Source organism: Camelina sativa, chromosome 19 (assembly GCF_030686135.1).
Source record: "Camelina sativa cultivar CO46 ecotype springtype chromosome 19, ASM3068613v1".
Taxonomy (NCBI): Eukaryota; Viridiplantae; Streptophyta; class Magnoliopsida; order Brassicales; family Brassicaceae; genus Camelina; species Camelina sativa.
In genome coordinates, this window is record NC_141898.1 from 23,831,049 (window position 1) to 24,074,740 (window position 243,692).

The window sequence follows — 243,692 nt, forward strand, 5'->3', positions numbered from 1 at the left end:
GGTACATGGAAGAGATTGTCCGGCTTCACGGGGTACCGGTGAGCATTGTCTCAGACCGTGATACACGGTTTACCTCGTTATTCTGGAAAGCTTTTCAAAAGGCCCTGGGAACAAGGGTGAACTTGAGTACAGCGTACCACCCACAGACGGACGGACAGTCCGAAAGAACAATTCAGACGCTCGAGGATATGTTGCGAGCATGCGTACTGGATTGGGGTGGAGGCTGGGAAAGTTACTTGAACTTGGTGGAATTCGCATACAACAATAGCTACCAAGCTAGTATCGGAATGTCGCCTTATGAAGCGCTATATGGCCGAGCATGTCGAACGCCTTTGTGCTGGACGCCGGTTGGGGAACGGACGTTATTCGGACCCGGGATTGTGGACAAAACGGCCGACAAGCTAAGGTTCTTAAAAATCAAGTTGAAAGAAGCCCAAAACCGACAGAAAAGTTATGGGGACAAGCGTCGGAAACAGTTGGAGTTTGAAGTGGGTGACTTGGTGTACCTTAAGGCCATGACCTATAAGGGAAAAGGGCATTTCACTAAGAGGAAAAAGTTGAGCCCAAGGTACGTTAGTCCGTACAAGGTACTTGAACGGGTAGGTGCGGTGGCGTACAAGCTGGAGTTACCACCAAAGTTAGACGCTTTCCACAAGGTGTTCCATGTATCTCAACTTCGGAAATGCCTAAGAGAAGAGGATGAAGTGGTCGAAGATGTTCCGGCCGAGTTGCAAGAGAACTTGACCGTGGAAGCAACACCTATTCGGATCATTGATCGAATGGTAAAGGAAATGCGCAGGAAGAAGATGAACATGGTAAAAATCTTGTGGAACTGCGGCGAACGGGAAGAAGCTACTTGGGAAACTGAAAACAAGATGAAGGCCGATTTTCCTAAGTGGTTCAAGGAGATGGGTGAAGATCAACTTGATCCGGATTCGGGGACGAATCCCCTTCAAGGGGGGGAGACTTGTAACGCCCGCGATCCTGAATAGGATCGTAGGCCATGGCTTGGTCCGGGATGGAAGGGTGATCTCGGACAAGTCGGGGAAGAGCTACTCGTTAGCTCGGTCAAGGGGAGAAAACGAACCAAGTATGGGACAAGTATTGGTCAGCTCCGGACAGCTTCGGGCCACCTCCGGACAGCTCCGGGCCAGCTCCGGACAGCTCTCGGCCAGCTCTGGATAGCTTGAGGCCAGCTGCGGTCAGCTCGGTCAGCTAGTGTCAGCTCGACCAGCTGCCCAGCTCGACCAGCTGGACGACAGTGGACAGTTCACTGACCAGCTGGGAGCTCGGGACCGAAAGGGCACGGCCTAATGGCCATGGCCGAACGGGTACAGCGAGCGTACATGAGCGAACGGGAGTGAATGAACGGATTCGTCCGAAGGGTGCCTTTTGGGGCCAAAACCGCGGCCCAGGACCCTATATAAAGGGGGCGATCCTCTCATTCTGAAGACACGTTCGGATACAGAAAAATACACCAAAAACTCGAGAGTACGAGTAAAGATCAGGAAGAAGGATCCGAGTGATAAAGAGTTCGGCGAGAAGGGTAATAAGGGTCGGAGGTACGGTACAGTACCGTCCATATAGACTCTGGGAATTGGGGTAGTGCATCAATCATAAGCATAAGTAATGCTTCAGATGGTCCGGTTGGTCGGAGGAAAGGGGGTGCGGCTCGGAAGTGGATCGGGAACCGCCAGGTTCGCCGTGAACCAACCGAACTGATGCGCATGCTACCTCCCTACCGATCAGCGTACCATCCGGGGTGTCCGAGTACGGACAATTCGGGCGGAGAAAAGTAAACGCGGCTCGGCGGTTGGACAGGGATCGGTACAGACCCCCAGTACACCGTCCGAACTAATGCGCGGGATAACTCTCTACCGGCCGATCTCTGTACTGGACGGTTAATAGTACCTAGCGTGCATTGCATGACATGTACAGCGGAAAAAGGGAATGTTATTGATGCCTACTTGGTTTCAGGAAAGGAGGGTGATCGCGGGAAAGGAAGTGCTTAGGCGCGGGACTCATGGCCGGGAAGATGAGTGGTGGTGTGAAGGGTAGATAGGATCGATTATACAGCTTGTTCTAGCTTATTATGCAAACTCATAAGTTGTATCGAATCCTTTGATTACTTAATGAATATCGAATATTTATTACTCTAAGTATTATATCATAAGGATTATGTATGAATCACAGAATGTGCAAACGAACATTGTTTAAAGGAATGGGCCCTAAAATATGACTAAGTAGTGTAAAGGGACGGGAGAACCTCTCCGGCCATAGATGGCCGGGGATGGGGTCTTTTAAAGAATACCTGAGTGGGGGAAGCAAAGCTCGAGAAGATGAAATAAGAAGGGTGGAGAAGCGGTATTTATAGGAAAGGAAGGAAGATTCTAGAGACGCAATCATTGCAGTACGCGTTCGGCGACGGTACAGTTTTCGGATCTCACGCGCGTCAAGAACCGCATACGATGATTCGACCCCAAAACATCAAAAACCGCGTAATCAAACGCGCGACCTTTCGCTTCCTCGAACCTTGTGTAAAGATCATCATCCCAACGACCAAGAGTGAAGGCCCACGTCCGTTCAGGCAAGTTGGGTTTCCGCGACGGACTCCAACGGAAAAGAAAGGTCGTAGGTTCGACCCCCGATATAGTTCTTCGCTTAAAAACTACGAACTAGGGGTGAGGGAGGCTACTGTTAGGGGTAGGCCCGTAACCTAACAAAAGGCCCAACCCATAAGAAGGCCCAAATAAACCTTTAGAAAGGGAATGGGTATTTTGGTCTTTGTAATGGACGAACCGACACAGTTCCCTATAAAAGCGGGCGCACAACGTTCGATCAAGGGGAGAGAACAAAGGAGAGACAAGGCTTTTTACCCGTTAAAGGTTAAAAACGAAGGATTCGAAAACTTGTCCGTCTAACTCGTCCATTCTAAACAAGTTCATTACTTGCTAACTCGTCTAAGTTGTATTGTAACCCGTCTTTTGTGTTTTGACATCGATTAATAGAAGAAAACTTCGACTATCTTTTTACCGAACTTAAACATTCTAATTATGACCGATTTGGACATCAACAAATGGGAAGCTTCATTGCAAGCTTAGCCAGAGAAGAAGAAGAATATATGATATCGAAAGCTTCACAGATTATCCAAGTGATAAATCATGAGTATCTCGATCATCTCACCGTCGGAGAAATAGTTCTTAACGAACTTCATCTTTATCAAACGATCCTTAATCGGTAGCTTCTGTCTCAAACCCCTAATGAATCTCATCATTGCATCATCAACAAAATCATCCTTATATTACTACTACTCTCTTCGCCGGTTTGACAAACAAAAAAAACTCTCTTCGCCGAACCCATACGTCACCGGCGACGGCAAATCACTGCAACACTACTCCATCAAAAATTCCTTGATTCCTGGATCAAGGAATTCAACACCGTTATTCATCTGACATGTTTCTCGTTGAAGAAGATCTGAGAAATCTAAGACTTCTATGTTCTCTCGACCAACTCTTTTTCTCTCTCTGTATACACATCGATATTAATCTCGAAAATTATGATTAATTTGAAGGTAAAATAAAAATAATTTCAGAAATAATAGATTAAAAATATTTGAGCGTGTGCTATATTTGGAACAAAAACTTAATTAATATAATGCTATTAGCTATATCATAGGGTATTTCTCAATTAAAAATCACTGTAAACATACACTACTATATTTATGCATAGCTAGTAGCTATATGTGGAAGAAGACTGAAATAGAAACGACCAAACTAATAGCTTCAGGGGAAAATCTATGTCTACGAAACCTAAACTCACAATTATTTATTAATAATAAAAATGCAATATACAAATGTACCTATATAAAGAAACCAAAATAGTAAGCTACCCTAATATGATTCTAATCAATTGGAGTAGAAATTTGCAACTTGTAAAGTACAGAAGACACCTTCTCCAATCTCCATTCAAAATACAGAAGACACACCTTCCAAGTTGAAATATAGTATAATTGTTACCACTACTCATGTTGCCGTCGTACGATCTAGAGAGACAACCTATTACTGATAGATGTGAATGTGATAGATGTGCTGATGTGCATATCCAAGTGAAAGCATCAGACGGTCAAAGAAACTCATGGGGTATTTTTATTGTCCATCGGTTCATGTTAATAAGATAAAAAGATAAAGCAACATAAAAAACTTTAGTCATTTTGTGTATAATGACTAATGACTGAGATTGATGGTCAATTTCTATAACAATATAGGGCTATGTTGTTTTTTCGCCTTTCCGTATACTAAATGTATATAAAGCATTTGGATATTAATCTTCTCAAATATATCATTCTAACACCTTAATATGGTAAACCGTCTTTGGAAATCAATGTGTTGTGAATGCAAAAAAAAAAAAAAAAGAGGATCCTAAAAATGGTTATTAGATAAAATTAACATTTTACATTTAAAGTTAATCTTAGGTCTAATCTCCTATATAATAAAACGGAAGTACACGACATTTTTTTGTAGACTATATAATAGATATATTTATGATTTTTTGGTTATAAACTTGTGACATATGTGTATCATAATATACGGGTTAGTCTGATTTTTGGTAAGTAAGGATAGTATTGATTTAGTTAATTATAGTAACATATAAACCAATTATATGTAACATTTAAAAGATAAGGAAATCTCTCAACCTAATTAAAACAAAAATATGTGATTCTTCTTTCACATTTATTTTATTTTATATTTAAATTATTTTTATTTTTTATTTAATATATTTAGTTAATAAAATTTATTATTTCTTCTGCATATGATGTAATTTAAATTTTTTTAAACAAACATATATTGCTCAACTAATGAATAAAAAAAAAAAATGTCCTACATCACCTAAGAAAACTAGGCAAAGATTCAAAGTCATATTAATAAAAAAGAGACCAAAATGATTCTGAATACGAATGAGCAGAAACCTTGATTTATCATGCATTGAAATTAAAAAATTTATATATTTTATTATGGTTCTTTATTTTAAAGAATTTCAACTTTTAATAACTTTAAAAATTCAAATGTAAAACTTTTTATTTATAACACTTTTAATAACTTTTTATTATGGTTTTGTATTTGATTTGATTTTCTTTTACCGACTCAGTGAGATCTTATTTTGCTACAATGAGAAATCCCCTATATATTAAAAGAGAAGCATTCTGGAGAAAAAGCTGACGTGTCGTCGCCAGATAACTTCGTACCCAATTTATTGTTCACCATTAGTATTCCATAAAATTACTTAAACTGCCACTGCTATATATATATATATATATATATATATATATATATATACTTTTCAACTGCCACTGTTATTCAATTTATTTATATACACAATATTTTTGCTCCTATAAATTCTAAAATTGGTAAATATATTCAAAAATTGATAAGTATTATCCCCTACATATTTTCAAAATTAAATTAATTTCACCATGTATTGTAATATAATAATATAACTATATTATGAGATGTAAATATATATATATATATATATATATTTAAAGTTATATCTTCAGAAATATAAATAATGTTAAATTTCTAATGATTTTATAAAGCTCTAATGGTGAAAAAATCGAAGATCATTTGAAACTGGCTCAATCTCTATTCTTTTGCTAAAAACAATAATTATATTTGCCCAAAAAACATATGATCACCAATTAAAATGACATGAATATATACTTTAATTTGGATAACTATGTTCTAAAACATTATATATAAATATGTAGATATACTGTTTTTACAGAAATCTTAAAATTTAGAAAATCCAATCCAATAAAAATGAAAACAAGTAATAATATTATACCAATAGCTAAGATATATAGGGATCTAATGACGAATTAAAATTTATAAAATCCAGTGATATAATACCATAACTAAGACCAATTATATAAGTGATCTAATGACCAATTATAGTCTTCTCCCTCACAAAAAAATTTTGTAATTTTATTTTTCCATCAATTACGGACACATATATTACTTAAAAAAACTAATAATATCCAAATTAATAAAATTCTCCTTAATAAAATACATTATGGTATCTCCTATATAAAATACTCACGCTTTATATCGCATTTTATTATTTTCCCTTCTTTTACTATATTATTTACATTGAATTGTCATTAGTATAACTAAGGAATATTTCATTCAATAATTGAAGGAAATCTATACTATTAATTGGCGAGTACAATTAAGGGTTAAAAAAAATCATATCAAATATCCATGTTGCCAAACTGACCCAATTTACATATTAAGAAGAAAAAAAGATTAAACAACAGATTTATTGTATTATAGGAAATCGTTCAAATTAGTTCCATAGTAATCAGGTTATGAGAATTTTGTGTGGATATATTCATGTATGACAAAATACGGGACGAGAATTTTGGGAACAAGAATTCAAGCAGAATTTATGCGGAGATACTGTTTACTCATATGAATTACGAGGAATGGAGTTTTTCGGGTCAAAAATTTTTAAACATAGCAATCAGACATATTATACGGGTTTGATCGCTTGACAATTATTTTATTTTTTTAAAATTATGCAAAAATAACTTTGCACGTACGTGTGGGTCTGAACCTAGTACAATAATTGTTTAGATATAAACACCAAATGATAAAATGAGGAACAGATAAGAAAATATATCTTTTAGTCACAAGTGAATAGTTTTCTCAATAATCCTAAACACTCAAAAAAAAAATTGATAAGATGATGAGAAAATGTATTATTTGTATAAAAAAAAAAATCAAGACCCTGTTTTATTTAAATTTTCAGTTTCTCTTTCGCATTATAAAGCCTCTGGATACTGTGAACTGAAAAATCAAATCACATCAGGCTCAGTTATCTTTTACTCAACCAATAAGCGTCTAAAAACAAAAACAGAGTTGGTTTCCATTATCACTACCAACTTAAATACACACACACCTTATAATTTTTAATTACATGTTGTGGTATTGAGATGACGAATACATTGTTCTTTTTTTTACTTGTTTAACTAGACCATACTTGAGGTCACACTCAAGTTCTGATAGCGTGCGCAGTGACTGATCTAATTCTTTTTAGTCTGTTTAGATACGCAAGTGGTTGTAGTGGCCTTAATCTATTTTATCGGATTTGATGATCGATTCTTTTATATATATGGGGAACTTGTTTAAACGATTGGGGTTGAAGACATTTCGAACTAAAATCATCAATCATCAGTCTTTTGTTTTTGTTGGCCGAAGAATTAGCACTCTCTAAAGGTGTTCTCGTTTATCTTTTTTGAATGTAGCCTTTTATCCTCTAATTTGTTTGTTTCAAGGTCGAACAGTTTGGCAATGAATACCTAGTTTCTTCTTGGTGTAACCGTGTTTCAAGATTAATATAATTGTGCGAAAAAAAAGATCGATTCCACTCTTTAGAGATGTATTATGTAAGCAAAAACTATCGTAAAGGTTGAAAAATATAGGGGGTAATTACAAAAAGGTAAAAACAAACAGAAAAAGTTGGTAAAAATCAAAGCACAAAGGTCACAAACGTGAAAGCGAATTAAAAGGGTATTGAATTGTGATATTAAAGTGAGACCAAAGCCATAGCTTATTGGTTACACCTTTTTGAAAAACAAAGAATCTCTTTACCCACCAACTCCAGATTTAAGGATCATGCATTCATGCTAATTGGTAGTATATAATTCCTTCTCTAACTTTAAAATGATTATCTTAGGAGAAAAAGTTTGACGTCACATAACTATGGATTTATCATTATCACAAATTGGATTAAGTGACAAAAAGGTCATTACATTAACATATTTTGATTTTTTTTTTTTCTAGAACAATTTATATGTTTGTCTCTTCTACTGGAACCAACCATCCATCATGATACTAGTAGAAATGACCATTGAGAGACAAGAAGCTCACAGTCTTTCTCTACTCTCTCTCAAAGCTATAAGACATTTGACACCCCAAAAAAACAAAAGACAAAGCTTTCTATGCTGTTCTGTTCTGATGTCCAATGTTGTCGTCAGCAAAGCATAATAAGATCAACCATAGTGCTTTTTCAATTTCCTCATCGTCATCATCATCATCAACAACATTAGCATCAGCATCATCAACATCATCCTCCCTAGGGCAGAACAAGTCTCAAGTCACCATGGAAGAAGTATGGAAAGAATTCAACCTTGGTTCGCTTCACTACCATCGCCAAGTAAACATTGGTCATGAGCCAATGTTAAAGAACGAAAACCCTAATAACTCTATCTTTCAAGATTTCCTCAACATGCCTCTGAATCAACAACCACCACCACAACCACCTTCTTCTTCCTCAATTGTCACAGCTCTCTACGGCTCTCCTCTGCCTCTTCCTCCTCCTGCCACTGTTCTCAGCTTAAACTCGGGCGTTGGCTTTAAGTTTCTTGACAACACAGATTCTCTTGTTGCTTCTAACCCTAACTCCTTTGAGGAATCTGCAAGTTTTGGTTTTTTTGCTAAGAAAAGAGGCCAAGTTTCTGATGAGAGTAGAGGAGACAGAAGGCATAAGCGTATGATCAAGAACAGAGAATCTGCTGCTCGTTCAAGGGCTAGGAAACAGGAACGTATCTCTCTTTACTCTTCTACTTTCTTGTAAATCAATACGAAAAGAAAAAACATAATCTAATGTTAAATTTACAGTTCCTCTGTATTAAAAGGTATCTCTCTCTTTTTTTCAGGCATATACAAACGAGCTGGAGCTTGAAATTGCTCACCTACAGACAGAGAATGCAAGACTTGAGAGACAATATGAGCAGGTCAAAACTAGCACTGATCAGTTCTTGCTATAATGGTCGCCTTAGTTAAGAACTCATTCTATCTTGCATTCTTTGTTTCTGTCTAAGGACATTGTGAGTGTAAGATTTGTTCCGTTTCTGTTTATGGTTAATGCAGTTGAAAATGGCGGAAGCAACTCAACACCAGGTGAAGAAAACACTTCAACGGTCTTCGACAGCTCCATTTTGAGAAACATCTACAAGTCCTTTCTTTCTCCTTGTGGGGAAGTGTGTTCTCATGGAAGAAGTGAATAAAAATCAGGAAACGTTTGTACATTTTTAGCTAAGTTAATTTTGTGGTAAATTAATGTAAGGAGTGTGTGTAGAAAAGTGTCTAGAAAAAAGAAAAAAAAAAAAAAAAAAAAAAAAAGAGAAAGCTACGAACTTTCTTCTTTCTTATCAACTCTTCTGAATTTTGTACTATTTTTATCTACTTAGCCCTCTATTATTGTAATGTGAAGTCTCTATCTAAGTAGTACATGAGTTTCTGTTATCACTGTTGAACCCATTTATTGCACTGTTTGTAGTGTTTTTGCTATTACTGGTCATCACCAAACCTTTGTTGGTGTTTTTATTCCTCTTTTGGTCCACTATTAATGACCCTGATGGAGATAAGTCGTCTTTCATGATAATGTCCAAGATGGATTCTTCTGGATCTACTTGTCTTGGTCGACTTTTTTCTTGTGTATATATGCTTTTATTAGCAACCAGAAACAGAGACAATATAAACACCTAAAGAGGCAAACTTGGTGGCATCTTATCTTTTTCTAAATGTGTAAAACACCGTAACCAAATTTTTTTTGCTAATCCTATTTAATATAGTTCAACTACATTATCTTTATAATACCTCAACAAATGTGTTTTGTGGATCAAAGACAACTTTAAAGACTCTGAAAAGAGCAAGTCAATCCAGTACGCAAAGTGGAATAATTTATGGATACATCTTCTGAAAAGCTGAACTGTTCTAAGTGTGGAACAGCTTGCTTACTTCATTGTGATCCAATAATATTTTGTTCTTCTCATGCATCACCTTCCTCCTCGTGCATTTGGAACCAATCTTTAAGGAATAACAACGAGTTGATAAAGATATGTAGCTAGACATCCGCATGATTATTCGAGATCAACACTTCAGAATCAATTCCTTTAACTTTATTTAGTAGGAAGCACATGCTATCTTTGATCCTCAATCTGAAAAACTAAAATCTTCAAAACACCAAAAGTTATGATCAAAACATTCTATTCACCGATAACAATGATATTCGTGTTGTCTCATATGTCTCTATGTAGTAATCGATAGAAAAGTATAAGGAACGTTCTGAAATCTCCATATTGTTCCCAATATAATTTACATTAAATCATGATGTCAACATTAAAATTAGAAGATATTCATTTAATGAAGAAACACCAATTATGTTCCGTGTTGGACAAGTCTTCATTCTTCCATGAACTGAGGTGTTGGTGGACTCATTTCCTTATCCTTCTCTGTACCTGCTTCATATATTAGATTCAAGAATATTAAATGATATAAATAAATGTTAATTTTTTCTTAAAATGTATATATTTACCGTGCGAAGAAGCTCCACGGATCTCGACTTCTCTCAGTTCTTGGACAAGAGCACAACAACAACACATTAGATGTGACAAGAAGTCGTCAATGGACCCTCCCTGCCATATCAAGACATCCATATTTTTTTGGATGGGAAACGTTGGCATCATGACCGTATAAGCCTTTATACGTTGGCATCATGACCGTACATCAAAAGGTTTAATCGATGTACCTTTATGTTGAGTGTCTTTCGAAGCTTCTTCCTTATGCAGCAAGTGTAGCAGCAACATGAGAGTATCAAAGAATACACCATTAGCTCATTACAAGCTGTAGCTGAAGCTGAAAAAACCATAAAATCGAAACTCTTGTATCAGATTCTTGGAAAGCTTATGTATTAAAAGATCACAAATTAAACTACATTGATATAAGATTTCTTACAGATTTGTCTGTTAGTTGCGACGGTGGAAATCTTCGCCAATGTACAACACGGGAAAAAGAATGTTTTCAAGCCTTATTTTACAGAATCAAAAGTAGACAAGAGTATGAAACTTGAATTGTTACACATTCAAAGGTAATCACATTTAGAAAAACAGAAGGAGATCGAGGGCTTACATAGAACAGGTGCTGAACAACAATCCAACAGGTCAGTGTGCCAATCTTCACGGTGTCGCGATGATTTTCCAGAAACTAGTTCATGTTCGGATGAAAATGAAACATAAGACGTGGAGCTGCATTCAACACCAAACATTAGCCTTCAATCATCAAACGTGAACAACACATCATGTAAATAAAACTTTTCCTCGATATAGGAGTAAGTGGGGATTATTAACCTTGAAGTTGTTCGAATACCACTATCCGTTTCATACGAATCATCTTTCTTCTTGCTAGAGGTGGTAAGCTCTTCTTTACTAGACTTTTTCTTAGTCAACACCTTTTCAGAATCAAGATCAGCAGAAGCAACAGTTTGTGTAACATCAATCAAATGCTGTATGACTTCACATTGATCAGTATCATAACGCGCCCGCGAACGTTGCAACTCGTGTTTTAATTTCTCCTCCTCTGTTTTGAGTGCTTGGCAGAAACCTATGTTCGGGTAAGAACGAGAGAGCGTCTTCTTTAAAACCGACGTAGCAGCTTCTCTAGTGGATTCTTGTTTCAAAATAACATCTTGCACTTTCCTATCCTCTTCATCAAGAGTGTACTCACGCTGATCACTGTCAATAGCTTCCAACCTCTCCTACATATACAATCATACTCCAATATCAAACAATGGCATAAACAACAACAACAACAACAAATGGTGAACAATGCGAGCCAAGTTACCCGAATCCGAATATTGTCCACCAAAGTGATGAGTGGAATGATCTTGAGATACCGATCGATCTCGTCCTGAGCTCGACGAAACTGGTAAACAATGTTCCACCCCATAGCCAACAAGTAAATAAAACTCCTTTCTTGACAACTATTAACTAGAATGTAAGATCTTCTAAGAGCATCTTCAAGCCCTTCAAGCGGCTCAAGAATCTCTGAATACTGCTTCATCTCAGAGATTCTTAGCTGCTCGAGCAAATTACCAATAAGCTTAAGATGCTGAGCGAACTGACGACAATTCTTCTTGTGCGTTCGAGCCGTGTTCGCGGCGCTCACTATCATTCCAATCAGTTTCACAGCGTCTACGCCTGTAAGCTGCGCCACTGACGCAATTTCTCCTAATTGATCCCATGACATTTCTTCTCTTCCTACAACTCGGACGACCGAAACAGCTCAGAAAACTATAACAAAAATGTTGTGACCTAAACGATGCATAAGTCAAGAAAGTTTAAGACTTTAGAGCAGATTATGATTACGAAGCACAATCAGATTTGAAGTTTCCAAGGAATCACACTATGGTTCGACTGTGACAACAAAACCAACATAGTAAATTCTCCACGTCCTCAAGCTTTCTCTAGGTTAAAGATCTTCAAAAACAGAGAACATTTTCAAGAATCTAAAACAATTAAAAAAAAAAAGAAGTGAAAATTTCTCTGTTGAACTGTAAAATCAAACAGAGCAAACATGGAAAATCATAGAATTACAAAAAAAAAAAAAAAAAAAAAAAAAAAATTGAAGAGAGGAAACAGTTCTTGAAATGCTCACCTTAAACGTTAAGGAAGTCAAGATTTACAGAGATGGAGAATTACTTTTGTATTCGACAAAGAAGAAGAAGTAGAAGAAGGTAGTGGACCACCCAGCTAGTGCTCCTCATGTGTGAGTGCAAGCAAGCAAAAGAAAGACTCACGAGAGTTTTCGGTAATGTTTTGGTTGTATTATCTAAGGGTCTATTATTCTTTTTTCACTGCTTTATCTAACCACAATTGACTGCCACGTCCGAAAAATTAAGTAGCTGCACGAGTTGCGAATTACCAGTTGGTCATGTGTCACTCTCCATAATTACACACATCTACCACGTATCGACGTATCGTTAAGCTCCCCCAGGGACCATGAATCTCGAAGCGGTGCTGTAAGAAAAAAGAAAACGCAATTATAACATGTCGGAGAAAGGCCTTATGGGCCTAATTTGGGCCTTAACGACACCGGTTAGTACCTATTCGTGTTGCCAAACACAACTCTAGCTCGTTAAAGATCCTCTTCATATCTATACATAACGAAATCAACGAGAAAAATTCTGGATCGGAGAGCTGCGAAGCCTGGGAATTTTCTTTGTACCCTCCCTTCGTTCTTCTCTGATCTCGAATTCCACATACCAAATCTCGCTTCTCCCGATTTTGATTTCTTTCTTATTATCACTATGTTCGGATAACAAAATCCCCCACCTTCCCTCCAAAACGTTGTCTTCTCTGTAAAAAACCCACTTTGTCGTAACCAAATCTAGGGTTTTCTCGAGTTCGCTTTCTCTTGTGATCGTGAGATGTCTCGGTGTTATCCGTTTCCACCACCTGGTTATGTACTGAAAGAAATCAACAAGGATAAGTATCTGATCGAATCGATCAAGGTTGGTTTTGTTGAGCTATTCAAAGTCCCATGGCTTTTTGGTCTTTTTTTAAAATGCTCTTGGGTTCATGTGATTTTTGAATGCTCAGCTTCCTTATCTGTGGTTGTGATAATCTTATGTCAATTCAAGAATTTGATCGCCATGAAACAAAAGTAAAAAGTGTCATTTGCAATGTAGATGGAAATAATTAAAATCTTAGTTAAAAAGAAAAACCCAACTAATGTATGTCAAAAGCATTGAATTGAATTATTAAAGACTTTGTAAGCAACTATGTAGCCAATGTCAGAATGAGTACTTTTTGGATTTGGGATTCTTGCCCATATATCCAATGTAGAGGGTGTTTTTGGCACTATGTTGTACTAATTGAATATATGGCATTATAGACTGTTGCAATTAGCATCCTTATTTGTCCCTTTCCCAATGATTTGGAGTTTTACTTTTTACTGGAAAAGCAAAATTATGGACATTTAATGTTGTTGTTCCACTGGGTTGTGTAAATCCAGGGGGCAAAGGAGGAGGTTAAGAAAGATAGAAAACACAAGAGGAAGGATAAAAAGAGAAAGGAGAGGGAAACTGAGGCGGGTCGAAGCAGAAACCACAGGCATAAGAGACGGCGCAAAGATGAAGGCAAAAAATTAACTAACAGTGAGGTCGAGTTCTTAGAGAAGAGCTGCCAGACAGTGGAACTTGAGGTTCAGTCATCGTCTCAGAATTCTTGTGATAGCACTCTTCATAGCAATGAGAGACCAAAACAAATTCAGAGTCAGCCCCTTGATGGTAGGCATAACGACTCTGGTGAGTTTGTTTGTGTTTACTTGTTGTTGGGTCTGTTTGCTTATGGTGTCATTCTTTCTTGGTTTGAAGAAACCGCCTTACGGACCCGGTTACCTGACAAGGATCCTGAGGCTAGGGTGATGATGTCCAACAAGGATCAAAAACAGCGGGTTTCCCGGGAAATGTTAGATGCTTCTCAGGCTGCTGCTCCAGAGGAGTCTGTTGGTCATCCTTATTCCACCACACAAGATGCTTTTAGGGTCTGTCAAGAGAATAGAAGAGATCCGTCGAGAGACATCACTACAGAGCCATCATCATCTTTACGGACTCATCCAGAACAAGAGAAACCGTCCTCTAGTCATCAGGAAACCATTGGACCTTCGAAGCTATCATGCAGGAAATGCCCTCCTTCTATGGCCGGGCAGTTCTTGAATCTCATCGAGAACTGGACTCCTGATCGTGTTGAGAGCAAGCTCACTGACTCTGAAGATCAAGAATGGTGGTTGTTGATCAAGTTTGGAGCCAAAAGGCAACAAGTTAACAACCAGAAATCCAACCAGGGAAGTAGTTCGATGGTGTGGCCAACTGCTCGATTTCTTCCGGAAGCCGAACTACACGCATTGCCATTCACTGTCCCGTTCTGATTTCAGCAAAGCTGGTCGAGAGAGTGGTTAACATGACCAACAAATAGTTTTATTCCTATGTATGATTAGATTAGCCTTAAGACTGAAAACTCAGAATTATATATGTGATTCTTTGTAGATATACTGGTAATATAGTAAATCATTATTATGTGAATAATATATATCTGCCGGTAGACTATATCATAGTAAATTGTCTCAAAACTGGGGTAATGTGCAACCGTGTAGTCTATGCGGCGCTGGTAGAGACTAGCTCGTAACCATTTATTTTTTTGTTTGCCTATCCTCCTATACGGTGTGGAACTATTCATGTGCCAAGCTAATCAGGCACTCCAAGCTAATTCGAACAGGTTCCCAAGGTTTCTTGAACTCATATCAATGGTATGTGTTAAGAAAAAAAAAAAAAAAAATCAGTCATGATTAGAAACTACACTCTCCAAGCAAGATTCTCTCGTCATCCGCCTTGCTATGAGTTCACTTACTAAACTTAGTTTGCCTAATACACAGTTTGGATTTCAGTTTAGATTTGGTTCGAATCGAAGCAACTCAAAAATGTAATAATATTAAATGGTATGCTTATTTAATACTCTCTATGGTGACATATCAAGTGCCTAATTCTAAGTGTGGTTTTTAAAAAACTGAATTTTACACCATTCACAAAATAACAACATAATTTGCGTTTTTTAAGAAAGAGAAAAAAAATTTGTTTTTCAAGTAAGCAATTTAACTATAATGGACCGCACTTGTGTTATGACTTACCAATTAGGTAGCGGTTTTGTTTCCAGTTACTGCTTACTGGATAAAATTATTTTTTTTTGTTTATTTTTTTTAATATTGAGTTAGTAATCAACATATTTTTTTTATTGAATTGTTAATACTTCTCATAGATATTTTAATTTTTAAATATGTTTTAAAGATAATAATTACTTCATTAATTTTTCATAAGTTATAAAATAATGAGTTTTTATGAAAAAACAGATTTAAAGAAAAGAAAAAAAGTTAGTCAATTGAAATTTTCATTTTATTTTTTTAATTCACTAATATTTGCTATATATATTATACTTATCTTTCAAAAAATCACATATACAATGAAATCATAAAAAAATTCTTCTACCATTTTCTTATGTACTAATAGTTTAATTAATCTATATTTTCTTAATTCAAAATTTGATCACAATAATAGGGTATATATTTTATTTGTAAATCGATAAATATACTTAGTATATAACTATATATAGTTATTTTACTATAATAAAAATTAAAAGATAATTTTATATAAACATATAATATGTAGAGAAATACCCTAAAATAGCACTAAAACAAGTTTTATGGACAATTATAGCACACATTCCATAAATTTCCAAAATAGCATTATTTAACAAATTAAAATATTTAAAATTAATTTTCAGAATTTTATTTTTTAGGTTTGGGTTCTCAATTTCACATTTAGGGTATAGTTTTGAGAGGTAGGGTTTAGTATTTTGAATTTAGGATTTAATTTTATAAGATTAATTGGTGCTATTTTTGGAATTTTAGAAATGTTGTGCTAAGTTTGGAAAAAAACTTATTTTGGTGCTATTTTTGAGAATCTCCCTAATATGTAATATACCACCATTTCTACAAACAATGGGTTTTACCATGTACTTTGATAAATTTATCTATAATTTGTAATTTGTATAGATTTTTGCATTTTTACCATTTAAACATTCTATTGTAAACCGCAAATAGTATTTTTCACCAATCAAATTTTATTATGTACCGCTTATTTTGTATAAACCGCATTTGTCCCGCAAACTGCATGTATCGTGGTTGATCTGTACTGCACTCTAAAACCGTTTTCCTTGCACAACCAAATATGTGGTCACCATTCAGACCTTTAGGCCATGAATGGCGACACAACAAAGGCGTATTTCTAAGAGTGGTTTTCAAAAAACTGATTTTTTCACCAATCACAAAAAAATAACTTAATTTGCGTTTTTGAGGAGAGAGAAAAAATAACTGTTTTCGTTTTTCAAGGATTACATTTAACTCATGGATCGCAGTTGTCTTCTAATTCACCAATTCCCTAGCGGTTTTGCTTCCAGTTTACCTGCTGGATAAAAACAATTTTTTTTGTTTAATTTTTTCTAGATAAAAACATGATTAAATTTTATTGAACAAAATCCACTTAATTACTTCAAAACAAATTTTGATTTTAGAAAATCAAAAATAATAGATGAAAATATTATTTCATTAAAAAAAATATACAATTTAAACTTATAACTATATGATATATTTGTTTCTTATTTATAATATTATAATATATCTTATGCATTGCTTATCGTATAAAAAATTTATTTATTAATAGAAAAAAATTAAAATATATAATTATATTAATTATTAATAATATAATATGAAATCCGCATCGCAAATAGTTTTCACCAATCAAACATTATTTTGTACCGCTTATTTTGCATTAACCGCACTTGTCGTGCAAATATATTTATCCCCCACATACCGTAGTTGAACTGTACCGCACTGTAATACTGCTTTTCCCGCACAACTAAAACCGCGGTTACCATTCGGATCCTTAAACTTTTTTATTTGTTCTATTTTTATAAGTTTTTTTCAACTTTCTATGTATATTTTATAACAATTTAATAATTTATTTAAATTCTATAGTATTCTTTTATATTAGTTGAATTTAGTTAATGATATAATATTTTATTGTTTTTAATCTTGCTTTTAGCCCAAAAAAAATCTTTTACTTTGGAACAGTAACTTTAGTTTATCCGGTTCGAATTAGTTCCATTACACTAGAATTGGATTCGGTTTGGAGTCAATTATAGTTATTGGTTTCCAGAAAATCAAAACCGACTTGGGTTTGGTGAAAGAGACTATGGGCCGTTGGATCTAAAGTTAAGTGGAAACATCGAAACGTGGATAGCGATAAAAGCGTACACGTGTGAAGCATGACATAATTTATTTTCCCATCCAAAGACTTTTTTCTCAGAAGGTAGTTTTTTTTTTTTTTTTTTTTTGTCAAACGAAAGAAACCTGAAAACCCAGAGAGATCGAGATTGAGATTTAGAGAAAGACGAAGAAGATGATCGCAGACGGAGCAGAAGATGAAGAGAAGTGGCTCGCCGCCGGTGCTGCTGCTTTCAAGCAAAACGCATTCTACATGCAACGCGCTATTGTAATTCTGCTCTCTCTCTCTCTATCATCACTTCATTCGTTTGTCCGTGAAATTGAGATTGAGAAATTTTTTAAATTCGTTTGGTACTTTTTGTATCATGAATCTGATGTTTGAAATTGTGAGGAGAAGCCTAATTTTGTTGTTTTTTGGTTGATTAGGACTCGAATAATCTGAAAGATGCTCTCAAGTATTCGGCTCAGATGCTCAGCGAGTTACGGACTTCGAAGCTATCACCTCACAAGTACTATGATCTCTGTGAGTTGTTTCCTTCTTCTGATGTGCCATGATAATGTGTTTTGCTAAATCGGTTTTCTTTGTGTGTGATCTGATTTGATTGTTTTTAGATATGCGAGCTTTTGATGAGTTGAGGAAACTTGAAATTTTCTTCATGGAAGAAACTCGGCGTGGCTGCTCGGTCATTGAACTCTATGAGCTGGTTCAGCATGCTGGTAACATATTACCACGCCTGTAAGTGACTGATACAATCCCTCTCTCGTCTGTTCTTTTGATTTGGCAAGCTTTTCTAAATTGTTCTGGACTTCGTAAAATGGATAATGCCGAATTCAAGTGATATCAAAGCTAGTTTATCTTATCACTTCTTAATATTGCTGGCACTTCTTTGTTTATTTAGTTTGTTCCCTTTTTTATCTAAACCACTATCTATTAAAAAATTTCCACCCTTCCTAGGTATCTCCTGTGTACAGCAGGATCCGTTTATATCAAAACCAAGGAAGCTCCTGCCAAAGAAATTCTTAAGGATCTTGTTGAGATGTGTCGTGGGATTCAGCATCCTCTACGTGGTCTCTTCTTGAGAAGTTACCTTGCGCAAATTAGTCGAGATAAATTACCCGACATTGGTTCTGAGTATGAAGGGTAAGCATGTAGACTCTATTGATAGGTTTGTATTTTCATAGCAGGCGGACCTGCATCTGTGCTTATTTTATCTTCTTAGACCATGACCCCTAATTTCTTTTGATGTCATTTAAGATATTAGGATGTTGACTGTCTGCTGGGTCAATTAGCCATGTCTATATTTGTATCAGTATCCATCTCTATTTGGTCAAGAAACTTTTGCTACTGATATACTGAAATCTAGATTCATCTAGTTAATGACTTGTTTGCTTCCCTCTACAGAGATGCTGATACAGTCACAGATGCAGTGGAGTTTGTACTACTGAACTTTACTGAGATGAATAAACTCTGGGTCAGAATGCAACATCAGGTGAGTCATGATTCAAAATTGGTATACACCCTTCTACCCATTTAAAAACGAGCTTGCCAGAATGTTTGCACGTCATGGAGATATAATTGGACTATGAGAGCATGATTCTGATCACGCAGGTGTTGTATTGCTTGTGAATCATTACCCTTTGATGATCCTGAGTTGAGCCTTGCTATCGGACTTTCTGGTCTGCAGGGACCTGCTCGAGACAAGGAGAGACGGGAGAAAGAGAGGGGCGAGCTTCGTGACCTTGTAATATGACTTTTTTATGGCTGGTAGCAGTGTACTGAAGTGCCTACCATTGGTTTTGTACTGACGGAAGCGTACGTTTTTCCTCACGTATCAGGTTGGAAAGAACCTTCACGTGCTGAGTCAGTTAGAAGGTGTGGACCTTGATATGTACAGAGATACAGTTCTTCCTAGAGTCTTAGAGCAGGTAAAAGACTATATCCTATGAACACACATACACATGCAAACTTAATTTATTTCCTAACCAAAAACTGATGTTTGTCTGATGATTTCTCAGATAGTGAACTGCAGAGATGAGATTGCCCAATATTACCTAATAGACTGTATCATTCAAGTTTTTCCTGACGAGTATCACTTACAGACTCTTGATGTACTTCTTGGGGCTTGTCCACAACTGCAGGTAGTCTGAGAAGCTCTCTCATATTTAGCATTATGCTCTACTCCCATTCATCTAATTGGTTGTATTAGACAAGACGCTCCGTCACTACGTATTAGTATCAACTGCACTTTCGGGTTTTTTAGGTGTCAGTTGTTCACTAATCTCCTGTTTTTCACACTTCCTCTCTTGTTTTCTTCTCAGCCATCAGTTGACATCATGACAGTGCTTTCACGTTTAATGGAGAGGTTGTCAAATTATGCTGCTTTAAATGCTGAAGTATTACCTTACTTCCTGCAAGTTGAAGCTTTCTCAAAGTTGAATAATGCAATTGGAAAGGTAACATTCACGTGTAGCCTATGATAAACTTGCTGGATATATGCAGTTGCATTGTTGTTTCTGTAATAAAGTATGAAAGTAATGGCAGCTTAGAAATCCTGTTAACCGGACTTGTTAGCATCACAAAAAACATGAAGAAGGCACAACTATTATGTTGTCTGACATTTCTATTTTTAAGTGAAACTCTTCACTTTAGACGATTCCGTTAACATGTAGAAAGATGCAGTGTTCTTTATGTGTTGGATGTATTCGCTGCAAAACGTGACCCTTCTTTACCCAGTTCTGCATATTTGCTGACTACTTAACTTCTGTGGTTTTGACACCTTTTTTCTTCAATGAAAAAGTTTCTTAGTTGATATGCTATGATGTTGTAGGTGATAGAATCACAAGAAGACATGCCTATTTTGAGTGCAGTAACCCTATATTCCTCCCTTCTCAAGTTTACTCTTCATGTTCACCCTGATCGGCTTGATTATGCGGACCAAGTGTTGGTCAGTATTTTACCTATTATTCTCTTCTTAATTCAACTTTAAATACTTTGTGCTCTGTCAATGGTGCTTAATAGCTTTATGGATCTCATTATTTAGATAATTTGTCATTCTATTCACATTGCTGAGACATTGCTAAATACGTGATACTTGTGTCAGAATATGCCAATCTTTTTTTATGAAGAAAAAAAATTGGATTCGGGTTCATTTTTGTTTATTTATTCTGGTAGCGGATGTTGGTTTAGCAATTTATATATTATTCGGTTATATGTATGTGTTTCTGGTACAATATGGTACATTACATTTGTAGAAAATTTCATACTATGTATCTTATACAATAAAAGAGTTTGAATCTAATGTTCTTCACTCTCTTCCCAGGGTTCATGTGTTAAGCAACTGTCCGGAAAAGGAAAGATTAACGACACTCGTGCAACAAAGGAGATTGTCTCGCTTTTAAGTGCTCCCCTAGAGAAGTATAATGATGTTGTCACCGCCCTTAAATTAACAAACTATCCCCTTGTAGTGGAGTACCTTGATAACGAAACAAAGAGAATAATGGCTACTGTTATAATTCGAAGCATTATGAAAAACAATACTCTTATTACTACAGCAGAGAAGGTATGGTACTTTTATACCCTTACCCTTTGGGTTGAACTATTTTTGTGGTAAAATTGAATTTGTCTTGTTTTAACTTGTAGGTTGAAGCACTGCTTGAACTAATTAAAGGTCTTATCAACGATTTGGATGAGCCGCAAGGTCTTGAGGTTTGTAAAAACATTTTTGTGATACTTTCTATCTTGTGCTGTGAGACATATTCTATCAATTACTTGTGGATACACATATATGAGCCAGAACTCCAAAAGAATGTTGAGTTTTGACTTCTGTGCATATCTTTCTACGCTCTTAGGTTGATGAAAATGATTTTGAGGAAGAGCAGAATTCTGTCGCACGTCTCGTTCACATGTTATATAATGATGACACGGAAGAGATGTTTAAGGTGCATGGAGCTCTTGCTTATTCAGATTCGTTCATGTGTGTCATAACTTTATGTTGACATTAGGCTTTCTAATTATTGGCTTGCATTCATAATGTTTTAGGGCATTAGTTCTATTGCATTTACTCACAGTTGCCTTTATTCTTCGTTTGTAATTTTCCAACTCAGTCATAAATTGTACTTTATCACCAGGAGTCATCGTATCCTTCAACATTCTATAAAGGTTTTGGCTTTCAGTGTTTGAAGTTGTTTCATTGAATTTCAGATAATCAGTATCCTGAAGAAGCATTTCCTAACAGGAGGGCCAAAGCGCTTAAAGTTCACCATTCCTCCCCTTGTTGTTTCTACTCTAAAGGTTTGACTTCTTAAGCAAAGTTATTCAAAGTACATAGATTTAAGTGTTTTGATGCCAATTTTAAAGCGTCTCACAGTTTATGTCGAGTTTGATTTGCGATGACATGGGTTTGTTGTTTCTTTTATCTGTCATACTGCATTGAAGTCTATCAGATATAGTTTGTTAAACTTTTCTTCTTAAAATTTTTGTTATATTTTGTTTGAATTGTAGCTAATCAGGCGATTGCCAGTGGAAGGAGACAATCCTTTTGGAAAAGAGGCTTCGGTTACTGCTACTAAAATATTCCAATTTCTAAATCAGGTAAGTTTTCCTAACTTTTCACTGCCTATAGTGTTCAGATCTGTCTTTTTATTTTATTTTTTTGTAGATCAATGTGTGTCAGAGCTACATTATTTGAAGTAAACTTGGCCAAAGTTAGAACATACAACTGATCCGCTACAGTCTTCAGTTCTTGTCCTTATCTGACGGAATTTTTGCTTGTTTCAGATTATTGAAGCGCTACCTAATGTTCCATCACCTGACTTGGCATTCCGGTTGTACTTGCAATGTGCTGAGGTAGAAAAATTACCTGTTATTAAGTATGCACTGACATCTTTAAAATGCTCACAGATTTTTCCTCTATCATCAGGCCGCGAATAAGTGTGATGAAGAACCTATTGCATACGAATTTTTCACCCAGGCATACATCTTATACGAAGAAGAAATTTCAGTAAGTTATATCTTGGACTTTCATATGTCTGGTGTCTAAACCAAAGTAAGTGAGTGAGATTAGCAAAATCTAATGCTTCAATAACTTGCCTTTTGAACAGGACTCAAAGGCCCAGGTGACTGCGTTACAACTTATTATTGGAACTCTGCAAAGGATGCACGTATTTGGTGTTGAGAATAGAGATACTTTGACACACAAGGCTACGGGGGTATATCCTCATGAATCATATGTTAATTAGTCTCTTGCCATATTCAATTGTGTCTGCTTAAAGTTTGATAAGGGAAAAACTGATTCTCTTGCAGTATTCAGCGAAACTTCTAAAGAAACCTGACCAATGTCGAGCTGTTTATGCATGTTCTCATCTATTCTGGCTTGAAGATCATGAAACCATACAAGATGGAGACAGGTATATTTCCGTGTGTGCAATACAACACAATGCGTGTTATAACTCACCACCTGATGGTATTGATGCTTTTGAAATCAGGGTTCTGCTTTGTCTCAAACGAGCGCTTAAAATTGCAAATTCGGCTCAACAAATTGCTAGTAGTGGTCAGGGTAGTGCAGGATCTGTTACCCTCTTCATCGAGATACTAAACAAGTAAATGGCTATTTTTGTTTTATATCTCATTTTTCTCATCCCTTGTGAGAAGCAAACAGCATCATGTAATAATGTGAATTTTTGGCAGGTATCTTTATTTCTATGAGAAAGGGATTCCACAGATAACAGTTGAATCAGTGGAGAGCCTTATCCAACTGATCAAGAACGAAGAATCAATGCCGTCAGATCCATATGCTGAATCGTTGTTTGCAAGTACGCTTCAGTTCATGGAGTTTCAAAAGCAGAAAGGCGGTGCCATTGGTGACAGATACGAGGAGATCAAAGTATAAAATCTGATTTGGTAAAAAATGAAGTCACATTTTGTTAAAAAAAGAAAAAGAAAAGAAGCTTTGGGTCGTTTGGGAATTAAGAAGGGACTTGTGTTGTGTTGGTTGCTGCTCGAAATGTAAACCTGGTTCGTCGGATTTTAAAAGGTGGTTAGTGGATTGTAACTTGCGGGTTTTTGCTGTGTCTATACGAATTCTTTTTTATTGGTCACACTTGTTACTTGTTAGTACTCTGAGATTAACATTGGATCTTAGGTGAGTGAGGTATTTGTATTCTATTGACGCACAAAAAACATTTTCTTGAATCATGTTTTACCAAATAAGTTGTCAGTCTTACGCAGGCATAATTAACAAACTTTAACGACCTATATGAGGTTTCATTTCGATAACTCTACGCTTAGTTAGTAGTATCGTACTAAACAAATAAAAAGAAGAATTTTCAAAGTTGGAATGGAATTTTATGCAGTACACTTTAGTCTTTTTACACATGACACTAGTCATTTTTGCTGAAAAAATTAGACAGTGAAAAAAACAGAAGCTCAATTCATAGAAAAACTTAGTGACAATAAATTAATTAATTAGTAAGAAATTTTTTAAAAAATGTTAAAAAGGAAAAACAAATAAAACAGAAAAAAAAGAAACGAGAAAAAAGTAAAAAAGAAAAAAAGAAGAGAGAGCAAAAGAATAGGGGAAGTTGATGGAGGAGATTGTTCCTTTTGTGAACGCTTCAATGGCATAAATTTCCGGCCATCACATCTCTTCTTGCTTCCTCTCTCTCCCTAGTTCTCGATTCGATTCATCATTGTTGTTCACCGTCCTTCCTTCCTTTTCTTCTTCTTCTTATTTGATTCATCCCCTCTACATTTAGGGTTTCCGGTTTTGACATTTCTAGGGTTTTTCTTGTTTGTTCTGTACCGTATAGACGGCGAATTAAAAAGGGGGAAAACACCGCTATCGAGGCCTTTTGTTTTAATTTCCCTGTGTTGTGGTTTCCCCTCAGGTTTTGTTAGATCTGAGGTTGCTATTTTTGAATATCATCACCATCTAGAGTTCTTTTGGTCGTGTGTGATAAAAAAAACGGTAGCTCCATTTCTGGTGGAGAAGGAGAAGAAGACAAAAAGCGTAAGGCAAGGCAATGAGCGCTTCGAGGTTCATAAAGTGTGTCACCGTTGGCGACGGAGCTGTTGGCAAAACCTGTTTGCTGATTTCTTACACCAGCAACACTTTTCCTACGGTATAAATTCCGATTCTCCAACCTTCGATTCAATCATATACAAAGCTGCGCTTTCATTTGTTTTTGTTATTGACTTGTTATGTTGGAGCTTTTGTATCTCGTTTAAATCTTGTGGCTCTCTCTGAAATAGGATTACGTACCGACTGTTTTCGATAACTTTAGTGCTAATGTGGTTGTTAACGGGAGCACTGTCAACCTAGGACTATGGGATACCGCAGGTACTGACATAATTGGGATCTTGTTTATACTAGCAGCAGCAGCTTTGGATATTTTTATTTTGTGTGGGTCTGAACTTTTTTTTGGTTTGTTGTAAAACAGGGCAGGAAGATTATAACAGATTAAGACCTTTGAGTTACCGCGGTGCTGACGTTTTCATCTTAGCATTCTCTCTTATCAGTAAGGCTAGTTATGAGAATGTCTCCAAGAAGGTGCGTTTTGAATTGAAAAGTTTGCTACAAGTTTTTGTTATTGACAACTAGAAAAAGGTTTCCTGGTTTGTGATTTTTGCTGCTTTACTTCCTGTTTGTAGTGGATCCCAGAGCTGAAGCACTATGCCCCTGGTGTTCCAATAGTTCTTGTTGGAACCAAACTAGGTAACTTCTTCTTTTGGCATATATAGTCTGACAAAACGCAATCCTGCTTTGTGGTTTTCCTCATTGTGTCAGCTTCTCGGGATAGTTGTCAAACTATTTCACACTACCTTATGATACATTTGCTGCTCTTGTTTTATTTTTTTCACGTCCAAGATATGTTTAAGCTTTGCTTCGCCAGATTTTTGTTTACAGTACAATACATTCATTGGTTCTGCTTTGATTTGATTACGTTCAAGATATGTCCATGTAGTACCTTTTAGCTATTTTCATCTTAAAGGAAATTAGGGCTGGTTTCTGGAGTATCACAAATCCTGCAATAATCTAGGTTTACAAGCTTCTGTGATGTTTCTTTATGTTCTATCAAATATTGGGATATGTGTGGATCAAATGGTTTATCTTATCTTACACTTTCTAGTGATAGTTAAATTGTAAGACACAACCTAACCTCATGCATTAAGCAGCTTGTCTGTGATGTAGCAATTAGGGATGGTTTTCTGAGTATAACAAATGTGCAATAACCTAGTTTTACAAGCTTGTCTGTGATGATTCGTCTTTGGTTTTAATGAACTTTGCGATACGTTAAAGGTCATATCTCACATTTTCTCGTGATATATAACCTGTCACCTCCATTGTAAGAGACAACTACATGCATGTAAGCAGTTGTTGGATGTCTAGCAATTATAGACCTAATAGAAAAGGCTTATACAAGATGTTCTGTCAAAATTTGGTGTAGCGGATTCTGTTTCTTACTTCTAGTAACAATGCTTCACTTTTGGCTTGCTACCTGATCCATCTAGACGTAATTTTTATTTTTGTGGCTTTCGTCTCCTGCTTATGCTTTGTGCATCATATATGTCAGATCTTCGGGATGACAAACAATTCTTCATTGACCACCCTGGCGCTGTACCTATTACCACTGCTCAGGTAAACAGAATTTTCTTTGAAAATAGGTCAGTTTAGTCAGCTTGGTACTAAAACGAAACCCTCTTAACCATTCCTCACTTTGGGCATCAAAGGGAGAGGAACTGAAGAAGCTAATTGGAGCTCCTGCATACATCGAGTGCAGTTCAAAAACACAGGAGGCAAGAAACAAAAACATCCCCTTTTGTTTTAGAGTATTATTACACATCTTGCTTCTTTTACTTGAGCTTTTTTCTCAAAGCTTCTGTGTTTTTCTTATAATGAAAGTGCAGAACGTGAAAGGTGTATTTGATGCAGCGATCCGAGTGGTTCTTCAACCTCCAAAGCAGAAGAAAAAGAAAAGCAAAGCACAAAAAGCCTGCTCCATTTTGTAATTTCTCTACGTTTTCGTATGTTTCTCTATCTCTCTCTGTCTCTTCCACTCGTCTATTGAAGGCTTAAGAAGAAAACACATTGGGCTTAAAAGTTGTTCCAGGGTTCGAAGAAGTAAGCTCTCTTAATCCTTAAAAAAAACGATTACTTCTGTTTTACTGATAAATAGATTCCAACTTTGGCTGAGACCTAATATTGCACTACTACTCTACTTCTCTATTATTCCTTCCATTTCAATGACTAGTTGAAGAATGCAGAGATGCTTGATTTTCCACTTCAACTTTACATAAGTCTACTAGTTTCTAAATTAATAACAAGTTACACAACCAAAAGTCTCGCTCTAGTATGGGATTTATATAAATTTCTCTGTGGTATATTCAGATGGTGATTTTGGTATATTGTCATGTCTTGAGTACTTCATCCAAAAATTGTGACGCATAAGTCTTTTAAAACTTTGAACATGGGATTTCGTTCAGTATGCTTTGAGGTAGTAGTGGTATCATACAAAAATCAGAATTTTGTGTCAAAATAAAATATGCCAATCGTCTACCTTCTGTAATATATTTCCATATGAATTAAACCTCTCAACCTCCACTTCCCACCCATCAAGTTAACCCAAAGAACAGAGCAATCTCAAAAATCTCACTAATGGGTTCAACAGCGGAGACAGAAATAAGTGCAAGTCACCGATTCGGTGAAGCTGCCCTTTTCGACATGCAGCTAGCCAGTGCCTCTGTACACAAATAAGTTACTCTACCCATCAGAAGTATTTTCTTACCTCATATAGAACAACGTATAAGTTCCTTCTGACATATTTTGAGTCAATGGTACTTGATGAGTCTACAGAGTTTATAAAGAAATTTACACAAGTTGATAAACCGTTTGGCTTGCTTCATTAAGGAAGAGGACACCATAAGCTGTATCATACTCTCTTGACTCTCTCACTCTTAATCCTTTAAAAACGATTACTTCTATCTTACAGACCTAATATTACAGCTACTACTTCTCTACTCTTTAGTCTTTTCAAAACAAAAATTACCACGCTTCACATACTTAGCTGCGCTAGCTCCGCCATAAGATTGATTAGAGGCGTTACTTGCCACCGTTGTAGTATCCTCAATTCCATCATCAACGTTTGAGGGAGAGATCTTTATTAGGTAATACGGATTCTGATGTACTCATATCCCCATGAACACTTTCTTTTGTCTTCAAATCTGGCAAGATATTGCCTAGATCTTGAAAAGGGGTTCCTTCCGGAGCATCTGCAAAGCGAGCCTGTAGGTCTGTCTCGAAAAACCCTTCTTCAAACCATCTAATAATTTTTGAAACAGGGAACGGTCCCCAAATCTTTCCTTCAGGATATATATACAGTATTTTACGTTCAGCATTTTGTATCACACAACTCTGGCAGATCTCAGACGTGTCTGCATATGGTCTCAAGACTCCACATTTACAATATGTAAAACGAGGAGCAGTACTGTTTGCCTTCTTTTTTCTTTTTTTGTTGAAGACACTATTTGCCTTCTTCAATGCTCCATCGTACACTAACCGTTGTTCCTTGTCAGTGAGCAATGTGTTAGCTTCCAGAATCAACCTGAAGGCAGCCTCTGCACCGGGGAAGTGGTTTTTGTCAGGATGGAGAAGTAAAGCGAGCTTCTTGTACTGTTTCCTGATTGTATCATCGTCAGAAGAAGGTCCAACTTGAAGAATACTGTACCAGTCCTTAAGACCGTTGATCTTCTTGGCGTCAGAAGTGTGGACATCACATACGGCTAACATCTGTGGTAAGCTGTGAAGACCTGAGAAAAGTCTCTGACTCTGAGCCCCCATTAAAAGACGCTTGGCACCAACAAAATCACCATCTCGCATCAACTTATCTACCGATGTCTTTGTCCTAGTGGCCTCTTCCTCGTTACCTACCATTTCTTCAAGAAAAATAAAAACAATAATGAGAAAACGAACTATTATTACTCGCAAGATTGGGGTTTTAACATGCATACAGAGATGCTTGACCGAACTACACAAATCGACCTTCAAGAGAGTTCAATACATGCACTTGGTCAAATATTAGTGTTCAGATTATATAATGGATAAATTTTCTAACATGAGAGGGCTCAAGGCTCAAGCTCATGGTATTCATGTTATAGCAAGAAGCATCAAATAATTTTTTTGTTCACACCAAAATCAAAACTTATTTTGTAACTCCATAACCAGTTTCAAGCTATACTACACAATCGTTTAAGTTGCTAATTTTTGTTAAAAAAAAAAAAAAAACTTGATGTAAGAAGCTTACTTGGGGGATAAAAGCAGAGAGATCTCCAAAGCCACACACAACTGTTGAAAAATGTTTATGACCTTTGAAGAGATTTATAGGAAAAAGGAAGTAAATGTTAGGTTTTTTTTTTTTTTTGGCAATTGTAGCACTAATAATTTTGGCTAGTTCCAAAGCTTGATTTTTTTACTACGTATTTTCTAGTGTTGTCAAGTCCTCAGATTATGAAAGATGATCTTCTCTGTAACGAAGGAGATATGTTTCTGTACTCGTCGGCGTGACAACGATAGATGTGACTAACATCATTAACTGCAAAGATTCTTTTCTTTTTCTTTGGAAGATCATAAAATTTATGTTAATCATCCAAAAACACTACTACTATTACTTAAATAATAGTAAAGTTAGAGTTTTTTCACTAAATTTTATTAGAGAATTCCTCATGGCAAGACACTTTCAACATAAACCCTAAATCCTTATCAGGATGAAGAATATGATTCATTCTTTAAAACCAAACACAATTGCTGTGTTTTGAGGAAGACCATATTTGGAATAGATAACCGACATGTTATAGCTGCCAAAGATACAGAGCACAAATTAGTCTTGTTGCTAAACGATGCCATTTCAAACATACACACTTGGTCGATACTATATAGTTCAGATTATATAATGGCATAATGCTTGCTAATGAGAAAGAGGGTTCAAGAAATATACATTTTGTTTTTTAGCATGCTTATTATAATTACATTATATCATTTTGTTAAGAGGAGATTTTCAATACAAAGAGTTTGGTAGGAATATATTTGATACAGAGATTTTGTCCTCGTCATACTATACTAATCTTTTAAATTGTGACAACATGCTACTGTATGTCAGGTGTATCCCTCGGAACAAATCATCATCTCCACCATGTCATTAAGTTATAATAAATTTCGTAGAAAGCTGAACAAATGGCCCATTAGCTCAGTTGGTTAGAGCGTCGTGCTAATAACGCGAAGGTCGCAGGTTCGAAACCTGCATGGGCCATTGTGTTAACCAATTTTTGTTTTTTTTTGTGTTTGACCGGTATACAACACATTGTCTTTCTTACCCTTAAAACGACATCAACAGCAGTGAAACTTTGTCGTTTAACTTCACATTTTCTAAACAAGTATATATGGCATGTATTCATATTTGAGTACAAAAATGACCCAAAAAAAAACATTCTTCGTAAACAAAAATAACCAAAAAAGCTGGATTCTTTCGTCCCCCACCAAAACCTCTTTGTCAACTACGAATTCACACACATATATATATATACAAAATGCAAGATCTCGAACGTACTAAAAAAAATTCTCCTGTTAGATTTGTAGCCTTCAAGAGGAAGATGAAGTTTGGGATAGTGATGGTTTAGTGAGTGACAAAATGGTGGAGACCATAAGCTTTCGGTCAATAGGCTTTGTGAGATAAGCATCCATTCCAACCTCCAAGCATTTAGCTTCGTCAGAAGACATTGCATGCGCTGTCAATGCCACGATTGGAATGTGCAGCTCAGTGCCAATCTCTGCTTTCCTTATCGCCTTTGTTGCCTCGTATCCATCCATTTTTGGCATCTGCCATGAGACAAATGTTGAATAAACATCATTTTCATTACATTATTTTACAAATTGAATTGAATACAGAAAAGTGAAAAGTAATCGTACCTGGCAATCCATAAGGATCAAGTCATAAGGTGAGGAATTCCGTAAACTACTCCACGGTTTTATAAAGTTGTTGGTAGTTTCTTCTTCTGAAGATTTGTGTTCTTCAGTTGGAGCTTGAGCATTGATAGACCTGTAGTTGAGGGAATCAACTGCTTGTTGTCCATCCCCTACTGCAGTTACAGTTGCTCCCATTTTCTCAAGCATTATAGTGGCTACTCGTTGAAGAACGGGCGTATCTTCTGCCAGCAAGATCCTTATACCTTCAAGAGATTTCAGATTCTTTCCATCCAAGGCAATTCCTGAATACAGCCGATCTTTCCAATCTTCTTCTTCTGGGTTCTTTCGAGTCATACTTGGAGATGTTGAATCACCATTGCTGTTAGTGGCGTCAATGAGATAATTCTTAAGCACTGGAGATTGCAAAGTGCTTGGTTTCACAGATTTATCTACTTGTTTCTCGCCAGATGTCTCAGAGGAATCATCGGAACTGCAAGTGTCGAACTGTGTTGGATCGATTTCTAAGCAATCGTGGGATTCATCACTTCCGTTTCCTCTGTTTCTTAAGCCACTACACAAGCTTCTCTTCCGGTTTTTTATTACAGCCTCCAGAATCTGGATCATCTTGGCCTTGTACAACGGTTTGTTAACCATCATTACATGCCCTTTTCGTCTAAGTTCTGTTTTAACAGTATTGGAGGTGTCATGCATCAGCAGCCAAGCAAACTTAGCTTTGCTGGAGAATCTGTCGAGGTAGTTAAGCTGTTCCTTCCATATATCTGTAGTGAGATCAAGTACTCCTATATCCACCACTATGACAAACACAGGGTTCTCGATTTCTTTTATATTTGAAAGCTCAGCTCTCAGTGGATCAGCAATATTGTGCTGTGAATCAAAGCTCTTGTCACCGCTTCCGGTCTCAAACAGGTCTCTAATGATGTGAGTCAGCTCGTTCCAGTCTGATGCTTCCACAGTTGCAATGCCGTGTTTACGCAACCATTTTGATGTGATCATTCTTGCTGTACTTCCATACATGGAAAGCAAAACCTGTCGCATTCAAAACCAATAAAACTTTTACAAACACACAAGCTTTAATCCATGATGCATTCGTCACAATCTCTTTCTCAGATTTACATACCACGAGACCGTATTTGGAAAAATCTGGCTGGATGTTTTGATCTGCAGTGTCAGGAATACTCAAAATCAAGTATAGTCTCATTAGCGTCCCTAAGCCATTCTTCTGTACTACTTTGATTTCTCCACCCATCTTGTTAACCTATAAAATTACAAAGAAGGTTTCAGATAATTTGATTGCTTTGTGACTCATCCGATTCTAAAATACAGTGACTTAACGCACCAAGTTCCGCACGATACACAGTCCAAGACCAGTTCCTCCGTGCCTGAAGAAATATATGACAAGTGAGCTATAAGATTTAACTAGTAGCATAGTTTTTCTTAAACAGATACTGCATGCACTTAATCATGATCACTTACGTCCGAGTGGTAGAAGGATCAGCTTGCTCAAAGCTCTCAAACACAGAGTCCCATTTGGTTGGATCTATTCCTGCATATTAATAATTATATAATAAAGAAATTTCAGAATCTGGAAGATCGTGAAGTGGATAGCGAAAAGGACATATAATTAAGGAACTCAAGTGTCATACCACATCCAGTGTCATCAATCTCAAACCAAAGAACCATTTTGTTAGCGTTCTTAAAAGACTTCTGGAAATGAGTTCTGTGTTGCACCATTTTTGTCTTCATTGGAGCCCATGGTTTCTTTCTGTCAACAGTTAAGCTCATCTCATCATGTAGAGAATTCATGTTGTCGCACCATCCACGAAGAATAATGTGACCAGCTGCAAAGCAACCATCCTTGTAAGACTAGCAATGCATCACTGTCATTGAAAAAGAAGTGACGATAGATGGTAACAGAACTTACTAGTTGTAAACTTAATGGAATTGCTTATAAGATTTGCAAAGATTTGAACAAGTCTTGCTGAGTCCCCTCTGACTAATGCTGGCATATCATCTGCAAAAAGACCAATGAGAGTTCATAAACCAAAAATTCCTCACTGGCCGTCTAAAATATAATACCAAGTCATACCAGAGAGGTCTAGAACTGTCTCTACATTGTGGTTAATACACTGCACTGAAAACATGTCAACAAGTCCTTCGAGCTCTCGTCCCAAATCGAACTCAGCTTCTTCCAGAACAAGCTTTCCTGACTCGACCTATGAGGTAGAAAAGGAAGAAATTAGCTTGTAGCTGCAAATTACATGCTAGTTTTAGGAATAGCAGAGCTGAAAGAGCTAAAATGTTTACTCACTACCTAACTTATGGACAGCAGATGTAATACTAAAGCTTGAAGATTTTCTTCATATATATGAAAACTAGAACAAAATAAAAGATTCTTATAATTTCTCACCTTGCTCAAGTCCAGTATGTTATTGAGAAGACGGAGGAGAGCAGTGGAGCACTTTCTGATCTGAGTGACTGTTGCATATTGCTCATTTGAAAGACAATCATCTGATATAAGAATATCTAGTAATCCAATCACAGCAGCCATAGGTGTCCTCAACTCATGGCTAGAATGCAGAAAATTCCAGAAAGCTCATTTCAGTATTTAGCGTTAATAATGTTTAAGAATCGCAAAAACTTGTTTCTTGCAGATACAGTGATGACCAACCTCATATTTGCCAAAAACTGGCTTTTGTAGTTGCTTGAAGCTTCAGCTCTTCTTCTTGCATCCAGTTGCCTTATCAGTTCTGCTCTTAGTTTCATCTCCTTTGAAACTCCATTTGTGAGAATTAAGATGCAGACGCACCCAATAATGAAGATGCAGACAGAAGCAGAAATCAGTATGACCAAAGTCTTGAAGGCCCTTTCATCCACTTTTCCCATAATGAACTTCCTGGGAATAATGACAACACCTACCTGCAAAATACATGAACAGAAAACTAAACAACGTGACCCTGGGCATCTAAATCTAGCTTAGACTCTTGATAGAGAAAAACTTACAATTGGAAGCCTCTTGAGATTAAGATAGAATGAATCAATGTAATATTGTTGGTCACCAAGCTTTACATTCTCAGCATGAACAACGTGTGGGCGGTTACTTCCATAAGTTTTCTCTAACCACTGAGCTCCTGCCTTGATAGCCCACTCCTCTGAATCAGTGGCTTTCATTAGCTTAGGCCCGTTTGATGTATTTGTTAAAAGAGGACCATTTGTGGAAGTAGCAAGCAAGTATCCTTCTTGAGATGTCAAATAAATATGTCCACCATGGACTTCTACAAGATCTCTCATCAACTGCCCTACACTGTAAAGTGCAGTTGTCACCCCCACAACAGCCACAATACTCTTGTTTGATGCATCAAAGACCGGCAAAGCCGCTGAGAGAAGCGGAGAGTCCATGTATTTGCTCACTGTCACATGCCAAGAAGCTTCACCATCAGGCACTTGTGAGATTCCCGCGATGTTGATCAGATCATCCGGTGGGATTTTAAGAGGCTTTCCCAATTTTTCCCCTGTTATTGGATCAAGCTGCTGTTGGTACCAAATGGCAGACATGTTCCCGTGTATTGACTGGTTGTTCCACCCGCTTACATCTCCAGGCCCCGTTCCACTGATGGAGTAGTTTTTAAGATCAGAGAAGATGTAGAATGTGCTGCTACTTGCTGGATCTCTGTGAAAAGCTTGGACAAATCCATTTCTGTAGTTAATGGTTATAGCATTTAGAGCTTTGGCACTAGCAAACAGAGCCCATGTCACATCCTTCATTGCTTGATACATCTGGTAAAGTTAACAAAAAATAATAAATAAAGGATCTCAAATCAAACATAGGACCACAGAGAAGAAACAGAAAACAAAACCTCGACGAGTTCTTCTTGAGTAGTTGGCTTGTCATATTTTTTGATAACATATTCAGATAGCTTGACTTGAGCTGTTGTTAGCTCGGATGTGGTGTTCAAAACGCTCCACATCCGTAAGACTGGACGCTGAAGAAGCTCGTACCGAAGGCCATATGCTAAAGTTTGAAGCGACTGTTTCGTGTAAACCCTTGTGAAATGCCATGTCAGAACGGTTAAAAGCCCTATCAGAATCGCTAGCATCACCTGCACACACACACACACACACCTCAACTTACAAAGCTTTCACCTTTCTTCTCATCCAAAATTGTTTGGTTTTCAAGTTTGATCATAAAAACTAAACATGCCAAATCAAACAAAATCAAAATCGAGGGAGAAGAAAAAGCAGAACAAATCTAACCATTATAGCGAGGCGAGCAACAAAGACACTGTAGTAGGAAGACAAACAGTGACTACTCGCGTACTGAAACTCATCTTGCTCAACATCACCACGCAGAATCATCCTCTCTCTTGGACTCTCAAAATTACTTCTCCAAGGGGTAACCCATTCAGTCATTTTATCAAACACCTTCCTGATCTTTATCTTCTTCTTCCTAGAACCCATTGGAGAATCAGGAAGATTCTCAATACTCACCGAGAAGCTATCTCCTCTCATATTGTCTCAGATGATCCCAAAATCACAAACAAAGACACATATTATTAGGTCGTTGTTGTTGTTGGTGAAGTCTCGGTGCTTTGCTTAGTGGGAAACTAATGACTATACTGCTTCTTGTGTCACTCCCCACTTTTTTTTACTAATACCCAAATTAAAAAAATCATTACTTTAGTATTATAAATCAGAAACCCATGAAGGAAAACTTCGAAAGCTTCAAACTTTTTGATTGAAAAGAAAAAAAGAAACTCTTAGTCCACAGAGAAGAGAAGAGAAGAGTGGCCAAATAAGATAAGTCTGAAGAAGGAGAATGAAGAAGCAAAATAGGTTCCAATTTATATATACAGAGAATAAACAGAAAGATGAAATCTTTTTGCTTTTGTTTTAACCAAAAAGAAATCAAATAAGGGGAAAAAGCAAAGATTTTGGGCAATTGAAGTCGATCTTTTTTAGAATTTGGCCAGTGGGAATGTGTAGAAGGTAATATGGCCAATGAGAGGATATTTTCGGTTTTCAGGTCCACAGAAATATAGGAATAGACTGTTGTACGCTGTTCTGATTTTGTAGAATTTTCCCAAGTTTTTTTTTTTCAATAATTTTAAAGAAGAATTTAATTGAAATTTAAAGGACCCAACTTTGGTCTAGTCTCTCTCTCTCAGAAGGTTTCAAAGATTTATGCCGGGTGGATTGGTGTTTCTTTTTTTTTTTTTTTTTTTTTTTTTCTTCAACATCAACTTTTCATTATCCAAAATGATACAACAAAATCAAAGCCACATTACAAAGGCAACTCCTCTCCAAAGAGAGAAAAGAAGTGATGATCAAGTCGGTAGCTACAGCGGTTCTAACTTTTGTAATGTCGTGCTTCCGGTTACCGAAAACAATAACGTCAAAACTCACGAGTGCAATGGCGAATTTTTGGTGGAGTACTACAGGACAGACTAGAGGGATGCACTGGTTAGCTTGGGATAAGCTCTGTTGTAGTAAGCAGTTGGGAGGTTTGGGTTTTAGGCATGTTGATGATTTTAATTCAGCATTGCTGGCAAAGCAACTGTGGCGGCTGATTGAGGCTCCGAACACACTGTTTGCTCGGGTTTTCAAGGGCAGGTACTATCGGAATTCTAATCCTATGGAACCGATACGGTCTTATTCTCCATCTTATGGGTGGAGGAGCATTATTTCTGCTAGATATTTGGTTAATAAAGGGCTTATTATACGGGTTGGTTCGGGAGAGTCCATTTCAATATGGACGGATCCATGGGTACCAGCTCAATCTCCAAGACCAGCGTTTAGTAAGGGTCCTCTTAAGAATTCTTCTCTTCAAATTTCTCATTTAATTGATTGTCACACGAATACTTGGCGTATGGATATGCTCAAGGAGCATTTTGCCCCGGAAGATGTTGATCTGATAGGGGCTATACCTTTGGGAAGTTGTCGGCCACAAGATTCCCTGGGTTGGTATTTTACAAAATCTGGAAAGTATACAGTTAAATTTGGGTATGACACAGAGCGTTTTGCTGCATCACGGCGTAGTACGGTATCTTGGTCGGGTCCAGAGATTACTCCTTTCTTGGCTGGTGTCTGGGGTGCTCATTGTCCACCGAAAATTAAACATTTTATGTGGCAGGTCTTAACAGGGTGTATTTCGGTTTCGACAAATCTGCGGCGACGCGAAATTGCGTGTGATTCAGGGTGTGTACGGTGTGGGGCAGAGGAGGAAACAATAAATCATGTTATTTTCTGCTGTCCACCGGCCCGACAGGTTTGGGCTTTAGCTCAGGTTCCCGTAGGTCCTGACTCTTTCCCGACGGAGTCTGTGTATGCTAATGTGGATCATTTCTTAGGCTCTACTAATCCGGGTTCTCAGATAACAGTTTTCCCGTGGCTCATGTGGTATATTTGAAAAGCGCAAAATGCTCGCGTTTTTGAGGATGTAATGGATAATCCCCTGGACGTAGTCCGGTTGGCGGAGGGAGAGGCGAATGCCTGGCTGCAGGCCCAGGTGGAGGTTGAGGACGAGGATAGTCCCAATCTTTCCCTTGTCCCTAATTCTAGACAAAGGGGGTCCACAAGCTCCCTCCCCAACCTTTTTACGGGTTATCGGTGTTTCGTTGATGGCTCTTGGAAAGCGACTGACGCTCTTGCAGGTGCAGGTTGGGTTTGTTCTTCCTCTCAAGATTCGAGGTCAAACATGGGAGCAACCAATTTCCGACGAAGTTTGTCTCCTCTACATGCTGAAGTAGAAGCTTTCATTTGGGCTATGCGGTGCATGATCGAACATGACTACCGGACGTGGCTTTCTACACGGACTGTTCTGACTTGGTGAAGATGGTGTCTTCTCCTCACGACTGGCCGACTTTCACCCCCTACCTCGACGACATCAAGATAGATCAAGCGGAGTTTTCTTCCTTTTCCCTATCTCTCGTTCCCCGTAATGCGAATGTAAGTGCGGATTCTTTGGCACGCCAAGCGCGTCTGTCTCCGCAGCATGTTTTGTTTGTAAACAGTTTACCCCCTAATTGCCACTTTTGAGCTGATTCTTTTGTTGTCAAAAAAAAAAAAAAAACAAAAAGGCACATTACATTCACCTCTATAGACTTGGACCAAAAGCAAATGCAATGGTTGATCAAGTACAACCCTGGAACACTAGGCGGATCCAACACTACCTAATCGAAAACCATTGCATTTTTTAACCACAACGAGATAGATAACACACCACGACTCAGAGTGAAATCATCTCTTAAACCACCTAAATTGACCCTATGACACGAAAACAACTACTAACACAGAGAAGACCAAATCCTATACTGAAGAAACAAAGCAAATCCAAACTATTAGAGCCTCCTGATCGGCGTGTAGAACTTGTCCCAATAGCATCAACACCCAGAGGCGCATCATCAGAAAAGCTTGGTTTCTCCGGCGTTCATTGTCCCGGTCCTAAGCCTAAAACGGACAATACATCCGACTGATCCGACCAAGAGACGCGACCAGCATGAATAAAGGCTTATCCGAACTAACCACATATTAACCAGAATGCTAATCGCCTAAAGATAAGAGAATAGAACACAGATTAGCATATCTTCACCTCATGGTGCATTGCCGGATTGGCCACATCACTCCTGCCATGATGTCCTGCTTCTTAGCCGGAAGCAACCAGATCTGAACCCAAGACCATCGGAATCGAATCGCCGCAGCTTCCAAAACCCAAAAGGAAGACCCTTCGACTCCCCTTCGGTCTCAACAAAGCCAAACCCAACCGGTATCAAGACGTCACATCCAGAGTAATCGCCACTCCAACACCAACGAACACCTCCGACGAAGATTCCAGCGATGGAAAACAAAGTCAGAGCAACCCCACCACAAGTCGAGGTTGTCCTTGCCACAACGCGATCTTGAACCTTCATCCAGCCACCAACCAGAGACCCAAAAGAAGAGGAGATCTCATATCCGACCTTAACTCAACAAAAAGAAAGGAAAAACGAAAAGCAATAAAAGAAGGCTCTCCCCGACAGCCAAAGAGGCTCACCGGAGAGGCGGCGGCGGCTTTGGTTCTAGGGTTTTTTCTCTCGTTACTAGTGGTGGATTGATGTTTGAGGGTGTATCTTTTACTAATAGGACGACAAACAACAAATGTATTTGGTAATTTCTGTTAGGTAATTTGTACTGGTTTATATTTTATATATTATATTTAATATATTACTTTACTTATAAAATGTACATAAAGCTGATTTAAATGTTTATTATCACTGTAATTTATAGAGTTATCACGTAATTTACCAACCAAAGAAAATTTGAAGTACTAAAAGCTAAAAGAGATATGGATTGTAGCAAAACGGTAATGTTAAGTGAATTTCCACCAAAACATTTTGGTGGTAATTTTGACCCAAAAAAAAAAACATTTTGGTAGTAAAGCTTGGATCACCCCATAATTATCAAAAATAATAGTCTTTCCATTTTTATTATTTTTATTTTTAATACTTGTCATTTTAGAGTTTTTCACACAAATTAAAAAAATAGATAAATATTTTATTATAGTCTTTTAAGATAAATAAATAAATACACATTTAAAATAGATAATGTTATATATTTATTTATCACACATGTATATATGATACAAACAAATGTTATAACTGTAAATAATATAAAATAACATTAAAATAAAATATTAAGTTAGCATGGGACTCCATTACGTCCATTAATTGTTTGAATTGTAGACCTGACCTCTCAGTTATATTAAAGGTTTCGATGTTCGTCAGCTTTTATTGTTACGGTGCAACTTTTTTTTAATTAGTATTTTGTTTGCCAAGTCAATTTTACCGGTATTCGAAGAACATTTTAGTCAATCACATTTATTTTGTTTCTCTTACCTTGATTATGTATTTCTCTAGTTTAGTAAATATATTTTTTTTCTCAAAGAAAATATATTGATAAAACTTAGTCATTACAGAGAGAGTTAATTAGTTAAGGAGGCTTTAATACAGAGTTGGAATAGTATGAAAAACTAACACAACCAAACTTTACTAAAGAATGAGCCACACTATTACATTCCCTCTTCGTGAAAATAAAGGAGCAGTCTAATCTAGAAGCCCAAGTTTTAATATTTTGGAGTAGGTTCGTTAAAGAGGCATCAAATTGTTGACCATTTACTAATTTGATTAAAGTGTCACAGTCTCCTTCAAAAACTATTGAACGATATCCTCTTATCCAAGCTTGTTGAATGCTAGCGAGTAATCCTTTTGTTTCCGCCTCTAATGGAGATCTTGTATTAGCTAATCTAGTCGCTCCCCAAAACAGAGTTTTGCCCTGAAAATCTCTGAAGATCCATCCACTTGTTGAATGATCATAACTTGCATCAAAATTGCATTTTAGAAACGGATAAGTCGGTGGTAACCAGGTGATAGTCGATGTCCTTATAACTGACATTGGCGATGGAATGTGGTTTAAGTTGTTGATCCATTCTTTTGTGTCTGATTTTGCCTGAAGAACCGTCTTAGATACACTCTCACGATAATTATTGAAAACCTGGTTATTTCGTGCCTTCCAAATACGCCATAGCAAAACAAATGGTAGTAGTGAATCACAAATGTTGGGTGTTTGCGAATGATAAGAGAACAACTGAGCAATGTTCGCCTCCACATCCGATTGAATTTGAGTTATAGGAAGTGATGATGAACCAGAAATACGCCATGTCATAAGAGCAAAAGGGCATGTAAATAATAGATGGTTTATTGTTTCTTCAGATTGTTGACATCTCGGACAGATAGTGTCTATGTTCATTCCACGGCTACGCAATCTTGTCCTGGTTGGTATAGCTTTTGATAAAATACGCCAGATAAAGTGTTTTACCTTTGGTATGAGTCGTAGCTTCCAAATCTTGTTTTTGAGTTCAATTGAGCCATGTGATATATTCAAATCCTCCGCCGGGTCAAAAGGGTAGTGAGTAGCAAACCAATTACCTGATTTAACAGAATAGGTACCTGATCGGGTATAGTTCCATATAAATTTGTCCGAGAATTCCTCATGAGAAAGATGAATTCTTTGAATGAGCTCTTGCTCGGGTTGTGGGACAATGTTGGAGAGTTTATAAACATCCCATTGTTGAGTGTCACCCACCTTAGATATTACTTGTTCTAGAAGTGTAGAACATAGTTGTGGCATAGTTTGAACTAGTCTTGGTGGATGCTCCTCTATAAAATTATCCAAACCTATGCGTATTGTTTTACCATCCCCCACTATAAATCGACTTCCTTTCTTAAGCAGGTCTAATCCTAATAGGATAGATGACCAACCATAGGATTGATTTTTCCTTTGTTTGGCATCTAGGATCGAGTCATCTTTATAATATCTGTTTTTCATAACTCGGGCAAAGAGAGACTCAGGATGTTGTATAAGTCGCCATGACTGCTTGGCTAAGAGGGCATCATTAAACTTAGCTAAGTATCTAAAACCCAATCCCCCTTCCTTTTTTGGTTTTTGTAATTTTTCCAAGCAATCCATGGAATACCTCGTTGATTTGAGCTTCTTTCCCACCAATACTGCATTAAAAGTGACTCGATTTCGCTTGTGATTCCCAATGGCAATTTGAAACAGGACATGGCATAAACAGGCATAGATAGAGCTACAGAATTAAGCATTATTGCTTTCCCTGCAGGAGATAACTTTTTTGCAGTCCATCCATTTGTTCGTTTTTTGACTCTGTCAACAATGTACTCAAACATTTCTTTTTTTTTTACTTCCAAACTGTTCAGGAAGGCCAAGATACTTACCACCTCCTCCATGGTTAGGAATATTTAAAATGTTTTTCAAAGATGTCTGCATACGCCCATGGACTCTACTTCCAAAAGTAATCATAGATTTTGAAGTATTTATTTTTTGGCCTGAATAGTATTCATAGATGTCAAAAATATCTTAGAGTTTGGCAGTGCTTTCTATTAGCCTTACAAAAGAACAAACAGTCATCGGCAAACTGTAGATGAGTAATACTTGGAGCCCCAATACCAATCTGAATCCCACTGAGATCGCTGTCTCTTACACTCGATGAAATTAAGTGGCTAAGAATATCAGAGCATAGAATAAAAAGATAGGGTGATAATGGATCACCCTGTCTAATGCCTCTTGTTGGTTTGATGTGGCCATATGGAGCTCCATTTATTAATACAGAATAGTTGACTGTAGACACCACCGCTATAATCCAGTTTATCCATTTGTCACAAAAACTAAATAATCTCAGAGTTGTTTCTCAGAATTTCCACTCCACACGGTCATAAGCTTTAGAGACATCCATTTTAACAGCCATATAATTTTGAGACACACGTTTCCTGACTTTTAATGAATGCATAACTTCGTGTGTGATCATCACATTGTCTTGAATTAACCGACCAGGAATAAAGGCTGCTTGCGAGTCCGAGACGATGTCATTCAGATGAGGTTTTAGGCGTTGGACCAGACATTTAGAAACAATCTTATATAAGACGTTACATAAAGCTATTGGCCGGTAATCAGAGAGAGTTTGGGGATTTTCGATCTTTGGTATCATACAAATATTTCTTATGATTGATGCTTGGCTTCATTAATGCTGTCTCAAAGAAAGAATGCACTTCTTGTATAACTTGTGGACCAACTGTATCCCAACAGGTTTTATAGAACCTGGATGTTAAACCATCTGGCCCTGGAGCACGATCATCCCCTATTGAACATACAACATCTTAAATTTCCTCACTAGTGAACACTTTTGTTAGCTGCTCATTTGCTTCATCTAACACCTTTGTGTTAAAGTCAGGAAAGGTCGATGTGGAAACATGATGATTCGTAGAAGAGAATATATTTGTAAAGAAGTTTTGAGCATGGTCGCCAATAGCCCTATCTCCCTGGTATACATTGCCTTGATCATCTGATATTGAGGTAATCCAATTTTTTGCAAACCTTGATTTAGCACAGGCATGAAAAAAGCTAGTATTTTGATCTCCATTAGTCATCCACAAGTTTCGACTCTTTTGTTGCCAGTGTTTTTCTTCATCATTATAAGCTTTTGTCAATTCATCTTGTAGAGTAGGGATAGTTCTCCGCAAGTTTGAATCCAGACTCTCCATTGCATAATTTAAACGTGATTGAATTGTGACTATGCGTTTTTCAGAATTTAGGTGATTTTCTCTCTTTAAATTTGCCAAGCATCGTCTACAGTTTTTGATCCTTTCATTGATTGGTATATCCAGACCATCGTTGTTTGTTAACCAGCCATCATGAACAGCATCATGGAAATTAGGAACATCCAACAATCTTTTGTCAAACTGGAAAATGCGTCGATTGTGTCTGATATTATCATTTAAATCGAGAAGAATAGGTCGATGGTCTGAACCTGCAAAGTCTAAAAACAGAGTCTCTGCATTCGGAAATGTTGCAGCTCCAGAAGAATTAAACATAGCTCTAACAAGGCAGCACTGGATCGACTGAGAATGGCATTCTCCAACCCATGAAAAAGGATTGCCTCTTGAACGAATATCTTGTAGATCACACATTGAGATCATATGTCAAAAATATCGGAAGGTCCAATCCTCACGTATTGGTCCGCCAATCTTTTCGCGGTTATTAGTTATCTCGTTAAAGTCTCTGATTAATAGCTAAGGTAAATCACGAGTTTGTGCTAGATGTTCGAATCGGTCCCATAGTTCTTTTCTCTCATTTGGAATCGGGTGTCCATAGACACAAGACAAATAGAACAAAATATTATTATAGTTTACAGTTACATCAATGAGTCTCTCATCCTGTGAAAATAAGGATAAGAGCACATTGTCGTTCCAAAACACACATAAACCTCCACTCCTTCCTTGAGAGGGTTGAATAAAAGCATTAGAAAATCCTAGATCACACTTTAAGTTAGTTATTACATCATCCTGGTTTAGAGTTTCAGAGAGGAAGAAAATGTCACACTTAGTAGTAAAACAGAGTTTTTTCAAACGAGAATAAGTTAAAGAAGGACCTACACCCTGACAATTCCATGAGAGGATCTTCATATTGGAAAGTCTGGGGGTACCGGACCCCCCCCCCCTCCCCCCGCGCCTCCGTCAAAGCCTTTGTTGACAGAACATGAGTCCACCGAGAGTGTACGCTGATGCTTATTGCGAAATTGGTTCAGGACCACCAACTCTTCAGCAGCCTCAGCTTTGTTGAAAGAAGATTCAAACTGCACCTGTTTTTGTTTCATGAAAACAAATTCTGGACTTGCATTGTCCGAACTATCATCAAGTAAGTTCCTTTGCTCATACTGGTCAACAAATTGCCCTACATACTTTGCATTTAAGTAGCGAATGCATTCAGCAGTGAGGTCTTTGTCTATGAAAACACTTGGAAGGGACCTCATGTTCACCGATTGTGGAACATAACCATGAGTAGGACCAGATGTTGGTGGCATTTGCAGACCAGGTATGAGACTCGCAGGATCGATGGACGGTAAGGTATTGGCCTCAGACATGTCCTTGTCATCCTTATCACCAGCATCAGAGTTGTCCCCATCATTATCATTGTCCGAGTCTTCTGGTTCAGGATCGTCAAAAGCGAGAGTACACTCTTTCAAATCGTGTTTGAGTGATCCACATTTTGTGCAAAAATTCCTCAAACGCTCATAACGAAACTTAACCACAGTATTCTCATCTGCAATGAACTGAATGTTTTTTTGGAATCGCAAAGGATCATCTATGTTTCAGTCAATTCTAACACGCACCACACCCACTTGAATTTCGTTCTCGTCATAGTCTACATCAGAGACATATCCTATTTTGTTCCCTACCCACTTAGCCATATCATTCGTTAAGCATAGAGTAGGAGTACTTTGGATTTGTACCCAAAAGGGTATGATCTTCATGTTTGTCTCACTTATGTTTGGATACTAACGATGGGTTGTAACCATCCAATCATTAAATGACCAAGGCCCCCTTCGCAGCACCATATTCAGAGAATCCTACGACTGAAATCGGAATTGTGCTCTTCCGCCGTCAAGGATACGACCAACGCACTCGTTCGCAAATCCCCAATCTCGTGGCATTTGACGGATGAGGGCTCGAAGGTTCTGCTTTCGGGGATTGACAGGAGTAACAACCAGGGTGTGGCGGTTGACGGATATGGCACGAGTAAAGAACTCCGGTGGAAGAGAAATTGGGGCATCATCGATACCCAAATCCAGATCTTGGACTGATTTCCGGATGTTATCACTCATGATTGCCAGTGTGTGAGAAGAATTGGTGGGAAAGATAGAGAGAAAGCGTTGGAAAATCAGGAATTTATAAAGAGGCCAGGACAGTTTTTTATGGCGGTTATCTCCCGAGATTGGGGGTTACTCAGTAAAAAAAATTATTTAGCAAAGTAGGCTTCTATCTATATGACTCGGTTTAGTTTAGAATTGCTTATTTTTGGATTTTTTTTTGTTTAAAAGCAAATAACTCGTAATTATATTAAATGATAAAAACTACAGAAAATGGATTTTGTAATATATATTTTGTTTTGGTAGTTTATAGAAAATAATATCAAAAACTAAATAAAAAGACACATAATTTTAAACTACGTAATAATTCATAGTGAGAACATGAACTTATAGATCAGTAGTCCTTGAACTATTAACGAAGCTATCAATTGTAGTACTGCACTGTACAATCTATACAAGACTATTAACAAAATCCTTGTCCCAGGTATTTAGTAACACCTTGTCCCATTGTAGCTGTAAACAAAACCCATATTTAGAAGTCTAAAAACAAACCCAACGCTACAACCAAATATACTAAATCTGCAAAATTTTCATCAAGCAAACATAATGAATAATAACTTCAACGTCATTACTCCGCTACCAATCTTCTCGTTGGTTTGTTGTGTTCGATACTCGGTCGTGAGAATGAATCCAGCAATTGAATTTTTATATCAATAGAGTACCGACTAATATATGAACTACTAAACCGTCCCTTAAACAGACTATAAACATGACTATGAGAGAGAGAGTGAGACTATGTCATTGAATTCACATTTGATACTGTAATAGTATAAGTATTAATAATAATTATAAAAATTTATCAACCAAAAAAATTTAGTTAGAAGACCATTTCTTGATTGGTGACTCAATCTCAAGAAGAAAAATTTACATACATAAAATATTCATAAAGTTATAATAGATGAATAACTGCACTTATGTGCGGGTTTTATTTATATTCTGTATCATATTCCATATATTAATATGGATAACTAATAGCTAGGTAACTTTGTATGTAAATGAATATAAAAATTTGTTTGTTATTTTCTTTAGTAACCATCTCCTAATATATTGGTATTGTGTGAAATAAATTCTAGACGAAGCTTCATATTAACTATCAGAATCCGTCTTCTTGTCTTTCTTCGTGTTAATTTTTTATTTATTTTAAAATTAATCCAAAAAAACATTATTTAAAAGGTTATAATGTTCCGACCACCACTTTTTAATGGATTCTGTCCACTTCATGTTCATGGAACCATTTCTTTTAGTGGATTCTATGTCTATTCTCGGTTCGTGGATCCACCTACTTTTGACGGCCAGTTTAATACATCCGGGAGACTTTAAAGACTTGTTTACTAACCCTAAAAATCACTACATGATATTTTCCTGTGTTTAGCTTCACTCGCATAGTTCCGACAATTACTTCCCGGAAGTTCACCCATTCTAAAACTACTTCAGCATAAGATAAGTGCAGTTCTCTCGAGATATTTCCGAAAATATAAGTTCATTTTAATGACATAGATGGTCAAATCAATTCTTTTAAACTTCTCCGCAACTTGAAGTATCACATTACCATAGTTAGAGAAAGATTATGTTTAAAAATATATATAATAAATATTTTCACACAAGAAAGCGGAGACCGCCATTTTAACTTTTCTTTAATTATTATAATTCTAAATTTTTAAAACGTAATTTTAGAAAAATTTGATACTATTACACAATCAGCACATGTAATTGATCAACTAACATTTAGATTTGTTTTTGAGTTTTTATACTTAATATGATCATATATGAAAACAACTTACGTTAATAACTTAATATATGAAAACAAATCTATTTCTTTTAAAATAAATATTTGTTGTGTTTGTTTTAAAGTTGATTTTTTGAATATATTCGATAAAAGTAGTCAAATAAATAATAATAACAATATATACTAGATTAACCATTTATAGAGTTAAAAGTGCATTTTCATTCTATGTTTTCATTAAGATAGCAACTTACCATTTTAATAGTAAAAATTAAATTAATTAATTAAGAGATACAAGAGAGATCATCTTCATACTTTTATATAGAGGATTATAATCTGAAAATATAATTTGAAAAAAGTTGACACTATTACAGATTCACCATATGTTATTGAATAAATTGCTTTAAGATTTATCTTAATTTTTCTACTCAATATCGAAATTTATAATAGTTATATTTAAAAGAGAAAAATCACTTAATATAAAAAGAAATCAAATTCTTTTAAAATTTTATTTTTTTGAGTAAGTACTAGACAATTTATTTTTATTTTAAAGTAAAATTATAATACATTAAATGAATAAAAATTAAGAGATGATAGATAATTGTATTACATAATGTATTACTATCTTATTCAAGTTAAAATTAATAGTAAAATTGTATTTTCCATAGCATTTTGTATTACATAATTGTTGAATATTAATATCAAAACACTAAGATATAGTTATATTTAAAATACTAGAAAGTATAATATTCATTCAAAAAAATGTATTTTTTGTATTTTAAAGAATTTATTTTTGGTATTTGAATGTAAAGATATGAGTATATTTTTTACTAATTATATTAGATATTAGATTTTATATGTTAATTTTGAAATATTTATAAAAATATGGTAGGAAAAGAGCTTTAATTTAGGAAATGACTTATTTTTTTAATTTATTTTTTTGTTAACTATCAGATAGCATGAATTGTAAATAATATTAATTAATGAGAGCAAATTGCAAAATATGTCTGAACTATCTCACAACGGCATCTCTTTCACAAAATGATTTTCAATTAATATATAAGGGATTATAAACAAATATAGCTAGAAAATTAGTTTTAAAATTAAAATGCCAGAAATGCCGTTGAAAATATTCCAAAACAATGTAAATTGCATCAATTTGATTAACTTGGCGCAGTTGATACTCATTATTCCAATTCTGAATGAAAGGGAGCCAGGAGACAATCTCCTCATCTGACAATTTACTCCTAGATAAAACTCTATTTTGGTATTATGTGACACTATATAAACCCAATTTCGTGATTGAATCATATTCTTTTTCTAGATCCATCCACCTAACGTTTGGAATATATACTGCATGCTAAAGGTTGAAATGTATCCTTGCGACTAAAAGACACTGTCAGTTCAGCCTTCTCCAATCCCCCTGAGATCTTGATATGATCTCATTTCTCTTACTTCCACTTTAATCATTAAATCCATGGATATATCTCTTAATCCATTTTCAAATCCCTAAAGTATAAATATGTTTCCTCCAAAATAAGTAATCCTCATTTTTGAATAATTGATTTTACCATGAATACTTAGGAGCCGACAGAATTGACAATATCATGTTTGTAGTGGTGGACGACATTCAAATAATACATATGTATATGGTTGATTGTTTTTATATATATATGGTTAATTGTTTCCTCATATACTCCACTCTTTGGATAGATTGTACACCACGAATAACATGACCTATAACAATTATTGCCCAAAACTCAAGAACAATCCGATTAGATAGTCGATTACTACTACCATGCATCGATAGTTTCCGATCCGATAAGATATCTTTTCCATCCAAAAACGGGAAGTATAGTTTCTTAACCCATACGATCGAGAGATGCATATATATCCCAATACTTTTTCTTTGAGTACTCTAGCTATTAACGAGTCCATATATAAATTGAAATAACCTTCAGACCGCAAATGCGATTACATCATGTTAACCAAATATTTTTGAATATTGTTTGTTCATGAATATTTAAAAAAAGCTTTGTATGTTTTTAACTTTTTGGTTATATATAAAACTTAAATTGTCATTGGTTAAACGAAAGAAACGGTTAAACTGTCGCTGAAAGGCAATACTAATAAACTTTCATCATATCACGGTAATAATTAATTTTGACCAAACTTTAGTAAAAATCTTTTGGAGCTTCAAGATCAAGTAACAAATCTATAAAGTATAGTCGGTGATAGTAACGACCCGTGAATTTGGTAAAATAAAGTAACACAATTCTTCATATCTCACTTTAACAATATATAAAAATATATTTAAGGTTGATTACCTTAACATTTAGGTTTAACTTTTAAGGTAATTTCGAGTACTATATCTATATATGTGCTTTTCTTTATGTGTTGTATACTTGTATGAATATTAATCGGTTGAATAATTGGCTAACTCAACTGAGTCAGTTACCACTCCTCTCGATAGCTTAAATTCGATTCTGCAAGGTATTGAAAAGGATCGATTGCTCTTCAATCTAGTGGAATACATATTCGTTATATATCTATATATTTTATATATATATATAGAAATGATTGACAAGATTGTAGGTGTTGGATTTTAACCCGCACTATGGAAATCTAAATTTAAACAGCTAATATCATCTTATACCAAAAAATCGTAATTCCATTTATTTGTTGTATTTGAAGAAATTAAAGATATATCATTTGAGTAATATATTTCGAAATTTAACTCATTCAGATATAACAATATATATACAACTCTTCTAGATGAAAAAATATGTATGGTTTCTTAGATAATCTTATACTAGAATTTCGTCTTGTTTGTGTTTAAAGCAAGATTCAAATCTAGCTTTAGCATCAAATCAAATAACAAATGAGATCACGATCCAAATACAAAAGATCTGAAAATCTAGACAAAATCCCAAAAGGGTCTATGTAGAAGACTTAAGGAGAATATGGTAATGATGTTTGCTTAAAAAAGAAATGTGCATGTATGGTTACTGGTTAGTGAAACTAGTAAGCCTTTTGAATGTTCAAAGTCTCACAAGCATTCCACTTAGCATACGGATATGTATAGACATATATATTTTTTTTATTCTTTTTAGTTAACATTGTGTGCTATTAATTTGGTGGTGACTCGTTTTGGTTGTTGAGACAAAAGCCAAGTTGATAATAATAACTAACCCGTATGGGATATACAGCTTTCAAATACTAATGCGCATATAAATATAGGTATTATAATGCATGGTTGATGTGCTAAACCATCAAGTAGGAGTAAATTACGAATGCTAAAGTTATTTTCCACATAAGATTTATCAGCCATAAACAGTGAATGGAAATACGATTTAGTATGATATAGTTGATAACTGATTTTCCATATACTATATATATGTTTTAATTAAGTAGTACACTAGTACGTAGAAACACTTGAGCTGAACACACACATGTTTAATAAGTAACCACAAGACAAGGAAAAGCTAATGTCTTGTAAATCAGTGATGGTTTAGCTCCTTTGCCTTTAGTTATATTTTTTACACGTAATATGGTACATCATGGACAGCTTATATATTCTAAAACGTAAAATTTTGATGAATATTATCACGTTTTCATAACAAGACATATAAGTGATACATTTACAACTAGATCCCACTGTAAGACACAAAGGTGATTTGGTCTTGGACTCAAACAAAAAAACAGGCCCAACACTAAAGCCCAATGAACAGAAGAAGACAAACCACACACCATCGTCGAAACAGAGTATTAATGGCACCAACGTTCGTGAACCTTCACCAAAAGATGACTCATCCAAGACAACTGGAAGATAAGATATTTTCTCATCATTCTAGACTGTTCCAAAAGTGTAGTCTATAAAAGACAATTGTACATGACCGTTTGTAATTATCCAAAGTAAGAGTTTTTTACCAAATTAGTCCAAAGTTCTCTTCTTCCTTTCATGGTATCAGAGCATTGCAAACCTTAACAGGTGAAACAATGGCTGCCGTATTTCCATTCCCAGACAATGTTCATGTCACCAGCTCTGTCACTTTGAAGCTGACTGACTCAAACTACCTCTTGTGGAAGACACAATTTGAGTCTTTGTTGTCAAGTCAAAAACTCATCGGTTTTGTCAATGGTGTTGTCAATGCACCTGTTCAGACTCGCCTCGTCGTCAATGGTGAAGTCTCCAGTGAAGTCCCGAACCCTCAGTACGAGTTGTGGTTCTGTACCGATCAGCTTGTTCGTTCTTGGCTGTTCGGTACTCTGTCTGAAGAAGTCCTTGGTCATGTTCACAATCTCCAAACTTCGCGTGAGATCTGATTGTCTCTCGCAGAGAACTTCAACAAGAGCAGTGTTGCCAGAGAGTTCTCTCTTCGTCGAAGTCTGCAGCTCCTGTCCAAGAGAGACAAGACGTTATCAACCTATTGCCGTGAGTTTAAGGCGATTTGTGATTCCTTGAGCTCCATTGGGAAACCTGTTGATGAATCCATGAAAATCTTTGGTTTTCTCAATGGACTGGGCAGAGATTACGATCCCATCACGACAGTTATCCAAAGCTCCTTGAGCAAGCTTCCAGCTCCAACATTCAACGATGTGATTGCAGAGGTTCAAGGCTTTGATAGCAAGTTGCATTCGTATGAGGAAACTCCCTCATCAACTCCACATCTCGCCTTCAACACTGAGAAAACAAATCCGTGTGCTCCGCAGTACCAACCTAACAATCGCGGGAGAGGTCGTTCTGGTCAGAACATAGGCAGAGGTGGTTATTCATCGAGAGGTCGAGGTTTTCCACAGCATCAGTCTTCCTTTTCATCTCAGGGAGAGAGACCAGTTTGTCAGATCTGTGGACGTATTGGTCACACAGCTATCAAGTGCTACAACCGGTTCGACAATAACTACCGGAGTGAAGTTACAGCTCAAGCTTTCTCCTCTCTGCGTGTTTCTGATGACAGTGGAAGAGAATGGCACCCTGACTCTGGAGCTACCGCACATGTCACTTCCTCCACCAGTGGTCTTCAAGAGACTACGACCTATGAAGGTAATGATGCTGTGATGGTAGGTGATGGAGCTTATCTCCCTATCACACATGTTGGTTCCACCACCATCTCTTCTGCTAAAGGTATCATTCCTCTTCCTGAAGTGTTAGTATGTCCTGATATGAAAAAATCTCTCCTGTCTGTGTCCAAGTTGTGTGATGATTACCCTTGTGGTGTGTTCTTTGATGCTAAATATGTCTATGTCATTGACTTAACTACTCAGAGAGTGGTGTCCAAGGGTCCTCGTAGAGCAGGGCTCTATGTGCTGGAGAATCAAGAGATTGTGGCTCTTTACTCAAATCGTCAGTGTGTAACAACATCAGATGTTTGGCACCACAGACTTGGTCACGCAAGCTCGAAGATTCTACAGCAACTTCAAAGCAGCAAGGCAATACAAGTGAATAAGAGCAGCACTTCCCCAGTTTGTGAGGCTTGCCAGATGGGGAAAAGTTCTAGATTACCTTTCTTAGATTCTGATTCTCGTATGTTACACCCTTTAGATCGAATTCACTGTGATCTCTGGGGTCCCTCACCAGTTGTATCGAACCAAGGATTCAAATATTATGCAATTTTTATTGATGATTTCTCAAGATATTCGTGGTTCTATCCTCTGCATCACAAATCAGTTTTTGCTTCAGTTTTCATAGCTTTTCAAACAATGGTGGAAAAACAACTTAACAGTAAGATCAAGGTCTTTCAAAGTGATGGAGGTGGTGAGTTTACAAGTCACAGACTGAAAAACCATCTTGCTAACCACGGTATTCATCACAGGATCTCTTGTCCTTACACTCCGCAGCAGAACGGCTTGGCAGAGCGTAAGCACCGTCACCTGGTTGAACTTGGATTGTCGATGTTGTTTCAGTGTCATGCTCCACTAAAGTACTGGGTTGAGTCTCTCTCCACTGCAAACTACATCAGCAACATGTTACCATCGTCTGTTCTTAATGGAGTAAGCCCCATTGAAACTCTTTTTGGAGCAAAGCCGGATTACTCCTCTCTTCGTGTTTTTGGCTCAGCGTGCTATCCTTGTCTCAGGCCACAAACAACACACAAATTTGATCCTCGTTCGTTGCAGTGTATATTTCTTGGATTCAATAGCAACTACAAAGGATACCGATGCTTGTTTCCTCCTACTGGTAAGGTGTATATATCAAGGCATGTTATCTTTGATGAGAAGGTTTTTCCGTTTAAAGAGAAATACCAACACTTGGTTCCGGATTATACAACACCTCTTCTCAAAGCGTGGCAACATAAAGCAAATAATGTTCCCTTGGCTGAAAGTTTGAGTCAGGCTCAGATACTACCAAAACCAGTAGTCACACCTGAAGCAGAAGCACCTCAGGCTACTGAACCAGTCTTGAATAATGAACCAGAAACAGAGGAAAGTGAAGATGACACTGAGCAAGAGGATGAACAACTTGTTGAAGATATAGCTCCTGCAATGAACACTCACACAATGACGACTCGACTTAAAGCTGGGATACAAAAGCCAAATCCAAGGTATATTCTGCTCGCCTCTCTTCTCACTGGTGAAGAACCAAAGTCTATAGTCTCTGCAATGAATCATCCTGGTTGGAATGATGCGGTTATGGAAGAGGTACGACGGATATATCTCCTCAGAACATGGCACTTGGTTAAACCCACTGTTGACATGAACATTCTCAGCTCAAAATGGGTCTTTAAGACCAAGTTCAATCCAGATGGAACCATTGATAAGCTTAAAGCTCGCTTAGTTGCCAAAGGTTTTGATCAAGAGGAAGGAGTCGACTATTTTGAAACATTTAGTCCTGTAGTCCTCACAGCTACAATCAGGCTTGTCCTTGATGTTGCAACTGCTAAAAGGTGGCCCCTCAAGCAGCTGGACGTATCTAATGCCTTCCTCTATGGTGAACTTCAAGAACCGGTATACATGTACCAACCTGCAGGGTTCGAAGATCCAGAAAAACCAGACTATGTTTGCTGCCTCACTAAAGCTCTTTACGGTCTGAAACAGGCTCCTCGAGCATGGTTTGATACTTTCACCAATTTTATTATTGATTTTGGCTTCGTTTGCAGCACCGCAGATCCATCCTTGTTTGTGTGTCATCACGGAGGAAGAACTCTAGTCTTGTTACTTTATGTTGATGACATCCTCTTAACTGGAAGTGATCAAGACCTTCTAGATGAACTGCTTACAGCACTCAACAACCGTTTTGCAATGAAGGATCTTGGTCAACCTCGTTACTTCTTGGGAATAGAGATCGAGACAAACAACAATGGACTATTTCTTCATCAAACTGCTTATGCTAGAGACATCCTCCATCAAGCTGGAATGAGTGAGTGTAACCCTATGCCCACTCCACTACCAGAACAGTTGGACCAGCTGAGCTCCGAGCCATTTCCAGAGCCAACATATTTCCGAAGCCTTGCCGGGAAGTTGCAATACCTGACTATCACACGACCAGATATCCAGTTCGCTGTCAACTTTATTTGTCAACGAATGCACGCTCCAACAACTTCAGACTTTGGATTACTGAAACGAATACTTCGTTATGTTAAAGGGACAATGGAAATGGGGATGCCAATCAAAAGAAACACTGATCTCTCAATCTCTGCATTCTGCGACAGTGATCACAGTGGTTGCAAGATGACAAGACGCTCCACAACAGGGTTCTGTATCTTACTCGGTTCAAATTTGATATCTTGGTCTGCAAAGCGACAGCCAACAATCTCCCATTCCTCAACCGAAGCAGAGTACAGAGCTCTCACCTACACAACACGAGAGATAACTTGGATATCGTTTCTTCTGCGTGACATCGGTATCTCACAATATCAACCTACTCAAGTCTACTGTGACAATCTCTCAGCTGTTTATCTCTCCACAAATCCAGCTCTGCATAATCGTACGAAACACTTCGATAGAGATTATCACTACATCAAGGAGCAAGTTGCGTTGGGACTCATCGAGACACACCACATCACTGCAGAAGAACAGTTAGCCGATATATTCACAAAGTCCTTGCCTCGGAAGCCATTTTTTGAGTTACTTTTCAATCTTGGTGTGTCTGTCTCACCCACTCCAAGATTGCGGGAGAGTGTAAGACACAAAGGTGATTTGGTCTTGGACTCAAACAAAGAAACAGGCCCAACACTGAAGCCCAATGAACAGAAGAAGACAAACAACACACCATCGTCGAAACAGAGTATCAATGGCACCAACGTTCGTGAACCTTCACCAAAAGATGATTCATCCAAGACAGCTGGAAAATAAGATATTTTCTCATCATTCTAGACTATTCCAAAAATGTAGTGTATAAAAGATAATTGTACATGACCGTTTGTAATTATCCAAAGTAAGAGTTTTTTATCAAATTAGTCCAAAGTTCTCTTCTTCCTTTCACCCACAACCTTACCACTTGTTTTATTGTTGTTCAAACTTCAAAGTGGTTTGAAACCAAAGTGTATACCGCTTTTTAATTATACAGACGAGGAGAGAAACGCAACAATAGAATTAAAGAAACCGTTAGTGTTAAATGGTATTCGCCTCAAAATATCTGTTTTTCCACTTGGATACGCTTTCGAGATTCATCCAAAATTTTATTTTTCTCTAATTTACTTTTAATCAGTTAATATTCATATAAATTAATATTTCTATGCAAACTATTATACAGGTTAGATGTTATTACTTATAGGAATACTACGAAGCTTATCCTAATTAATGGTTTTCTTATATTGCTTCCTCCTAGTTTTTTTTTTGTCAAAATTCTGAACAAACTCTTCCTCCTAGCTAGTCTACCGAATCATTTTCTTAAATAAATTATTTTGTACTTAATTGCTTGCGTCACTACATTATATATATCTATAGTACGAACCAAACAATTGGTTGTCAAAAAAAAAAAAAAAGAACCAAACAATTATTTTTATAATCCTGATAACCTAAGGTCGATGTGCTGATATATTTTATATATCTGCATGCACACACGCATGCATGACAATTGACACATGTATGTACAATCAGTATTTGTCTTGAAAAATTAGTAACTGAATTTTTATATATAAACCTAAATTCAGATTGGTCGTAAAATTGTATTATAGCCGCTGCATTATACAATATTGGACAAATGAATTCTTTATTGATAATTAAAAAAAAATCTTTATTCAAATCTCGGCTTGCAAACTATTAAATCGTAGAATTGATTTAGTACAAATGTAAAATAAGTTAGTTAGAAAACATGTTTGAAGAACATTAAACATAATCGTAAATGAATCATTATAAGTAATTTCACAATTTGAACAAAAAAAGGAGAAGTAATTTCATTAAAAAATGATATTTAGATAGACGTTACATTAAAAATGAAAAAAAGAGGATATGATATTTTTGTTAAATAAAGTGTAGAGGCAGGGTCAGTTTCTTTCTAATTGTATAACTAGTAAGATAATCCAACATAATCAGTGTGAACGAGACAGTTTTTGGAAATATAAAAAGAAAAGTTAAGAATTGAAAGACATCACTTAAAGCAGTATAAGCTCGATTACGACCTGTTAAAAAATTCCCACGAGAGAGAATCGGACAAGAAAATAAAGTGAAGATGCTGTGTAAATATATATATATATATATATAAATGGTTTTTAAGATATAATTTTGATAACATATAAAAAAAATAATAAGAGGATAAGATTAAGTGGTACAAAGCACTTAAGTAACCATTGCTGGTTTTGACACTTATAGGGCATTTGATTCGATCTTCTTCTATCAGTCCTTCTATTACCTTTTTGGGTTCTATAGATCTATTTCGAGTATTTATTTAGGTGGACCTATCTCTATCTATATATGCGTTTGTATGTATGAGTAAAATATAATCATTATACATATTTCCTTAGGGCATCTGTACTCGAGTAATGGTGACTACTTCTCAAAAAATTAAATAAAAATTATTTTTTTTTACAATTTTTTTTAATATTTATACCACAGAATAAATAATATCGGTCTCATTTTTTCTGCGAGAACCATTTCTCAAGTTTTTCCAAATATCGATTCTCTTTCTTTTCTCTTCTCGCTCTTCTTTTTATTACTTTTTTAATAAGAGTATTTGGAAGAGAATCTCCCAGTAAAGATGGTCATAAGTTTCTAACAAATTCTAGGAATAGAGATCTTGAATCAGATACCAGATACGAATCATAGATATATTGAAGATTTCTGAAATATTTTTCAATACATATATTCGAAGTTTTCGATTTTGTTATTTCCATTTTTGGTTAGGTGTATATCAAAAAATCTAACAGCGTCTACCCGATGTCACTAGTTAGTTATAGACTTATAGTCAGTATAATAACTAAATAAAATTTGACTATAATATATCTATCAAAATTGAAAAATTCAGAAGAAATATGCTTTAAACTACAAAAATCTTAAATTAATATCATAAAGAAAATAAGCCATCAATAAATTTTTTTTTTTTTAAAACACTAGTAACTAGCTGAATAAAACATTCAAATGTAATTATTTTATTCCAGTAAAATAAAATGCAAATGTACTCGTTTCTTGATAAAAATACCATTATATTCTTGTGTATTAAAAGCCCACTATTGGCCCAGTGGATATCTATATGCTTAGAAAGCACATCTTCTTTTGTCTGTATTCAGTATTCACAATCGTAGACGGAGAAATTGGGAGAAAAGGGTTGAAGAGACTTAAAGGGCTTGATTGGAACAACCTATACTAGAGCATTAGCATTATGCAGCATAAGCATTGAGGTGCATAAACTGTATACTCTGATTAATATAACACATTTAGTTGATTGGTATAGCAGTGGAGTATTAGATTTTATATTTATATTTAACATACGTTATTAATTAAAAAATATAATTTAAATGTGTTTCATTAAAAAAAATAATTATCACTCATTTCTATATAATTTTTAAAAATATATATTTTACATTTCATAAATTTTATAAAATTTCATATATATAAATGTGTAATTTAATAATTTTTAATTATATATATTTATAATGTACACATTAACTACAAATAATTAATATATATTATAATTTTTTTTTATATAAGTTTATATCTATATTTCCATTTTTAATTTCAATAACTTTTTAAAATATATATAATATAACACATTAAACTAAAATAAAACAATAATATATATTATAAACGTTATATCCACATTAATATTTTAATGTATTAAATAAACTATTATACTATTTTAAATAATAACATTAAGTAGTTTCTCATATATATTATCTTATAACAAATAATTTTATCTTTTATAAAATCATAATTTTCTATTTTTATAAAATAAATTAGTTATTTAAAATTATTTTAATATATATTAATATTTTAGAGTTAAATGCTTGGGAAATGTTTCAAATGAGAGCATATAGGAACAGAGGTGAGAGCATCTACAACTTCTAAATGCTCCCTTATATGCTCTCCTAATTAATGTTGATTGGATGATAAAATTAAAAAAGATTCAACAATGGCGATAATGATGTCAGAACTTTCACGGGATTTAGTAGAGGAAGTGCTCATTAGGGTTCCATTGACATCTCTAAGAGCAGTGCGATTGACTTGCAAAAAATTGAACGATGTATCGAAAGATGCGAGCTTTCTTTTTATTTGTTTTTTTTTTTGGACAGCCAGAAAATTGTATTAGACTTTCGACGTTTCACATACAAGGTAGAGACATAGAAAGAACTCTCTTTGCTAGTTCATCTGCGATCTGGTTCTGGGTTCTAGGAATAAAACGAAAATTACAACTAGAGAAACGATTGGATAGATCTAGGATATCATGGAGAATCTCGTGAAGGTCCTTCGAGTGGAGCTTCAAATTCAAAGCCTTGACTAACGTCTGAGAGTCTGAGGCGATCGAGAGGTGAGTGAAACCCGAAGCAATTGCAACTTCAACCGCAGTTAGAGTTGCTAACGCTTCGGCCATCAAAGGGGAGGAGACGTGTGTCGCCAGATCTGAGCCTTGTTGTAAGATCTGTTCGTGTTGATCCGTGAAGACCCATCCGAGTCCCGCTTTCGGTTCAGAGATCCACGATGCGTCTACAAAACAGGTAATCAAGTTCTCATTTTGTTGTACCTGATTTACTGGGGATGGAGTTGGGAGCACAGTTGATTTTAGTTTCTCCAATTGCGCTGATTGCCATTCTTTTGCCCTGATTATAGCAATTACAGTCGCTTCCTCCGCCCTTATGCGTTCCTTGTTGAAAATCAGTTTGTTTCGAGCCATCCATATCATCCAGAGGATCCAAGGGGCTAGAGGACCTCCTCCAATTCTAGAGGGTGGTAGGCATATAAGTCGGTTTACGGAGGAGATTCCTTCAGTGATGGATGTAAAGGATTGGGAGGGGAAGTTGCTATTGAAAGGGGCTAGGGCCCAAACCCTAGTCGCAAACGGGCAATGGAAGAATAAATGTAGTTCAGACTCGGTCTCACTGCAGTGTGGGCACTTTGCATCTCCCGAGATAAGGCGGCAGTTGAGGTTGCTCCCACCGGAATGACTTGTTGGACAATCTTCCAAATAAGTAGCTTTGTTTTTGGGGACGTCTTAACATTTCAGATGTTAGCTGTCCAACTGAATGACGATGACGCCTGGGAGGTTTGAGGAGCTATTGAGTTAGAGTCTTCCGAGTGAGCGGTATAGTAGCCTGATTTTGTGTTATAAGTTCCATCTTGTGTCGGAAGCCATGCCCATCGGTCCAAGGCTCCTTGCTTACTCGGTTTTAACTGTAAAATTTCTTTTTCATGCACAGGTAGGGTTCGTTTGATGAGATCTATATTCCACTTTGAAGTGCATGGTTCAAGGAGGTCAGAAACTGTCCATCCTTGTGATTCTGCTGGTGGTGGTCCCATTGGGGAGATGGGGGTGTCTAGAGATAGCCAAGGGCTATTCCACAATGGAGTAGTGGTACCTAATCCAATGATGCGTCCCACGTGAGGTTTCAAAAGATCTCTTCCAATGCAGATACTCCACCATCCGTGGGATGCAGAGTTTGGCACTGCGCAGTCCAGTAGAGATGAGTTCGGGCAGTACTTCCCTAGAAGGACTCTAGCCATCAGGCAATGAGGAGATGTGAGAAGTCGCCAGCTGATTTTTGCCAGGAGGGCATTGTTGAATGATTGTATATCTTTGAAGCCTAAACCACCCAATTTGAAAGGTTTGGTCATCCTTTTCCATGAAATCCATGACATCTTTTTCTTTTTAGTATTTTGATCCCACCAGAACCTAGTCATAGCTGACTGAATTCTCTTACACAGGTTATTAGGGAGTTTGAAGCATGACATGGTGTAAGTGGGCATGGCTGCTAAGACAGATTTCAGCATAGTAAGCTTCCCAGCCGAAGAGAGGAATCTGGAGGACCAGTTTTGTGCTCTCTGTTTTATCTTGTCCACGATGTTGTTGAACAGGTCCTTCTTCTTGCGGCCAAAGAGTGACGGTAATCCTAAATACTTACCTTGCCCTCCTTCTCTTTGTATACCTAGAATTCTCTTTGCTTCCTCCTTTGTTGAGGACAGGGTTTTGTTTGCGAAGGTGATTGAGGATTTACTTAGGTTTATTTTCTGACCTGATGCTTGTTCGTATACCCGCAGGATACTTTTCAGGTTGAAACAGTTTTTTGCGTCTGAGCGACAGAAAAACATTGTGTCGTCAGCAAATAAGAGGTGGTTAACTCGAGGGCTACCTACTGCGACTCGCAAGCCAAGCAGATTTCCTTGTATTTGAGCTTTCGAACAGAGGCCAGACAACACTTCACTGCACATGATGAAGATATACGGTGACAAAGGGTCTCCTTGTCTGATGCCTCATTCAGGAATAACTGCACCGCAAGCTCTACCATTCAGGAGATAGGCGTATTCCACTGTGTTGAGGCATTGCATGATCCACTGAATCCAAGTTCAATGAAAACCCATCCGTTCCATTAGTGCTTTTATAAAATCCCATTCAAGTCGATCATATGCCTTACTCATGTCAGTTTTTACAGCCATATAACATCTTTTCTTTGCTTTCGAGGTTTTCAGGTAGTGTAATGCCTCGTGGGTGATCAGTACATTATCTGAAATGGCACGTTGAGGTACAAAAGCTGACTGGTTTTCAGATATGCACAAATGAAGAATTGGTTGAAGTCTTTTGGATAGGATCTTCGATATGATTTTGTAGTACACAGAACAGAGTGCGATAGGTCTGTAGTCTGAGACTTTTTGAGGATTGATCAGTTTAGGGATGAGTCTCACATGTGTAAGGTTTATGTGCAGGGGCAAGTTTCCTGACGTGAAGAAAGGTTGGATCTCAGAGGTGATCGTGGGTCCCATAGTGGTCCAGTTTGCTTGAAAAAAGCTAGCTGAGAACCCATCGGGACCCGGGGCTTTGTCTGCGTGTATGGAGAAGCATGCGTTTTTCACTTCAATAGTGAACGGTAGGAGGAGGAGTTTATCATTCATGTCTTGCGTGACACAAGTGGACAGGCCTGCTTCAACAACAGTTCTGCAGTCTCCAGGTTCAGCTTTAAACAAATCACGAAAATAGTTGGATATCGTATTAGCAATATCCTTTTCTTCATAAACTGGTACACCATTGGGGTTTTCTATAACCGAGATATTGTTTATAGCATTGCGAAACTTTGTTGTTGCATAAAAAAACCCGTATTTTTGTCTCCTAGAGCCAACCATAGGTTTCTGCTTCTCTGTTTCCAGAAAGCTTCTTCTTTTTGGTACGCAAGTATGAGTGCTTTGTTGATAGAGTCAATGTTTTCCTAAGGGGCAGTGTCATCATTCATAGCTTCCTCTAGTTGATCACTAAGATCCAATATTTTCGTTTGGCTATTTCAGATGTTGGTTCTTACTCCATCTTGTGATTTGGTCTCTGCAGGATCTAAGTCGAAGATCAACACTAGAGTTGGGGTCAGAATTCCAGGCTTCAAAAACCAGTTTCTTTAACTCAGGGTTTTCCTTTAGTCTCCTATCGAAACGGAAGAGGCCATGGGATCTTTTCTTTTTTGGATCAAAGGATGTGACTAGTGGGCGGTGGTCAGATCCTTTGAAGCATAAGTATTCACTTATTCCTGAGGGATAAGTGAGAATCCACTCACTGTTTGCCATTACTCGGTCAAGACGACATCTAACTAGGTGAGAATGTCTTTTACCTCTCCATGAAAGGCAGTTACCCGTGTGCTTGAGGTCATAGAGGTCTGCGCAGGACATGAAGGATCGGAGATCCGAGAAAGAGCTTTCAGGTCGCGGGGGGACTCCGACTTTTTATGATGGATGGATTATATCATTGAAATCACCTGTGATAATCCAGGGAGAAGATCTATCAGAAGTAAGGTCTTGGAAATTCTTCCAGGCATCAAGTCTTTTTGGTCTATCCGGTTCCCCATATAAGAAGGTAGCAAAGAAATATTTTCCTTTTGTTTTTATTCTTGTGTCAATAAAGTGTGAACTTGACTGCAGGATCTCAACATCAATGCTTTGATTCCAAAACAGAGCCAAACCTCCAGCTCCAAGGGAGATTGGTGGTACCAAGTGGTTAGAGGGTTGTTCGTCTTCCTGTGAATATCCAAGTTTGACCTCTGGGGTTTTGGGGGTTGATTCTTGCTTTTAGGCGCGGGTTTTGATGTTTTCTTTTGAGTTGGCTTCGAAGGGCCAGACTTCTCCATATCTCGACTAGTAAGTGTCTTCTTCGGGGAACCTTGAGCAAAGTTTCGTTTCTGTGATTTTGCTCCTAATAGCTTTTGAGATGGCCTTGAGCCTTGTTTGTGTGTAGGGGGACGACCTCTATCACGTTTACTTGGACCTCCCACATCTTTCTCTAGTATTGGTGCATCGGTGTTTGTAGGATCCAATGAAAGGTGACTCTCATTCACAGGTAAAGGTCCCAGAGAAAAGTCAGTTCCCTCGATGCTCTGGTAAGCAAGGATAGAGTCAGCAGTTTTCTCCATAAGGTTGTCTGTTTCACTTTGTAGGACCCTCATACGTCTAGCTGCACTCTCTGAAGGATCCGGACAGGAGATATATTGTACTGTGACTTCCCGGAGATCCTCCAGAATTTGGAGATGGTGTGTTAGGTTCTGGGCTCGTAATATCGCGTTACAAAGGGGGTCTTCTAGCTCTAGAGGAAACAGAGGGATCACCCTGCTCGTCCACAGAAGTAATTGGTTTTGCTTTCCATTGGAGGGTCCGAGCCGTATGACCATGGGAACGATGAGGTAAGGAGACTTTGATGCCATGTGATGAGTTTGTCAGATGTCGTGATGGAGATCTGTGGTAGCGAGAGTTATGTCTTGCATCACCGGAGTCTCTGCAACTAGGTTGGTAATGTCTTGAGCCGGAGTGCGATCTCTCAGAGTGCTCAAGGTTGTCAAAGTGGTGATTTCTAGGATTCGGGTTTGTTCTAGGTAACATACTTCTCTCTGAACCTTGTGCTGGGTTTGTGGGGGGCAAGAAATTATCCTATGGGGTGTAATAATTTCTTGATATTGGTCTTTGAGCTGACAACTCTCGAACAGGATTTCTCGGAGCTGAGGGGATCTCTTCTTGAGTTTGCAAGCCGGGGCACTTATTCTTTTCATGCGATAGGCGTAAGCAGTAGGTAAAATGGTTTTTCAGGTTTTTATAATCCAGATGCACAATGACCTCGTTGCCGTCCTCAAATTCAACAATTGTCTCCTTTGTGATAGGTTCAAGCCCGTTGATGAGGATTTTTAGTTGGATAGCAGAGCTAGTGATTTCCCAATCCAGAAGTTCGCCTACTACTTCGCTAATGCTTTGAAGCATCTCTATCTTCCAATAGTGTTTTGGGAGACCTTGCACCTCTATCCAGAAAGGGATCAGAGCTGGAAATGAAGAAGAGATTATAGGTTTCCATTTTTGGAGGATTACCATCCATTGGTCAAAATGGTATGGTCTGTTTGCCAAGACTTGCTGTAAGTCTTCCTCTTTTTCAAACTTGAACTGGAAACGACCCTGACCAAGATCTGAACCTGTGACTTTCCCTCATTGGTTCCATCTGTTGGTGAGGAAAGGAAACAATCTCCACATGCGTTGAAGGGTGGGGTTGGTTAAGCGTCCGATGAGTGTCAAGGCATTTTCTTGGATGAGATCTGAGGTATCGATTCATGGGGCTCAGATGCGTTTGCGTGGTGGAGGGGAGAAACCTCGTTCAATCCCTTTGCCTTTTTGATTGTATGGTATGCGATTCGACATATTCACAGGATCAACTAGTAGCCTGGCTTTGTGATGGAACCCGGGACGATGACCAGCATACGGACACGGACGAAGACCGGAGCGCGCAAGGAACCAAGGACGCGACTGCGTCCGGAAGTAGACGGCCCTCAGCCCAAGCACCGAACCTGATGCCCGGAGCTACAACAAGGAGCCGGACCGCAGCTAGGACCGCAAGGAAGAAGTGCCTCATCTTTGTCCAAGCTTTTGTCCAGGAACAAGCAGAACTCGACCGCGGCCCCAACCGACCCGACGAGCAGCCAACCGAGGCTCTTCTAACGGTCTTCACCATCTCACAAGGGTGAAGACCTCCAAGTCATTAGGGAAAGTAGTACTCTTTTTCCCACCTTGGGTTTGTCCCTACGTGGTTTACCAAGGGGGTTTTAACGAGGCTATGGACCCTAGTGCATGGCCATGGACCACTTCGGCCGCGTGGCCATTCTATCCTTAGTTTTATTTCTCTTTTAAATACTATGTCTTGAACGCTGCGTTTTATCTCCACCCACGTGTTTAGGGTTTTGAGAGTTCCTCTATGTAAGCGGCCCTATATAAAGGGCCTAGACCCTATCATGTAAGGCAGACTATTAAGAATTAAGAACCAGAAGTTATCCTTCTCTCTCGTTTTCAGTGATTGAAACGAAACCCTAGAAGCTGCACGAACCGGGTTCGTTAGCTACTAGTTTGGCCGTATCGCAAGGAGATCCATCCCTTGTGTGTTGCTACCTCATTCCACGTCTATCTCCATCTATCCGAGAGACCAACGAGTCGAGCATCTCCTCGCGCGTCTCTCTCCGTCCGTTCTTGTCGTTCCTTTGTGCCGTTCCCTTCCGTACATCGCTCCGACCGCCGATTCCATCCGCTCACGGCCCAACCGAGTCGTACTTTTCGAATCATTCCGCTGGGTTTGCTCCGTCCGTACGTCTGTGGTTCACGTCCGTAGTCCGGGGTCACATCAGTTGGTATCAGAGCCGAAAGTTCCTCACAAGGTCGTATTTTTACTTCCCTTACGTCCTTGTACGGTCAAGTTTGAGTCTTGTTTAGGAACTAGTCCGTTTGTATAAGGTTTTGTTCTTGCTAGGTCTTTAGTGTTCTTGAGGTGTTCTTCGCTAGGGTAGTTTAGATCCATAAAGTTGTGTTCTTTTGCTTGGTCGTTGTTAGTGGTGGCCTAAAGGCCACGTGTAGCGAGTGGAGTCCCAGCGCGTGAGGTCCATTTTTGTTTTAGTCTTAGGTTGTCTTGTAGTGCTTTTACTTTTGCTTTTTACTTTACCTTTTTCCAATCATTAGCTGTCCAAGGTTTGTCCGATTTGTTGAACCTATCAAACAGAGAACCCACGCGTTCATTCTTTGTGTAGGATCTTTTCTGAACAGACACGCGTCACGGATCGACCGACGGAACCGATTGCTACCGTCCGATACGACCGTATGCCGGAGGACTTATCAACCGCCGCAGTACCCACTACTGACCGCCGGTGGTATCACTTCTCCAACCAGCCACTGCCTAGACCACCATCCAAACAGTACCTGGCCGCCGTCCGTACCGCGGCCACCGTCCGTACAATCACCGCCGTCCGTACAGCTGATATGGCCGCACAACCTGGAGAGCCGCTTCCACCCCCGGAAATCAGGGCAGTCTTAGCCGAGATCCGGACTCAACTAGCCCAGCTAGGGAACCGGCTACAACGGATCGAGGATGGGCAACGGCAACCCGCAGCTCGTGGACCACCTGTCCAAGATCGCCAACGACGCTATGAACCGGATCCAGGAGGGACGTCCGAAGAAGACGATGGCCCACCCTACCAAGGTAGGCGCCCTCGACGTAGGGACGAGCATGAGGACGATCAACCCTACCGTCCGGTCGAACCGGGTCACAGACTCACGCCCCTACGTTTGCCGGAAAAGTTGATCCGGAGGCATATCTCGACTGGGAGGGACGGATGGATCATATATTCGCCTGTTACAACTACCCCGAACCCAAGAAGATCGCCTATGCAGCCGCCCAGTTCACGGACCATGCCCTTACGTGGTGGGATCGTTCCGAAGCTGACCGTAGGAGGAACGGGGAACGCGCCTTACCGCATTGGGAGGCCATGAAGAACGAGATGAGACGCCGGTACGTGCCACCGCTGTACCACCGCGAGCTCCAGCGAAGGTTCCGCAAGCTGTCCCAAGGAGCCAAGAGCGTTGAGGACTACTATGAAGAGTTCGAGCATCTTCGCAACCGGCTGGAGGTCGAAGATAGTGAAGAAGGATTGATGGCCCAGTTCTTGGACGGACTACAAGACCGCATTGCGCGGAAGGTAGAACGTTTATCGTACAACTCGTTCGATGAACTCTTGCACCTAGCAATGCAAGTCGAACAGCAGATCAAGAGAAAGGCCAACACCGTCCACCGCTCTCGCGCTCAAGGAACGCCTAGTTGGTCGCCAAACTCGTCCCCTGGACCGGGAGGGCACCGCGGACAAGAGAAGTCCAAGGCCGTCACCATTGACTCACGGTTCAAACCAAGGGACCAGAACAAGGACTCTCGTACCGACCCCAGGCCGCAACCGACCGAAGGACGTAGCCGAGACATAATATGCTTCAAGTGCCAAGGTCGAGGCCACTACGCCCGAGATTGTCCCAATCCGCGTACCATGACCATTACCGCGTCGGGGGAGCTTGAATCCGAGGACGACAACGACCCTGACGAGCCGAACGATGCTAAGGAGGTCGAGGAAGCCGTCGCCGAGCCTGACGAGGGAGAGCTGCTTATGATCCGACGGGTCCTTAATACTAGCCAGTGTCCGGACGATACGCACCAGCGGGACAACATATTCCACATGCGATGCACTGTAAGTGGGAAGGTTTGTGGCTTGATCATTGATGGTGGATCTTGCACCAATGTGGCAAGTTCCTACATGGTCAAGAAACTTTCTCTTGGTACCACAAACCATCCTAAACCCTACAAACTCAAATGGTTGAATGACAAGGCCGTGGTCCCAGTCACCGAACAGGTCACGGTCCCGTTTAGTGTAGGCCCCTATAAAGACCAAGTCTTGTGTGACGTGGTTCCGATGCAAGCTAGCCACCTCCTTTTGGGGCGTCCTTGGCAGTTTGATAAGCGGACCTCTCACTGTGGCCACACCAACCTATACTCCTTTGTGCATGATAATAAGCGTATTTGCCTAAAACCATTGAGTCCCACACAAGTTTGTGAGCTGCAATCGAAAATGTCTAAGGAACCGAACACTAAAATGAACTTCTTGATTAATGCTAGCACGGTTAGGAGATCACTTAGTGACTCCACTTGTCAAGTCTTATTGATGGTCTTTAAGGATGTTGTGAGTATAGGTACGGAGCAGGACGCCGTCCCGGCCATGATCAGACCGCTCCTACGACGGTACCAGGATGTGTTTCCGGATGAATTACCGCACGGTCTACCACCACTTCGCGGCATTGAGCATCAGATCGACCTTGTACCCGGAGCCCAGCTCCCGAACCGTCCTGCCTACCGCGTGAATCCCGAAGAGGCCAAGGAGCTTGAACGCCAAGTATCCGAACTCATGGAGCAAGGATACGTCCGAGAGAGCCTTAGTCCGTGCGCGGTGCCAGTCTTGCTGGTACCTAAGAAGGACGGGACATGGCGTATGTGCGTGGATTGCCGGGCAGTAAACAACATCACCATCAAGTACCGCCATCGCATTCCGCGCCTAGAAGACATGCTTGATGAACTTAGCGGTTCCACCATCTTCTCCAAGATAGACCTTAAAAGTGGCTATCATCAAGTGAGGATGAAAGAAGGAGATGAGTGGAAAACCGCGTTCAAAACCAAGCAAGGTTTGTACGAATGGTTGGTAATGCCATTCAGTCTATCTAATGCTCCCTCCACCTTTATGAGACTGATGAACCATGTCCTTAGGGTCTATATCAACAAATTTGTGGTTGTTTACTTTGATGACATCCTTGTTTATAGTAAATGCCTTGAGGAACATTTAGAACATCTGTCCTTGGTCTTGGACACTCTTAGGGAGAACAAACTGTACGCTAACTTTAAGAAATGCGTGTTTGGAGCTAACGAGCTAGTTTTCCTAGGCTTTGTTGTAAGTGCGCAGGGGCTTAAGGTGGACAATGACAAGATCAAGGCCATGGAGGAGTGGCCGACCCCGACCAATATCAGTCAAGTCCGGAGCTTTCACGACCTGGCCAGTTTCTATAGGCGGTTCGTGCGGGATTTCAGTTCGGTAGCTGCACCACTTACCGCCACCATAAAGAAGAGCGTCGAGTTCAAGTGGGGACCGGCCCAAGAAGCAGCCTTCCGCGAGCTCAAGCACCGGCTAACACACGCGCCTCTATTGGCCTTACCGGATTTCAGCAAAACCTTTGAAGTGGAGTGCGACGCGTCCGGAGTGGACATTGGAGCCGTATTGACGCAAGGAGGCAAGCCTATTGCCTACTTCAGTGAGAAGCTCAGCGGACCGACGCTCAATTACCCAACCTACGACAAGGAGCTGTACGCCTTAGTCTGCGCGATGGAGACTTGGCAACATTATCTATTGGCCAAGGAGTGCGTCATTCATACCGACCATGAGACGTTGAAGCACATGCGCGGCCAGACCAACCTGAAGAGGAGGCACGCCAAGTGGCTGGAGTTTATCGAAACCTTTCCTTACGTCATCAAGTACAAGAAGGGCAAGGAGAATGTTGTGGCCGACGCACTTTCACGGCGCCATACGCTGATCACCACCATGGACGCACGGATCCTCGGGTTTGAGCACATCAAGGACGCGTATGGTTTGGACCCGGACTTTGTTGAGTGCTACCAGGAACATGGTAAAGGAAGCTATACCAAGTTCTTCGTACATGACGGGTTCCTATTCAAGGAGAGGCGCCTGTGCGTCCCGGCCGGATCGATGCGGGAGTTATTAATGAGGGAAGCACATGGAGGAGGGCTCACGGGACACTATGGCGTAGCCAAAACAATGGCCATCCTGAAGGAGCACTTCTATTGGCCTAAGATGAAGCGCATGGTGGAGAAATTCTGCGGTAGTTGCATTATGTGCCGGACGGCCAAGTCCACTACGCGTCCCTATGGCCTGTACACGCCCCTTCCGATCGCATCAAGTCCATGGGTTGACCTATCTATGGATTTTGTCCTTGGTCTACCACCGTGCGACAAGAAGGACGCTATTTTCGTGGTCGTGGACCGTTTCTCCAAAATGGCCCATTTTATACCGTGCAACAAGACCAACGATGCCATGCACATCGCCAACCTGTTCTTCCGAGAAGTAGTGCGGCTACACGGCCTCCCCCGTACCATTGTGTCCGATCGCGAGCCCAAGTTCCTTGGCCATTTCTGGAGGACCATATGGAGAAAACTCGGAACGCGGCTGTTGTACTCGACCGCGTGCCATCCGCAGACGGACGGCCAAACAGAGGTGGTTAACCGCACACTCGGAGCACTACTGCGGACCACCATCGGCAGTAACAGGAAGACTTGGGTCGAATGCCTTCCATTTGTGGAGTTCGCCTACAACCTTGCCACGCACTCGGCCACCCAGAAATCACCGTTCGAGATCGCTTATGGGTTTAAACCGTTGACTCCTATGGACGTGTTACCCTTGCCGCCCGGAGAAGTAGTGAACCAAGATGGCGCGAGCAAGGCCGAGCTTATCAAACAGTTACATGCGGAAGTGAAGGCCAACATAGAGCCGCGTACCGAACACTATGCGCGGACAGCCAACAAGGGCCGGAAGACCATGGTTTTCAAGGAAGGCGACTGGGTTTGGTTGCACCTACGGCCAGAACGGTTTCCGCAGAAGAGGAAGGACAAGCTGAGCCCCCGCGGAGATGGACCGTTCCGAGTCGTCGAGAGGATCAACGACAATTCCTACCGCCTTGAACTGCTCGGTGAGTATTTGACTTCGACCTCATTCAATGTTTCTGACTTGGCCCTGTTTGATGTAGGTACCGAGGAAGATGTTTTGAGGGCAAAACCTTTCCAAGGGGGAGGGAATGATGGAACCCGGGACGATGACCAGCATACGGACACGGACGAGGACCGGAGCGCGCAAGGAACCAAGGACGCGACTGCGTCCGGAAGTAGACGGCCCTCAGCCCAAGCACCGAACCTGATGCCCGGAGCTACAACAAGGAGCCGGACCGCAGCTAGGACCGCAAGGAAGAAGTGCCTCATCTTTGTCCAAGCTTTTGTCCAGGAACAAGCAGAACTCGACCGCGGCCCCAACCGACCCGACGAGCAGCCAACCGAGGCTCTTCTAACGGTCTTCACCATCTCACAAGGGTGAAGACCTCCAAGTCATTAGGGAAAGTAGTACTCTTTTTCCCACCTTGGGTTTGTCCCTACGTGGTTTACCAAGGGGGTTTTAACGAGGCTATGGACCCTAGTGCATGGCCATGGACCACTTCGGCCGCGTGGCCATTCTATCCTTAGTTTTATTTCTCTTTTAAAAACTATGTCTTGAACGCTGCGTTTTATCTCCACCCACGTGTTTAGGGTTTTGAGAGTTCCTCTATGTAAGCGGCCCTATATAAAGGGCCTAGACCCTATCATGTAAGGCAGACTATTAAGAATTAAGAACCAGAAGTTATCCTTCTCTCTCGTTTTCAGTGATTGAAACGAAACCCTAGAAGCTGCACGAACCGGGTTCGTTAGCTACTAGTTTGGCCATATAGCAAGGAGATCCATCCCTTGTGTGTTGCTACCTCATTCCACGTCTATCTCCATCTATCCGAGAGACCAACGAGTCGAGCATCTCCTCGCGCGTCTCTCTCCGTCCGTTCTTGTCGTTCCTTTGTGCCGTTCCCTTCCGTACATCGCTCCAACCGCCGATTCCATCCGCTCACGGCCCAACCGAGTCGTACTTTTCGAATCATTCCGCTGGGTTTGCTCCGTCCGTACGTCCGTGGTTCACGTCCGTAGTCCGGGGTCTCATCACTTTGTGTTAAGGAGATGTAGAAATAAGAGCAGGGTATGAAAAACTCAACCAGAGCTTAAAGGTTGGGGGATCTCGTTTAAAAAGGTTATGGGTAGTAAATGCAGAGAAACAAGATCAGAGAGGTAGATTATCGTTTGATACCAGAGTAACTGCTCTTTGGATTGGATCTTGGGGGCGCATGAACGAGTTCATCTTGAATTGTATCCGCAGGACAAGGATGGGTGGCGGGAGTTATCTAGTGGATATAACGGTTGGGCTAATCTTATTGGGTGGGAGCAGTAGGTGAGATCCGGATAAAAGCCATCCTCAACCTTCTCGGGAAAGTCGCCTGGGAGCGTTACTCTTTTCCTAGGCTCCTCCTTTTCCTCTTCGTCCAGATGGGAGCTTTATAAAGAAGCATATCGTCGAAGCAAAGAAGAAGCAAGTGATGAATGAGTTTGAGATGATCATGGTGATGGATTATAAGGTTTATCTGATGAACGTCGATCTCCATAGCAATGTCGATCCATATATTACGCTTAAAGGCACGCTTTTTAGCCTGAAGGATGATGCAAATCATCATCATCATCATCAGGTCGATGATATAGTTGGATTCTTTCACTGCAATGGTTTACTCTTATGCATCATCAGAAACCTCAACTCTAGGCTTGTGGTTTGGAATCCTTACTTTGGGGAAACAAGGTGGATCCAACCCAGAAGTAGGTACGACATGCTTGACAGTTACGCTCTTGGTTATGACGAGAAGAAGAAGTACAAAATCTTGAGGTTTGTGGATGATTCTTACGTCTTTAGGGAAGAGGAACGAATATGTGAGTTTGAACTCTATAGTTTTGAGTCTGATTCATGGAAGGTTGTTTTTGATGTCCCTCCTGAGTGGAAAATAGAGTTTAATCACCGTGGCTTGTCTGTTAAGGGTAATACTTACTGGTATGCTACTGACAGAAGAGGACAAGATGTTGCTTTCTTGATCTGTTTTGATTTCACTACAGAGAAATTTGGACCGTGTTTGCCTCTGCCTTTTAATGCTTCTCCTTCTTGCGAAGATATTGTTACCCTCTCTAGTGTTGGGGAAGAGCAGTTTGCGGTCTTGTTTCAGGACGATGATACATTGAGGATGGAGATTTGGGTTACGAGTAAGGTTCAGCCTACAGAGGTCTCGTGGAACAAGTTGTTCTTAGTGGTTGATATGGGACCACTCACTGGTTTCGCATTTCTGTTAGGGACTTTCTTCATTGACCAGAAGAAGAATGTTGCAATGGTTTTTGATAAAGATTATGCGTCTTACTCTCGCGGCAGTGCTTACATCATCGGGAACAATGGATACTTGGAAAAAGTGGATTTTGGCAAAGCAGCAGACCGGAGTTGTTACCCATTTGTCTCTTCTTATGTTCTAAGCACAGTGCAAATTAGGCAGCTAACCTGATTATTATCAACTGACTCTGATGCTCGCGGCATTGCTTACATCATTGGGAAGAAAGAATACTTCAAAAAAGTGGTTCTTGGTGTAGGTGCAGACCCGAGTTGTTACCCCCTTGTGTGTTCTTATGTTCCAAGCTCAGTGCAATTCAAGTAGCTAACCTAATTAGTATTGTTAACTACTGTATTATTCCTGTCATCTTCGATTGTATAAATCTGACCATTGTTATATCTGTAATCTGGAATCTCAACATGACCTCTAGTTTCTTTCTTCTTGAATTGGGTTTCATCGTTATATTTCGAACTGAGAGCAAGTCAAAAATACTATATGTGAACTCTCTTTGCCTCTTGCAGACTATTCTTTGAAACAGTCAAATGCATCTTGAACATATTATCCTCGGGAGCTTTCTTTAGCATTGCTACTTTGCTAGTTAGCTGGAAAGAGAGAGTGCTAATGCATGACGCAATAACTCTGTTTGCACGTTGAAAAAAACAAGTTAACTAATTTAAAGTAATCTTGATTTGGATACAACAAAAAAACTCAAGGCCACTTACACATATTCCCTATCCAATTGAGACATTACATGATTGAATGATTCTCATAGAAACACAAAACTCTTCACAACAACTACTAATCGATCCACACCTCGTTTCAGTTTTACTTTTGCATCAAAAGACCAATGGCGGTTTTTGCAAGCTTCCAGGGCTTGATAACACTCTTAGGGTTATTAATCTTTCTGATTTTGAAAGCAGCCGAGGTTGTGCCAAAGGCATATCCTGCTGCATCGAGCCCTTATTTGTTGCCTCGGCCGCTTTTCCACACCATACCTACATTCATGAAACCAAAATTGTACATCTCCTTTTAAACACTTCCATATCCAAAAAAACAAAAAGTTCCAACCCGAATACTGGATTTACTTAGGTGTGGTCTATATATGGTTCATGTTTTCTATTTATAAGAAACTGATATAGATTTATGGTTTATCATGGATATCTTTTAAATGTATGTCATTTTATTCATCCTTTAAATCTAAGCAAAAACATTACGAGACAGATCACACCAATACACATAACTGTGAGTCGAAATAATTGACATTTAATAGTCGAAATAATTCTAAATATTTTTCTGAATATAATATTTAATATTTGAATGTTTAGATTTAATTATTTGGGTCATGATATTTCGTCTCTAGATAGCATATGATGCTCGAAAGATATTTATGTTTAACTCCTTAAGCATCGAACTGTTTATGATAACAATTTTATATTAACTTCTTTTTTTTTTTTTGTCATCTGTTGATATATATATATTATCAGGTCAAAAGACCAACATTACATTACAATGTCATGAGAATCCCTTTCTCTTTAGCCATATACGGGATTTTAAAACTCCTCCTACCAGCAGTCCCTATATGAGATCAGGCCTATACCAAAAAACTCTCTACAATTAGCTTCACAAAAGATCAGAGGATTTTAAATCTATTCCTACCCTTAGAGCACACACATTAGTCATACTGTGAAAATAGGTTCTCCAAAAATATTTTAGATATCATAATACTATTTAATTTAAATTTTGTTTGTTTTTCAAAAATTAACCAATCAACTTATGACAAATAGTGAGAGAGAGATTTTAGAGGATCTGTAGAAGTGTAGGCAGAGACACAATGTCTCTCTCTTTCCTCATCTTTCTATTATTTTTATTTTTTAATTCTTTTGACACTCACCAAAAATGTCCATTGTGTATGCTCTTAGCGCCTACATGTAATCAGGCCTATACCAAAAAAAAAACTCTCTACAAAGAGCTTCACAAAAGCAAAATCGAGGACTAACTTATGAATGTTTAAATTTGTTAGGTAAATAATCGGTTGTACTCCAACAAAAAAATGATATTCTATAAAATTGGCCAAAAAAAAAAAAAAATTATAACCAAAACAGATTTAGAGTTAGGAAAGGAAAAAGAAAAGAAAGCTTAGTAATTTTTTTTTTGACTTTTTGAATAAAGTGTTGCCAAAGAAAACCTCCAAATTCAGTTTGTTTACTATTAAGCAAATCTATTACAAATATTTATATATATATATATATATATATTTATAGCAATATTTTCCATTATAAATATATACTTTGGTATGTATCAACATGCATTATATAACAACCATGGTCTTAAGCTTGAAGTAAGTTTGAGATATGGACTCTCTGATTGTGAGAGACTTTAAAGACTTTAAAAGCCAAAATTTTACCAATCATGATTTCATTGCTTTATTATTTTTAAAAGTCTTAAAAGTCTAACTGCCCATTTTTTTAGTTTGTACGTACAAATTTTTAAAGCTACAAATGTGAGACTTTTTTGGCGGTTAAAAAATAAATAAATAAAACTGTAGTTATTTTTTCTCTTTCTTATTTTCCATAATGATTGAAATAATAATAAAGCTCTCCACAAGTTTATATATATATTTTACATATTTTCATTTTTATAAAATAATGATTCCTATTTTTTTCTCTTTCTTTTAAAATTCATTTCAATAATAATTATTTTTATTTTTATTATCATCATTAATGTCATCATTTCAATATTTTTAATAATAAAAGTAACAGTTACAGTTTTAAAAATGTTTGTTACTAATCAAAATTTAACAGTTAAAATTTGTACAGTCAAAGCATCTACAACCAAAATTCTCTACGGCTAAAATTTTAAAATTAAAGTTTTTACAGCCATAAATAACAGCCGTTACCGATCGGAACCATGGTTTAAATGAACTAGGATTAGAGATTTTATATTTTTATAATAAAAATAGAAGTTATCTAAATATAATAAAAATATGAAATTGAGAGAACAAGAAATTGTCCTAGAGAGAAAAGGACAAAAGTGCATAACGTATGAGTTTTGTGAGAGATTGAGAGCTTCAGTTTTTGGTGAGTTTTCTAAAAAGAGTTATTCTTTGTTAATCTTATAATATTTTCAGATTCTATATTATATTCCTTTGTTTCAAAAGCCCGCCAAAGCACCTCTTGATATAATTCAGATATATCAGTCCGACGAAATCAGTGGGGCTAAAAGGGTTTAAGAGATTTCGAAGCCTTGACCCCTAAGATTTAGCAATGGCGATGATAATGTCAGATCTTTTACTGGATTTGGTAGAGGAAGTGCTCATTAGGGTTCCGTTGACATCTCTGGGAGCAGTGCGGTTGACTTGCAAAAAATGGAACCATGCAAAGATGGGAGCTTAAATGGAACCATGTATGCAAAGATGGGAGCTTTATAAAGAAGCATATCGGTGAAAAAAAATTTAGGTCTAGGACTTTACTGCTCTGATACCATGTAAGGAAATGCTTGATTGTATTGATATGAGGTATTACAATATATATAGGCTTGTACACTAGGGTTTTGTTCATATTAATTACACATGTTTCCTTCGTTATATTAGTACTCTCTATAGAAAGTCTCTGCCAGAACCTCGATACCAATGAGTTGTCTAATATCAACCGCTAAGAACTTGTTCCACGAGACCTCTCTAGGCTCAATCTTACTCGTAACCCAAATCTCCATCCTCAATGTATTATCATCCTGAAACAAGATCGCTAACTGCTCTTCCCCAACATTCGATCATTGACCAGAAGAAGAATGTTGCAGTGGTTTTGGATATAGATGCGTCTTGCACTCGCTGCGTTGCTTACATCATTGGGAACAAAGGATACTTCAAAAAAGTGGATCTCGGCGAATCTGGAGACCCGAATTGTTGCACACTCGTCTGTTCTTATGTTCCAAGCACAGTGCAAATCAGGCAGCTCTAACCTGCTAATTATTATTAACTACTGTTTTCTTTCCTTACCATTGTTATCAGTTATCTGGAATCTCAACTCTCGTGTGGCTTTTCCAGTCAAATGCATCTTTGGGAGATTTCTCTAGCATTTACTAGATAGATAGCTCAAAAGATAGAGAGAGAGAGAGGGAAATAACTCTGTTTGACGTTGAAAACATGAAAACTATTTTCAATGAAACTTGATTTGGATTCAGCAAAGAAACCCCAAGGATAATTACACATACAGTACATATTCCGATCCAACTCGAGACATTACATGATTCTCATAGAAACCACAAACACTTCACAACAACTCCACTAATCCACACCTCTTTTCAGTTTTTACTTCTCCATCAAAAAGACCAGAAGTTGATACAAACAAACATGACCAATGGGCCAGTAGCAGTTTCGCTACATCAGGAAGGCTTACTAAGCTTTCTTCTGTGAAGCTGCAGATCTAATGGCGGTTTTTGCAAGCGTTGAAGGCTTGAGAACACTCTTAGGGTTAATAGCCTTTCTGATTTTGAAAGCAGCCCAAGCTGTGCCAAACGCATATCCTGCTGCATCAAGCCCTTCGTTTGTCGCCTCAGCCGCTTTACCTCCATACCTACAATATTCATCAAACCAAAATTTTACAATTCTTCTCTTAAAACACTTCCATATCCAAATAATCAAGAGTTCCAAATCTCGAATACTCAGATATTACTTACTTGTGATCAACGAGTTCGGTTGTGACAGTGGAAGAGGTTGACATTACATTCCTCCCAGCTACTTCAACAGCATCACATACCTTATCTATCAAAACATAACCAACAGTCTTAAATAATCATGAATATGGCCACATAAAAGTCGGGTTAAGTACATTATATAATATAAAGATTAGTGGACTTACTGAATCCGTCAAGAGATGCGAGGATGACTTCTCCAGGAAGAAGGCTAAAGAATTTCTTTCCTACTTTAGTGTTGGCCACTGAACTTGTAAAGAATCCAGAAACTTTAAGAACTCCAGAGAGAACGCTGTTTGCCACATTCTCTGTCATTTTGGTCATCTGCTTCACTCTGCATTGGTGATTACATAATGAGACACCAATACACAAGCAGCAATAATGACATTTAACAAGACTATATATATGTCATGTTTGGAACACAGATCGTCTCAGCTTTCCCAATTATACTCATCCAGGACACACAAGAACAAATCAAGACATACTATTTAAAGACAGTTTACACAAATTTCTATCTATCTAAACTGAATCAAAAATCACAAAAATTTAACAGAAAGCATTTAAAAAACACATACCTCCTGATTCTTTTCAAAGTGTCAGGATGAACTTCACTCTCTTTCTCAGCCTTCGACAACCTCCGTTTCATGAAACCATTACCCCAAATAAGCCTATCCATAGTCACATCACCACACCAAAGAATCCCTTTAATCAAATGACCAGAGCCAGTCGCAATCAGCTTCGCCGCCTTCCCACTATAATCCTCAACATTGGGAGCTAACGTCGTCCAATACGCCGAACATTGCCTCTCCACAATCTCTTTCCTCTCTCCAGTAAGCTCAACCGGAGACGTCTCTCTCGCCACCGTCACATCCAAAACCTTCTCCCCTGCTTCTTTCGCTTCCTCTGAGACTTGCTGAACCGTGAAACAGCTGTAATCCTCCAAGATCTTCTCAAGATCAACCAGCAAATGCTCTTGACCTTTCGAAGCAATGGTGAGTCCGTAGTTCAACATTTCGTCAGAGTTCTTCTTACCTCCAGCACCTCCGTCTTCTTCATCGCTTGTAGGTCGGAGCGTGAAGAAGTAATGAGACTCATCGACCTTGACCGAGTTCTCATCTTTAGTCAACGGCCATTGGATCTCATCGGCGACACTAGCGAGCACAGCGACAACGTTCTCTCCTTGCACAATACGGATGATCGAGAGATCGCCGCACGCAAGCTCGACGCTGTAAGATTTGTCGATCAGGTGAAGAATCGCGCCGGAGATTTTCAAAATTACTTCCTCCGTCGCAGCGGGAGGAGCGGATACGGAGGAGGGGTTAGTCTCCGGTTGCTCAGGGAAGAGGTTACGAGCGAGATCGTTCATATCGAGAGAAGGATAGAGATTATTAGTGGAAGAGGATGAGGAGCTAGGGTTATGAGGAGGAGGAGCTTCGGGGTTCGATGTGTCAACTGTTGGGTAGAGAGATGAAGCTTGCTTGTCGCCGGAGGAAGCCATTGTCGTCGGATGATTAAGGAATGAATGAAGAAGAGAAGACTTTGGTATGGTTAAGATATTTATTTGAAGAAGGAAGGAAGGAAGGAAGGAAAGGGACAGAGTATTTGTGTCTCTGTCAATGATGGTGCCATGGTGAAGACGTGGAGGTTGCGCGTAAGTAACGCGTGTACCCGGTCTAAACCGGTTCGGTTTATAACTTAACCTTGTCGACATCTTTTTCCCGCGCTGTTACACGGTTTAGTTTTCTGATGTCGGTCGAGTCCATTTGTCTCGGAAATTGCATTTTAGTCATAAAAAGAGTGTACTGTTAGTAATTTTATATTTAGAATTATTTTTAAGTAATTCTAAATGAAATGACATAATCTTTTTTTATTTGAAAAGTTAAAAATAATTTATAATAAAAAATTTAACGCCTCTTTTGTAAATGAAATGCTCAATTGGTTGGAGAAGGTGTTGGAATGAATGGTTAGAATTAGTGGAAAGAATAGGCGGCTAGAGCTAATTTTGAGCAGTTGAAAATGTGGAAATCAACAATAAAAAAATATGGGCGTTTGGCAATTTACTTTTTTTTGCAACTTCAATTGCAAACAAAGTGATTGAATATATTTTTTTCTTGTATTAAAAATTTGTTCAAAATGACAGGTTTACAAAATATATATATATATATATATATATAGGAAGATGATAATGTGTTTGTAATAATGCACATTGATAAATTATATCTCAATGGATTTTCAAATTGACCCAATAATCTTTATGTTTTATTAATAGTTTGGTTTTAACAATTTTAATTTTTTTTGCAAAAAAGAAAAAAAAAACACAATTTCTTTATTGAGAGATTTACTTGAAAGAAGTTATAATTAGCCCAATTGTGAGACTAATTACATTTATTTGTTGGAATCATCACAACCACTAAAAAATATGATTTCTAATTTATTGATTTATTAATTTTTCATGTTATAAAATATAATGTCTTCTTCCATATTTTTACTATTTAATCAAATTAGTTTTTAAGAATTATAATTTAATATCATTTTACTAATCAACCGCTATAATGTTATCAATCAAGGTAAATATTCAACCGTTTTCTTTTACTATATCATTTTTAGATCTGCTATTTTTAACCGTTATCTTTATAACCGCTCGTAATTTTCTAACCATTTCATTTAAACATGGTCACCAATCAAATCCATTGTTATTACAACTTATTAAATAGAACGCCAAGATGATCGGTTTGGCTAGAGACAGATGCCATGTTTCTAGAATTTAGGTTGTTTTCTATACCTCGTGGAGTATATAACCCAATAAGGAACATTTCAAGTTTTCTCTCTCGATCAATATGTCCTTTTGTCGAATTCTTCAACACTTCTGTTCCAAACAGCTAATCATTTCATAAGTCACAATAAACGAACAAACAATAAAGACGTAACTGAATCTGAAAGGTTCTAAAGTTTGGTGGGTACACAATATTCAGAGTCGGCGCTCAACTTTTTAGGGCTACAAGCAAAAAAAAAAAAAAAAAACTAATTGCAGCTCATGGGGGTCAAACCTGAGAGGTAGTGCTAATATTAATACAACTTAACCACTGGTCTAAGAAAAACTTTTATTGAAAACGGCCGAAAGTTTCTATTTATATGCACGGCCGCAAGCCAATGCTTGGCTTGCTTGGCCTCTTGGCCGGCTCTGACAATATTAGTTACTGAATCTGAAAGGTTAGTCTCCAAATACGTATGCATGTTAATGCGCGACGCTAAACATGGTGGTTCGGTGATAAGCATCTCATCAATCTCTGGACTCCACGGCCGTATTGTGCCTGGCGGAGTGGCGTATGCTTGTTCTAAAGGTGGTGTTGACACCATGACAAGGATGATGGCTCTTGAGTTAGGTGTTTACAACTTACAAGATCAGAGTGAACTCGATTGCACCGGGGCTTTTCAAGTCAGAGATCACACAACACAAGGTCTTATGGAGAAAGAATGGCTCAAGACTGTGATCGAGCGGACTGTCCCGCTAAAGGTGCAACAAACCGTGGATCCGGGGATTAATCTCGTTCGCTATCTCATTCATGACTCTTCTCAATATATATCAGGGAATACATACATTGTTGATTCTGGGGTTCATTGCTTGGTCCGCCAATTTTTTCATCTCTCTAAAAGTCTGAACCCCAAATATTATGTGTTTTATTTAATGTAATGTAATAATAAGTGATACATACATATTCACATCTACTTTAAAAAAAAAAAAACAATATACTACTAACTTTTAACATGGTTAGATTTGGATAATCTGAATCAGAGCTCATCGTATTTGAGTTGCTTGTGTTCCACTTTAACTGGAAATCTCTTATTGACCCAAGCAATGTAACCACCGTCCATGTTTTTTACAGTCTTGAAGCCCTGTTACATGATCAAACAATCCCATATGAACTATCATCAATAAACTCAGATAGATACAAAGAAACAACGTTTATAGAGAGACTTAGATCCTCTGTTTTTATTCACGTCACAAGTAAAAAAAAGGCCAAGAAGGTTCATTAAGATCTTGAATATTTTGGTACTTACGGAAGAAACAAGAACTTTGGTAGCATACAATGATCTAACTCCCGATTTACAACCCTGTAAATAGAAGATTAAAACAACAGATTCAACTATCAGAACCAGTGAACTGAGTAAAAAATTATGCTTCCATATGATAAGGACAAGACTCATCAGTTTATCACCAGGACGAGATGATCGGTTTGGTTGCAGAAAGATGAAACATGTTCCAAGAAATTAGGGTTAATCTCTTGACCCAGTGGACTATATAACCAGAAAGGAACATTGAAGACTTTCTCTGAATCAACATGGCCTTTTTCGAATTCTTCAACAGTTCTGTTTTAAACAGCTCTCACACTTCAGAAAATATCGAGCAAACAATAGAGACGTGATTGAATCTGAACGGAGTAATTTTTTTTTACCGACATCAAGAAAAGTGTAGCCAGAATGAACAAGTTTATAGGCTTGGCTCACATCGATAGTAATATTAGCTTCTGGTTCTGAGCTTGATGAAGTCGTGCGACAAAGATGAATAGAAACAATGAAAAGAAGAAGAAATGATCTTATAACGTATAAAGAAACCATTTTAATTGCTGATTTATTGTTTCGGAAAGATGGAACAAGAATCAGTTAAATTTGTACAAGAATCGTGTTTAAATCAAGGTGCAATTAAAGCCGCCGTTGGATTCGAGTACTCTGTTTTCTTTTTGGCGGCAGAGGTGTATACCGCTACCGCCGTTGGATTCATTACCTGTTGTATTACATTTTGTTTTGTTTAAACCTTAAATGGGGATTATTTGACTCGGATCACTTTTGTGAATTTTTTTATAAACAATGTTCTTTAGGATTGGTTGACCAAACCACTCGTATATATTGAATCTCATTGACAAAGAAAGGGAAAATAATTTTTTTCTAGAAATATATATGCACATATGCAAAAAATCATATTTAGTAATTACTTGTTTATTTGCAAAAAGATATAGAAAAATGATATTTTTGCAAATGCCTCTTAAATTTCTATGTAAACCATAAATATTTTTATAATTAATAACTCAATAATGTAGATTTTTCTGCTGTAAATATATAACTAATATTCCAAAATAATGATGCAAAGAAATTGTATATTTGGTGAAAGAAAAAATATTAAAAAACTCTTTTAACGTTTTAACATCGTAGAAAGAAAACACTAGCTAATTTTCGCCTCAAAAAAATGTGGATTCAAGAACATTGTTTTAGTATGAGATAATCTTATAGATATTTTGGACACAAATAAAAAAAAGATCTTGCAGAAAATTCTTGATTAGTGGACATTAGTTTCAGTTCACCTCTGAAGTTTTTATTAAGTCTTGATTAGTGGACATTAGTCTTGTCTCCTAAAAAATACGATCATCGACACTTCCCACGTTCGAAGATCGACTGGTTGTCATATAGATTAACTAATACCATTTTGACAATTGAGAGTGCCGAGCTATTGAAAAGAGATATCCGTCGTATATCTGAGTTTTATTTGTAAGTCTCTCTACCTACATCATACATATGACCATTAAACTAACTACTGAGCCACCCTTCCTAGGATTCGGAGTTCTAATTAATGGTCATATGATATGTATAAACATGTTCTTTGACCCTTTTTTATGGTTTTGGCTAAAGAAACCCTCATTTGTATGTGCCTCGCTCTCTCTCTTATTAAACTTACATTTATCTTTTTGGACATGAATACAATTTTTTTACCAACATTACTTTATATATAAAAAAAAAAAAGGTCGGTGCCGTATTGATATCACCAAAGTGCACTCCCCACCCAAGAAACCGCAACAGCCAAAACGCGCAATGATAACGTAACTGATGCTATACCGGACGCGTCGGAAACGCTAACTGCCGTCGGTTGCATACTCGGTGATGCACGCTTCTTCACTCTAAAAACATACGTCGCATGATTTGCAATTTACTAATCATGAATTAAATATTTTTAAGTTAAATTTTGAGTTACAATATATTATGGTTGGTTGATTTATAGTTCTAATTTTGAGTTTTATATTCTTTTGTAAAATTGCTAACTTAAAAAGATAACGGAAAATCTCATGTGTTAATTAAAGTCTTTTTGTTAATTGATTATTAAAAAAACAAACCCGTTGTATTATGTCAACAAAAAGACTTACAAGTTACATCTGTTCTTGCAAACTTAACATAAAGAAAAAGACAAAGAAGGCGACGGCGGATCTAGGTCTTTGAATGTTTTCGATTGGCTCTTGCTCGGAGTTTACTGGGTTTTTCGCTACGGCTTGACTTTGGAACCTTTCCCTGGATTCCGGGTTGTATTGGTCCATCAGAACGAGGTTCGATGCTCTTTCTAAAGAAGATTCATTATCGATATCTTAGATATGGTTTATTTTTGGGATATTGGGTTTGTCTCGAAACGTGGAATCTGGAATGTGAGATTCGATCAGTGGGGATGGGGATTACGATTGCGGTATCTCGGATCTCTCCCTTTTTGAGATTCGATTGTCTTGTACGACCTCACACTTCCGGTGATTACGGCTTTGGGATTCGATATGGAGTCTTGGTCTTTGTTCATATCAGATCAGGTTTGATTGGCTTTTCATGGTGAATAATTGTGATTCGACTTCCTGTTTTGGAGGATTTGGTATTGCCTTCGGATACTATGTTGGTGGTTGCGTATCAAGGGAATATCAATTATCATTACTTCATGAATTTGTTGGGATCTCTTGCTCGCGGTTTTTGGAAAATTTGGGTGTATAAAGAGGAATGCATAGCAGTATTCAGTCCTCATCACATCAACTTTGCTTTCGAGTTCTCAGTATTTGGCTATATCTTTTGCTTATTTCTTTGGTGCAGGTGGTTTTCTTTGGTTTTTTCGATCATGTCTCAGAGTGGTCTATTGGGAAAGAGTGTGAAGGGTAAGAGTGAAGAGGGGATGGCCCCGAAGCGGAGAATCAAAATCCCATATTTTGATAACTCGGCTTTGATTGCAGGTTACTCGAAGACGGTCGTGGGGCGTTGTATGAATCCTTGGATGCAGGACATGAAATCCCTCTTGTTCATGCTTCCCAGGATCTGGCATTTAGAAGGGAAGGTTGTGGGAGCTGACTTAGTCCTTGGAAAGTTCCCGTTTGATTTCGACAATGAGGATGACATCACGGAAGTTCTCCAGATGACTCCATTCCATTTCGATCGCTGGAGGGTGTCAATGGTTCGCTGGAGTCCAACGGTGGATCCGGCATATCCTTAGGATCTAACATTTTGGATCAAGGTTTGTGATGTTCCCTTTCAATTTTGGGCCGAACCAACCTTCCGTAGTATCGGATCAGAGCTTGGTCGAGTGGAAGCGATCGATATTGATGGTAGAAGGGTGAGAGTTACAGTAAATGGTTTCAAACCTTTGTGCTTTGAAACGGTGATCGAGTTTTATAATGGCGAAGAGACCATTGTCACTCTCCTATATGAGAGACTTCATGGCTTCTGCAAGAAGTGTTTCAGCCTCTACCACAGTGTGGATCACTGTCCTTTGTGGGTTACTTCTAAGATCACTCCTGGTTTACATATCCCCATGGAGGACGATACGGTGCGTTCTCTACAGAGCTATAAAGGAGCGGTCACAAATGATAGGAACAAAGGTAAAGGAAAAGTAAAGGAGGTGGAGGGTAAAGGGAAGGCACATACCAATGTCAAGCACCAGCCGCTCAAAGGGAAACAGGAATCAAGGATAAAGATTCGGTCAGAGGGAGAGGCGGGTGACCCCTCAAAATCTCGTTGGTTCACCAATTACGCAAAGTTCAATGACCACCGCCATTTGACTCGGGTTGCTGCGACTGCTTCATCTTCTTCTGGAGCAGGTCTGGTTGACGAACTAAACTAGGACAAATCCTGATTGCTGAGGAACAAGGGGCTTTGCAGTCTGTGGTAATTGGCGTTCCACCATTGAAGCGGGTTCGGAGACCTCTCTTTCAGGATGTCACTAATACTGATCAAGGAGAGGGGGTAGCTTCCGGTACGGCTGTGACCCTACCAGGTACTGGTTCCACTGATCATGTTGACGATTTGTTAGGTACATGGTCACTTGATTCAGATGCTATGCAGACTGATTTGGCGGACGAAAACCTTGGTAATGCCCCTGTGGTTACTCTTTTGTCAAGTGCAGAACTGGTTCGTGAGGAGACAGGGGAAGACCCGGAGGTTCCTGCTGAGCAGCTGGTGACTCAGGTTGGGATCGCAGATCCAGGTTCAGAGGTTTTTGATGCTGATTAGAAGGGTGATGAAGAAGTGGAGGCTCCTTTGGAGGAGCCAACTGTGGATCTCTCGGTTTCGGCTGCTGCTGAAGGTGATGACGCTTCTGCAGAAGAGTAGTCCACCGATATGAATGTTGATGCCAACGTTGAGTCCGCTCCACCGGTGGATAAGGTCCGTAAGCCCAAGCCTCCTTTGGCGCTTAAAGGAATTGCTTCTAAGAAACTGAATGTTTATTTGCGTACAACACCAAGGAAACGTCCTGCTCCAAAAGCTAATGATTTGGCGGGGGAAGGACTAAACCCGAGGAACTAGGATCAGGAGAAAGGGATAAATGGTGGGTCAAAGCCACCTAAACCAATGCAGAATAAATGAAGATTTTGAATTGGAATTCCCAAGGGCTTGGAAACAAAGCAACTATTGGGTATCTTAGGGATTTATGGGGGAAGCATAGGCCTGATTTTTTATTTTTATCTGAAACTAGACAGCCTTTATCTTGTTTGGAATCTTTTGTTGGTCATTTTTGTTATTCAACCTTAAAAACGGGGTATCCTATCGGTTGTAGTGGCAGTTTAGCCTTATTTTATAATAATGATTATGATATTTCAGCTTTATTTGAATCTAATAGATTGATTGATGTGGAACTTACTTATAAAGGACAAATAATCTTTTTTACTTTTGTTTATGGTGATCCGGTTCCAGCAAACCTTGGCCAAGTATGGGAAAGTTTAACGCGAATTGGTTTATCTAGAGATTCTCCTTGGTTCCTTATTGGAGATTTCAATGAATTGAAAGGCAATCATAAAAAGTGTGGAGGGAAACTCTGTCACGCATCCTCCTTTGTTGGTTTTAACACAATGATTCGACATTGTGGTTTATTAGAGTTTCCTGCGGTTGGGGACAGTCTATCTTGGCGTGGTTGGCGAGACAAGAAACTAATCCGTTGTCGCCTTGATCGAGCCTTGGCCAATGAGAAGTTATATGATATCTTTAGTAATGCTTTCACGGAATATTTACCTATGGTAGCCTCAGACCATAAACCGGTTTTAGCACTTCTTGAGGATAAAATCCAGAAAGGGAGAAGCTGCTTTCGGTTTGACCGACGGTGGCTTGATAAAGAGGGTTTATTTGGTGCCATTTCAGAAGGCTGGGATTCTGGGGTAGCAATTCCAACGGGCAATTTTATGGACAAGATCATTAAATGCCGTCAAACAATCTCCTAGTGGCGGAAAGCGCAAGCCCCTTATGGTCGGGAAACTGTTGAGGATCTAAAGAACCAATTGGCAACTGCCCAGGCAGATGATTCTGTCTCTGTTGAGACCATTTCGGAACTAACTTGGAAACTTCGTGAGGCTTATCGTAACAAAGAAATTTATTGGTATCAGAAGAGTAGGAGTCAATGGATGCGTTTTGGGGATCAAAATACTAGTTATTTTCATGCGCAGACAAAAAAAAGAAGAGCTAAGAACCGCATTGTGGGTCTTTATGATGAGACTGGAAATTGGGTTACGGAAGAGACGAAGGTTCAGGGCATAGCTGCCTCTTATTTCCAGGACCTTTTCACATCCTCTGACCCTTCGGATTTCGAGGAAACACTGGGTGAAGTGTGTTCGTCTATCACGGGTGAAATTAATGAGTTCTTGACACGATTAATCACTGAACAGGAAATCAAAGAGGTTTTGTTTATGATGCATCCTGATAAAGCTCCAGGACCGGATGGTATGACAGCCCTTTTTTATCAGCGTGCATGGGATACAGTTAGATCTGATCTAACGCTCTTGGTAAATTCTTTCTTTCAGGATGGTATTTTTGACAAAAGACTAAATATGACAAGTATTTGTCTTATTCCAAAAGTGGATAAACCAACTCGGTTGACTGAATGGAGGCCCATCAGTCTTTGTAATGTTGGCTATAAGATTATCTCAAAGATAATACGTCAACGTCTGCGTTCTTTTTTGCCGGCATTGATCTCTGAGACATAGTCGGCCTTTGTGGAGGGGCGTTTGATTACGGATAATATTTTGATTGCTCAAGAGATGTTTCATGGTCTCTGTACTAACCCTTCTTGCAAGGGTAAGTTTATGGCCATTAAAACAAATATGCGTAAGGCCTACGATCAAGTAGAATGGTCTTTTATTGAACATTTGTTGCGGAAATTTGGTTTTTGCGAAAAATGGATATCTCGGATTATGTGGTGTGTTACATCAGTTCAATATAAAGTTCTAATAAATGGTCAACCACATGGGTCCATACTCCCTTCTAGAGGGCTTAGACAGGGAGATCCTTTGTCACCATACCTCTTTATTCTTTGCACTGAGGTTCTCATTGCCAATCTCCGCAAGGCAGAGCGGTTCAAGCTTATCATGGGTATTAAGGTGTCGTCTGCTTGTCCTGCGGTCTCTCACTTGTTATTTGTAGACGATATTCTTTTTTTCTGTCGCGCTACGAAAGAGCAGTGTGAGACTGTCCTTGGGATCCTTCGACAGTATGAACGGGTTTCTGGACAGCAAATAAACTTTCAGAAATCTTCGGTTCAATTTGGGCATACAGTTGATGCGGTCTTACAAGAGGAACTAAAAGGAATACTGGGGATCACCAATTTGGGTGCTATGAGCTCTTATTTGGGCATCCCTAAGAGCCTAGGAGGCTCAAAAACAAAGGTTTTTTCATTTGTCCAGGATCGATTGCAAATACGGACAGGTGGATGGCCTGCCCAGTTGCTGTCTAGGGGGGGAAAGAGGTAATGATCAAATCAGTAGCGACTATCGTCCCTACCTTTGTCATGTCATGCTTCCGCCTCCCGAAAACGGTCACACGGAAACTCACTAGCTCGGTTTCCAATTTTTGGTGGAGTGCTTCCGGAGACACACGAGGGCTACACTGGTTAGTGTTGGATAAGTTATGTGTTGATAAGCTTGATGGAGGTTTGGGTTTCCGGTGTTTGGATGATTTTACCACCACTTTGTTAGCTAAACAACTTTGGCGGTTGATCACAGCTCCAGATTCATTATTTGCTAAGGTTTTTAAAGGTCGATACTATAGGCATTCTAACCCGTTGGATCCAATAAAATCTTATTCGCCATCTTATCGATGGCGAAGTATGGTGTCTGCTCGCTCTCTGGTAAACAAAGGACTCATTAAACGAGTAGGATCCGGTGACTCCATTTTATTCAGATCCTTGGATCCCTGCTCAATCCCCGAGACCAGCATTGTGTTTGGGATCGCCTATTGATCCCACACTTAGAGTTGAAACCTTTCTTGACAGGAGTTCACATTCCTGGAATCTGGCTTTACTTTCGGCCTCTTTCGAGCCGGAGGATGTTGCCATTATTTATGCTTTACCTATTGGTAAACCAGATTCACCGGATAGGTTGGGTTGGCATTTGACAAAGACTGGTCTATACACAGTTAAATCTGGGTATAATGCTTTACGTCAGAACCAGGAGGTCTCTGCATTTGCTTCTGGCCCTAACATTATTCCTTTATAGGCGTTTGTCTGGCAGATTTGGTGCCCACCAAAAATTAGACATTTTTTATGGCAAGCAATTACAGGTTGTATGGCGACCACAACTAATCTGCGGCGACGCGGCATGACCTGTGATCTTGAATGTGGCCGTTGTGGTGGATCTGAGGAAACAATCAATCATGCTCTATTTTTATGCCCTCCGGTTTGGCAGGTCTGGGCTCTGTCCTCCTTCCCGACATCCCCGGACTGTTTTCCTTCAGAATCTGTCTATGCAAACATGGACTATTTATTTTGGAGATCCCAGCAGAATCCTTCAGCAAATATCTTCCCATGGATTCTATGGTATATTTGGAAGGCCAGGAATGATAAATTTTTTAGCAATTTGGACCCCAACCCGCTAGCAATTTTACAGCTAGCGGAGGAGGAAGCAAAACTTTGGTTCTCGGCACAAGCGGACACAGTAGAAATCTCTCATCAGAATGGGTCTCATCCCACTACTGGTCCTATGCTTACGGAAATGGCTCCAGCCAACAGATACACGAACAGTTCTCGATGCTATGTGGGCGGATCTTGGAAGGTGACTGACCAGTATACAGGCCGAGGATGGTATTGCATTTCCCCTGAGGGGTAATCTCCCACTATGGGTGCATCTAACCTTCGTCGTAGCTTGTCACCCTTCCATGCAGAAGTGGAGCTCTAATATGGGCAATGCGCTGTATGATTGGGGCGGATATTGAAAATGTTGTTTTTCTCACAGGCTGTTCTGATTTGGTGAAGATGGTGTCTTCGCCATCCGAGTGGCCTGCCTTCAAGACATATTTGGATGAGATTGAGGTGGACAAGGAGGAGTTCCTATCCTTTACACTAGCCCAAGTCCCCCGAACACAAAATGGTAATGCAGACAAGCTAGCACGACGTGCTAGAACCTAGCCACATCAAATTACCTTTGTAAACGTTTTTCCTACCAATTGGCTCATTTGAGCTGATCTTATACTTTGCTGTCAAAAAAAAAAACCGTTGTATTATATTCGTAAATTATTCAGAACAACCAAAAGAAATAATATCAACTTCGAGACATTATAAAACAAATACCAATTTCCCTAAGATCTATATATACATTTTTGGAGACATTATAAAACAAATCCTCAAATTGGCATTTATTTACAGGCATGTCATTGACAGTAAATAATTAATTTAATAAACAAATTAATTCTACTTATATTTGATTTTTTATAGAAACTAATTATTTTAAAAGGTAACAAACATAATTTTAAATGTATAGAGATTTTATTTTCTTATTTTATAAGGAGGTGAGTGAAGATGTATTGTTCTTTAAAAATTTGAAAAACTGATTTGAGAAAAAGTGACTTTTAGCCTCACATACTATATTTTACTTTCACGGATTTCGTATGATGAGTTTTTGCAGATTAAAAATCTTTGAACATATTGCGTGATCCGCCTAGCATGGCATGTTTGGACTATAGAACCAACACTAAAACTATTAGTTTATTTCATATACTATAGATTTGTAGCCATAGTTTGGAAAATTAACTTATAAATTATTTAGTATATGAACTACAAAATATTACACATACTACAACACATTCTTAATATTCCAAAAAAAAGTAATTGTATACACATAAAAATATACATTAACATACCATAGAGACAAAACTAACATATACATATACTTCTGTTTAATTATAGAAAACAAAACTAAGTGTTTTAAAATTTTATATTATATCTAATAACAAATTTAATGTAATTAGGTTATATAAACTGTATAAAACGTAAAAAGAAAAAAAAATATTATAAACAAAATTATAAATCAATTAGATAAAATTTAATTAATTGGAAATTTGAAAATTAAATAAATTAAAAATATTATTTAAAATACATTAATTTATAATTTAGTTATGCGGTGTAGTGCGTTAACATATTAAAAAAATTCACTTCCTTATTTGAAAATTCAAAAAGTTATGACGTAAATTCAAAAAAATTCACTTCCGATTTAATTTCCTTATTCCGTAAATTTAATACAAATATATTAAATTGAAGAAACTGAAGGACAAAAAGTGATGACGTAATCAGCACCGGAGCAAGTAAAGGTGCTTGTACCGTCGTCGTAAGCGTAACTGTAAGCCGTCGGACAAGCATTCTTAAAAAAAACAGCGTACTCGCTAGGCTTACACGTGTCCGGCGTTCCAAACGCGCCGCTACAGCAAAACTCCGGCGTTCCAAACGCCTCACAAGCGCTCTTGCACGCCACACCTGTCGTTCCAGCTGCTTCAACCGTTACTTTAAGCTGCTCCGGACACACACCGTTGAGATCCGCCGCGCAGCCTGCGGTGTTGCACTTACCGACTCCGTTGGCTCCGCCGTTAGGGACGATTGTCATTGGTAAGTTGTAACCGTCCACGAGGCTGACGTCGTAGAAATCGAGATTTTCGGCGCCGTTGAGTGTGAATTCGGCTAACGTAGCTGGAGGGATTGCTCCGGCACCAGAACACTCGATTTGGGACGAGGCGCAGTCGCCGGTGACGCAAGTGAATCTCCCGGTGGTTTCGTTTTGGTTGCAGAGTGTGCGTCCCCATATGCGGCCGGACCAAGCGGCGGGTATGGAGATGAGTCGTGACTCGGAGGAGCTGAGTTGGAAACCGGTGGTAGGTAATGGAGCGGTGCCGGCGCCAGAGAGAAGTCCCGGCCAGACGGTGTAGTTGCACTGGTTAACGATGGTGAAAGTGGTGGAGGAACCACCATTGATGAGAAACAGAATCACAAGGAGAAAGGACGAGACTTTAGCCAAACCCATTGTTCCGATGAGATGTTTTGTATTGTAAGATCTAAAGTAGAAGTTGGAGATTATATTTATAAGAGAATTTGGGGATTTGTGTAATGGAAAGTTCCATAAAAATAAATTTGTACTACTATATGATGAGTCGGCACACTGCAGATTCATTGATTATTTCCTTTATTTCAGTATTAAAACTTGAATAATGGAAACTGCGAATTAAGTTTTTTATTTATTTACTTAATTCCCCCTTTTTACAATTTTACATTTTCGTTTTTATGCTATTTGTTGATCATCTTGCTAAATTAAAAACTAGAAATTTAGATTTAAGGTTTAAAGGAAGAAAAAGGTCTCTTTTGTTTGTTAGGGAAAAAGTTATGTTTCACTTTTTGCTTATTGTGTAGGTTAATTGTGTGGGTCTATGGGATGTGTTGGGGTTGGGTCAACGAGAATTGAAGCTTGTCTTTGGGTATGTTATGACACACATGTTTATTTATTGCTATATATCAATCTAAATTCATACTTTAGTTATAGGTTCTTTCAATCTAGGTAGGACGATCAATTTGTTATAACAGTAGACGTGAGATTTCCAATGCTAAATCGGGAAGAATCATCACAAATGCAATAAGCACTACAAGAGTTTCCTAAAACAAGATCTAAGGAGACTGAATATAAAATTTGCCCACAATAGTACAAAGAGATCAGTCAAGTTTTAGCAATCTTGGTATACACAGAAGTGAGCATAACAGATTACAGACTAGATTGGATCTTTTATGTCATCACATCACACACATTGTAAAGAAAAGACACGAAACTGCAACTAATGGAATCACACACATATCATCCAAGTCTCAAACTTGTAGGATCAACAAAAGCAGTGAATAGGTTTGCAAATACCAGTCATAAGAAAAAAAACGCCAAAAGAAACCATCCTAAACGACTCTAGCAATCACACTATAGTCATTACACCAAAAAGGAGCCTTAGGTAGAAAGATTAATAGAAAACAAAGAGGTATATGAACATTACTCTCTTCTTTGCTTTAAGCAACCAAAGAACATTCCCTTGCAAAGTGACCTTCCTTGCCACAGTTGAAGCACTTGCCACTGCCACCGCCACCTCCACCACCGCTGCTTGCGCTTCCTCTCCGATCACAGTCACGAGCCATATGGCCAGATTCTGCACATTCGTAACAACCACCAGCACCACCAGAAGGTCTCTTGCTGGTGCAAACTCTGGCAATATGGCCAACTCCGCCACAGGTATAGCAAGTGTTCCCACCACCGCCGCCACCTCCAACGTTTTGCCTACAGTCTCTAGCGAAATGTCCAACACCACCACACAAGTAGCATTCATCACTGCCAGATCCACGACCACCACCTCCATACCTATTTCCACCACGACAATCCTTCGCCAAATGACCAACCTCTCCGCAAGTATAACACGGACCGCCACCGCCACCTCCGCCTCCAAAGTTCCCACCACCGCTCTGCCTAGTACAATCCCTAGCAAAGTGTCCTACATCACCACATTTGTAACATTCACCTTCGCCGCCGCCAGATCTACGAACACCGCCACCTCCAAAGGTTTTCCCACCACTACCACCGCTACAATCCTTAGCCATATGACCAATCTCACCGCAATTAAAACAACTACCGCCGCCACCACGGGAACTATTCTCTTTCTTGTTAAGAGAACCGCCGCCTGGAGCAGTAACATCAATGGCCTTAGTCTTCCTGTCGCTTCCAAGCGTGATCGCGTACTCAACCGATTCACCAACAGTCAAGCTACGGAAACCATCGGAGACGATTGAAGATTGGTGAACAAAAAGCTCTTCGCCGCCAACATCGGGAGTGATGAAACCGTAGCCCTTACCATCGCTGAACCAATTAACTTTTCCGGTAAATCTCGCCGCCGATTGATCTTCCATGGCCATTAGATCAGAGAAAAAAGGTAATTAAAGAAAAAAGAAACTCGAAGCCGTTTTGATCATCAAAAAGGGTAAGACTGAAAACCCTAAATTGCGAGATCTAATTAACTCCTAATTTCTGATTATGACATTTAATTCGCCACGTCAGCTCCCTTATCTATCGGCCGGTTGTTACACGTGCGTGCGCATTTTGGATCGGATCAGCCCCATGTTTTATAGCTTATGAAATGGGCCTGTTTATTTAAGGATTTATAAAGTACTCAGCATACTACACTAAAACCTTTATAAATTAATAAGGTCGGGACCATGAAATTTTATTAATTTATAGAGATTTTAATTTATCGATAATTATTAATTTATATAGATATTTTCTCACTTTCATATTGAAAATTTTTCTATTACAAAATAAGATACTTTTGTTATCATTCACATTTTTAAAAAATTTTCTTAATTTATAATCTTGGTTATCGTAATAGGATGAATGTCAATTTTTTAATAGATTATCTAGGTAAAAATGAGAAATGTTAGAATTTTAGAGTTTAGAAAAAGTTGTTACTACTATCCTTCATGGTAATGATGAAGTCGCAGAAGATATTGCGGTACCTTTAAAACCAATTACTAAAGAAGCAATTATTGCATCTATGACTCTTCACAATTTATGGATGCGATTTGAAAATACAACAACAAACAAAAATTAGAGATGAGCTCCAACAAGAATGCAAATTTAAGAATAGACAAACAATAATATAATCATATTTCACTAGATTTTCTTATATATATATATATATATATATATATATTAGTTTATATGATTATTAATTTATGATATTGATGGGACCATATTTTTACATGAGATTTCCAAAAAAATTATTATCTTATTATTTTATCGAAATGTGTCATTTTTTATATCGACCCAAGTCGGGACCGGAAGAATTTATTAATTTATAGCGAGTATTAATTTAAAGAGTGTTAATTTACAGAGGTTCTACTGTATATGGTAGGTTTTCACACCGTTTAAAAAGGTAGAAACCTAAAACATCTCTAAAACTTTTTTTTTTTTTTTTGCATTTGTCTAACTTGCTGTACTAGAAAACCTACAAATAGTGGCGAGAACAAAATTTTAAAAACAGCTTTTTACATTAACTCTAAAAAAATATGTAAATTTTACTTGTACTAAATGCTAATTTGCAATTGCAGTTTACTCGCGAAAACACTGTTGATAGAATGCGTGTCGGTTTTAGTTAATTTTCTTTGTATTTGTATTGTATTGGCTTTGGAGTAGAGTTAAGGTTGGTAGCAGCTTGTTTGGTTCTCAATTCTGTTTCCTTTACCAAACCTGGACACTCTTTCTCTTCGTGTGTTAGTCAAAGACAGTAGGTGCAATACTTCTTGACCCCTTTGTAGTCCAGGGAAACAAACACTTTTCCTCCACTTGGGAATTCTACACTGTTTCTTTTGTTAGGGGTGGAAGTCCATTGATTAACACCTTGATTTTTGCAGACGAGGCATTAATCTCAAGATCCTAGAATTCACCAAGTTCCTTAACGATTATTTGGAGCATTTCGGATTACTAGTAGTGCTTGGGGAATCATTGGAGTTCTATCCAGAAAGGAATTGGTGACAGCTTGTCCTATGGGAAGGTTGTTAAAGGGTGGGGACCAGGATTCGAGGAACGCCTGGCGCACCAATAACCTACTGGTGGATTGGGATATCCACAGTGATGGGTTATGATCGATGCCCTGCAGGGCCAGCTTGGGGTCCGTTGGGACGGTAGCGGGGGGCTAGTAGGGTCCACGGACTGTTTGTTGGGATAGCTAGAGGGGGATAGTGGGGTCCGCGGGACGGGTTGTCACACCTTTCTAGTGGTAAGACAATCTCTTTTCCATGACTCGTTCTTTATCAGGGGTTAAAGCAGGGTGAAGGTTTCCGAAGTTGTTAATAAGCGAATACGTTTTTCAGAAAGGTTTTCGCATTGGTGAGATAGGTTTCACAGAAGGTTTGCAAGGGTTAAACAGGAATACAAGGTTTAAAAGCACGCTAGTGGGGATGAATTACAGTGAAAAGGCAGTTTGGGAGGTGAGGAGGAGCATTTGCAAGAAGGATACGTCATTGAAAAACACACTTAGATCGTTAGAGCTTGCCATGGTTGGGGAAGGACCGATGAACAATACTTATTTTAGAAGGAAGAGTTAGATGAGATCTGATTAGAAGACTCTATCATTCTTCTTTTGTCTTTTTTGGGGAATGTGCCTGGGAGAGTTTTTAAACTCAAAATCAAAGGAGTTCACCCTTTTAGCTTGGCACAACTAAAATGAGCTTTTTACATCACACACAATTCATACCAAAACTACTTGATAAACCAAAAATCTAAAATAGATGAAACCAAACTGAACTCAAACTCGACCTAACTTGTCGGTTAAGCTATTATCTTTCATTCTTCGGAATATAAATAGCAATCGTCGACCACCTAAAAATACAAATCATCAGTTAAAAAGATCTTGAAATAAGAAAGTGAGGCGTGTTATGAATATATCTACTATTGTATGGATGCCCATTATCGGCTCATTAGTAGACTTGTAAACCCTAATATGTATCCCTATATATATGTTATGTCATATGGTACTGATAAATAATACAAGAGAACAATTCCCTAAACCTCTTGTTCTAATACGTTATCAGCACGAGTCTCTAACCCCTAGCCTAGCCGTTTTGTAAAAAAAAAACCTAGCCGTCAACGTTGTGTTTTCCCACCGGAAAATACTACCGAAAACTCCTATGTTCCCCGTGGATGGTGTCTCCGATCTGAACGTCTTCGGTTTGATCGAGATAAGTATTCATAATTTTGTACTCATCGTATGCTTTGTCATAACGTGGAATGAATAATTATGTACTTAATCATGATCACCCTTTACCTTCCACTGGTTTAATTTGTAAATGTTTAATTATGTACAGATCCATTAATTACGACATTATAAGCTCTATTTAATTTGTATTATTAGTAAGATCTGTTTGCGTTAATATTCAATCTGTGGATTAAATTATGGCATGACAAGTAGATCCATTTGTTATCCACTTACAATGGTTCGGTTTGATATTATTTAGAATTGTTTATTGTGTACTCTTCTGTTATGGATCATTCACGTTGTTTGGTTTTTTCTTATTGATTGCTCAATACGTGAAGTACTCATGTTTTATATTATTTAATTGCGGTGCATATCAATAAACCTGTATATTAGTTGAAGAAATATATATCTTGTAGTCGATCGACTCATGTTTATTACTATGTATGGTTTGGTTCATATTCTCACGAACTGAAAACATTATTATTTTATTGTATGGTCAATTTAATCGTGTGTTCTGAATATGAGTAATGATTTGATCCATATGTTGATTGCATCCTGTTTTGAAGTAAAGGAGGATTATTAAGCAAAGAATCGTTAGAGGAAAACGGCTCTACTGATCGACTGATCGAGTATATGATCGATAAACTTCCGCTAAAATCTATAGCCAAGGTGTCTCCGAATTCCAATCATTTTTCCTATTGAGATAAGTATTTTTCATGTTTAAAATATCTCTCACGCTTATAGTTATAGTTAGCACCTGCTTAGAGGGGTTGGGCAAAGTTGCTTGGCCCTAAGACCCAAAATTTTATTTTACTGATTTTAAGAAGAAAAAAAAAACCCTTTTTATGAAAATTATATTAAAAAAATATATAAAAGTGATATATATATATATTTATATATATACATATTTTTAAATACATTTAATAAAAGATCTCTAATATATATATATATATATATATATATATATATATATAAAGATATGATGCTTAATACTTATTTAACATTCATTTATATGATTGTTATAATGTTTGTGAATTACTTTATTTGTTTAATTACAAATTTAAATCTGATTAGATTAGATATAATATCATGATGAAATATCATAATGAATATTTTAAATCATATCTCCAACCTTCTTTGGTAAATAAATTGGAAATCTAGTAACAAATTACTAAATAATGCTGATTGATTATATTTTGGCATCAATTCTATGAGAAGGTTTAAGTCCAAGTATATGACCATAAAAATTCACTTATTCTTTAGAATAATCTAAAAAAAAGTAAATGACTAAAACTCTATAAAAGAATATATACAAACATCTTAATTCTGATTATAACCAAGATTATAATAGAAGATAGTATTATTTTTGAAAATATAGAAGAGAAAATATATTCTACTTGTCATAAAATATTGTTGTCATATAGACACAATATAGTGGAAAATATTTTTTTAACAAAATTAAAATTTTTGTTTTTTGTGACTAAGTAAAATTGATGCTGATGAATAATCACATCCGATTGATTTGGTCTATTCTCTGAAATGAATATGACTTTATCTTATAAAAGAGAAAAAAAAGGTCACTGCAAAAGTTGCTATAATACTGGCCATGAATGTAGATAAGATATATAAAGTCACAATCAATGTTGACTAGTTTCTCCACTAAAAGTGAATAATAAGTACATGAGTTACTTATCTCATCTATATATGATGATGATGAAAGAAGTTAGTGTGATACAATTTCCACTATTCTACTACAATAATAAGAAGTAGTAGAAAAAGTATTGAAAACTCTTGAAGAGTATATATACTATTGCCTATGGGAACATAATTTGATAATTATGTGTTATAATCTCCCAATTAGTCTCAAAGTTGAAAAGGTCTAAGATATAATATATTACCAATTTGAGAATGTTATTGATTACAAAGTGGAATTCAAAACGAGATTGATAGACATGAAGTGTCATCATCTCGAGGGAGAGAATTCATGAATCCCACATACAGAGGTGATGGAACAAATATAAGATTATGTTCACACCCAAAATGAGTTTAATCACTCATATGAAAAAGCAAATCTTGAGGATTTGAAAAGTAATCATGTTGAGACAATATGCGAAAAAATACTTTGAAATCATAAGTATTACCCAAGGCAATAAAAGTATTTTAGAGATTACATGCATTATCTAGAAGATAAAATGCTTTGTGAAAATCTCACTGTTTGGCATGACCGGTTAAGCCATTCCGATTCAGCAGTGATGTGAAAGAATAATCAAAAATTTCTGAAAAGATTCATTGGAGAACCTAAAGAGTTTTCCTAGTGTTATGTGTGCTGCTTTACAAAGCAAGCCGAGATTATATGGCTTTCACCAACCCCATGAATTTGGATAATGTCAATTTTCAGGTACGTATACAAAGCGATATTGTGGACTGATCATCCACTATATATGTTTGTTATTAACTTGCAACATGGAGTTTGCGAGAGTATTTGGTTAATTGATAATGGTGGTGAAACCAGGCTATGTGATTGACAAAAATGACTCTAGATGTCAATAAATTCGCATCAGGCCAACGAATTATTATGAATACTCCCCACTATAACTGGTTTGGGTCAGAAACCAGATATATTCCATCTAAATGTGTTATACATGTTGGTTGCTCCACCACAGCGATATAAGATGGGATTTGAAAGAATGTTGGAAATATGTTGGATATAAATCTCTCTTGATGATTGAATATCTCGAGATGCAAAGACTGTTGGTTCAGTGAGTCAGTCTTTCCAACATGAGGGGGAGAAAATAAACAGCTGGAAAATATATATATTGGGAGAAATTATCTGGATCCTCGTACTTTGAAATGTGCGCTAGAAATTGAAAAAGATAATTTATTTGCAAAGTTTAGCAAATATGTTAGAAGGCATTTTCTGACCATGAGTGACAAAGTCACATATACCAGCTGTGCTCCAATTGAAATTAATATCCTAGAAGGATAAGATCAACTGCTATTAAGTCTAAAGATCGCATGAAGAGTGATAGACTTATGGTTCCAAATATAAGTATCCTCGGAAAAGAAAAGGACTATAAATTAATATGGCACCGAGGAAGCAGAGAGTTATAAACAAAACTCTCTCTAGAAGAGATCTAGAGACTTAGACATGAGTAAGAAAGAGATTCAGGTACCTGAGAATCATAATGAAAGGAAATCTCAACAAGTTAAGTCATGTCTAGAATGAAAAGGAACCAAAAAGGCAAATCGACGTCGTAAATATGTTTACATGCAGTGTTGCAGTTGATGATGTTATGGATAAAAATCGAGGATCATAAACCGCGGTTAATAGAAAAGTTTTATTGAAAAGTGTACACAAGGAATTATTGGTTAATCATTGAAAGAAGTAACTATGAAATAGTTTCAGTCTCTTAAAGAGATAATATTTGGAGTTGTAGTCCTTACACTTGAAAGTGTAAAATGAGTGGGACAAAAAAGGATCTTTATGAGAAATAAAGTACATGTAGTAGTACAATGATTCTCATAAATACTTGATATATATTATGAGGAATGCACTCTCATATGGTGGAAGCAACTATGTCAATCCCTTATGAGTTTGAAATAAGAGCAAGACTTGATTCAGTCTATCCAGAAAGTTTTCAAACATTCAAAAGTAGCCCTTACAGTGATTATATTGCTAGAAGCAATACTTTATAGTTCTCGAGAATATTGTAAAAGCAAGAAAAAGTCTTAATGCCTTTTGACACCTTTGGAGAGAAAAGGGTGAGAGTTTATCTCTATAAGAGAATCATGTGTGTTGATCTTAAAGATCTTATAGTGGGTTGAAAATAGATCGGGAACAATCTAAGAGAAGATCTTAGAGTTGTGTAAATCCGAGATTGAACACTAATTGTAATTGTGTTCAAGAAGTTTTTTTGGCAAACATGAGAATTTTCATTCAAATGAGACCTCAACAAACAAGAGGAGGGTTCTTACAACATAATTCAAGATAAACATAGAAAGCATGGGGGGACGCTTGTGGGGGTTTGTGCCAGCATGAGACGGTTCAAAAGCATGGGAACAAAACCCTTTAAGCTTTTAGGAACATACCTCATGATTCTAGATGAAGCTATAGCCTGGGAACGCCGGGAATGGGAAACCAGCCGTAACAAAGCAGGTGGGTCATCCCTCACATGGCAATGGAGGTAAATGAATTCCACACAAAACTTGTAATCGGTTTGGTCCTCGAGAAAGTCAACAAACACAAGCTTTCGATCTAATGGTAGTGGGTAATACAGGGGATCAAAGGATTTAAGACAAGGGTTCACACAAGTTGTCGGATCAGGTTCATGGTTATGTTTCCACGAGGTAAGCATCCGGACAAAGTTAGAGAACCGACCCCGACGAACAAAATTAACAAGCAACTCTAAAGCCACCAATGTTCTGCTACCGAGGAGACCTCGACTTGACCAAGCAGAGAAAATCGGTACTAAAGGAATTGAACTTGACTTAAACTTTTTAAGAACAGGACTAGGTAGGGAAGTTCTAACACTAGTCATATATTGTCGAGGGTGGGTCAGCGAAATCACATATTTAAAGGGCAATGGCCAAGCAAACATCGGCAGCAGGTGTTCAAGATAATGAAACGGATGCAACCCGAAGGATAACATTCGCAAGTAAGTTAAGGATACCGACCTGGGCCTTAAAGGATGAGAGCGTGGAGCAGTGTTTTTGGTACTGGGCCCAAAGGTGATAACTGGGCCTAAACATGGATGTAGGTCCATTATCGGAAACCCTAGAATCGCATCCAAGCCGGAGGTGGCAATGGAGTGGCGGCGAACTGGCGAGTAGTCATTCCGATTGGAGCCTCTGGGCACCGGTGGGAATAGGCTCGGCGAGAGACTGGAGTACCAGGTCTTCGCGGCGGCAAAAGGTTTGGAGAGGGGCAGGAGTAGCCTCATCTTTCCGGTTTCTCGCGGACATGACCTTCTGATCCAGGGAACAACAATACCGGAGGTGTTCAAGAAGTATGTTCAAGAAAGTTTGAGGACGTAGGCCTTTGCTGAACCTCGTTAAAAGAAAAAATTATATGTGTCTCTTATCACTTTACCACTTACAAGTGGTTCTTGTTATCTGATTTCCGGTATATTTACATACCAAGGAATATATGGAGAAATAATAAGTGATGAAATATTACTCCTGAAAGATGGAGAAATCAGATTGTATAAGATCAGATATTTCATGAAATTTCTTGAGGTTACAGATTTGGCATCTGATGAAAGAGATGTTATCTCAAGATGCTTACATCATCTTACATAGAAAAATGGTCTTGTAGTACCATAATAAGAAGAAGAGTTGAAAGAGAAAGTTTTACAAGGAGAGTATGAATAACTCCTATGTATAAGATGATTGTTTGGAAGATTGTATGTAAAAAAATATTTGGGCTTAAAGTTCAAATATATATTCTATATGAAAGGGGTTCAAATGACTTGAACTCCAATGACCCGAGAGAATATATAATGATCATATGTGTTTTATACACTAAAGCTCTGTTTATAACAGTTAGAAAAGATGATATATATGATCATAATGCATAACCTGAAGATGATGCTTTCAAGGGGAGAAATATGATCATAATTGTGGTTGTACTCTTTTTCCCTTATTATGGTTTTTATCCCAATGGGTTTTTCCTTCAAAGGTTTTTAACGAGACAACAAAGAACACGCGAAAGATAAACACCTCAAAAGGAATATTATGATTCCAATGGTGAAAGACTATCATCTTCAAAGTCTTTGAAATACATTGATGAGATTGTGAGAAACAAAGATAATGATAAAGATGAGTCACTTGCGAGACCCATTACCAATAGAAGAATGGCGATACACGTTTACTACAGATTCGTTCAAGTGAAAATTTGGCAAACCATTTACCAAGGCGTTTCCAACCACTACTTTTAAGAAGCTATTTCATCATATTGGATCGGTCATCTCGAAGATTTCAAGTGATGTACTCATGAGAGGGAGTAAAAGTGCGCTGCACTCTTTTTCTCTTAACCATGGTTTTTCCCACTAGGTTTTCCTGGTAAGGTTTTTAACGAGGCAGCATCTCATATGCGCATTTGGGACTACATTTTTATAATGGTCATCCAAGGGAGAGTGTTATGAATATATCTAGTATTGTATGGATGTCCATTAGTGGACTTGTAAACCCTAATATGTATCCATATATATATGTTATGTCATATCATACATATAAATAATACAAGAGAACAATTCCCTAAACCTCTTGTTCTAACAAGGCGAAATTACTTATTTGAGTAAATCTACAATATACCAATTTCTAGTGGCAAAACTAAACAATCAAAAGCTTAAATTAGTTTTACCTATTGTCCCACTTAGCATGTAACTTATGGATGATGGTCTCTTCATGAGGAGTGATTTGTCTTCTTAAGGTCTGGTCTAAGGTAATTAACCCATCTTAACCTGCAGTTTTGCCATTTCTCTTCAACCCGGTGAGCCTAGCCAGTAGTTCTATCAACCTTCATCGTGAAGACGCACATAATCGATAAAGATGAAACATAGTCTGTACAACACAACACATTAGTTAAAACTTTTTGGCAATAGTAGAGAGTCTTTTTTATAAAAAAGACCATAATGATTCCAGATCGGATTGAGCATGAAGCTAAACTTATTACGTATCTAAATTTAAAATTTTTTAAAGTTTAATATATTTTTTTATTAAATATAATAAATATTTCACTTTTTAAATATTTATTATTTTACAAAGCTATTCTCAAAAATAATAACAATTTAATTTTTTATTCAAAACTTACCACAACATTTATTATTTAAATGACATTGATTTAAAGAATATTTTTCTATAGAAATATCATGCTTTTTTTACTTGATGACACGTTAAACACCAATTTTTTCGGCATGTAAAAAGTTGACATGATTTATGTTATAAATTAAGTATTTCAGTTTTTTTTTTTGGTAGGATTTTAATTAACGCATCCAAATGACCAGATTACATTCGAAGTATCTATTTTCTCATGCAACTTATCTTTCATCCAATTTTTATACCTCAGCTCCTTTGTTTTACTAAAATCCAAAATATATATGGATGATATTATCCCAATGATGTACCTGGATGAGAAAATGAAGTGTCCTTAATCCCTATATCTTGTCGAATATGTAGGAAGACAGGGCAAACTAGTTGACCCACCACCCTGGTACATTATCCATTTATTTACTACAATTATATATTCTTGTACTCATATAATGTTTGCACACACACAATTATATATTTTTATTTATACTCATATAGTCGTATAATGATTCGATCGAATTTTCTTCTAGAAGCAGGGAAAAAAGGCATCCCAATTACTTAAATTAAGAAAATATTGGGTGTCAAATGGCAACAATGTTCTCTCCTTCCAATTGTTTATGGAGGGTATAGCTTTTATTGTCAATTGTGCATTTTTACACTAATAATAATAATAGAGAAAGCTATGCTTTAAACATTTTTAAGTGAATTGAAAACATAAAAAGTTTGATTTTGTCAAATACGAAAAAAATTCGTGGGATGCAAGCAGATGTACCAGAACATGTTGAAACAAGAGTGATGGTACATGTCAAGAAGAAAAGGAATCTTGTCTGTCTGTCTGTCGTATACTCGTATTTGCTTTAGCAATTTTAATGATCAAATACCACCACAACGTCATTCTTATAGTTTATCAAAAATCCTTAACCCATAGTTTTAGATTTTCAATTATTTCAACCATAAATATAAAATAATTAAATTTTGGGATTATGTGATTGCTGTTTTCTTTTCCTTAACAATTTTCAAATATTTAAACCATATAGACTTACAACTAGAGAATCAAAATGTTCTGTGATATTGTCCATCCAGCCTGGAAAATAATCTCATAAAGTATATTTTTTTTTTTTGCCTTCAAGTTTTCTTAACAATGCTCTAATGTGAGTAATGTCTTTCAATCAAGGCTACAAATTTTCGAATAGCTAGTTTTAGTCCTGTGCACATGAATAATAATATTGTGTTTTACATAATACCATCAAATTTTATATTAATTACGGAGTTGGCTTATGTAATACATAAAAATAGCATTTAAAAAAAAAAAAAAAAACCACAGACGCGTTGATCCTACGTGGCACGGTAAAACGGTGCTGACCGGCGAATATTTTTATTGGCTTATTGGCCATTGCTAAGCAAATTGTAACGTTAAACTAATCACCCAGATTTAGCCATTAAATAATATCTTTGGGTTTGTAATAATTACAATAAAACCTTTTTAAACAACTGAACTGGTGGGTTCATCAACCACCGAGTCAGCCAACTCGCTACCAGCACTGATCGGTTTCCCAATTCCGTCCGCCGTAACTTCCGAATCCAGAAACACCGACAGTTAACGGCCGTATCCGACTAAGAAGCATCCTCCGACGATCATAGACGGCGCGTTTCTCGGGATCAGAAAGCGTGCAGTACGCCGCGCGGATCTTCATGAAATCGTCGGCCGCCGAAGAGTTACTCCGACTGTTTCCCGCCACGTCGGGATGATAGATCCTGGCTAGTCCTCGGTAAGCCGATTTGATCTCTTGAATCGTCGAGCCGGCGGGGATTTCGAGGATCTCGTAGAGAGACGCTGTCGGTTGAAACCGCTGCTGGATTTGGCGTAAATCTTCGGCGGTGCAGGTGTAGGATGCGGTGGTGGTTGCAGAAAGAGACGGCGAGATCCGGGAAACGCGTGACGGTGGTGGGAAAGGAGAGAGCGGCGGTGAAGAAGAAGAAGAGAGGAATGGAGGAGTGAAGAAAGTTGAAGAGGAAGAAGAGAGCATTTTAAAACGACGGCGTTTTGGGTTTCTCTTTGTTTTTCAGTTTCCGATTTGAGTTTGTATGATGCAATGTGTGTGATTTGAGGGAAGGGATGAAGTGATTAGAGAGGTGTATTTATAGGTCTAAGAGGTGTGGTTAATTTAATTAATGTTTGGTTAAGTTTTAAATAATTGCATCTGTGAGTGCAATTTAAATATTCTGTCGGGTTTAGCAAAAACCGAACCGGGTTGAGTTTGGTTTTGGGATAATTGGGGAAAGCTGAGTCAGACGAAAAGGCTTATCCAGTTGGAAATGTTTATTGTAGAAGCGATAAGATTCAACGAACTAAATGTTTGAGCACAGTGGCACTCATCTCATGTAATAATTTGTCTTCTAACCAAAAAAAAAAAATCAATATTTTTTTATGTCATCTATCAAAACTTTAAAACTAACTTTTTCACTTTTTTTTTTTGTTTTTCTTCTTGTTTTTGGTAAATCATGAAATTTAAAATCTCCAATCTATGTCTTCCCTGAGTTAAGTAAAAATGACGTTTCATATTTGAAGAAAATAAAGCCTCTTTCCAAAATACATATTTGAAGAAAATAATAGAAGCCAGATATTTTCTTTCAAACTTTATTTTTATATGTTTTTTATATTTATATTTCAATTGTATATACTTTTACTATGAATATTTTAAAAAAATTTCCATGTATTTTAATGATATACATGTACTATATCTAAACTATATAGAATTGTAGGTAGAGATTAAAAGACATTATATATTTTATGAAATGATGTGTATGTGTAAAATATATAACATATTAACATATATATACTTTTATTTTTGTCAACCATATTTGTGTATTTCTTCCTAAAATTAGTATTTGTTATATATAAAAAACCACATTTCATATTAAAAAAACCCGGATAATATAGTTATTTCCCAAAAAAATAAAAAGAGACATCCAAAATAGTTAACTATTGGCTTTTTTTCTCTTTTTTCATTATAGACATCCAAAATTTTAAGAACGATTCGAAACTAATACCAAATGGAAGTAGCTCTAAGAAATCTTTTTGATCAGTTATAACTTATACGATGCATGAACTAGTTTTTTCTTTTCTTTTTTGAATGAGACGTTCTCTCCACTTTTGATAGTCCACTTCACCACTTTCAACATTTCTAAGTTCTCTAACTTCTACCTAAATTGATCATTCAAAGTTCCAAACACCAAAAATATGCATTCAAAACATGGTTTGGCCTTTACTTGTGCCATCTGTCTCACACCCTAATTAATTAATACCCTTTGTTTTTTTGGAAAAAGCCCATATGCAATGCACTTTTCTATTGATGATTATAATTTAGTTTCTTTTTCTTTGTTAATGTATAATTATAAATGCACTTTTTCAAATTGATAATTATAATTTATTAATTTGTAAACACCAAAAAAAGTTTATAAACGTGGGTTATATGGCCTTTGCGTGTTCCATCTCTCTCGTCCGAACTTCCTAATACATAGAACGCGCTAATCTTATCACAATTATGATAACAACAAGCCAATATAACGAATTTATTGATGTCGCTTCTGAACTAATTTTCATTATTATGGTCATAATAATCAGAGTTTTTAGGTTTTCAGTATTTGTCTACAAGATTACATTTTTTTTCACTGAAACATTTTCATTATATAATACAAAGTTGGAATGGGTGCAATACATTTTTAAATTCAAAAGGTGGCGGAAAACAAGATATCCAATTTCCATAAACTTAAATTCAATACACGGGAACACAAGATAAAACACTAAAGCCAAAAAATTAAAGAAGCTCTCAAAATCATCGGGAATGTCGAAAAAGAACATTAGTAGCATAGCTAAATGCTCAAAAGAGACGATGTCATAGGATATACAAATGTAAATAGCACTATAAGAAATATGGGTATTAATAGCAGAAAAGCATAGCCCAGTGCTATATCTAATAAAATTTTTAAAACAAGTCTTTACAATAGCATTTTTAAAACGCTAAACCTATAAATATGTAAGCCGGAACCAAAATAACCCTTTCCGCCAAAACACTTCGTCAAAATTAAGTGAAACTCACTCTTTTCCTTTGTCCAAACCAAACAAAAAACTCACTTTTTTCTCTTATGCACTTAGAAACTTTAGACTCTTTTACCAAAAAAAACTTTAGACTCTGAAAAAAAAACCTTTAACCCTAATCGATTTGTCCAAGCTGATTTTCCTCAAGCTTTTGTTCTGATTTCTAACGCTTCATGACCATGAAACTCTGCAAAACCAAATCGTGACCTTTACTCCTGAAAACCCTAGATCTACATATCTCTGTTTATCTTGTTTCTTATTTAGTCCTCTTTGAAAATCCCTAAATAAATCTCTCTCTCTCTCTCTCTCTCTTTTCATATCAATGGCGGATTTGGATAAACTAGAGAATGGAGGAGGAGGAGGCGGAGGAGCCGTATCGCCGAAATTAGAGACGACAGCGGTGGCGGCGGAGGAGAGGTTGAAGAGGCTAACGGAACTTGAAGGAATCTCTGTGTTGGATTTCGATCTGCTTTGCTCGACGGAGGATAACGATGCGACGAAGGATGTTTACGGCGGCGGCGTTTTGCGGCTTTGCGACGGAGGTACAAAATTTTATGATGAAAAATCTGTTTTGTTGAAGATTTGGCTTAGTGGGATCACTAGACGGCCTTAGGAACAGAATCAGAGATATTGTAGTACAAATAGAGAGAGAGAGAGAGAGAGAGAGAGAGAGAGAGAGAGAGAGAGAGAGATGTCTCTGCCACAACCATGATTTCTACAGGTACATCCGTACATACATACAATAAACCCTCTTATTGTATACTTGTGTTGTTGTCTTGAGTTAGAGCTGATCCCTTTTGTTTTTTTTTTGTTTCTCAGGAAAATCCCAAGAGATTTGACAGTTGGATTTCTTGTTGTGTTTAGGTCTAACTGTATCTGAGAACATGTAGATTTGTCTTAGTCTCTACAAATGGTGAGCTAATAGCTTAATTGATTCTTTCGAAATAGATGAAAGAAGCTGAGAAAGACATCAGATTTTGGACTGAGTTCTGATGTACGTTTGTCTAAGGTGGGAAGGAGCTCCAAGGATGCTAAAATCTGTTTGTAACTGATTAGATCGGGAATACAAAGGTGGTCATTGAACATGGTCCTGTTCCCATTTTTGTCAAACTATTGGCTTCTCAAAGTGATGATGTCAGATGAGCAGGTAAGATATGTGTCAATGGTTTTTGTTCTTGACAGAGTATCTGGTAAACTTGTGTTTGTTTTCAGGAGCAACATGTACTAAAGTTTATTTTCTTGATCTGTTCATGTGTAAGGCTGTTTAGGCATTAGGGAATGTTGCTGGTGATTCTCCGCGGTGCAGAGATCTTGTCCTTGGTCAGGGAGCTTTGATACAAGTGTTGTTCCTTGACTCGTCGAGCTTCTCCAATGAGTTTCAAGTCCCAAGAGTTCATTGTTTTTTGTATAATGAATGTTATCTGTTAGCTGTTAATGAATATTATCAAATTTTATTTTGTTGTAGGCACCCATCAGCATCTGTGTTTATTCATGCGCTTCATAGTATTGGTAACATTCTCACGGGAGATGATCTGCAAACACAGGTATGTTTGTTATTTTACAGTTCTTTTAGAAGTGTGTGACTGTTTGGAGTTTAGACCTTTTGTATAATTTTGCAGAAACTACTACAACTTCAAATGCTAATGGTTAAAGGTAAGATTTTGATTGTTGCTTAGAATCTGTTTAAACTTTGATTTCGTTGTTGTGCTTCTGTTGGATCACAATTCGTACTTATTTGGTGTTTCCGTTGCAGCAAGCAGACCATGGAGATGAACAATCAACAATGGAGGTTGTTGGCATGAAGAGAGAGACGGACACACGTTCTCTGCTTGTGTGGTTAGTGTTTCGATACATGAATCTATTTTTGTTTTCTTTATGTAGGTTATAACTTACAAAGGTTTTGGTGCGGCTACTCAATATTGTTATAATAGACCAACAAGAGCAGAGATTGTGAGGGGATAAGTGGTGGAGCACATTGAGAGATACGTCAGCGTAGATTTAGTAACTTGGCTAAGGCATTTGAAGACAACAAGAAGAGTCTTTAGGTTCATGTTTTTTTTTATTGTGGCACTTGTAATGTTAGGTTAAGACTTGATTTGAGACTTGTAATGTTAGTGTATTGTAGTTGGAAATGCTCAAGATGATATGTATTGTATTTTGAGGTTTCTATAAAGTTTGATTTATATATTAATTTTTTTTGCAAAAGCTGTATATATATATATATATATTATGGATATTGAGCATTATCAGGGTGGCTTGAAAATATATAATAACAACTGACAAAATCATAGTACAAATATTTCGCTACTATTAATTATAATATGGTAAATAAAAAACACTACTAATAAATTTAATATAGCAACAAGATAGCGCTATTATAGGGAGACAATTAATAGCATAGAGAAAAAACGTTATTGTATGTGTCTTATCTAAGATAGCATCGGCAAAGACATCATTTACGAAATCGTTATCAAAACGATATAATAGCGTTTTTCGTGTGCTAAGAATATGCATATTTCTTGTAGTGTGGAGGAGAGCTAAGGATAGATGTCACCACGAAAACTTAACCCAACTGAAAACGAATACCTCAAACAAAGACTTAACCCAGCTGAAAATGAATACCTCAACAACTACATCGAGCTGTTGTATCTTTTCCTAAAACACAATGAGGGTTCTTACTATCACTGGCGGAGGGAGAGAAGGATCATGTGTGTCATATGACACCCATGAATTTTTTTTCTTTTTCATATTAGCTTTTGTTAAAATAAGTAATTTATCCTTGTTGAAGAAACATATTGTTTTATTGACACCCCTCTTAAATTTTATTGACACCCATTACTCAGTTTTCTGGCTCCACCACTGCTTACTATGCACAACTTAACATAGAAATGACTTATATGGAGCATTCATATATTATTTCATAACACATCCAAATCAACGGTTTATGAAGTCATCATTCATCAAGACCCTAATGATTTATTTATGAAGTCAACATTTTTTTTGATTTAATCGAGTTGGGGATTAAAACGGTACAAAGTTCATGAACTTTTTAACATTTTTTGATTAATTATCAAACAATGTCGTTTACTATGGGCCTGACTGGTTCTCTCGCTACCACTCGCAAACGCTGCGTTTGTGGGTGGTAGCGGTTGCTAGTGGTACCAATTATACAAACCGCTCCCAATCGCTCCAAATCGCTCCCAATCGCTCCAAACCATTGAATTCCAAAAGCTGCTTCTCGCAAGCGTTTGCGGTTGCAGACGATTGCGGTTGGAATTTTTTTTTAACTTGAAACAAATCAATGATAATGAAATATTTTTTTTTATATATCTTTTATCTAACTATTTTATTCATTAAAGATTGGAGAAAATGAAGTACGAATACGATTGAGAATATTAAAAAATACACAATTTGAAGAAAATAAGATTTCAATTAACAATAACCCAGAACACTTGATGTAAATTTAATGGCACCTCGCACATATGTTCAAAAAAATCTAAATAAATATAACATTTCATCAGAAATTTTTAAAAAATATAAAAACAAATCACGAGTCTTCTCAACTCTCGTTTGATCATTACTACCGATGCAACTACTGCCCCACGGAACTTATTTAAAAGGAAGATCTACGATCTAAAACATATGTTTTGTCATTTATCAAATTACTTGATTAAAGTTTTGGTAAAAAGCCAAATGTATAAAGTAATAAGTATTTCAATATGAAATTTATTTGTTTTTTCAATAATTATTTTTGTATTTTCTTAATGAATTTTAATTATAAATCAAGTTTAAATTTTTTTTGGTATTTTTAAACATTTATATAATTATATATTACATTTATTATGTTTTAACCGTTATTGCACCCGCTGGTCAACCAGTCGTAAACTCCCGCAAACGCACCCATTTTAAAACGCTAAACCAGTCATTCAAAAATGCTTAATAACGCTTGAAACCGCAACCACCCGCTTTCACAATCTCTCGCAAACGCTGCGGTTGAACCAGTCGGGCCCTATAACGGACATTTAACACTGTAAACGGTTTTGTATGTCTACTACTTAACGACATGGTTTAGAAGGCCTAGTCAACAAAACTTTAACATTTATGTATAATTTGATCAACATTTCCAAAGTAGAAGATTTAAACGTCCTAGAGTTGAAATTTTATGATATTTTTTTTCTCTATAATATTTCATACCACATGCATCATAATTCACAAACCCATGTTTCACACTCTGATTAATCATCAGGTATACACAATACAAAAACTCATATCACTAAATTGTGGCTAATTGACTATATGTATATCACTTTCTTTGACACTGTTTATAAGAAAAAATATGTTACAACAACACATGAAAACAATGCAGTTCCAGTTACTTTTTTTTTTCTACGTAAGGGATCCAAAAAAAGGGATCCAAAAAAATTCCGACTAATTTTCAGATTTGATTCTTTTGTTCCAAGATATCGCAGATTTGCTTAGACCTTGCGAGTAATAAGGTAACCAGGAGGGCTTCTAACATTTCTTGATTTGATACTTGCAGTTCTCAAGAGTCTACGAAACTCATGGAGACTGATTTTACCATCATTGTCTATGTCTGCTTCTTCAAGTAGTGGCTCAATGGACCCTTTCAAGCCAGTGTGCTGCAAAAACAAATATCCATTTTAATAATGTAAGAAGCCTAGTTGATGTAATAATGAAACTATGAGGCCTTAAGAATTGAAAGTTCTTGTTTGCACAATAAAAAAAGAAGCCTAGTTGATGTAATAATGTGACATTAGTGGATTAGGAAGCATGTAATAGGGGGTGTATATATACCATTCGAAGCTCCTCTGCTGTTATATATCCATCTCCATCTATGTCGAATTTTTCAAATGCTGCTCTTGATCTCTGTTGCCACTTTTCAGAATCATGTTCCTCTAATTGATTTACGTGTAGCGCAGCGGCAACAAACTCAGAGAAATCAACAAATCCATCTGTGTTGCTATCAATCTGTAGACAGTAAAAACACAATTAAGAGAATTTAGATTAAAGAGTCTCATCATCATTCATAATAACTTTAATTTATATATATATATATATATACCGCTTGAAGAATCTCGGCGACTCGTGCATCCTTAAGCTTCCAAGGATGATCTTTCGCAAGAGCCTATGGAAACAAGAATGAGTTGGTGTCAAGTATAGCATTTCGCTGGTTCATTTTTTCTAGTGATTGAGTTTTTTTTGTACTTTACCTGCCTCATCTCTTCAAGGCTAATGGCGCCATTCTTGTCAACGTCAATCGCATCAAACTGGTCTCTAAGATCAGCCAACTCTTCTTCATCAAGCGTAGTTGCTAGAGCCTAGACTCAAAAAACACAACTCAGGTTAACAACACATCAAAACCACAAACGAAACACAAATCTTTTCTTTTATTAGTGTTACCCTTAGAGCGAATTGCTTGAGGCGGCTAAATTTCACAAACTGTCGCATGTTATTGAGAACAGATATGTCTATAGGAATCTCAGATGCATCTCCTCCTTCTCTAACCCATGGATGTGCTGCAACCAAAACACACGTATATATAATAAGAACAAATAAAATTAATCAAAAATGGCGTTACACTGGTTACAAAGTTCTTACATAGCGCCTGTGCAGCTGTTAACCGCGCTCTCGGGTCTTTTACTAACAACTTCTTGACAAAATCTTTGGCGCTGTTGCTAATCATTGGCCACGGTTTTCTTCTAAAATCAGGTTTGTTCTTCAAGACCTATGTATATAATTTACAAATTAACATATCTTCATGATTAGAGATTTTTATGATGTCTAATGAATATTTTTCCTTAGGGAAACTACACAAACCTCCTTGAAGATACCATCTTCAGTCTTATCCCAGAATGGTCGTCTCCCGCAGAGAAGAATGTAACTGATTACACCAATACTCCACACATCTGATTCGGGTCCTGACCTGCGTTTCAACACTTCAGGTGCTACGTAGTACGCGCTCCCAACGATATCATGAAACTTTTTGCCTACATTGTATCAAAATTATTATGTGTTTAGCTAGATGAAAGAATTGGTATGTGAAGACTCACTTTGCATAATTTTGCAACTAACCTGGTTTTATGAAGTCTGATAAACCGAAATCTGTAGCCTTTAAAGCCGAATCTTCATCAGTCGATTTGAACAGAAAATTCTGTTTAAAGAAGATGATTAGTAAGACAAAAATGAACTACACGTAACACATTCAGAACATAATGATGATATGAATTTGTAATTAACTACCTCTGGTTTCATATCTCGGTGAACCAAACCGCGCAAATGACACTCAGCCGCAACTTTGAGCATCTGTCTCACTACCACGGCCGCATCTTTCTCGCTATAACGGCTATCTTTCCTGAAAACAAGCAACAAACAATAGCTTAAGACTCAACGTAATAAGACTCCGCAACACATATAAACATATCACTATGGTGATTACCTGGCTAATATCCGATCAAGTAATTCACCTCCCTCGCATAGCCTGAAGAACAAATATATCATCAACGGAACAAACTAATCAGCAACATAGGAGACAACAATGTTTGCCCTTTTCTTTTTCTTGTATCACAAGAAAGAAGATGATCCTGAAATAGAATTAAACATAGTCTAAAGGAAGGGCTTTACACTTACTCCATGACTATATAAACAGAGTTCTTGTCTTCAAAGGCATTATAAAACCGAACCACATTTTCATGACCAGTTAAAGCTTGTAGTATCTTCACCTCTCTCTTTACATCTTCCACAGCTATCGGAATTTGCATCTGCCCCAACCCAAAATTCAAGAAATGCAAGAATCCAATACTTTAATAAGGATAACAATAAAAAAATATTTCTAAAATCTAAAATAATATTTAAAATAAAATATAGTTCTATGATTAGAAAAGAGAGAATCTTCAAGAATGATTGAATCATGATGATAATAACCTTGGCCTTATCGATCTTCTTGACGGCGACACGATCACCGGTCTTTTTATCGGTGGCGACATATGTATAACCAAATTGGCCATGTCCAAGCAATTTCCCAATGGTGTAACGATGATCAAAATCTTTAGCGTAACCAAAGTCAATACGTTTACCGTAAGGGATCGCTTCTCCATGTCTCTTGTTATTATTGCTAATAACTTTATCTCTCCCTCTCCCGTGCGGTGGCGTTTGCCGCGTCGGCGTTTTCTTAGCCGTTGCATTGCGTCGCGGCTGCGTCCTATGATCCTTCTGGATCGTAACGGCCATGAAAGAACATGGTGTTTGAGGCGGTCTGTGTTTGACCACCGTGAGAGGAGGATGATGTGGGACGGGGTTCCGACCGCTGCGGTTGTGGCCGGAGCCTTTAGCGGCGGAGGAGAAACAGAGACCCATATAGTTTATTTATAGGATTTTACGGTTTCTTTGACCCTACGCAATGAGGATGTTTTCTTAGGGGGAGGTTTTGTTGGCATTAATGAATGGGAAAATGAGGTTGCCATCGAAACAGCATTGCCAGAGAGAAATGTAGAGAGAGAGAGACATGGGAGACATTAGACATAGAAGCTTCGATATGCGTTGGTCAAGAAATTAGACTTTTCTTTGGACATCAAATATATTAAATTTTTCAACATGTAATTTTGTTTTTTGGAAAAACTAAGAAATTTCAGGTTATAAAATGAGAATTTAAGGTCTATAAATTTTAGGTTGCAAATGTCAAAAATTGAGAATTTTAGGTTAAAGTATTTTGAAACTATACTAGTTTAGTTTTGATATTTTAATCAATTGATAACTAGGCAAATAATCGAAACTATATCAATAGATTAAGTACCCAACAAAAAGAAAAATAAAATCGTGGTACTTTGATGCTTGAGCAGCTCGTGATACTCGGTGACTCCACTTGTTGTTTAATATGGAGTAACGAATTTGAGTTCTGTTTCTAAATTTGCAAAAAGTTTAAATTGAAGAGATTAGTTTATTTGATATGTTTCTAATGGCAATTTAATGAGTATGTTTGGTTCGGTTCCTTAGAATAATCTCGTTTATGTGTAAGCTTTTTTACTTTGGTTTTCTTTTCTTTTTTTGGTCTTTTGACCAAATATATTATATGAGACAAAATTAAAAGTAGCATTTTTTCAGCTCTAGAATTTCTAAAGACAATTTAAAATTTCAAGATTTGCAGAGTAAAATAAAGTGATACATGAGGAGAAGAGTAAAATCAAACTTGCTAGTTGTCATCATTATAAGTCTGTCTATCAATATAAGAAGCTTCTGCACGAGCCTCCTCCAACTTTGCTGAGAGCTCTTTCATGAAAGGTGTGCTTGTTCCGTGGCTGATCCGCAGAACGTCAAATGCCTTAGTCAGTGAACTCACCGCCTCTTTGGTTTCCCCCAGCAACCTGAAACATAACAATTATTATGCTTTTTATCCGCAGAATATGATAGAAACAAAACACCAAGTTATTGCACTCAGACTCAGATTAACATAGAGAGTTAATATGGACAATAATTTCCTACAGGCACACTATAAAACAGTAGTGTTTGTATCCACACTTACGCAGGGATTCAAACTTAGGGATATCCAATTTCGTACCACCAAGCCAACCTCTTTTGGTAAATACGGAATGTTGCATCTAGGTCTACCCATATACATATTACTCTGAGGTCCTAATCGGAAGTCACAGTAGAGTAAAAGTCTCAAGCCACTATGGTAATGTAAAAGTAACTGGGAACATGTAATGGAATGCTTGCTTCAATAGTTTAGGAACAACACTTATTTGGCCCTATCGATATTACAGGAGAATTAAATCGACGTGATATAGATCACAATTGTGTCTTCCAATTCAATTTCAGTCTCTGCAGCTCAAAATCTAATCCAGGTAATACAGTAAACTACAGAAAGGATAAAAGACGTTTTTATATACCATTCGAGTTTTCCCTGGGTATAGAACTGCAGTCCAATCAAAGGATGGGTTGCTGGATATACTCCTGCAAATTTATAAACAAAGTAAGCACAAGTAATATAACCACCAAAAGAATTTGAATGATTCTACGATTACTGTTAGCTGTTTTTGTTAAAGGAATAATTAGCAGCCATTAGTACTAGTACAGTTGGTTTCTGATACTGTAGGCAATTAAGTTCGTACAGTAATTATAAGAAAACTCTTGAGAGCTTCGAAGGTACGTTCAAAATATAATTCCCACACCAAGATCTATATACTAGAAGTCCAAAAGAAAAAGAAAAATATTGATAAAACTTTCTGTGTCAAGAAGATTAAGTAGACATACTTTGGTAAACAGGGACTATTAGCCTGCAGTAATTCAAAGCTTCTCTCCAGCTTTCTACATCCATTAGCATCTGCAAAAGAATGCGTAACAGCAAGCTTTGAGACACCACATTTGTATCTTCTTTCCAGAACTCTGTATAACTTCCAAAAATCCAAAACCTTCTTTCTAAAACAAACGTACCTTGAGAAGTTTTTCACGGGTTCTCATTAAAGTAATGGAGAAAGAATTGTAAAGCGTCACTTGTAGTTTCTCAATTGTCTTATATAGTTCAATAGCGCCTTGTTTATCTGCAAATGGTCAAAGATTCTCTCAGACAACTTGCAACACAGCTCAATGTAACCAAGATCAGTTAATCTTGTTCAGGCATATAAATGCAGATATTGGAGGAAGCAAAACAGGCAAAAGATTACTTTCTGCAGAAGGAGATGCAGGAGCATTCTCTGAAACTCTTTTGACCTCACTTGCTAACTTTTTAACCTCTTCCTTGCTCCTAAGAAGCAAGCATTTCTGGCAAACAAAGCCTTTTTCTTCTGCAAAAGTAAACAAATGAGGATTAGAAAGGGATCAAGAATGTTCTCAGACACACAAACTACGTAGTTAATTTTTAACATACCAGGATCACGGAGTAAGAAACCAGTGCATTTCTCATCGGCACACCGATAACCTTCCAATATTGCACTTTCTTCAATATCATGAGGTTTTCCCTTAGATACGAAAAATTAGGGTACATGTTGTAAGAAATCTATATTGAGTGGTCAAGTGCAAACTCCATTTGTAAATAAGTGGGAGGATTAATGACTACTTACAAAGTTATTGCAACGAGCACACTGACAGTGGAAGAGGTATTGTTCTTTTAAAGACTTCTGCCGAGTCAGAGTGCTTCCAGCGGTTTCAATATAGCTGATAGTTATCTGACCAAAGGCAAAGGATCTAACAGCTATATGTCAGTGTTCTACTAGCATATACGAAAGACTCAAGATGAAACAAAGCAGAAACTACCTCTGAATCCTTTGGTATCTTATCTATCGCCCGGACAACAGCCATCTGCTCCTCAAACACTAAAATCGCATTGGGAGAGCAGCTACAGAGCAAAAGATTTAGGCAGGAAACAAAGTGATTAAAGAACACAAAGAAAACAGACTAGTGAAGCATTTACCTGTGATTTATGATGGAGACAAAGGGAAACAATCCTATCCCTTGAGGTCTCAATTCGCTATCACAAATGGTATGAGCATTGCATGAAAACTGTGTTCAGTAGAAATGAAAGTGGCTTAAGTATATCCCTGAACAACATTCAGGTAAAGACTCATACAAAAAGTTATCCCAGTTGTCCCACCGGATACTTGATACTCCTCAAATAAAACGAGGCCAATCTCTAGTTCTCAACTAAAACACTTTGACCAATCTCTTTTGATTCGTAATAGTATTTTCATGAGTATTTGGATGCAAAGTCATATCATCATCAACCTATCTGTATAATACGAAAAGGATAACTACCAACTGCAGCTTGCAGGAAGCCAGCTCAGTCTTTTTCAAGCAAAAACTTGAAGAATAGAAAGAAAGAAAAAGTGCTGGTGTAGAACCTTTGAAAAGTTCTCGGCGATCTCTCTTAGGTCAACACTAGGTAATTGAAGAATCAAGTTCACAAGATTAGCCATCTGTGCATACAACAACATCTGCTTTTCATCAATCTCAGACATGTCTACCAAATGCAAGGTTAAAGACTACAAATTTCCAGGGGTAAAGAGATTATCATTCATCAATATCACAAAACTATAAAACCCAAAATAGAGAGGATACGGGACACCAAAGCCTCCACCAAACTATAATTGTCAGTTGTTGTAACTGGCAGGACCTGGACAAGATAAATACGTAAAGAAATTAGGATACATAGACTGCTATCAAACATGTATACAAATGAATGAGCTATCAAAGGTGAATGCAAGTAACAGAAAAGAGTCATAGCTGATGATAATAATAACCTTTTCATTTTGCAAATTCCTCTTGATGTAAAGTTTGACCATCAGACGTATCGTAGGAGTAACAAACTTCCGTTTCTCTTTGTCAAGCGTAGAGAGAGCTTTGCATTCATGGCGATGCAACTTCCACTCTGACTTCTGAAAAAAATCAAAACAACCTAAAACGAATCAATCATCAACTGAATAGAGGACTTAAAACAAATATCAAAACAAAACATCAACTAAAATAAAACCTGGCAAGAGCTCCCACAGTACCAAACAACTTGACAACCAGAACATCTCTTAAGGTTATTATCATTGGTCTTGAAACATCCATCACATCTTGATTCCGAGGAGGACGATGTATTATTATTATTATTATTCGGAACACAAATATATGGCTTTTGGCTTAGAATCACTTCGCCTTTTAAGAAAACACACACAAAAATTAGTAAAAAAAGCGGTTGGTCGATTGAAACCCTAAATAATAAACCCTAGGGACTGGGAGAGAGAGATAGAGATGAACCTGGACGAAAACCTCTGGTAGCGAAAAGAGAGCGGCCTTTCTGTGGAAGATTCAAAACGCTTAAGCAGCGATCTTCCAGAAACCTCTCCAAATCCGCCATTAGTGAAGCTTCCTCCATTGGAACACTTTAACGAGAGGTTTCGAGAGAGATCAACGGTAACTTTGAACCAATCAATTCTGAAATTTAGGGGTCAATTTTTGTTTCAGCCTCACCCCCGGACCGCCAGATTCTTTGTTCTTCCGGGTTTTGGCGGAGATTTTATTAGATTGCATTTACATCCCTTTTCGAATTTATACAATTTTCCACAATTTGACAGAGATTTTAATAGTTGCATTTACATCCCTTTTTCGAATTTATACAATTTTCACAATTTGACGGAGATTTTATTATTTACATTTAGACCCATTTTTCTTTTGTTTTAGAGATTTGGAAAAATCTGGTAAGAAGTTATTTGTGATTATATTGGAGAAATTACAGAGACTTTGGTACATATAGCTGCATATGTAATATTGAGTTTTAATAATTTTGTGTAATGTCTTTTTTTTTTTTTTTTTTTTTTTTTTTTTTTTTTTCATTTTTTTTTCAACAAAGAACAAGGTTGGCTCAAAAGAGACACTCCGCAGGGACATTGTTTACATAGGTAACTAAATGCGGAACCGTGCGGACTCTCCGCGCTAGATTATCCGCTTTACCATTATGAGCTCGTGGGACGTAGACTAACGAGAAAGAAGCAAACTCCTCCTTGTCTGCATGTATGTCCTCCAAATAAGGCATAAAAGCTGGCCACTCTGCAGGCGAAGACACCATCTTCACTAAGTCGGAGCAGTCGGTGAGAAAGATTACAGATTGATTATCCGCCCCAATCATACATCGCATAGCCCAGACAAGGGCTTCGATCTCGGCATGAAGAGGGGAAAGGCTACGATGAAGGTTGGCTGCTCCCATAGTGGGGGCGTCACCCTAGGGCGACGTACAAAACCATCCTCTACCTGCATAACAATACGTTTCTTTCCAAGAACCATCAACAAAACAAATATAACTCGAAAGAGACCTAGGAACCCCTACTCCTCGGCTTCCGCCGGGAACACCTGTGCCAGGATTTTCTGGGACTAAAACCATGTCCTCTGACTGAGCCAGAGCCCATGTTTTTGCCTCATCCTCTGCTATCCGTAGGATCGCAAGAGGATTCGAATCCAGATTACTGAAAAGTTTATCACTGGGGGCTTTCCAAATAAACCATAGGATCTAGGGAAAAACCGCATGTGTTGGAACAGCTGTAAACCTCCAAAAAAGGAAATCCATATTCGTGTAAACTGACTCCGAAGGAAAATAACCCAGGCCCGTCGGAAACTGCGACAAAGCCCAAACCTGTTTGGCCGGTGGGCATTTGAAGAGGGTGTGATTTATCGTCTCCTCCTGAAGTCCACAAAGCCAACACATAGCATCACCACATATTCCCCGTTTCCGCAGATTAGCTGTAACTGCCACACAACCCGAAAGGACTTGCCACAAAAAATGACGAAGCTTTGGTGGACACCTAATTTTCCACACAAACGCCCGTAGAGGTGCGATGTCCGGACCAAATACTGTCGGTTCAGTGGAAGCCGACATATTTGAACGGAGAACGTGATAACCTGATTTCACCGAATATTTACCAGATGTAGTAAAATGTCATCCCAGCAAGTCCGGTTTATCCGGTGGGCGTAGAGGAATGGCAGAAATTATAGCAACATCTTCCGGTACAAACGTAGCCGTAAGCTGAGCCATATCACAGGTGTTAGAACTCCTGGTAATAAGATTTGAAACTCGAAGTAGAGGATCATAAGACAACCCTGCACTTAGTGCTGGTCTCGGGGATTGAGCAGGGATCCTAGGATCAGTCCATACAGAGATGGAAGCCCCTGATCCTACTCGTTTAATTAGTCTTTTGTTTACCAGAGAGCAAGCAGAAACTATACTCCGCCACCCATAAGACGGCGAGTAAGATTTAATTGGATCCAACGGATCGGAATGCCGATAGTAGCGACCTTTAAAAACCCGTGCAAAAAGAGAATCTGGAACCGTAATCAGTCGCCAAAGCTGTTTGGCAAGCAGAGCCGTGTTATAGTCATCTAAACACCTGAAACCGAGTCCCCCCTCATTTTTGCTGCAACACAGTTTATCCCAGGCAATCCAGTGCAGACCCCTCGATTGCCCAGACGAACTCCACCAAAAGTTCGAGATAGCGCCTAGTTAATTTCCTCGTAACTGTTTTTGGCAGCCTAAAATATGTCATCACAAAGGTTGGGACTGCCGTAGCTACGAATTTAATCATTACCTCCTTGCCCCCTTTAGATAACAACCGAGCGGGCCAACCGCTAGCCCGTGCCTGCAGCTTATCCTGAACAAACGATAAAATCTTCGTCTTAGATCCACCTAAACTCTCCGGGATGCCTAAATACGAACTCATCCCACCCAGATTTGTTATGCCCAAAACTCTCTTTAATTCCTCCCTAAGTCCGCCTTCCACTGTATGTCCAAATTGGACAGAGGATTTCTGGAAATTGTTTTGCTGACCAGAAACCCTTTCATACTGCTTAAGAATCCGCAACACCACCTCACATTGCTCCCTTGTAGCCCGACAGAAGAACAAACTATCATCCGCAAATAACAAATGAGAAATAGCAGGACATGCAGTGGAGACCCTTATACCAGTGATAAGCTTCGCCTCTTCTGCTCGCTGAAAGTGAGCAATAAGCACCTCCGTACACAGAATAAAAAGATAGGGCAAAAGGGGATCCCTTGTCGCAACCCCCGTTGAGGAATAATGGACCCGTGTGGATGGCCATTAATCAAGACCCTGTACTGCACCGATGTCACACACCATATGATCCACCATATCCATTTCTAACAAAAACCAAACTTCCTGAGCAGATGTTCGACAAAATGTCATTCACACCCGATCATAACCCTTACTCATATCCGTCTTGATAGCCATAAATTTTGTGTAGTGTATTTGTGATAAAACTATTTGAAGTTAATGAAGCCTGATTTTTGCCGGACCCCTTTTCTTATTTTATTTACTCTTTTCAACTTCGTTTGTCACTGAAAACAACTGATTGCATTTGGAGTCATCAATTCCGAATTATGCAGAAGCTTACGGTTACGATTGAAGGGTTATTTGATGCATGATATGATATTAAAGATTTAGAGGGTTCAAAAATATAATTTATAGTACAGGAAAATGTTGCACAAAGGCGAGCGACCAAAAGGAGTGATAAAATTACATAAAGGTTACATATTTACAACCCTAATGAATAATGTTAGCTTCCATTAAATTAAAAAAGCCACTGAAAACTTAATTGTAAAGTATTTTGAAGTTAGAACCAAGGGTGCCATGTTGGATCCATCATACATAAGTTGCGAGGCGACAAGGCTGCCTCCACCAACTCGTTCACACCTCTTTGCACTGACTGCGGCGGCTCAACCGTGTTCTCATCCTATACAAAACAAAACCTATCAATATGTTTGATCTTACGATGATGATGATAAACATGATTAGTATGATGATGATGCTGTATGTACCTCTTCTGAAAAGTACTGTGGGGCTATTCCTCTGATCCGGCCAATGACATCTTCCACATTGGCGTTAACTTTGTGCTTCAGCTCCGCTGAGTTCAGTGTAGCAATTCCTCCAACAGGAGGAATCGGCACACCAAGAGGTCTTCTTCCAAACCAGGACAGCAATTCATCACGGAAGAACATAGCAAGCTGATACCGTAGATGTTCGTTTTGCTGAAAATTTGCAAGACAATAGAGAAACAGAGATCAATCAATGGGCTTGTTGCATCCTTAAGTTTTTGTATATATATATATTTTGAATTATCCCTTTACCTTGGAGGAGATTACTGCTTGAGCTGCTGAACACATGGATGACATGAGGAGACCTTCGACCCCAAACTGAGAGAAGAATGCTTGCATGTTCCTTGTGAGGCGGAAAGGCACGGGTTCGTTAAATTCTATCATCCCGTTGGCGTCATAAGCAGGGTGAAAATCTGTCTGGAACATTTTCCCAGTGTTTTTTGCAAACAAGACCTTGTTCGGGGACCTCCCACCGATTTGTAGCATGAAGGACATGAAACTGGAGACAGCTAGCTGGACTGCAAATTGTTTCTTGAAAGCCCACATATGGCTTCCGCTCATCAACGTCTTGTTCATGTACTGAGAGAAGATACTGTCATTGACCAAAGTTTTTGTGATGTCTATATAAGCCTGCAGACGAAGATCTCCTATTGCCTCTGCTGAAATTTGCCCTGATATAGCTTGATTAAGTTGCTCCTTAAAGTGGGTAATTGGAAGATCTGCCTCCCGGTCATTTCGTGCACAGTGATTCTCATAGACCTCAAGGAAAGTGTTGTACATGAGATCATCCTCAACCATCCGGACCTGAAACCAAATATTTTTGTTAAAACCAATACTCGTCCAATGGAACATCAAATCTGAATTCAAGGTATAAAAATCACCTGAGACCAGACAGGAATGATGATTGGAGTGTGAATTCCAATGTGTCGCCGTCTTGATTCTTTATGCTTATCAAACATTTGATTCATTACACGGAAAAGCTGCAAGATGCGTTCATCACTTCTAGCATTAGGCGTCAATGATGTCTGGACTATAAAGTGCTTTTGCGAGCCATCAGAGCCAATCAGAGTCAACCGCCTGAAGCTGCTTCCATGCCTTCGAACGATAGGAACGTCTGCTCCAACCCTATCCAACTTTACTGTATGATCAGGTGCGACTTCCTGTTTAATTGCACATAGTTATTTTAACAATCAGATAGGGAAAAATGTTCCAATTGAAGTCTAAATTAAAAGCAAGGGAATTCTACCTGGTCAGCAAAGTACTGCCCTGGTATCTCCACATCAACAACACTGAAGTCACGCAAAACCCTGCTCTCATCTTCCAATCTTAACACAGCCGGAAACCTATCTTCAACATTGCTCTGAAGAATATTTTTCCACTTTTTCAGTCGCGCCGTCAGCTCAGCGAGTGTGTCTGGAAATGTAGATGTACTTTCCGGATCAAGGTGACGCTCAAAATCCTGTTTGTACTCTTTCACAAATTCGACATGCTTGGTTACAGCATCTGCTGAGAAACAAGCTCTGCAGACACCCGACAGCTCTTTTTTGAGTGGTTGGGGAACCTCGGCAGTGGTAGCAGTTGGATACTTGTAACAACGATGCAACAGAGCATTCACAACCGCCAGCAGTCTTTCTTCCGGTAATGTAACAAATCTTGAACCTATTTCTGTGAGAAGAACCTGAAAAAGAAGATTACTTGCTTAGATCATCCAACCAAAACACTGCTTGGTTGAGTAAGAATCAAAACCGAAGCTAAATCCTTCTTCTCAATAGTGTGTTGCATATTCCTCTGACTTATCCTTACTATGAAAATTTGCATGTGTTTAGAGCAATTTTAATGAATATGGTAGATATATAGGAAAAAAGTATCACCTCGAGTTCACTGGCTAAATTGTTATGTTTACCCCTAAGAGCTTCCATGATATCTTTAGCAGCGTCAAAAGCTCCCGCTGCAGAGATTGCTAGGGATGCAACATTCCGCCTCGCTGTGTTTTCATTGTTATCATTGATACCGGAGCTGCTTTGGTGCATCGGTTGATCACTCCCGGTATGGACATTATTTTCCGCAGTGGAGCGGTCACTATCTTGCCCATGTGCATTACCACTGTCATGTGTTCCACTGGGCCCGCTAATTTGACTGCCTTGATGGATTTGAGTTTCCGATGGTATATTGCTTCCACCGTGACCTGCACTTGCACCAGAGGCATTTTGCTGCATTCTTTGAGCCAAAACCAATCTGCCAAGTTCGGATTTATTTACTGCATCACGTCGTTCCAGCAAGTATGTGCGCAACCAGTAATAGAGGGCCTGAAACAGAAAATCGCCACATACTCAGATAAAATGATGATAATGCACGAATTAGTCATAAACGCTAAAGGTAAATTACCTGTGGGAAAACTGCAGCAATTTTCAATAAAACCAATTTGCAATGGGGTGCTTCTGTTCTTTGTAGGGAAAGTAACAGCTGTGGGATCCAAGAAAGCCATACCCAGTGAGGAACTTGCTCTAAGTGTTTATCAAACACTCTGCCAACAGGCTCATTCACTGTATCAAAGCTAAGAAGATAAAGAACACGAGCTATATGACTTCTGGAATTGGAAACTCCAAATCTTATACCCTGAAGAAAGCAACTGACAGCATATTCAAGCCATATTTCTTCTTGTGTTTCTTGGTATGCCTACAAAAGTGAGTAAAATATAAGTACAAGTAATAGAAAATTTAGGGGAATGTTAACAGCCATATAAGAAACAGAACATAGTCACAAGACATACCATATCACAATAGCTTCCCCAGCTTATCCATCCTTTGGGTAAATTCTTGAACAGGGTGATAGCATTGGAATATGCAATATTAGCACTTTCGGTGTCATTTAATTTCAAATGAAAATCCCCCTTCAGACGAAATATCTCTGCTTTGATTTTATCTGGAAAATACTCCAAATTTGTGCTATTGATCAGATTAAGACCACTAGCACGCTCTCCCTTCATTTCCAGATATGCTTTTGCTTGCTCTCTAATTTTTACAAAAGCTTCCTGCACTCACACATCCAAAAACAAAAGATTAAGAAGATACCTTCATAAAACTAACACTATTTCAAGCTAATCAAACAAAAAGAGAGAAAAGAAAACAATGAAAAAAAACACTTTGAGACAACGAAAAAAAAGCCCTAGTTTAGAGAGTATTGCACTTGACGATTTTCGAGAAATGTACCTGTACTTCCATAGTTGAGTGTCCATACATTTTTTCAAGAATCTGAACACAAACATCATAAAGCCCTTGTTTCCGAGCTATCCTGGCAAGCTTATTGACATTCCATGCTTTGTCACGAAAACCAAGGTGATGAAGTGGAGAATTTGAGGTAGCAAAGTCCTTAAATGCATCAATAACAACATTATACATTTCATTCCTCCACTGTAGCATATCGTACCAGACTGTCATATTATCCCATTCATTTGGAGTCCTCAGCCTCCAAGTCTCAAGAATATCCTTCAGATCTGCATAACGATTTCCAAGCCCACCAACTGCAACATTTCCTGTGCCTTTACTCCCATTTGCGATGTCAACATGAATTCTAGCAGACTCCTGAACCTCAACTAGTTGTTGGAATTGCTGCAATAGAGGCACTCTAGCATGAACAGACATTTCAGGCAACTGCCACCACTGTTCCAAGGCAAGATCAACGCCTTTCCCCACTGTGTTTTCGGCATCTCCAACACCATTTGAATTTCTGTCATGAAGGGCAAAATAAGATTGAACCAAACGAAGCTTTGGAGTCTCTTCCACTTGTGCCTTTGGTATAACGTGATCCTTCAAATATGCCCAATCGGGTAATTTCCAAAGACTATCAAGCAGTATTTCATAATTCTCAATGCTTTTTCCAAAATCTACCAGGGCATCCCATTGACTAAGCTGACTGGCGCAGTGGAGCCACTGCTCCTCCCACAGACACATTTCTGCTTTAGGGACTGTGTTGTTATACGTGCCTTGGCTTGCCTTAACCATTGCCTGGTAAAAGAGGCTCTGGGCACGCTGCCAAAAACCATGCTGAACTAATGAAAGTCCAGCTCTCGTTTCAGCAGTGATGGATCTCTTCTTCCACAACCCAAATCTCATATCTTCTTCATTTAACAAACGATAAAGCTCAGCAAGAGACTCAGCATATTTTGTGTCATTCATGAACAACATTACATGGCTCTCTAGCAACGCCAATGCGAGATGCCACGCATTGTACGTTTTTCCAATATATTTGATAAGCTCACTAGGCATCCTAGGTTGAGGGTGGCTCAACTGAAGCCCTTCCAGAAGTGCTTGAACAACATTTGGCCGGTGTCCTTGCTGCTTCTTATGGTAGTCCTTCGATAGTAGAGAAATCATAGGTTTAACCAATGCTACCTGTTCTTCCTTGAGCAGGGTTACCCATACAATTGGAAATACCAAGACCCACAAATGATATGCAACATTGGCATCCGTGTGAGCCAGCTCCCTTAAAGGGATGACAACATCAGCCACCTATAATAGAAATTTAAAATAGTTATAAGCCAATATATGAATAACGTGACACCAAATCAATCAGGTGGATAAATACGCCTAGGGACTTATGATAATTTAGTCAACATTTTTGATTAGGTATTATAACAAAGAGAAAGCACCATGATAACACAAAAGAAAGTTTTAAATGACTCGTAAACACCTGAAGTTTGCTGGTCGCGCTCAGAAATTGTGCATGCTTCATAACTATAATGTCAAACATTGCAGTAACTTCTTCGGGACCCTCTAAGTTAGCAGGAGCTTGATGCTGTATTCCAGGACTATCTGAAGGTAAAAGTGGTAGTACCCTCGCGGAATTTGGGGCCAGGCTAATTGGCTTGTCCTCAACTAAGATAGCTAAAAGGAGATCAAGACCTTGTTTGAGCCAAAATACATCACTTAAAGCTTCCCAATCCTGAATTTGAATAATGTACTGCAACCGCGCGAACAAATTTTTTCCAAGTGACTCGTGATATAACAAGAAGAACTTCCTTCTCATCTCAGGATCACTTGCCCTTAAACCAAGCATAAAATGTCTTTCAACTTTCAGAGAGACCTCTTGTCGTAGGCCCAGAGGATACCTATTCATGAAATAGATGAAGATATATTATTATATCCATCTCCTAAAAGCAACAATGTGACACATGGGGAAGAAAAAAAGGAAGCATAAAACATACTTTGTTGAATCGGCACAAAGTCCATATAACAGCTGAAGATACTTCTGATCCCACTCTTCCAAAGCATCAGATGAGAAGTGTTGCTTATCAATATAAGAAAGCTTATTGAGAAAAGTAACTACATCCTTTTGGGTAAGGAAAGAACCAGACAAACCAGATGTGCCTGTTTTGCTGAAATCATCCTCAACCCACCTTTTTATCATGTCTAGTATGCAGAGAAGCACACTAGCATCTGTACCCTTTTCGGAAAGCAATGTGTTCAAAATTTGAGTAACAGATCTTTTGCAATCTGCTATAAGCATGACCGTTTCATCAATAAGTTCCAAGACCGACTTTATATTACATATGACTGCTCCAACATCAGCAGTTTGACGAGAAGAAGTTACTGCAGAATCCGAGTCTGGTCGCTGGCCCTGGAAATGGAAAGAAAAAGGTCTAGGGTAAGCCATGATTGAGGAATGACTAGGTTATCTAGTCACCATCCATTAGTCACATGGAAAAAAAAAGGGTTAAATTACAGGAAAAAGGGATAGAAATGATATCTTGAAGTTGATAATAACATAAACCAATGAGTCTGAGTAGCTAGGTGAAGTAAGAGAGGAACCAGTATAAATCCTGACATTAATAAAAGTCATTGGTGCAAAGCTGAAAAGATGCATAGGAGATTCCAAAACTCACTAACGTGGCAAATACCAAGTAAATTTAAATTTTATTTCAAGTTCCCATACAAAGGAAAGCAAACAGTACTAAACTCTTAGCAGAAAAACAAGTTATTTAGTAAGAATGACGTACTTGTCTAGGATGAGAACCCACTGCTGATCCCAGGTCCCGTGCAAGGCGCTGAAGGATACGCACCAACACATATGAATCAACAAAGTTTTTATGCACCTTGGCCAAGGTTTTGATGACAAGAAGTACAAAGCTTATTGAACCAAAAGAGTTATCATCTCCTGAAGCTTGTGGAGCAGTAACAGTATTCACATGTTTGTTTATTAGCTCATTGACTTTCTGGTACAATAGCTTTATGTCAGGAGGTGTATTGACGGCATCCAGGGGGAATGCAGTGAAGACCATCTTCAGCAAGGAGCACAATGATTTACCAGCATCGAGCATCTTGTGTTTGAAACACGGTTCAAGAATCTAGTGAAGAAACAAACAGTTAATCTAGTGAGCAGTAAACAAACAGCAGTATTGTGTTTCAAATGTTAGAATAAAAGCTTACTGCAGCAAGTATACCTGCGAAATCTGGCTGATGTTGTTCCTAATGAAAAGATGAGGCTGCTTCTCCAGAACTTTGTTCATGACATCCAATCCCTGAGCAAGTGCTGTTGACGGATCTGACTGTGATGGTGGCATGCTGCTCAGCAGTTTTTCTAAATAGTTGAACTTGACATTGGCATTTGGCCAAACCTCCAAAGCTTGTGAAAGCAAATCTAACGCTTGTTTGTACATGGTGTTGGTTTCTCTGTCCTTAGGTTCAATTACCAATGCTACCTGTTCAAGAAAGTGAAATATATTTAAATTAGAAAAAAGAAACTAGAAATGAGGTCATTTCTGCTAAATACAACTCGACTTGACTGATCGATGAATTGGAATAGCTGGAGCAATGGCATGCACATACGCTCTTAGACATGAGGTGACATGGTTACGAGAATTGGAAAGCTAACCAAAGTAAAATATATGCTCAACAGTTGACGGTACAAGAATAAAGCCTTACTCTTATGAGAAAATTAATGATCATTTCTTCCATGGCAGCATTTGGCTTAAATTCCTCGTCAGGCTGGGTAGCAGATCCAGGAGTTTCCACATTGGGGATTGATGATGCACCGCCAGGTGACATAACACAGATTGATTGGAGACCAGGTTCAATTTTGACTCGTTTACTTGGATCTTCTGATGTGGCAGATCCATCTGTTGAACGCTTAGGATCAGCACTAGATGAAGTATGCAACTCATCATTAATCTGACTGGTTCCATCAGTATCAGTCACCATTTTCATTTCATTCTGTCTTTGCCTTTCCCAGCTGACAACCAGTCCAGCAAGTTCAATTGCGAGCCTCCTATTCTCTGCAGTAGTATTATATGGCAAACCTAGACGACTTAACGAATTCACCATTTGAGGAACAAATTGTGCTCTGCAGCTGTAAAAGAGATCAGAATGCCGAACAACAAGTAGGAAGATGTGGATCAAATTTGGGATTGAATGACCTTCCTCCACCAAAATTTTTTTAGTGTATCTTATCCAGATTGGCATGCGTGAATCTCCAAGAGGTAGCCTTTTAGGCAAAGCTGGCATTAAAATATCCAGGGCTTGCTTAACTAGCATCTTATTCTCCGGCTGGCATGTCCTAAGAAGTGCGACAAAAACCTACATCCCATTGGCAAACATTTGTGTCACTTAAAAAATTAGACGAAGTTGTTTTGTATGCATATGCTTCACTTCAACTAATTCAAATTGAAGGAGAAGTAACGTCATAGACAAAACTAATCAAGTGTATGTCATAGTACCATGAATTCTAGCAAACATGCATTATTTAGGCAAAATATGCATTCAGATCTAGCTTCATGTAGTTTGACTATCAACAATCGCACTGTAAATGATTTTCACTTAAGTTAATAATAACTGACCGTCTCAGTCATATACAAAAGTTATGAAATACACTGATATCAGAAGTTTAAGGAAAATCTTTGTTCTCACTCTTCAAGAAAATCAATAAACATCACTGACATACGAATTTTAACGGTACCTGAAGAATGATCTTCTCAGGAGCCTGGTAAGCATCCAAGAAGTGGCAAACATTAACAAATGCCCACTGTTTACTGGCACTATCTTCCCGTTTGAGATGATTCCATCCAAACTTAATGAGCTCTTTCCTATGACTAACCAAGTCACTCTGAAGATACTTCAGAAGCAAGGTTGCTAATTGCAAAAGTTCAATCCTCAAAGGTTCATCATATTCAGCCGAAACCTACAACAATCAAGAGGAGATTTAACAATAAAATCTTAATAATTCTGAACAAGTGGATAAAAAATAAATGAAAAACTATTGTAAACAGGGTTACTACCAAAAACCAGTACGAATCTTCCCCACAATATTCTTGATATTTTTGCTTAGGAAAGAAAAGAAACCTACCTCTTCGGGTGGATCAAGAAGCCTCTCAACAATGGTTTTGACTATATCAGGGTCAATGACCTCCCAAGTTTGACCGTTTTGGAAAGCATGGGCAAGCATTGGAAGAATAAGCATTTGCATTGCTTGAACTAGATGATCATGGCCGAGTTGTCTGGAATGGAAAAGGTTAAGAAAATGCAGGAGAAGTGCTCTTTTCATGTTGGGCGGGTATCCTTCTGCAACCTGATCAATATATCTCATTTGTTATACTACTCCTGAAAAGTGCGAAAACTAATGGGATGAGAAAGAAACTGTAACTAAAATTTAAAATCTCAGATACCTCAATAATGTAGAATTCCTTCAAAAAGGTGTAGTCAATGCGGCTATGGAACAAGAAAATGGAGAGAATATCGAAGAGAACATTCACTTCAGATTTTTCATGTCGTAGGTAATTTAAGAAGCACTTGACAAGCCACTTGCTCTCTTTCACCTTAGTTAGGGAACACAAAAGAGGTCAGTAAACAACTTTCATATATCTTACCTAACTCAAAAGGAAGACTATAAATCATCAAGCATCACAGCTCTATTCACCACAACCTCGTAATTAATAAGTAATCATAATTTCTACATCAATTTACGTTGGCAGCTCAATAAATTATACGAGATGGAATTGAAACAATGTCAGGAGGGTTCCAACAAGAAATCCAAGAAAAAATGTGCATACAATCTAAACACAGGCAATTCAAAAATTCAATGGAAAGAATTTGAACACATCACAGTGAAGCCAAATCTCTAGCACCAGCATATAGCTACAAATCAGCAATCATTAATTCATCACCTGTAATGGTTTCTAAACTCAGACATCAGTTTCAACTTTTCATACCAGGCTATTTCCAGGAACCCCATTAAACTACGCAGCTTTAGCGTGAAACACAACGCAAAGCCAAAAATCATACGTGGTCGAGATAGAAGAAACTACCTGAACTAAATTTAGCTCTTGCTCATTTTGCAAACGAGATATCCTTGCAGGTGATTTCCAAATGAGAACCAAGGTATCGAAAACACTGCGGTTACTCTGCAACCAGCTGGGTATCAGTTTCACCATTGTTTTGATGAGATAGAGCCCCTGAAAATACGCATCCGATGCTATATAAGCCTTTGTTGATGCCACATTAGAACTCTCTAATTTAACAGAGATGTGATTTTCATCTCCAGATGATGTAGCTGAAGGAGTTGAAGCTGCTGTGCCCAATGTAGGATCAGGTTTTGGCAAAATTTCAGGAAAGGCACATGACAGTATCTTCTGTGGAGACTTTGCAAGTTCTTCTCTTAACGGCTGGCCAGCATCTGATCGAATTATATACATAAACCTGCGTTTTGTTTTTAAGGGAGAAAGCAAGTAGTGTTAGCATATTACAAAATCTACTCCAAGCTTACACTAAACTTATAACAAGATGAGGTGAACGAAAGCTTATCATAAGAAAGTATCCTCACCTCCGAAAATATTTTGGTTCACTTAATCTAGAAAGAAAATAATCAACAGCTAGGGCCGCATATCGATTCAAAAATTTGGTAAGCGGTAGACGGTATGGGCTATTAATCTCACTGTACACTTGCCCAGGAGGAAGAGCTGCTTCTAAGTCAATGGTTAAGGTTACAAGTTCATCTAGAAATTTTGATGCAGCATGTGGGAGTAAGTGGAAGAGCTCGATAATAGCTGCCATGGAAACAAAAGATGATTTGTGTTCAAGTGAATAACCATATGACCAGGCATCAATTAGTGATTTAAATAATAATAAAAAAAATTACCAGCTGCTATTTTTGGCTCTTCTCCAGCTTTCCATGATTTCTGGGACTGGGCAAGTTTCTCCGGCTCCAACCATTTTTTAAGGTGCTCCAGCAACTTGCCTCCTAATGTCACATTAAACCAATTTGACAGAAGTTCAAGAAGGCGTGCCAGACCTTGCAGTAAAGGCATACTGAGATTCTTTGTGTGTGCGAGATTAACAAGTATCGGCCTGAGGCTACTCTGAAGAAGTTCCTTGGGCATCCGTTGTTGATTGATAACCTAAATCAGAAAATAGACTTTCAAAAAAGGAAATAAATCTATATAAATAGAAAGTTAAGAATATGATATCAAGAAATAGATTCCTATGATAACTCCATTTCCCAAGTTCCCCATATTCAACAAGGCAAGTATTGCATATAGCAAGCTTAAACCATGGTTGCACACCCAGGCTATTACGAATAGGAATATCCCAAAAAACTTCAAACTATATGTGCATGAAAGAATCCTGGCTAAGATAAAAGACAACTACAAACCTGTCTTAAACCTTCCTTGGCAACCGCCACGATTTCAGGTGCTCTACATGTGAGAGACTTGAAAAACATGGAAATTATTTTGGCACGTAGTTCATTGTGAGTTTGCGTTCGGAAATCAGTCCACGCCATAGTTGTGCACAGAAGCTCAATACAAGCTGTTCGAAGTCTGTTCAATGATGTAAGCACTTTAGGATTCATCAACTTCACAGCCCAGACAGTTTCATCAGCCTCAGCAATTTGTAATGCTTCTTGCAGAAAATTCACCAACTCTGGAGTCACTTTTAAAAGGGGGGGCCTCAGAGCCAAGCAAAAATTCAGAGCTGCAACTGTTCCAACCTGTAGGTAAATATAATAACGTAAAAATTAAAGACAGGGGAAGACAAGAGAAAGAGATACACAAAAAATAAATAGCACTGTGAGGCACCTGTTGATCAACTGTCTTTGATCGGAGTGGACGCATTATAAGTGGCTGCAGTAATACTTGGTACAAAGGCTCCAACAACTCAGTTACCTCACTTCCAGTTCGGCTAGCTAAAAGTGCAAGGCAGTTCTGTACATTTTTCCTCACGGGGATAGATGCGTTGGGATTGAATAACTCTGTGGCAAGATATTCTACAACATCTTGAAAGCTTTTTCTACGCGCTTCACTGTTTGCTTCATCAACATTATTAACCACACGTAGAATCTGCATAAGAACCTGACTTGTCTCTTCTTGCTCTTTGCTAGCATAAACAGGAAGCCTCTTTAGAACATACACCAGACCACGGACAATCTTTACTTGGAAATGACATAATGTTTCAACATTCACTTTCCCAACCAATGCACCTAGCCCCATAACTCCTCCCATCTGCGCTTGCCATGTGCTCCCATAACAGCCATGCAAAAGCCGAGGCAAAAGTTGTTCAAAGACTGGTATTCGCACACTAGGATGAGGTGAATATACTGGATTTGTAGAAGGGCTCGAGACAATCATTGAGGCATTGTGACCACCCCTAGCCATCAACACATCAGCATGTTTGACACGAGCGAGGAACAAAAGTGTTTCAGCAAACACATTTAACGCATTCAGAGCAGCTTTGGCGTGGAGCCTGTTTTCATCTGCAAGCACATCGACCAGTGCATCTAAAAATATCAAAGGATCTAACTGCTTTAAATTAGTTGATTGATTAGTCTTGGATCTGGAACTTGTCGAAATCACAGAACCACCGAGTGGATTAGTACTGCTTGATGCATTTGAGGAGGTATAGTCAACATGCAAAATAATTGCAAAATGCCGACAGATGTTCTCAACAAAGTCATCATCTGTGTCACTGAGATCTGGATCAGAACTGGCAGCAAGTATAGTGATCAACAGTGTCTTGAAGATTGACTTCTCAGCCATTAACTGAGTCTTTGTTTTCACTCCTAAGTCAGCCTATGACAGTAAAAAACAGCCCACTTATTAAAATTGAATCTTTCTTCAGCCTATTAAGCAAAGCGAAACAAGTATTATAAGGAAAAAAGAGTTCATCTAGAGGAGACGACATATATACAAGATCAGTTTTCTATCAAGAAAATGATTGACAACAAAACGAGTACTACAGAATTATAATTATGCCCCAGGTCAATGTTGGTCAATCAAGATGTCTTTCTCTAATACCAACTGTCTCCAACATCAAGTAATGTCATTATCCTAGTCGATATGCATTATAATAAATGTTATTGATACACTTAAGAATGTGCCAAAATTAAAGAAGTGGACAAATAAGTAAGCCTGTCACTGAGATAACCTCTGCCATGTGGAAAAAAACTTGATATTTGACCAGTAAAATACAGAGTCCAACTATGACAGATTAAGATTATAAAAATGATACTTAAAACTAACCTTGATTTCTACTGATTCACTCCTGTGCCACGATGAATCAACAGAGGAACGTAACAAAGATGATAATTGCCTGGGCGTTTGACCCACATCAGTGACACATCCAGGCAAATTAAGCTGCGACAATAAGCATACACGGAGGAATATTAGAGCTTGCTTTCTGTAGTATATGTCCATGCCTTGATTTCTCTGAATAACCGCTGCTACTGCAAGATTAATAAATTTGTCTAATGGCACCAGAAAAGGTGTTGATGGCTCAAATGTGAGAACTAAGCGAAGCCCGTGCTCTGGATTATCTTTGCATTCAAGTGTAAGTGGCTCTTTCAGAAATCTTCGGTTGCTACCACCCAACTTTCCAAGGATTTGTAAGGCTTTCTTACCCCAAGGATATGGCACAGGCCTCAAATGGGACCATAATGCTAAGATCACTTCAGACATCACATTCGCCATGCTAGGTTCTAGGAAATCAGGATTCAGACTATCCACCCAGAATTCAAGAGTGCGTAACCCCAAGCTCACAAGTTCATCGGTTCCCCTCAAACAAAATACAAGAGGCTTCATGAGACGGGGAAGGTATGGCAATAAGGAGCTTAAGCGTGCAGGAAGCGTCAAACAAAGCTCTAACAGAAGATCTTTCATGTCCTCCCCAGCTGGACCCTCGAGCATTGTCAGAAGAAGATTAAGACAAGGTAGCAGCATAGGTATCAAATCTCTCAGAAGCAGCTCATATTTACATCCAGCGAGACCTCTGAAAACAGTGCGGAGCAATTGCATATAACCAAGAGGTTTTTCAACTTCCGTAGCATTCTTCATGCAGACCTCCATGATAACAGGAACGTGGTGCTGTAATATTCTTTCAAAATCTGATGGTGTTTTGGTGACAGCCCCAAAGATGCATCTGAACAGATGCAAAACTAGTTTAGTTGCAGCTGAATCTGGATTCTTCAGAACATCAAGTTTGCTGCTAACTAGTAAATTAATCAAAACATCTGCAAATGGCTTGTAAACTTTGGGAGCTTGCAGAAGTGCTGCAAATATCTGAACCAGTTGGTTGTTGTTAATCATGCTCTCAAAAAGCTCTGGCATGCATAAAGAGAACATGTCCATTAGGTCTCGAGGTTCCATAATAGCAAGAATCTGGGAGAAAAGATTAAGCATTTCCTTCTCCTCATCCTTCTCTTTGAAGAGAGCTAAGCAGTGGACACCACTCTTTAAAACACCAGAGGCTTTCCACACCTGCATAAAGGTAGAGATTACTAAGGTTTATAGCCATGCACTATTAATGACTAAAGTACATAATCTTACAAGCAATACCTCATCTTCTCTCATTCCTTTAAAACCCTGCGGGGCAGATGATTGTGAAACAAGAGCTTGAGGGTTCATCCCCTGGGCAGCAGGAGAAACCGTCATAATTGAAATACTTGCATGAAAAAACTATAGAGAACTGATACAAGAGACAACTGAATTGAGAATCAAACGAAGAAGAAGAAGAAGAAGAAAAGGTAAGGGAACGATTGGAACTATTTTTGCTGACGTGTCAAGGGCGACAAAACAGGCGATTAGGGTTTCATTGCTTCTTGGCCAAGGATGCTGCCGTCGGCGGCTTCCCCTGGCCTTGTAGCGGCGGTCTCGGTGGACGAAGCAAGCACTGTCGCAGGAGAGAGGGAGGCTGTAGCGAAGGGTGGTTCGGGGGAAGGTTTGGGGGAAGGGTTCTCGGGTGAAAGAACTACTCAGGGAGCCTTAAAGGAACCAAGAGAGGTTCCATTGACGGTTCCTGTCATGCCGGCTCCGGCCAAGACGGTGAAGCGCTCGTTTTCACATGTTGTTCAGAAAAGAGTTTTCACGCAGCAGAAGTTTACAGTTTCTGAGTTTAATGGTCAAGAGAAGGTCATCGTACCGAACGAGGTGTTTGCGGGTGCAAAGCCTCTTTGGGAAGATTTTGTACTTGGGAAGTTTCCCAATTCAAAGGCTCCGCATATTGGTAAGATTCACATGATCGTGAACAAGATCTGGAGATTGGGGGATCGGTTTACGTTGATTGATGTTTTACCTGTCAATGAGTCTACTGTCAAGTTTCGTATTCGGCATGAGGGTCTGCGGCATAGGGTTCTCACTCGTGGTATGTGGAATATCATGGATCTCCCTATGATTGTTTCCAAGTGGACTCCATTTACGGAGGAGGCTCAACCGGCTATGACATCTGTACCTCTGTGGGTAAAAATCAAGAACATTCCCCCTACAATGTTCACTGACAAGGGTTTGGAGTTTCTTTCAAGTGTGGTGGGGAAGCCTGTTAGGCTACACCAAAAGACAGAGGATTGTACTAGCTTTGAGGAAGCTCAAGTGCTGATTGAAGCGGATTTGACAAAGGATCTGCCCAAGGAGTTTTGTTTTGCGGGTGAGGAAGAAGGGGAGTTGGATTTTACAATCAGTTATAGCTACCCTTGGCTTCCTCCACGATGTGGATGTTGTCAGAAATGGGGTCATCTTAGTGCAACTTGTTTATCTGCTGCGGTGGTTGTTGCAGAGCAACAAGCTCCTGGCTCAAGTGAGGTTCACCATAGCCCTCCCAAATCTCAGCTTCACGATAGTGTAGAAACCGCAGTTGTCGAACTTGTAGAACAGTCAGAGTTGGCTCCCGCTGTGGGTGGCACGGATAAGGGTGGAGTGCCTCCGGTTAGTGTAGAGGAACATGGACAAGAGCTTTGGATCACGCCTAAGGTGACTCGAGGGAGTCCTGGGAAAACAAAAGATATGCCATTGGTGGCGGAAGTCTCTCTTTTGAAAAACTCTTTTTCTGCTTTGGGGGAAGCTCCGGATGAGACTCAGGATGCACATGCAGTACTCGACTCTAGGTCGCTTGTGGTGGTTGCTCAACCTACAGTCAAGTCCCAGGAGACTGTAAAACCGCAGATTTCGCAGAGCTCACAGCAGGAGGTCCCTCTGCGTACTTATCTCCTTCGAGGGTCAAAAACGGCTCAGAAACCAGTATCTACTCTTCCTACTAATTTGACTAAGGACCAGCCTCGGCTTCCGGGTAGGAAGCCACACTCCAAACCTTAATGTCAGGGTTCTCTTGGAATGTTCGTGGTTTAAATAAGACGTCTAAACATTCCGTTATCAAAGAATGGGTTGCGAGGAGTAATTTTCAGTTTGGTTGTTTGTTGGAGACTAGGGTGAAGGAATCAAAAGCAGAGAAGCTGGGGAGGAAGTTGTTTCTCGGTTGGTCTGTGTTGACAAATTATGAACATAGTAGCAGGGGGCGCATTTGGGTGCTCTGGAAGGAGAATGTAAGGGTTGATCCTTTCTTTAAAAGCGAACAGCTCATTACTTGCTCTGTTAAGTTGGATAATCTGGAGGAGTTTTTGTGCTCTTTCGTGTATGCTCTCCACACAGCGGAGGCACGGAAGCGGTTGTGGCAAGAGATAAGGGATCACTATGCATCTCCTTTATTTCGTAATAAACCATGGGTTCTATTGGGGGATTTCAATGAAACACTTGATATGGCTGAGCACTCTCGGGTTGATGATAGTCCGACGGTCACAGCGGGCATGCGGGACTTTCAAGCAGTGATTAATTCCTGTGCCTTAGCGGACATGACCTTCCATGGTCCTCTGTTTACTTGGTGCAATAAGAGGGAAACTGATTTGATCCTTAAGAAACTGGATCGTGTGATGGTGAATGTTGCGTGGGGGAATGCTTTCTCGCAGAGTTACACAGTGTTTGAGGCAGGTGGTTGTTCAGATCATCTCTACTGTCGACTCATGGTCTGTGGTGAGGCTGTTCCGGTTACCAAACGGCGGCCTTTTAAATTTGTGAATGCTTTGACTGAAATGGAGGAGTTTAGGCCTTTAGTGGCTGACTACTGGAACGACACAGAACCTCTGTTTTTGTCCACTTCCACTCTGTTTCGTTTCTCGAAGAAGTTAAAAGGGCTCAAACCCCTGGCTAAGGTGCGAATGGGGAATCTTGTCAAGAATACTAAAGCAGCTCTGGACACTTTATGCCGTAAGCAACAAGCCAACTTGCTGCAGCCTTCAGTGCAGGCTATGGAGGAGGAGAATGAGGCTTATCGGCGTTGGGACTTCCTGGCAGGGTTGGAGGAACAATACCTCAAGCAGAAGTCTAAGTTGCATTGGCTACAGGTGGGCGATCGAAACAATAAAACGTTTCATAGGGCAGTGCAGGTGAGGGAAGCACAAAATAGTATTCGGGAAGTGCAAGGTCTTGATGGTCGGATTGCTGTCACGGCTGCGGACATCAAAGCTGAGGCTGAGCGACATTTTAGTGAGTTCTTACAGTATGTTCCTTCTGATTTTGAGGGTGTTACGGAGGAAGGAATGGCGAGTTTATTGCCTTATCGTTGCACGGAAGGGGAGTGTCTTGCTCTTACTAAAGAAGTGTCGGGAGAAGAAATAAGGAGAGTGTTGTTTGCTATGCCTTCAAACAAGTCCCCTGGTCCTGATGGATACACAGTGGAGTTTTACAAAGAAACTTGGCCGTTAATTGGAAGGGAGTTTGTCTTAGCGGTTCAGTCTTTCTTTGCAAACGGTTTCTTGCCAAAGGGGGTTAACGCTACTATCCTTTCACTCATTCCCAAATCCTTAGACGCAAGGCAAATGAAAGATTATAGGCCTATATCTTGTTGCAATGTGCTTTATAAGGTGATTTCTAAAGTTTTAGCTAATAGACTGAAGCGTGTGCTGCCCAAGTTTATCTCCAGTAATCAGTCGGCGTTTGTTCAAGATAGGTTGCTGATTGAGAATGTGTTGTTAGCTACAGAGTTGGTCAAGGACTATCACAAGGACTCAATCTCTAGTCGATGTGCAATCAAGATTGATATTTCCAAAGCTTTTGACTCGGTTCAGTGGTCTTTTCTCGCTAAAGCCCTCTCTGCTATGCACTTTCCGCCACTATTTATTCACTGGTTGATGCTCTGTGTATCCACAACTTCTTTTTCAGTACAAGTAAATGGGGAACTTGCAGGCTATTTTCGAAGCTCTAGAGGTCTCCGTCAGGGTTGCTCGTTATCGCCGTATTTGTTTGTCATCTCCATGGATGTCCTCTCAAAAATGCTTGATAAGGCGGCTGGAGAGCGGTTGATCGGTTACCATCCACGGTGTCGTCAGCTAGGTCTTACACATCTGAGTTTTGCTGATGATCTTATGGTCCTAACGGACGGTAAGCTGCGTTCTATCACGGGCATTCTTGATGTTTTTGCAGAGTTTGCTCGGATGTCAGGGTTGAAGATCAGTATGGAGAAATCCACAATCTATTTGGCTGGGGAGTCAGTTCAACGGGAGGATCAAATCCCGTTTGACGTCGGTCGTCTGCCGGTTCGATATCTAGGCTTGCCGTTGGTCACAAAACAGCTAACACTTGCCGACTGCTCTCCCTTGCTGGAACAGCTTCGCAAGCGGATAGGTTCGTGGACAGCACGTCATCTCTCTTATGCGGGACGGTTCAACTTGATATCCTCGGTGCTCTGGAGTGTTTGTAATTTTTGGTTAGGTGCTTACTGCCTACCTAAAAAATGTTTGGAGACTATTGAATCCATGTGCTCGGGATTCCTCTGGTCCGGGGTTGATTTGAATCCTAAGAAAGCTAAGGTGTCGTGGGAGGCAGTTTGTAAGCCGAAAGCGGAGGGGGGGCTAGGTCTGAGATCTCTACGTGAAGTCAATACGGTGAGTTATCTGAAGTTAATCTGGCGTGTGGTCTCGAGGGGTAACTCTTTGTGGGTTCAGTGGGTTCATTCAAACCTACTCAAGCAGGCTTCTTTTTGGTCAGTGAAGGACACCACCAGTCTTGGCTCGTGGATATGGAAAAAGCTGCTTAAATACAGGGGCCTGGCTCGAGGTTTTTGCAAAGTCGAAGTGGGAAATGGTAAGACCGTTTCTTTTTGGTATGATAGTTGGTCGAACATGGGATCTCTTTTGGAGGCAGTGGGGGAGAGTGGGATTATCGACCTGGGAATATCTAGGCACAGCAAATTAGCGGAAGCATGGGATCGCCGTCGTCGGAGACGGCATCGGGGGGATCAGCTCAATGAGGTTGAACAGCTCATGTACCAACTGAGGGAAGTCCGCTCATTAGGGGAGGATAGATTTCTATGGCGGGGTAAAAATGATGTTTTTCGATCCAAGTTTTCCACATTGGATACATGGAACCATATTAGAACCACAGCGAGTACGGTAGCCTGGCATAAGGGGGTTTGGTTCACTCATTGTACACCAAAGTTTTCTTTCTGTGTGTGGCTAGCCGTCCAAGACCGTCTGTCCACTGGTGCTCGTATGATTCTGTGGAATGGTGGGGCTGCGGGAATGTGCTCTTTCTGCAATTTGAGCTTAGAGACGCGTGACCATCTCTTCTTCTCATGTCCGTTTGTCTCGGATGTGTGGTCCTGTTTGGCGAAGAATCTACTCAAGGCTGCTTTCTCAACGGATTGGACTATTCTAATGGCTCACATTTCTCAAGCTCAGTTGCCTCGATCAGAAGGGTTTCTCATTCGCTATGTCCTCCAGGCCACGGTGTATTCAGTCTGGAGAGAACGCAATGGGAGGAGGCATGGGGAGTCGCCAACAACTGCTGCGCGTTTAATTGACTGGGTGGACAGACAGGTTCGAGATCAGCTCCTCGCAATTGGGCGAATGGGGGATCACCGGTTTCAAACAGCTTTTCAGCTCTGGTTACAGTCACGTCTTTAGCTTCTTTATAACTGTTTTTTTTTCAAAGTTTGGGGTTTTCTCAAGTCTAAGTTTCAGCTTAATACTATTCTGAAACAGATGCACTAGTTGTAACAAAGTATTTTTTTTTTGAATATAATTTAACATTAAATTCAAAAAAAAAACAAGAGACAACTGAACACAAACCTGAGGTCGAGGCAAATGTGCATGGGTTATACTCCATATTATTGTTTTCATTCCTGAAAACAAATCAGAAAGAGAAAAAATATTGATCGTCCAGTCTAGACTCATGATCAATGTAAAAAGATAATTCTGCTAAGATTCAGTACCCATGACCAGTGTCTTGATCAGATTCTTACAATCATTCACTTCTTTTGAATGTTCAACAGGAACCTGCAAATTCAAAACCGCCTGCAAGCAATGTGGTCTAGCTATTACTAAAACTTCAAAGAAAATATAAGAAGTTAATCCAAACTTCAAAGATAATCCATTTGTTGACCCAAAGAAAATATAAGAAGTGATCAATAAGACCGCATAATGCTTTGTGAAGAGACAAAAAGCCTGGTATAAAATCTAAAAATCCAACTTAAATTATAATATCACTTATACTCCAACTTGGAGCGAAAGTGGACAATCCGCGTAAGAAAATATGATTAGCATTCGAGTTTGAATATAATCATGTGCACGACGATCCCAAATTGGCTGATAATTAGTGTTACTCACTAAAAGAGCGATCAGTATAAGAGATGACAAATTACCTGGACAGGAAGTTCAAGCTTCGACCTTAAAGTGACCCGATCCTTTCCCACCTCACCCTCCTCCAAAAGCTATGAATCACAAAGCAAGAATTTGTAAAATATCCAACTTAAGAAGAGAATTAGCTGAAGGTTCAAGATTCCTTTTTATTAACCTATTAGCACCTACTTTAACGGTAACATAAAAATATAAGAAATGACATAATTCGGGTTACATGAATCGCAAAGCAAGAATAGGTAAAATATCCAATTTAAGAAAATAATTAGCTAAAGTTTCAAGATTCCTTTTTATTAACCTATGACCACCTGCTTTAAAGGTAACATAAAAACATAAGAAATGACATATCAAGCAAGAATACTTGTTAACAGATATTCTCAAAGACATCTGGAAATGGAAAGAGATAACAATAAAGCAAAGGCATCTTGAAACTTGCCCCTGAAGATCAAGTGATCAACACAATAATAGATGCACATCTTTCCCAATCTCAAACACTAGAAGGGTAGAGACCAATTAAAAAGCAGTATAACTTGGTTTTGAAACTTTAAAAACAATAAATCATCAGTGTATAAAAGAAAATCAAGCCAAAAGAAGTTGAACTCTTAATTACAACAGTCGCTTTTGAAAAGCAAACAGCATTACCTGAGGAATAGTACGCTTGAAAGTACTGAATTTTCCCACAAAGGCATCCAGGATACGTCCCTATATACAGGTGTACCATGAGTTACGTTAATGGACAGAGAAGCTAATAAATTCTAAAATGAGCTCTCTAGTGAATATATACCAGTAAAATCCGTGCTTCATCCATTGACTGCTGATCAACACCTTTCTCAAAGATTGGTTCTACCTGTATCAAACACAAGTTTTGATTGAAGCTTAATTCAGAAAATAAATAAACTTGTACGCATATTTTAAGCAATTTATCGAATTAAACAAGACAAGCACAGTCAAGAATATAGAATTACCAAATTCAGCATCAGCCGGGCACATGTTGTATGGATGCTAAGAGAGAGGGTAGAGTCGTGCATGTTTCTTGAAAATAGGTAGATGATCCGAGATAACTGTGACGTTATTTATAGTTAATCAGAGGAGTGTAAAGGAAGTACATTCACTAAGCAGGAAAAAAAAAAGGTTTTAAAAAGAAAGCTTGATGGTGCAAAGAGAAGTGATCAATATGTTAGATTCTACACAGAGAGAAATAGTTGTGTATCATAATGAAGCGCTTTCACTTATATTGGAATCCAGGCGGTCAAAATCAACGTTTAACATTAAAAGCTCTTCATCAGTAAAGACCTGAGCAAGAGAAAGATCTCCGCGAACATGGTGAACGATTTCCGCGAGTAGACTGTAAGCCAAAGGCCTCAAAGACTCGAAACATGCCCGCCCAGTTCCAACTAGAACCCTAACACAGAAGACAAAGAAGAATACCTGACAAAAGTCATTATTTGTTGCATGATAGATTATTACGAACTAAAGATGTGCTTGATTCAACCAAACAGCTCCCTAAAAAAATATTAAAATTTTCGAATTTTAGATGTTAGCCTAATACCTCTCATCTAAAAGAGTGTCAATAAGAGGAAATAAGCCTCTCTTGAAATCCGTCCCAAGAACATGCTTTAATGAAACTAAGAGTTCCTGCATTTCGTGAAATGGAAATAAATCTTTAGCTGCAATCCCTTAAATGGGTCACCATAGAAAACATACCGATATAAGGGAACAAAAGGTTTTCTACCTTTCTGATAGATGCAGAATCTGAACAGGTCACAAGCAAATTTACAATGCTTTTGCATATGCTTTCTTCATGCGGTCGGATATATTCGGCACAACTTTTTAACAAATAAGTTAAAAAAGAAACAGTCTGCAAATAAACAAAAAAAAGATAAAAAAAATTAATACATCATGGCATCTCTCAGTTATGAACAATATAATTCAGCTGAAACAATGAGTCGGTATAGGCCTTGATATAAAAATATTTCCAACTACGTAGAAAGCTTTGATTTCCTTCCTTACGAGGAAACATTGACTCACCTTAACCTGTGCACCCTTCAACTCTATGAACTGAGGCTTCAAATGTGAAGGGACATTCTCAGGTCCAGGGACAGATATAGCAGCAACCATCAGCGGAAGTAAATGAGGAATGTTGGTCTGAACGAGTCGGCTATACAGCTGAAAAAGGAACATAACAACAAGGGGGCTCTCTGTGATGATCTTGAATGACCGAGTACTGGGGTTAAGCTGCCCATTCCCAACAGGTGCGGCAGGGGTAAGGGACTGATCAGAAGTCGTAGGCGTCTCCATAGGCTTCACATCTTCCATTTTAACATTATCGAAAAAATGGCTGACAGTGAATCTGAAAATGGAATAGATCTTGCAGACAAAGTCTAAAAAGGGTTGAACCTCGTTTTCTAGTGTTGGCCTAAAGTTCCTAAGAAGGTCAAAGATGATGCGAATGCAAATTAACCCGTTTTCTTCATTATCAGTGGTTAGCACCTGCATAGAAACCTTCAAGAGGTCCTGAACAAAGGGACGAAGAACCTCACTGTGGGGAAGACGATTGAGGATCTCAACCACAATGTTCCGCAGTTTGTGCTCCGGATTATCAATGAACTGCGGTTTCGTAATCTGTAGGAGAATAACTGAGAATGTTGGGAAGTAGCATTTTAAGAAATTCAAGTACTCAGCCGTATGCGCTATCTCTAGACTATCTCTGACCTCCACCACCATCTCAAGCCTTGCTTGTATAGCTACACAAAAATGAAATTTCCCCACAGAAAGAAATAAACAAAAATTAGATTTTTTTTTTTTTCCATTCGCAGCTAACAACTGTAACAAAAGAACTAATTCCAATTCAAGACTAAATAACTTTTAATACGAGAATAATGAAAATCTCAAAATCCAAAATCAGAAGGAAGCTGCTTTTTAAGTTATATATGTAGAGAGAGAGTGAAATAAAGAGAGAATTACGTAGGTCAGGGTCCACGAGACGACGGGAGTGTTGCTCGAAATTCTGAATTGGACTCATGGTTGAACCAAAAGAGAGCCCCGAAACCCACAAAATGAGAAATAATACACACGGCGGAGCTCTTCCACCGATCACAGACGCGACGATCTCTTACAAGTTCCAGACTAGGTCAAAAGAAGCTGAAATTAGCGAGGGTTTTATTTTATTTTACAAAAGCTACTAAACTAAAGACGATTCTCGAGATTTCCCGAGAATCATAAGAGAAACAAGGTCGAATTTGAAGACGAAGACTATGGAAGATGAAGATGATGCTTCTCTAAGCTAATTTCCCTCTCATTTTTTTTTTTTTTTTTTTTTTTGTGGTTTCTCAGTGACTCTTTTTTCTTTGAATGCTGAGTTCTGTGAACTCTACGAGAGAGGTGAGATCGCCGACTTGTAATTGTAAGTACCGCCCAGTTTTGATGGTTTCCTTAATGGGCTCACAAATTAGGCTCAACTAAGTTTCCAGAGGCCCGTAATGCTTTTTTCTTTTAAGAGAGGAGAGAGGTGTTGTTATCAAAGATGGTCACAATTAGCTAACTAATATTAGACAAGACCAAAACCAATCATTATAATTTCAATTAAGCAAAAATTTCAAGTGTAGTGAACGCCAAGAATCTAACACCCTCTAAATTAGTTTAGTACTATATATACTAAAGAAAAGAAAAACATAAGTATTCATTAATATTTGTGTGTGTTGATGGGAAGGTAGAACGTATAATATAATTAAGGAAGGAGAGTGATGGAGAGAGTGACCGGTTGGAGAATTGATCGGGCGGAGATAGAGACGAGAGCAGCGTTTGCGTCGGTGAAAGAAGCGGTGGCCATGTTCGGAGAAAAAGTTTTAGCCGGAGAGATCTATGCAACTAGGCTTAGAGAGGTAAACAATGTTCCTTATCATAAACATATTGCTACTCTTACAACATTTTTATTTTGGGAATATGTATAATAGTGTATATATGTTGAGAATATATATAACATTTTTAACCTATAAAATAAAATATTAACAACACACACATTTTTTATTTTTAGGTATGTGTGTGTGTGTAAATTTAACAAAAGATAAATTCTATCTATAAAGCTTTTTCATTATGAAAAATTATATATTCATATACGTGCGTGTGTTTATATGTAACACGTCCACCACTGATATGTCATTGTATATTTGTATATATAATGAATAAATTGATACATTCCTGTAATATAGCTTTTACTGTTTACATCACATGTATTTGACGGTGTAAGATTCGGACAAAGGAAAGAAAATCAATTCCGAGTGGGCCGACTCCTCTATCAAGACTACGATCTCTTACACTCGAGCTCGATCAGACCAGAGAAACTCTTACAAGAACGCTACAACTAAACACCATCCTCACCAACAGAGTCAAATCTCTAACACAAGAACTTGAACATGGGAGGAAGGAGATACAACAACTCAGCAGGACGAGGTCGAGTCGCCTAGACAATCCGGAGAGTGAGGAACTCAAGTTCATGGAACAGCATCACACGAAGACGACGTCTAAAGATGTTGAAGAAGAGGTTGTAACGACGGAGGAGCTCGAGAAGAGGAGACTCGTCACATTCGCGAGCTCGCCTTTGCTGATGCGTGTGATGTCAAACGTGAGGGAAGAAGAGGAGAAGAAGAATAAAGAGAATGATTTTGAGAGAGATTGTTCGGTCAAGAAGACAAAATCAAAGAGGGGTTTTGCTCCGTTCATGGGATGGTTTAGAGCAAACCGAGGACGAGATTGATCTATATAAATCCAATAATGCTTGGTCATATTGATTATTTGATTTTACATCGTTATATACTTGTATAACATATAGTAAATGTGTATCAATATCGTTCTAAGAGTTTGATGAATAATATGTTAAAATGTGCATCTCGCAGTGATCAACCTTGGTTCTTTACAATTATCTTGATAGATAAAACATTTATACGCGAGATTTTATCGTTACCGTTTATACGTACATATTATTCTTTGCGATCTTTATGTAGCTGTCGTGTGTCGTCTTTGTGATATCTAATCTTCAATTCTTTGGTTGTTGTACCATCGTTATGATGTTAGGTTTATGTTTGCATCTAAACTTGCAACTTGGAGATAATATGGATATATGAGATATAATTTCAGACGAAGATATATATATTTTTTGAAAAAGCGTTCCAAATCTAAAGTTTTTGCAAAAATATAATATTTTATAATATAAAAATACCACAAATTTTGGTGCTATAGAAAAATATATATAAAAAGTGTCCACTAATACAATTTTGGATTAATATTCACCGTAACACATAGCGGATATAAAACTTCTATTTCGGCACATTATAAATGGTAGCCAACTTTAAAAAATGGCAAATGGACCAAACTGATCTAAACAAGTCTTTTAGGAAAAGTTTCACATAAAGGGAATCACAAACCATGATGCTACACAAGCCTCACATCTTTGCTTCTTATAGGAACAACGTACTCTGAATCTCCAAAAAGAATCTAAAGATCTTCTCGGATCCGCAGAACAAAAAAACTCCATATGTATATCCACTTGTATATGTACACATCACAAGTAAGTAACTCGTTAAGACACACATAACTACATATGTCAGTGATCTAGACCATATATATGAAAGGAACATACGTTCAAATACTTTTATTCAAACAATTATATGTTAACGTGATTCATTCTCACTCTCTCTCTCTCTCTCTCTCTCTCTCTTTCTCTCTCTCTCTCTCTCCTCCGAGTTCAAAATGAATGTGGGCAATTTTGTCAAGATGATAAATGTGCAATTGAGAGTTTGTTTGAAGAAATTAAAAGCCTATTCGATTTGAGATCTCCTTGATGTAGACTCCTTTATTCTACTTAATGGTTTGGTTCATACTTCTTAATGGTTTGGCTCATGGTCTACATAATAACATAAAGAGGGGTTGATCACGTAAGCTTAGGCATAAGAAATGAATAAATGAATTAAAATGTTAATGTAACTTTGATTCGGTACCTCGACAGGTTGAATCTGAGATCAGTATTTGCAAGAGAAAAGTAGAATAAATCTGAAGTCAAACGGAAATAGGTTTAATTAAATTTTGATCTTGGGTCCACAAAATACAATAAATGAAAGATGAGTAGTTGTAATTGTTCGTCATTTTTTAGTGGGTCTTCTGTTCAATCATAGTCCATTGATCCACCATTAAAAGTAGGCCTCATATCTTTTTATTAGGTTCTTGAGCTCATCTATATCTGATGATCGTTTTGCAACGTCTGGAAACCTTTAAAGACTTATTTATCATTCTTACAAATCACTGCATGATCTTTCCTTATGTTTTGTCCTCATTTGCACAGTTCCGACAATCACTTCCCGAAAGGTCTCAAGATCCTTGACCGAAAAGATAAATGCACTTTGGTAATATAGGTGGCCAAATAAATTCTTTTAAACCTCTCTGCAAACCGGGGTGTCACAATTCATCTCCACTAACATATCGCAATGTCTTCGTTGCACACTAAGATCGTCACCCCCGATGGTGTGAGCACACTCGACTCCACACTCGTCTGGATTCGGCTTTGATACCATTTGTATCCCATGTCCAATCCCAGTATATGGATCCACCTTCCTTAATGGACCTCACGTTCTCTCACTAGGCCCATGAACCCGTCCATATCTGACGGTTGGTTTGCTACGTCCGGGAGGCTTTAAAGACTTGGTTACCATCCCTACAAATCACCACATGATCTTTCTCCGTGTTTTGTCCTCACTCACATAGTTCCGACAATCACTTCCCGGAAAGTCACCCATCCTAAAACTATTCCGGCTCAAGCACACATAACTTGGAATTCTCTCAGGACTATTGAAAAAATAATTGTACTGTGGTAATGGCCAAATCAATTCTTTTCTATATATATATATGAATTAATCTTTTAAAATGATCAGAATAAAGATACCTTAATACATGAAAACAAAAATCGAAAAAATAAAGACATTGTTTTTCATTCGCTACGAAAAAATATGTTCACTAATTAGTGAGTAGAGAAATATTGTTATGACTTAAAAGGTTATATTCCGTATGTAACACCAATATTAAAAGTAAATATTATAAGTTTTTTACACATCTGAATATTTTTTTACCTAAAGTATAAAATTTAACACCCCCTTCCCCCAAGTCTTTATGAAAAACGAGTTCTAAACCTTTTTACATAAGTTATGGGATTCTTTAAAATATTAACAGCTAAAATAATGGAAAACCCCAAAGGTTCAAAGTTTATAAATTGTTTATATTAAATATAAAATTTGTTTTCTCGAGAATGTTTGTTTTTTACATTTATTGATGCAAATGTTTTTTTTCCATATTTGCAAATAGAGTTTTTTTGTCGTAACCAAAAAATGTGACGTAGGAAAAAGTTAATATCGTGGATGATTCATGTGCTGCGGGCAGGAAAATAGTTGTTGTGGATTTTTTCTTCAAATTGATTTTTTTAACGGTCTTCAAATTGTTTATTTCATTGTAATCGCATATGAGTAACATAAATCAATTGATCATCTTTTGTAATTGGATTACATATATTATCTGTGATTATGATGATAATGTTACAAACAAACCAAAAATACTAGAAACCATCTTACTTTCTTTTTGCTTTTGTGCAACGAGAAAACCATATTTTTTTTTACAACGCCAAAGGCCCAAGCCGATCACAGGCCCAAAAACAAAAGAAAGGGAAGACATTCCTTACATGCACCAAAGCCGAATGATGAAGTAGACGTACAGGGAAAAACTTAGAAGGAGTCAACAACAGATTGCGACCAATTAGCCAGGCTGAAAACGATCAAACCAAACTTAGAAGGAGTCCCAGATTATGAGAAGACTGAACCCTTGAGATTGGATTTAGGCGAGCTCTAATGACGAGTTGGATATCTTTTTATGAGGAGATGAGGTGGTCTAACTTTACATGTGTGGATACGAAGGTTCCGCTCCTTCCAGATAAAGTAGATTGAGGCTTGGTAAGCTAGATTGATGATGAGAGAAATATTTCTATTTGGTGAAGCTCTAGTCAATCAAACAAGATAGTCCATAAATTGAGTAGGCGGGGTGAAGGAAGCCCTTGAAGTGAAGAAGCTACAAACAGTTGCACTGAAGCTACATTCAAAGAACAAGTGGTCGCGAGATTCGTCCTGATCATTGCATAAAACACATACATAAGGGATATTGAGACCCCATCTCCTCAATCTATCCCTTGTGTGTAGTATGTTCCAAGCCACCACCCAGCAGATGAAAGCATGCTTAGGAATTCAATCTTTAAACCACAGTGCTTTATGCCACAGAACCTGATTCGTATTTGGGTGCAGGGCTAGCCAAGTCTTTGCGGTAGAGAATTTGTTGGAAGGAACATTGTTATCTGGTTTCCACAGATATACATCATCATGCTGACACTCTAGAATAGGCTCGACATTTGGTATGATGCTTTTTAGCAGGCAGATGAACGGGTTCCTGCTTCTGCTTGTAGCAAGCCACCACGTTCTATCCCATACTGCATCACGTACCACTGTATCTAGGGACTAAACCAACTGTTTGAGGGCCCATCGGACCAACCAACTCCACAAGGAGGCCTAATCCAGTCCAATTGGCATGCCAGAAACTAGCTAATTGACCTGAGCCAATTTCACAAACAATGAAGGGTCTGGCGAGTGGACGAAGCTTACATAGCTTTCTCCAAATCCAGCTGCCTGAGGAAGTAGAATTTAACTCCCAGAAATCCTGATTCCCAGTCAAGTGTTGTCTTACCCACGAACCCCAAAGAGAACCAGCTGCAGAGAATAGTAACCAAATAAGTTTAAGAGCCAGGACCTTGTTCCAATCTGCTAACCTTCTCAAACCAAGACCACCACTCTCTCTCGATGAACAGACAATATCCCAGGCAATTTTTACTCCCCTAGCAGAGTTTGGAGCCCTCTTCCAGAGAAAAACATTGCACATTTTTTCTATCTTCAAGAGACACTGATTCGGCAAGATAAAGATAGAGGCCCAAAAGTTTATGGTAGAGAAGATAACAGATTTCAGTAGCTGTAACCTCCCTGCGAATGAGAGATGTCTTGCAGTCCATGAAGTAAACCGACAGTTGATCTTGTCAATGAGGGATTGATAGTATTGTTTTCTCATTTTTTTGAGCCATAAGAGGGACGCCGAGATATCGAACAGGCTAACGTCACAATGACCCCTTTTTTTTGTAGTGAGGCAAGATCCATGTGATATCCCAGATCTCTCAGCCAACAAGATTATTTCTAGTAACATCTCCTCCATCAATCATTAGAGCCATTTTTTGTCTGTTCAATCCCAAACCCGAGCCTCTCTTGAAGTCATCCAGTATCTCTAAAATTCCTTCAAGAGAAGACTCTAAGCAGTCGAGGAAAACCAGGACATCATCTACAAAGCTTAGATGTGTAACTAAGGGGGTTATACAGTTTGGATGAGGCCTGAATTTGGATTCAAGCACCCCTCGATCAAGGTATTTAGCCAAAATATCCATAACCAGAACAAATAGGTGAGAAAACAGTAGTTCTCCTTGTCTTATCTCTTTTTCCCCTTGACCAATCAATTTCCCGTTATAAGTTATACCATCTTACTTATGTTAGAAATTTGCTGTTTTTAATTTAGCATTTCATTTACACATATCGCCAAATTTTACGTTAAATATAGTCTTTTTATTTTGCAGTCTCACAAAGGGTCACATGGCTTATAAGTTTGACATTGCCTATTAGAAGTTTGGTATATCATAGTTACAATGGTATTCACACTACCTTCGGAAGATGCATTATGCAATAATATGAAGAGTTGGCCTTGCTCTGATTGTTTAGTGTAAGACTCACGGATTAAATAGGCTTAGAGTGATCTATCCATTTGAAAGTCTTTTGTTGATTTAGCAATCATGTTTTATACGTTCAATCGTTGGTATATATATATAGTATAAGAAATGGTAATTCTCATAAATACTCACTAAAATGAGTTTCTTTTTCTTCCAAAAATACCACATTTAGTTATTTTTTCCCAAAAATACCACTAAAATATATTTTTTTTCAAAAGATACCACAAAAATTGAATTAATTTTTATATCAAAAATTAATCCCTAAATCCTAAACACTAAACACTAAACCCTACGCCCTAAAAACTATACTCTACGCCCTAAACACTAAATGAGTTTAATCTCGGGTTTTGGATGTGTTGACCAGTGTGTCAGGGTTTTATGACCGGAGCGGTCATGAATGTGTGGCTGTTGCGCCAGGATTGTGCGGCCGGTGGTGCTGGAGTCCCAGGAAGGGGAGTTGCAGCAAGTATGAGCCGGGAAAGGCATGTTTGCCAGATACATAAGTTCACGAGAAGCCTTCATGGCAGGATAACTAATCGTGGCGACGATGTTGGATGAAGTTCTTTGGAGATGGACATGGTTGCTAGATTCAAGGTTTTGGTAAGCTTGTTGGAAGGAATAAGTCAAGTGGTTTGAGTTAGCGGCTTGCAAAGCATTTGATGCGGTGAATCAGAATATGCAAACGTACGGTACTTGTTTGTTTTATTACGCTCGTATTGATGATTTGTTGTGGAGAATTGCCAAGCGGAAAAACTATTTTTGGAATAAGCTATCTTGTGGAAGTTTCCTTAAGAGACAAGTTACTAGAGGCTCTTGGACAGGCAAGAGGGGTTGATATTCGGGTGGTGGTGAGTTGATGTTGGCATACTTGATTATTAGTCTGGTAGAGCTGAGGAAGTAACTAGAGGATTGGTTGAGCAGGGGATTCATTCGTCTTATCATTTCACCGTGGGGAGCGTCGGTGTTGTTCGTCAAGTAGAAGGACGAGGTTGGGGGTTTATGAGTTCGTGGTAATGCCTTTTGGGTTGACTAACGCGTCAGCAGCGTTTATGAGATTGATGAACAACGTGTTTCAAGAGTTTTTCTGGACGTGTCTGTCATAATTTTCATCGACGTTATCCTAGTTTATTCCAAGAGTCCTGAGGAGCATGCAGTGCATTTCAGGGCAGTTCTGGAGAAGCTGCGGGAGCAGAAGTTGTATGCTAAGTTGAGCAAGTGTAGTTTCTGGCAGCGTGAGATGAGTTTTCTGGGTCACATTGTGTCTGCAGAGGGGTTTCTGTAGATCAGGAGAGGATTCAGGTTATCCGAGTTTGGCCTAGACCGCAGAATGCCACAGAGATCATGAGTTTCCTTGGTTTGGCAGGTTACTACAGGGGTTTGCGAGCAGAACACGTCCTATGACTAAGTTGACAGGGAAGGATGTTCCTTTTGTTTGGTCACAGGAGTGTGAAGAAGGCTTTGCAAGCCTGAAGGAGATGTTGACTACTACGCCAGTGTTGGCTTTGCCTGAGCAGGGAGAACCCTATGTGGTTTATATTGATGCATCCAGAGTTGGTTTGGGGTGTGTGTTGATGCAGCATGGGAATGTGATTGCCTATGCTTCGCGGCAGTTGCGGAAGCATGAGGGAAACTATCCTACTCATGATTTGGAGATGGCTGTTGTTGTTTTTGCCCTGAAGATTTGGAGATCTTATCTTTATGGTGCAAAGGTACACGTATTTACAGATCATAAGAGCCTGAAGTATATATTCACTCAGCCTGAGCTGAATTTGAGACAGAGGCGGTGGATGAAGCTTGTGACAGATTATGATTTGGAGATAGCTTATCACCCTGGTAAGGCTAACTCGGTTGCAGACGCTCTGAATCGGAAGAGGGTAGCTTCGGCTCAGGAGCAGGATATGGAGTCTATGATAGGAGAGATCAGTGCATTGAGGTTGTGTGCAATGTCTCAGGAGCCGTTGGGTTTGGAGGCAGTTGATAGGGCAGATCTTATGAGTAGAGTGCGGTTGGCACATGAGAAGGATTTGGGGCTGGTGAATACCTCAAAGGATGTGGATTCAGAGTATCAGGTCTCAAATAATGGTACTATCTTGGTGCATGGCTAGATTTGTGTGCCCAAAGATGAGGAGTTGAGGCAGGATATCCTGAGAGAGGCTCATGCGAGGAAGTTTTCTATTCATCCAGGAGCGACTAAGATGTACCGTGGCCTCAAGAGGTACTATAACTAGGTCGGGATGAAGAGGGATATAGCTAGTTGGGTCGTGAGGTGCGATGTGTGTCAGCTAGTGAAGGCTGAGCATCAGGTTCCAGGAGGGTTACTGAAGAGTCTTCCCATTCCAGAGGAGAAGTGGGATATGCTTACTATGGACTTCGTGGTGGGTTTGCCAGTTTCCAGGACGTTTGATGCTATTTGGGTCATTGTGGACCGGTTGACTAACTCGGCACATTGTCTGACCATTAAGAAGACTGATGGAGCAGCGCTCTTGGCTAAGAAGTATGTGAAGGAGATAGTCAGGTCTCATGGGGTGCCAGCGAGCATTGTGTATGATAGGGATTCTAAGTTCACTTCAGTGTTATGGAGAGCGTTTCAGGCAGATACATGCACTAAGGTGCATACGATTACATCTTATCATCCCTTGACAGATGGACAGTCGGAGAGGATGATCCAGACGGTGGAGGATTTGCTGAGGATGTGTGTGTTGGATTAGGGTGGCCATTGGGCAGATCACTTGAGTTTGGTAGAGTTTGCTTACAACAACAGTTACCAGGCGAGTATTGGCATGACTCTTTATGAGGCTTTGTATGGGAGGTCGTGTCGTACATCGTTATACTGGGTGGGGGAGAGGAGTATTTACGGGGCAAATTTTGTTCAAGAGACCTCAGAAAAGATTTGGGTTCTCAAGCTGAACATGAAGGAAGCTCAGGATCGTCAGAGGAGTTATGCCGATAGGAGGAGGAGAGATCTTAAGTTTCAGGTAGGAGACAGAGTGTACCTCAAGATGTCCATGTTGCAGGGTCCGAACAGGTCATTGACTGAGACTAAGTTGAGTCTGAGGTATATGGGTCCGTTCAGAGTGATTGAGCGGGTGGGACCGGTTGCATACAGGCTGGAGTTGCCTGAGGTTATGCGTGTGTTCCACAAGGTTTTCCATATTTCGATGTTGCGGAAGTGTCTCCGTGAGGATGATCAGTTGTTAGCTAAGATTCCTGAGGATCTTCAGCCTAACATGACTTTGGAGGCGAGACCAGTGAGGGTTCTCGAGAGGAGAATCAAGGAACTTCGGAAGAAGAAGATTCCTTTGATGAGAGTCCTTTGGGACTGTGATGTTGTTGAGGAGCAGACTTGGGAGCCAGAGGCAAGGATGAAGGCAAGGTTCAAGAAGTGGTTCGAGAAGCAGGTCGCGACTTGAACTTGTCTAGCCTGGTCCTAGTTGTAGTCCGTAGCTGGAGCGGGAATGGAGTATTCCAGCCCATCTCTCTTGTTTACTTGGTCGCTTAGGGTTGGTTGGTTGTGCGACTAAGTAACAAGATGAGGTGGTGTTCGGGATATGAAGTTCCGCGAAGCTGGTACTGGAAAAGGAAAGTTTCCTGAAATGGAATTTCCAAGAGTGGAAAGTTTCCAAAAGTGGAAAGTTGTAAAAATGGAAAGTTTTATGTGAGTTAGAATTTGTCCATATTTAGTGGTTGTGAGTGCAAGTGCGAGGACGACGCGTAAAACCTTAGGGTTTTTGTGCTATGTAGAGCATGCGTCGGTCGATGCAATGGGAGTATCAGTCGATGCAAGTGTACCTTGCATCGGTCGATGCATATCATGCGTCGGTGGACGCAACCCAACTGGTGTCGGTCGATGCATGCTTGGTGTCGGTTGATGCAGAGTCCTGGTTTGTTATTGTTGATTGTTGGTTGATGGTTATAGATGTCTCTATTGCTTGTGTGTAAAGCCCAGTAGATGGGAGGATTGCCTTACTGAGTGTTTATAAAATACTCATGCATTGCAATTTGTGTTTGTGGTGCAGGTAAAGGCAAACTGTGATCGTGGAATCAAGGCAATGAAGAGGAGGATGTTCTAGGGACTCAATTGGTTGTTGTCTGGCATTGTTAGGTTGCTAGAGTTGGGTCGTTAGAAACATTGCTAGGTTGATGGTTCTATGTTTTCTGTTGGTTGAATATTAGATATTGTTATGTTATAATATTGTTTTTATTATTGGATATTGATATTGGTTATTTCCGCTGTTGGTTGTGATTGTGGTTAGGTGGCTAGTGAGTATGGGACCACTAGTTGTAGTCTACTTATTATTATTATTACTATTATTATTTATTTATTATTTTTAAAAAAAAACGGGTGAGGTCGTTTCAATTTGTTAAGTATATAATATGATGTTTTTACTTTAAGTGGTAAAAGACAAATCAAATAAATTGTATGAACAATGTATGAAGTAAATATATCGCTTATGTGGTAGAAAATTTTATTACAAAGTAGGCTCTGATAGTTTTTAATTTTAGTTATGAAAGAATAAACAAATAAATAAAATAGGAAAAAATGTGTGAAGTAGATGTATCAATAATAGTATGTGATAGTAAATATATAATATTTTCACAAAATAACTTAAATACATGTCAAGTGTAAACATAATTGATTTTTTAGAATTAAGATTGATATAATTGTTTTAAACTTATGGTTAAACTAAAATTAAAAGGAACATGTATAATCGACACAAAGTACCAAATGTCGCAATGTTAAAAGTGAGAAAAAAACTTTATTATATTATATAAGATATACTGAATAACAATAAATTAAATGTGCAAAAAAAAATACCTGAAATATACTTTGTATACAAGATATAAGACATACATAATCAATAGCATGAACCACCAAACACAACCAAAATACAGTATACCATTTTCAGATAATTAAAAAAAATAATAGATGATATTATTTTTTGGCAGATAATTCATTATAATTTATAAACAAGTTATAGAAACAACATATATATATATATATAGTTATTTTACTAATCAAACTATTAGACCACATTTGCTAACTAAAAATCAACTTACCTTTTACGCGGTATAACCATCTCAGCAAAGCCGAATTAGATTTGTTTTTTCAACCAAACATTAAATTAGAAAATAACTCCACAGTTGGTAACCCAAAGCCGAATCAGATTTATTTATTACATGCAACCATTCCTATGCTCGGATTCTTTCTTACCAACCCCTAGATCAAGTTTCACATTTAAGACTTGGTCAACGAATAAGAATATTATATATATATATATATATATATATTATAAATAGATTTAGTGCATATTATGAACAAGATACTTAATTTATAACATGAATATTTAGAAATGAAGAAATAACGATAGCAATTTCGTGTAGATCTGGTTAATGGATTTATCTATCTCTTTTTCTCTTATTTCACTCATTCCATTATCAACGATTGATTCATTTTGCTATACTCGGATATTATACGTCTATATATGTAATAAAGGATATACATATTTTTCTTTCTTATTTCCATTTCTTTAGAAGGATCTACATTTTTTTTTCTTATTTTTTTTTCTTTAAATAGGAAATTTCATACTTTTAAAACTACACCATATTTTTGTGGGTGTGAAAAAACTACAATAAATTTAAGTGAAATGACTAAATTAACCTAATTATGAATAATACTTTTGATATGTAAATTATATATTTGAAATCAATACACAAAGATAAATAAACATGTAAAAGAACTCACTATTTGAGATTATTTCAACGACAACCAGAATCAAAACAGTTAAATGTGTTAAATAAGCTGGCTGTTATGACCATTACTGTTTGCACATATATTGGATTATATCTCTATATACTTATTTAAACAATGTTGTTAGAAGTTTAACCCTACTATCATGTGGCACATTACGGAAAATGTCATTACATTTTAATTAGTTTAATAACTAACAAAACAAAATTTATGTCGGTTTATAAAATAATAAAATAATATTTTTTGAAATTATTTAATTAAAATTGTTTAACGGATTTCATTTATTGTTTCAGAAATCTTAGAAAAAACTAACAAATTATTTTTCTTGTACCTCCAAGTTCTCCAAATTATGGTCTTGTCCCTCCAGATCCTCCAAGCTCAAATCCTATTCTTTTTCCCTTCTCCTCTGCATCCTCAAAGTTGCTGCAACCTGAGGTGGTTGGTAAGGAACAATTGCTTGTACCTCCAAGTTCTCCAAATTATGGTCTTGTTCCTCTGCATCCTCAAAGTTATTGCAACCTGAGGTGGTTGCTCTAAGAGTTTGATTAATCATATTTAAAATAATTATAAAACTTAATTTTATTTATATAACTAAGATTAAATATATGCATTCCTAAATTATTTAATAATGACATATATATTTTAAAACTAAGATACAACATCGATTATATTTTCAAAATATAAAATATTATATCTAATTTATTAAATATTTTTCTGCACTGCAGTGAATTCTTAGTAAAATATAAGAAATCACAATTGTTATATTTTATTCAATATAATATATATATAACTAAATCATAAATCAAAAAGCTAAATCGAGATTTCTAAACTGACCGCTTCAATACGGATTTTGATTTATTTTCTGAATTTTACCAAATTTATATAATTTACGGATTTGAACATTGTATCATCTACCGAAGATGGATTAAAATCATAGTATGAAACTAAGTAAACTAAATGTAAAATATTAATCCCTTTGTATCACAATAGATGATGTTTTAGGATTTTTACATGAATTAAGAAAAACATTTAATCTTTAGCAATAAGTATATTATTTCTTTATAATAAAATATTTTATAATTATTAACCAATAGTATTTCATCAAACTTTTAAATTTTTATTTAATGGTTCTTGAAATTTACAATTTCTTAACATTAATTGATAAAGGTATACAGAAAATCATTCTTTGTGATACAAGAAAAAATACTAGAAAATTATCATTTATGATATAAAGGGAGTATAAAATATATAGAGTAAATTAAATAAAACTTCTATAATTAATTTATAACTAACAAATTAGAGTAAAGTTTACGCAAACTTTTGTTGGTGCTGTACAGCACGTATAACTATCAACTATATATATAATTTAATATTGAGTTTTATCACGAACCTTAATCGGGACTACTTCCCTCTTAATGTATCTCAAATTCTACAAAATTGATAGCAATTCTTGCAAAATCAAAGAGACTTTATGAGGATCCCTAAGGATCTGCTTCAAGTTCTCTCCAAATATGCAAAAATGCGAAACAAAAACAAAATACTACATATGAACGACAATAACCTCATCCTCAAAATCTGTATATATGTGTTGAGCCATATTTTGATGTAGTTATTCACTTATTCTTTTAGTTTAAAATAATAAAAGGAGATTGTCCAAATCAAAACTGAAAATGTCACTTTTAATATATTGAATATAATAGAAGATGCTTATGATGATCACAATAGGTGACAGTTTTTTAAATATCCATGATTTAAATAAGCAGATCGCTGATCCATACAAAAGTATGTACTTAAGAGGAATATACACACATATCCTAATATATACATTTTAAAAATATATATATAATTTCATAATTGATATGGCTAAACATGATAACAAACAAATTATGTACATCATCAAAGTTGAAAGAAAAAACAAACCATAAGTTGTATTGGATTATTCTCTTCTCCCAAATTTTGGTTGTGTATATTTATTATATACATGGAAAATCGACAATAACTAAGGAAGGAGAGTAATGGAGAGAGGGAGTGGTTTGAGAAGTGGTCGGGCGGAGATAGAGACGAGAGCAGCGTTTCCGTCGGTGAAACAAGCGGTGGCCATGTTCGGAGAAAAAGTTTTAGCCGGAGAGATCTATGCAACTAGGCTTATTAGAGAGGTAAACAAAGTTCCTTATCACAAACATATTGCTACTTTCAACATTTTTCTTTTGGGAATACATATGTATATATGTTGAGAATAAATATGACATTTCTAACCTATATAATTTTCTATTAACATACACATTTTTATTTTAGGTATATGTGTGTGTAAATTTAACAAAAGATAAAATTATATATATAAAGCTTTTTCATTAGGAAAAATTATATATTCATATATGTGCGTGTTTTTATATGTAACACATCCACAACTGATACGTCATTGTATATTTGTACTAGATAAACGCCCGCACGATGTGCGGGTTTAAAAATTGTTGAAGAAAATAAATCATTAACCTTAAACATTTTTTTTGAAAATATATAAAAAAATATTATTTCCTAAAGTAAATATATAAATAATTTAAGTTAGAGAATATTTGTATCTACTTTCATACATTTATTTATATCTATATATTTTTAATATATTATAATAATTATTAAAATAATCTAAAGCTAAATTATATCCCACTAAAACTATTGTCAAATACTTATCATTACAAATTTTATTATTGTTAAATTTCAAAAAAGTTTCACAACTTATTCACAAAATATTTTACATGCAACAAATTCATCAAAGCAACATCTAATAAGTAACCACATACAATTTTACTCTATACTTTACCATTAAAAATATGTTCTTACACCCAAAATTATTTTATTGTTAAAGTATGCTCTTTATCACCACCTATAAAATGTCTTCTAAACAAATTAAACAAATTTTATGTTGTTTTACTTTCATTTTGGCATAATTATAGTTCTTATAATTACTAAATTTGTTTTATGACATAATTTCTTTAACCATGAAGTTTTTTGTACTCCAAAGATATTTTGGATGAACAAATGGTCAAAATTATCTACTTGATTACAATGATTTTATGACTATCCCAATAAAAGTTGAGAAATTGAAAGAAAATTAATATAATATAATAAAAATAAAAATTTGAAAATTATTATCAGGATGGTATATATAAGTCTTAGATAATTCAGATATACAAAATAGAAACTTTATATACAATACAAAACATGACAAATGTCATAATCATGTTAAGGATCAACGACCTATTTACTCTTCAGAAGTATCCAATTGTACCAAAACAACTTAAAGTTATGATCTCGTCTCAAATATTCTCGAATCATAAATTCTCAACTTATTTATACCGAATCAAAAGTTCTCATATATTTCTCCATATACCTGGTTTAAACGGTTTACGAACCTAATCCGATAGAAACCCACATAAATCCGGTTTAAAACCAATTTTAAAATGGTATACCGTTCCAACTTCCCAAATTTGAAATCGCTTCTCAATTACTTGATCAAGCAGCTCTTGTTTCAGGACCAGAATCATCAACATTATTCAGAAAAGACAACTCTAAATTTTGACCAGAAACATCAACCACCGACTTATCTTCAAAACTTATAATGTTACTAACTGTATAATCACTTTTGGAACCTCCATTAGTGTCTCCATCCTCTATTAAATTAGCGGGCATTATATACTTCGATTTCATTTCATTGCATCTGATAGCTTGCATTGAAAAACCGGCACGAATCAAAGACCCACACAATAGATCGGCAAAATTATATCAGAAAAAAAAAATCAAAGATCAAAACTTTCGATATAAACATGTAATATTATGTAGATATAATGTTATTTTCTTAATTAGCTGTTCTACTATGTTTCAAAAAAAATCTTTTGACATAACTTATGTTATTCTTTTTAAATTTGTTATTCACTATTTATTTATTAATAATAATATACATGCTTAGTGAATTACTTTTTTGTTTATACATGTCAAAATATTATTGAGAAAACACGTATAATATAAGTAACATACAATGGAAAATATATTAGTTTTGTTAATTTTCTTTTTTGATTTAGAAATTTTTTTAGATATAAACATGTAAATTTTATTTAGATTTAATGTTATTTTCTTAATTAGCTGTTTAGTAAAATAATAATTTTTTGACACGTGTCAACATCTCATCAGTGTACTTGACACGTGTCATGATCATGTTAATGGCTAATTTGAAAATCCAACTTTATATAATAAGATTTTTAATATAATTAAATTTTTCCTAGGACTGCCTTCACAAATCTTAATGCAGTAATCAATGTCCGAAATTGGCTAACCATAGAGACATAATTTTTTTTTTGTGCAAACAAAGACAGAAAATTTAATGTGTTAGGGTATATATTATAATTATATGACCAAATATGAATGGCAAATAGTATATTTATTTTACCATGTAGTGGTTGAGAATCTTTGTAACAATGAAACTTTGATATGGATGGTACATAGTATATTTATCTTAGTTGTTTTTTTAATATAATAAGATTACAATCATCTTATGCTTTATTTTACCAAACTTGAAAACTATAATTTCTGATCGTTAAAATTGACATGTGTCAGGATCTGATGAGTTACTAACTTTGATATTTAATCGTTAAAATTGACACGTGTCACGATCTGATAAGTTTTTAATTTTGATCTCTAATCGTTAAACTAATACGTGTCACGATCTGGTGAGTTAGTAACTTTGATAACCAAAATTTATATAATAAGATATATAACGAATAAATTGATACATTCCTGTAAAGCTAGACGAAATACACTCTTTAGTTTGGGGTCATTTTATAAAATTCTACCACCAAATCAATTCAATTAACAATTCTGTTAATATAAATAAATTTATTCATCACATGTAATAGCAAAAAGATATTAAAAAAAATTGACACATTCCTCATAGCTTTTTACTTGTTACATCACATGATTTTGTTTCCTCAGATACAGACAAAGGAAACATAATCAATTCCGAGTGGGCCGAGTCCTCTGTCAAGACTACAGTCTCTTACACTCGAGCTCGATCAGACCAGAGAAACTCTTAAAAGAACCCTACAACTAAACACCATCCTCATCAACAGAATTAAAACTCTAGCACAAGAACTCGAACATGGGAGGAAGGAGATACAACATCTCAGCAGGACGAGGTCGAGACTCGAGACTGTCGAGTCGCCTAGACAATCCGGATATTGAGGAACTCAAGTTTGTGGAACAGCATCACACGACAAAGACGTCTAAAGATGTTGAAGAAGAGGTTGTAACGACGGAGGAGCTGGAGAAGAGGAGACTCGTCACATTCGCAATCTCGCCTTTACTGACGCGTGTGATGTCAAACGGCAGGGAAGAAGAGGAGAGGAAGAATAAAGAGAAGGATTTTCAGAGAGATTGTTCGGTCAAGAAAACAAAATCAAAGAGGGGTTTTTCTCCGTTCATGGGATGGTTTAGAGCAAACCGAGGAGGAGATTGATCTATATGTCCAATAATGCTTGGTCATATTGATAATATGATTTACATCATTGTATAACATAGTTATGTGTTTCAATCTCATTCTAAGAGTTTGATGAATAATACTTATGTTAAAATATGCATCTCGCAATGACCAACCTTGGTTCTTTACAATTATCTCTATAGATAAAAAATTTATAGGAAGAGACTGGTGTTTTCATGGACTAACTGTAACATCCCCAAATTCAAACGTGGGTTATTTTAAAAAAATCAGCCCGTTAAGGGCCCAGTTGAGCAAAAGGAAAGGGTTTTGCGTCACATTGTATGTTTGTATACACACATACATCGCCGTCTTTGTTTTGCCGAGAGAAGAGAGTTTGTGAACCCTAACCCTAAGCCCCTCTCCCAATGTCGGATCTCACCATCATCACCGTCTTCCTCATGTTTTTGTCATTGTTAAGAGAGAGAGGAAGAGGTCACGGGAGACTTGTCGTTAGCCACCGTCCATCACCACCGTTGGTGAGCAAACCATCGTTTATCACTGGAGTTGCTACCATGTGTTAGCCGCTGTCACTGGAGATGTCAGCCACTGTCACCTAAGCAGCCGTAGCCCATCGTCGAGTCCATCGTTTTTGATGTTGGAGTTCACCACTCTGATACTCGCTGTTCTCGTCAAAGGCGGTTGTTCTCCACCGTGTCACCGGAGATTGTCACCGCGCTCAGCTTGTGGTGCCGTGTGAAACGTTTTCACCGGAGAAGAAAGATCCGTGAACCAAACCTGAGAAGTATATATGTTGTGTTTTCATAGATTGTTGGAACCAACCTAATCACCAAGCTTAAACCACCGCAGATCTGTGTTGCCGAGTCCTCCACTTCGCCGTTCAGTTCGTCAAGTCAAGCCGTCGAGGAAAGTTGGGGAAAGAGGTAACAACGAAGATTTACGTCTCGTGTTGTTGTTGTGTTGTGTTGTTCGTTCATGGCTAAACTAGCACTTAACCAAGTAAACCAGGAGATTTACGTGATTATGGAACGTATGTGCATGAGTTGTTGGGGTGTCATGCATGGTTACGTACGTTGTTGATGACGTTGGTTAATTTAATATTGTTGAATCGTGTATTGAGGCTGGTTTAGGAATTGTAATAAACTGGGAGCATGTGAACGTACGTGACTAAACTGTGGTATCATGAATTATTAGATTGTTGGTTTGATTTAATTATTAAACTACATCTAACTAATTTATTTGAGAAACACTAGCACAATTAAATCGGGTGTGTTAATTAGACTAAATCATAGATTATTAATTGAAAATAATCTTTGATAGTTTAATCTAAACCATTGCAGATTAAGATCGTGTTGGATCGGATGTTGCTGGCCTTTTATCAAGGATGTGATTCGTGTGGCTAAGGTGAGGACTAGTTGGTGTCTTCTACATATTCAGATATGTTTGGATAGTTACTTAGTTTAAGGTTAAACCGAATATACCTATATGTTACATAGTATATAAGTAACGTATATTTGAATGAGTGTATATTTTATTTATATGTATGTAAAAATATATTTATTATAATATATAAGAACTAGAATAATATGAGAATAGAAAATGATTGTGTGTTGATTGATATTGATGTGGTTGTGCTAATGCATGTTGTGGTGGTAAAATGTGATTGTGTGTGAGGAGATAGGTGCTGAGGGCACGTAGATGCGGTGAGCCGCAGAGAGTCCTACAAGGAATTTTCCTTGTAGTTGTGTGGTGGTCTACGGGCGCAGAATAGGGGTAGATCAGGATGGTTGACGAGCCGACGTGTGTGCAATGCTAGAAACAAGTGCAAGAGGCGCTTGGGGTCCGTAAGCATGAGCACGAGTGATTGATGCTAGGACGAAGTGCAAGAGGCATGGAGGTTCCGTAAGCATGGTGCATGAAGAAGAAGTGTGAAAGCATGATGGATCTGATAATGCACGAGGATAGCGTGTGATGACATGTTGTATCCGACCCGTCTTTAGGGCGGTTATGGGACGTAGTCTCATTTGTGTGTTGTGTGCGTATGATTGTGTGTCACAAGATTTATGACACAATGATTGTTGCTTGTCTTAGGTTTAGACTTTGTGATTGTCTAAACGTATTTGGGTGTGGAGATTTCGGGAGCCCTAAGGCTTTCCCTCACTGAGTAATTATCAATTGCTCACTCCTCTTTCTTTTGCAGGTTAGTTAAATCAAGAGTTTGTTTTGCGTTGTTAGCTGCTGGTTTTGCATTTGAAAAGTGTTTTGGGTCGGGCTAGGAAGTCAACCTGTTGACCGTCACCAGATACCGAGTTCGAGTATTACACTAAACTTTATAGGCTTTTCTGAACTTGTTTTGATATTAATTAGACAAATCTTGATTTGGATCGGGCTTAAAGTAAAGGGTGCAGCCTACCCCTAACAATGTTAGGTTTATGTTTGCATCTAAACTTGTAAGTTATATAAAGTAAAGGGTGCAGCCTACCCCTAACAACGTTAGGTTTATGTTTGCATCTAAAATCATAGACTATGATAAATATATTTGTTGAAAAAGCATTGTTCCGAATCTGAGATTAGCTTTTGCAAAAATATAATACTTTATGATATAAAAAACCACAATTTATTGGTTATAGAAAATATAAAAAGTGTTCACTAATACAATTTTGGATTAATAGCTACTTCACGTAATATTCACATAACGGATATAAAACTTCTATTTCGGCACATTATAAAAGGTAGCCAACTTAAAAATTGCAAATAGACCAAACTGATCCAAACAAGTCTTTTACGAAAATTTTCACATAAAGGGAATCACAGACCATGATGCTACACAAGCCTCACATCTTTGCTTCTTATAGGAATAACGTACTTTGAATCCCCAAAAAGCATCTAAAGATCTTCTTGGATCCGCAGAAAAAAAAAACCTTCATATGTATATCCACTCGTATATGTATACATCACAAGTAAGTAACTCGTTAAGACACACATATCTACATATGTCAGTGATCTAGAGCATATATATGTAAGGAACATACGTTCAAATACTTTTATTCAAACAATTATATGTTAGCGTGATGCATTCTCTCTCTCCTCCTCGTTCAAAATGAATGTGGGCAATTTGGTCAAGATGATAGATGTGCAATTGAGATTTTGTTTGAAGAAATTAAAAGCCTATTCGATTTGAGATCTCCTTGATGTAGACTCCTTTATTCTTCTTAAGGGTTTGGTTCATGGTCTACATAATAACATAAAGAGGGATTGATCACTTAAGCTTATACATAGAAGAAATAAATGAATCTTTGAGTCGGTATCTCGACATGGTTGAATCTGAGATCAGTATTTGCAAAAGAAAAGTAGAAGAAATCTGAAGTCTAGAAATCAAACTAACGGAAAGAGGTTTAACTGAATTTTGATATGCGGTCCACAAAATACAATAAAACGAAAGCTCAGTAGTTTACCAATATATATATATATATGAATTAATATTTTTAAATGATCAGAATTAAAAAAAAAAATATATATATATACATTATTTTTCATTCACTATGAATAATATGTTCATTCGTGAGTAGATAAATATTGTTATGACTTAGAAGGTTATATATATTCCGTATGTTAACAACATAACATGCAATATTAAAAGTAAATATCATAAAGTTTGAACATATAACGAAAGTATTTTGCGGTCTCATAAGGGGTCATGTGGCTTGTAAGTTTGACATGGCCTATATCAGACCAAATGTTTCTACCAAGTTCGGTATATCAAAGCGTAATAGTATTCGCACTACCTTCGAAAAATGCAACAATATAAAGAGTTGGCATTTCTTTGTCACTGTGTGTTGAGTGTAAGACTCACGGATTGAAACTAGGCGTGGGAGATCCATCCATTTGAAAGTCTTTTGTGGATTTAGCAATCATGTGTGTTGGATAAGCTTAAAGTTAACTTGAGGAATAAGTTAACGTCTTAACCGAGCAATGGTTAAGGAGAATAAGAACAAACATGTTTAGGAGTCATCTAAACATATAATGTTTTCTATTAGGATTTGGTTTTTGGTGTTATAAATAAAGGTGTTATGATAAGAGAATTTGTAAGAGTTTGAGAGAGAGATTGAGTGGTTTTGTTTTGAGAGATTTTCAAAGCTAATAAAAGGAGTGATTTTATAATTCTTAATCTTGATATTCAAATTCTAGATTTGGTATCAGAGCTTCCGGGTTCAATTTTCTATATTCATCTTACTAAACAAACAACGATCGTTAGTCTAAAGATATGAGTGAATTAGCTACAACCACCAATAAGCCAAAAGAAGGAAGTCATTCATCTTTGCAATGTCCAATGCTAAACAATTCCAACTACACAGTTTGGTCCATGAAGATAGAGGTGATGATGTGAGTACTTAAGGTTTGGGAAGCAATTAGTCCAGGATCAGACGACGTTGAGAAGAATGATCTTGCTAGGGAACTGTTGTTCCAATCCATACCAGAAGCACTACTCCTACAAGACGGTAATCAAAAGACATCTAAAGCAGTATGGGATGCTATTAAAACAAGAAACGTTGGGGCTGACAGAGTAAAGGAAGCACGACTACAAACCTTGATTGCTGAATTTGATAGATTGAAGATGAAGGATACCAACACAATTGATGATTTTGTCGGAAAACTTTCTGAAATTTCTACCAAATCAGCATCCTTGGGAGAGATTATTGAAGAACCAAAGATTGTCAAAAAATTCCTCAACAACTTACCAAGAACGAAGTGTATACATATAATTGCAGCTCTCGAACAGGTTCTTGACCTTAACACAACAACGTTTGAAGACATTGTTGGGAGATTAAAAACCTATGAAGAACGAATTCAAGAAGAGGAAGATTCACAAGATGGTCCGAACAAGCTTTTGTATGCAAACGCTTCTCCACAAGATGGTCAAGGGAAACTTATGTATACAAACTCTGCACCACAGTTGCAAGATTCCTCTTATGACAGAGGTAGAGGAAGAGGCTCAGGTCGTGGCCGTGGAAGAGGTCTCAGAAGGTTTAGTGGACGCTTTGGGTATCAATCGAGGGAGTACGGTTATCAACAAAGGGACAAGAGCAAGATCACCTGTTTTCGATGTGATAAATTAGGACATTACGCATCCGATTATCCAGACCGTTTACTTAAGCTAACCAAGCTTCAAGAATCGCAGGAGAAAGAAGAGGAAGACACGCATGAGGCGGAGTCTCTAATGATGCATGAGGTGGTGTATCTTAATGAGAAGAATGTGAAGCCAAAAGAACTTGAAGCATGTTTAGACAAGGTTTGGTATCTTGATAATGGCAAGGATTACGGGCAAGGTTCGTTTTGGTTATGATTCACTTGTTGATATAAAAGGTAAAGGCTCGATTCAGTTTGTCACTAGGAACGGAGAACAAAAGGTATTGGCAGAAGTCTACTACATCCCATACCTTAAAAGCAACATCATTAGCTTAGGACAAGCTACTGAATCTGGTTGCGATGTAAGGATGAGAGAAGACTTCCTAACTTTGCATGATCGTGATGGAAACATATTAGTGAGAGCTATCCGTCAAGAAACAGGTTGTAAAAGGTGAATTTGGAGGTTGAAAATTATAAGTGTCTGCAGATTTCATGTTTGAATGATTCAGCAAAGTGACATGCTTGATTAGGACATGTTAACTATGAAACTATCAAGAGGATGGTAGTAAAGGAACTAGTTACTGGGATACCTAGTGCTCCAAAAGGAGGAGAAACATGTGCTTCATGTTTAGTTGGAAAACAAGCAAGGCAAGCATTCCCGAAATCAACATCCTATAGAGCAAAACAAGCATTAGAGCTTGTTCATGGGGATCTTTGTAGACCGATTTCTCCACCTACAGCTGCACAATAGAGGTACATCTTTGTGTTGATTCATGATTATTCTTGCTATATGTGGTCTTTTCTCCTAAAAGAGAAAAGTGAGGCGTTTGAGAAGTTCAAAACATTCAAAGCTTCGGTTGAACATGATACTAGAAATACTATCAAGACATTTACATCTCATGAGTTTAAACGTTTTACGAAAGAGAAGGGATCAATAGACATCTTATTGCACCCTACACGCCTCAACAGAACAGAGTAGTCGAGAGACGGAACAGAATGCTGCTAGGAATGACTCGAAGTATTCTGAAACAAATGAATTTGCCAAACTATCTATGGGGAGAGGCGATCAGACATGCAACCTACCTTATCAACACAGTGGGGACACGAGTATTAGAAGACTTGACACCTTATGAAGCTCTCAAGAAGAAGAAACCGAACGTGGAGCATCTCCGTGTATTTGGTTGCATATGTTTTGCCAAAACTGAGATGTCACACATTAAGAAGCTAGATGACAGATCACGAATACTTGTCAACCTTGGAACAGAACCTGATTCTAAAGCATATCGACTTCTTGATCCAGTAAGTCGGAAAATCATTGTAAACAAGGATGTTGTCTTTGATGAAAATAAGAGCTGGATATGGAGGAATTCGGAAGAATCACTCTTAGACTCAGGAATGTTCACTCTCAGTTTTGGAAATTTTGGGAACAATGGGATCATAGAAGATAGTGTAGCTGCAGAAGCAGGGGAAGGAAGAGAGAATGATAGAGAAGATGATGATGCAGACGATGACGATGGATCTGTCGAAGAACTAGAGCCAGTTTTAGGAGAAGGACAAGAACTGTCTCCACTGGCGACGGTGTTCAGGAGATCAGCTAGACAAACTGCAAAACCGGATTATTTGAAGGATTACGTACTGTTAGCAGAACTTGAGGGAGAACAGTTACTACTTACTATCAATGGAGAACCTTCAGTGTTTGATGAGGCAATGGAGCTAAAGGTTTGGAGAAATGCGTGTGAGGAATAAATTGCATCAATTACCAAGAATCAAACATGGAGTCTCGTTGATCCTCCTTTAGGGTTTAAGCCGATTGGTTTAAAATGGGTATTTAAGATAAAGCAGAAATCTAACAATAGCATCAACCAGTACAAAGCAAGGCTAATCACTACAATAAAACAGGGTATTTATGACTACGCTTGGCGACTAAATACGTAGTCGCTAAATTTCCCGACTATCTGCCGACCACTAAGTGACCAAGATACAACTGCATAAATTTAGTCGTAACTCAGACGTCATTTGCCGACCAAATAGAGTAGTCGGTACTGTAGTCGTTGATTAACGACCATTATACGACTAAATGGGATGAACTTAATTGAGTTGTATCCAAGTAGCTAATTTGGCGACGAGTTAGCGACTAAGGCTATGAGTCGATAAGGTTGCGACTATACATCGACTACTTTTGTGGTATTCTTCCCTTATTAACTATAAATACAAGAATCATGTGTTTGCATTCTCATATCTATACTTATGTTTAGGTGCAGCATGTCTTATTAATTGTTTTCTATTATTGCAGATGTGAATTGGTTTGTATGTAACTAATGTTTATATGTAACTAATGTTTTTAAGTTTATATATATCCATGTTTACATTCTTTATATACTATTAGATATTCACATTCTTTAAGTTTATATGTAACTAATGTTTTGTAATTTTTAAGTGATCAATATATTATGTAGTGTATATATAAGTAGCAGATTTCAAATAACATGTAAACTAAACTAAATTATATGTATTTCTAAAATTAAATATGGCTACAGATTCGCGACTAATAATTGACTAACTACAGAATATTGGGTTTAAACATGTTTATTACGTGTTGGACCAGGTTTTGGACTACAAGACAAGCCCAATTTGTTAAAATAAAATCACATACCAACTCATCAGTGATTAATAAGTGACTAATTTTAAAACATTTTGGGACTAAACAAGCCCGTGAATCCATTTATGCGGTGCAGCCCATAAACAAACGACCTAACCCTAATGCTCAAACTCTAATCTCTCAATTCTGATTTCTCACCGTTCTTTGCAGTTTCTCTCAATCTCTCATCTACCAATCTCTCATCGACGCAATCGCCGATTCTCTCAATCTTCTAAGATGCCGGTTAAGAAGGCTGGACGAAAGAGGAATGTTGTCCCCAACGCTTCTCTCAGACCCGGTGGCTCGAACCCTACGTCGAAGGTGAAAAAAGTCAATCCTCTACCGCCGCAGTACAACTTCACTCCGGCGGCTCAAAATCCGATGCCTCAGACACCTCAAGAACAAGTCCGCGTTTCCCCCAACTATCGACGTCAGCCGCACCGCAGGTCAGAAACTATCCACCGCCACAGATCTTGTTTGAGAATTCCTTTAATCGAAGCCGAGAAGACCAACCAGCTCGGTCATTACCATAAGTCCAGAACAATCCACCGGTTCAATCGAATCCTTTGCATGATTCTGCGAGATCTCCAGTTTAGAACTCTCACGCTCAAAGCCATCCGTCTTCTCAAGGTAACAACTTTAAAGAGCCAGATCCAGTATTGCCAAAACTCCAGGAGGACACGTTGAGGGCTCTTAACGCCATACTTATGGTGCCGGACCAGGACAAATTTACCACCGTGCTCTCTCCAGAATCGAAGCCTAACACGACTTGGTATGTAAACACGTTTTAATATTGTTTTGTCATAAATGTGTTACATAGTCGAGTGTTATGTGATTGTTTTGTCATTGGTTTGTGATTGTTTTGTCATTGTTTTGTCGAGTATATGTGTTTTGTCATGAACTTTTGTGTGTTTGCCATGAACTATTGTTTATTGTTTTGTCGAGTATATGTGTTTTGTCATGAACTATTGTTTATTGCTTTGTCGAGTATATGTGTTTGTCTTGAACTATTGTTTATTGTTTTGTCATTCCCAATTCTCTCATCAGTTAGTAGTAACTAGAAAAGTATATGTGTTTGTCATGAACCATTGTTTATTGTTTTGTCATTCCCAAGTCTGACTTGATTCTTATGTTATGAGGTTTACTCATGATGTCAATCACAACTAGTTCGGAAGATTACAAAGGTTTTTACAAACAAATTTGATGGTGAATACTATAATTGGTCATGTGTACCTCCGGATAGACGAGAAATATACTTCCTTGAGTTTGCGGTATAGTTTTCTGTTATATATCATTCATAGATAGGTTTTAATTGTTGTTTATCACTAACTTAATTCTATTTTCTTTTTCCCTAAAAACACACACTTGGGATCCATTGATAACAGGGACAGTGCAACATATTTTCTATGAGATATGTCAACGCCGGATGAAAAACATGGTAAGCGACGCTAGGACTAGTTGAGTGCAACCTAAATGGATTGCGGGTGAACTCTAGAAAACAATGGTTGGGCAGTGGGATACTGAAGAAGCACAAGAAAGGAGTTGAATCTATTCCAATGCTCGTATGTCAGACCGTAATGGTCTCGGTCCACACTCGCACTTATCTGGACCAACTTCGTATCAACAAGTCAAACAAGACTTGGTGAGTAACTTTAACTTATGTCTTAACCTTTTTTTTATAACTTTAACTTATGTCTTAACCTTGTTTTGGTAACTTTAACTTATGTCTTAACCTTCTTTTTTTTTTTTTTGTAACATTCCAGGAAGAGAAACTTGGGAGACCGGTGAGTCTTGGTGAGGTTTTCATAGAGACACATACAAGGCCAGATGGTACGTATGTAGATCGAAAAGCCGAGAAGATCTTCTCAACTTATGAGAAAAACTTACAAGCTAAGATATCTGAGATCGAGTCTCAGGAGTTCACAACAGAAGATTATACGGCCATCTTTCTTCAGGTAAAGTATCATTTTCACCATCTATATTTAAACAGTCTTCAAAATTTTCATTTTCAGAACTAACATTTTCAGTTTTTCTTTTCTAAGTCCACTGAGAAAGACTCACGAGGTAATCTTTTTGGACTTGGAAGCCTCAAGGATCATCTTCAGGATCTTCTCAATGGCAAGAGCTATCAACAAGGACAGTAATCGTTTGTAGCATTGCAAGAGCAAATGAAAGAAGCTCATCGTATAATTGAAGAACAAGTTGCCTATAATGCAAAAGGTGATGCTGAGATTGCTGCTCATGAATTAGAACATTCCAAAGTTGTGGCTGAGAAACAGAAGAAGATAGAGCACTTGGAAAAGTTCATGCGTACGATGTGGCCGTCCTTTGTCGAATTCCAAGAGTCTGAATCCACCGCCTCTCCAACACAAAGAACATCTCCTTCTTAGGTTACTTCTTAGGCTATTTATCTCTATTCCTTAACTTTCATGAACTTGTCACTTTGGGATCAATCATAGTTTTTGATTGATCATTTTGGTTCTCTTTTGGTTATTATGAACTTGTCACTTTGGGATGATGTGTCAATCATAGTTTATGATTGATCATTTTGGTTCTCTTTTTTTAATTGTTAATGTGGTGAACATATTACTATTGTGGTGAACTTTTGGTTATTAAGAATGTGAATTTTAGGTTTCTGTTTGATTAGAAATTCGATTTATAAAACAAAACAAAACAATTATGGTTTTAATCACTATAGTCGTCAAACCAGTCATTAAATCTGGTTTAAAGTCGTCGTAACATAGTCGTCAAATAGTCGTCCGATAGTAGCAACGGAGTCGCATAATAGTCGTAACATTGTCACAATCTATTCTCAAACTAGTCGTAACATTATCATTAAGTAGTCGTAAATAGTAACGACTAAATTACGACTACGTTTACGACTACGTGTAATAGTCGTAATATCGTCGCTATTTACCGACTATGTTACGACTGAATTTCCTTACCGACTACCGATTTACGACAACGGTTATTAGTCGTAACTTAGTCGTTATGTATGAATTAGCGACTATGTAGTGACTATTAGTACAGTCGTAAATCACCTGTTTTCTTGTAGTGAGTGGCAAAAGGCTATGTACAAAGACATGGAATAGATTTTGATGAAGTATTTGCTCATGTGGCTCTCATTGAGATAATACGCTTCATCATTGCTTTAGCAGCTTCAAATGGCTGGGAGATACATCATTTGGATGTTAAGATTTTATGGGGAGCTAAGGGAAGATGTGTATGTCACTCAACCTGAAGGTTTCATTGCTCAAGGGAAGGAAGAAAAGGTTTATAAATTACACAAAGCGCTCTATGGTCTAAATCAAGCACCAAGGACATGGAACACTAAGCTGAATAGGATTTTGTTAGAACTAAAATTTGAAAAGTGCTCCAGGGAACCTTCCGTATACAGAAAGCAAGAACGCGGCCATCTACTCATTGTGGCTATTTATGTGGACGATTTGCTAGTCACGGGTTCTAGCTTAGAGCTCATACTTGATTTTAAGAGAGGAATGGCAAGGAATTTTGAAATGAGTGATTTAGGTAATCTTGCTTATTATTTAGGCATTGAAGTGGTTCAGGAAAGGAATGGAATTATATTAAGACAAGAAAGCTATGTGGAGAAGATACTCGCAGAAACAGGAATGAATGCCTGCAATTATGTTCTTATTCCAATGGAGTTTGGTTTGGAGCTTTGTAAAGCAAAATGATATGCTCAAATTCCCTAAAGCTACTCTCTCAAATTAAGAGGTCACTGTAATACTTAGGGGTCGAATTCCACAAGGACTCAAGTCTACACAATAAATTATAGAGTTTTATAATTAAGCTAAATAAGTTGATTTAAATTAAGTAAAGCAATGCAAAATAATAAATAAAAGGGTGTCAATGGATCAAAAAGCTAGGCCTAGGGAATTTCTCAGGAAGTTACGAAATATTAAATCAATCAATAAATTATGATTCAAGCAATTAAGAACATATCTAGAACTCTAAACAATTTTGTAAAACAATTCAGTTCTCACTGCAATTATTATCTAAATTTAAAACCAGAAAATCCAAATCTCTTTGTAAAATTCTAAGTTAAAAATCAGCTTTAAGAACAGGTTTAGATAAGTTCACAAAATTATTAATTCAAATCTCTTTGCAGAAAGTAATTTTGCTCATCAAAGGTTTTAATCAGGAAAATCAATTATATTCTCATATCAATTTATTTTCCTAAAGTATTAATTCTAGATGGCCAATCAAGGATTAATAATGAAGAACAACCTATGATGAATATCTAGAAAGATAATGAATCCTAAATAAACAGATCTAATAAATCATAAGATCCCTGTAAAAAAACCCTAAACCTAACAAGTAAACTACTCAGACCTGTTTAATGAAGAACAAGACATAATTCTGAATAATAAGCAATTGAAATTAAAAGAGTAAAAGGGAGTTCAATAATTCTTCTCTCAAAGCAGATCTCTCTCTCCAAAGCTCTCAAAATCTCACAGGATTGCAGAAAAATAAAATTTGCTAGAAAAATAACTTTTGGGTTTTAAAAACCTAAAAATACTATTTATATGTCCTAAAACACGTCAGGGACTTGTATTGCAAATATGGAAAACTTCAGGCAACTTTGTAAAACTTCCAAATTGGTGATTCTTCATCGGCTGAAGAGGGTGTCGATCGATGCTCCTAAGTGGTGACGATCGATGCCATTTCTTTGATCCGAGTCCAAATTGATTCTTCAAGATTTATGCTCCAAAATGATCCAAATTGCTCCACTTTGCTCCTTCTGTGCCAAAGTCCTAGAAATCTGCAAAGACTCAAAAACATCCTAGAAAACAAATCAAAAGACTCTAAAACACTCCTTATATCATGGTTAAAAACCACAAAAACCATGATATATCACAAAACATGAAAAACGGATTGATGAGAAGCATTATCGGAGAACCATCGTGTGTCTTAGATATTTACTCCATACACGACCTGGTCTATCATATCCCGTTGGTGTACTGAGCAGGTATCTGCAGGAACCAAGAGAGTCACATGGGGTTGCGCTTAAGCAAGTGTTAAGATATCTTCGTGGAACTTCTTCTCATGGTCTTTATTTCAAGCGAGGGAACACAACAGGTTTGATAGGATTTAGCGATAGCAGTCTTAGTGTTGATCTAGATGATGGAAAGAGTATTGCGGGTCATATCTTTTATTTCAATGGATTTCCGATCACATGGTGCTCTCAGAAGCAATAAGTTGTAGCTTTTTCTTCCTGTGAAGCAGAATTCATGGCCGCTACAGAGGCGGCTAAGCAAGCTATTTGGCTACAAGATCTTTTTGCAAAGATTAGTGGAACCGAAAGTAAATCAGTAACAATTAGAGTCGATAATAAGTCTGCAATCGCACTCACTAAGAACCCCGTCTTCCACGGACGCAGCAAACACATCCATCGGCGATACCACTTCATTAGGAAATCATTGAGAATAGACTTGTTATGGTTGAACATGTTCCCGGAGTCGCACAGAATGTCGACATTCTCACGAAGGCACTTGAGAAGAACATATTTAAGGAAATGAGGAATCACATTGGAGTGCAAGAAGTCTTGTAGAAGAGTTTTAAGCTTATGGGAGAGAATGTTGGATAATCTTGAAGTTAACTTAAGGAATAAGTTAACGTCTTAACCGAGCAATGGTTAAAGAGGATAAGAACAAACATGTTTAGGAGTTATCTAAACATATAAAGTTTCCGATCATGATTTGGTTTTTGGTATTATAAATAGAGGTGTTATGATAAGAGAATTTGTAAGAATTTGAGAGAGAGATTGAGTGGCTTTGTTTTAAGAGATTTACAAAGCTAATAAAAGGAGTGCTTTTATAATTCTTAATCTTGATATTTAAATTCTAGAATGTGTACGTTGAATCGTTGTATATATACTACTGAATAACAATAAATTAAATGTGCACAACAAAATTACCTGAAAAATATAGTTTGTATACAAAACATAAGATATATAGTATAATCAATAACGTGAAGTCGTGAACCACCACTAAAAACGCAATCAAAATACAGTCTACTACTATTTATTAACAAGTTATGGAAACAATATTTTACTAGTCAAACTATTGGACGACATTTGCTAACTAAAAAGCAACTTTTAGTCACAAAATTTTATAGGAAAAAAAAAGTCACAAAATTTTATATGACTAAAGATTTAATTATCAAACCAGAGGTTTTGAGTTGTTGCCGAGCAATCTAATCTTGTTAGCAAATGATACCTTCTTCTTTTTTTTGTAAGGAAATGATACCTCTTTTATCTACTATTAATAAATTCCAAACAAAAATAATATTGTTTTAAATGTTTTTAAAACCGGACCGGAAGGTGAACCGGAAGTCTTTCGGGTCATTCAGTCAACTGGTCGGACCGGTTGAACCACGGGTCAATTAGCTTAGTGGTTTGTTTACATTTTATAAATATAACATCTACTTTTCAATAAATATATGAACAAAACATAAAAAATGAAGTAGTAAACAACTAAAATTAAACTTTTAAATGATTAGATAAAATAAATAAGTGATTTTTCTATAAATAACAAATATTTAATTTTAATTTGGTTTGAGTTTGAAGTGTGATAAAAATAAAATATTTTTATTTGATATTGACCCGTTGGTGCGACCCGCCGGTTCAACCACCGGTTCACGGGGTTTTAGCGGGTATTTCCGGTTTTTTGCGGGTTTATAGTTTTCTGGTTTTTATTTTTTAGAGGTAACCCGGACCGGAATGTCTACCGGGTCGCGGTTGGACCGGTCCGACCGGCCGGTCCGGTCCGGGTTTTAAAACATTGATTAATTTGTTATTGACTCACCCTGGGAAAAATAACCGAACCGATTTGTCTGAACCGAACCGAACCGAGATTTGGACAAATCGGTTCGGTTAGTGTTTTTTTGTTTGGTTCAATCGGCATAATTTTTGTAGAGAGTTCGGGTATATCTTCGGGTCGGTTCGGTCGGGTAACCCGAACAGATAACCAATAACCGAAAATTGTGGGTTATGTTATAAAAGTTTTTTTAAACCCTAATCGGCTAATCTCATATTTTTCGATAGCCGACTTGAGTCCCGACACATTCTTCTTCACTCTGTCGATTCTTTCTCCAATTTTCATTTCATCTTCTTCTTTTCCCCTTTAATTCTGTCTCAGTAAAGTCCAAATCGTGGGTCAAAGTTTCTTAGTTCGTTCAATCGTTGAGTTCCTTGTTTGAAGTCAGAACTCAGAATTCAAAAGTGTAAGTTCTTAGTCCAAATCTTTTCTATCGGGTTTATTAGGACTTTTACTTATGTTTCTCCCTATCTATGTTGAAATTGATATGAGATTATGGTTAAATTAGGAGTTTCTATGCTGTTGAAATTAATTTAGGATTCCAATTTATTTGGGATTTCGAGTTTGTTCAAATTAACTTGAGGATTCATTTACGTTTGATTTTTGATACAACTAGAACTATGTACCAATTTATGTTTGATTTTGTTACTAACAGTCTCACATTTGTTCAAGTCTACAGATGGTTTCTTTTCACGACGAGAATGATGAGTTCATTGATGAAGATGAAGAAGTGGCACAACCTAGTGAAGCTGGAAAGACGAAGAGGGGATCAACTGGAAAATCAAGTTGCGATGTGCTACCAAAGCCAAGGAAAAGACCTGCTCGTAGATCAGAAGTATGGACACATTTCGTTGAGAATGTAGATTCTGAAGAACCAGTCAGCAAGTGTCGGTACTATGGGCAGGAGATTGGTTGTTGCAGCAAGAAAACCGGAACAACTCCCATGAAGAATCACCTGGACAGATGTAAGTTGTACTTGTCTTATAAAGAGAGTGGGTCTCAGTCTGTTTTGGCTGCTGATAGTAATGGTGTAGTCACAACAATGAAGTATGATAAAGACTTGTTCTAAAGTTCAGTCAATGAGTTGATTGTACTTAATGAGCTGCCGTTTTCTTTTGTGGAATCGGAGGGGTTTAGGAGATTTTGTTTGAATGTACTGCCAATGTACACAGTACATTGTAGGAAGACAGCAACCACCGATATTTTCTCAATGTACCTGCAAGAAAAAGATTGTATGAAGAAAATGTTTGCTTGTGATAAGAAGAGAGTATCTCTCACTACAGATATATGGACAGCTCCTACTACTTCATGGAGTTACATGGTGGTGACAGCCCACTGGATTGATACAAACTGGGTGTTGCAGAAGTGGATCATAAGCTTCAAACCTGTCACAGACCATAAGGGAGAAACCATTGCTGCACAGCTTATTCAGTGTATAGAGGATTGGGGAATTGGAAGTGTTTTTACAGTGACAATTGACAATGCCAAGGGTAATGATAAAGCATTAAGGTTGATGACAGATGCTTTGAGGCTGAAGGGACCTCAGACATTAGTTAGAGATGGTGCATATCTACACATGTGATGCTGTGCTCACATTCTTAACTTGATTGTGAGAGATGGTCTAGCTTCCGTGAATGATAGTGTAGTTGCCATTAGGAACGCAGTTAAGTATGTGAAATCATCGACCCAAAGGCTGGAATCAAATCAATCGCGAGTTACGTTTGGGAAGGTAACAAGATGGAGTGTTACATTGGACTGTATTACAAGGTGGAATTCGATTTACCTTATGCTGACATCAGCCTTGAAGTTCAGAGATGCATTTGACAAGTTGTTGGTAGAAGAAAAACTGTACAATGATTACTTCATGGAGATAGAAGAGGAGGGAGAGAAGGGAGAGAAAAGGATTGGGCCTCCAACTTCTGTTAGCTGGGATGAAATTCACAGGTTGGTGAAGTTTCTGAAATTGTTTTTCAATTGCACTTTGTCATTTTCAGCATCTAAGACAGTGACCTCTTCACTTTGCTACAATGAGGTAGTCATCATCGAGCAACATCTCATTTCATTAAGCTACCATAATGATCCGCTCCAACAGAAACAAGCAATGGCCATGAGGGCTAAGTTTGAAAAGTATTGGGATGGACTTCTCAACATGAATCCATTAGTGATCATTGCAAGTATCTTTGATCCAAGGAATAAGATGCAATTCCCATCTGTTTGCTTTGACAAGCTCTACGGTAAAGACAGTGAGGAGAGTAAGCATCAATGATCCTCAATTAAGATTGTCATGAAGAATTTGTTTGAAGAGTATGTCTCTAAGCAAAGCACCTCTTCTCAAGGTGTCTCCAAGAGTGATATGGGGGTTCTGAACAAGCAAATGATGTGCTTTTTGATTTGTCAGATGATGATGGATATGATAGAGAGTTTCTATATTCAGAGATGGACAATGAAACTACAAATGAGGAAGCTACTAGCGAGTTGGACATATACTTAATGGAGAAACATGTGCCACGTTTGAAAAATGTCTTGGGAATGGATTATGATGTGCTATCATGGTGGAGGCGTAATAGTGTGAAGTTTCCTATATTGGCTGAGCTTGCTAGGGATGTGCTTGCCATTCAAGTGTCTTCAGTTGCTTCTGAGTCAGCATTCAGTACAAGTGGGAGAATTTTAGACCCTTACAGAAGTTGCCTAACACCCAATATGATCGAATCTTTGCTCTGTTTACAACAGTGGCTGAGAAACACTATGGCTGCTGAAAAGGTTGCTAACTTAGCTCAAATGGTTGAAGAATTGGAGTTCCATGATTCACTAGGTAATCATTTACGGTTTTGAATCTGTTTTTACATTATCTCATTCAGTTCATGTGGCTTTAAGACTTAACATACTCAAGCTTATGAATATTTGTTTCCTTGTGTAGCTTCTCCTTCTTTGGACCAACCTCCGGCTGTTGTGTGAGTTGCAGGTGGGGTTAGAGACTCTTTCTACTCTATGTTATGACTTGAACCTATTGTCTCTTTTTGAACTTGAAGTTTTTACTTGTTTGAACATGAACTTTTTATGTTGTGGTATGAACTACTGAACTATTGAATATGAACTTAATTGTGGTTAAGACCAGCTCATGTATAGACATTTTGCATGATTTTTGCTAATTTATGTTGTTCATCACTTGTAATACGGTTCAATTCGGAAGCAACAATCAATGACGGAAATAACCGGTAACCGAACTGAACCGAACCGGATATTTATTCGGTTCTTTTCGGAACAATTAGAAAATTCAGTAATTAACCGATAACCGAAATAACCGATCCGAACTAACCGAATTCGAAGGGCTATTATTGACTATTATATTTTGAAAAAATGTGTTGGTTCCTCTGTCTCTAATAGATTAATATTTTGATATTTACATACATATTAAAAAAAGTTAAATTTTTTATTTCTAAACTAATTTAAAATTATTTTTTAGTAGAAAAATAAAAAAAAATAAGTCATTATATAATATGCTAGTTGGAAAAACGTATAAAGTAAAAACATCATTTTAGTTTTTTAATCTACAAAATCAATCTTATAGGAAGACAATTTTTTTCCAAAACATCAATTTATTAGAGACAGAGATAGAATTATTTAGGATCTAAAAGCAACTCCAATGGTGCTTCAAATCTTGCTCCAAATTCTATATTTGGTGTAAAACCATCTCCAATTGAAGCAACACTGTTCATTTCTCTATTTTTGAAGCATAACTTTTTTATTTACAAAATCCTCCTCCAATTTTAATATTTTATCATCTTATACCTAAACAAATTTATATAATGATTTTTTATCATAACATAAAATTAGTTAATCATTTGTGGGAAAACTATACTAATGATGGTGTTAAATAAATATCAATTAATCATTGTATCTTTTATTTATATTTTGTAATGAAATTTTATTTTTTAAAATATTATAATTTTATTAGATATTTATTTAAAATAAACTAGGTGGTTTGAATTTGTAAATTTTAAAATTAGGGGACTATAGTAGAAGTTGAAATAAAACATTTAATAAAATAATTATTGAATTAATTTTTTAAAAGTAAGAAATAGAGCCAACTATTGGAGTAAATCATTACTCTATTTATAGAGAATTCTATTTTTAAAGCAAAAAATAAAACAAACCATTAGAGTTGGTCTAAATGGTGACACTAGTTTAAGGAATTGTTCAGAAAAGTTGAGGAATTTTATCTTGGTTACATCATTTGCACAAAAGTGTAATTTGAAGAATTTCAGTCACATCATTTGTTTAGATCATCTCCAATGTATATCTCTATTTTTTCCTCTAAAATAGAGTATGTAAAAAATAGAGCATTGTTTTGCTCCAATGTATTAACTCTAAATGATGAGCAAATGTTGCTGTATAATAGATATTTGACTCTAAAATAGAGTGGGGTTAGAGATGGTCTTACATAATATTTTACTATTTTCAATGATTTTATTATGATTATTTTTATTCTATTTTAATAAATTATAAATACTTTAATATTAGAAATCACAATTTCATAAGTTTTATTAGTTTGCATAATAATTATATAAAAATTAGTTAGTTATTCTTTAGATAGATTTAAAAAAATCAAGTGAATTTTAAATTAAAAAAAACTAATTAATCTACTCCATTTACACAAACAAAATTCACTTGATAAATTTTCACTCCACTTAACACAAATATAACCTTTTTTTTTCATTTGGCCGAAATATAAAATTATACAGTATATAGTCCAGTAATTATTTTGTTTTCTTATTGCAGTATTACTTTTTGGATAAAACTTGTGTGACAGGAGAAAAGGAACATATAACGAGGCAGTCCAGCCCAAGAAAATGAGATCCGTTAATACTAGTATTAATTAAATTTTCAATGTAATAATCATGAGCGTTGTTTACGATAAAACAGAGGGTTCAAACTACAAAAAATATACTCTTCTTTCTTTTAATATAAAAACAATGGCTGCACCAATGTCTTAACTGCCACATTCTTGTTCTTGGTACACATTTCACTATAACCGAACCGACATTATAGTATAAGTAACGTATGAAATTTATAATCAGACAGATCCCACAAAGCCATCTAAACTATTTATAAACTATACTATCAATTATATTTATATGATATAGTATTTTCTATAAAATTCTAAAAGCTACGGTTCATTGAACAAGATCTACGACATACAATAGAGGTAGAGCAACTAACCCAAATAATCATTTTCTCTTACTCCGTTACTCGTGTCATCTTAGTTCACGCGGCTCGAGATAATGTAGCTCTTTGTAATTTTCTCTGTTTAAGGAAATATAGAATGAACTTTACGCGCTCTCGCAACGCGTGAGCTACCTTAACGTAATCCATAGTTGTATGTACTCCACTATAACGAAGAACTAATCATGTATAGTGGAGTATTAATTAAACTGTCTCCAAAGATTACACAAGCTCGATAAAATATGACCATCAATTTTAGTGACCAGTCAGTGGTCATTGATGACAATCATTAACTTTGATGTTTTAAAGGAAAGAACAAATAAAACTGACGATATATATCGATAAACAACATTTTAGGAAAACCAAAGGTACAAGATCTTTTGTTAACTAGGGTTGTAGTTTTTTTTCCACTATAATCTCAATTTTGGTTGACACTTGACACTGTTATTTTTTCCACGATTTAATTTTTTTTTTCTTTTCACAAAGTATTTACAAAGTCTTTGAACAAGTTCAAACTTACCTATTACAAAAACTGAAGTTGAGTTGATTACCAAAAGAGAAAGAAACCAAAAATGTTTTAAGTTGTAATGGTTTCCTGATGAGCATAATTAATGGCTAAAACCATCAGCTAGTTTGTTGCCGGTACAAGAAACATGAACGAAAAAATCCCTACGATCTAATCTTCCCATAGTTGAATGTCACCAATCAAGTGTTCCTTCGAGGTTAACCTCGACAAGTTGACAGTGTACAAGATCAAAACTAGAGTCCATTATTATCCATCAATTCTTGTTTTAATTAGTTTTGAACTACCAGAAAACATTCAACAAACACTGTTCAGAAGTTCTGTTATAAAAAACAATTATTCCTGATTTTGGTTCGAGATTACTGGTTATAATAATATAGTGTAATGATGATTCGATAACAGATTGTAATCAAATATATTACTACTAACTACATCTCTGTCATTTTTTGCATGCATCCGGATCTGTGAAAATTCATTTTCTTCATAGTGGTAAAATTTTAACATATTCATTATATATAAAAAAAAGATAAGAGATAAAACGAAGTCAATTAAAATAAAACCTAGAAGACGATACTAGCTAGTAATTACAAATTACGTACTAGAGACATACTACTAAGTACTAATTAATACCACTAACTGCAAGCGAACCATAGTTGAACGAAAGAGAGAGGGTAGTTAAGAGCTTTAATCCGGTGCGAAGCCGGGGTACACGAGCTAGTTCAAACGAAGCTCAAGAGAAGCGCAAGGGCCTCTACCATGACAATCATGACCGTCCAGTTGGCCATACTTCCAGCTGGCACCATTTATGTGATCTTCACCATGCATAGGGAAGAGAGGAAGCGTACGTCGATGTTCCAGATAAGCATCGCCACCACATTCTTCTTCTTCCTGATGACCGTCTAGACCAAACGGAGGTTTTGGTCTATCGAAGAAGTTGTAAGGTGCTGATGAGTAATGATGATTATGATCCATGTTTGCTGTCCATCCTCCACCTACGTTGTTGTAATTCATAGAACAGTCTTGTTCCTTCACCCAAACAAATTCAGTTCCATTAAATTCATATATGTAGGATATATATTATTTGAAATAAATGACTTATTGTTTGGTACGTACCATAGATCCATAGATATGGCTACTTGAGTAGCCATTAGAAGCATTAACAGCACCACATTCAGTACCTGAGCTTGCATGATTTAAATTCCCTTCAAACAAATATACGTACCAGTGAGCATATAAATTTTGATTCCACACCATACAATATATACAGAGAAAATGAAGAAAGAGACATAAAATTAATTAGTGATTTTTCTATACTGACCAAAATCCCTAATTTCGTTACATATCACAAATAAAATTAAAATCACGTGAGTCTAGTTTCCATTACACAACAAAGAAACCGTTCTTTAGATGCAAATCTGGTTTGCCCCAATCAAGATCCATAACTTCACTTATACGTCATTACATATACATATATCCATCAAAATCATATGTACATAAAATCTTCTTGGGTTTGGTTATTTTTACTAATTCGTATAACTAGTTCATAGTAATATATATTTAATTGACATAGTTAATTAAAAAAAAAATCATCTGAATATTCTCAACAATTTTTAACATTTTATATACATACATATATCTATCAAAGTCATATATGTAGATCTTGTTAGGTTTTTTTTTTTTTTTTTTGCTAGATGTAAATGTTTCATAATTAGTAATACGCTTTGACGAATAAAGTATCTTAATAAATTCCTAAAATAAAAGCATATATAAGAAATTTAGTCACCGTTATTGAAGCTGGGATATGACTTGTTCTGATGATAGAGATGATGCTCTTGGTTAAGTTTAACGTTGACGGGGTTCGCAGGTCTCTGCATGGGAACGCCATGATGATGGTGTAGTAGAGGGAGATGTTGATGATAATGATCATTAGCCATCATAACCGAGTTGGGAGATGAAGACGGTGTGGTCATGGTTGTGCCGTTGAATCTCTTCTTCTGACGCTCACGAGCCTTGTGGTTCTGGAACCAGTAAAAGACGTTCTTGCCCTCGATCTTTCCGAACTGTCGCAGCCTAGCAGTGATCTTCTGGATCTGATCTGCTGTTGGTGACCGGATTCCACTATTGTAATAAAGCTCTTTGAGCATTTTGATCTGCTCCGTCGTTGGTGTCCACCTCGTGCTGGTTTGGCGACAAGTGTAACCACCAGAACCGGACTTGTTGTTATTGCCGCTTTCTTGGTCGGCTTGATGGTGATGATGCTGATGCTGCGGTGGCTCCATGTGTCTTGATTCTGACTTTCGTTCACAAAGGAGATAAGATAAAGATACTAGAGAGGAAGAAGAGAATGATATTGAGAAAGAGAGAAGCTTTACTTTAGCAAGAAAACAACTTGGTGAAGAGATTTTAGGTTTTGTGTGAGAGAGAAGATATATATAGAGAGATTAAGGTGTTGAGTTATTATATATACATAGATGGGGACCAAACAACTTTTTTGCAATATTCTAGAAAATCAGTTATTCAAAAGTATTATTCTTTTAAGTAAGTAGATTTTATTTTCATACATACAAAACCCTATATATTTACAATATTTCACTTCATTTAATAAGGAATTAACATACACAATATTTTTTATAGCTATTAGTATAAGATAAAAGAAAAGTGTCCTCGTCACTTATAAATGGCCTATCATTACGAGATTAGAGAAGCTTATATATCAGTTAATATACAAAATGTGTATATTTGAAAGAAATACATGTTCATTTGAATATTTAACATCCGAATAAGTTGTTATGTTTGGAAGAAAATTCTTACTTTGAATACATATTTCTCTTTTTAAAATATGTATCAAAAAAGAGAAACGAAACACTAATTCATTTTCGATATACTTTAGAATTACGTATATCATCATCGATACCATGCATTAACAACTTAATAATATGAACTTGTGTTAAGCATTTCTATAACTCATGATCATGTCAATGACTGAATAGTATTCTTCTTGAACAAGAAAAAATCATGAACAGATCATGAAACTATGCTCTTGAGAGTTTCTTTAAATTATTTTAGTGTCAATAATAATGTATTTATTTATAATAAAAAATATATGTTGTGGGGGATCGAATCAGAGGATATCTGGTGGAGAAGGATTGAAAGGGACAGAGAAGTTAGAAATAAACATGAAAATGGAAAGGGACAAAGAAGGGAATTAGAAAGGTGAGGGCATCATCGGTATTTACTTAGACGAAAAACCCAAACTACTCTTCTTTGTTTTTCAATTTCTCTGTCTCTTCTCAATTATTACTTCACCAGCTTTTATTGTGTTATGTTATCTGTCTACGTATGAAAGATATTACCCCCATACACACACAATTTAAACATAAAAAATCTAAAACATCCATGTAAATTCTTGTAACTTGTATCGTAGGAATGAAAGAAAATGAAATGAATACTGTTTGATAATTCTCTAATGCAAGTTCTTTCTTTATCTTCTCTATATACTGAATTATGTTTTTTAAAAAGAAATACATTAGTTTATCTCAATTATAATTATGTGTAGAACAAGTGTGACGACTGGTGTAGTTACCGACATGTTAAATATGTAATTCATTCATTTCTAGTTATATTTTAGTAAATATGACTTTTGGTATTGAAAAGGAACAATGCCCAACTTTCGTATAGTCTTATTGTTCTACGTAACAGCCATACAAATAAAAGATATGTAGAGATTTTCAATGTATACTTTTTGAAGAATTATACAAATTTCATAAAAGCATTATAGTTTTATATGGGGAATGGCCCTAAAGATACGGCCGATAAGAATTATGAAACTATAAAATGAAAATTTTAAAATCGGATCAACAAAAAGTTGCTTGGCTATTATATAGTATACTTGTTTATATAGCACCTCATGATTTCTCGGATTCATGAGCAACACAACGTGCAAAAACGTACCCGGAATAATAATAATAAAAAAAAACTTTTTACGACATCTAAGTCTTAGAATCTTTTAGGTAGTTTCATCACACAAAAAAAATGGTAACTAAACAGTACTTTGTTAGACTAATGGATTACTCATTTATATCCGAGAATAGGTTTGTAATGTCTTTTGGCATTTAATTTGTTCTATATATGGAATCAACGGTCAAGGATTTTTATTCAACTTCTGCTCTCTGTATACTCGGGGATTATATATCTAATTGTATTTGTATAAGTTACCCAGTATAAGAGTGGCAAGACTCATTTCTTATGAATGTTTCGAATTCATCTAATCTCTCCTAGAGCTAGAGTTTTTTTATTTGGTATAAATTTTAACATTAGAACCAAATTTTTTCTTTTTCTATATCTAGTTGGATCGTGAATGTCTTTTGACAAGAAAGAAAAAGAATGTCTTGTTACACTAGCTACATGCGTATATATTGATGTATATACAAGTAACTACATGAACATAAGGTCACATTTACATAGTGGTTGCTACGTAGAATAAGAATACTCTCACATAGGCCCTTTGATTTATAAACTCCTATGAGTACGTACGGTAACGAGCATGCAGTGAGAAACAGAGGATCGTAATTTACGCATCACGATCTTTTTCATTGTCGTAAAGTACTGTTGAAGAGGGCAGAGGGCTAAAGACTCAGAGCTTTTGTAAACTAACGTCTACGTGGCCCCTAAAGCCACTCTTCTTTATTGCAGAGAGATTTCATTTTCATTTAGGGCATCATTAGTTTCAGTTTGTACTTTTGCCCTAATTTCATGAAAATGTTTTTTTATATAAATGATGATTTCATGAAAATGTTTACAATTAGTTTTATTATTTCTTAGTATAAAATAATTGGTTTCCCGGATATTAATGGGGGAAAAAATAGGGTTTGGAACATGCATGGTCCCCTATATGATCCGAGCCTTATATTCAGTCTGTCATATGTTATTCGCTATTTACACCATACGTTACACTGTTTATATTTCGAGTACTTATTGAAACTCTTAATTAGTTCATCGACGTACGTACCATATATATTAGTTCTCAAATATTCATAACTATATTATAAGACATTTTACACACACACATATATATATATATATATATATATATATATATATATATATATCTATATATTATGCAATTTTATATTTTAATTCTAGGTTGTCTGCTATTTTTTTTAATAAATATAATTAGATGTAACTAACGTTATGCCTGGATTTTTTTTTAACATCTTACTGCATGAAATTTATATGTTGTTGAAATTAAAAACGAAGTTAAAACTACTATACACTTGAATTTAAGCTATTAAATATACGTGAAAATTTTATATGACATTTCCATGTTTAACTCCCATGTCGTTTTGCAGTATAAGTTCTTAATTCAGCGTACGTGGTAGAGAAAAAACCTATTATAAACAAACATATATATATATATATATATATATATATGATGTCAAAAAAATAAAACACACACATATAATACGAGAGTGTAATATAAATAATTCACATACTACAGAAAAATGCTAACTATTTATTGCGATTTTTTTTTTGGTTATCATTGTACATGTAAAGGTGTAAAATAATCAATTAGATCTCGTAGTAGTATTAAATTAATAAGAGAATTTTAGTCTTTTGTTGAAATCAAAACAACAAGTCTTTAACAAAAACATCGTCATCGTTATTTTTTCTTAAACTCTTTGATTACTTTATTTTTTGTTTCTATGCTTGCCTGGAATACCAAAAACATTTATAATTCAATATTTATAAAACAATAATATATACAGAGAGAGAGAGAAAAGAGTAATTAAGAGTGGTGCAGAAGGAATTTCATTGTCGAAGAAAGAGCACGCTCTTCGATAACGTAAATGCAATGCAAGCAATAAATGAAGTGAATTCATGAGAATTAGTATCATCATCATCATCATCATGATCATACACACCTTCATCATCATCACCTATCTTCATTCAAACACACACACCGTACGTGAATATGGATGAAACAATCATGATATGCTCTTATATATACATGAAAATTATAAATATGAGTGTATCATATATATGCATGCTTTAAAGCCGTTACATATGATTTAGAATATGGAATATTACATCATATAAACGGGAAATGTCTCTTGTTGTAAGCTTCTTGTTTTGGATAGAAAAGAGTACCTTTCACCTACAACTGCACCAGTTAACATTGGTGGTTGTGACTATTTATTACACTTCTCTCTATCTCTCTCTCACTGATGATTTATTGATTATACGGCGTGAGAAATTGCATAGAATATTCAACCCACATGACGTTCCCTATTTTATTTTCTTATACGTTGATTGATACATACATTGGTAATTTCAAACCGTAGAATTGTCTTTCGTATAAATTCTGCATAAACTTTTAACCATTTAGTAGTGATGTCGTTTTCTTCATTCCATTGTTACTCTTACTCCAACCTTTTAATAGTTTGCTGATGTGCCACTACCAATTAAAACCACATACTCTTCTAATTTTGTTATACTGACAAATATGTACCCACCGCCACTAGTGATTTTCTGCATCTAAGATAGTGATTGTATACTAATTAAGCGAAGATATATGTAGTACTGTATAATACTAACAATCCGTCCCGTGGACTCCACTAGCCTCACTGCTAGCTGCTCTAACGGACTGTCCGCAGATCCCACTAGCTTCCCTGTTAGCCGTCCCAACGGACCCCAAGCTGGTACTGCAGGGCATTGATCCTAACTCATCACTGTGGATATCCCAATCCACCAATAGGTTATTGGTGCGCCAGACGTTCCTCGAACCCTGGTCCCCACCCTTTAACAATCTTCCTACAGAACAAGATGTCACCAATTGAACTGCAAATCTAGAAAGGTTTGTTTATAAGAACACAAGATTTATATAAGAGTATCTCTCTTTATATTAGCTTAAGAAAACTATCTCAAAAACTCAAGCTCTCAATCTCTCTTTTCTCTCTCAAACCTTATAAGTTGTGTCACATCTCAACACCTCCTTATATATTACTTTGCTAATCCTAATCCTAATAGGAATCCTCAAAAATCTAGATAACTCCTAGACATTTGATTCTTATCTCTTTGTTAACACAAACACAATAGGATTAGGACTAGTTTCCTCTTTAAGCTTTCTTCTAGCTTACTCCAACAATCTCCTCCTTAAGCTTAAAGCTCTGTTTAGACAAGTCTTGAACTTCCAAAAGATCTCTCATTACCTTGAATTTGTTCTTGTCCAATGCTTTAGTAAGTATATCCACTCTTTGCTCAGTACCCTGGACATGCTCAACCTCAACCTGACCATTCTCGACTCGTTCGCTTCATAAAATTTTTTGGGCTCATTATTAAGACACAAAAGCAAGATTTCACCTTCTTCTTCGGCAAGCAATATATAATCCTCAAGATGCTTTGGCTTAACTTTCACTCGTTGGGATCTTCGTAACTCAGGTTCTGTAATTGTAGTTGCAGGTTGTGTCTCGGCAATTGCAGGTCGGAGAGGTTCTACTTCAACTTCTCGTAAAGAAATCTGACTCTCAGCATTATCACCATGCTCTTCTTTACACAAACCTTCCTCATCTTCAATATCCCGATCTGCTTCATTAAGTTCACCAAATTCTTGGAGATCATGATTCCCAAACACATCAAACTTTACTACAAAGCTTTGATCACTTCCTTCTTTAGAACTGTCTCGAGACCAATGCCATCATTTTGTCTCATCAAACACAACATCACGACTAACAATTATTCTCCTAGACTGTGGATCTAATAACCGATACGCCTTAGATCCTGGTTTTGTTCCCAAGTGAACAAGTATTCTCGTCATGTTATCTAATTTCTTGAGATTAGGCTTCTCTACCTTTGCAAAACCGATGCATCCAAAGATCCTAATATGGTCAATAGTTGGTTTCTTGTCTCGAAAACATTCATATGGAGTTTTATCTCTCAAGGCTCGAGTAGCAACTCTGTTTATAAGATATGTTGAATGTCTTATGGCTTCTCCCCAAAGATAATTTGGCATATGCATGTGCTTCAAAATACTTCTTGCCATTTCCATTAGAGTTCTATTGCGTCGTTCAACAACACCATTTTGTTGTGGTGTATAAGGAGCTGTCAAATGTCTCTGTATACCCGAGATTTCACAAAAAGAATTGAATTCTCGAGACACAAACTCTCCTCCTCTATCCGTTCTTAGGATTTGTATATTCTCTCCAACTTCTTTTTCTATCATCGCCTTAAACCTCTGAAACTTTTGAAACGATTCCCCTTTCTCCTTTAACAGCATAGTCCACATATATCGAGAGAAGTCCTCAATGATCACGAACACATATCTATTTCCTATTGAAGTACTCGGTGTTATTGGTCCACAAAGATCACCGTGTAGAAGTTCTAGTCTCTTTGTTGCTCGAAAACTAGCTTCCTGGGGAAACACCTGTCTGGTCTGCTTCCCAAGCAAGCATGAGCTGCAGATTTCTTTCTTCATCTTAAACTGTGGTGCTCCTAAGACTAGTTTTTTATCCAACATTGACTCTAAGGTGGTGTAATTCACATGCCCCATCCTCGCATGCCACTTTCTTGACTCGTTTATCTCTGTAAAATATAAACAAGCATTGTCTCGCAATCCCATCTGAACTTTGTATAACCGATTCCTTGATTTCTCTGTTTTGACAAGGAGATTTCCATCTCGATCTTTCATTGTCAAATAGTTACCTCTTAGTCGTATATCACAACCTGATTCTATAGCTTGTCCGAGACTAATAATATTGCTTCTAAGATCAGGAATGAAGTACACATCAGTCATCTCTCTCGACTTGCCATTCTGATCGATAAAAGCAATTGTTCCTTTTCCCTTTATGTCGACCCGTGAATCATCTCCGAAGCATACTTTTCCAGTAACAGATAGATCAAGCTGATCAAAATACCTTCTATCACCGGTCATGTGGTTACTGGCACCATTATCCAAGTACCAGATATTATCTCCATCTATGCTAGTCTCGAACTTACTCGGAATGACTCGATTCTCATTCAAAAATACTACCTCATGCATCAAGAGTTCATCTGCATCATGCGTGTCTTTGTTATCAGTCTCTTGTAACTTGAGTAGTCGATAAGGGCAATGGGAAGCAAAGTGTCCAAGTTGATCACACCTAAAGCAAACAGATTGTGACATATCTCTTCCACCAAAACGTCCTCTTCCACGTCCTCTATTTCCAAATCTACCTCCACGACCTCTTCCTCTGTAACCTCCAAAGTCTATTGTATTCTTTGTATTGTTGGTTTTGATTTGCTTGTTGATTTATGTTTGCATGCATAAGCTTGCTTTGTTCCTCCTAAGATTCTTCTTCGGCACTGATTCGTTCTTCATAAGTCTTTAAGCGACCAACAACATCCTCGAAGCTTACAATATTTAAATCCAAAACTTGTTCTAAGGAAGCAACCATATGGATGAATTTTCTGCGAGGAAGACTGTTAAGAAATTTCTTAACAATCTTTGATTCTTCTATGTATGTTCCTAGTGCAGCTGACTTTGATCCGATTGCAGAAAGTTTACCAACAAAGTCATCAATTGTCTCAGATTCCTGCATCTTCAATCGTTCAAACTCAGCCATAAAAGTTTGTAATCTTGCTTCTCTAACACGCTCTGCTCCAACGTTTCTAGCCCGAATTGCTTCCCATATTTTCTTTGTTGTACCGTGGTCTCCAACTTGCAAAGTTAAACTCTTGGGTATCGATTGAAATAGCAAAGCCATGGCTATGTTGTTATGATCCTCGTTGACTTGGTCGGTCTCTGCTTTTATGGCATCCCAGACTTTATGAACTTTGAGTGCGATCTTCATCTTTATCGCCCATACAGTATAGTTGCTTGTGTTAAGCATAGGACACACAATGGAGGAAGAGCCTCCTCTTTCTTTGGGTGGTGGTGGTAGTGCAAGTGCGGACATGATTCTCTCAACGATCGAGCAATGCTCTGATACCAAATATAGAAAAGTTTGTTTTTAAGAACACAAGATTTATATAAAGTATATCTCTCTTTATATTAGCTTAAGAAAACTATCTCAAAAACTCAAGCTCTCAATCTCTCTTTTCTCTCTCAAACCTTATAAGTTTTGTCACATCTCAACACCTTATATATTACTTTGCTAATCCTAATCCTAATAGGAATCTTCACTTATCTAGATAATTCCTAGACATTTGATTCTTATCTCTTTATTAACATAAACACAATAGGATTGGGACTAGTTTCCTTTTTAAGCTTTCTTCAAGCTTAGGCCAACAAATTGTTCTATGAAAAAAGTAAAAAAAAAAAAAGAATGCAAAAATAAATTACTTGAAACTTGAAACACAGATTTTTGTTTATACATAATTTAGAAAAAGGTTGATAGATATGATTATTATATTACGTCGTGCCTGTACATTTTTTTCTAAGAAGGAATAGGATAAGAAGAGTGAAAGAAAAAGCAAAGTGTTAGTTTCCTAGAAAGTTAGAGAAGAGTACTCATTGCTTCGACTGAGATAAAGATGAAAATATGAGGAGAGAGATTTGTTTTCACTTCGTTAATGATTAATCTTTTGTATTATAAGCATTAATAATTAATTGATTGGAGGATTTTCTAAATGAAATGAAATTACTGATTGTAGGATTTTATTTATAAAAAAATCCTTAAATTCAAATTCTCTTGCAAAATATCTTAAGTTCCTTGATTAATTAATAATACTCAGAAATACATGTTTACAAAAAAAAAATATATATAGATATAAATATATAGTGTTTTACTTTAGGTGAGTTTTTTGTTCGAATGTCTCCCAAGGAACAAAGCGTTCAGAAAATGTTTCAAAATTCTCCTATATATGAAAATAAAATAACACAGCTTTAAAAAATCAGGGTTCTGTTATTTGGAATGATAAATGGTCAAGATCAATTGAACAGAAGACAGATCAATACATCGTGATGGGCTAATATGAAAAGGTGTTTTGTATGCACATAGACACACAAACACACACATCCCTTTTATCCAAATCAACAACAACACATCGAAGCTGCTTTTTTTATTTTTGGCTTTCCTCTTCTTACGGGTAATCATTTCCTCATCGCTCTCTCTTCTCTCACTCCCCTATCAAAACCCACCATATAATAGTTAACCAGAAATTTCATTCTTTGTTTTGTATTTATAAAACTAATTGAGACAAAGTTTCAAAATCAGACAAGGGTAATCATGTATGTAGGGGTGCCTGTTAAGTCCAAAAGCATACTGATTGTGTCTTAAATCTTAACCTCAATGTCATAAGATAAGTTTAAGAGTTCTTAGCAGAATAGCCTTAGAGATCTAAGTTTATTTGTATGCATAAAGTTCATTTTATAAAATATCCGAGCAATAAAATAAAAATGAAAATCCACGATAACACATCCAGGGAATTCATGATCATATTGCAAAACAAAACATAACTGGAAAATCTTAATTTTAAACTACTGTTTTTTTAACAAACTGGTTGATTACTAAACCCCACAAACATTATAATGACCAATCATCTATTTTATATACGAAATTTAGAAAAGTTATGGCGGTAATCTAATTTTGGATAGTTAAATTGTAAGTTGCATGAAATCAGAAAACGGGTATGTTTATAAACGTGGAAAGGGATTTTACAAAAGGTGACAACAAAAGTTAAATTACTTTATGTCAAGAAAAAGGGTACGATACATTGTTAGAAGAAAATAGAAAAATGGTGGTGGCTAGTGGTTCTAGTTTTGGTGAAAAAGTCTGTCATGTTGATTTAGGTCAGAAATCGATTCTTTTTAAGTACAGAATTACTCAGTTTTATCCCTTTGGCCATATGGATATGGGCCCATTGCTTACAGCTCATTTGCACCATTTACATATCGGGGGAATCCTATCCGTGGGATATCCTCTCCCCAGAAAGATTAGTCTCGAACCCCTCTATAAGTCCAGGGATTTACTCTCTGAGTTAACAAAAAAATTAAAAAAAAAAATTTACTCTCTAAATTAACAAAATTATTTAAAAAAAAAAAAAAAAGGAAAATGGTAGAAAAGGGAATTGAACGAATAGGGATTTGAGATGAGAAGATCATTCCATATCTCATATACAACACATCGACGCTTTTCATTGATATAAAGTGTCATACTCAAATAGAGCACAAAGCCTTTCTCTTCTCTCTTTCTATTGATTTTAAGAAAGTGATCCCTAAACCCACGTGTTCTTTCATTATTTCTTTTTCTTCGATTCTTCCATTTTAATTATGTATCCGGTAAAAAAATCGTAAAAGATTAAAAAGTACTCGAGCTCTTTTTTCATAAAGAGCTAGATTTTAACCGACGGTATACCGCGTGATTATGTATTTTTATATATTTTATATAATTTACTAAAAAAATATTATGTTGGATCAAATATATGTTTTAAATTTTTTTACAATAATATTGAGATATTTGTAATTTTATTTTCTTTATCTATTTAAAAATTATCATTTTCATTTGAAATTTAATTAATCAAATTCTTTTATTTTGGAATTTAATCAATCAAAATTAGTTGTTGTGAAAGTAAACATCTGTTAATATGTATAATACTTTGTAGTTAGTATAAAATGATTTAAATTTTATTCACCAATTTGAAATTAGTTAGTTTTGTCTATGAGTATGATGGAGCGAGTTAGTGTTGGTTTTTAACTCCTTTCATATAAAATTAAGTTTTTAAAATATTTTGTTTGTGTTTTTAGACTAACCCGCAAAAATATATAAGTGTATTAATATTAACCTAATTCTCATCACATACTTATGATTATTTTTAATCTAGGTTTGGACCCGTGGATAAAAATAAATAGTTATTAAAAAAATAGTTAGTTTTGTATCTGAGTATGATGTAGCGGGTTAGTATTGGTTTTTAACTCTTTTCATATAAAATTAAGTTTTAAAATATTTTGTTTGTGTTTTTAAACCAACTCGCAAAAATATATAAGTGTACTAATACTAACCTAATTCCCATCACATTCTTATGGTTATTTTTAGTTTAGGTTTGGACCCCTGAAAAAATAAAATTTTCCATAAATTATTGTTGCTTTTTTAGTATTGTGCATATGTTAAATTGCTAAAATCTGTATTTACACATATTTAGTTTTATTATCACAAATTTAGTAATATTATTGATATTACTCATATGACTAAATTTGATGTATTTACTATTTAAATTGTACAACAGGATATATATATTTGTATTTGACATTATAACTCTATAAATGACACATTTGTTTTAGTCAAAAAACATATATCATTTTGTGGAGGTTAAAACAAAATATATATATATATATAGTATAATAAAATCATACATTATTAGTTTATTTTTATATTTTTTTCTACCTATTTTGACATCAATTGATCTATCCATTTTAACATAGAAAACATTAAACAATTTCTATATAATGGTAAACATGTATAATGTCAAACCAATTATGGAAAATCGAAATTAAATAAGGTAAGATATTATAGTTTTTTTTTCATTAAAACATTTTAACACTTGTAATTAAAAAGGAAAATAGAAATTGATGTTGTTGGATATTTAGGGAAATATATATTTCCATACTCAATTTTTCTAATTTGATTTTTTTTTTATTAAATGTTTTAATTACGATGACATTGTTTGTAAATATTCTTCTCAAAAATGCTTGAAAATAATAATATAGATAAGGTACAACCAACACCTTCAAAGATCAGATTAGCAAACGCCTCATTCATATAAGTCACTTGTGTTCGAAAGATTTGAGTAAACGATAAGTGGTGATCAGTCAAAATTTTGAAAAACTCATTCGTACTATTTGTTATTGAAACAATATTCACAAAAAAACATACATAAATATAGTATGATAACTTGGTCAAATCAATCATCGATTACTAATACTATATATTATATATATGCTCTCGTAGATCGAAATTCTTTAGTCACATCAGTTGGAAAACTGTATGTGAAAAAACACAATGCTAAACAAACCACAGAACAATTCACACTAAACCACAAATCATACTGTAATATACATTATACAATTTCAGAAACTAACAAATACGTAGACACAAAAATTAATAAATACCCAGACATAAGATTGTCTGAAAAGAAAAAAAGAAATACTCAGGACGTTATGTTAATATGTTGTACAAATTTTATATTTGTGGAAAATTGGTTAACTAATGAAAAGAATCCAGAAAAAATTTCAGCTTTAGAAGTTGAAGAATGTAACCTTAGTTTCTACTAGAACGTGGATTTCCTCTTCTCTGGCTTGATGGCCAGTCTCCAGATTCATTGTGTTCACTGCTTCTCTCAGCATTATAGTAACCTCTTGAGTCATAACTATTGCCTCCTCCTCTACGTCCATGTTCTCTTCGGTTTGTGCCGTTATGGCTGTTTGATCCCGAGGACCTTACAGAAGAACCAGAGCGGTTCAGCTCTAATGCCAGTGGCTCGATATCTTGCAAATCAGGCTCTGGGGTGAACCAAACCGGGCGTTTCGACTCATCCATTTTCCTAAATGTGATTGATATCCTATTGAAAATAAACAGGAAGAAACCACTTATATGAGGATACTGATGTTTGTTCATATAAGGAATTTTGATGCAACAAAATATATATCAAACCTTTTTGTAGGAACTGCAGGTACACAATGCTTAGCTACATCAGCTCCATTTCCATTTAACACCAGAACTGAGCTGAAATATATCCAAAAATGAATGTCTTTGTTTTCATACTATTGGACAAGGGATGGCGAAATGTTTTGGTATTGGGAATTTTTATAGAACTTGCTTACCCCACAGGAAGCGGTAGTGAGTACGAACCCGAGAATTCACCAGCACCCTCGACTCTAAGGTTTGAGCCAAAGAGGATATCACATTCACTGAGAAAAGAGATGGTGCAGAACGGACGGAGAAATTCATGGTTGTCTATGTGAGGAGGTATGCAGTCATCTTCGTCATAGATGTTGACAATGCAGCTATCAGGTACACAAGTTGGAGGCAGTACATGCCATTGAATCAACCTTCTAATGATTACTTTGAAAATATGAGGTAATGGATCCACTTCTTCATGTTTCAGGATACCAGGTGGGTTTCCAGCTCTATCCTATCAACACATAACAAGGTTGAACTCTTCATTCCTTTTGTTAGAATGAAACAGATAAAACGAGTTATACGTACGATAGCGTAGTTGTAACAGCAGCCAAATTGAATAGTCTCACGTCCTTTGCCTCTCATATACTTTCGTGGAGCAGTAAATGTGCGCTCTACAGAAGAGAGAACAAGACAAGTTTCAGATTCGAATATGAGGTCAAACTAAGATAAGAGCAATTTCTAGATCCAAACCAAGAAGCTACCTTTAAGTTCTCCTCTTCGACCCTTCTCTTGCAGTTGATACACTAAATCAACAATCCGTTTCTGCTCCACTGCGCTAAAAACACCAGTGTGCAACTCAAGTCCCTCAAGCACGTTAATGATCTTCCCCTTAACTCTCTCCAAGCAAATGAAATCTTTCTTTCTCTTCACATGCATCAGCCTGAGATTCTCTCTCTGGTCTCTAGACAACTTAGGCTTCTGAGGAGTCTTCATCGAACTCGAATCAAAACCTTTCCTACCCGAATCCCTCTGCTCCTCCTCATCCTCGTCATCCTCGAACTCATCCTCCTGTGTCATATCAGCCCAAGACATTCGAGGGCTTGATGTTTCAACAACAGCTGGTCGAGAGGGACGTACACTACTAGAAGCTTTAGCAAAGGAACCAAATACAATTCCACTCTCGTTCCAACTACCTAACGAATGGTTATCACAGTCTTGGACGTTTTCAAAATCTTCATTAGACTTCCCATCATAATTATCATCCAAATTGTTACTTGTTCTCAACACTGAACAAGAACCAACTTTACACTCTCCTCCATCAACTTTGTCTGCGTTACTAAAATATTCTACACAAAAGGAAACATGATAAGCAACAACTTACACATAATTCACAAAATTAGAAAACATAAAATTTGTGAATTCCTAACAAAATAAACAACGCTACTCTATAAGCCTTCCTATTTGTTCCAATTACCAAACCCTAAATTTGGCAACCTTATCATTTAACAGAGAACAAGCAATCAAAAAAAAGCAGAATCAAGTAAGTACGGGTGACAAAGGAACATCTCTGCTTCCTCCTATACAGAAAATATCAATCTCGCCATGAATATTTCACTCCTAGGAAAGAATTGAGAATCCATTTACCTGGGTCAAGAGAGCGGATTCGATTGGAGAGAAGGTGATTACAGTCCTTGCATAGATCTTTAGATAAGAATGGTAGCCAATTCGTCAAAAACTCCGAAGCGATCTTAAGTTCCGACGGCTGGTACTGCCGGAGAAACGGGTCTTCTTCCATTTTTTTCTCTAGCTCGATTCCGATCGTACAATCGAATCGTCTTTGTAACTGAAGATTTCTTCTAAGTCCACACGATTTGAAATCGAGCCAGTGAATGAATGATTCTGTGACTCACTTGTAAATTCAAAACACAAACAAGGGTAATCTCGGTATCATACCGCCGCCAATTAAAGCTTCTGGGCCATTTGGTTTCCCAAAAGCCCGTTAATTTCGAATCGCCACGTGTCCAAAAAAGAGTGGGTCAAAGGATTCTAACGGTTGAAGATGAAAAAGCTTATCTTTTTATTGAGCAAAAAAATCGTTTCTTTCTTCATCAAAGCTTTCATCAACACACACAAAAAAATGAAAACTCTCCACTTTTTAGCTCCCAATGTTATCAATCTGAAGCAACAACAATCTTACGCACAAACCCAGTTCATGTTGCATCGTAACAACAGACGAACTCTATCGTAAACTGCGTAAACAGTGGTGGTGAGGATGAGAAGATTTCTCAGCCGTTCGATGGGGTGGAGATAAGATTCAAAAGAGGGTCGAGAAAGAAGATTAGGGAAGAGGGTTCAGGAGAAGGAGGAGGAGGAGGGCAAAACAGTAAGAAAAAAGAGACTGTTCAAAAGCCATGGGAAGAGATGACATTGAATGAGAAGGCACTGGAGCTTTACGTTGGAGAGAAAGGTTTGTTGTTTTGGCTGAACAAATTGGCTTACGCATCGATTTACATTGTCATTGGAGGTTGGATTCTTTTCCGGTTTGTCGGACCGGCGTTCAATCTTTATCAGCTCGATACGCCGCCTCTTGATCCTAAAAACATCTTGAAGGGTTAAAAAAGGTTTCTCAACTATTCAAACATTTTGAGGTTTGTATTAAAGTTTAGTTCTTGAGTAGCCAAACCGGAACAAAAGCAAACAGAGATTGAGAAATTTAATGCGTGGTTTATAGATACAATGTGTCATGCCACTAAAGAACACTCTTCATGATTCTTCATGATTCTTCAAGATTGTGTTGGTCTTGATCAAGAATTTCTCGTTTTGTCTTGCACCTAACATGAAAAAGAAAAGAGATTGTCATTGGCTTATGTTTAACTTAACTCAAATGTAAGCCAGAAGAGATTTCATCATCATCAAATAGGTGAAACCCACCTATTGCACTCTGATCGAGATGCATAATTGTGATTCTTGCAATTTGTACACATCCAGTCTCCATCACGCCATTGTTTTGCTCTATGTAATTAGTTAAAATAAAGAACTGGGAAGATGACACAACGTTCTTCAAGAGATTCTGGAAAAATTAGTGTTTAAGAAACAATGGAGATTAGAGAGATCAATACTGTACCCCTTCCCAAGTAAAGCAGGTGTTGAATGTTGCTGTAGAAATGGAAGAGGAAGTTGCCAATTTGAGATCCTGCCAGGGCTCATACCAGGTAAAGATGCATATATTGCTAACTGTGGTTGCATGCTTGTCTGGACAAGAGCCAGAAGAAACAAAGGTTAAAGTACTAAATGCAGAAAGAAATTATAATGAATGTACTCATCACTTTATGCGGTCTAATTAATCCTTACATATCCTTGATTCAGTCTTTTGCTATCCCATTCATGAGCCAAAGCTTCTGATGCTAATCTCTTTGTTCCAAGGGCTGTGCAACCCATAACAAACTTTCCCAAAATGAAAACTCGTTTTTAAGGGATTCACAGCATTGATATGTGTTCAAATAGACAAAAGCCATACCTAGTGGAGCTGTTTCGTTGCACTTTTTGCACTGCAGGGACATACAAAACAGAAACGTGTAAACAACAAGCCAGAATTTACAAGTCGGGTTTTGCATTGTGAACAAACTTCCTCACCTGTATACGAGAGGAATAATTATGAAAACCACATCTGCAGATCCAGTCACCGTTTCTCCATTCGTTAAGAACCGAAGCTTGATTAGGGAATGCGAGCAAGGAACCAGGTTGATCAATTGGCTGAGGTCCACGGGTGAAGTAATGGAGATGAGTCTGAAGAGAAGCTCCAGGGATTGCAAGTGCTGACAATGCTACTACTTCCTTAGGTTGCCCGCATTTTTTGCACTTTTCTCGTGATGCATAATTGTTGTTAGTGCAACCTATTGCAACACCACACCACACCAAACACAGCACGCACACCACAACACACCCACCAGCAATTTCCATATACACACATAACACAGAATACACAAAACACACCTCAACCTAGTTTATAATTTATAAGTAAACCCCCCCTATTCACAATTCCAATCCGATGAATCATAAAACATTTGAAAGTTTAAGGATTTGAACTCAGAACTCATGATTCAGATCAATCCTAGTTTTGCTTCTAGTTCATTAGCACAATGGGAGAAGCTAATTCACAGTGATTTCGAAATCTCTAACGGAACAAAAGTGGTATGTAATGATACAAATCAAGAATTGAATTGATACTAGAGGAGAAAGAACGAACCAGTGCAGATCCAATCTCCGATACGAGGAAGCCACTTAGAGTTTGGAGAAGTATTGTTATCCATGAAAAGACGAGGCTGCTTGCATCTGTTACAGAATGATCTAAACGCGTAATTCCTGTTTCTGCAACCTAAACATTCCCAATCTCCTTTCCTTCCGTCTCCCATTTCTTCTTCTTCCCGGAACAACTCCAGTACGTACTCTCTCCGGCGACGAATCAATCAGAGAGGAGGGAGGAGGAGAGAGTTGACATAAATGGGCTATTTTTTGTAAAAACTGACTCGGCCCATCAGGCCCATTTTGTTTTCCAAACATCGTTCTTCTTCTTAAGTTTCATTATTCGATTTTCCAAACTTACCAGTGATTTTTGAGTTTGAGGTTTCTCTAGATCGAGTTTTTGGATTCAGATCGAGTTGTTTCTGCTGCTTTTTTTATTTCATTGTTTACCTGAATCTCTCTGAACTCATTTCGTGGAATCACCCTAATCTCGATCTGAGATTTGCAAAGACGATACATAGAGGAAGGAATAGCTCAGAATCTCTCAAGCTTCCATGGCTCTCAATCTCCGTCAGAAACAGACTGGTAAATTTCTCTCTCTGTAACTCTTATGTATGTGAATGATCTCAGTTTCTGCAAAATTATTCGTGTATTGCTTCCTAGAGATTGTGTTCGATCTATATGATTGTGAATTAGGATGAAATTAAGAAGTAAATGTTGATGTTGGATCTTTGATTTCTTTCTCTCGGTTCGCAGAATGTATAATCCGGATGTTGAATCTGAACCAACCTTTGAATCCAAGTGGAACTGCGAACGAGGAAGTTTACAAGATCTTGATCTACGACAGATTCTGCCAGAACATTCTATCACCATTGATCCATGTCAAGGATCTGCGTAAGCATGGGGTTACACTCTACTTTCTCATTGACAAAGATCGAAGACCGGTTCACGATGTTCCCGCTGTGTACTTTGTTCAGCCTACTGAATCCAACCTCCAGAGGATCGTAGCTGATGCTTCTAGATCTCTCTACGATACTTTTCATCTCAATTTCTCGTCTTCCATCCCTCGCAAGCATCTTGAAGAGCTAGCTTCTGGGACTCTTAAGTCTGGCTCTGTTGAGAAAGTCACGAAAGTGCATGATCAGTATCTGGAGTTTGTGACTCTGGAAGACAACTTGTTCTCTCTGGCTCAGCAGTCTACCTATGTTCAAATGAATGATCCAAAAGCTGGGGATAAAGAGATCGAGGAGATTATCGAAAGGGTCGCTAGTGGTTTGTTTTGTGTCTTGGTAACGCTTGGTGTTGTCCCTGTTATCCGTTGCCCTCGTGGTGGACCGGCAGAGATGGTGGCGTCTTTGTTGGATCAGAAACTGAGGGATCATCTTTTGTCCAAGAATAATCTGTTTACTGAAGGTGGCGGGTTCATGAGCTCGTTTCAGCGTCCTCTCTTGTGCATTTTCGATAGGAACTTTGAGCTCTCGGTTGGGATTCAGCATGATTTCAGGTACCGGCCTCTTGTTCATGACGTTCTCGGCTTAAAGCTGAACCGATTGAACGTTCCAGGAGAGAAAGGTGGAATGAAATCGTTTGAGCTGGATAGTGCGGACCTGTTCTGGTCAGCAAACAGTTCTCTGGAGTTTCCAGAGGTTGCTGTGGAGATTGAAACCCAGTTGAACAAGTACAAGAGAGACGTCGAAGAGGTTAACAAGAGAACGGGAGGCGGGAGCGGCGCTGAATTTGACGGGACTGATCTGATTGGAAACACCAAACATCTCATGAACGCTGTGAACTCGCTCCCGGAGTTAACCGAGAGAAAGCAAGTGATTGACAAACACACCAACATCGCTACTGCGCTCTTAGGACATATCAAGGAGAGATCTATTGACGCTTTCACTAAGAAAGAAAGCGACATGATGATGAGAGGTGGAATCGACAGAGCCGAACTTATGGCTGCTCTGAAAGGCAAAGGGACAAAGATGGACAAGCTCCGGTTTGCAATCATGTACTTGATCTCCACAGAAACCATAAACCAGTCCGAAGTTGAAGCCGTGGAAGCAGCATTGAATGAAGCTGAGGCTGATACAAGTGCGTTTCAGTACGTGAAGAAGATCAAATCCTTAAACGTATCTCTTGCAGCTTCTTCGGCGAACTCAGCAAGCAGAAGCAACATTGTCGACTGGGCCGAGAAGCTTTATGGACAGTCTATAAGCGCGGTGACCGCAGGAGTCAAGAATCTTTTATCTAGTGATCAACAGTTGGCGGTGACTCGAACCGTTGAAGCTTTAACAGAAGGAAAACCTAACCCAGAGATCGACTCTTACCTCTTCCTAGACCCAAGAGCTCCAAAGTCTTCTAGCTCAGGTGGTAGCCACGTGAAGGGACCGTTTAGAGAAGCTATAGTGTTCATGATCGGTGGAGGTAACTATGTTGAGTACGGGAGTTTGCAGGAGCTGACTCAGAGACAGCTAACGGTAAAGAACGTTATATATGGAGCCACTGAGATTCTAACAGGAGGTGAATTGGTCGAGCAGCTTGGAGTTTTGGGAAAGAAGATGGGATTGGGTGGTCCGGTCGCTTCATCGTCATTGTCTGGTCACTGATCAGTAATACCCACTGTTGCTTTTTATTATTATTTTGGCTTTTAAGAGAGGTTTTTTTAGTTTTCTTTCTACATCAATGAAAAAATCAAATTTATAAATCTCCACTCTCCAGTGCTTGTTGTTATTTAACAGTTTATAAAACAATCTCCTATTCATTTTTGATTTTTTTTTTTTTTTTTTTTTTGTGAATTATGATCAAATTTTATTGATTTATTTATTGGGTAAATTTGGTAATGCAGTAGGTACAGTGTGTTCATAAATTTAATTATATTTTAAGATAATTTCTTCTAATCCTATTACAAAAAATCTATGATATTTTAATATCATATCCAAAAAAGAAAGAAAAATAAAAGTAAGAGGGAGCAACAAAAGCAAAGTAGCTTGGTTTGGTCCTTTTTTTTCTCATTTCCTGTAATTTGTCTTCGTCTCCACCTTCCAATCTCACCCGCTCTCCTCGGAAACCACAGCGACGGACGGAGGACAAGAGTTTCGCCTCTAATTTGCTCCTCGAAATCAGGAATCAGCCGGAGCGAATCTCGAACCTTATGATCTCGACTTGTGAGGATCCCTCTTTTTCCTTTTTTTTCTTTCATTGTATAATAATAAATCTTCAGCTCTTTTAAGTTTTCTTTTTTTTTTCCCCCCCGATTTATTTCGATTTCTCTAGGATTGAGTCGATTAAATCAAACAGTTTCTCGCCAGAAAAAATTATCGATTCTCTCGTTTTATTTCAATAGCTCAGATGATTGAAGATGATAATTCAACAGTTAATAACGCTCTCTCTCTCTCTCTCTGTTTTTTTAGTGGCTTGTGTTTCACCAGCCCAAATCATGATCACCTTTGTCTTGATCTCTGTTTTGTTAATTGTTTTAAACTTAAAACGAAGCTAAAAAAAGGCTAATGTGTTGGTCTTGAATCTGCATTTTTGATAAGAGTTAAACTCATCTTTACCATTGTTTTGAAGCTAGATCTGCCCTTTTTAAAAGCTTCTTTGTTTTTTTTTTTTGGGGTTTGAAGCTTTCTTCTTTCTAACTTATTTGCAGGCTGAAGAGGCTGGGGATGGCTGGTAAAGAGGATACTACTGATTTATCTACACAAGAGTCTTTGATCAAGGGAGCCACTGAGTTATGGAAGAGTGAATTGGAATCTCGTCGGTTGCAGGTAGATAGGTTAGAAGCTCAACTTGTGGATGTCAAGGCTTACCTTGAGTTTCGTTCTGAAGAAGATGCCAGGAAGGAGTTAAGTGCTCTTTCCGGTAGGGTCAGATCGACTGCTACAATGTTGCGCTATTTGAGATCAAAAGCTAGAGTCTTGGCTATTCCTGATCTAGCGAATGTGGAACAGATCGAACTGAAAGGATTAGACCTTGCTGAGAAAGATGGTGGTTCATCATCTTCTGCAGGTGATAGGAGCACTAATCCTGAAACCAGTAGGTACCGTGGCTCCTTGGGTATAGAGGATGGAGCTTATACTAATGAGATGCTCCAATCCATAGAGACTGTTACTGATGTGCTGGAATCTCTTGTGAGGAGGGTTACAGCAGCAGAATCTGAGTCGGCTGTTCAAAAGGAGAGGGCACTTTTGGGCGAGGAAGAAGTCAGTAGGAAGACAGTCCAAATCGAGAATTTGGCCTTGAAGTTAGAAGAGATGGAAAGGTTTGCTCATGGGACTAATAGTGTTCTAAACGAAATGCGGGAAAGGATTGAGGAACTAGTTGAAGAGACGATGAGACAGAGGGAAAAAGCTGTGGAAAACGAAGAGGAGCTTTCTCGTGTGAAGAGAGAGTTCGAGTCGCTTAAAAGCTATGTCAGTACTTTTACCAATGTTAGAGAAACACTTCTTTCCTCGGAGAGACAATTCAAAACCATAGAAGAGCTCTTTGAACGGTCAGTCCTCATATCTTCTTTATGCAACTATTTCATCACTCCTTGTGTCTCCATTTGTTCCAATTTTGTGAATGGTGAAACAGGCTGGTTACTAAGACGACGCAATTAGAAGGCGAGAAGGCACAAAAGGAGGTTGAAGTTCAGAAACTGATGGAGGAGAACGTGAAACTGACGGCACTCCTCGACAAGAAAGAAGCTCAGCTTCTAGCTTTGAACGAACAATGCAAAGTCATGGCTCTGAGTGCATCAAACATATGAATTTTTGTTATCTTTCTTTGCATTGTTGTTGACTCATCATCCATCTCTTGTTATTACATGACAATGCTTTCACAGAAGTAGATGATGCAATCTTCTTCCTTCATTGTTCCTTTGTTTTCAGATAAAAGCAAAACATTCTTGTAATCTGTAGATTCTTATTATGGCCCTTCTGGATGCATAACCAAAAAAATGATCAGTCTTTTTTTTTTTTTTTTTTTGTTTTTGGCAAACGTTCAGTCTTTGTTTCCTTAACTCCAAAAAACGACAGGTAGTTCTTACGTCCGTATATAAGACGGCACAAAGTATTGATACAGATTGCCAACGTGTCAAAATTGTGAATGACGTGGCAGAGAGAATTAACCAACGTCTTTTATCCACGTCTCATACGCAATGACGTGGCTCTCTGTTCCGTACGACTTGACTTGTGTTGAAGTGTTTATCTCTAAAACCCCAAATCGATCGTTTTGGTTTCCCTCCTCTGCGATCGGCGAAAGAGAAAAAAAGAGAGTTGAACAGTGCGATTTCGAAAGCAATTTCTTCGGTTGCCATGGAGTCTGATATGGAGGTTATGTCTGAAACTGATGCGTCTCCTCCCCAGAAGCTACGTATGTTCGGAATGGGTAGAACAATTGATGATCGCGAAGATGAGGTACATTGTTCTGTTGTCGATAAAACCCTAAAAATGCCACCTTTGATTCTTTCTCCGATTAATTATTTTGTTAGGTTTCGTTTTCTTAGTTTCTCGTGTCTTCGATTATGCATGAAAACTATGAAAGTTTCGATTTTTAATCGTCTTCGGAAATTTTGAAATGTTCAAGGTTCTGAATTTTTTTTTAGTTTTTTTTTTTAAATGTGATTTGGTAGAGTGGGAGAAGAAGGATCAAAGATGTTGAAGTTTATCTTCCAATTGTGTGTGGATCGGTTGCTTTTTTTCTTGGAAAGAGAGCCACTGAGTGAGTGATTTTTATCTCTTTTTTTCATGTTCCGACTTCAAGAGTTGTTATGGTAATGCTCCAATCTTTGATCTTTTTTTGGGTTTTATGTTTACGTGAACTAGATATCGAACACATAAGTGGACTGTCTATGTACGTGGAGCTACGAATGAGGATCTTGGTGTGGTTATCAAGCGGGTCATCTTCCATTTGCATCCAAGTTTTAAGAACCCAACTAGAGTCGTTGATTCTCCTCCCTTTGCATTGTCTGAGTGTGGTTGGGGAGAATTCAAAATCGACATTACTGTTTTCCTCCATACCGATGTCTGTGAAAAGAAGTTGGAGTTGTGAGTTTCCCCATGTGTGATTGTGAGTTTTCAGTGGTGATCTTAAGTTGTGGTTTATATACATCTGAAGAGCTATTGAACATTCTTTGCAGGTCTCATGTCTTAAAGCTGAACCCGGAGAATGAATATGGTTCTGTTCCTAAGTCTATCAAGATACCAGTTGTCGCTGAGTCTTACAATGAAATTGTCTTCCCTGATCCTTTTGAGAGTTTCCTCACCCGTGTTTATAATCACCCTGCCGTGCACATCTCTAACCTTCCAGATGGTTTCAACCTGCCTCCTACAGGTACATTCTTGTTCTGGTCTCTAGTGAAGGAACAGTTTTTGCCAGAAGCATGGTTAATTCTCACATTGTAATGTTGCAGGAGTTGCTGATACGTATCATCAGTTGAGAAATGGAGACACTAAGGATCATCCACTCAGTCAATGGTTTTTGACGTTTTCAGAAGCAGATGAGCTTTTTACACTTACGGCAGCTCGTCAGAAGGTTTCTGCATTTCTACTTCACTTTCAATTTCTTATATTTCATTAATAGAATTGCTCACATTTAACGTGGATTTCTTAAATGATACAGCTACAATTTCCTCTGCTCAAACTTAAATAGCAGTTAGACTTGGGGAGCATTCTTGTTTGGCTTTGTGACAAAGCCTTTGTCTTGATTTTTATAGAATTGTGTTAGAAATTCTTATTAACCGACTGTATGTATAATCTTAATCTAATAGGTGCAAGCTGATATCGCCAAGCTAAAACGACAGCTGATCATGGTAGATGGGCAACCTGAAGGACTTTAGTCTTCCTCTGGCTACTAATGTTGATGATCATAAAGGAGTTTGCGCAGAAAATTTTTGTGATACCGTTAACAAATCTCGATGGGGGTTTAAAACCTGAGATGTCTTAATATCTGAGCAACTGTGCTAACTGTTAGAACATGTAAAAAAAGAACCTCTTTGTAGTCAATATCGGTGTCTGTACCTACAAAGTACTAATGCTTATGCTTTTGTTCATTTTGTTTGCTTTTTTGTTACAAGTTTCTCTCAAACATAAGCATCATAGGTTTGCAGCTCGTTGGTGAACATGTGAAAACACAACTTACACCTAACATTTCTAAATGGTTTGTTTGATTTCATCATGTTGTTTGACATAGTATCCTAAAGGTAAAGCTCTGTATCTTTCATGCTTTCATTGGATTGCAGAGGAGGCATTGAGAAACCGGTATTGTCTACTAATTGTCATTTTCATAGGAAGATTGAATCGAATTTAGGCATTTGCAGACTTGTTTAGTTTATAGAAGAGACACACATTCACTTCTCACTGAGAGGGGACCTTGACAATGACGTTTATCAGGCTCTTGTTAAGTGAAATTCAAAAAAATCACATGTGACCTTGGAAACCGAAAGAGGGAGAGAGACAAAGATGTCGAAATCATTGTTTCTCATTGTGGCCATAGAACATGGGAAATGAACTTCCCCACTTTAGGGTTATCGAAGAAATGAAACTGGTGGCTCATAGTTGAAGGTGAAGAATATATGTCTGTTTATGTATTATGACCCCTCTTTGCTTAGGTGGTGTTTTAGGTTTTTGGATAGTATCCACATGGGAGAGTCTTATGATTTCAAGACAATGGACCCTTCACACATCAGCCTCTTCTTATTTTCTTGACTCTTCTATTTCCAATTCCTTGTCTTCTTCTTGTTTCTTTATCAATCTATTTTTCCCCAATCTATTTCTCTTTGATTTTACCCTCCAAATAACATCTTTACCCTCAATTTGCAAAAAAAAAAAAAAAAAAAAAAAAGACAGATCAAACCCACAGAAAAAAATCGAAATTTAACTCATAATCTAGTCATGCTACTTTCAAAATTTGAAAATGACAAATAATTTATATATCAAATCTAAACTATCATGACGAGAAGTGTAAATATATTCTTCGAATTTGAAAACTTAATATATGTTACTTATGTCAAAAACAAAAAAATGTTACTTGTAGTTTTGTCCCAAAATATACATAAATTCAACTTTCTTGTAGTTTTGTCCTAAAATATACACAAATTTAACTTACATGAGTTACATCTAACATTATTTGCAAGTTAGAGTATATTTGTAAAAAAGAAAGTGCTATTTATTTTTTTGTTAATTCTTGAGGTGTTTATGTTGAACATGCGACTTTCTGTGATCATATCTATATATATTTTTTTAAAAATCTTATAATCTGTGCTTAATAATATAAATTTAAATTTATTAATAGAACATGCAACAACTAAATTAAAAGTTGGGGCGACCGAATAAATCTTTAAAAAAAAATTCACGAACTTTGAATTTTTTTAAAACTCAAGATCCGATAACCAGTACTAAATCTCATAAAATTTGTCACCAAAAACTTAAAATTTTGTTGATTACTTATAGTTTTATGATTTTTAATTTTGAATAATATATAAATATTACTTATAGGTTTATGATTTTTAATTTAAATAATATATAAAAAATATAAAACATATAAATCAATAAAGAAATTATTATAAAATCAGTATATTAAAAGATGAGACAATTAGACTAATGAGAGAATGGAAAAAAATGAATGAGTTTCATTCCAACCATTTATAATTGAACGGATTGAATCATTTTCTTAACTTATTTATCTCAATAATAATAATATAACTAAATACTTATTCAACTCTTTTAACTTCTTAGTTTAAATCATCCATTTGCATTCAAGGAAGATTTATCAATCATAGATTCGAAGTGTTGGGGCTTTCGGTTGATGTCAACACTCAACGAGGAATGAATTGATAGTGTCTCCGAGTTACAACCACAACAGGTGGCGCCATTTATATTCAGCCATACATCACATCATCTCACTGTCCCACTCTTCGATCCCACACCACTCATCTTTTTGACTTTTCTTTACTTGTTTTTTCTTCTTAGACTAACTTGTGTTTCTCTTTGTATATAATAGTTGAATAAAAGTGATCTAATAAGTGACATCGCTTTTGATTTGGGTTGGCTTAAAAGTGAAATAACAATAAGGACGGCCAAGAAATTACCAAGGTTTTATACTAAGAAAAACGTTTCTAGTATGCTTTTGATTCATTATGAATTTTTGATCCAATAAGAAAAGTTAAAAAAAAGAAGAAGAAGAAGTTGAACGTTGACAAAGAGAAATAAAGAAGGTATAGTATCATTAAGGACGGCGAAGAAGTACGTGAACACAAGGCATCGGCCTCGATGATGATGGCTTTCATAACAAAACAAAAGATTAGGTTCGAGCCTAAAGCATTAATGTTCTAATTTTCACATGGGAACATATATCCTTTATCATTATCTTTTTTATATATAGGATATATGTATTATTAAAAGACAAAATGAAAATTGACAAAGAAACGATCATCATCTCAAGAGTATTTTCTTTAACAAAAAAATTATCTCAAGAGTATTTCAGAATATGTATAGATTCTAATAACCATTATTGAAGAAAAAAAATGGTATAAAAAAAACATATAATATGGACTTTCAAGTGATTTAAAAAAAAAAAAGTGAAACAGTGGTGATTCAGTCACAAGGGTGTAGAACAAAATCTCTATCTATTGGATATACATTTTTGGTCACTATTGTAAAATCTGAAATGTTAACTCTAAAGATTAGTTTTGTCTTAGATCAAGATGACATTGTTCGAAGAGAGAAATAAAAACAAAAAAAAAATAACAACAACGTGTCCTCTTATGTTTTTTGTTTTTGATGAGGCAAAATATATATATATATATATATTTTCTGTTACGTTTCAATAATGTACAATTGTAATTAACAAAATACACTTGTACGTATATGCAAAATAAAGACAATGGTTTTGCGCAATCTTTTATGTCGAGTCCTTATTATATATGTATCTCGTCAAGTACGTACTTTTGTTACAACTTACAAATCTCTTTTACTTCGTCCGTAATCTATGTACAACTGTACATTAAATAGATATGTATCTAACGGGGCCATTGGCTCATTTATATGATATTTAAAGGGACGTAAGAGAAGAAAATGGACATTTGTTTTGTAAACTTGTCTAAGTATGTAAAGGCAATAAGGAGACATTGTAGGGCAATGTTATAGTCCCTACCAAACTTTGTTTTGTATACATTCTTTCACAGTTTTTATTGCATCTCTCTCTTGTCCTTGTTGGTTCTGTCCTCGATGTTTTATTTGCCCTCACCTCCTACATCTCACATGATTTTGCTTTCACAAGAACAAAGAATCTAGCTAGGTGTCCTAATGAATCAAAACAGGAAATTTGATTGGTTTAATTAGTTTTTTTCTTCATATATGATTTATATAGATATCATTAGTATTTTTTTCTATTTATGTGATTAGCTTTAGGAAGTTCAGTTTCATCGGACTTAAGTCTCTGGAATACATTGTACCCGCCATCTTAATTTGGAAGGCCTAGTGAAACTAGAACTCGAATCCATGTACGGGGTTCATGCTTTGCCACAAATTCACAAATTAATTTTGTAATTTTTTCCCCCAAAATATACATATACGTGTTTACGTGTGTTTTAATTGATTTTTATCCCAATGCAAAACCACTCCATGTGTTTCTAATGGTTAGTCGTCGATTTTGATTTTTTGGGTACGAGATACATATAAATCTAGCTAATCACAAATTGTGTCAACGTCATAAATAATCAATCTAATTATGATCTAAAATATTGTAAGGTAACCAAATTATGAAGGTATACAGTTTTTAGTTTTACCTATTGTTATTTGTTAGTCAACATAATTTGATATTTTGTCCTTGTATATTTACATGCAAATTTGAATGTAACATACATTTAATACATATATGATATTATTGTCACTATTTGGTCAACGTCATAAGGAACCAAACCTATATTTATTTGCAATCAATAACTATACTACCCAATTTGATGACAAAAGAAAAAAGAAAAAAACTATACCACCCAATTTATAAAGGTATAGTAAAATACTGCATCAACTATCATCAATATATTAATTTATTAGCCTTCTAAACTGTCCATATAAATACTTCTCCATTGTACCCCTTACCTCCATATCATTCTTCAATCAAAAACTAAATCCACGAAAAACAAAAGAAGAAAAGAAAAGAAAGAACAATGGCAATAAAGAGATCGAGCAAAGCAACGTTGTCTCAAAAGGCATCTATCAAGCAAATGGTAAAGAGATGCTCGAGTCTAAGAAAGATGAAGAACCAAGAAGATGATCTTCCTCAAGACGTGCCAAAAGGTCATTTTCCGGTTTACGTTGGACAGAACCGAAGTCGGTACATCGTTCCCATTTCTTGGCTCGACCACTCCGAGTTCCAAACTTTGCTCCACCGAGCTGAGGAAGAGTTTGGGTTTAACCATGATATGGGTATAACCTTGCCTTGTGATGAAGTCTTCTTCAGGTCACTTATCTCCATGTTTAGATAAAGCTCGATCTTCTTAGATTCTTGAAGATAGATCCAAAAACAAGAAACAAAAAAAGTCATTTTTAAGGATTTTCTGATTAAGACGGAAGAACATGGCTAAGAAGCTTCGTTAGGCATTATTAACCCGTTTGGGGTTTTTTTCATTCTTTTTCTTAAACTAAATTTGTTAGTAATCTTAATATTTTGTAATAGTTGGGGTTGGGTGGGAGTGGGAGACTTTTTCCCTCAAGGCAACGTAAAAAGGTTGACTGTTCATCTTGAGAGGATTATAGCTAGTTAACTCTCTACAAATTAATTGGTTATGATCATTGATCATCTTGTGGACTTGTGGTAACGATGTTTATGTATTATATGAATCCGCATAGTTAATATATGTTGAGATTTTTTTTATATTATATACATGGATGCTCCAAGTCCAACAATTCATAACTCACGTTCTTAACTCACGTTCTTAACCTTTTAATTTGACTAAAACTATTCAACCGTATATCACGGCTGCCATTTGTCAAAAATAGTGATAGAAATATATAACACATTCGATATTTTAATTTAGTCACCTCAATAGAATTGCTATTGCTATAATGTATGTATGTAGTATTTTATTTGTTGGAGTGTTAATTACCGTATTTGTTTCATTTCTTTTACCATGTACGTAGTCTTAATTAGCAAGTAGTAGTAATACTCTAAAAAGATTTGATTATGTGTAATGATATCAATTATTGAGTCAGATTTTTTTGATAGATCATTATGGTCCTACCAAACCCAGTCCCTCCACATATTTTGTATCTATGCGTATTATTTATGGTTGTTACCTAAAACCAAAAGAATCTTCCGTAATACAGATTAGCTAATTTGATGTCCCCATTATGTTTTATCTTGAGCAGAACACATAGATCGCCAAACTATCATGTCCACCTTCCTAGCAAAGCAGAATGGTATCATGATCACATTAATCTTCTTCATTTCTCTTCTTTTTTGGATAACAATTTTAAAAATGCATTGTCCCCTCTGAAGCTAGTTTGCCCATATTATGTGTTCTCAAACAATTGTTTATTTTTGAATTAAAATATGCTATTGTTGACATCATAGATGCTAGTGGATATATCATCGACGAATTAGAAATGTTTTCATAATCATATCCAGTTTCATAACATCATCATCATCATTTTATAATAACCTATTAATAACCTATATCTCAAACTCAAAGTATCATAAGACTCATTGTTATATATATAGTATTTCATCTAGATTCATCAGCTTGATATTAATTTATCTTAAGTTCAAATCAGTTTTAAGTAAATAATATTGCGATTTTACTAATTTTGATTTCGGTTAGCGTCCTCGTTAATCTGAATTTATAATCCGGATTGGACAAAGTACTACAAACCGTAGGTTAGTAACATATAAAAATGGTCTGCTCAGAAGCTAGCTTGCCCATATTATGTGTTTCTCCAAATAATTGTTTATTGTTATTTTGGAGGTGTTTTTTTGCATTAAATAAGTTATTGTTGCCATTATACATGCTAGTGGTATATTATATACGTCATCTTCATTTGGTAAACCAGATGTAATATATGGATGCAAATGTTATTATTGTTCGTTTAGTAACAGTTAGGAACTCATCTAGATACAATATCTGGATACATTTTAAAAACTCATCCAAAAAACTGAATTTCTGGATGAAATTTTTTAGAGAGTTTGGATGAGATAAACTCATCAATAATTTGTAAAAGTCAAAAATACCCCTATTTTAATTAAATAATTACAAAATATTTTTTCTCAATTCTAATATACGTACAACTCTAAAATTCCAATTTTTCACCTACCAACCTGCAAAATCTCATTTTTCTCTAAACCCGCAAAATCTCGTTTTCCCGCCAAAACCGCAAAATTTCGCTTTTCCCATCAAACCGCAAAATTTTGTTTTCCTACCAAAAAACACAAAAACATGAAAACTTGTTTTCCCGCCAAAACCAAAAATTTACGTTTTCCCGTCAAAACCACATAGTTACGTTTTCCGTCAAAACCGCAAAATTACGTTTTCCCGCCAAAAACGCAAAATTATGTTTTCCCGTCAAAACTGCAAAGTTACGTTTTCCGCCAAACTCGCGAAATCTCGTTTACCCGCCAAAACCGCAAAATCTCGTTTTCCCGCCAAAATCTCGTTTTTCCGCCAAAACCACAAAATTATGTTTTCCCGCCAAAATCGCAAAATCTTGTTTTTCTGCCAAAACCACAAAATCTATTTTTCCGCCAAAACTGCAAAATTACGTTTTTCGGCAAAAAAATGCAAAATTTTATTTTCTCGCCAAACTCGCAAAATCTTGTTTTCCCGCCAAAACTGCAAAATTTTGTTTTTCTACCAAAAATACAAAATCTCATTTTTAAATATTTATATAATATATATGAAAATAAGTAAAAAAACATAAGTAAATTTAAACCACTAAAACATATTTAACATAAAATAAAGGTTTTTTTGGTATTTTACATATATTATATTGAGATACAATATCAAATTATAAGACAAACATAATTGAATCGAAATACAATTTATGAATACATGAACGAAAACACAAACGAACATTATCTAGATGTTGCGTCCATATACTGCAACTTGATACTGCATCTAGATATTATTATTTGCCATTTTGATCCGGTCAGCAACCGGATTAATCGGTCTGATCTGAATCCGAAATCCGGGACTAAACATACCGAATAGGGGGACTCTCTCATCAATGTGATGGGGTTTGGAAGATTCTTGTACAAGGGCTTTTTTCTCAGCGTTATAGGTTTGGGTTTCATATGGCCCATATCGATCGAAGTAATCCATAAAGGCCCATTAGGGTTTGAACAAACGTCAGGTTGCAGGATAAAAGGGCGAATTTTACACTCATAGTAAGTTGGATCTCAAAACCCTAAAAAAATTGTAAACATCGTCGCCGCCGCCGAGAGCATTCCACCATGGGTCGTGTCATCAGAGCTCAACGTAAGGGAGCGGGTTCCGTCTTCAAATCCCACACTCACCACCGCAAAGGTCCGGCCAAGTTCCGCAGCCTCGATTTCGGCGAGCGAAATGGTTACCTCAAGGGCGTCGTGACGGAGATCATCCACGATCCAGGACGTGGTGCGCCGCTTGCTCGCGTCACTTTCCGTCATCCTTTCCGTTTCAAGAAACAGAAGGAGCTCTTCGTTGCCGCCGAAGGTATGTACACCGGTCAGTTCTTGTACTGCGGTAAGAAAGCTACTCTCGTCGTCGGAAATGTTCTCCCTCTTAGATCTATCCCTGAAGGAGCCGTCGTCTGCAACGTTGAGCATCACGTTGGTGACCGTGGTGTCCTCGCTAGAGCTTCAGGTGATTACGCCATTGTTATCGCTCACAACCCCGACAACGACACCACTAGGTTTGTTTCTCTAATCCAATCTTTTGTAACTCGTAATTACACATTTCATGGTTTGCTGTTGATAACATTTTCAGATCTGAGTATTGTTTGGTGGTTGATTATGATGATTTGAATGAATTGCTTATATATCATTTTCAGATTTGTCGATTGTTTAGTGTAGCTTATGCTGCTCGTAATGGAATCATTTCGTCATTTAGAAAGTGGGAAAGCTATTGTAAATGCTAATATGATATTGATTGTAGCATTTGATTCAATATCTATGATTATACTGCTATTTTGTGGTAGTTAACAATGTATTTGTTTGTTACTTTTGGTATTTCACAATGACTAATAATACATGATGAAATGGTTTGGATAGGGTTAAGTTGCCGTCTGGTTCCAAGAAGATTGTCCCAAGTGGATGCAGGGCTATGATTGGTCAAGTTGCTGGGGGTGGAAGAACTGAGAAGCCAATGCTCAAGGCAGGAAACGCGTACCACAAGTATCGTGTGAAGAGAAACTCATGGCCTAAGGTTCGTGGTGTGGCTATGAATCCAGTGGAGCATCCTCATGGAGGTGGTAACCATCAGCACATTGGTCACGCCAGTACTGTTAGGCGTGATGCACCACCAGGGCAGAAGGTTGGTCTTATTGCTGCAAGGAGGACTGGTCGTCTCAGAGGTCAAGCTGCTGCTTCAGCCGCCAAGGCCGACTAGAGTTAAACATAAACTTTTGTTTCTCAGTTTTCTATGTTTCAAGTTTTGTTGTCTGTGTTTCGTTTTGAACCTTGTTCTGAAATCCTAAAAGATTTTTATGACCTTATTCTCTCTCTCTCGAAAAGCTTATGTTATGCTATGCATCATACTGCATTTTTTCATTACACAATGTTTTTCGTTTTGTGCTATTGCGTATATTGAAAATTATGTACTTTTTAAGTATTACGTGTAAAGTGCAAGCGTGAATTTTTATTTCTCATTCATTCTAGAAATCTTTACCCAAGTGCTCTTGTTTCAACGATATTGCACTTGAAAGTATTCGGTTTGTTTCTTTTGTGAATCTTGAAATTTTTTAATACATAAAGCGTAACTTGTTTCTGATACCGGAAGAAAATATTAGTAAACTGGATGATTAAACCGGTAATTGAGTTGTATGTTTTAAGACTTTAAGTAGTAATTATTAGAGGCAATATCACCAACTCTTGTCTCGTTAAAGTGGTGGTGACTCAGCATGGTTGAGAGTCTCACCAGGGTTCGAGAGTTGGTGGTACCCTGCTCGCTACCGGCAGGGTCGTCTATTGCAGAGAATCATGCCTTTGTTAAATAGCCGAATTGAAGTAATTTAAATTACTTTTGATTTAAGCGTGCTGCAAACCTTCTCGGTGATTCCCAAGGCTTCCATGTGCGTGCCTAAAATGGACTCATCATGTAGTCTTCTTGTAAATGCATATCTTGATGAAAACATTATTTTTGATTGTAGCTTTTCTATTTTGCTTTTGAGCTGATTCTATGATTAATCATTCTCTTTTAGTATACAACAATATATCTTTGGTTTATACATTCTGTAGTTTCACAAGACGAATTTAATCATATGTTTTGACAGGATTAAGAATCTAAGATGCCATCATGTTTCGAAGAAGATTGTCCCCAATGGTTGCAGGGCTATGATTGGTCAAGTTGGTGGTGAGAGAAGCCGATTCTCAAGGCAGGTAACTCGTGCCACTACTACTAGTACCTTATTGTGAAGAGAAACTCATGGGCCATGCACTAAGGTTCGTTTGTGGCTATGAATTCGATCTAGATGGAAGAAGCAGGGTGATCATCAACACAATGGTAATGTCAGAACGGTTAGGGTTGACGCACCTCGACAGAAGGTTGGTCTTATTGCAATGCTGGTAGGAGGTTCGTTCCGTTCCCTGGTACAGCCACCAGTGCTGACTAGCTAGGGTTGTTTAACCATATATATGTTTCTGTTTTCTATATATGTTTCAAGTTTTGTTGTCTTGTATTTTCCGTTTGGACCTTGTTTCTCTAGTGCTACGATAATCTTAGTCTTTTCTCTCCAAAAGCTTATAGTATACATATAAATTTCCAAATTTTCATCACCAGTTTTTGATTATCGTTGAGCTTTTTCATTTTGTTCTCTTGGTGAATTTTTGATTACCGTAATCTTTAACGAACCCGTAATTAAACCGAGAATTGATCAGTTGTAGTATGTTTTTTGATCTATATATAAATCTTTAGCGAACCGTAGTAAACCGGGTAATTGAGTTGTGCGCTTAAGTAATTATTAAATAGGGATTAGGTCACCAATTCTCACCCATCAAAGTGGTATAAGTGACTCGGCATGTGTTGAGTGTTTCTCACCAGGGAACGAGTGACGTATTGGTATACCGCAGACTCACGGTATTTCCCTAGCAATTGAGGGAGTCTATCACAGAGAGAATCATTCCTTTGGTGTGGTAGCAGAATTAAGGTAATCTAAATTACCTCTTTTTAATTCAAATTACGGTAAGAAATCTGCATCATGGAGATGTACGTGCAGAACTAAAAAGCTTAATGGAAGGCGACTGAAAACCGTGACTTTATTCAACCTTCCATCAAATCTCACCTCCTTTTGTTTCAAACGTACCAAAACTTCCCATCGAGAGCCCTTATGCTGCTTATGCTCCGGACAGGCCATGTTCCCATCAGACTTACTATAAAACGACTCTCATCAGCGCCAACATCCACCGTTGAAGGCTCCTTGAAAAGGAAAACCTTCTAAAACACTCAAGGGTTTCTGACCCTCTAGATTTGTGTTGCTCTTGCTCTATAACTGTCTTCAGGTTGAATATGATCCAAGGATGTTTAGTTATCGTTCTGGTCTAGCCATGATTCCAGACAAGTGTTTGGACAATGTCCTGATGTATAGAGGAAGTAAATCTCCACAGTAGCTGTTTGGCCCTAAATCTAAAAAAACTGAATCTTTTTGAACAAAAGTTGAGAAGGACTACTTAATTAGTTCCAAGGCGTCAGATAAACAAACAACTTATTAACCTAATGTTTGCTCTCACTCAAAGCACTCAAACATGGCTAAAGTTTAGTAAAGCTAATTAATCCCTCATATATTGTATTCCCTCCGTTTCAAAATATAGGATGTTTTAACTAAAGTACGCAAATTAAGAAATCTTTACTTTTAACAAGTTTAACCAATCAGAAACAATACTGCATGATATAAAATACTAAACTAATCTAAAAGTTGCATAGAAACTTAAAAACATCTTATATTATGAAACAAAAAACTTCTCTAAAACATCTTATATTTTGAAACATCTTATATAAACTATGAACTATAAAGTGGCCTATATTTTGAACAGCTTAATAGTTCTTTGCAAGGCTAATTCCGTAAGAGTTTTATTTATTTATTCATATACATAATGCAACTTCACATTGTCACAAAGGACAAGTTAATCTTAACAGCTTCGTAGCCACTCCTGCTTCATATTTCTTATCAGACCAATTGTTTGTTGAAGTAACTTCGTCTCCTATAAAAGCGGTGCTCCACAAACCAGAGGTGTCAGGGAGATTGGCTAAGTGGGCAGTCGAACTTGGAGAGTATGACGTCATTTATAGACCGACCACAGCCATAAAATCGCAAGCATTAGCTGATTTTGTTGCTGAATTCGCACCAAGCATGGTCCGAGAAGTGATAGAAGAGGTAAAAACGCTTCTGGATGGGACAAGAAACGGGGAATGGAAGCTCTATGTCGATGGTTCTAGCAACATTAGAGGAACTGGTCTCGGCCTAGTTCTCATGTCTCCAACAGGCGATACAGCTTCGAGAGCAGTCAGATGCAACTTCCGGGCTACTAACAATGAAGCAGAATATGAGGCACTGATAGCAGGACTAACGTTGGCTCGAGAACTCGGAGCTCAAAACTTAAAAGTGTTTAGCGACTCGCAGTTAGTCGTCAATCAAACCCAAGGGGATTACCAAGCCAAGGATTCTAGTATGGCTAGATACTTGAGTGTAGTGAAGGAGCTTATCAAAGCGTTTGGTAGCTGCAAGATTAGTCAAATTCCGAGAGAAGAGAACAATCATGCAGATGCACTCGCTAACCTTGGATCCGCACTCAAAACTGACACTTCAGTTAATGTACCGCTACTGATTCTACAGTGGCCAGCGACTAAAAAAGACATAGAAAAGCAAGAGTCTTGCGTCGTGACGACAAGCGAAACATCAAGTTGGATGACGTCAATACTCAACTATCTTCGAGACGGCGTGTTGCCACTGGATCGAGCTGAATGTAGAAAGATCAAGCAGCAAGCTGCACGATATATTCTCAATGGAGGACAATTATATCGTAGATCATTCTCTGGACCTTATTTGAAGTGTATTACGGCGAGTGAAGCTCAATTAGTCTTGGCCGAGCTACATTTAGGAGAATGTGGAAATCACTCTGGCGCGCGAAATCTAGTGCTAAGAGCCAAGAGGGCCGGATACTACTGGACGACGATGAACGAGGATGCTGTACGATTCGTTCGTCACTGTGACAAATGTCAAAGGTTTGCAAATGTCTCAAGACTGCCACCAGAAAATTTAAAGACAATCAGTTCTCCATGGCCATTCATGAAGTGGGGCATGGATATAGTCGGAAAATTACCAACAGCGCCAGCTCAGAAAGTTTTCCTACTGGCTGTGACTGACTACTTTACAAAGTGGGTGGAAGCAGAGGCGTTCAGCCAAGTCAGAGCGCAAGAAGTCAGTAGCTTTATATGGAAGAATGTTATATGCAAATTCGGGGTACCTCATGAGATTGTCACTGACAACGGACCCCAATTTGCATGTAACAAGTTTAAAGATTTCTGCGATGATTGGGGCATAAAATTAAGCTTCGCAACACCAAGGCACCCGCAGTCTAATGGTCAAGCAGAATCGTCAAACAAAACAATTGTCAAACTACTGAAGAAACGCCTAGAGAAGTCTAAAGGAAATTGGGTAGAAGAGCTTCCAGGCGTGTTGTGGGCTTATCGTACCACTACTAAATCATCGACCGGTGAAACACCGTTTTCACTCGTGTATGGAATGGAAGCGGTAATACCCTGTGAAGTAGGCGTAAAAACGGCACGAACCGAACACCCTAACTTGCAGGAGAACGAGAAGCTGATGTGTCTCGAACTTGATCTACTAGACGAGAAACGAGAGACAGCGAAAATAACCAATTGGTGCTATCAACAGGAAGTGGCTAGGAGCTACAACAAAAATGTGCGCACACGAACGTTTTAGGTAGGAGACTGGGTCTTGCGACGTACTTTTCAAAATACAATGGAACAAGGAGCTGGGAAACTCGGTCCCATTTGGGAAGGTCCTTACAAGGTCATCGAAGTTCGTGGGTCAGGAGCCTATAAGCTGCAAAACCATGAAGGAAAAAATCTTCCTAACAGCTGGAATGCCCTGCATCTGAAAAAATACTACTTTTAATGCTTTTGTTTTTTGGTTTTTCACCATTTATTTTTGGTGTTCTTTGATTTTCCCGAGGATTTTCACTACATGTCTCAAGTTATAGACAATGGTTTTAATAAAACTTGATTTTTCGTCTACGTGACATATTTGAGAGCATAGGACACGTCCATGTGATTGTTTAACGTATTGAAGCCGTTGATCCATGAATACATGAACAATAGGCTCTCTACAAAAGATCAAGCAGCAAGCTGCACGACATATTTATTTTTGGTGTAGTCATCTAAACGCGAAACACTCGCTGCAATTACATATTAACGAGACATCGTTGTAGGAATTTAACAAATTCAGCGTCCACCTAATGGTTGGGTACGAGGTGATATACTTGACAGCAAAATACTTGCTTACAAGGAGAAATAACTTGATACTACATTAGGGAATACCATCACGATGCGAAGCATTTTTACAATGTAAAACATGCACAACGTTGTCGCACTCAAAATCTTCACAACGTAGAAAACACCTTCACGTTGTAGAAGACACCTTCACGTTGTTGAAAACATCTTCACAACGTAGAAAACATCTTCACGTTGTAGAATACATCTTCACAACGTAGAAAACACCTTCACGTTGTAGAAAACATCTTCACAACGTAGAAAACATCTTCACGTTGTAGAATGCATCTTCACAACGTAGAAAACACCTTCACGTTGTAGAAAACATCTTCACAACGTAGAAAACATCTTCACGTTGTAGAATACATCTTCACAACGTAGAAAACACCTTCACGTTGTAGAAAACATCTTCACAACGTAGAAAATATCTTCACGTTGTAGAATGCATCTTCACAACGTAGAAAACATCTTCAATAAGTAAAAAAAAAAAAAAAAAAAAAAGGAATTGTCGACAAACATAATTCAACGTTGGTGTGAAATTCACGAAGGTCACAATAGAAATATGGATCATCGATAATAAGGTGAAACATTAATATAGCAAAAAATACAGAGATGGCAGCAAGCACTAACACCTAGTGGGATCTACGGGATGCAACAATCGTCCACTACATATGTTTACAATACTAGAAGATAATCTCCTACTCAACATGATTATAGCGGTGTTCATACGCTGTTAAATTACCGTAAAGCCAGAGTACAACAATACTCGGAAACTTTCCACAAAACATAAAACTCATAAACGAGTAGAGGTAGAGCTGGTCATGGGGGAGTGGGATCAGAAGTGCCCTGGCCGGAGTTAGCCCGCTCCTGCGCTTGGATCGAAGCAAGGGATTCTTCGAATATAGGAGGAGGCATTCCTTTAAACAGTGCTTGGCTCCGCATCACGGTGCGGTACTGTTCCTCCACTTCATCCAGTTTCCATTTTTTGTGCTCTCCCAACAAGCATTCCCGCAAGGCTTCCCATCGAGCTATGATAGCTGCTCCATTCAAGAAAAACTCAAGCTCATTCTTCAAAACGTCAACTCGTTTCCTGAGGACCGTGATCTCTTGCTGAAGCAGTTCCTTTTCCTTCAGTAAATCCAAACCTGAAGCCTGAAGATCGAGTATGGTCTGATCAAGTTCTTGCACTTTCGCTTCAAGACTAGAAATTTCATTGCTTTTCGCAGCAATGGTCTTGTGAGCAAAATCGGTTCTTGACTTCTCATTGTCCAGCTCACGCCTCAGATTCTCATTGATTTGGTGTTCAGAAGATAACTTCTTATCGACGAGATGGAAAGAAGACATTGCCTGGGTCCACAAAAAAGAGAAGAAACAAAACACGTAGTGAGTAGCATTACAAGTCAAAAGCTAAAGCAAAATTGCAAGTTCTGTTATAAACACTTGTTGAAAAGAAGCATGTGTAAAAGAAGGGAAACGTTTGGAGAACTTTGCTGCAATGGCAAAACATGTCAGTAATGAGTATACCTTGAGGAGATCAGTATAGACGCTATCAATGGTGGAGTTGGTCCCAATGTCGACCAGAGATTCAAAGTTATGAGTGAGAATCTTGCATCTCAATTCCTCGGCAGCCATAGAAGTAGTGGAGCTGGAGACTAACTCAGAGGAAGGAGATAGGACCGCAACAGTCTGAACAGTCCTAAGCCGCCTCGCCTCTGACGAATTTGTGGTGTCGTCACGAGTCTTACGCTTGTGCGTGGAAAGATCACCCAGAAACTGCACTTCATCTCCGGATGAGGAGGGATTAGCCTCTGCTAATTTCCCAGAAGCAGCCATGAACTTTGCAAAAGCATCTGATGTGGAGCTCCGCTGACCATGGGACATGTTGAAACCTGCAGACAAGAAGCAACATGATACGTTAAGAAACGGGTGTGTCTACAAGCTCACATGGCAAGGGAGACATAAACTGGAAAAAGAAAATGAAGTCAAGTGATGCTTTCTAACCCCAAATAGAACTGTTCTCTAAAGCAAACTTGCTGGTAAGAAACTCCACAGAACGATAAAGCAACGGATGTTTTACCACTTCAAGAGCTCCATCCCTAAATGCTAGATTTGCTTTGGAACTGACACCTGCAACAAACCAAGAAGTAGGGAAACCCGGATTATCACCCACTTTCATAAAGACATATCTTTCTCGCCATCCTTCTTCAAGCGTTCTCCTGGAATATCCCTCAAAGTCAACAGCTAAAGGTGGATGATTCCTCGTATGTAGAGAGTATCTTCCAGGGTCGGTGTCAATTTTCAAAAGGAAATACGCGCACAAGACCTCTTCTACTCCTATGGTAATGGACTCCAACTCCCCAAAAGTTTGAATGGCGGTCAGCAATCTCCAGGCTGATGGGTAGAGCTGGCCAGGAGAAATTGCAAAGCGCTTAGCCACTTTTGCAATAAGGGATAGAATTACTGTTCGTTAAAGATTACGAGAACAAGCCTACCAAAAACAGTTACGCTCATATGCCTAGAATTACCTTTTTCATATGAACAAAGATATTCATCAAGAGCACAAAATAAAAAGCTCAACGATAGTCAAAAGTTGTGATGAAAATTTGCAAATTGATATGTATACTATAAGCTTTTGGAGAGAAAAGACTAAGATTATCGTAAAAATGCTTAACATTAGAGAACAAATATATATGGTTAAACCAAGGAACGAAACCTCCTAACAAGACCAACCTTCTGTCGAGGAGGTGCATCACCCAAACCCGTTCTGACACTACCATTGTGTTGATGATTACCCCTTCTTCTTCCATGAGAAAGCTCCACTAGATCGAATTCATAGCCACTCGGGACAATCTTCTTCGAAACATGATGGCAAGAAAATATCGAGACTACAAATATGGGGAGACGAAATATATTTGAGCCCCTCTGTGTTATTTAGAAGGTTTGCTGCATGATTCAGTTTAAGAATTCTTTTTTTAAGAGGAGGTAATTTAGATTACCTTAATTTGGTGAATCCATGTATACTTGCTTGCTAGACAAGCAATCGCAAGGTCAAGGTACCACAACACAATCATTCTTCGAACCCTGGAACGTGTGAGACTCACTCCCTGTGGTAGCCCAGGAACCACTTTGATAGGCCGGGTTTGGTGACATTTTGTTGTGCTTACACCACCCTTAAAAGTCGCCGTCGGTTGAGTTTTGTCCAACTGTTATGGTTTGCATGTTTGCTTCTGTGATTAGTATGCTATATAATATATGTACGTTTGTGAACTTGCAGCTAAAGGATTGTTTGAGCAAAATTAATCGATTCGTTCAAAGACTACGGAAACAAGAAACAGATGTTGAATAGTTGCTTTTATTAATCAAATATCGATCGCGAAGTACAAGAAATCAAGCGCAGTGAGTCAATCTATGAACTGAGTCGTGAGCCTTGTGGTTTCGTGAAGTATCTTGCTTTTGCTCTCCCTTTTGTGTCGTATCATGAAGACGTAGCTCCCCTTTTTATAGAGAAACCTTGTCAACCCTAATCCTTATAGGACTTGGATTCGTGTAACCGCCTCTTTATGAGATAAGGTCGTTTTCCAATATTCCCTGATGAGATCAACTTCGAATATTCTCTTGATGAGATCAACTTCGAATATTCTCTTGATGATGTCATTTCGTCAAAGGAACGCAGTCGGTGTCAAGGTCCAGTTACGGCCCGTATTGACTCAATGCTTGCCGTTACGGCCCATATCAATATAGTCTTCTAGAGAATACATAATTCTCCATTATTTATAGAATATATCACAATTATAATAGAATTTATCTATTATAATTTTTATGATCAAAATTATGCCCAACAGTTTGCCCCCCATTCTCTTTTTTTTAATAAGAATTTAGAGAGTAGTGTAGACAGATGATATTATTTTAATAAATCCATAGGTATAAATAATAATTTACCAAAGCATATGACACATTACCTTGAGTCTGGCGTAGACTTCTTAACGCAAATGGACTTGTACTCTCGCTTTATCTTGTGGCCCATTACGAGATAACACTGGCCCATAAGCAGCACTATAGACCCATTTCTTTTTGCTGTCGTCTTTCTCACTTGCCACTGTTTGTGAACCCTAAGCCATTTGCGGCTGTGTTTTTTTGTTGCTCGAAGAAACTTTTCTCAGATCCCATTGACTATTTTCTTGAATAATCTTGGGTAAGTCGATTTTTCCTGCTCCTTAACAAGAATTTTCTATTCCTTCCATTTGTGTAGACCATTGATTATTTTTTCTGATTTATCATTTCACCTTCCCCAGTGGCAATCGGTTTCAGTTTTCCTCATAGTCTCTTTCCCCTTGACAATCTTCAGGTAAACTCTCAATCCCTCTCTATAACTTCCCTATGGGTACCCGGCCGTAGCCAGTTTCTAAGGTGACTGTTCACCGTGAATGGGTGACTACCGTGACATTGTAGCTGGCTTATCCTCCGTTGGTGACAGAGTGAAAGTGCATCGTAGGTCGAGTTCGAGTGTGGATTCTAGCATGTCTCTTAGAAATGTGTCATTAGAGGTGAAGCTCTTGCAGAACAACCCACCTTCAGTCTTCAAAGAGGATGACGTTCTTAAGCTGAAGACGACTTACAACTTACCATCGTCTGTGAACTTGAGGCTTCCTCTTCCCTCAGAACGAGCAGCGGATGCAAAGCATGGTGAGGTCGTTGTTTACGAGCTGTATTTTGCGGCAGGCTTGCGGGAGGTGATTCCATCCCTTATTGCAAAAGTGGCTAAGCGCTTTGCAATTTCTCCTGGCCAGCTCTACCCATCAGCCTGGAGATTGCTGACCGCCATTCAAACTTTTGGGGAGTTGGAGTCCATTACCATAGGAGTAGAAGAGGTCTTGTGCGCGTATTTCCTTTTGAAAATTGACACCGACCTGGAAGATACTCTCTACATACGAGGAATCATCCACCTTTAGCTGTTGACTTTGAGGGACATTCCAGGAGAACGCTTGAAGAAGGATGGCGAGAAAGATATGTCTTTATGAAAGTGGGTGATAATCCGGGTTTCCCTACTTCTTGGTTTGTTGCAGGTGTCAGTTCCAAAGCAAATCTAGCATTTAGGGATGGAGCTCTTGAAGTGGTAAAACATCCGTTGCTTTATCGTTCTGTGGAGTTTCTTACCAGCAAGTTTGCTTTAGAGAACAGTTCTATCTGGGGTTAGAAAGCATCACTTGACTTCATTTTCTTTTTCCAGTTTATGTCTCCCTTGCCATGTGAGCTTGTAGACACACCCGTTTCTTAACGTATCATGTTGCTTCTTCTCTGCAGGTTTCAACATGTCCCATGGTCAGCGGAGCTCCACATCAGATGCTTTTGCAAAGTTCATGGCTGCTTCTGGGAAATTAGCAGAGGCTAATCCCTCCTCATCCGGAGATGAAGTGCAGTTTCTGGGTGATCTTTCCACGCACAAGCGTAAGACTCGTGACGACACCACAAATTCGTCAGAGGCGAGGCGGCTTAGGACTGTTCAGACTGTTGCGGTCCTATCTCCTTCCTCTGAGTTAGTCTCCAGCTCCACTACTTCTATGGCTGCCGAGGAATTGAGATGCAAGATTCTCACTCATAACTTTGAATCTCTGGTCGACATTGGGACCAACTCCACCATTGATAGCGTCTATACTGATCTCCTCAAGGTATACTCATTACTGACATGTTTTGCCATTGCAGCAAAGTTCTCCAAACGTTTCCCTTCTTTTACACATGCTTCTTTTCAACAAGTGTTTATAACAGAACTTGCAATTTTGCTTTAGCTTTTGACTTGTAATGCTACTCACTACGTGTTTTGTTTCTTCTCTTTTTTGTGGACCCAGGCAATGTCTTCTTTCCATCTCGTCGATAAGAAGTTATCTTCTGAACACCAAATCAATGAGAATCTGAGGCGTGAGCTGGACAATGAGAAGTCAAGAACCGATTTTGCTCACAAGACCATTGCTGCGAAAAGCAATGAAATTTCTAGTCTTGAAGCGAAAGTGCAAGAACTTGATCAGACCATACTCGATCTTCAGGCTTCAGGTTTGGATTTACTGAAGGAAAAGGAACTGCTTCAGCAAGAGATCACGGTCCTCAGGAAACGAGTTGACGTTTTGAAGAATGAGCTTGAGTTTTTCTTGAATGGAGCAGCTATCATAGCTCGATGGGAAGCCTTGCGGGAATGCTTGTTGGGAGAGCACAAAAAATGGAAACTGGATGAAGTGGAGGAACAGTACCGCACCGTGATGCGGAGCCAAGCACTGTTTAAAGGAATGCCTCCTCCTATATTCGAAGAATCCCTTGCTTCGATCCAAGCGCAGGAGCGGGCTAACTCCGGCCAGGGCACTTCTGATCCCACTCCCCCATGACCAGCTCTACCTCTACTCGTTTATGAGTTTTATGTTTTGTGGAAAGTTTCCGAGTATTGTTGTACTCTGGCTTTACGGTAATTTAACAGCGTATGAACACCGCTATAATCATGTTGAGTAGGAGATTATCTTCTAGTATTGTAAACATATGTAGTGGACGATTGTTGCATCCCGTAGATCCCACTAGGTGTTAGTGCTTGCTGCCATCTCTGTATTTTTTGCTATATTAATGTTTCACCTTATTATCGATGATCCATATTTCTATTGTGACCTTCGTGAATTTCACACCAACGTTGAATTACGTTTGTCGACAATTCCTTTTTTTTTTTTTTTTTTTTTTTTTTACTTAGTGAAGATGTTTTCTACGTTGTGAAGATGCATTCTACAACGTGAAGATGTTTTCTACGTTGTGAAGATGTTTTCTACAACGTGAAGGTGTTTTCTACGTTGTGAAGATGTGTTCTACAACGTGAAGATGTTTTCTACGTTGTGAAGATGTTTTCTACAACGTGAAGGTGTTTTCTACGTTGTGAAGATGCATTCTACAACGTGAAGATGTTTTCTACGTTGTGAAGATGTTTTCTACAACGTGAAGGTGTTTTCTACGTTGTGAAGATGTATTCTACAACGTGAAGATGTTTTCTACGTTGTGAAGATGTTTTCAACAACGTGAAGGTGTCTTCTACAACGTGAAGGTGTTTTCTACGTTATGAAGATTTTGAGTGCGACAACGTTGTGCATGTTTTACATTGTAAAAATGCTTCGCATCATGATGGTATTCCCTAATGTAGTATCAAGTTATTTCTCTTTGTAAGCAAGTATTTTGCTGTCAAGTATATCACCTCGTACCCAACCATTAGGTGGACGCTGAATTTGTTAAATTCCTACAACGATGTCTCGTTAATATGTAATTGCAGCGAGTGTTTCGCGTTTAGATGACTACACCAAAAATAAATATGTCGTGCAGCTTGCTGCTTGATCTTTTGTAGAGAGCCTATTGTTCACGTGTTCATGGATCAACGGTTTCAATACGTTAAACAATCACATGGACGTGTCCTATGCTCTCAAATATGTCACGTAGACGAAAAATCAAGTTTTATTAAAACCATTGTCTATAACTTGAGACATGTAGTGAAAATCCTCGGGAAAATCAAAGAACACCAAAAATAAATGGTGAAAAACCAAAAAACAAAAGCACTAAAAGTAGTATTTCTTCAGATGCAGGGCATTCCAGCTGTTAGGAAGATTTTTTCCTTCATGGTTTTGCAGCTTATAGGCTCCTGACCCACGAACTTCGATGACCTTGTAAGGACCTTCCCAAATGGGACCGAGTTTCCCAGCTCCTTGTTCCATTGTATTTTGAAAAGTACGTCGCAAGACCCAGTCTCCTACCTGAAACGTCCGTGTGCGCACATTTTTGTTGTAGCTCCTAGCCACTTCCTGTTGATAGCACCAATTGGTTATTTTCGCTGTCTCTCGTTTCTCGTCTAGTAGATCAAGTTCGAGACACATCAGCTTCTCGTTCTCCTGCAAGTTAGGGTGTTCGGTTCGTGCCGTTTTTACGCCTACTTCACAGGGTATTACCGCTTCCATTCCATACACGAGTGAAAACGGTGTTTCACCGGTCGATGATTTAGTAGTGGTACGATAAGCCCACAACACGCCTGGAAGCTCTTCTACCCAATTTCCTTTAGACTTCTCTAGGCGTTTCTTTAGTAGTTTGACAATTGTTTTGTTTGACGATTCTGCTTGACCATTAGACTGCAGGTGCCTTGGTGTTGCGAAGCTTAATTTTATGCCCCAATTGTCGCAGAAATCTTTAAACTTGTTACATGCAAATTGGGGTCCGTTGTCAGTGACAATCTCATGAGGTACCCCAAATTTGCATATAACATTCTTCCATATAAAGCTACTGATTTCTTGCGCTCTGACTTGGCTGAACACCTCTACTTCCACCCACTTTGTAAAGTAGTCAGTCACAGCCAGTAGGAAAACTTTCTGAGCTGGCGCTGTTGGTAATTTTCCGACTATATCCATGCCCCACTTCATGAATGGCCATGGAGAACTGATTGTCTTTAAATTTTCTGGTGGCAGTCTTGAGACATTTGCAAACCTTTGACATTTGTCACAGTGACGAACGAATCGTACAGCATCCTCGTTCATCGTCGTCCAGTAGTATCCGGCCCTCTTGGCTCTTAGCACTAGATTTCGCGCGCCAGAGTGATTTCCACATTCTCCTAAATGTAGCTCGGCCAAGACTAATTGAGCTTCACTCGCCGTAATACACTTCAAATAAGGTCCAGAGAATGATCTACGATATAATTGTCCTCCATTGAGAATATATCGTGCAGCTTGCTGCTTGATCTTTCTACATTCAGCGCGATCCAGTGGCAACACGCCGTCTCGAAGATAGTTGAGTATTGACGTCATCCAACTCGATGTTTCGCTTGTCGTCACGACGCAAGACTCTTGCTTTTCTATGTCTTTTTTAGTCGTTGGCCACTGTAGAATCAGTAGGGGTACATTAACTGAAGTGTCAGTTTTGAGTGCGGATCCAAGGTTAGCGAGTGCATCTGCATGATTGTTCTCTTCTCTCGGAATTTGACTAATCTTGCAGCTACCAAACGCTTTGATAAGCTCCTTCACTACACTGAAGTATCTAGCCATACTAGAATCCTTGGCTTGGTAATCCCCTTGGGTTTGATTGACGACTAACTGCGAGTCGCTAAACACTTCTAAGTTTTGAGCTCCGAGTTCTCGAGCCAACGTTAGTCCTGCTATCAGTGCCTCATATTCTGCTTCATTGTTAGTAGCCCGGAAGTTGCATCTGACTGCTCTCGAAGCTGTATCGCCTGTTGGAGACATGAGAACTAGGCCGAGACCAGTTCCTCTAATGTTGCTAGAACCATCGACATAGAGCTTCCATTCCCCGTTTCTTGTCCCATCCAGAAGCGTTTTTACCTCTTCTATCACTTCTCGGACCATGCTTGGTGCGAATTCAGCAACAAAATCAGCTAATGCTTGCGATTTTGTGGCTGTGGTCGGTCTATAAATGACGTCATACTCTCCAAGTTCGACTGCCCACTTAGCCAATCTCCCTGACACCTTTGGTTTGTGGAGCACCGCTTTTATAGGAGACGAAGTTACTAGCACGATAGGATGGGCTTGGAAGTAAGGACGCAGCTTCCTTGCCGCTGTTATCAATGCAAGCGCTAGTTTTTCTAGGTGGCTGTATCTTGTTTCGGCTTCTAAGAGAGACTTGCTCACATAGTACACCGGATATTGTTTGCTCCCTTCCTCGCGTACGAGGACTCCACTGACGGCATGTTCTGATACAGCAAGATACAGTAACAACACTTCTCCATCTTTGGCCTTTGACAAAACTGGAGGTGTCGTGAGGTACTCCTTCAAATGCTTTAGTGCTTCCTCACACTTGTCGTCCCATATAAAGTCTTTTGGCTTCGGCTTTCTTAAGGCAGCAAAGAACGGGTGAGATCTATCAGAAAGTCTCGAGATAAATCTGCTGAGAGCAGCCATCCTTCCAGTGAGCTTCTGCACGTCTTTCACGTTTCTTGGAGGAGTAATGCCCTGGATTGCTCTGATTTGGTCTGGATTAGCTTCTATTCCTCGGAACGTGACAATGTACCCAAGGAACTTGCCTGAACTAACACCAAACGAACACTTTGAAGGGTTTAGCTTCATGTTGTATTTGCGCAGTGTAGTGAAGGCTTGATGTAGATGTACTATGTGGTCCTCTGCCACCAACGACTTTACCAGCATATCGTCGATATAAACCTCCATAGTTTGACCGATTTGGCTAGAAAACATCATGTTCACTAGTCTTTGGTAAGTGGAGCCAGCGTTCTTTAAACCGAACGGCATCACTTTGTAGCAGTATATGCCTCGTGTAGTCATGAATGTCGTCTTCTCTTGGTCGTATGGAGGCATTAGAATCTGATTGTAGCCGCTAAAGGCATCCATGAAGCTCATCAGTTGGTGTCCAGCGGTAGCGTCTACGAGCTTGTCGATGTGAGGTAACGGGAATGGGTCTTTAGGACATGCCTTGTTTAGATCGGTGAAATCTATACAGACCCGCCACTTCCCGTTTTTCTTTCGAACGACCACCACATTGGCTAGTCAATCCGGATACTTCACTTCACGTATGAACCCAGCATCCAAGAGATTTTGGACCTCTTTGTTAATTATCGAGTCGCGTTCAGGTGCAAACTTCCTTCGTTTTTGCCTGACTGGTTGATGATCTGGATCTACTTCAAGTTGATGCATTATGACATCTGGATCAATTCCAGGCATGTCCGCGTGAGTCCAAGCAAAACAGTCAGCGTTTGATCTAAGGAAATCGACAAGCCTCTTCCGTATATCGGTTGGGAGTTTCGAACCCACATTTACCCGTTTGTCGGGATGACCTTCGAGTAACGACACCTCATCTAGTTGTTCCACCTCTGGTTCTTCGCCATGAGGTACCAGCGGTGGCTTCTGTAATTGCTATAATTGTTGACCCTTTCCCTTCAAGGTAGTTTGGTAGCATGAATGTGAGCTTTCTTGTTCACCTAATATCTCTTTCACTCCCCATGGGGTGGGAAACTTGATAGTTTGGTGTAGGGTTGATGGAACAGCACCCATGTCGCGAATCCAAGGGCGTCCCATGATAGCATTGTACGCCGAAGCACAATCCACTACCAAAAATTTTGTGTGTTTGTTAACTCCCTCAGCATATACCGGAAGTGTCACTTCACCAATACTCTGTTTGACCTCACCGCTGAACCCTACTAAAGGGATAGATTTTCGTGTCAATCCTCCTTCATCAAGACCCAACTCTTTGTATGCTTGCATATAAAGGATGTTTGTTGAGCTTCCATTGTCGATTAATATTCTCTTCATCAAAGAGTTAGCCACTGTCATTTGTACGACTAACGCATCGTGATGCAGAGTTGGTACGCTGCTTTTATCAGTCGTAAAAGTTATGCTGTATGACGGTGTGTCGCCTTGTGTAGCGTGTCCTTTATTTTGAGAGTTCCTGACAGCTCTGGTATTTCTTTTTGCATCTGAGTGAGTTATTCCACTTATCTCTGATCCTCCAGAGATAACGTTAATGACTCGATCATGTTTTGGGGGTGAAGCCGGACCATCGGTAATTGCTTTTTGCTTATTGTTTTCGCCTTCCATGCGGTTGCGGGTTTTGTCAGATAAGTATTCTCTCAAATATCCTTTTTTCAACAGCTCATTCACTTCCATCCTCAATGAGATGCAATCTTCTGTCATGTGGCCGTGATCATTGTGGAACTCACACCACCTTGAGGTGTTACGCTTGTTGTCAGGTGCCTTCATCTTTGGAGGCCATCTCACGTTTTCACCCATCTCCTTCAGTACACTGACTAAATGTGCGTGCGAGATTGAAAGGTTACTGATATCTGGCCATGTTGATGATCTAGGTTTGACGTCGTCTGCTCCACTCAATGGTCGATGCGTGTTCTTTCTTCCACTCTTTGTGTTCTCGTCCTTAGGTCTTTGGTAAGGTTTGTCGTCTCTACTCGACCTCTCGTTTCTCACCACACGTGAATCAGATCGTGGTGAACGTCGCTGGCGATAAGCCGAGTCTTCCTCCCACTTTATCTGCGCCCATGCGCGTGAAAGCACGTCTTCCATCGTTCTGCACTGATACTTCGTAAGCTCCTTGTACAAGTCACCGTCTGGAAGCAAGCCTCTTTTAAATGCGGAGATGGCGGTTGACGTGTTGCAACTGGGTATCGATACTTTTTCCTTGTTGAAGCGTCCCACATAGGCACGCAACGACTCGTCTCTCTTTTGTCGTACCTCGTAAAGGTCATCCGCTGTCTTCTCCAGGTTCCTGCTGCTTGCGAATTGCTCAACGAAGAGATCTGTCAATGATGCAAACGAGTTGATCGAGCCGTTTGGCAGGTTGATAAACCACTGAAGTGCTGCGCCCGTTAGGCTTGAGCCAAAACCCTTGCACATAGTAGCTTCCCTGCACTCTTTTTGGATGGCCGTCGTGAACATTTGTTGCTTGTATTGTGCTATATGGTCATCCGGGTCGGCTATTCCATCATACATCTTCATTGTTGGTAACGTGAATTTTCTCGGCATCTCCGTGAGTGCAATTTCATCAGAAAAAGGTGTATCAGCATACGAGTGCAAGTTGCTTTTTCGAATTGGTGGAGCCACTCCTGGCAGTCGTCCGATCATGGCTTCTACTGCACCCAAACGCTTTGTAAGCATAGCTTCCAAGTAGGCGGCTTCAGCTGACATGGTGTGTGGTTCATGTTCGACTCCTGTAACGTGCGGTATGTTAACGGTTCGTTGTTGATCCGTGTTGTCTTCTCGGACAAGGTTCTCGCGAGTTTGCCTTATATTAGGATTTTGTCCGTTATTCTCCTCCCGTGGAGTCTCTAGTCGTCCGTCTTCAGTCGCGGTCGTTGTTCGGGTAGCTGCAGGAGTTGAGTTAAGGTCTTGCATCCGATTGACGTGCACGCCACGAAATCTAGAGCTTGCTTCGGTAAAAGCTCTCCCTGCTGTCGCCAGCGAAGCGTTCTCCTCCCGTAGCCTAGCGTTATCGGCCTCGATTTGCGTCAGCTTCTGCACCGTCTCGTTCATCTTGGCAGTCAGGGCTTCCAGCTGAGCGGCGACAGATGCTTCGACATTGGTCGTATCACTTCTGTTTCCTGTCATCTCACGTAGATTACTTTTCCCCTCCTTCTAGCGCCAATTGTTTGAGCAAAATTAATCGATTCGTTCAAAGACTACGAAAACAAGAAACAGATGTTGAATAGTTGCTTTTATTAATCAAATATCGATCGCGAAGTACAAGAAATCAAGCGCAGTGAGTCAATCTATGAACTGAGTCGTGAGCCTTGTGGTTTCGTGAAGTATCTTGCTTTTCTATGTCTTTTTTAGTCGCTGGCCACTGTAGAATCAGTAGCGGTACATTAACTGAAGTGTCAGTTTTGAGTGCGGATCCAAGGTTAGCGAGTGCATCTGCATGATTGTTCTCTTCTCTCGGAATTTGACTAATCTTGCAGCTACCAAACGCTTTGATAAGCTCCTTCACTACACTCAAGTATCTAGCCATACTAGAATCCTTGGCTTGGTAATCCCCTTGGGTTTGATTGACGACTAACTGCGAGTCGCTAAACACTTCTAAGTTTTGAGCTCCGAGTTCTCGAGCCAACGATAGTCCTGCTATCAGTGCCTCTAATTCTGCTTCATTGTTAGTAGCCCGGAAGTTGCATCTGACTGCTCTCGAAGCTGTATCGCCTGTTGGAGACATGAGAACTAGGCCGGGACCAGTTCCTCTAATGTTGCTAGAACCATCGACATAGAGCTTCCATTCCCCGTTTCTTGTCCCATCCAGAAGCGTTTTTACCTCTTCTATCACTTCTCGGACCATGCTTGGTGCGAATTCAGCAACAAAATCAGCTAATGCTTGCGATTTTGTGGCTGTGGTCGGTCTATAAATGACGTCATACTCTCCAAGTTCGACTGCCCACTTAGCCAATCTCCCTGACACCTTTGGTTTGTGGAGCACCACTTTTATAGGAGACGAAGTTACTAGCACGATAGGATGGGCTTGGAAGTAAGGACGCAGCTTCCTTGCCGCTGTTATCAATGCAAGCGCTAGTTTTTCTAGGTGGCTGTATCTTGTTTCGGCTTCTAAGAGAGACTTGCTCACATAGTACACCGGATATTGTTTGCTCCCTTCCTCGCGTACGAGGACTCCACTGACGGCATGTTCTGATACAGCAAGATACAGTAACAACACTTCTCCATCTTTGGCCTTTGACAAAACTGGAGGTGTCGTGAGGTACTCCTTCAAATGCTTTAGTGCTTCCTCACACTTGTCGTCCCATATAAAGTCTTTTGGCTTCGGCTTTCTTAAGGCAGCAAAGAACGGGTGAGATCTATCAGAAAGTCTCGAGATAAATCTGCTGAGAGCAGCCATCCTTCCAGTGAGCTTCTGCACGTCTTTCACGTTTCTTGGAGGAGTAATGCCCTGGATTGCTCTGATTTGGTCTGGATTAGCTTCTATTCCTCGGAACGTGACAATGTACCCAAGGAACTTGCCTGAACTAACACCAAACGAACACTTTGAAGGGTTTAGCTTCATGTTGTATTTGCGCAGTGTAGTGAAGGCTTGATGTAGATGTACTATGTGGTCCTCTGCCACCAACGACTTTACCAGCATATCGTTGATATAAACCTCCATAGTTTGACCGATTTGGCTAGCAAACATCATGTTCACTAGTCTTTGGTAAGTGGAGCCAGCGTTCTTTAAACCGAACGACATCACTTTGTAGCAGTATATGCCTCGTGTAGTCATGAATGTCGTCTTCTCTTGGTCGTCTGGAGGCATTAGAATCTGATTGTAGCCGCTAAAGGCATCCATGAAGCTCATCAGTTGGTGTCCAGCGGTAGCGTCTACGAGCTTGTCGATGTGAGGTAACGGGAATGGGTCTTTAGGACATGCCTTGTTTAGATCGGTGAAATCTATACAGACCCGCCACTTCCCGTTTTTCTTTCGAACGACCACCACATTGGCTAGTCAATCCGGATACTTCACTTCACGTATGAACCCAGCATCCAAGAGATTTTGGACCTCTTTGTTAATTATCGAGTCGCGTTCAGGTGCAAACTTCCTTCGTTTTTGCCTGACTGGTTGATGATCTGGATCTACTTCAAGTTGATGCATTATGACATCTGGATCAATTCCAGGCATGTCCGCGTGAGTCCAAGCAAAACAGTCAGCGTTTGATCTAAGGAAATCGACAAGCCTCTTCCGTATATCGGTTGGGAGTTTCGAACCCACATTTTCCCGTTTGTCGGGATGACCTTCGAGTAACGACACCTCATCTAGTTGTTCCACCTCTGGTTCTTCGCCATGAGGTACCAGCGGTGGCTTCTGTAATTGCTATAATTGTTGACCCTTTCCCTTCAAGGTAGTTTGGTAGCATGAATGTGAGCTTTCTTGTTCACCTAATATCTCTTTCACTCCCCATGGGGTGGGAAACTTGATAGTTTGGTGTAGGGTTGATGGAACAGCACCCATGTCGCGAATCCAAGGGCGTCCCATGATAGCATTGTACGCCGAAGCACAATCCACTACCAAAAATTTTGTGTGTTTGTTAACTCCCTCAGCATATACCGGAAGTGTCACTTCACCAATACTCTGTTTGACCTCACCGCTGAACCCTACTAAAGGGATAGATTTTCGTGTCAATCCTCCTTCATCAAGACCCAACTCTTTGTATGCTTGCATATAAAGGATGTTTGTTGAGCTTCCATTGTCGATTAATATTCTCTTCATCAAAGAGTTAGCCACTGTCATTTGTACGACTAACGCATCGTGATGCAGAGTTGGTACGCTGCTTTTATCAGTCGTAAAAGTTATGCTGTATGACGGTGTGTCGCCTTGTGTAGCGTGTCCTTTATTTTGAGAGTTCCTGACAGCTCTGGTATTTCTTTTTGCAGCTGAGTGAGTTATTCCACTTATCTCTGATCCTCCAGAGATAACGTTAATGACTCGATCATGTTTTGGGGGTGAAGCCGGACCATCGGTAATTGCTTTTTGTTTATTGTTTTCGCCTTCCAGGCGGTTGCGGGTTTTGTCAGATAAGTATTCTCTCAAATATCCTTTTTTCAACAGCTCATTCACTTCCATCCTCAATGAGCTGCAATCTTCTGTCATGTGGCCGTGATCATTATGGAACTCACACCACCTTGAGGTGTTACGCTTGTTGTCAGGTGCCTTCATCTTTGGAGGCCATCTCACGTTTTCACCCATCTCCTTCAGTACACCGACTAAATGTGCGTGCGAGATTGAAAGGTTACTGATATCTGGCCATGTTGATGATCTAGGTTTGACGTCGTCTGCTCCACTCAATGGTCGATGCGTGTTCTTTCTTCCACTCTTTGTGTTCTCGTCCTTAGGTCTTTGGTAAGGTTTTTCGTCTCTACTCGACCTCTCGTTTCTCACCACACGTGAATCAGATCGTGGTGAACGTCGCTGGCGATAAGCCGAGTCTTCCTCCCACTTTATCTGCGCCCATGCGCGTGAAAGCACGTCTTCCATCGTTCTGCACTGATACTTCGTAAGCTCCTTGTACAAGTCACCGTCTGGAAGCAAGCCTCTTTTAAATGCGGAGATGGCGGTTGACGTGTTGCAACTGGGTATCGATACTTTTTCCTTGTTGAAGCGTCCCACATAGGCACGCAACGACTCGTCTCTCTTTTGTCGTACCTCGTAAAGGTCATCCGCTGTCTTCTCCAGGTTCCTGCTGCTTGCGAATTGCTCAATGAAGAGATCTGTCAATGATGCAAACGAGTTGATCGAGCCGTTTGGCAGGTTGATAAACCACTGAAGTGCTGCGCCCGTTAGGCTTGAGCCAAAACCCTTGCACATAGTAGCTTCCCTGCACTCTTTTTGGATGGCCGTCGTGAACATTCGTTGCTTGTATTGTGCTATATGGTCATCGGGGTCGGCTGTTCCATCATACATCTTCATTGTTGGTAACGTGAATTTTCTCGGCATCTCCGTGAGTGCAATTTCATCAGAAAAAGGTGTATCGGCATACGAGTGCAAGTTGCTTTTTCGAATTGGTGGAGCCACTCCTGGCAGTCGTCCGATCATGGCTTTTACTGCACCCAAACGCTTTGTAAGCATAGCTTCCAAGTAGGCGGCTTCAGCTGACATGGTGTGTGGTTCATGTTTGACTCCTGTAACGTGCGGTATGTTAACGGTTCGTTGTTGATCCGTGTTGTCTTCTCGGACAAGGTTCTCGCGAGTTTGCCTTATATTAGGATTTTGTCCGTTATTCTCCTCCCATGGAGTCTCTAGTCGTCCGTCTTCAGTCGCGGTCGTTGTTCGGGTAGCTGCAGGAGTTGAGTTAAGGTCTTGCATCCGATTGACGTGCACGCCACAAAATCTAGAGCTTGCTTCGGTAAAAGCTCTCACTGCTATTGCCAGCAAAGCGTTCTCCTCCCGTAGCCTAGCGTTATCGGCCTCGATTTGCGTCAGCTTCTGCACCGTCTCGTTCATCTTGGCAGTCAGGGCTTCCAGCTGAGCGGCGACAGACGCTTCGACATTGGTCATATCACTTCTGTTTCCTGTCATCTCACGTAGATTACTTTTCCCCTCCTTCTAGCGCCAATTGTTTGGGCAAAAATAATCGATTTGTTTAGAGTCTACGGAAAACGAGATAGAAATAGTCGAATAGTATTTTTATTAATCAAATATCGATCGCAAAGTACAAGAAATCAAGCGCAGCGAGTAAATCTATGAACTAAGTCGTGCGTCTTGTGGTTTCGTGAAGTAACTTGCTTTTGCTCTCGATATTTGATTAATAAAAATACTATTCGACTATTTCTATCTCGTTTTCCGTAGACTCTAAACAAATCGATTATTTTTGCCCAAACAATTGGCGCTAGAAGGAGGGGAAAAGTAATCTACGTGAGATGACACGAAACAGAAGTGATATGACCAATGTCGAAGCGTCTGTCGCCAGAGGTTCGACCCCTCCTTCTAGCGCCAATTGTTTGAGAAAAATTAATCGATTCGTTCAAAGACTACCGAAACAAGAAATAGATGTTGAATAGTTGCTTTTATTAATCAAATATCGATCGCGAAGTACAAGAAATCAAGCGCAGTGAGTCAATCTATGAACTGAGTCGTGAGCCTTGTTGTTTCGTGAAGTATCTTGCTTTTGCTCTCCCTTTTGTCGTACCTCGTAAAGGTCATCCGTTGTCTTCTCCAGGTTCCTGCTGCTTGCGAATTGCTCAACGAAGAGATCTGTCAATGATGCAAACGAGTTGATCGAGCCGTTTGGCAGGTTGATAAACCACTGAAGTGCTGCGCCCGTTAGGCTTGAGCCAAAACCCTTGCACATAGTAGCTTCCCTGCACTCTTTTTGGATGGCCGTCGTGAACATTTGTTGCTTGTATTGTGCTATATGGTCATCCGGGTCGGCTATTCCATCATACATCGTCATTGTTGGTAACGTGAATTTTCTCGGCATCTCCGTGAGTGCAATTTCATCAGAAAAAGGTGTATCAGCATACGAGTGCAAGTTGCTTTTTCGAATTGGTGGAGCCACTCCTGGCAGTCGTCCGATCATGGCTTCTACTGCACCCAAACGCTTTGTAAGCATAGCTTCCAAGTAGGCGGCCTCAGCTGACATGGTGTGTGGTTCATGTTGGACTCCTGTAATGTGCGGTATGTTAACGGTTCGTTGTTGATCCGTGTTGTCTTCTCGGACAAGGTTCTCGCGAGTTTGCCTTATATTAGGATTTTGTCCGTTATTCTCCTCCCGTGGAGTCTCTAGTCGTCCGTCTTCAGTCGCGGTCGTTGTTCGGGTAGCTGCAGGAGTTGAGTTATTCCACTTATCTCTGATCCTCCAGAGATAACGTTAATGACTCGATCATGTTTTGGGGGTGAAGCCGGACCATCGGTAATTGCTTTTTGCTTATTGTTTTCGCCTTCCAGGCGGTTGCGGGTTTTGTCAGATAAGTATTCTCTCAAATATCCTTTTTTCAACAGCTCATTCACTTCCATCCTCAATGAGATGCAATCTTCTGTCTTGTGGCCGTGATCATTGTGGAACTCACACCACCTTGAGGTGTTACGCTTGTTGTCAGGTGCCTTCATCTTTGGAGGCCATCTCACGTTTTCACCCATCTCCTTCAGTACACCGACTAAATGTGCGTGCGAGATTGAAAGGTTACTGATATCTGGCCATGTTGATGATCTAGGTTTGACGTCGTCTGCTCCACTCAATGGTCGATGCGTGTTCTTTCTTCCACTCTTTGTGTTCTCGTCCTTAGGTCTTTGGTAAGGTTTGTCGTCTCTACTCGACCTCTCGTTTCTCACCACACGTGAATCAGATCGTGGTGAACGTCGCTGGCGATAAGCCGAGTCTTCCTCCCACTTTATCTGCGCCCATGCGCGTGAAAGCACGTCTTCCATCGTTCTGCACTGATACTTCGTAAGCTCCTTGTATAAGTCACCGTCTGGAAGCAAGCCTCTTTTAAATGCGGAGATGGCGGTTGACGTGTTGCAACTGGGTATCGATACTTTTTCCTTGTTGAAGCGTCCCACATAGGCACGCAACGACTCGTCTCTCTTTGGACGTATTTCGTAAAGATCATCAGTTGTTTTCTCTAGATTCCTGCTACTTGCGAATTGCTCCACAAAAAGATCTGTCAATTGCGCAAACGAATTTATTGAGTCGTTTGGCAAGTTGATTAACCATTAAAGTGTAGCCCCTGTAAGGCTTGAGCCAAATCCTTTGCACATGGTAGCTTTTTGATATTCCCTTTGAATGGCTGTCGTGAAAATTTGTTGCTTGTATTGTGCTATGTGGTTATCCGGGTCGGATGTTCCATCATACATCTTCATGGTTGGAAACTTAAATTTCCTTGGCATCTCGGTTAGTGCAATTTCATCAGAGAAAGGTGTATCAGCATACAAGTGAAAGTTGTTTTTCCGGATCGGTGGAGCCACTCCTGGTAGTCGTTCAATCATAGCTTCTACTACACCGAGACTTTTTGTGATTATAGCTTCCAAGTAAGTGGCTTCGGCTGACTTGGCATATGGTTCATTCCAGTTTCCTGTCACATGTGGTGTGTTGACAGTTCCTTGTTGATCCAAATTTTCTTCACGGGTAAGGTTTTCATGCGCCTGCCTTAGGTCAGGGTTTCCTCCGCCGTTCTCTTCCTCACGAAGAGCTTCCAGCCGTCCATCTTCCGTTGTGGGTGTTCGATTATTAGTTCTAGGCGTTGAGTTAAGGTTATGAATCTGACTCACTTGCACGCCACGAAATCTAGAGCTTGCTTCGGTAAAAACTCTCCCTGCTGTCACCAGCGAAGCGTTCTCCTCCCGTAGCCTAGCGTTATCGGCCTCGATCTGTGATAGCTTCTGCACTGTCTTGTTCAGCTTAGTAGTCAAGGTTTCAAGCTGAGCAGCGACATTCGCATCGATGTTAGCAGTATCACCTCCGTTTCTCGTCATCTCACGTAGTTTACTCTACCCCTCCTTCTAGCGCCAATTGGCGCCCACCGTGGGGCTAATTGTTTGAGCAAAATTAATCG

General features: G+C 37.9%; 33 protein-coding genes, 1 non-coding gene and 5 pseudogenes across 78 annotated transcripts; 19 read left to right on the top strand and 20 right to left on the bottom strand.

Annotated features, from left to right (window-relative positions):
* The first annotated feature begins 7,831 nt into the window (after window positions 1-7,831).
* Window positions 7,832-9,308, top strand: LOC104768163 (bZIP transcription factor 27-like; annotated as a pseudogene). The gene is made up of 2 exons (XR_015591114.1): window positions 7,832-8,794; window positions 8,931-9,308. The product of XR_015591114.1 is annotated as a bZIP transcription factor 27-like (transcript).
* Window positions 9,309-10,032: 724 nt separating this feature from the next.
* On the bottom strand, window positions 10,033-12,727 carry LOC104767084 (protein MID1-COMPLEMENTING ACTIVITY 2-like). Of its 3 annotated transcripts, XM_087502067.1 has the most exons (9): window positions 12,495-12,630; window positions 12,206-12,345; window positions 11,682-12,097; window positions 11,189-11,595; window positions 10,971-11,086; window positions 10,797-10,868; window positions 10,591-10,697; window positions 10,378-10,477; window positions 10,033-10,300 (listed from the first exon to the last, which is right to left on the bottom strand). In XM_087502067.1, the coding sequence occupies exons 3-9, from the start codon at window positions 12,084-12,086 to the stop codon at window positions 10,245-10,247; spliced, it is 1,263 nt and encodes a 420-aa protein (XP_087358193.1). In that variant the 5' UTR covers window positions 12,087-12,097; window positions 12,206-12,345; window positions 12,495-12,630; the 3' UTR covers window positions 10,033-10,244. The 3 variants fall into 3 exon arrangements, with proteins under 3 accessions (XP_087358193.1, XP_010489415.1, XP_010489411.1); XM_010491113.3 differs by lacking the exon at window positions 12,206-12,345 and having other exon boundaries at window positions 12,495-12,727; XM_010491109.3 differs by lacking the exon at window positions 12,206-12,345 and having other exon boundaries at window positions 10,033-10,303; window positions 12,495-12,727.
* A 229-nt stretch (window positions 12,728-12,956) lies between these two features.
* Window positions 12,957-14,925, top strand: LOC104767085 (uncharacterized). 2 transcript variants are annotated; one of them, XM_010491116.3, is made up of 3 exons: window positions 12,957-13,350; window positions 13,854-14,127; window positions 14,215-14,925. In XM_010491116.3, the coding sequence occupies exons 1-3, from the start codon at window positions 13,267-13,269 to the stop codon at window positions 14,766-14,768; spliced, it is 912 nt and encodes a 303-aa protein (XP_010489418.1). In that variant the 5' UTR covers window positions 12,957-13,266; the 3' UTR covers window positions 14,769-14,925. The 2 variants fall into 2 exon arrangements, with proteins under 2 accessions (XP_010489418.1, XP_010489417.1); XM_010491115.3 differs by having other exon boundaries at window positions 12,990-13,350; window positions 13,854-14,925.
* A 2,803-nt stretch (window positions 14,926-17,728) lies between these two features.
* Window positions 17,729-23,880, top strand: LOC104768164 (vacuolar protein sorting-associated protein 35A). Of its 7 annotated transcripts, none has more exons than XM_087500508.1 (21): window positions 17,729-17,943; window positions 18,102-18,198; window positions 18,288-18,411; window positions 18,631-18,816; window positions 19,078-19,165; window positions 19,361-19,417; window positions 19,512-19,601; window positions 19,692-19,814; window positions 19,995-20,129; window positions 20,504-20,620; window positions 20,996-21,235; window positions 21,316-21,381; window positions 21,525-21,614; window positions 21,877-21,966; window positions 22,177-22,266; window positions 22,453-22,521; window positions 22,595-22,675; window positions 22,776-22,883; window positions 22,978-23,081; window positions 23,160-23,273; window positions 23,362-23,880. In XM_087500508.1, the coding sequence occupies exons 1-21, from the start codon at window positions 17,851-17,853 to the stop codon at window positions 23,561-23,563; spliced, it is 2,364 nt and encodes a 787-aa protein (XP_087356634.1). In that variant the 5' UTR covers window positions 17,729-17,850; the 3' UTR covers window positions 23,564-23,880. The 7 variants fall into 7 exon arrangements, with proteins under 7 accessions (XP_087356634.1, XP_087356636.1, XP_087356638.1 ...); XM_087500510.1 differs by having other exon boundaries at window positions 17,737-17,943; window positions 18,102-18,184; XM_087500512.1 differs by having other exon boundaries at window positions 17,756-17,943; window positions 19,285-19,417.
* A 280-nt stretch (window positions 23,881-24,160) lies between these two features.
* On the top strand, window positions 24,161-26,954 carry LOC104768165 (rac-like GTP-binding protein ARAC1). Its single transcript, XM_010492091.2, has 7 exons — window positions 24,161-24,794; window positions 24,925-25,012; window positions 25,113-25,222; window positions 25,324-25,387; window positions 26,247-26,311; window positions 26,404-26,469; window positions 26,581-26,954. Exons 1-7 carry the CDS (start codon window positions 24,696-24,698, stop codon window positions 26,680-26,682), a joined length of 594 nt encoding a protein of 197 aa, XP_010490393.2. The 5' UTR covers window positions 24,161-24,695; the 3' UTR covers window positions 26,683-26,954.
* A 2,947-nt stretch (window positions 26,955-29,901) lies between these two features.
* TRNAI-AAU (transfer RNA isoleucine (anticodon AAU)) lies at window positions 29,902-29,975 on the top strand. Its single transcript has one exon. It is a non-coding gene; the product is annotated as a tRNA-Ile (tRNA).
* Window positions 29,976-30,087: 112 nt separating this feature from the next.
* Window positions 30,088-35,801, bottom strand: LOC104767086 (histidine kinase 1). The gene is made up of 13 exons (XM_010491118.3): window positions 34,901-35,801; window positions 34,504-34,746; window positions 33,650-34,423; window positions 33,318-33,565; window positions 33,057-33,216; window positions 32,736-32,862; window positions 32,571-32,660; window positions 32,293-32,487; window positions 32,123-32,192; window positions 31,986-32,028; window positions 31,767-31,904; window positions 30,632-31,675; window positions 30,088-30,541 (listed from the first exon to the last, which is right to left on the bottom strand). The coding sequence occupies exons 1-13, from the start codon at window positions 35,153-35,155 to the stop codon at window positions 30,305-30,307; spliced, it is 3,624 nt and encodes a 1,207-aa protein (XP_010489420.1). The 5' UTR covers window positions 35,156-35,801; the 3' UTR covers window positions 30,088-30,304.
* Window positions 35,802-38,262: 2,461 nt separating this feature from the next.
* Window positions 38,263-44,507, bottom strand: LOC147920921 (uncharacterized). The gene is made up of 8 exons (XM_087501292.1): window positions 44,367-44,507; window positions 43,754-44,306; window positions 42,572-43,148; window positions 41,603-41,700; window positions 41,383-41,526; window positions 41,154-41,294; window positions 39,797-41,058; window positions 38,263-38,601 (listed from the first exon to the last, which is right to left on the bottom strand). The coding sequence occupies exons 1-8, from the start codon at window positions 44,505-44,507 to the stop codon at window positions 38,263-38,265; spliced, it is 3,255 nt and encodes a 1,084-aa protein (XP_087357418.1).
* A 13,625-nt stretch (window positions 44,508-58,132) lies between these two features.
* On the top strand, window positions 58,133-72,237 carry LOC104768169 (F-box protein At5g42460-like). Its single transcript, XM_087501756.1, has 3 exons — window positions 58,133-58,255; window positions 66,024-66,028; window positions 71,199-72,237. Exons 1-3 carry the CDS (start codon window positions 58,133-58,135, stop codon window positions 72,235-72,237), a joined length of 1,167 nt encoding a protein of 388 aa, XP_087357882.1.
* Window positions 72,238-76,214: 3,977 nt separating this feature from the next.
* LOC104767087 (protein EARLY-RESPONSIVE TO DEHYDRATION 7, chloroplastic) lies at window positions 76,215-78,376 on the bottom strand. Its single transcript, XM_010491120.3, has 4 exons — window positions 77,328-78,376; window positions 76,920-77,086; window positions 76,738-76,822; window positions 76,215-76,634 (listed from the first exon to the last, which is right to left on the bottom strand). Exons 1-4 carry the CDS (start codon window positions 78,248-78,250, stop codon window positions 76,457-76,459), a joined length of 1,353 nt encoding a protein of 450 aa, XP_010489422.2. The 5' UTR covers window positions 78,251-78,376; the 3' UTR covers window positions 76,215-76,456.
* A 2,032-nt stretch (window positions 78,377-80,408) lies between these two features.
* LOC104767089 (rhodanese-like domain-containing protein 17) lies at window positions 80,409-81,424 on the bottom strand (annotated as a pseudogene). The gene is made up of 3 exons (XR_015590456.1): window positions 80,970-81,424; window positions 80,812-80,865; window positions 80,409-80,646 (listed from the first exon to the last, which is right to left on the bottom strand). The product of XR_015590456.1 is annotated as a rhodanese-like domain-containing protein 17 (transcript).
* Window positions 81,425-85,886: 4,462 nt separating this feature from the next.
* On the top strand, window positions 85,887-89,425 carry LOC147920922 (uncharacterized). The gene is made up of 7 exons (XM_087501293.1): window positions 85,887-86,189; window positions 86,253-86,810; window positions 87,102-87,689; window positions 87,944-88,048; window positions 88,179-88,475; window positions 88,707-89,072; window positions 89,162-89,425. Exons 1-7 carry the CDS (start codon window positions 85,887-85,889, stop codon window positions 89,423-89,425), a joined length of 2,481 nt encoding a protein of 826 aa, XP_087357419.1.
* Window positions 89,426-90,475: 1,050 nt separating this feature from the next.
* Window positions 90,476-91,425, bottom strand: LOC104767091 (thaumatin-like protein 1 pseudogene; annotated as a pseudogene).
* Window positions 91,426-91,987: 562 nt separating this feature from the next.
* On the bottom strand, window positions 91,988-93,334 carry LOC104767092 (uncharacterized). Its single transcript, XM_010491123.3, has one exon. It carries the CDS (start codon window positions 93,218-93,220, stop codon window positions 92,327-92,329), a length of 894 nt encoding a protein of 297 aa, XP_010489425.2. The 5' UTR covers window positions 93,221-93,334; the 3' UTR covers window positions 91,988-92,326.
* A 10,761-nt stretch (window positions 93,335-104,095) lies between these two features.
* Window positions 104,096-104,984, bottom strand: LOC147920923 (chaperone protein dnaJ 11, chloroplastic pseudogene; annotated as a pseudogene). The gene has a single exon (XR_015590969.1). The product of XR_015590969.1 is annotated as a chaperone protein dnaJ 11, chloroplastic pseudogene (transcript).
* Window positions 104,985-106,821: 1,837 nt separating this feature from the next.
* Window positions 106,822-109,168, top strand: LOC147920924 (importin subunit alpha-1b-like). Of its 23 annotated transcripts, none has more exons than XM_087503280.1 (8): window positions 106,866-107,505; window positions 107,828-107,876; window positions 107,973-108,110; window positions 108,223-108,345; window positions 108,429-108,507; window positions 108,583-108,616; window positions 108,724-108,799; window positions 108,895-109,168. In XM_087503280.1, the coding sequence occupies exons 1-2, from the start codon at window positions 107,286-107,288 to the stop codon at window positions 107,851-107,853; spliced, it is 246 nt and encodes an 81-aa protein (XP_087359406.1). In that variant the 5' UTR covers window positions 106,866-107,285; the 3' UTR covers window positions 107,854-107,876; window positions 107,973-108,110; window positions 108,223-108,345; window positions 108,429-108,507; window positions 108,583-108,616; window positions 108,724-108,799; window positions 108,895-109,168. The 23 variants fall into 23 exon arrangements, 20 of the variants coding, with proteins under 20 accessions (XP_087359397.1, XP_087359409.1, XP_087359408.1 ...); XR_015591717.1 differs by having other exon boundaries at window positions 106,924-107,684; window positions 107,783-107,876; window positions 108,717-108,799; XM_087503273.1 differs by having other exon boundaries at window positions 106,930-107,505; window positions 108,717-108,799.
* A 2,073-nt stretch (window positions 109,169-111,241) lies between these two features.
* LOC104767096 (calcium-dependent protein kinase 16) lies at window positions 111,242-114,526 on the bottom strand. Its single transcript, XM_010491128.2, has 12 exons — window positions 113,906-114,526; window positions 113,612-113,742; window positions 113,421-113,462; window positions 113,225-113,336; window positions 113,057-113,135; window positions 112,802-112,971; window positions 112,583-112,709; window positions 112,385-112,500; window positions 112,195-112,302; window positions 112,047-112,109; window positions 111,779-111,952; window positions 111,242-111,603 (listed from the first exon to the last, which is right to left on the bottom strand). Exons 1-12 carry the CDS (start codon window positions 114,335-114,337, stop codon window positions 111,439-111,441), a joined length of 1,719 nt encoding a protein of 572 aa, XP_010489430.1. The 5' UTR covers window positions 114,338-114,526; the 3' UTR covers window positions 111,242-111,438.
* Window positions 114,527-115,060: 534 nt separating this feature from the next.
* LOC104767097 (histone-lysine N-methyltransferase ASHR1) lies at window positions 115,061-119,041 on the bottom strand. 2 transcript variants are annotated; one of them, XR_015590970.1, is made up of 14 exons: window positions 118,715-118,978; window positions 118,443-118,612; window positions 118,213-118,347; window positions 118,031-118,085; window positions 117,814-117,932; window positions 117,387-117,475; window positions 117,230-117,311; window positions 117,037-117,160; window positions 116,844-116,934; window positions 116,641-116,760; window positions 116,411-116,517; window positions 116,231-116,300; window positions 115,867-115,930; window positions 115,061-115,341 (listed from the first exon to the last, which is right to left on the bottom strand). XR_015590970.1 is itself a non-coding variant. In XM_010491129.3 (14 exons), exons 1-14 carry the CDS (start codon window positions 118,830-118,832, stop codon window positions 115,170-115,172), a joined length of 1,497 nt encoding a protein of 498 aa, XP_010489431.1. In that variant the 5' UTR covers window positions 118,833-119,041; the 3' UTR covers window positions 115,061-115,169. The 2 variants fall into 2 exon arrangements, 1 of the variants encoding a protein (XP_010489431.1); XM_010491129.3 differs by having other exon boundaries at window positions 117,037-117,141; window positions 118,715-119,041.
* A 277-nt stretch (window positions 119,042-119,318) lies between these two features.
* Window positions 119,319-119,660, bottom strand: LOC147920925 (uncharacterized). The gene has a single exon (XM_087501294.1). The coding sequence runs from the start codon at window positions 119,658-119,660 to the stop codon at window positions 119,319-119,321; it is 342 nt and encodes a 113-aa protein (XP_087357420.1).
* A 726-nt stretch (window positions 119,661-120,386) lies between these two features.
* On the bottom strand, window positions 120,387-121,599 carry LOC147920926 (uncharacterized). The gene is made up of 3 exons (XM_087501295.1): window positions 121,579-121,599; window positions 121,033-121,434; window positions 120,387-120,794 (listed from the first exon to the last, which is right to left on the bottom strand). The coding sequence occupies exons 1-3, from the start codon at window positions 121,597-121,599 to the stop codon at window positions 120,387-120,389; spliced, it is 831 nt and encodes a 276-aa protein (XP_087357421.1).
* A 275-nt stretch (window positions 121,600-121,874) lies between these two features.
* On the bottom strand, window positions 121,875-145,666 carry LOC104767098 (uncharacterized). 3 transcript variants are annotated; one of them, XM_087501753.1, is made up of 35 exons: window positions 145,236-145,666; window positions 144,300-145,015; window positions 144,004-144,129; window positions 143,821-143,906; window positions 143,565-143,673; window positions 143,237-143,332; window positions 143,056-143,118; window positions 142,914-142,973; window positions 142,277-142,345; window positions 141,848-141,929; window positions 141,705-141,757; window positions 136,150-136,221; window positions 134,839-136,071; window positions 133,399-134,388; window positions 132,975-133,310; window positions 132,462-132,720; window positions 132,147-132,369; window positions 131,632-132,022; window positions 130,993-131,142; window positions 130,674-130,895; window positions 130,287-130,508; window positions 129,257-129,907; window positions 128,776-129,033; window positions 128,332-128,679; window positions 127,540-127,952; window positions 127,026-127,443; window positions 125,546-126,844; window positions 125,107-125,367; window positions 124,722-125,012; window positions 124,208-124,642; window positions 123,583-124,014; window positions 123,218-123,496; window positions 122,589-123,140; window positions 122,280-122,489; window positions 121,875-122,194 (listed from the first exon to the last, which is right to left on the bottom strand). In XM_087501753.1, the coding sequence occupies exons 1-35, from the start codon at window positions 145,291-145,293 to the stop codon at window positions 122,075-122,077; spliced, it is 11,583 nt and encodes a 3,860-aa protein (XP_087357879.1). In that variant the 5' UTR covers window positions 145,294-145,666; the 3' UTR covers window positions 121,875-122,074. The 3 variants fall into 3 exon arrangements, with proteins under 3 accessions (XP_087357879.1, XP_087357880.1, XP_087357881.1); XM_087501754.1 differs by lacking the exon at window positions 136,150-136,221 and having other exon boundaries at window positions 134,839-134,952; window positions 145,236-145,663; XM_087501755.1 differs by lacking the exons at window positions 134,839-136,071; window positions 136,150-136,221 and having other exon boundaries at window positions 145,236-145,663.
* Window positions 145,667-145,880: 214 nt separating this feature from the next.
* On the top strand, window positions 145,881-147,155 carry LOC104767099 (WEB family protein At2g17940). The gene is made up of 2 exons (XM_010491132.2): window positions 145,881-146,152; window positions 146,518-147,155. The coding sequence occupies exons 1-2, from the start codon at window positions 146,015-146,017 to the stop codon at window positions 147,022-147,024; spliced, it is 645 nt and encodes a 214-aa protein (XP_010489434.2). The 5' UTR covers window positions 145,881-146,014; the 3' UTR covers window positions 147,025-147,155.
* Window positions 147,156-159,862: 12,707 nt separating this feature from the next.
* LOC147920927 (WEB family protein At2g17940-like) lies at window positions 159,863-163,370 on the top strand (annotated as a pseudogene).
* A 386-nt stretch (window positions 163,371-163,756) lies between these two features.
* Window positions 163,757-169,227, top strand: LOC147920928 (uncharacterized). Its single transcript, XM_087501296.1, has 6 exons — window positions 163,757-163,867; window positions 164,157-164,272; window positions 164,690-164,753; window positions 167,746-168,676; window positions 168,720-168,917; window positions 169,007-169,227. Exons 1-6 carry the CDS (start codon window positions 163,757-163,759, stop codon window positions 169,225-169,227), a joined length of 1,641 nt encoding a protein of 546 aa, XP_087357422.1.
* A 245-nt stretch (window positions 169,228-169,472) lies between these two features.
* Window positions 169,473-170,222, top strand: LOC147920929 (uncharacterized). The gene has a single exon (XM_087501297.1). It carries the CDS (start codon window positions 169,473-169,475, stop codon window positions 170,220-170,222), a length of 750 nt encoding a protein of 249 aa, XP_087357423.1.
* Window positions 170,223-184,186: 13,964 nt separating this feature from the next.
* LOC104767101 (protein WUSCHEL-like) lies at window positions 184,187-186,106 on the bottom strand. The gene is made up of 3 exons (XM_010491134.2): window positions 185,483-186,106; window positions 184,813-184,901; window positions 184,187-184,725 (listed from the first exon to the last, which is right to left on the bottom strand). Exons 1-3 carry the CDS (start codon window positions 185,976-185,978, stop codon window positions 184,414-184,416), a joined length of 897 nt encoding a protein of 298 aa, XP_010489436.2. The 5' UTR covers window positions 185,979-186,106; the 3' UTR covers window positions 184,187-184,413.
* A 2,102-nt stretch (window positions 186,107-188,208) lies between these two features.
* LOC147920930 (uncharacterized) lies at window positions 188,209-188,580 on the bottom strand. The gene is given in 3 exon segments (XM_087501298.1): window positions 188,209-188,346; window positions 188,348-188,392; window positions 188,395-188,580. Coding segments are annotated over 3 exon segments (369 nt in total).
* Window positions 188,581-193,016: 4,436 nt separating this feature from the next.
* On the bottom strand, window positions 193,017-193,628 carry LOC147920931 (uncharacterized). Its single transcript, XM_087501299.1, has one exon. The coding sequence runs from the start codon at window positions 193,626-193,628 to the stop codon at window positions 193,017-193,019; it is 612 nt and encodes a 203-aa protein (XP_087357425.1).
* A 4,045-nt stretch (window positions 193,629-197,673) lies between these two features.
* Window positions 197,674-200,227, bottom strand: LOC147920932 (RNA demethylase ALKBH9B-like). 2 transcript variants are annotated; one of them, XM_087500546.1, is made up of 6 exons: window positions 199,935-200,227; window positions 199,052-199,636; window positions 198,876-198,961; window positions 198,491-198,801; window positions 198,321-198,392; window positions 197,674-198,228 (listed from the first exon to the last, which is right to left on the bottom strand). In XM_087500546.1, exons 1-6 carry the CDS (start codon window positions 200,083-200,085, stop codon window positions 197,928-197,930), a joined length of 1,506 nt encoding a protein of 501 aa, XP_087356672.1. In that variant the 5' UTR covers window positions 200,086-200,227; the 3' UTR covers window positions 197,674-197,927. The 2 variants fall into 2 exon arrangements, with proteins under 2 accessions (XP_087356672.1, XP_087356674.1); XM_087500548.1 differs by having other exon boundaries at window positions 198,321-198,387; window positions 199,935-200,221.
* Window positions 200,228-200,398: 171 nt separating this feature from the next.
* LOC147920933 (uncharacterized) lies at window positions 200,399-201,101 on the top strand. The gene is given in 2 exon segments (XM_087500552.1): window positions 200,399-200,533; window positions 200,536-201,101. Coding segments are annotated over 2 exon segments (477 nt in total). The 5' UTR covers window positions 200,399-200,427; the 3' UTR covers window positions 200,907-201,101.
* On the bottom strand, window positions 200,922-202,724 carry LOC147920934 (uncharacterized). 3 transcript variants are annotated; one of them, XR_015590514.1, is made up of 7 exons: window positions 202,537-202,702; window positions 201,924-202,183; window positions 201,808-201,838; window positions 201,642-201,715; window positions 201,415-201,542; window positions 201,222-201,327; window positions 200,922-201,121 (listed from the first exon to the last, which is right to left on the bottom strand). XR_015590514.1 is itself a non-coding variant. In XM_087500551.1 (7 exons), exons 1-7 carry the CDS (start codon window positions 202,700-202,702, stop codon window positions 201,064-201,066), a joined length of 798 nt encoding a protein of 265 aa, XP_087356677.1. In that variant the 5' UTR covers window positions 202,703-202,724; the 3' UTR covers window positions 200,922-201,063. The 3 variants fall into 3 exon arrangements, 1 of the variants encoding a protein (XP_087356677.1); XR_015590515.1 differs by having other exon boundaries at window positions 201,222-201,302; window positions 201,642-201,734; XM_087500551.1 differs by having other exon boundaries at window positions 201,222-201,302; window positions 202,537-202,724.
* Window positions 202,725-202,817: 93 nt separating this feature from the next.
* ATSLY1 (Sec1/munc18-like (SM) proteins superfamily) lies at window positions 202,818-205,294 on the top strand. The gene is made up of 2 exons (XM_087500545.1): window positions 202,818-203,117; window positions 203,289-205,294. Exons 1-2 carry the CDS (start codon window positions 203,087-203,089, stop codon window positions 205,130-205,132), a joined length of 1,875 nt encoding a protein of 624 aa, XP_087356671.1. The 5' UTR covers window positions 202,818-203,086; the 3' UTR covers window positions 205,133-205,294.
* A 163-nt stretch (window positions 205,295-205,457) lies between these two features.
* Window positions 205,458-207,420, top strand: LOC147920936 (uncharacterized). Of its 2 annotated transcripts, XM_087500549.1 has the most exons (4): window positions 205,511-205,690; window positions 205,800-205,898; window positions 206,176-207,018; window positions 207,102-207,420. In XM_087500549.1, exons 2-4 carry the CDS (start codon window positions 205,885-205,887, stop codon window positions 207,274-207,276), a joined length of 1,032 nt encoding a protein of 343 aa, XP_087356675.1. In that variant the 5' UTR covers window positions 205,511-205,690; window positions 205,800-205,884; the 3' UTR covers window positions 207,277-207,420. The 2 variants fall into 2 exon arrangements, with proteins under 2 accessions (XP_087356676.1, XP_087356675.1); XM_087500550.1 differs by lacking the exon at window positions 205,800-205,898 and having other exon boundaries at window positions 205,458-205,690.
* Window positions 207,421-207,705: 285 nt separating this feature from the next.
* TAF14 (TBP-associated factor 14) lies at window positions 207,706-209,559 on the top strand. Its single transcript, XM_010491141.3, has 6 exons — window positions 207,706-207,925; window positions 208,141-208,229; window positions 208,334-208,555; window positions 208,648-208,841; window positions 208,921-209,042; window positions 209,278-209,559. The coding sequence occupies exons 1-6, from the start codon at window positions 207,824-207,826 to the stop codon at window positions 209,344-209,346; spliced, it is 798 nt and encodes a 265-aa protein (XP_010489443.1). The 5' UTR covers window positions 207,706-207,823; the 3' UTR covers window positions 209,347-209,559.
* A 3,880-nt stretch (window positions 209,560-213,439) lies between these two features.
* Window positions 213,440-214,387, top strand: LOC104767109 (protein SMALL AUXIN UP-REGULATED RNA 10). The gene has a single exon (XM_010491142.3). It carries the CDS (start codon window positions 213,676-213,678, stop codon window positions 213,991-213,993), a length of 318 nt encoding a protein of 105 aa, XP_010489444.2. The 5' UTR covers window positions 213,440-213,675; the 3' UTR covers window positions 213,994-214,387.
* A 2,409-nt stretch (window positions 214,388-216,796) lies between these two features.
* Window positions 216,797-218,194, top strand: LOC147920937 (large ribosomal subunit protein uL2z). The gene is made up of 2 exons (XM_087500553.1): window positions 216,797-217,393; window positions 217,752-218,194. Exons 1-2 carry the CDS (start codon window positions 216,954-216,956, stop codon window positions 218,086-218,088), a joined length of 777 nt encoding a protein of 258 aa, XP_087356679.1. The 5' UTR covers window positions 216,797-216,953; the 3' UTR covers window positions 218,089-218,194.
* A 5,579-nt stretch (window positions 218,195-223,773) lies between these two features.
* LOC147920938 (uncharacterized) lies at window positions 223,774-225,983 on the bottom strand. Its single transcript, XM_087501300.1, has 4 exons — window positions 225,920-225,983; window positions 225,208-225,666; window positions 224,731-225,095; window positions 223,774-224,553 (listed from the first exon to the last, which is right to left on the bottom strand). The coding sequence occupies exons 1-4, from the start codon at window positions 225,981-225,983 to the stop codon at window positions 224,026-224,028; spliced, it is 1,416 nt and encodes a 471-aa protein (XP_087357426.1). The 3' UTR covers window positions 223,774-224,025.
* Window positions 225,984-227,279: 1,296 nt separating this feature from the next.
* Window positions 227,280-229,833, top strand: LOC104767158 (uncharacterized). 4 transcript variants are annotated; one of them, XM_087502345.1, is made up of 5 exons: window positions 227,280-227,398; window positions 227,499-227,551; window positions 227,656-228,395; window positions 228,508-228,872; window positions 229,050-229,833. In XM_087502345.1, exons 3-5 carry the CDS (start codon window positions 228,221-228,223, stop codon window positions 229,575-229,577), a joined length of 1,068 nt encoding a protein of 355 aa, XP_087358471.1. In that variant the 5' UTR covers window positions 227,280-227,398; window positions 227,499-227,551; window positions 227,656-228,220; the 3' UTR covers window positions 229,578-229,833. The 4 variants fall into 4 exon arrangements, with proteins under 4 accessions (XP_087358471.1, XP_019097110.2, XP_087358470.1 ...); XM_019241565.2 differs by having other exon boundaries at window positions 228,270-228,395; XM_019241563.2 differs by having other exon boundaries at window positions 227,286-227,398; window positions 227,699-228,395.
* An 8,319-nt stretch (window positions 229,834-238,152) lies between these two features.
* On the bottom strand, window positions 238,153-240,720 carry LOC104768173 (uncharacterized). The gene is made up of 2 exons (XM_087501301.1): window positions 238,584-240,720; window positions 238,153-238,481 (listed from the first exon to the last, which is right to left on the bottom strand). The coding sequence occupies exons 1-2, from the start codon at window positions 240,718-240,720 to the stop codon at window positions 238,153-238,155; spliced, it is 2,466 nt and encodes an 821-aa protein (XP_087357427.1).
* Window positions 240,721-243,692: the final 2,972 nt, after the last annotated feature.

Coding starts and splice junctions, on each gene's coding strand:
- LOC104767084 (XM_010491109.3), bottom strand. CDS start 12,086: ATGTCATGGGATCAATTAGGAGAAATTGCGTCAGTGGCGCAGCTTACA. Junction 11,087..11,188: donor GGTATTCGAACAACTTCAAG/GTTAATAATCCC, acceptor TGTTGAATGCAG/CTCCACGTCTTATGTTTCAT. Junction 10,698..10,796: donor CGCAACTAACAGACAAATCT/GTAAGAAATCTT, acceptor TGGTTTTTTCAG/CTTCAGCTACAGCTTGTAAT.
- LOC104767085 (XM_010491115.3), top strand. CDS start 13,267: ATGTCTCGGTGTTATCCGTTTCCACCACCTGGTTATGTACTGAAAGAA. Junction 13,351..13,853: donor ATCTGATCGAATCGATCAAG/GTTGGTTTTGTT, acceptor GTGTAAATCCAG/GGGGCAAAGGAGGAGGTTAA.
- LOC104768164 (XM_087500508.1), top strand. CDS start 17,851: ATGATCGCAGACGGAGCAGAAGATGAAGAGAAGTGGCTCGCCGCCGGT. Junction 18,817..19,077: donor ATTGGTTCTGAGTATGAAGG/GTAAGCATGTAG, acceptor TTCCCTCTACAG/AGATGCTGATACAGTCACAG. Junction 23,082..23,159: donor ACCATACAAGATGGAGACAG/GTATATTTCCGT, acceptor TTTTGAAATCAG/GGTTCTGCTTTGTCTCAAAC.
- LOC104768165 (XM_010492091.2), top strand. CDS start 24,696: ATGAGCGCTTCGAGGTTCATAAAGTGTGTCACCGTTGGCGACGGAGCT. Junction 25,388..26,246: donor TCTTGTTGGAACCAAACTAG/GTAACTTCTTCT, acceptor CATATATGTCAG/ATCTTCGGGATGACAAACAA. Junction 26,470..26,580: donor GCAGTTCAAAAACACAGGAG/GCAAGAAACAAA, acceptor ATGAAAGTGCAG/AACGTGAAAGGTGTATTTGA.
- LOC104767086 (XM_010491118.3), bottom strand. CDS start 35,155: ATGAGAGGAGATAGCTTCTCGGTGAGTATTGAGAATCTTCCTGATTCT. Junction 32,488..32,570: donor TTCCATTAAGTTTACAACTA/GTAAGTTCTGTT, acceptor GTTGCTTTGCAG/CTGGTCACATTATTCTTCGT. Junction 31,676..31,766: donor TTTCCAAATACGGTCTCGTG/GTATGTAAATCT, acceptor TGAATGCGACAG/GTTTTGCTTTCCATGTATGG.
- LOC147920921 (XM_087501292.1), bottom strand. CDS start 44,507: ATGAAGATCATACCCTTTTGGGTACAAATCCAAAGTACTCCTACTCTA. Junction 43,149..43,753: donor ATTTCGCAATAAGCATCAGC/GTACACTCTCGG, acceptor GTGATCTACAAG/ATATTCGTTCAAGAGGCAAT. Junction 41,295..41,382: donor CCTTCCTGAACAGTTTGGAA/GTAAAAAAAAAA, acceptor TATCTCCTGCAG/GGAAAGCAATAATGCTTAAT.
- LOC104768169 (XM_087501756.1), top strand. CDS start 58,133: ATGGCGATAATGATGTCAGAACTTTCACGGGATTTAGTAGAGGAAGTG.
- LOC104767087 (XM_010491120.3), bottom strand. CDS start 78,250: ATGGCTTCCTCCGGCGACAAGCAAGCTTCATCTCTCTACCCAACAGTT. Junction 77,087..77,327: donor ACTTTGAAAAGAATCAGGAG/GTATGTGTTTTT, acceptor TCACCAATGCAG/AGTGAAGCAGATGACCAAAA. Junction 76,823..76,919: donor CGCATCTCTTGACGGATTCA/GTAAGTCCACTA, acceptor ATGTTTTGATAG/ATAAGGTATGTGATGCTGTT.
- LOC147920922 (XM_087501293.1), top strand. CDS start 85,887: ATGATTCGACATTGTGGTTTATTAGAGTTTCCTGCGGTTGGGGACAGT. Junction 88,476..88,706: donor CTTTACGTCAGAACCAGGAG/GTCTCTGCATTT, acceptor CCGGTTTGGCAG/GTCTGGGCTCTGTCCTCCTT. Junction 89,073..89,161: donor ATGTGGGCGGATCTTGGAAG/GTGACTGACCAG, acceptor CCTTCGTCGTAG/CTTGTCACCCTTCCATGCAG.
- LOC104767092 (XM_010491123.3), bottom strand. CDS start 93,220: ATGGCCATGGAAGATCAATCGGCGGCGAGATTTACCGGAAAAGTTAAT.
- LOC147920924 (XM_087503267.1), top strand. CDS start 108,048: ATGGTCCTGTTCCCATTTTTGTCAAACTATTGGCTTCTCAAAGTGATG. Junction 108,508..108,582: donor GAGATGATCTGCAAACACAG/GTATGTTTGTTA, acceptor ATAATTTTGCAG/AAACTACTACAACTTCAAAT. Junction 108,617..108,723: donor TCAAATGCTAATGGTTAAAG/GTAAGATTTTGA, acceptor TGCAGCAAGCAG/ACCATGGAGATGAACAATCA.
- LOC104767096 (XM_010491128.2), bottom strand. CDS start 114,337: ATGGGTCTCTGTTTCTCCTCCGCCGCTAAAGGCTCCGGCCACAACCGC. Junction 112,303..112,384: donor TCAAGCAATTCGCTCTAAGG/GTAACACTAATA, acceptor TTTTGAGTCTAG/GCTCTAGCAACTACGCTTGA. Junction 111,953..112,046: donor TCGCCGAGATTCTTCAAGCG/GTATATATATAT, acceptor TACTGTCTACAG/ATTGATAGCAACACAGATGG.
- LOC104767097 (XM_010491129.3), bottom strand. CDS start 118,832: ATGGAGGAAGCTTCACTAATGGCGGATTTGGAGAGGTTTCTGGAAGAT. Junction 118,348..118,442: donor ACTGTGGGAGCTCTTGCCAG/GTTTTATTTTAG, acceptor GATTTTTTTCAG/AAGTCAGAGTGGAAGTTGCA. Junction 117,933..118,030: donor GGTGGAGGCTTTGGTGTCCC/GTATCCTCTCTA, acceptor TGCATTTGGTAG/ACATGTCTGAGATTGATGAA.
- LOC147920925 (XM_087501294.1), bottom strand. CDS start 119,660: ATGGGAGCAGCCAACCTTCATCGTAGCCTTTCCCCTCTTCATGCCGAG.
- LOC147920926 (XM_087501295.1), bottom strand. CDS start 121,599: ATGGATATGGTGGATCATATG. Junction 121,435..121,578: donor TGGATATGGTGGATCATATG/GTGTGTGACATC, acceptor GCTCACTTTCAG/CGAGCAGAAGAGGCGAAGCT. Junction 120,795..121,032: donor TATCTAAAGGGGGCAAGGAG/GTAATGATTAAA, acceptor CTTGCCAAACAG/CTTTGGCGACTGATTACGGT.
- LOC104767098 (XM_087501753.1), bottom strand. CDS start 145,293: ATGAGTCCAATTCAGAATTTCGAGCAACACTCCCGTCGTCTCGTGGAC. Junction 143,674..143,820: donor GACACTCTTTTAGATGAGAG/GTATTAGGCTAA, acceptor CTTCTGTGTTAG/GGTTCTAGTTGGAACTGGGC. Junction 136,072..136,149: donor AAGGAATGAGAGAAGATGAG/GTATTGCTTGTA, acceptor ACCTTTATGCAG/GTGTGGAAAGCCTCTGGTGT.
- LOC104767099 (XM_010491132.2), top strand. CDS start 146,015: ATGGAGAGAGTGACCGGTTGGAGAATTGATCGGGCGGAGATAGAGACG. Junction 146,153..146,517: donor ATGCAACTAGGCTTAGAGAG/GTAAACAATGTT, acceptor TGACGGTGTAAG/ATTCGGACAAAGGAAAGAAA.
- LOC147920928 (XM_087501296.1), top strand. CDS start 163,757: ATGTCGGATCTCACCATCATCACCGTCTTCCTCATGTTTTTGTCATTG. Junction 164,754..167,745: donor ATGTGATTCGTGTGGCTAAG/GTGAGGACTAGT, acceptor TGAGTACTTAAG/GTTTGGGAAGCAATTAGTCC. Junction 168,918..169,006: donor AGCTATCCGTCAAGAAACAG/GTTGTAAAAGGT, acceptor ATGCTTGATTAG/GACATGTTAACTATGAAACT.
- LOC147920929 (XM_087501297.1), top strand. CDS start 169,473: ATGCTGCTAGGAATGACTCGAAGTATTCTGAAACAAATGAATTTGCCA.
- LOC104767101 (XM_010491134.2), bottom strand. CDS start 185,978: ATGGAGCCACCGCAGCATCAGCATCATCACCATCAAGCCGACCAAGAA. Junction 184,902..185,482: donor ATATCCCAGCTTCAATAACG/GTGACTAAATTT, acceptor ATTTGTTTGAAG/GGAATTTAAATCATGCAAGC. Junction 184,726..184,812: donor GCCATATCTATGGATCTATG/GTACGTACCAAA, acceptor GTTTGGGTGAAG/GAACAAGACTGTTCTATGAA.
- LOC147920931 (XM_087501299.1), bottom strand. CDS start 193,628: ATGTCCGCACTTGCACTACCACCACCACCCAAAGAAAGAGGAGGCTCT.
- LOC147920932 (XM_087500546.1), bottom strand. CDS start 200,085: ATGGAAGAAGACCCGTTTCTCCGGCAGTACCAGCCGTCGGAACTTAAG. Junction 199,637..199,934: donor AATCCGCTCTCTTGACCCAG/GTAAATGGATTC, acceptor CCTTTTGTGTAG/AATATTTTAGTAACGCAGAC. Junction 198,962..199,051: donor TCGAAGAGGAGAACTTAAAG/GTAGCTTCTTGG, acceptor TCTCTTCTGTAG/AGCGCACATTTACTGCTCCA.
- LOC147920934 (XM_087500551.1), bottom strand. CDS start 202,702: ATGGGAGACGGAAGGAAAGGAGATTGGGAATGTTTAGGTTGCAGAAAC. Junction 201,543..201,641: donor AAAGACTGAATCAAGGATAT/GTAAGGATTAAT, acceptor GCTCTTGTCCAG/ACAAGCATGCAACCACAGTT. Junction 201,122..201,221: donor TCTCGATCAGAGTGCAATAG/GTGGGTTTCACC, acceptor TTTTCATGTTAG/GTGCAAGACAAAACGAGAAA.
- ATSLY1 (XM_087500545.1), top strand. CDS start 203,087: ATGGCTCTCAATCTCCGTCAGAAACAGACTG. Junction 203,118..203,288: donor TCTCCGTCAGAAACAGACTG/GTAAATTTCTCT, acceptor CTCGGTTCGCAG/AATGTATAATCCGGATGTTG.
- LOC147920936 (XM_087500549.1), top strand. Junction 207,019..207,101: donor ATAGAAGAGCTCTTTGAACG/GTCAGTCCTCAT, acceptor ATGGTGAAACAG/GCTGGTTACTAAGACGACGC.
- TAF14 (XM_010491141.3), top strand. CDS start 207,824: ATGGAGTCTGATATGGAGGTTATGTCTGAAACTGATGCGTCTCCTCCC. Junction 208,230..208,333: donor CTTGGAAAGAGAGCCACTGA/GTGAGTGATTTT, acceptor TACGTGAACTAG/ATATCGAACACATAAGTGGA. Junction 208,556..208,647: donor TGTGAAAAGAAGTTGGAGTT/GTGAGTTTCCCC, acceptor CATTCTTTGCAG/GTCTCATGTCTTAAAGCTGA.
- LOC104767109 (XM_010491142.3), top strand. CDS start 213,676: ATGGCAATAAAGAGATCGAGCAAAGCAACGTTGTCTCAAAAGGCATCT.
- LOC147920937 (XM_087500553.1), top strand. CDS start 216,954: ATGGGTCGTGTCATCAGAGCTCAACGTAAGGGAGCGGGTTCCGTCTTC. Junction 217,394..217,751: donor CCCGACAACGACACCACTAG/GTTTGTTTCTCT, acceptor TGGTTTGGATAG/GGTTAAGTTGCCGTCTGGTT.
- LOC147920938 (XM_087501300.1), bottom strand. CDS start 225,983: ATGGTAGTGTCAGAACGGGTTTGGGTGATGCACCTCCTCGACAGAAGG. Junction 225,096..225,207: donor AGAGAACAGTTCTATTTGGG/GTTAGAAAGCAT, acceptor TCTTGTCTGCAG/GTTTCAACATGTCCCATGGT. Junction 224,554..224,730: donor TCTATACTGATCTCCTCAAG/GTATACTCATTA, acceptor TTGTGGACCCAG/GCAATGTCTTCTTTCCATCT.
- LOC104767158 (XM_087502345.1), top strand. CDS start 228,221: ATGAAAGTGGGTGATAATCCGGGTTTCCCTACTTCTTGGTTTGTTGCA. Junction 228,396..228,507: donor AGAGAACAGTTCTATCTGGG/GTTAGAAAGCAT, acceptor TCTTCTCTGCAG/GTTTCAACATGTCCCATGGT. Junction 228,873..229,049: donor TCTATACTGATCTCCTCAAG/GTATACTCATTA, acceptor TTGTGGACCCAG/GCAATGTCTTCTTTCCATCT.
- LOC104768173 (XM_087501301.1), bottom strand. CDS start 240,720: ATGACAGGAAACAGAAGTGATATGACCAATGTCGAAGCGTCTGTCGCC. Junction 238,482..238,583: donor GGGAGTGAAAGAGATATTAG/GTGAACAAGAAA, acceptor CTCATGGCGAAG/AACCAGAGGTGGAACAACTA.